This window comes from Colletotrichum siamense, assembly GCF_013390195.1.
Source record: "Colletotrichum siamense strain Cg363 chromosome Unknown KSG_Cg363_contig01, whole genome shotgun sequence".
Taxonomy (NCBI): domain Eukaryota; kingdom Fungi; phylum Ascomycota; class Sordariomycetes; order Glomerellales; family Glomerellaceae; genus Colletotrichum; species Colletotrichum siamense.
The window spans coordinates 6943974-7172225 of NW_023501014.1; the positions used below are offsets into that span (position 1 = coordinate 6943974).

At 52.7% G+C, this 228252-nt stretch overlaps 57 protein-coding genes across 57 annotated transcripts; 27 read left to right on the forward strand and 30 right to left on the reverse strand.

The window, feature by feature from the left end:
• Positions 1-1702: 1702 nt before the first annotated feature.
• gh5-1-1 (Endoglucanase gh5-1) lies at positions 1703-3256 on the forward strand (the record flags this gene model as incomplete). The annotated part of the gene is made up of 2 exons (XM_036633609.1): positions 1703-2404; positions 2456-3256. 2 exons carry the CDS (start codon positions 1703-1705, stop codon positions 3254-3256), a joined length of 1503 nt encoding a protein of 500 aa, XP_036501841.1.
• A 1216-nt stretch (positions 3257-4472) lies between these two features.
• CGCS363_v001761 (uncharacterized protein) lies at positions 4473-5129 on the forward strand (the record flags this gene model as incomplete). Its single annotated transcript, XM_036633610.1, has 1 exon — positions 4473-5129. The coding sequence occupies one exon, from the start codon at positions 4473-4475 to the stop codon at positions 5127-5129; it is 657 nt and encodes a 218-aa protein (XP_036501842.1).
• Positions 5130-9319: 4190 nt separating this feature from the next.
• On the forward strand, positions 9320-9661 carry CGCS363_v001762 (uncharacterized protein; the record flags this gene model as incomplete). Its single annotated transcript, XM_036633611.1, has 3 exons — positions 9320-9406; positions 9463-9585; positions 9641-9661. 3 exons carry the CDS (start codon positions 9320-9322, stop codon positions 9659-9661), a joined length of 231 nt encoding a protein of 76 aa, XP_036501843.1.
• Positions 9662-11778: 2117 nt separating this feature from the next.
• Positions 11779-13875, forward strand: xptC-0 (Dehydrogenase xptC; the record flags this gene model as incomplete). The annotated part of the gene is made up of 5 exons (XM_036633612.1): positions 11779-11974; positions 12036-12322; positions 12383-12506; positions 12565-13023; positions 13076-13875. 5 exons carry the CDS (start codon positions 11779-11781, stop codon positions 13873-13875), a joined length of 1866 nt encoding a protein of 621 aa, XP_036501844.1.
• Positions 13876-14878: 1003 nt separating this feature from the next.
• Positions 14879-16539, forward strand: CGCS363_v001764 (uncharacterized protein; the record flags this gene model as incomplete). The annotated part of the gene is made up of 9 exons (XM_036633613.1): positions 14879-14965; positions 15018-15153; positions 15207-15388; positions 15443-15479; positions 15533-15600; positions 15680-16071; positions 16121-16188; positions 16248-16436; positions 16502-16539. 9 exons carry the CDS (start codon positions 14879-14881, stop codon positions 16537-16539), a joined length of 1197 nt encoding a protein of 398 aa, XP_036501845.1.
• Positions 16540-16596: 57 nt separating this feature from the next.
• prlL-2 (MFS transporter prlL) lies at positions 16597-18465 on the reverse strand (the record flags this gene model as incomplete). The annotated part of the gene is made up of 6 exons (XM_036633614.1): positions 16597-17405; positions 17458-17525; positions 17584-17677; positions 17733-17820; positions 17876-18040; positions 18091-18465. 6 exons carry the CDS (start codon positions 18463-18465, stop codon positions 16597-16599), a joined length of 1599 nt encoding a protein of 532 aa, XP_036501846.1.
• Positions 18466-19162: 697 nt separating this feature from the next.
• On the forward strand, positions 19163-20449 carry CGCS363_v001766 (UPF0676 protein; the record flags this gene model as incomplete). The annotated part of the gene is made up of 4 exons (XM_036633615.1): positions 19163-19250; positions 19311-19573; positions 19628-20028; positions 20083-20449. 4 exons carry the CDS (start codon positions 19163-19165, stop codon positions 20447-20449), a joined length of 1119 nt encoding a protein of 372 aa, XP_036501847.1.
• Positions 20450-20489: 40 nt separating this feature from the next.
• Positions 20490-21612, reverse strand: CGCS363_v001767 (putative 2-oxoglutarate-dependent dioxygenase; the record flags this gene model as incomplete). The annotated part of the gene is made up of 2 exons (XM_036633616.1): positions 20490-21182; positions 21229-21612. The coding sequence occupies 2 exons, from the start codon at positions 21610-21612 to the stop codon at positions 20490-20492; spliced, it is 1077 nt and encodes a 358-aa protein (XP_036501848.1).
• A 2074-nt stretch (positions 21613-23686) lies between these two features.
• Positions 23687-25508, forward strand: CGCS363_v001768 (putative serine carboxypeptidase; the record flags this gene model as incomplete). The annotated part of the gene is made up of 4 exons (XM_036633617.1): positions 23687-24039; positions 24093-24209; positions 24266-24866; positions 24927-25508. 4 exons carry the CDS (start codon positions 23687-23689, stop codon positions 25506-25508), a joined length of 1653 nt encoding a protein of 550 aa, XP_036501839.1.
• A 227-nt stretch (positions 25509-25735) lies between these two features.
• On the reverse strand, positions 25736-28131 carry CGCS363_v001769 (putative secreted metallopeptidase; the record flags this gene model as incomplete). Its single annotated transcript, XM_036633618.1, has 2 exons — positions 25736-27881; positions 27938-28131. The coding sequence occupies 2 exons, from the start codon at positions 28129-28131 to the stop codon at positions 25736-25738; spliced, it is 2340 nt and encodes a 779-aa protein (XP_036501840.1).
• Positions 28132-30942: 2811 nt separating this feature from the next.
• On the reverse strand, positions 30943-32871 carry TIV1 (Acid beta-fructofuranosidase; the record flags this gene model as incomplete). The annotated part of the gene is made up of 2 exons (XM_036633619.1): positions 30943-31322; positions 31380-32871. The coding sequence occupies 2 exons, from the start codon at positions 32869-32871 to the stop codon at positions 30943-30945; spliced, it is 1872 nt and encodes a 623-aa protein (XP_036502831.1).
• Positions 32872-34841: 1970 nt separating this feature from the next.
• On the forward strand, positions 34842-35998 carry CGCS363_v001771 (putative sucrose utilization protein SUC1; the record flags this gene model as incomplete). Its single annotated transcript, XM_036633620.1, has 2 exons — positions 34842-35032; positions 35092-35998. The coding sequence occupies 2 exons, from the start codon at positions 34842-34844 to the stop codon at positions 35996-35998; spliced, it is 1098 nt and encodes a 365-aa protein (XP_036502830.1).
• A 3367-nt stretch (positions 35999-39365) lies between these two features.
• On the forward strand, positions 39366-39866 carry ACOT13 (Acyl-coenzyme A thioesterase 13; the record flags this gene model as incomplete). Its single annotated transcript, XM_036633621.1, has 1 exon — positions 39366-39866. The coding sequence occupies one exon, from the start codon at positions 39366-39368 to the stop codon at positions 39864-39866; it is 501 nt and encodes a 166-aa protein (XP_036502829.1).
• Positions 39867-43372: 3506 nt separating this feature from the next.
• Positions 43373-47228, forward strand: vpr-9 (Minor extracellular protease vpr; the record flags this gene model as incomplete). The annotated part of the gene is made up of 11 exons (XM_036633622.1): positions 43373-43552; positions 43605-44355; positions 44410-44534; positions 44594-44736; positions 44792-44931; positions 44989-45186; positions 45253-45332; positions 45386-45525; positions 45593-46014; positions 46073-46254; positions 46329-47228. 11 exons carry the CDS (start codon positions 43373-43375, stop codon positions 47226-47228), a joined length of 3261 nt encoding a protein of 1086 aa, XP_036502828.1.
• Positions 47229-48950: 1722 nt separating this feature from the next.
• Positions 48951-50472, forward strand: dhcr7 (7-dehydrocholesterol reductase; the record flags this gene model as incomplete). Its single annotated transcript, XM_036633623.1, has 3 exons — positions 48951-49569; positions 49626-49740; positions 49797-50472. 3 exons carry the CDS (start codon positions 48951-48953, stop codon positions 50470-50472), a joined length of 1410 nt encoding a protein of 469 aa, XP_036502835.1.
• Positions 50473-51403: 931 nt separating this feature from the next.
• gliI (putative aminotransferase gliI) lies at positions 51404-52690 on the forward strand (the record flags this gene model as incomplete). Its single annotated transcript, XM_036633624.1, has 1 exon — positions 51404-52690. The coding sequence occupies one exon, from the start codon at positions 51404-51406 to the stop codon at positions 52688-52690; it is 1287 nt and encodes a 428-aa protein (XP_036502834.1).
• A 3146-nt stretch (positions 52691-55836) lies between these two features.
• On the reverse strand, positions 55837-56338 carry CGCS363_v001776 (uncharacterized protein; the record flags this gene model as incomplete). The annotated part of the gene is made up of 2 exons (XM_036633625.1): positions 55837-56003; positions 56068-56338. The coding sequence occupies 2 exons, from the start codon at positions 56336-56338 to the stop codon at positions 55837-55839; spliced, it is 438 nt and encodes a 145-aa protein (XP_036502833.1).
• A 1988-nt stretch (positions 56339-58326) lies between these two features.
• Positions 58327-60502, reverse strand: xptC-2 (Dehydrogenase xptC; the record flags this gene model as incomplete). Its single annotated transcript, XM_036633626.1, has 5 exons — positions 58327-58356; positions 58425-59104; positions 59177-59275; positions 59328-59913; positions 59975-60502. The coding sequence occupies 5 exons, from the start codon at positions 60500-60502 to the stop codon at positions 58327-58329; spliced, it is 1923 nt and encodes a 640-aa protein (XP_036502832.1).
• Positions 60503-64826: 4324 nt separating this feature from the next.
• corA (Cobalt/magnesium transport protein CorA) lies at positions 64827-66747 on the reverse strand (the record flags this gene model as incomplete). Its single annotated transcript, XM_036633627.1, has 2 exons — positions 64827-64995; positions 65063-66747. 2 exons carry the CDS (start codon positions 66745-66747, stop codon positions 64827-64829), a joined length of 1854 nt encoding a protein of 617 aa, XP_036502827.1.
• Positions 66748-67751: 1004 nt separating this feature from the next.
• CGCS363_v001779 (uncharacterized protein) lies at positions 67752-69270 on the reverse strand (the record flags this gene model as incomplete). Its single annotated transcript, XM_036633628.1, has 2 exons — positions 67752-68885; positions 68938-69270. The coding sequence occupies 2 exons, from the start codon at positions 69268-69270 to the stop codon at positions 67752-67754; spliced, it is 1467 nt and encodes a 488-aa protein (XP_036502826.1).
• Positions 69271-70689: 1419 nt separating this feature from the next.
• chit42 (Endochitinase 42) lies at positions 70690-71877 on the reverse strand (the record flags this gene model as incomplete). Its single annotated transcript, XM_036633629.1, has 1 exon — positions 70690-71877. The coding sequence occupies one exon, from the start codon at positions 71875-71877 to the stop codon at positions 70690-70692; it is 1188 nt and encodes a 395-aa protein (XP_036501498.1).
• Positions 71878-81741: 9864 nt separating this feature from the next.
• Positions 81742-82551, forward strand: CGCS363_v001781 (Chitin deacetylase; the record flags this gene model as incomplete). The annotated part of the gene is made up of 2 exons (XM_036633630.1): positions 81742-81809; positions 81873-82551. The coding sequence occupies 2 exons, from the start codon at positions 81742-81744 to the stop codon at positions 82549-82551; spliced, it is 747 nt and encodes a 248-aa protein (XP_036501499.1).
• A 3165-nt stretch (positions 82552-85716) lies between these two features.
• CGCS363_v001782 (Satratoxin biosynthesis SC1 cluster protein 4) lies at positions 85717-87479 on the reverse strand (the record flags this gene model as incomplete). Its single annotated transcript, XM_036633631.1, has 8 exons — positions 85717-86129; positions 86178-86245; positions 86297-86679; positions 86737-86804; positions 86858-86894; positions 86946-87127; positions 87185-87326; positions 87378-87479. The coding sequence occupies 8 exons, from the start codon at positions 87477-87479 to the stop codon at positions 85717-85719; spliced, it is 1395 nt and encodes a 464-aa protein (XP_036501496.1).
• A 3421-nt stretch (positions 87480-90900) lies between these two features.
• Positions 90901-92124, reverse strand: CGCS363_v001783 (uncharacterized protein; the record flags this gene model as incomplete). The annotated part of the gene is made up of 1 exon (XM_036633632.1): positions 90901-92124. One exon carries the CDS (start codon positions 92122-92124, stop codon positions 90901-90903), a length of 1224 nt encoding a protein of 407 aa, XP_036501497.1.
• Positions 92125-93465: 1341 nt separating this feature from the next.
• Positions 93466-96891, reverse strand: Rngtt (mRNA-capping enzyme; the record flags this gene model as incomplete). The annotated part of the gene is made up of 3 exons (XM_036633633.1): positions 93466-93471; positions 93778-94398; positions 95032-96891. The coding sequence occupies 3 exons, from the start codon at positions 96889-96891 to the stop codon at positions 93466-93468; spliced, it is 2487 nt and encodes an 828-aa protein (XP_036501494.1).
• A 1357-nt stretch (positions 96892-98248) lies between these two features.
• Positions 98249-98968, reverse strand: ndufaf3 (NADH dehydrogenase [ubiquinone] 1 alpha subcomplex assembly factor 3; the record flags this gene model as incomplete). Its single annotated transcript, XM_036633634.1, has 2 exons — positions 98249-98457; positions 98515-98968. The coding sequence occupies 2 exons, from the start codon at positions 98966-98968 to the stop codon at positions 98249-98251; spliced, it is 663 nt and encodes a 220-aa protein (XP_036501495.1).
• A 654-nt stretch (positions 98969-99622) lies between these two features.
• On the reverse strand, positions 99623-100345 carry RPL34B (60S ribosomal protein L34-B; the record flags this gene model as incomplete). Its single annotated transcript, XM_036633635.1, has 3 exons — positions 99623-99811; positions 100052-100175; positions 100308-100345. The coding sequence occupies 3 exons, from the start codon at positions 100343-100345 to the stop codon at positions 99623-99625; spliced, it is 351 nt and encodes a 116-aa protein (XP_036501492.1).
• A 700-nt stretch (positions 100346-101045) lies between these two features.
• CGCS363_v001787 (uncharacterized protein) lies at positions 101046-101541 on the reverse strand (the record flags this gene model as incomplete). The annotated part of the gene is made up of 3 exons (XM_036633636.1): positions 101046-101254; positions 101319-101382; positions 101437-101541. 3 exons carry the CDS (start codon positions 101539-101541, stop codon positions 101046-101048), a joined length of 378 nt encoding a protein of 125 aa, XP_036501493.1.
• A 1237-nt stretch (positions 101542-102778) lies between these two features.
• CGCS363_v001788 (PKS-NRPS hybrid synthetase) lies at positions 102779-103402 on the forward strand (the record flags this gene model as incomplete). Its single annotated transcript, XM_036633637.1, has 1 exon — positions 102779-103402. The coding sequence occupies one exon, from the start codon at positions 102779-102781 to the stop codon at positions 103400-103402; it is 624 nt and encodes a 207-aa protein (XP_036501500.1).
• Positions 103403-106816: 3414 nt separating this feature from the next.
• Positions 106817-108553, reverse strand: PHO8-0 (Repressible alkaline phosphatase; the record flags this gene model as incomplete). Its single annotated transcript, XM_036633638.1, has 1 exon — positions 106817-108553. One exon carries the CDS (start codon positions 108551-108553, stop codon positions 106817-106819), a length of 1737 nt encoding a protein of 578 aa, XP_036501501.1.
• A 3002-nt stretch (positions 108554-111555) lies between these two features.
• Positions 111556-113184, forward strand: rad9-0 (DNA repair protein rad9; the record flags this gene model as incomplete). The annotated part of the gene is made up of 6 exons (XM_036633639.1): positions 111556-111669; positions 111726-111863; positions 111917-112064; positions 112117-112332; positions 112394-112995; positions 113044-113184. The coding sequence occupies 6 exons, from the start codon at positions 111556-111558 to the stop codon at positions 113182-113184; spliced, it is 1359 nt and encodes a 452-aa protein (XP_036502434.1).
• An 82-nt stretch (positions 113185-113266) lies between these two features.
• CGCS363_v001791 (RCC1 repeat-containing protein) lies at positions 113267-114361 on the reverse strand (the record flags this gene model as incomplete). The annotated part of the gene is made up of 1 exon (XM_036633640.1): positions 113267-114361. The coding sequence occupies one exon, from the start codon at positions 114359-114361 to the stop codon at positions 113267-113269; it is 1095 nt and encodes a 364-aa protein (XP_036502433.1).
• A 484-nt stretch (positions 114362-114845) lies between these two features.
• Positions 114846-116751, forward strand: CGCS363_v001792 (putative prephenate dehydrogenase; the record flags this gene model as incomplete). Its single annotated transcript, XM_036633641.1, has 4 exons — positions 114846-114976; positions 115398-115458; positions 115527-115638; positions 115706-116751. 4 exons carry the CDS (start codon positions 114846-114848, stop codon positions 116749-116751), a joined length of 1350 nt encoding a protein of 449 aa, XP_036502436.1.
• Positions 116752-117203: 452 nt separating this feature from the next.
• On the reverse strand, positions 117204-118492 carry CGCS363_v001793 (uncharacterized protein; the record flags this gene model as incomplete). Its single annotated transcript, XM_036633642.1, has 4 exons — positions 117204-117650; positions 117698-118015; positions 118063-118236; positions 118283-118492. The coding sequence occupies 4 exons, from the start codon at positions 118490-118492 to the stop codon at positions 117204-117206; spliced, it is 1149 nt and encodes a 382-aa protein (XP_036502435.1).
• A 2303-nt stretch (positions 118493-120795) lies between these two features.
• Positions 120796-121835, forward strand: PMP22 (Peroxisomal membrane protein PMP22; the record flags this gene model as incomplete). Its single annotated transcript, XM_036633643.1, has 3 exons — positions 120796-120978; positions 121078-121353; positions 121410-121835. 3 exons carry the CDS (start codon positions 120796-120798, stop codon positions 121833-121835), a joined length of 885 nt encoding a protein of 294 aa, XP_036502438.1.
• Positions 121836-122439: 604 nt separating this feature from the next.
• SNF8 (Vacuolar-sorting protein SNF8) lies at positions 122440-123222 on the reverse strand (the record flags this gene model as incomplete). The annotated part of the gene is made up of 1 exon (XM_036633644.1): positions 122440-123222. The coding sequence occupies one exon, from the start codon at positions 123220-123222 to the stop codon at positions 122440-122442; it is 783 nt and encodes a 260-aa protein (XP_036502437.1).
• Positions 123223-123726: 504 nt separating this feature from the next.
• On the forward strand, positions 123727-124547 carry RPS16 (40S ribosomal protein S16; the record flags this gene model as incomplete). The annotated part of the gene is made up of 3 exons (XM_036633645.1): positions 123727-123795; positions 123925-123996; positions 124257-124547. 3 exons carry the CDS (start codon positions 123727-123729, stop codon positions 124545-124547), a joined length of 432 nt encoding a protein of 143 aa, XP_036502440.1.
• A 15500-nt stretch (positions 124548-140047) lies between these two features.
• Positions 140048-140369, forward strand: CGCS363_v001797 (uncharacterized protein; the record flags this gene model as incomplete). The annotated part of the gene is made up of 2 exons (XM_036633646.1): positions 140048-140119; positions 140208-140369. The coding sequence occupies 2 exons, from the start codon at positions 140048-140050 to the stop codon at positions 140367-140369; spliced, it is 234 nt and encodes a 77-aa protein (XP_036502439.1).
• Positions 140370-144041: 3672 nt separating this feature from the next.
• Positions 144042-144496, forward strand: CGCS363_v001798 (uncharacterized protein; the record flags this gene model as incomplete). Its single annotated transcript, XM_036633647.1, has 3 exons — positions 144042-144154; positions 144213-144289; positions 144378-144496. The coding sequence occupies 3 exons, from the start codon at positions 144042-144044 to the stop codon at positions 144494-144496; spliced, it is 309 nt and encodes a 102-aa protein (XP_036502432.1).
• A 9143-nt stretch (positions 144497-153639) lies between these two features.
• Positions 153640-155414, forward strand: CON7 (C2H2 finger domain transcription factor CON7; the record flags this gene model as incomplete). The annotated part of the gene is made up of 4 exons (XM_036633648.1): positions 153640-154365; positions 154614-154806; positions 154975-155331; positions 155386-155414. 4 exons carry the CDS (start codon positions 153640-153642, stop codon positions 155412-155414), a joined length of 1305 nt encoding a protein of 434 aa, XP_036502431.1.
• A 4486-nt stretch (positions 155415-159900) lies between these two features.
• CGCS363_v001800 (Protein AAR2-like protein) lies at positions 159901-161454 on the forward strand (the record flags this gene model as incomplete). The annotated part of the gene is made up of 1 exon (XM_036633649.1): positions 159901-161454. The coding sequence occupies one exon, from the start codon at positions 159901-159903 to the stop codon at positions 161452-161454; it is 1554 nt and encodes a 517-aa protein (XP_036502371.1).
• Positions 161455-165165: 3711 nt separating this feature from the next.
• On the reverse strand, positions 165166-167665 carry DBP2 (ATP-dependent RNA helicase DBP2; the record flags this gene model as incomplete). Its single annotated transcript, XM_036633650.1, has 7 exons — positions 165166-165212; positions 165268-165417; positions 165472-165600; positions 166042-166149; positions 166200-167168; positions 167226-167317; positions 167529-167665. The coding sequence occupies 7 exons, from the start codon at positions 167663-167665 to the stop codon at positions 165166-165168; spliced, it is 1632 nt and encodes a 543-aa protein (XP_036502370.1).
• Positions 167666-168712: 1047 nt separating this feature from the next.
• On the reverse strand, positions 168713-170595 carry CGCS363_v001802 (putative hydroxymethylpyrimidine/phosphomethylpyrimidine kinase 2; the record flags this gene model as incomplete). Its single annotated transcript, XM_036633651.1, has 7 exons — positions 168713-168751; positions 168803-169273; positions 169321-169471; positions 169521-169680; positions 169733-170213; positions 170300-170471; positions 170543-170595. The coding sequence occupies 7 exons, from the start codon at positions 170593-170595 to the stop codon at positions 168713-168715; spliced, it is 1527 nt and encodes a 508-aa protein (XP_036502373.1).
• A 655-nt stretch (positions 170596-171250) lies between these two features.
• On the reverse strand, positions 171251-175512 carry ste20 (Target of rapamycin complex 2 subunit ste20; the record flags this gene model as incomplete). The annotated part of the gene is made up of 3 exons (XM_036633652.1): positions 171251-172999; positions 173052-174510; positions 174566-175512. The coding sequence occupies 3 exons, from the start codon at positions 175510-175512 to the stop codon at positions 171251-171253; spliced, it is 4155 nt and encodes a 1384-aa protein (XP_036502372.1).
• A 4199-nt stretch (positions 175513-179711) lies between these two features.
• Positions 179712-180617, forward strand: uaZ (Uricase; the record flags this gene model as incomplete). The annotated part of the gene is made up of 1 exon (XM_036633653.1): positions 179712-180617. The coding sequence occupies one exon, from the start codon at positions 179712-179714 to the stop codon at positions 180615-180617; it is 906 nt and encodes a 301-aa protein (XP_036502375.1).
• Positions 180618-181742: 1125 nt separating this feature from the next.
• Positions 181743-182368, reverse strand: CGCS363_v001805 (54S ribosomal protein L23; the record flags this gene model as incomplete). Its single annotated transcript, XM_036633654.1, has 2 exons — positions 181743-182261; positions 182348-182368. The coding sequence occupies 2 exons, from the start codon at positions 182366-182368 to the stop codon at positions 181743-181745; spliced, it is 540 nt and encodes a 179-aa protein (XP_036502374.1).
• An 824-nt stretch (positions 182369-183192) lies between these two features.
• On the forward strand, positions 183193-184926 carry CCS1 (Superoxide dismutase 1 copper chaperone; the record flags this gene model as incomplete). Its single annotated transcript, XM_036633655.1, has 3 exons — positions 183193-183216; positions 183523-183652; positions 184391-184926. The coding sequence occupies 3 exons, from the start codon at positions 183193-183195 to the stop codon at positions 184924-184926; spliced, it is 690 nt and encodes a 229-aa protein (XP_036502377.1).
• Positions 184927-191938: 7012 nt separating this feature from the next.
• Positions 191939-193844, forward strand: NCF2 (Neutrophil cytosol factor 2; the record flags this gene model as incomplete). Its single annotated transcript, XM_036633656.1, has 5 exons — positions 191939-191953; positions 192059-192208; positions 192265-192600; positions 192646-193764; positions 193824-193844. The coding sequence occupies 5 exons, from the start codon at positions 191939-191941 to the stop codon at positions 193842-193844; spliced, it is 1641 nt and encodes a 546-aa protein (XP_036502376.1).
• A 1107-nt stretch (positions 193845-194951) lies between these two features.
• Positions 194952-196930, reverse strand: gltX (Glutamate--tRNA ligase; the record flags this gene model as incomplete). The annotated part of the gene is made up of 3 exons (XM_036633657.1): positions 194952-196388; positions 196439-196549; positions 196610-196930. The coding sequence occupies 3 exons, from the start codon at positions 196928-196930 to the stop codon at positions 194952-194954; spliced, it is 1869 nt and encodes a 622-aa protein (XP_036502369.1).
• Positions 196931-197960: 1030 nt separating this feature from the next.
• Positions 197961-199462, forward strand: CGCS363_v001809 (DnaJ protein-like protein xdj1; the record flags this gene model as incomplete). The annotated part of the gene is made up of 4 exons (XM_036633658.1): positions 197961-198021; positions 198105-198163; positions 198228-199316; positions 199373-199462. 4 exons carry the CDS (start codon positions 197961-197963, stop codon positions 199460-199462), a joined length of 1299 nt encoding a protein of 432 aa, XP_036502368.1.
• A 3233-nt stretch (positions 199463-202695) lies between these two features.
• On the reverse strand, positions 202696-204360 carry CGCS363_v001810 (uncharacterized protein; the record flags this gene model as incomplete). The annotated part of the gene is made up of 3 exons (XM_036633659.1): positions 202696-202845; positions 202913-202986; positions 204324-204360. The coding sequence occupies 3 exons, from the start codon at positions 204358-204360 to the stop codon at positions 202696-202698; spliced, it is 261 nt and encodes an 86-aa protein (XP_036501420.1).
• Positions 204361-206594: 2234 nt separating this feature from the next.
• CGCS363_v001811 (Arginine metabolism regulation protein II) lies at positions 206595-207977 on the reverse strand (the record flags this gene model as incomplete). Its single annotated transcript, XM_036633660.1, has 1 exon — positions 206595-207977. The coding sequence occupies one exon, from the start codon at positions 207975-207977 to the stop codon at positions 206595-206597; it is 1383 nt and encodes a 460-aa protein (XP_036501421.1).
• Positions 207978-208899: 922 nt separating this feature from the next.
• Positions 208900-211059, reverse strand: AMO-0 (Peroxisomal primary amine oxidase; the record flags this gene model as incomplete). The annotated part of the gene is made up of 2 exons (XM_036633661.1): positions 208900-210881; positions 210957-211059. 2 exons carry the CDS (start codon positions 211057-211059, stop codon positions 208900-208902), a joined length of 2085 nt encoding a protein of 694 aa, XP_036501418.1.
• A 1357-nt stretch (positions 211060-212416) lies between these two features.
• On the reverse strand, positions 212417-214027 carry CGCS363_v001813 (Choline transport protein; the record flags this gene model as incomplete). The annotated part of the gene is made up of 1 exon (XM_036633662.1): positions 212417-214027. The coding sequence occupies one exon, from the start codon at positions 214025-214027 to the stop codon at positions 212417-212419; it is 1611 nt and encodes a 536-aa protein (XP_036501419.1).
• A 2171-nt stretch (positions 214028-216198) lies between these two features.
• CGCS363_v001814 (Aldehyde dehydrogenase) lies at positions 216199-217844 on the forward strand (the record flags this gene model as incomplete). The annotated part of the gene is made up of 3 exons (XM_036633663.1): positions 216199-216320; positions 216382-216750; positions 216833-217844. The coding sequence occupies 3 exons, from the start codon at positions 216199-216201 to the stop codon at positions 217842-217844; spliced, it is 1503 nt and encodes a 500-aa protein (XP_036501416.1).
• A 37-nt stretch (positions 217845-217881) lies between these two features.
• CGCS363_v001815 (uncharacterized protein) lies at positions 217882-220183 on the reverse strand (the record flags this gene model as incomplete). The annotated part of the gene is made up of 2 exons (XM_036633664.1): positions 217882-219079; positions 219180-220183. The coding sequence occupies 2 exons, from the start codon at positions 220181-220183 to the stop codon at positions 217882-217884; spliced, it is 2202 nt and encodes a 733-aa protein (XP_036501417.1).
• Positions 220184-220993: 810 nt separating this feature from the next.
• On the reverse strand, positions 220994-224497 carry tea4 (Tip elongation aberrant protein Tea4; the record flags this gene model as incomplete). Its single annotated transcript, XM_036633665.1, has 6 exons — positions 220994-221056; positions 221108-222939; positions 222987-223566; positions 223613-223629; positions 223797-224183; positions 224470-224497. 6 exons carry the CDS (start codon positions 224495-224497, stop codon positions 220994-220996), a joined length of 2907 nt encoding a protein of 968 aa, XP_036501414.1.
• Between the last annotated feature and the right edge of the window lie 3755 nt (positions 224498-228252).

Here is a 228252-nt window from a genome sequence, read left to right on the forward strand (position 1 = left end):
GCTAGAGTGGTGAGTGTACGCAAGGAAGGTAACACAGAAGTTCTATGACTTCGCCTCACTTATGCATGCCCTTAGAACTTGATGGGTCAAGCCTTTAGTGCTCCACCGGTGGCTCAAACCACGCACGACAGCAACAGGTGACTTTCGGTTGAAGCCCACGTCTTTAAGTCGGACTGTGTGGTCTCCGGTGCGAACATATCATGCATAGGTTGAATATTGTAAAGAGATGAGGCTGGCTCCTCATGTCTTGGAGAGGTAACAAAGGCTCGTCAATCAGATGCAGCCGTTCCAGCCAAAAGGAAAACGATGGAAACAATCAATTGTTATCTGTGTCCAAAACACTTGAGGGAGAGGCTGAAACTATGTGGTAGCGCTTTCAGGATAGCCAGGGATGTTGAGGAAGTTTCGAGCCCACCCAGTGGCCACCAAGTCATCACCGTAATACAGGTTGATCTCAAGGCATGTCCAGGTGCCGACGAACCCCATCGCGCGCAGTTAGTGCGTGATGCATTGAAGAAGGTCTCTCAAGGAGCCTCAGTTTTTGACCTGATGGGGACGATGCTGTCTTAGAAACTCTACTTTCTTCACGCCTACAGACAATTCGTCTGGGACAATTCGCCAATAAGGCAGGCTGCGAACCGGAGACAGTGGAATGTCGTTTGGTACCTCATTTTAAAGAAATGGGTTTCCGCAAGGAGTCATGGTTGAACCCTGCACCCGTAGGGCGGCTTCTCCCAAAGTGGTGCGTGGGCCGTCGACGGTGAGAGAAGAAAAGTCAAACTAATAAACCACTCAAACCCGAAACATCTCGGAAGACCGGCTCGTGGGGACCCACCGGCCCCATTCGGATCCGGCACGGCCTGGCGGCACGCAGGCCTGGCCATACTCTGCCCCAGAATGATCGTCCTCGGCAGCAGAAGCCAAGACTTTTGACCGATCGGCCAACAGAAAACAGAAGCGATGTGACAGGTGAAGACATTTTTGACGTTTCGGCGTCGGTGCGGGTGGTGAGACATGCTTAGATCGTGCACACCGTCACGTCAGATTGAGACACTTAACCTTAACTCAAAAAGCCTTATGTGGTGGAAAGTCTGCTCGCAAACTGCCAGGGAGTTGCGCTGATTTGAAAGCAACGCGCTCATTTTGGCGCATGGTTGACCCAGTATTGCCCCATCCGCAACTTCGACCCCTCCACCCGCTCCGGATGTCAACCCGACGAGCTAACACATCGGACGAACTACCAGAACACTCCAGAACGCCAGATGGAAATGAAGGAGCGCAAACCAAATGAAGGGCGAGCAGGCAATATCCCAGTCTCACCACAAGATCGCGCACCGCGTGCCCACAATCTGACTGTGGTGTCTCTCACGTCACCCATGGGGCGATTAGCCGGAGGGGGTGGCCCCACGAATCACATCCGCACGACAGGGATCTCGATATGCACTATTCCGGCCAGACGGCACCGCGGTTACATTGCGAGGTTGTGGAAAAGTAGTCTCGAGCTCAGGAGTCAACCTGGATATAAAGTCCTCAGACAGTAATCCCTCAGTAGTGGTCTTGACTCTTTCGCCCCCATCGTCTCAAGCCTCTTTTTCTCCCGACACTCTTTCACGGCTTCACGCCACCACACTCATTTGAATTCAGTCACTCATTTTCAACTCACTTGTACGCCCCCTCTCGTTTCTTGAATCAGGCATTCATCATGAAGGGACTCATTCTCAGCGCCGCCCTCGTCGGCGGAGCCATGGCCCAGGCCGGCCCCTACATGCCCTGCGGAGGTAAGGGATGGACCGGAGCCACAACCTGCGTCTCCGGATACACTTGCGTGAAGCAGAACGACTACTACAGCCAGTGCGTCCAAGGCAGCGCCAGCGCCGGCGCCGGTGCCGTCAGCGCCCAGCAGGTCACCACCCTGAAGACATCGACGAGACGCAGCTGTAAGTCGAAGACCGCCGGATCCGCCGCCGCCAGCGTCGTCGTGCCGCAGGCGCCCACCTCGAGCGCTGCCGGAATCTCGACGACCTCTGCCGGTGCCGCCGTCAAGCCGTCCGCCCAGCCCGTTGACACCAAGACAGCTCCTTCGACTTCCTCCAAGGCTGCCAGCAGCCAGGTACCCGTCAAGTCCGTTGCCGCCGAAGCCGTCTCCTCTTCCGCTCCCGTGGTCAAGCCTACCACCACTGCCGCCGCTCCCGTGACGACTTCCAAGGCTGCCGTCACCTCGGCCGCTCCTGCCACGTCCGCCAAGGCCTCTTCAGCCCCTGCCGCGTCGGCGTCAGCCACCCCTGGAAAGACTGGCAAGTTCAAGTGGTTCGGTTCCAACCAGTCCGGTGCCGAGTTCGGCCAGGGCACGCTCCCTGGTACGGCCGGAAAGGACTACACCTTCCCGGACACCACCAAGGTCGATGTAAGGTGCCACAATACTTGACATCTGGGATTCACGCTGACACAAAAGCAGACTTTGATCAGCCAGGGATACAACACCTTCCGTCTCAATTTCCTCATGGAGCGTCTTGCCCCCAACGGCCTCACCGGCAGCTTCGACGCCGACTATCTCGCGGGGCTGACCAAAGCCATCACCCACATCACCACAGCCGGCGCCAGCGTCGTCCTCGACCCCCATAACTACGGCCGCTTCAACAACAATATCATTACCGATACCGCCGTCTTCAAGACCTTCTTCACCAACTGGGCTACGCTCTTCAAGTCCAACGATAAGGTCATTTTTGATACCAACAACGAGTACAACTCCATGGACCAGGACCTCGTCCTGAAGCTGAACCAGGCCGCTATCGACGGCATCCGCGCCTCCGGCGCTACGAACTACATCTGGGTCGAGGGCAATTCCTGGACCGGCGCGCACTCCTGGGTGAGCACCAACGACAACATGAAGGCCCTCACCGACCCTCTCAACAAGATTGCCTACGAGATGCACCAGTACCTCGACAGCGACTCCAGCGGCACCTCTGAGACGTGCGTCTCCGCCACCATTGGCGTTGAGCGCGTCAAGGACGCCACTGAGTGGCTGCGCAGCAACGGCAAGGTCGGCGTCCTCGGCGAGTTCGCCGGCGGTGCAAATGACGTCTGCAAGGAGGCCGTCACCGGTCTCCTCAACTACCTCCAGCAGAACAGTGACGTATGGATCGGTGCTACGACATGGGCCGCTGGCCCCATGTGGGGATCCTACATGTACTCCTTTGAGCCCGAGACGGGCGTTGCCTACAACTACTACAACGACTTGCTGAAGACGTACCAGTAGAGGCGCCAGGGTTGACATGGGACCGTTGGAGCGGGACTCAGGGCTTGGAGGCTCTCCAAAACATACTCAGTGATATTCTACAGCTTTGGATAAGTGTAGGAAAATTCTTTGTCTTGTACATAATAGTAGTAGGAGGTTTTTTGTAGTCGGCGTCTTATGTCGACTCATCGCGGATTTCACCTCTTGTATCTATATTTCAATGACACCTCATCTTGAACGAGGCAAATTATTTTGGTCGGGTGCATTATTTTGATTGATTTGTTGTCGTGGAATGTTGCTGTGATGGTTCTTATTGTCAACTCAACCAGCAGACATCCGGATGATCCGGGATTGCTCCATTTAGATACCCACACCACCGCGCCGACTCCTGTGTCAAGTCCGAAATGCACGGTCTTCGTAGGTCTTCTGCGCATTAGTATTCCAGAACTCTCATTGCGCTAGGGCTTAATGACAAATTTCTGAAAGTGCACATTACGTTGACAACTTCCCGTGACAGACTCTAAACAAGAGCCGCCCCGATGTCAAAATTCTTCGCTTCCGGATTTCTCGGTGATTGACCACCAAGTTCTTCAAATCATGTGACACCGTGGCTGTGTGGGGTGCGTTGTTCCTGCATCAGTCCCACAGAAGCCACAATCAAGCTTCGGCGCCTGCGCCGCCATGCACGGTACTAAGGTACCCAACGACTGTGGCACGACGCAATCTCGCTCCTGCCTGTTGGTATTCCTACGAACCGGCGTACTGGGAGTTCAAGACGAGTGAAGTTCGCTTTAATAATAGGACACCGTTGCAAGTGGGCCGATTCCTGTTGGTGCGCTGCAGCTGCCTGGTGTGGTGGCTGAGGATCCCTGTCGAAGCCTCTCGAAATCGTCTAGCTGGAAGCAGAAGGATCTGGTACAAGTACTCAAGGCGATGAGTGTCACGGTAAGGCAGCAGCCAGCCTGGCAAACAGAGGCACAGCTGTAGCCAACAACCATAAATACTGCGTCAGCCCTCGAATTGCAGTGAGTCCTGTTTGAGAGGTTCGCAGCTCACGTTCCTGTGGTAGTGTAGAGGTCAAAGCTTCCAGTTCACCATTTGCGCGAACCCAAATCATTTGAATCCTAGAAACGCCCGAAGTTTTTCTGCATCTCGGAGTCCGAGACGCAAATTTGTGAAGAAAAGGACACCGAAAAAGAAGAGTCAAAAGGTTCCTCAATCTTTTCAGTCCAACAAAATGTCCAAGTTCGACGGAGCCACGGCCTCCGCACCGCGATCCCCGCGCACCCCGCCTTCCGCTCCGGGCCCGGACCCACAGCCGGCACCTTACAGCACCTGGTCCGCCCCACCCGGCACCGCGAACATTCTGACTCGCCAGTTAGCCGCCGTCGCGCTCATCGTTCTCCTCTACACCGCATCCATCCCCTTCACGCCTGTCGTCTGGGTGTTGAACGTGGAGGGGAGCTCCTTCATCGACCGCCTCTTCGCCGGCATCGTCATGCTCTCGGCCTGCTACTTCCAATGGCAGATTGCGGGCCTGACTCGCCCTCTTGCTATCGTGTTTCCCGGAAGCAGTGGCAGCGTCATTCGGAACGGTCGCATTGAGAGAGGCTCGACCATGGGATTTGTATGGCATCCGTCAAATTACTGGCCGTACATCATCTGCGAGGCGATGCTTCTGGCTCTGGCTGAATTCGGATCCAGCGAGATGCTGAGGAGGAGCATTGTCTGTGGGGTTGTTGCTGGGCTGTGGGCTGTTGGATACAGCGCGACGCCAGAGTCTACGAAGAGGTGGGCTTACGAGCACCTCAAAGCGTGGATGTTCTGGATGGTCTTGGATGAGATCATGCGAGTTGGTCGAAGCAGTGTCAGTGGGCGCCGTCGCCGGTATTAAAGGTCGCAGAGTCTACTCCTAGCACATGGTGTATGCGTGTGGATATCACGAAGACTCGTGCCATAGGGCAGCTGCCGGGGCGTGGGGAAACTTCACGTATTGTGGGAGACGCGGAGTATTCCTGGGACGCGGAGTAATCCTGTCAACAAAAACGTCAGATAGCACAACCGATCGTCTCAGTTTATTTCCAAAAGTCTTAATAAACAAACGTTAAACGTCTCAATGAGAGTTATGTCAGCTCAAAAGCTCTGCCTAATGTCGACATTGTCAGAACACTGTTAGAATACCTTTGCATCCTGTGCCGTCGTCTCTTTCTTCCCTTCTAACTTTTCTTCCGCCAGGCGTATCAGTTCAGCAATTGTCGGCTGCTGTGTCATGACGTCGTGTAAATACTGGGGTCTTCTTCAGACTACAGGGGAATACGACGCCGGTGTTCCCAGCAGTTGCCACCTCTAGGGTGCGCGCCCGCCATCAGCCCCATTGAAGCGTTCAACATGTGCGAGAGAAAGAAATTTGTCTCCATGTTCCAGATACAATGCATCAATCGGATTGCAAGTGCGTCGTCACTTTAGTCATGGAACACCTTGACCAAAAACCCCTTGTCAATTCAACGGCCAATGCGTCATCGCAGCGCCCAAAGTTGGCTTGACCACAAACTTCCGGCAGCAGCCGCTTTCTGCGAAAGTCAAAAGTATTGCCGAAACCGCGCGGTAAAGAGCGTGTTTACTGCCAAGTCTCTCAATTCTGCATTTTTCGAGCGAAGAGGGAAAGTTGCTCAATCAGTTCGTTGTCTCAACCGACGACCACTGACTCAAGGAAGTGGTTCCGAGTGCAGCTCTTTTTCCTCTTTCGGCGCAACACACGAATTATACTTTCTGCGCAAATGCACGACTCTCCACAGTATGGGACGAACATGCTGGGACTACGTACGCCTCATAGGCCGGAGATCAAGCTGGGCAGGTTCCGCATACCCGGGGGTCCAAGCGGCGCAGGCTAACGCTAGCCCCCCTACTCACGTAGGGGGCGAAAAAACAGGGTTTCTACGCAAAAAAGGGGGTTTCCACCCAGATCACTAAAAGTAGTATTTTTCAGTATTAACCTACTAAATTAATAACTTTTTATAATATAATTTTTAGCTTTAACTATATTATATAGTAATAAAAGTAGTATTATTATATTACTCTTAAGTAGGGCTATCTAGCTATATATATAATATCTATATATTTTATATAAGTATTAATATACTATAGAAGATAACTATATTATTACTTTCTATATTATTAATAATATATTTCTATTTCTTTACTACTTATATTAATAGAAGTATTATTAGAGGGTTACTCTTAGTAGTACTATAAGTATAAAAATATATTAAGCTTTTTTATATAGTAAAGATAAGCGCTTAGTATAGTACTAATATAGCTAATAGGGCTAGTATTAGTAATAATAGTAACTTAGGCTTATTAGTATTAATACTATTATTATTAACGCCTAAGTTACTAACTAAATTAACGCTTAAAGTAGTATTATTACTATCTTCCTTAATAAGGTTATTAATATTATTAAAGACTTTTAAGTTACTATTATTAACGTAGTGCCCTCTTAAAGCTAATAGATCTCTAATATTAAAGTAGCTAAAAGGCTTTATATAGTACTTAATAGCATTTTAACTCTCTTTTAGTAGTAGTATAAAGTTAAGATTAATCTACTATTTAAGTTTAAGTACCTTATATTATTATAAGTCTTTTAAGTTAAATATAATATAGTTATTAAATTTTTTAGTATATTTTAACTATAATATAAAGTTTAACTTCTTTATATATTTATTAATTAGTTAGTACTTATTAGTATTATACTTTACTTATAATACTTTCTCTTATTACTAAGTTTCTTTTTTTATAGTAATATATTACTATTTAAGCTCCTTTTTAGAAGCTTTAATTACTTACTTCTTATAATACTCTTTAATCTCTATAAATAATATACTAGTAATAAATAAATAAGCTAGTTTAACGCTTTACTAGGTCTACTACTTATATTACTATATCTCTATATATATATTATAGTTAATAATATACTCCTAACTTCTCTTATAGTATAGATTACTCTTACTAATTATAGCTTTAATTATTTTATATCCCCTTTAAATAGGAAAGCTTTATTTAGTAGTATAATATTACTTAATTATATCTACTTATAATATAGCTTTTTTAAACTTATTATTATCTAGTAAGTAGTAAAATAAGTAACTAAGAATATTAACTTAAGCTAACTATATATATTTAACTAATTAAGAGAGAATTATATTATTTCTAATTAACTAGATACTTAACTTTTTAAACCTTATTATAATATTAGCTAAAATAAATATAATATCTATTATCTACTAAAACTTACTAATAAAGTCTTTCTAAATAAAAGTGAAGTTACTATTTTATATAAACTCTTATAATACTATCTAATAAGCTTTCTTAAATAGCTAGAAAACCTTTATATCTATAAATTAAAATAGATATATAGTATAAGAGGGAAAAAAACTAATAATAATATTAAAGTTAATATAGTATTCTATAAGATCTAAGCTAATATAACTAGAGAAGCTATTAAGAAGGAGTAAATAATATAGCTTTATATTAGATTCTTCTTAGAGAATATCTCTATATAACTTAACATAAATACTTAGTATTACGCTATATATCTTAGGCTAATTAGAGTAATTTCTATATATATTAATATTAAACTATAACTTTATTATATACTTAAGCTATTAGAACTTTACTAATTACTTAAATAAATATATATTAAAGTGCTTAATATAATCTATTATAATCTCTTAATTAGAGAAAGTAGTAAGAGATTATATAAAGTAAATACCTTTATTAATATTATAATTAGCCTAAATAGTAATTAGTTATATCTTAAAAATAAAGTAAACTAAAATAATATTTCTAATAGTATTATTAATACTAATAAAAGTATATAACTTTCTATTAGCTAGATTAATAACTTCTTATAGTTTACTCTATTTTTACTATCCTTAAAGTAAAATAATATATATATAATTACTAAAGTAGCTAATATAGTAATTAGACTTATTAGTATTCTATATCTTAGAAAGCTTAAGTTTATAGTTTTAAATTATAACTTTATACTAATTAAAGAAGTTTTAGATTAATATTAGATTAAACTTAATATTTTTCTAGTAAACTTTAATAAGTTTAATCTTTAATCTTTTTTAGAACTCTAAATAATTAGATTTCTAAGATCTTATAAAGTACTCTAAAATAAAGCTTTTACTTTAGTTAGCTTAGAAAGTATTAGCTATCTCTTTAATAATAATTAGAGTTACTAAAAAACTAATAGTATTAAGCTATATTATAAATACTACTAAAGCTAAGTTTTTAGCTTCTATTACTACTTTTAGCTAGTTACTTTCTTTAAGTAGTATAAAGAAATTATAATTAGTTTAAAGAGTTTTTAGATATTTCTTAACTACTATATAAAATACTTTATAGTCTTTAGTAATAGCTTAAATTAATAATACTATAGATAGAAACTTACTAAAATAGCTAAAGTAAAAAGCTTAACGTTATATAGTATATAACGCTTATATAGCTTATTTAGTAAGTATTAAGTTAGTATTACTCTAGTAAAATATCTTAGTAGCTAAGATTAAACGAAATAATTAAAAAAAGCGTAGTTTTAAATTATAACGTAGTCTTAAAAAAAACGTTTTTTAGTAGTAAAATGAGAAAAATATAACTTTTATACGACTAGCTAGAAACCCCCTTTTTTGTGTAGAAACCCTGTTTTTTCGCCCCCTATGTGAGTAGGGGGAGTTTTGCGCTTGACGTGGCTGACTAACGCCCCCGGGTACTAAAGGGTGGCCTTCCAAAGGGGCGGTGGTGTCGCAACTTCTAGGGTCCATGCTTCCACTTGCGAAGATCGCTGTTTCCAGATGTTAAATGATCCCTGCAATGCTATGCTCCCCGACAGTCTCGAGGTGGGTACCAAGGGGTAAGGCGCATGACGATGTGGGCGGTCCATACCGACAGTCTGGATATAAAGGAGACCTAACACGGCTTGCTAGTCTTGCATCATTTCCTATCGATATCGCAACTTCGTTCGAAACTAGCGCCCCATTGTAACCTTGTCAAGAATCTCTCCGAAACAACACCAACATTGTCAAAATGAAGTCCTCCGCTGTTGTCGCCTTCCTGTCTCTCTGCCTGGCGCATACTGCCTTTGCTGCTTGCAGGACCCGCACCAATGAATGCGTAAGCACAAAATCCCCGATGATCTGACATGTTTGCTGATGAACCAAACTTCACAGTCTCCTCAATCCGTCTGCGATGCCATCGGCAAGCCTGGCGCTTTCCCTTGCGCCTCTACCGAGACCCAGAGCCCTGCCCAGTGCTCCCAGGCCGCCTCCCCCGGTGGTCCCACTTCCGTCAGCGTATGTCTCTCGTCCGATATCGACAATCCATACACGATTCTGATATTCTATCTAGTGCGAGTGCTGCGATCTGTAATCGGTCATAGCAGGACTCTTGCCGAGTTGGTGATGGTTTGATGCGACTTTGATAGATACCATTCTCGCTTCCTCATTATGCAGGACTTGAGATTTCGATAGTGTAATGTGCAACTAGCATGATAATGAACGAACTCATCGAGCCTGTGACAGTGTTTGTATTCTTCTCAGCAGTGAATGGAGTGAGAGAAAGCGCAAGACTTGTAAGCGACGCAACCTGCATATCAGCCTATCGAATGGACTTCAACGAAGAGGGCATCCAGAAGACCTATGCCCCCTTTCTCTATCAGTCACGCAGAGTGTTTTACCGATACTCAAGGCGCTACCATTCTGAACTGTCGAATGCAATGTTTGGATTCTGACCATCAGCTTCGACGTCTCTCGACTTAGACCTAGTGCAAGGCCTATGAAGTAGGCTTCAAAAGAACAGAGGATTACACGCATTAATATCAGGTAGGCTTTGAGGGTAACGAACGTTACGGTAGTATCTCAGATGCAGCCGAGCTCACTTCACTTTTCAGTTGACTTTGCTATCCCGGCGGACACCCCTAGGCTCTTGAACTAACCGGGCGGACTACTGCCTTACCTATGAATTTTGTCAAAAGACAATTCCCTTTATGATTATCACCATCGTTACTATCATAATCGTTATTGTCGTCCCTGCTATCTTCGTACTTATTACTGCTGCCATGCTGTTATCGTCATTTGCTCGCACAGCAAAAGCCTTTCAGTGATGCCTTAAAAGTGGTGTATTTTCTCAGTAATGATTTAAGCCAACGGTCAGCTCATAGTTGCGAAAGCATGGACGGGACGTCAAATATCTCGCTATCCAGGCCGTGATTAAAATGAGAGAACTTTTCCCGACATTCGTGGCGTGCAGCAGCGAGCGGCACAGGCGGCCGCGTTGGGATATTATCTGGAGAGCTCTGTGAAGCTTTCAATTACTACCTAGTATTTGGGAATAGTGCTAACTCTTTCAATGATGATCTCTGCCGAATCTGCTGATCGATACCTAGACAAAAGCATGATACTACTAGTTGATTTGCAATGCTTGCTGGAAGCACGATCAGCTACTACGAAGGAGTATTCTTGATTACCAATACTCAATGATCAAGTTTCGTGCATGGTCAATCTGACGCGTACGGTGTGAGAAGTCCATACCGCAGAAGACTGCCAGCAGCACTGGTCTCCCGTGAAACCCATGTCTAGTGTAGTGTTGCCGCCTGTACGACTTCGTTCGTCCTACTCTTTGACGCAGTCTTCACTGAAATAGTCATCCATGATGAAAATCGGAGACCGGGTGACCGGCTAGACAATTTACCGCGTTCTTCATCAGACTTTGGGTAAACCTCAGACGACGCACCTCAACAGTCTCATGGCATCAACTTCTGAGTATGGAAAGCTTGCCTTGAAGGGAAATTTCGTATTAACCGCGCAGAGAATTCGCCTCCACTCGAGCAAACCTTCGCAGAATGGAGATCAATATACTTAGTGCTTACAGCGTCGAACCGAACGGTAGACACAGCGTGACATCGCTCTGGCAATTGACAGAACGACCCGCCAATCAGCATAGCTGCTGACATGGACATGTCCCACTATCCGGCAGCTCCCTTGCGGCCGTCAACCGAAACCCATGTGTCTTACTGGGTTCATGACAGGGGTCCACTGGATGCTTACGGGGTTCAACACCACTTGTCCGAGGTGCCCTATGAGAAGCTACAAGGACGCGGAAGAACAGCCATCTCTGCATCGGACGGGTAGCCATATCTGCCGTGCGCCCGTGACTTGGCGGTAAAGTCGACATATCCCTACACGCACGCTACGAAAAATCATGCGCTTCAATTGGACAATGGGCTTCGTTCCCGCTTTGCGCTTGCGCAGTCTGAAGAATTGGCCGTCGGCAACTTCCCACTAGACGATGTTCGTTCTATGGACCGAAGGCAGGATACAGGGAGGGACGGGGGTCAAGCGATGTGCGGAGATGGAGTTTGGGTCTAGACTGGCGGGCCACTCAGTCAGGTCACGACTCTTAAGAGATCAGGGTGCCCCCAATATTTCGCTTCTCTCTCTTCTCCGGCTCGTCTAGGGAGAGCTCTCAGTCCCACACTCCAGGCAATCATGGACGTCTCGCGAAGCTTCAAAGCTACGGTCTTGGCTGCGCTCGTCTCAAGCCAACTGGCAATCGCTGAACCAGTTTCTGCCAAGTTCGCAAAGCGGAGCACTGCAGAGCTTGCAGACGCTTACGACTATGTCATTGTTGGCGGAGGCTTGAGTGGTCTGGTTGTGGCCAACCGCTTGACCGAAGATCCGGATGGTAAGTTGTTTGAATGAAGGAAGCCGAAAGCTTCCGACTTGCTAACAAATGACTGCGCTAGTCTCGGTTCTGGTCGTCGAGTACGGCGAATTCGACGGAAGTTGGGACGTCATGATTCCCTACTATGCTTCCAATACCCATCCCAACGACATGAGACAACTCCTGTCCATCCCGCAGCCCGGTCTGAACAACAGAACATCGGGAGTCCAGACAGGCACCGTTGTCGGAGGCGGCACAACGGTGAATGGCATGGCTTTCGACCGTGGCTCAAAGGCGGATTACGACGCTTGGGAAGAGCTTGGTAATCCTGGTTGGAACTGGGAAAGCCTCTTCGAATACTTCAAAAAGGTAAATGCGCCTCAATCCTGACTTCGCATGAGACTTGCAGCTGACGAGCGCCAACTTTAGTCCACCACGTTCCACCTTCCCGCACAGGAATATGTCGACAAGTACAACTTCTCCTTCGACCCGAGCACATACGGCGACGGCCCCATCCAGGTTGGCTTCCCGTCCTGGCAGTGGCCTGACGTAGGTTTGTTGCATGTTGAATGCGGTATATGCGAGAATAGAATGTGCTAATGAGGTCACAGGAATCCAAAGAAACGCGTGGATCAATGACCTCGGATTGCCTATTCTCAATGATCACGGAGCTGGCGGCAACAATGTTGGAGTTGCTCAACTGCCCCAAAACTCCGAAGGAAAGAATGTCACGCGTTCCACTGCTCGAACAGGCTACTACGATCCCATCGCAGGAACTCGTGCGAACATGAACCTACTCATCAAGCACTACGCTTCCAAGGTGGAGTTCGAAGACAAGAAGGCGATTGGCGTCAACGTTGTTTCCCGCGATACCGGAGAAACCTCCCTTATCAAAGCCAACAAAGAGGTCCTGCTTGCTGCTGGCGGGGTGCAAACCCCACGAATCCTTCAGCAAAGCGGTGTAGGACCCGCTGCGTTGCTTGAGTCCCTCAACATCGAGGTGGTTGCCGATCTTCCTGGGGTTGGTGCCAATTACCAAGATCATCCCTGGATGCTGATGTTGTACAACTGTGAGTATTGGAGCATCTTGCTGCTGGAACGAAAAGACTGACTCTTCTCTAGATGGCAATCCCCCTGAGCTTGGTAGCGATGCAATGAACGATCCCGCGTTCTTCAATGCCTCCGAGGCCGAATACTTTGCTAATCGCACTGGACCATTCACCCACGCACGTGGCAACAACATCGTCTTTTTGTCGCTCCAAGATCTCACTCCTGAGTACGAGAACCTCACTGCCAGTATCGAAGCCCAAAATGCCGGGGACTTCCTCCCCGAGATCTACAGCAAGCATCCCGAACTAGTTGAAGGCTTCCTTGCGCAACGAAAGGCTCTTGCTAAGCTCTACCGCAACCCCGAGGCAGGCGTCCTCGAAGTACCCTTCGGAGGCTTTGCTGGAGCAGGCATCGCCTTCCAGAAGCCTGTTTCACGTGGCACAGTCTCGATCAACACCACAGATCCGGACCCTGCGACGACACCGGTCATCGACTTCGGTGTTCTCCAGAACCCTGCCGATCTTGAGATGCTTGTGTTGAGCATCAAAGCCATGCGGAAGTTCATGGGCAGCAAGTCAATTTCCGTGCGCCAACCTCTGGAGATTCTTCCCGGCGCGAACATTACCAGTGATGCAGCTATCGCCGAGGCAGTGAAAAACTCTTTATACGCCAGCTTTGCTCATCCAAGCGGTACCTCAAGCTTACAACCCCTGGAGCATGGCGGAGTGGTAGATCCCACGCTTCGCGTCTATGGTCTTGAGGGACTAAGAGTGGTGGACGCCAGTGTCATCCCGTTGATCCCCGCTTGCCATCTGCAATCCACCGTATACGCCGTGGCTGAGAAGGCTGCGGATCTCATCAAGACTACTTGAACGTGGCTGTGGAAAACGCATGTTCACCGCCATCATGTGTGTTGGCGCCCGGCGGATAGGGCAGTCATGGCGAAACATGATTCAGGGGAGGTACCGGTGCATAGGCAAGTCTTTGTGTAAAAGTCGAAACAAATACAATCACCCACTTTGCTCCCTAAACTTCGTTCCAAAGAACCCAAAAAGGGTTGGCTGATGCGCTGCCCAGCGAATGGCTTGAAGGCCTGCTCGACTTCACAGTAAGCCACATGAAGTCATGGCAAATGCAAGGGCTCGGCAGATCGAAAGGTTCGAGATGATTTAAGTGATAAAGCTGAAATAGACTCATCTTCATGCAGACAAGCTCTGTATATATTTACATTGGACGCCCCAGGCGATGCAGTACCCCGTCTGTCTGTCCGTTAAAGGATTCCAACATCCTTTGCGGCATTGGATACAGGATAATTCACGACCAAGGTGAGATGTGCACGTCACCAGGAGCCAGGTTAGCCGTATGTCTCACGGAATCTTCAACAGTGCAGGTGAGACAAGATAATGAGACACTGGATAAGCCGAGTACCGGTGCCCGAGTCTATTCTCCGCATTGGTGAAAGCCTTCCGTTTCCGGAGGTCTGCTCCCAGATCTAGGCTTTCCTAGCCTACTTCCTCCATAATTCTTTCACATTCATTGGGTGTCGCTGAATCGTCCGGTGACCATTTGTGATCTTTGAACGGAAGCGGACATCATCCCCGCGGCGGCTTCCCTCTCCCATTATCTTAACACCGATGAAAATCTCACGCATAAGAAGCGCTTTGTTCAATCCATGGATGATCTGAGGCTCGCGCCGGTGCACCAATGCTTGTACTGTCTCGTTTCCTCCGGCGTAAGCCACCGAGGCAGTGTCTCGGTCGCCACTTTTGCCAGGAACTTAATCCATGCATAGATATTGAGAGTCAGCCCCACGACCCTGTCTTGTAGTCTCAACGTCATTTTCGTTCGTACACGACTCTCGGAGCCGAAGGAATCATGAGGAAATCCCACCTCCTCGCGGCGTTGGCTGCCAGCGCGAGAATGGTGACCGGGTTTGGCTATTCGAGCTATCCAAACTGCGCAGTAGGTTTCGAGATTCTCTGATGACGTACGAATATGGCTAACATTTTGTCAGGTAATCTGTGTGATGGACGCATTGCCAAGGTCGCCATGCCGCACGCTCGACGCCGCTTGCCTCTGCGCCGACACCACTTTCACAGATCTAGTCGCGCCTTGCATCAAGGCGAACTGCACAATGGCAGAGCGTTTGGGTGAGAGACCTTCAGCTTAGCAGGGGCAGAGTTGTTGCTAATGTTGGACGCAGATTCCGTGAGAGTTTCGGCAACTGCATGTGGGGTGACAGTTGCGGACAACACGGCCCTTCCGCGTTATCTCACTGGCATACTGTTTGCCTTGCCAACTGTGTTCATCGGCATTAGAATACTAAACAAAATCCTAAATCCTCTTCCTTGGGGCGCAGATGATTTCATGGCGATCACTGGATACGTCAGTTGGCCCACTATGATATTCTCCGGGACTTTGCTGATGCAGACAGCGCAGGTTTGCACTATTCCTTTGGTGCCCTTGATCTATCGATGTGAGTGATTCAAAAGATCGCGCTGTTGTAAAGTTGAACTGACCGTGCTGAAGCCCTGGATATTGGTCTCGGGGATCCTGTCTGGACAGTTGCGCCCACCAAAATGGTGGAATTCCTTCAGGTAAGCAGCAGCTTGATCAAACAATCACCGTGAGGTTTCTGTTGGAAAAGTGCAAAAGCTAATATTTGACATTCTCAAGATGCTGTTTGCTACACAAATCCTCTATGTTGTAGGGCTCATGACCCTCAAAGCATCAGTGCTGTTCTTCTTTCTTCGAATTTTCCCAACACGCGGCTTCCGAAAGATCATTTGGGCCACCCATGGTCTCAACTTCCTCGTCGGGCTCATTTACATAATTCTGACCTTTGCGCAATGCCGGCCCCTTTCACTGTATTGGACAGGATGGGATAAGAATGAGAGCTACAAGAACGAGAGGTGCCTCGACTTCAACAAATTCATCCTGTCACACGCCATCATCAACATCATCCTAGACGTCTGGATGCTGATTCTGCCATTGACGCAGCTTTACAAGCTGAATTTGGTTTTACGGAAGAAAATTGGAGTCATGCTGATGTTTAGCGTGGGATTATTGTGAGTTAACATCGGTCAAACACTCCCCTTCATCACTAACAAATCCCAGCCTTACTGCCGTCAGCGCCATTCGAATCCACACAATGGTACGCTTCATGACAGATAGCAACGTAACATGTAAGTCTGAGTCCGCAAGTCCGCGTCATGCTCATTTGAGTCGCTGACCGAAGTCTTAGCTCAAGCACTTTGGGTCTATGTCTGGACGTTCACCGAGCTCTGCGTTGGCGTATTTGTTGCGTGCATGCCAAACGCCGGTCAACTGTGGAGAACACTGTTCATGAAGCCAAAGGCAAAGGCGATTGGAGAGTCCAAATCCAGACGACACTCTGCGTATGGAGCAGAGATGGTCTCGTTACCGCAACAGAGTCAGAAGCATAGAGAAAATTCGGTCGCGTCATGCAGTGAGGGATCAGAAAACGCTGTTCCACAGTCTACTCACTCGCCGGTCTGACACCTTCCGGCGCATAGCGTTGTACATACTCATCGATTGATGATCCCAGATAGTGATACCTATAGAAAGTCCAATTAGGAGCTTTCCTCGTCATCGCTACGCTTCTTGTTCAAGTCACGATCCACCACATCGTCGAGCACTGCCAATCCTTCCCTCTCGGCGCGAACTCTTGCTCTCTTCAACCGACGAGTATCCGACTCCGTCTTCCTCGTAACCCACCACGTTATGCAGGTGATGATGGCACAACAGCCAACTAACGCCATTGCAGCAGCAAAGCTGGTCTGATAACGCGGCGCGTACTTCGATCTGAAAATTTGAGGGCCGATGGCGCCACCAATCTGACCATAACTGTTCACAAACCCGATACTGAACGCAGATCCTGTAGCTCTAGATGTGGTTTGCACTCGCCAGGGCCACATCAGCGGGAAGAAAGCGGCAGTGAAGGCATTTCCAATGAGGGTCGCAGCATAGACGGCGCCGTTGGAGGGGTACGCAACGAGAACTCCGTAACAGGCAAGAATGACGGCGAAAACTCCAAGAGGGTAGAGAGGCCTTGGTATGAGACCCTTGTCTGCGAAGAAACCGGTGACGCCAATGACAAAGATTGCTAGTATTGAAATCGGCAGGTTGAGCAGCTGAGCCCTGGCAATCGTGGTGAACCCGAGGTTTGCGATAACGGTAGGCTGGTAGAAGCGGACTCCAGAAGTGCCGACGGTGAAAGTAGCCCAGATGGCAGTAAAAAGCCAGAGTCGACGATCCTTAAGCGAGTCAACAATTTCGCTCCAATTGAAGTTCATCTCCTCGGCCCTCGGTGCGTTTGCTGGTAGTCGGGCCTGGATGAAGGCCTTTTCCTTGTCGCTCAACCATTTGGCGGTCGGTGGGACTATCTGTGTCAGTACGTGGTCTTTGATTTCGAGGGGGTCAACGGAACCTACAATCAGGAAGTAAGAAGTAGACAGCTGTTCCTAGTACGATGGTGATAAGGCCTTCCACCAGAAATAGCCTGGAGATGCTGTTAGTGCTCTAATCATTTTAGTTGAATTACTGATACCATGACTCACCACTGCCATCCTGAAAGCCCTCTGCTACCAGAAACCGTGTCGAAAGCAAAAGCTAGAATGCCGCTGAAGATCCCAGACAGATTTCCTAGAACATCTCCGGTATTCGTCAGCTTTAGATTCGGCTACTTGTTCCAGGGCCCTTCACTCACAGAAATAAAGTAGACGGATGGACATTTCATCGGGTCTGTACCAATACGTCATCTGAAGAATGACTCCTGGGAACATTCCAGCCTCAAACTGTAGGATTAAAAATTACCATCAATCTCGTTGGAAAGTTTCAAGGGTTACATACTGCTCCGAGTATGAACCGTGTTGCATAGATGCCGCCCTTGTTGCTGACGGGCACATGGCAAAGCAGAGCAATGCCCCACGAGATCATGATTCTTGACTGCCAAGCACTCGGTCTGAACTTCTTCAACAACAGGTTCGAAGGCGCTTCAAGAACGATGTATGGAACCTTTTTGCGTCAGCAATATCGCACCTCTCACGTCCAGGGACGCATCTTACATAGTACAAAACGTTGAGCAAATTGTACTCATCCGACGTCATGTCCAACTGCGTCATGATGTTCCTAGAAGTCCCCTTGTTCATGATTCGCGCGTTTGATATGTTATCGGCGTCAATGTTCTTCATCAGGAACAACAGCGAGCAAATTGTCATGATGCGGAAGTCGACGCGCCTCATGAGGGCCTTCTCCTCCGCGGCAGTGAGAAGTGACCGCGCCCGCATGCGCTCAGCATCGAAGCCGGATACATCGCTGACTGCCGTAGTCTCGTCCACTTGCTCTCCGCGCCTGGCAAATGTCAGCCCGTCGGATTTGCTGGGCTCGCCTTGGTCTGGCAATGACTGGGTCGGCGTCGATATGTCTTTTGAGTCGGCCATATTGGGTCAATACGATGACTCTGGTATCAAGAAAGCTTCAACATAGAATGCAAAGGTCGGGTCATGAGAGTGGGAAAAACATTGCCGTTCGAGTTTTGATGGCATGGATGCTAACCTCATCGATTTGGCGATAACCGACGTGCCAAGAAATGCATCATCCTCAAAATCACAATGACCAACGGAAATAAGCCGAGCTCAGATACAAATCCCGATCATGTCATCGAATGCTAGAATCGCGAGCAAAGTTTATGGGAGGGGATGATTCGCTGCCGCTTCTTCAGCGTGGGATGCAGCAGGCGTTTGGGCTGCAACTCCGCCATAAATCCTCCATTTCCCTCATGAACAATCCTTTCGTGGGGGCCGTTCAACCAGGGCAATGGGCATCCAAACCGCAGCTGTTGTCATTGAGTGAGGTTGGTTGCAGTGAGCGGGCGACGTCCGACGACAATCCTTGCATTCGCAATCGGACCCCGCGATGACGAGATGCGGATGCCGTACCCCATGCACACCCATTCCCACGACGGCGGGCCGAGTACAGAGAAATTGTATCTGTCGGACATTAAATAGTGAACGGCTCAACGATGCTTTTGTGGGGTTATGAAGAGGCCGAACGGCGAATCGCATGAAGTCATCTCGAGGGACAATTCCAACCTAAAGTCTTAGTATTCTATCGTGAATCGTGATCAGAAAGCCCGACATGGCGGCTGCAGTCCAACGAGCACCAGCTAGCGAGCACGAGACCTCGTTGCCTGTGTATCATCAAGTCCCCGAGACAAAATATGAACGTGAGTATGCATGGAGATAGCTTTCACCTGGAAGTCCTTCGCTCATACCTTAGCTTGCAGTGGAATGGGCAGATCTTGTAACTCTGGATCTTTCCAAGTTCGATCGAACGGGCGGCAAGGAGGCGTTAGCCAAACAGCTATTTGATGCCATTCGAAATATTGGATTTTTCTATATCGTCAACTTTGGACTCAGTCAAGAAGAGGTAGACCGTCAATTTGCCATCGGCAAGTCCGTCTTTGAGCTGCCAACTGAAGAGAAGCTCAAGTACCGAGCTGACCTCGAGAATGGGGGTTATAACGGCTACAAACCGCTGGGTATCAGGGTAAGTTGGCTATGCTCAGAACGATTGACGTGCCACTCACAGGAGTGCCTCCAGGAAGTCCGTCCCGGTGTGTTTGACAACACCGAGATCTTCAACATCCCCAAGTTCATCCCAGCCTTTGACCGTCCTCAGCCAAACGTGATCAACGAGAACAAGGGGGAGATCGAACACTTTGCTCGCCACATTCACAACAATATTGTGCAGAAACTTCTCACTCTCTTCGCAATTATATTGGAACTTCCAGAAGATTACTTCGCGGGCCGACACAGATACGACGAGGCCCTGTCAGACTGCCACCTGCGATACATGAAGTATCACGCGCGCGATGCTGAGACAAATGCAAAGCTCGAGAACGTCTGGGTCAAGGGCCACACTGACTTCGGAAGCCTGACCCTTCTGCTCCGACAACCCGTCGCAGCGTTGCAAGTTCGTGGGAACGATGGCAATTGGAAGTGGTAAGTTTCCGGCCTATGCACTTCTTCGAAGACATAGCTAATCTGATGTGACAGGGTCAAGCCGTATGATGGAAGCATCACGGTCAACGTGGCAGATGCTCTGGAGTTCCTCACCAATGGCTTCCTCAAGAGCAGCATCCACCGAGTTGTGGTGCCGCCTCCTGACCAAGCTGGCATTGATCGCTTGGGCGTTCTCTACTTTGTTCGTCCCGAAGACAGTCTTGAACTGAGACCGGTGCAAAGTAAAGTTCTTGAGAGACTGGGATATGACTCAAATGCCAACTCGGAGTTGGCTGGTATCACCGCAGGGGAGTGGGTCAAGGCTAGAGTTCGGGCGGGCGTCAACAGAAACAAGCAAGCGAGAAGCGAGATCTCTGAGCAGGAGATTGTAAAAGGTGTCAAGGCTAAATACTACGACTAGCCAGAAATCCGACGGAGACAAAGCGTGTGAAGAGGAATCTTTATTGGTCATCGGTGACGTACTTATCAAACACATCCGCATAAAACTTCTGTCCAACATCCCGATGACTCCGAATCTTCGTCCGCAATTGATTCTCACCCCACGTGTCATACTTGCCCTTCAGAAAGGCCGAATCGATCTCCCTTCCTTCATCGGACTCTAGCGATAAACCTCTGATCTCGGGCTTTTCGAAATGTGCTCTTAACGTCCCAACAGCCTCCTCTTTTGTCAAGTCCCGCCTGACACCCTGGAAGAAGGGCACGCTGAACCTCTCTAAAGAGCCAGAAATCACGCGATGCGTCGTTGCCTTGCAGACTCCATTCGTAACAACCTCAAAGGCCTGGCCGATGTTCACGACGAACGACCCTGGCAAAACAGGCACATCGATCCAGTCGCCGTTCTTGTTGAGTGCCTGCAGGCCCTTGATATGCGGCGGAGAAGCTTGCAGTAAGAACGTCCACCATCCCGAGGAGTCTTTGTGAGGCCCAACGCCTTGGCTTCCCGCCTCGCTCTCTGGTAGTCCTGGGTAGTGAACCAGCTTCAGCCGATGCTGGTCCGATAGGAACGGCAGAAAGGTATCTGGTGGCAGCGAGAGCGCCTTTGCAACCAGGTGTAAGAATCTCTCGCCGAGTCCTGTCATCTCAGCGATGTAGGCCTCGATTATCGGACGCAGTTCGGGAAAACCAGAAGGCCACTGCACTCATCAGCCAAGATCAATCCTCATAGCAGCGATTACCTACCTGGTTAGGGCCCCTCAGTCGTTCTCGCAGAGGCACACCCTCCCTCCACACATTTTCAAGCTCAGTCGCGAACTCGACTTGCTCTCTACGATCACTCTTCCCAGCAGTAGTCTCTGACCCATCCCCGCTATATCCCAAGAAGTGCGGGGAATTCCTCAGGGCAATCTCATCCTTCGCTTCGGCGGGCAGCGCGAATAATGTTGGCAAGGCTTCGACGACATTTGATATCGTTGTTTGAGGAACGCCGTGGTTGATAACATACAAGAAGCCGACGTTGATGAGCGCATCCCGGAGTTGATCGAGAAGAACCGGCTCCGTCGCGGGGTCTGACGCGAGGGAAAGGTCTATGCGGGGTATCTCGGTGAAGGTGTGTGCTTGCGGCATGACCATCTCATTTGAACGCAGTAATTATATGTTATAAAGTTAGATCAATTTTTCCGGGACTAAGAGATGCATGGTCAAGATATCCCCCGGCTACCCGCCCGTCCGAGCGGCGTGTTTGTCGAAGGGTCCGTTGCCGGCGCCGGACCCCGACAGCGCGGGGTATGGCGCGACCTCGAAGGAAGCGCACGTCATCGGCGAAGCCAAAACTACCCGCGAATCAGCGTATTCTAGAGTTCGTCTGACACCACGCAGTTCAGTAGAAGCATCTGATGAACACCGTCCCATGTGAGGGGTTACCGCACAAGGGCCGGTCGCGCCCGGCTCCGCGCGGTCTTAAAAGCCTGAGCTACAGTGAAGCTTGGCTCTATAGTCGAGGTCATTGAAAAGTTCAATTCCCCCCTTTATGCAAAAATGCTACGCTTTAAGACGCGCGATATGAGTGCCGAGTCAAGCCACTGAGGCGTAATAACGACGGTGGGAGTATGTATGAATAATAGCCTTAAAATCTTCAACGAGTTGACGACAAAAGGAACAAACTCCAAAAAAAATTGTCATGCTCAGAGGCGGATTCGAACCGCCGTCAACACGGTATCGCTGAGTGATGGAGACCACAACGTATCATCCTAACCAACTAGACGATCTGAGCGACTGGATCTCTCTGTGAGGAACCTGACAGGGCGGCCGGATTCCGAGTTTGTGAGCCCTAGCGGGACCCACAGCGGATTCAATCCCCCAGAACCGAGAAACCCCGTCTCGCTCAGCGTGAGCAGTCCCGCGGCAACTTCATGATGTGGTGTGAAGTCTTTCCCTAAGGGTGCACCGACTCATTTCACAGCCTCATTTCTCCTGCAAGAGATATATACCCACCTTCGATGCTGAAAAGTGTTGCATCGCAGGTTTCCAACACGGTCTCCTAGCGGCAGGTTCTGTGATCTCGATGGAGAAACCGAAATGCGCATTCGTTGTGTCCACGAACCGCAATCACCCCGCATATTCCTTTCTGTGAGACAGTCGCCGGCAAAACCAACTTTAATGAATTTCGCAGATGTGTTGGAGCTCATCCAAGAGGCAGGGATGGGAAGCTCCCTCAATATGCATCGTGTGGTACAATGTGAAGCTCATGCAAGCTTTGACTCTTTAGCTGGTAACTGAGATGTGAAAGGATCAGTTCCCGCGTTTCGACAACATGTGTTCATCTTATCCAAGACGACCTTCCAGGCGTAGTGAGCTGGCGGCAAGCCTACCGGCGCCACGCTCATCCTCCAAGGCGGCTCCTCGGAGGTTTCGAATCGGCCAAGCCGATCCGCGAGCTTGATTCAACCGCCATGTGTCATGGAAAGTGTTCCGTCGAGACCGCGTCCAATCAGAACTCACATAATCATTTATGCCTCACTCCCAAGATTGCGATTTAATATCCAGGGACATGAGCTTCATGATGTCACCACCCCGGGCCGTTCTACAAAAGAACCCTCGCTCGATAAGATAACACCGCGAGCTAGGTTATGCCTAGCTGACGTGCCAGAACCTAATTTCCTCAACAGGCAGGTCGGGGTAGCGCTGCACTACCATGAAATGGCGGTTCACAATTTCACGCGCAGAGCCTGTCCGTCCCTCGCGAAAACCCTGGAATACGGGGGACTTTTGTTCCCGCACCGTGTCTTCGATCGGCACTTCGCATGAGCTCTCGCGCCCGACGCTATCCGTTACGCAAATTCACCTGCCCCAACTGCCCTGGGCCAACCTCGCGCAATAAGCAAAGGGACCATGGCCCCCAATGCCGACATTGCCGATGCGGGGAAGTGCCCGGTAGACAAGCGAATAAACAGCGGTTCACCGTCGAGATCTCCACGTCCACAACGTGTGCCGTGATCCGGTCACCTACTGTTGTGACATCAACGCGAAAGATGGCGCGAGTCTTATCAACAGAGTGGATGATGATGATGATGGCGACGATAATGCTGCCTTTTGATTGTGACCTTGGAGGAGCCCGCTATATAAAGACCTAGCGCCAAGCCTGTTGGTTCTTGGCGCATCCATCGCGACCAACAACGGGATCATTGAAGCTACCTTCGCCATGCATCTCAAGTTCGTCAGCGCGCTGTTGGCGTTCGGGACACTGTCCCAGGCGACCTTCAACCAGGGCGCCCTCAATGCCTTCAACCGCGAGCACCCGCGACGACAGGGCCACACGCGCATCCCCTCTCCCGCGCAGCAGCCCGTCGAGAAGCGCGACACGTCCAAGTTCTTGACTGAGAAGTCCAAGAAGTTTGTCGTGAATGGAACCGCGATTCCCGACGTCAATTTCGATGTTGGCGAGTCCTACGCCGGCCTGCTGCCCATCTCTCAGGACCCCAACGAGGAGAGGCAGCTTTACTTTTGGTTCTTCCCGAGCACGAACCCCGATGCCGGCAAGGAAGTTCTCATCTGGTGAGTTATGTCGCGTGAGATGCGAAGAGAAGCTTCTGACACGAATCCTTCAGGTTAAACGGCGGACCGGGATGCAGCTCCCTCAGCGGTCTGATTACCGAGAACGGCCCGTTCCTGTGGCAGGATGGCACCTTTGCGCCCACACCCAACTCCTACAGCTGGACCAACTTGTAAGACACACCCACGATGCATCGCATTTTCTCCTTAAGCTGACCCGCAACCCCAGGACCAACGTGATCTGGGTCGAACAGCCCGTCGGCGTCGGCTACAGCCAGGGCACGCCCAACATCACCAACGAAGTCGAGCTCGGCCTCCAGTTCATCGGCTTCTGGCGCAACTTCATCGACACCTTCAGCCTCGAGGGCGCCACGACCTACATCACCGGCGAGTCCTACGCCGGCTACTACGTGCCCTACATCGCCGACGCCTTCATCACCGCCGAGGACGACAAGTACTACAAGCTCGGCGGCGTCGCCATCAACGACCCCATCATCGGCGACGGCACCCTGCAGCAGCAGGCCGTCATCTACCCCTTCATCGAGTCCTGGCAGAACATCTTCAACCTCAACCAGACCTACATGAACGCCCTGCGCTGGACCCACGAGTACTGCAACTACTCGAGCTACCTCGACGAGTACGCCACCTTCCCGCCCAAGGGGCCCTGGCCCGTCCTGCCCGACCCGTACAGCGACCCCTCCGGCAACTACACGTGTGACATGTTTGACTGGGCTTACGAGGGTGCCCTCGACGCGAACCCATGCTTCAACATCTACCACATTACCGACACGTGCCCCTTCACGTACTCCCAGCTGGGCATCGTGAACCAGGTACGTCATCCACTTACCCACCAGTTTGTCCAGCAAAGTTACTAACTATTCGTCTTACAGGGTGACTACAGCCCCAAGGGCGCGCAGGTCTACTTCAACCGCACCGACGTCCAAGACGCGATCAACGCGCCCCATGTCGCGTGGTACCAGTGCACCCCCAAGAACGTCTTCGGCGGCGGCGACCCCAACTCCAACTCGAGCGACACCTCCCCTGCCGCCGCGCAAAACGAGGTCCTCCAGCGCGTCATCGAGCACACCAACAACACCATCATCGGCGTCGGCCGTCTCGACTACATCCTCCCGCCCAACGGCACGCTCTTTGCGCTCCAGAACACCACCTGGAACGGCCTCCAGGGCTTCCAGAAGTACCCGCAGGACCAGGAGTTCTACGTACCCTTCCACCCCGAGTACAACGACGGCCGTCTGAGCGAGGCCGGCGTCGTGGGCGCGTTCGGCTACGAGAGAGGCCTGACGTACTACGAGGTCCAGCTGGCCGGCCACGAGTTGCCTGGGTACACGGCTGGGTCTGGGTACCGTGTGGTTGAGCTGTTGCTGGGCAGAATCAAGTCGTTGGGTACCGTTGAGGACTTCACCACCCAGAAGGGCGATTACCAAGGGAACGCGACGATTCCCAGCCTCTGAGCTGCTCAAACGTAATGGTCTGTGATATACGATTCTATGTAGATATTAGTACCATACGTACGAAAGAGAAATACCTTTCAGAGCATGCTTGTGCAATCAGTCACCGACGAACAGAAAAAAGTGATGTACAAGGTTTAGTATTATCAATACTAGTTTTAGGTATTAGCAGACTGCAGTCATAATAGCAGACTGCAGTCATAATACTGCAAGAAACAGCCATTGCCCTTTCAAGCTTTCGACACCTTGCACTGAGCCGTTGCGGCAACAGAAGGATCCGACTCCGAGGTGGCCTTCAGCGTCACCACAGCTGCGTCGGCAGCATCTACACTCGCACCAACCGACACAAACGCCGTCTTAACTTCACCAAACTTGGCCGTGACCAAGGCGTTAGGAACCTCGACCCGCCAGCCAGCTCCCTCAACCTCGGCGCTCAACCTGTAGACATCCGATGCGAGGAACGCCGAAACATCCTCCGGGTGCTTTGCGTCATTCGGGTCTACCGCCACGTATGCGCCGCTGTTGCTAAGCTGGAAGGAACACGAGACGCCTTGGGTCGTGGCCGTGTTCAGTTCAAGAGCCGTCACCTGGCCCTCCTCAAGGGATATGTCGTGAACGCTAGCACCCCCCTCGCCGCCGATCGAACGGACTGCAACGGTATAAGACAAGACGCCGTCGTCGTTCCGGTGGCGGTCAATGATGTAAAAATGAAGATCGTTGGCCTCGTCGATGAACTCGAACTCGCTGCTGGAGTTGGTGCCCGCGTGGAACAGCGCGTCCGCGAGCTGCCGGTAGTCGCCCATGGTAATCATCGCGATGGAGCCGTTAGGCCGGTGGAAGTCGACAAGCTCAATGTCTTCGGGGTGCGCGTCGATGACCCACTGGAAGGGCTGGTTGTCTTCGTTCTTGGACTTGCTGATCAGGACGCCGGAGTCAGGCGTGAAGCTGTCCGATCCCATGCGGTCGACAACCTCAATGTCGTAGTTGTCCCAGCTTCCGCCGTCGCAGAGTGGCTCAGTTTGGATATCGCAGGCCGGCGACCGGTCAGAATCCATGATGATGCGGATTCCCATGAGGCCGTCACCAGGATCCACGGATCGTGCTGTCAAATCTGCGACAGCGATTCCTGAGGTGGCAAGTGCCTCGCGGGACAGCCAAAGAATATCGGATCGCTCGATGAGTCCTAGTTGGTACTTGTCTCGGAGGGTGTGGAGCGAACCCATCGAAGAGCCTTGCAGGGCGGGGATCTGCCACCTGGTGTGAGGTCCACCGGGGCCGTTAAAAGAGCCTCTAGACATCATGGACCAAATTCCGGTGTAAGCTCTGCGCAACGGAGTGCCGTATGGGTTGTTGTAATTATCGCCAATGTCGAGCAAGTGACTCAGCTCGTGAGCATAGACAGCCATGCCGGAGCTCTCGCCCTGAGTAGACGAGCCACCACCGGCGTTGGGCCACAGTGTGGAAGCCGCGGCCCAGGATGTCCAAGGAACGTAGCGAGTACGCGCCCAGTTTGGAAGAGATGTGTTACCAGTCTTGGGAGGACCGAATTCATCAGGAACATCCTCAGGCCCGTCGAACTTCATCTCGCCGAACTCCTGCCATGTCGAAGACTCGTCTTGACCCGCAGAGAGAATGAAAACCAGCTCAAAAGCATCGGCCGTGTCGTTACCAACGTCGTTGCGCCAGGCTGACAGCGCATCCGTCCGGATGTTGAGGTTGCACGTCTCTCCAGTCGGACAGGCGCCCGGATTCATGTCATCAGACACACCATACTGATATCCGTTCGCAGGCAGCTGATATGCGCCAAAGGCAGTGAGATCGACACCGAAGCGCCCAGCCGAGTCCTCCATCCAGTATTCGTGGAGCGTGTGCCCTTGGTTCAGGTCATTCGGCGTGTTGAGGAGGTCGCGGTAGAAAGTCGGCACCTTCTCGCGGGCAACATCGGCGGCAGCGGGTTGCGGGTTGCTGAAGATGGTCGAATGCGCCGGCTGACTGATCGTGAAGTTGCGGTCCGGGTAGTCCACGACGACAAGCGCGATGTTGAAGTTGCGGTTTGAGCCCTTGCGAGCCGGGTTCGACCAGTCCGTGCCGGGCGGCTTCACCCAGTCGTCCCACGTCATGTTGTCGGGGTTCACCCAGTTCTGGGGGTCAATTGGCTCGAACGGCGTGTATGGGCCGGATGAAGCCGAGGCCACAGGCCCGGCGAAGAAGGCCCCGACCGCGGCTGCGAGGACGGCCGAGAGGCCGCTGCGGCCGTCGTTGAGCTTCATCTCGTCGGTGATGAGGCGGAAATTGACAGGCGATGCGCGAACGATCCACCACCAAACACTGACGCAGGTCAACAGAGAGAGGATAAAGACGCGAATGCGACGGGAACTGGACGACGAATAAGTATGTTTACTGCGGATGGACGCCAAGACAATACTGCGGACCTTCTTTCTCTGACCTCATGATGGTTCGTTCCCCGCTCCCACGTTATCTCCTTCTCCTTCCATGACCCTGGTTCCTGCATCTTGGTCGCACATGGCGGTTCACCAGGCGGGGAGGTGCGCGTTGAGTGCCAAGAGATGCTATCCTGCTCGCCGTCCTTGTGCGATGGCACCTGCTGCTTCAGGAAAGCATCCATGTCCACTTGGACGCGTCGATCGGCGTGCACATGGGCTGCTTGCCAAGAGTGATCGGATGAGTCGGTTGCAACACCAAAAGAGACTCAACAAGAGATTTTGAGGAGAAGAATGTTGCTTTTATGTTTCTAAATCCCGGGGGAGGAAATCAGTGAATCGGAAGGGAGGCCCGGAGTGATGATAAGCCAATCGTTTCAGACTGCAGAGCGGGTGGCTGGGGAAATGGGCCTACCAAAGTGGGGTATTGCGAAGGTGGGTCCCATCGGGTCCGAGTCCGACCCCGGTGCCGGTTCGGTCTCGCTTCGCCGCCAGGTGTATTGTCTTCCGCCGGCCTGCCACCATCTCCCGGCCTGAGAAACACCTATCGCGACGATTCTTATCATTTGAATGAGTTTATCGACAGATTCTTTTTGAATATATCAGTTCGTCACCCCGGAATCGGGTGGAACCGTATTTCCTTATCCCGTTCGTGTTGGTGTGGAATGATTCGAAGACTGCGATCAGTATATGTCAGTTTGTCGATGTAACTGATTCTGCCGGGGTATCAAGAACTCTCTTCCGCTCGACTTTTGTGAAAACGATACTTGGAACCAGCAAAATGGGCAACTCATCACAATTGCAGAGGTAAGCATTGACGTACTAAATCGTGAGCTTCCAAAAAGATGCATGACTCCGTAGGCACCTATGTCCGCGCCATGAAAACATGGTAATTTGCGTGAACCACCTAATCCAGAGATGACTCAGTTTGAGGACGGCACAGTCAAGTATTTTTCCGGTTACGGTAGAGAACACAGAGAACCTACCTATTGGCTGACCTCGAGCATATCTAGCACCAAAACACAATGATCGTATGAGGCATCACGACGGAGCAACACCACATATGTATTGAACAGACATCTCATAGAAGCAGTAAACTAATATCGAAAAAGGAAATCAAAAAGCCTGTGTGGTGGCCAGCAGACTTACACAAGCCATAATTTTGCTCCATCCTCAGCATCGAGCTCCCGATCGACACTGGCACCGCAAGCCAAACGGAAATGAGTCCAGTCGCGCGAGCATATCGGCCGAAAAATAACCGCCCCATATCTCATCAACTGGTCAACTCCAACTCTCTTCACTAAGATCCCCACTCCTGAATATTCAACGTCGCCATTATCGCCAGCGACGGCGGCATCGCTCACTTCGTCCTCATTCTCCAGTCCCTCTCCAGCTTCGTCACCTTTTTGCGCGTCATCAAAACTTTCAATATACTAGGCGTTTTCGAGACATTTAGCATCTTCAAGACATTCAGCATCTTCAGCATCGTCAACTCGTCAATGTCGCATCCCAGCTCGTCATACTTTACTCCAAATGCCGCCAGCACAAGAATCTCGCACGAAACCTCGCTACTAGACACTTGATTGTCCGTAAAAGCCTCAATCACCGCAATAAGCCGGAAACCATCAACAGCAATCACCCAGCCTTCCTTTTCAGATATAGAAATCAGAGTACCTCGACAAATTTGTCCCTGGACGGGGATCTTGTTAGATTTCAGCTTCGACCTTTCATCTGGTCTCCATGTACTGCCTAGCTGGGCCTTTAGATATTTGCCATTCTTGTCTGGCCCTATAGGGATGTTCTCAAACTTCTCGCTCAGAGGCATAGTGTCTTCTGGTGACCAACCACGGCATGGGTTCTTAAATTGAAAACCGATGTTACCCCCGCTATAATCAGTCACCTTGTAGAGCCGATGAATCTCTCGAAATCTCGGTATCACTTGAATGGGCATAGGCATCTTGATTAACCATCTTACGTTCAACCTTGGTGATCAGCTGCGCAAAGACTACACCTCTATGCCTCATAGGTTTCGCTACAGCCCAACCGATTCCAGGCTGTATTTTACCCTGGACAATGTTTATAAGATGGCCGCTCTCGTTCGGACGTTTTTTGTACTAAATTGGAGGACTCGAGTATTTTCGTGGAGGGCTCGACAGAGTATATCTCACAAAGTAGGAGGAACAAGCCTCCACAAGACTTATCTGCAGACTGGGGTTGCGCCCTCCGCCCCCTGCCTGGGGTAAACTTCACCGTCGATCACGATCCATCCACTGACAACGGTCTCCCAGCTGGCGAGGTTCTGGCCAAGCACAGCCATAGAAGCCCACACATATGGGGACCATGCCCAACGGGAACAAGCACATGCTCATCAGACGGCCGACGTTGCCAAACTATCCAGTATGCTTGTGATGAGAGAGTATTCGATGAGACAGCTTGCGCGCCGTCCTTTCAAGTCCAACCTGGCAAGCCTTGTATCGCTTCAAAGGCCGATAACCTCGAGAGTTCATCGCAGTCAACGTCAAAGCTGAAGAGAGCTGCGCCCGCTCCAAAAAGTCACATGACTACTCGTCCGCCAGATCATGTGAAGGGCTCTAAAGCATCCGCCAAGAACTGCATCCCCAAGACTGGATACAAGAGGCCAAAGCGTAACGAATCAAAGTTGTGCTCTTGCAGGACCCGATTTCCAGGCGTCGGTCGAAAGAGGGTTTGGGTGTGGCCTCCACGAACGGGGTCTTCTTGATAACTTGACCTTTCAGGTGACTGAATGTGTAGACCACGGGTCGACTTGGATGTATGATTCTTTTGGGGCCCTTTCGCATCCTAGAGTGCCGGAGTCAAACACCGGTGGTCACATAATTCACAAATACATAATTCACTAATACGTAATGCACTCATAGTAAATCTTGATCTCGCTCAACTCAAAATTCGTGATCGTTGGTCGACAGTATCCCGACCAAATAAGTTCATAATGAAATACGTCGCTTAATGTAAGCTGTCTATTGCCCAGACCCGAGTTCCCAGCATGTAAACTCATGCAATGCGCCAGAGGTGGTGCCAGGAGGGCTACCCGAAGAATCCCTCTGATAAATGAATGGTTCAATCGCCGCAATCCTCGGCACATCGGCATACAAGCGCGTTGTTAGCGCTGTTCGCTCGTTGGCGAAAAGTTCCAAAACGCTGACGTCGAACAGGACTCGCATAGTGAGCAGCTCCTGCTTCCGCTTGTTCCCGTCGGACTCGTTGACGTAAGTGAAAAGTGTATGAGGCGCCGTCTCTTCCACGACGACGACCCCTGTCTCCTTGGTTGATTTGTCTCGTCTTATTGTAAGTCTTTCGCATGAAGGATCGAATTCTATCGTTGCCTCTTGTGCGTTATCTGGGTACTGTAGTCAGCGATCATGTTTCTTTCTCAGGGGAGCAGAGTAGTACTCACTGCCTGCAAAATTGAACTTCAGTCCAGCCGACTGAATTTGGGGTGAAATCTCGAACGACACAATGACTTCCAGGGTTGAGCATCCCTGAGGGAAGATGAACCCATTTTCTGATCTGACCGGAGTTGTCGACCTTCTCAGACCCCTTAACCTGTCATCGGGGACGGCGCAAAGTGTTGTTACTTCGAAGGTGGGCTCGTCGCTTCCCTCCTGAACACCGTCCTGGCGGAGACCGATGGATGATATCTCTTCAAGAGACGAGACAAGAGACTTTGTCACTCTCCTCAATCTCTGAATCTTCAGAACTCGTGGGACTGATAGGAATCCCGCCCAGCCTTGCCGCCTCTTCAACTCGATCGATAGATCCTCCTCAACGACCCATCCCACAATTATCCGTTGACTTGTCTTTGGATCCCAGAAAGAGTTGCCGGCGTAGTAGGCTCCATGGTCAAGAGGTCCACCATACAAGTGCTTCATCCTAGGTTGCCTCTCGTGCGCTTCGATGGTGCCGCACATCCAGAGTTGACCGTGGTCTTTGTCGAAATCTGAGCGACCTCTGCTCTTGTCCGTAGCCAGCAAACCCTCAACTCCCATGATCAGGAAGTCATGCTTCCTGTCGTCCTCCGGATCCTGTAGGCTGAGGAAGTTTGTCACTTCCCAGTTGGCGCCATGGTCGGCTGACCATCTCGGTGATTGAGAGAAGTTGCAAGGAAGTGATACTAGAGGCGAAAGAAAAGACCACTTCGTAATATCCTCACTGTCAAGTCGGTAGATAAATGGAGTCGGTCCTTGGTCAAGAAGTCCACCGGAGACGATGCCATATAGTGTCTCCTCTGAGTCTCCTAGAGCTTTAGCCATGGAGGGCCATGTCGAAACGAACGGATCTCTCCATCCAGTCACCTTGAGATCCGTCGGTGGACCAGGTAAGATCGGAGTTGCGTGGCGGTCCCAAGTCCTCCCGCTATTCGTTGATGTTGCCAGACTCAATCCTTCTGATCCATAGTTGTAAGGTAACGTGTGGTGAATAGGGAGTATCCTAGCAGAGGTGTAGAATGTCGTCATTTCCCCAGGACGAAGCTCAACAGGCGAAAGACATCCCGTAAAAACACCTCCTTGGTCTTTCGTTTCGGTCGGGACGATCGATGGCTCGACAGAGACATCCCACGAGAGAAGGTCGCGAGAGGTTGCGGCTCCCCATTTGATGTTGCCCCATTCAGGAGTATCCGGGTTCCATTGAAAGCCAATATGGTAACAGTCGTTGGCTCGATCGTAGCCAGGTGCACACGGGTCGTTGAGCCATCCTTTCGGTGCAATCAGGTGGAATTTCGGCCTCCATTTGTTGAATGCGTCTTCTTTGTTGAGAAAGACGTCACCGTCGTCGGGTTCCGAAACAGAGGTGGATCTTGAGTGTACACATGAACCCCCTTCTGACGCTGAGTTCCCTGAGGATTCGGGATGGGTAAAAGGAGAACTGCTGGGCCGCTCTGATGACATGGCGAAATATCCAATTATCGAGTCTGACATATCAGAGTAGAAACATCAGTTCTGTAGGGCATTTTTGAGGCGAATATCCGCTTGATATTTCCGGCAGGTTGGCATGTTGCTTTGAAAGGCCCCCATCGGCGCGGGAGCGGCTCGCCGTAATCGTCGCTAAATTGAACTTGCCATTTTCGGACAGTCGCCGATCATGTTCCACCTAGACAGCTGAGCCACTTCGCAACGATAATTCAACCTGTGGCAACAAACAACGTCTGCCCAGAATCAAGGAGCAAGTGACCACTCCGGGATGGTGTGCACTGTGTATTCGCGGAACGTGACTGGTTGTTGCCGTTGAATTCCCATGTTGTGTAACCTGGGGCACGCTGCAGAATTATCGGGCCTACTGGACCAGGGGTTGGTTGGCTGCTAACGTTTCCGTCGGCTAACGACAATCACACTGGACTTGCCGATTGTTCGGACTCTGAGCGGATTAGCATGTTCGGGGAAGGCCCCGCAAGCTTGTTTTTTTTTTCTTTGCTGTGCAACTTTCTGCTATTCACCCGACTGTGGGTTTCTCTGCTCGACGATGACGCTACATCGCGAGGTTTTCTTTCCATGGTGCGTGATTGATCTTCCCCCTCGCCATTCAATACAAAGAAGGGGCCTCCCTGATTGCATAATCGAAAATAGTTAAGCGTTTCAGCACGGAGCGGGATGCCCGCACTGGCACCCCATGTTCTTAGTGCGGAGGCGGCGAAACTTTCCTCATCCCGCACTACTCTCCGACCTCATGCAGCCCGGCCGACGCGGTATGTCTGCCCAACGTCGCGACCAGTCAGCACCATAAGACGGCGCCCCGGGTGACGTTCGTCGCGTGTTTTGTTGCTCGCCATGGGCGATCAATATCAGATTGTCTTGGACCAGACCCTCTCGCGCGTCCTCCAGCCACGCGCGTGCGACCACTGCTTCGTGCGCAAAGTCAAGGTGAGAGATTGCAGGCCGCCCGTCAATACCCAACCGGCCCGGCTATGTTTATCCCGCCGGCCTGGCACTAATACTGATATGCCGCTCCGGTACAGTGCGAAAGGACCATCCCGTGCAAGACATGCATCGACACCGGGCTCACCTGCTCATACCAGCGCAGGCCGCAGTACAAGTTCAAGGCTTCAGCTGACGGCAGTACAAGCGGAAAAGGCGGCACGAAAGATTCTTCGCAACGCACGAAGAAAAAGGCGGCTCGAAGATTGCAAGAATCTCAAAACAGTCAAACACCAATTGAATTGACCTTTGACAGTAAAAACGCATCTGTTGATTCAGGGCGGGAACATCGATTCGTGCCGTCAGTTCATCAATGCTTTAATGATGGCGGTCTTACAACAACCAGCGGGGACTGGTTTGGTCAATCCGGTGTCGTGGAGTTGGACAACGAGAATGAGACACATCGACGCCCATCAACAAGCCTCGTACCGATGGAGAGAGTTCCCGAGTTCACACCGGCAACATTTCCAGATTTCTCACTAGGTGGCATGCACAACCTACCAGAGTCAATACGGTCTCACACCTCGGATCCACTTTCCATGGTGCGGATGCACCCATCACCAAAACTAGCGAACGCTCAACTCAGATGGCGGCCACCCTCACCGAAGCATTCATCGCCAGCTCTCAGCACTGCCTACCTATCTCCGCTAGGTCCTGCCAGGATATCACAACTCATCAACATATTCCTAGCTCGACTTCATTTATCTATGCCGTTCTTCAGGAGGTCATTCTTGCTGGTAAATCTCAGAAGTCGTCGGCATGAATATGACCGTCAGTTCAACGCCTTGGTGCACAGCATCTGCGCCTACACACTATTCCAGGCAATACACGCTCAAGATAAGCCTCTACTACCAGATCGCCTGAAATTAGCTGAATCCGTACTGTCATACGTAGCAGAACAGCACGGAGGGGCGGACTTTGGGCAAGATCCTTCGGTGGAAGCCGTTATGACCAGTTTCTTCCTCTTCGGGTGTCAATTCTGCCGCGGCAATCATAATGCCGCAACGGTGCGGTTTCGTGAGGCTCTCACCTTGGCAGAGATTATGAGACTGCATGATCCATCAAGCTATGGCAACATCAGCCCTGATGAGATGGATCGGAGAGTACGTACGGTAACGGCGCTGGCGTTTGTGGAAAGGTGAGTTTGCATCTTGTGCTGCGACGGAACGGAATCAGGACACTGACCGCCATTTGCAGGATATATGCGCTGCAACATGGCTCTACATTACAAATGCCTCGCCTGATGGGGCTGGATATCATGGCTTTCCACAGGCTCATCAAGCGTGTCTCATCAGCCGAAGAAGCTGTGGAAGATTTAGCCGTTGAGGGCTTAGGTCGCATGATCGACCAGATTGACTTCGTCGACGAGACGGTAGTGCGATGCTGGAAGTCCGACTGCAACCTGGACCCAAATACAAATCACATCTCCGCAGAGAAGCTGGTGCAGCTCCTAAGACGATATAGTAAGCCATTAGAAGCGAGTCCGTCCATGGAAAAGGGAGGTGCCCAGCACGCGGATATTTTACTCACTCGACACTGGATCCGCAACATGCTCTGGAACCTCGCCTTCCGTCACGGCTTCACCAGTCTCTCTGACCCCAACGTCGAGCTACGGCCTGACTACGCTATCGACATCGCCGCCGAAACAATTGATGCCTGCGACTTTTTCGACATACGTTGTTTAGAAACGCACGGTGTTGGGCTGGCAGAAAAGCTGTATGACATCGCGAGCAACTGCGTACGAATTGCGCAGACATTCCCGGCGAATAGCGGCGCGTTTGCCGGTGACTTTGGAATCCCCACCTCGGACCATGACTCCTGCGCCACGTCCATTAGTGGAACTCTAGACTCAAGCTCGTCAGCAAGCGACCCATCCGGATGGGTGACCCAAATGCCAACCATCGAGATGGATTGGGCGGCCTCGAGGACAGCCCAAGTGATGGAAATCCTCAACAGGTTTCTCGCGTTATTCGCACTGTTCCGCAAGGGAAAGCATCCGTTCCTCAAGCCATTCGTGCAGCTCATGGCAGGCCTGGACTTTCCCCAGATGACGACGGGCGACCCGCCATGGGATGACGGCGTGCATATGCCGCTTGTTATGTAGATAGCACTTGCACCAATGATCGTTAAGGTGAAGATGGGACGGGGATTATGATTTGGCGTTCAGGGTAAATTATTCGGCAGTGGGTAAAATGTTCGGTAAAAAAATGGAGAGCTGTTCTTTTTTTTTTTTGTACCAGCGAGTGCTTACAATTCCCATCCTTGGATGATGGCAAAGGCTGAAACCACCAGCTAGCCCCCGCATATTGCCCGCGCGCTTGTCATTCACCCGAATATTTTGAGCGAACACTTTGCCCGAAAGGCTATCCCCGGGCCGCCGCTTCGAAGCCTTTCCTAATCGGGACAGTTCCCGACAGAAACTGCCGCTGTCTTGAACGTGGCATGGCAGGGTGCTCCCGGGCGATACTTGGTATGCTATTTGTTGGTCCGTCCCTACGATGGCATCTTGCAGATCCTCGGCGGAAATGTTGCCTGGGCTTTCGTGGCGGGCGATAAGCCGGGTTTGTGGTGTAACCGTGCTTTTGACGCCCTTCCTAGTCATGGCGGCGTCGTTGGAGCATATTTCCGTGGTATTTTTGACTCGGACAGAAAAAGCGTCGGGTCATCCCCCGAACGCTATGAGGGCCCTGCGATCTGAGAATTCCTCTCCTCTGACGTCAATCAGACCATAACCGAAGCACAGTCAACATGGCTTTTCAGCCTCTGAATGTCTTCATCGGCATACCTGCTTTCTTAATGACATAACTTGAAGAATTTTGTAATCATCCTTGGGGAACTTTAGGGAGGCAGCTGGCTGCTGTAGCTGTATAATATAATCCTTGAAAGTTTGTTAGCGTGGTACTTGGGCGTTTGGTTCTGCGAAAGGGAGGCTAATTATATTACGTATAATAAGGGGTGAAGCCCCACGAAGCGTTAAAGCCCCTACTTAGTATTAATATAGCTATATATAAAAAACAGGATCTAGCTACCTAAAAATAGCTCTATTAATATAGCTTAATATCTAATAAAGCCCTCTTATTACTCTATAACCTTCTTTAGCTTATTAGGTATTAAGTATACTAACTTTAGTAGGTAGTTTGCTAGAATAATAGCTTAAGCTATTAGTATTACTTCTTATAATGCTTTACTAGTTAGCCTTATAGGGTACTAATAATTAATCTAGCGTTTTATTTATAACTAGATATATTTAATAGGGTTTAAGTTAGGGGATTAAGTAAGCTACTTAATAAGATAGGTAGTACTAAAGTTCTCTTATATCTAAGCCTTTATAATAGTAGCATTATAGTATAAAGTATTATTTTACTGAATAATAAATATATTAGTAGACTCCTAAAAAGACTTAAAGACTAGTAGTATATAGTGAATATATATAGCTAAAGTTATAGTTCTTTACTTTTTATCTTAGATAACACTTAAGCTTTTATAGCTACTTATAAAGTAGCTTTAGAATATCTAGCTATAAGGCTTAGCTTATACCTTAGAGAAAGTATAATAATTCTCACTAAGTAGTAGAGTAATAAACTTCTTTATAGTAGCTATATTATTATATTAAGTTTTATTAGAGAAGATCTAATACTTCTAGTTAATAAGTATAAAGTAGTCTTAGTAAAAGGTAAATTTAAGGTGTAATTAATAGTTTTTTTTAAGTAAGAAGATAGAGATAAGTTATAATACTTAATAAGCTTTAAGATTAATAAAGGTAAAGCGTAAAGTAAGAGCTAAATAAGCTATAAAGGCTAGGATATATTTACTAAGTTATAGCTAAGGTATAGTCCTATTATAAAGTAATTAAGCTAGAAATTCTCTTAGTAAATCCTTCTATAAGGTCCTAATAATAATATAGCAGCTATAGTTAGCATACTAAAGCTTAATATTATGCTATAAAGTATATTATACTTACTATATTATTAACCTTATAGTAATAGTAATCTCTTAAATATTAAAGCTAATAAAAAAGGAAAGAGAGTAAATAATAATATATTAATTATATATAGTAAGAAGGCTATTAATAGTAGAAGGTAGTAAGCTTAGTAGTATAGTAATCTTATTAGTTAAAATAGTGCTAGCTAAGAGGAATAGTTAAAAAGGAGGAGTAAAGCGTAAGGTAGCTTTATTATTAGTTAGGTTATACTTTAAGACGCTTATATTAAGGTATAAGTTAAGGAAGTTAGTTATTTCTATTTTAGTATTAAAGTCTTAGAAAAAAGATTACTTAAGTAAAGAAAGTATATATATTTAGCTATTTAACTTAGGAAAGAGGGTGAGGAGCCTTAGTAGCTGTAATAAGGTATTTAAAGGCTTTATTATTATTATTATTAATAATAATAGGTTACTAATATATACTTATGCTTAGGGCTTTAAGTTTGCCCTTAGTAATAAGAGATTAATAGGCTGAGGCTAGTAAGAGGTACTTAGAAGGGCTAGAGGTATTAATCTTAATAGCGTTATTATTACTCTTAATATTAACTTTAAAGCTTACGATATAGTTATTAAGATTAGTATTAAGGTTTTTAAGAAGGGTAGAATAAGTGTTATTAATATTAATAGATAGGCTAAGCGTTAGTAAGGCTAGCTGAGGGCTAGCTATATAGTATAGCACCTCTTAAGGTAATTTTTAGGCTATCTTAAGGGGTAAGGTAAGGTTAAAGTAGGTAAGTAAGTAGGGTAGTTAGTAGGAATAAAAAGTAGTAAAAAAAATAGTATTTTTAAGCGTTTAATATTATTTTAATAAAATAACAAAAAATTAAGCTTTTTTAAAGTAGAAAAAAAGGGAAGAGTAATTATAATATTATTAGGTAATTACTATAGTAAGCTAATAGAAAAATTCGCTATAGAAAGGTGGTTTTTTTAATATAGAGATTATAGAGATTATAAGGGTAGTGGTGGTAGTAAGAGGAAAAAAGTGCCTATAGGAGGCTAGCAGAGGTAGGGGGGGCTAAAAAGACGCTAACCTAGCCTAATTGGGCTTAGTGGCGGCTGGGCGTTGAGGTAGAGGGTGTAACAAACTTTCAAGGATCATATTGTATGCATGCTCCGAAGAGCTGAGTACGCGTGTTGGAGTAAGACTCAAAACTAAAAAACAATTGAAATACCATTTCTTTGAGCCTGAAATCAGGTTGCTCCGCGTGCTCGCCCCCGAGAGCATCGGCCGTCGCAATCCATATCGCCGGCCAGTCTCGCAAGTCGGACCGCGACCTGGCGGTGATTGTGGGGCCGCAAACGCCGATTTCGGACGGACTCCGCCCGCCGGAGAAAAACCTCAATCGGCACACGTGACCCATCTTGTCTCACTCAGCAACCTGCACCTTTTGAACCTCACTCACAACCGTGCATCTTCCAAACGGCCAATCCCAAAAAACAAGGCTGCAAAAGCATCAAGATAGCCCGACGTTATCCTTTCAGCATTCACAATGTCTACAACACCATCGCAACCCCCAGCCACCTCCGCCGTCCCGGCACGATCCGACCCCGCGGCCTTCGCCCACATCCAGAACTACATCGAGACCCGCTGCAACGCCTCCCCGATCTACAACTTCCTCTTCAACCCCGGCTTGAAGCTCACCCATGTCTCAAAGGGCCTCGTCGTTGCGCGTCTGCCCGTCACCGCCAATCACCTCAACTCCTCCGGCAGCATCCACGGCAGCGTATCTGCTACCATTGTCGACTGGGCGGGCGGTCTGGCCATTGCGGCGTGGGATCTGCGCGAGGCAACCGGTGTGAGCGTTGACATCAACATCAGCTACCTGTCTGGTGCAAAGCTGGGTGATGAGATTGAGATTGAGGGCAAGGTTGAGAAGGTCGGAGGCAGCTTGGCGTTTACGCATGTCAACATTTACAAGGTTGCTGCTGATGGATCGAGGGGTGCGACTGTGGCAAATGGAAGGCACACCAAGTTCGTGCGTAGCAGGTAATTCGGCATTAAAGCCGACATGGAGGAGGATGAACGACTGGCGGGTGCATGGACTGGAGTTCATGAACATTAACATACCTACCTAGAGGTTCTTCTAAACATCACAAAGACCTACAGACACTACTCCAATAGAGATATTCAATAATAAATATCTATAATCATTGCTTCAGTGGTGAGTTTAGAAGCCATCCATCTGGTGCAAATTCCTTAGACAGGGCAGGCCAAGTGCGCTACAGTATGGTATGCTGCCATTTGAAGCATTCCTCCTGTAGTCTGCCAAATGGTGAGTATTTACGGTCCCAGACGTGAGAACACTAGGCAACTTACCCCTTCTGAAGCCCGTCGGCCACGAAAGTTTGCCTCACAAACTCGTTTGACCCGACCTAATGGTCCAGCGGCCGGAAGATGAGCCTGATGACTTCGTCGTCCCAGGCTTGCAGGTACTTCAGTCCTTGGAGCTCGGGAGCGATGAATTCGTGTCTCTTCAGGCTACTAATTTATTTGGAGAAAGTATTTGATTTTCCTTTCGTTCTTGAGAAGACAACATGTCATTGTTAATTTCCTTGTCAATTTCCTTGTCTTCTATACAACTGCATGCTTACCTATCTGCTCCGGAACCATGCCGTCTCATTAGCTCAGCTTTTCATTCGCCTTTGAACACCCAATCTCCGAATGCGCTGGTATATTGGCGGCTTGTTTCAACGCATTAGCTTCGCGATCTGTCTGCATTCCTCATTGTTTTCTAGCACCTGATGGACCGAAACCTACTCGATCTGCTCACTCCCTAAAACAGGGGACATGCAAGTCTCCTGTTGGCTACACATAGAGTCCATAGATCTACAAACCCTTTCGTTCGGGGCCTTTTGGTTTGGCTGCAAGTCCCTTCGAGATTGTGTATTCAAGGGTATATGATGACGCTGAGGAAGTTATGTGTGTTGTGTCTGCCTTGCACCTCGAAGTCCCAACCCCGAGATGCGGCATTGATGATTTGTTCAAAGTGTTCAGTAACACATTCCGCCGACAAAAGCACTTTTCGGCCTTGCTTGAACGATGAACCCAACAGCCCAGGTAATAGGATTGACCTGCTTGTGTTGAGTGTCATAGTCTCATCTGAAGCACATGCGTACTTTCCAAGGCCGAATCCCAGATGGAGGGGTGCCAGTAACCTGCCACTCCACAAAGACTTGACATAGTCCTTTCTGCATCATCAACAACTAGGGAATAGCTATTAGATCACGGCGATAGTTCAGCGGAGATCTCAGCTACAATCTTGTAACACGATATACTGGTCAATTTCTAACTTGCACAAACCCGGTTGCATGGGGGCAAACTAATGGAATACTTCCAGCGATCTTCTCATTCTACCGGCTCATTGAAGCACTGGCCATTAGCTAAAATTTAAAGCGCGTTATCCCTTCTTAGTGGTCGCAGCCCCGCATGCTAAGGATTGTGTTCCACTCGCATCCGGTGGGATGGTGTTCATCCCAGCATTGGGAGCACGGAAAGCCTTGCCTGAGCCCCCTAGACATGCAGCACGATACACCCAGTAGGGAGAGGGGCGAAGAGGAGCTCCGCGATAAATCTCCTCGATTTGCGACACCATCACTTTACCGGAACGCCAGACCGTCCAAGAAACGGCAGACGTAGAAGATTCCTACCGCCAACCTACGTCGAGTGATGTGGATTCCAGGGATGACATGATTTTGCACGAAGCCAGTGTGTTATATGTGGGGTTGCCATCGCAAGATCAGTTAGGTATTATTTATCGTCAGGAGACTGATTCCCGTTAAGACTGGACTGCTTCATCACACAACGGAATGCGCGGGATGCGTACTTAAGACTCGGTTCTTGATGGCACCTCCTCTAAATAGGTACCGCACGAAGTCCTTTTTGTGAGCGGCGCAAGGTGCAAGATTAGGCTGAATAGTCACGAGGCGGTAGAACCAAGGAAACGTCACAGGAGGTGCACAGGAGGTGGGTCACAATACAAATTAACGCTTCGGATGCAACATGCGTACCTGTGATCCAAGTCTTATGACAGGGAGCGTTTGCAGCCGGGAGAATGAATTCTTGCGTTGCAGGGTTGAGAACTCAAATACCCTCCGATTTATTGTCGTGTCTTCAACGCGAGTTTGTCGAATGCAGGTTTGTGGCCCAAGAGTAGAATGTGAGGGTAGCAATCAAGGGTCCTGGTACGCACACTTGTTGGTCCAAAACGGGCAGCTCGTGGGTAAGAAATAGCTCAACCTTAATTCCAGGGGTTTGCTTTATCATCACATCTAATCAATCTAGGTGGATCAGGTGAGGCTCGGGATCACCCTCGGATATGTGCCGAACTCCTCAGAAGTCACATCAAACTTAGCATCCCCGTACAGCATTTAACAAGCGAATTCAACATCCTCACATCCATGGACCACACCGGAACAGCCATCCTGGCATTGGAATTTCGGTTACGCTGATGCCCACAAAGAATGGCGACTTATCTGGGGCTAGCAAATGCTTGCAGAAGCAACCCATACCGGCCGAGGTGGTCCGAAATGTCCTCAATTCCAAGTTGCATGCTGCCGCTTGACATGCTCCTCGGTCAAGTTTCAAATGTTACGCCGATTTTCTCTTTTGTTGTCTTTTTCTTTCCTCCCTTTTACTCTGGAAACAGTAATTAACGGCATTTGGCGCGAGCAACGAGCCCCTCAGCGCGCACACAAACCTGGACAGCTTCTTGTTAGTCACGACTGACTCCCCGCCACGTAGGTATTTACGGATGCATAATTGAGATGACCATTCTCTAAACTACCTAGGCCTACATGAGAGCGAATGTATCAACCCCAAATTCTCATAGGCGCCTCTTACCACAACTTGCCCCGGATCCTGGCTGCTACCGTTTTGGTTCATTATCTGGAGCATCCCGCATTCCCTTGTACCAAAACCAGGAAACTAGAAACCAGGAAATTGGCACACAAATAACCATTAAATGGCACCATTTTACCACTTTTCTATCCAAGCCAAGAACATTCAATCAAGGGTGACAAACAGAATGTACTCATCAGAACTTTCTATTCCGTAATAAGAGTAGTCTTGACCTTCCAGAACAGGAGGTTCGCCGGCATAGTTACCTTGCATTCGGGCCAAGAAGTTAGTGTGCCTGAAATCTATAGCTGGGTTTACGCACATGCAGCCGTGCGGCTGGTCAACACCACTGAACCTCGATGCCCCTCTCCGTCTGCATGTCCAATTGTTAGGATCATGCAGGATCTAGGTGGGATAAAGTCGCTTCGTCGTATCATGCCTGCGCCTAAGTCCGACATCGCCGAGAAGAAGCACATAGCATGGAAAGCTCCGAGAACGACTCTTCATTCAGCATGGACGAGTTCAAGAGTTCAAATACGCTTTGGGAGACAGGCAGAGATTCGAGCCATAGCATTTGTGCCTCATCGTCCTTGTCGTTCTCTGCGACGCTCTGTTGTCTGCTCTTCATCGCCACAGTAATTCTCATTACGGCAGAGCTACATGGCGGCAAAGCTCCTCTCGACACTAGCAGCATCGCTGGCTTTGGCAAGCATAGGCCAGAGCGCGACTGTGCCAGGCAATGATGCTGCTCTCGCTGCGGCAGTGGCCGCTCCAAGCCGGTACATCGTCCTGTTCGAAGAAGGAGCGGTCGCCAACTTTCAAAAGAGAGACGGCACAATCGTACGTTCCTAGGACAGACGAGTTGGTATACTTAAACGCTGAGGACTTTTAGGATGTCAGAGGCTTTGCAATGACCGTGTCGTCGCACATCCAGAAGAACACGAAGCCGGCCCTGACCTTCGATTCCAGCCTGTTTCGTGGCGTCTCAGTCGACGTGCATGATGCGAACTCGACTTCAGTTGACCAGATCAAGGCTATCGAGGGCGTTTCTCAGGTCTGGCCCGCGGGACTGTTCACCATTCCGCCCACTTCAGAGGCTGTGATCTCCGATTCCGACCGGCCCACATGGTCGCCGCACAACACCACCAGGGTGAACGAAGTCCACCAGAAGGGGCAGAAAGGTGACGGTGTCATCGTCGCCATGATTGACAGTGGTGTTGACTACAATCATCCTGCCCTCGGCGCAGGATTCGGCCCCGGTTTCAAGGTTGAAGGCGGTTATGATCTGGCAGGCGACGATTACAGTCCCGGGGGACCGACCAACCCGGACTCGGATCCGATGGACTGTTCGGGCCATGGTACTCATGTTGCTGGCATCATCGCAAGCCAGAACGAGTACAACCCGGGTGTGGCGCCGAACGCGCGGCTTCGCATGTACAAGGTTTTCGGTTGCGAAGACGGCACCACCGAAGACGTTGTCATTGCTGGCTTCTTGAGAGCCTTTGAAGAAGGAGCTGATGTGATTACTGCCTCTCTCGGCTCGGCGCTTGGTTTTCCCTACATTGCTGCATCCATTGTGGGATCGAAGATCCAGGCCGCAGGTGTGGTTGTCACTGCCGCCGCCGGAAACAGTGGCAGCGCTGGTACGTGTACCAACTCCAACTCCTGACACCGCAGCCTTAACTGACCACGTTTAGGACCCTTCTGGACCACCAACCTGGGAAACGGCTTCGGCACCACAACGGTCGGAAGTGTTGAGCAGAGTGACCGTGTTGTGTACACAGTGAAGGCGCGATCGGCCAACGGCACAACTCGTGACATTGTACAGTCCTCCAAATGACAGTGCAAGATAGCACCTGCTGACCAGCCTTCGCGATGTAGGTCTACATGGAACCTAGCGGACGTCCCTTCGATCTCGTCGGCGATCATGGTGCATTCTTCTATCCCGATGTCCGAACTCGTGACGTTTGCGACTTTTTGACTACCCAGCCAAGAGTTCCCAAGGGCAACGTTTTGGTGCAAAGGTGTGTTTGATCACAAAGATCCTGCTCAGAGCTTTGCTAATGTTTCATGTTACAGACAGGGTGACTGTGACTGGTCAAGAATGGATTTGATTACTTGGGGTCGGGTCGAGTGGGTTTTCTACTACGGCAAGCAGGGCGAGGGACTACCAGTTCCGAATCGCTTTATCCAAGATGCTGGAGCTCAAGCCAAAGGATGTGAGTGGATATTATGTCGAAACTCTCATGACTGCGAGAGCTGATCGCGACGCGTAGTGGCCGGAATTACCTACGAGGACGGGCAATGGCTGCTGCAACACTCCGATAACAACATCACTGTCACGTTCGAGTTTGAAGAGAACCCTAGACCAGTCTCTCATCGTTGGACCGACGCCAATGGAGTCAGGACGAGTGCTTTCAGCTCCTGGGGTCCAACATTGGATTGCAGAATGAAGCCAGAGATCGCCGCACCCGGTAAGCAAAAGCCTTTGCAGATATGCTGCTCTTCTCATTGGGATGTCTCCTAACACATTCCCGCAGGCGCAACCATCCTGTCCACGTATCCGCTCAAGCTTGGGAAGTGGGCCACACTTTCGGGAACTAGCATGGCAACTCCTTACGTATGAGTCCAAACTTCACGGCGAAATGATCGCATGTGCTGACGAAGATGAAGATTGCAGGCGTTGCGGCTCTTGTACTAGGGTCCAAGGGAGGCCGCGCTGGCTGGGGCCCTGACGCCGCACGATTGGTGCACGAAAGGCTCATTGCCAGCGGTCAGCCCGTCTCCATGAGAAACGATAACTCTGCTTATACGTAAGTTCTCGGCCGAATTTGCCACATTTCACCTATCATACAAGTCCATATGCTTACACGGCTACAGTCCCGTGGCCAAGATTGGGGCTGGTATTGTTGATGCCGTCAGGGCGGTCGAGTACGAAACGTTCGTGTCGCCTGCCAACCTCAACCTCAACGACACCGTGCACTTCAACGGCGTGCACACAATCAAGCTCACGAATAGAGGCCAAGAGGTGGTTACGTACAATGCTACCCACCAGAATCTGAATGGCTTTCAAGCGATTTCGATCAGCACCAAATACGTGGACACAAACCCCGACATCGCCGGTTACTTCGCGTCGGTGACCTTGTCAACCGAAAGCGTCACAGTCGGACCAGGTGAGACGGTTGAGATAACGGCATCATTCACGGAACCGGACAACGGCGTCTACGGGCTCATGCCCGTGTACGGTGGAAACATTCATCTCTGGGGCTCCAACGGAGAAGACGTCCGGGTAACCTATATGGGTACGACCTGCAGTTCTGTCACTCGATGGTATTGCTAACCTGTCTTGCTTCTGTTTAGGCGTCAAAGGTTCTCTTTACTCGCAGAACTCGTGGCTCTACACGCCATCATTCATCCAGAACAAGAACTCGGACAGTCTTATTGGTTTCCCTGACGGTGAGGAGTATTTCATTGGCGAATGGGAGAAACAGCCGGCAGCTCTTTATACCAACAGCTGGGCCAGTGAGGAGCAGAGTTTCGATGTAAGTCAGCGACATCCCAGCATGTAGAACTTCGCAAATGGACGCTTGTGGCTGACTGTGGTCTGTTTATCTAGTATGTGGCCAAGGACTGGACGCCTGAGGACTGGGTTTACCCTCCTGTTCCAGGCAAGAACAAGTGGTTTGGATCCATGACCAGTTCCGAACGTGTTTTCCCAGCTCTGTTCCAACCTCGAATTCCCACCGGGAGGATGTTTGCTTATGGCTCCATGAACATCAGCCAGGGCACTACTCTGGTACCCGGTGAATACCGCATCCTGGCCAGGAGTTTGCGGATATATGGTGATCGCTCCAACTTGGATGATTGGCAGACAGCGTTGTCCAATTGGTTCACCCTCAAGGCGCTGCCCCCATCGAACTCCACCACCACCACCACATCTCAGACGGCTACTTCTACTTCAACCACTGCACCCACCTCCGCTGCGCCACTCCCACCTATCGCTGTCTGCGGCGAGTCCGTTCCCATCAACCTCACGGCTCGCATTACTACAGAGACCAGCAGGTATGGTCTCATGTTGAGCTCCGACTTCTTGGTCTACGACCGCCGCGGCGACGGTACGCATTTCGAGTGGGCCCTGACCAACGAAGGTTATCTCAAGACTCGCGACATTTCGCGCAGTACACCCGTGGACATCTACGCAGCTGTGCATTCCAACAATAACAGCTTAATCTACATGTACACGCCTGGCCAGATATCGGGAGCGTTCTCATATCTTACTTGCGCGCGACAGGGAACCGAACTGCTGTGCACAGCCAACGCGAAGTCTTCTTTCTACGACTGCCAAGATCCCGAAGACAACGAGGCCTACGTTCACATCCGCAGCGGCCCGGAAGTTCGGAGCGGCTGTCGGCAGGTAACTTTCAACTTCGAGGATCTTCCGCAGGCCTGCGACACGCCAACTGCTAGTTCTCCTGCGACGGTCAGCGCAGCTCCGACTGTGAGCCTCATGGTTTGAGAGTGGAAGCCTTTGCGTGGAGGGGCTTTGGGATCCGTGGGATCGGTGCTTCATCATTCTTTTCCTTCGCGAACACTCGTTCATTGTTGTCTATCTCGTGGACAGCCACCCTGGTCCCTTTTCGGGAGCATTACTGTTGCTAGTTTGTGACCTACTGTCATTTGCTTTACTTTTCTTCCATGTACATATTTACAGACAAATTATACGAGACATGACATTGGTCACGAAGTCACTGCCACATTGCCGAGTTGTGCTGTGATCCGGGCAGAATTTCGTTCAGGCCAGTTCAAGCCTAAAGTCAAAGACATTCGTGGCTTTCAATACATGCTAGGAGTATGACGATCTGGTAAGAGGCATTGAGGAGTGCTTGTGTTGGGTGTTGTCGGTGTGTAGTATTGGGGTAATCTTTCGCTTCGCAATTCTCAGAGGACCAGAGAATGCGGTAGTTGCCATCACCAACCGGTCGGTTTAGATCAAAGCGACTTGAATGAACTTAAATATTTGCTCATTTCGCGATGGGACCTCCACCCCCAAGCTTGGTCGGCTTGACTGTTGTTGCTGAATTGCATGGTGACTTTCGGTTTCATTCATGAGAGAGCCGCCCGACATGATTCTCTGTGATCGGCGCCCCGCCAAAACCTTATCTTCTGCCAGATCCAGAACTCGTGAGTATGTGCTGATCCCCGGGAGAACCGTTCCGAGACCAACTCAGTGGAAGAAACGGTGATGTGACTAGTTCTCCATGTGCTGTCTCTGAGACTACCCCGTCCATGTGCTTGCAGGACTAGGGGGAGGCGCTAAGCCATACACCTGATCCCGCTTGTACACACTACCGTGGCCCCATGTTGCACGAACCTCCTGCTGAGCTTCTTAGCGTGCCAAGCTAGATCATTAGCATCGAAAATGCTCGAGTCTCGGAGCGAGCGGGACATTTTGCGAGATTCACCGGCCTAGGCGCCTCACACTTGGCGGCTCCAAATGCCGAGACGCGATAACGATACGTGACCCACTCCCGAGGGCAAGTAATGATGACATACATATCAACATGAACGATTGAGAGACCTTTTGTGATCCACCCTGGCCCTCCAAAGTGTGTCCGGCAGAGGCATCTTGTGATCAACAAGGTGTGCCTGCTGGCGGTAGCCTGCTATGCGAAAGAATCAATAAATGAAAGTTAGAAGGGGAAAAAAGACCTCTCCAAGGCCCATATCGGCAGCGGAGTTTTGGATTTTTGTTTTATATAATCGTTACATCAGCCTGCAGCATAATTCAAGTATGAACTTTTTGTTCTGCAACTTGTATCTTGAAGAAGAAGAAGAACGACTCCAACGCTAGGTACAACGGCTCCGCGTTGAAATGTAGACTTGGACTTCAGCGCGCAGTAGTCAAAAGCGCTTTTGCGCGAAACAGGGGCTCGGGCTTGAGAAGGTGTCCCTAAGGTCCCCCTACCTTATGCAGGCTTTATATAGCCCCGAACTTTATGTACGCCTCATACTTATAAGAGAGGGAGTGCCGTGTTGAAACAAACACATATCTGTGGCTTTCTGTAATCCATGTTATGTGGTACAGTATTCAGTAATTGAATAACAACATCATACTGCCGATCTGGCTTTAAGTCATTGGCATCGGCGTCATCACCAATTCCACGGAGTCGCTCGTCTCGAGCTTGCATACGTTTATGCTCGCCTTTATTCTTTTCTCTCTCCATCATTGACAATCAATATGGAGCCTCTCGAAGTTCCCTTAGCGCCAGAGGCGACGTTCGTGAGGATGAGAAAGGACTACTCCCGATCTCTGCTTCAACTTGAGCCTTCGCAGCAGCCTACTTGGGGCAGAGCAAGCCGCGGATCCTGGATGCGCTCAGTCGGATCACTATTCCTTGTGATGTTCGCGCCGACGTTGGTCATCTCCACCACTGTCACTCTTTCTGCATTCCAAGGCTCTCTCTCCGAGTTCCTGAAGGCCGTTCTACAGGACGGATTGATCTCTGTTGTATGGTCAAATTGGCCGCAGTTCAGTCTCAAGGTCACGGGCGTGTTTACGCTCTGGGTTATGTTCCAAGGCATCCTCTTTCGATATCTTCCAGGGCCAACACACCACGGTCAAAGAAGCCCTGCCGGACACCTGTTGACCTATCGAACTAATGGATTAAACGCTTGGTTCGTTACTCATGCATTTGCCGCTGCGCTCTGCTACTTCGACTTTTTGGATCCTGCCTTTATCCCAAAGAATTGGGGCAGTCTGGTCCTCTCAATGAACGCTGCCGGCCTAGTGCTCTCTGTCCTGGCTTTCATCAAGGCGCATCTGAGACCTACGCATGCGGATGATCGGAAGTTTAGTGGTGAGGCAACTGCGAAAATATGTTTGAATGCCCCTATAATGATTAACATTTGCCAGGATCGGTATTATACGACTTGTACATGGGAATAGAGCTCAATCCAAGAATTTGGGGTGATTTCGATCTAAAGTTATTCACCAACGGTAGACCCGGCATCATTGCATGGACGCTCATGTAGGTTTCTACGAAGATTGTCCAAAACTCACACACGTATGCTGATTCACTCCTAGTGATTTGTCCAACATTGCGTATCAGTACGAGATCCATGGCCGGATCGACCCTAACATTGTTCTTGTTACCATCCTGCACGCAATATATGTCCTTGACTTCTTCGTCAATGAGTCCTGGTACCTGCGCACTATCGACATTGCGCATGACCACTTCGGCTTCTACCTAGCTTGGGGTTCTTTTGTCTGGCTCCCTAGCATGTACACCATTCAAACCCAGTATCTTGGACTTTACCCAACAGCCACATCAACCATTTACCAGGTCGTTATCTTCTCTATCGGAGTTGCTGGGTACATCATCTTCAGGTCCGTCAACAGCCAAAAGGACCGGGTTCGGCGCTCCAATGGCCGTTGCTCTATCTGGGGGAAGCCAGCTAAGGTCCTTGTTGCATCTTACAAGACCTCGAACGGTCACAGTCATCAGAGCCTTCTCATTTGCAGTGGCTGGTGGGGCTGGTCGCGTCATGCCAACTACTTGGGGGATTTGCTTTTGAGTAGCGCAATGTGTGCTTTGGTCGGATCTGACAAATGCTTGGTATGGTTCTATGCGATGTTCATGACGATCTTGCTGGTGCACCGGTGCATACGCGATGAGGCAAGGTGTTCGGAGAAGTATGGAGCGATGTGGGAGGAGTACTGCAAAACTGTTCCGTGGCGAATCCTACCTGGAGTTTGGTGAGGTTTTGCGTTCAGCTCCAAGCCCGTGTCAATATTGAAGCTGAAGGTATATAGAACATAGAAGTTATTACCACCGCCTGTGCAAAGCTAGTTTATTTCTAATAATGTCTTCAATGATCATGATTTACGAAAGCCAGTGTCTATTGGATAGAGTCGCCATGAACGCCCACCAGCATATCATTCGTGCCGTATGTTTTCCATATTTGACACTTAGGTAGACTACCGGTTCGCCCAGAAGACAACGAACTTTGTCACAGTCTCTTCAATCAAAAACGGTATTTCCTTTCTCACTCGAGTTCAACTATCACAAGAACTTAATATTCACATAGGTTCCTCGACCTCAAACCCTAATGCTTCAACCATCAGAATGGCCTTGAACTCCAGCCAATGCCCGGCCAGACGGCAACGGGGTTGAACTTCTTGTCGGCAATTTTGACACGAATCGGGAGACAGACTTGCTGGGGCAAGAAGAGAGTAAGAGTTCACTGAAGTGCAGGGCGGAGACAGGACCACCAAAAGCGTTCGGATGCTGAAGCCAGTGACTGCCGAAGGTATGTGAGCACCAAGCAGCCGCAGGAACGTCAGATTGGATGTATGCTGCTTTGTAGATCTATCCAATCCCTCGAAATAAAACATATCACATGCTATCCAATCATCGAATGGTTTACCTTGAGTGTATTTGCCTGGCAAAATGAACCGTCGGTGTTTGTGTGTCACTGCTCCCGACCGCGATAGGGCGCACTTGTCACCTAAAATCGAACTGTCCCAGTGAGTTGGTGGGGTCGATCCGGGCTTTGCACCGCCGAATAATGAGTCACTGCCCTGAACACGGTCCGGAACTCATTTCCAAACGCCGAACTTCCGATTCCAATAAGACTCTTACTTCAAACTCGTTTCCCGCTCAAAGTCCGGCGTGTTATTGCTTTGTCGTTATGAGTCTCTCAGCGCGTGCGACGGTGGCGTCAGCGCCCGCCAACGGCTCACTGCTATGGGATGTCCAAGCCGATCTCTGGAACCCAGACAGCAACCCTCAGGGCTACGTGAGCTTGGGCATGGCAGAGAACGTCTTGATGCAAGAAGCCCTCCTCAAGCGCGTTGCGCAGGTTCCTCTCATCCCAGCTACAGCCTTCACTTATGGCGATGGCACAACTGGGTCGAAGCGCCTCAAGAACGCCCTCGGAGCGTTCTTGACCAAGCATTTCCACGCCTATAGGAGGGTGGAAGCTTCACACATCACAATCACGAACGGCTGCAGCGCAGCCATCGAGCATCTCGCCTGGGCCTTCGGCAACCAAGATGATTTCTTCCTGGTGGGCAAACCATTCTTTCGCGCTTTCGTGCCCACGACCGGACTGCGGGTAGCCACAAATCTCATATCAGTTCCATGCGAGGGCCTTGATCCTTTTGGCATCGACGTCGTCCAGACCTACGAGAGAGAAATAGTCCGGGCCCACGGGCATGGCCAGAAAGTGGCAGGCATCATTCTCTGCAACCCTCACAATCCCCTCGGTCGATGCTACACAAGGGACGCAATCATTGGTCTGATGAGACTATGCCAGAAGCATAAACTTCATCTCATCAGCGATGAAGTCTATGGTCTCTCGACATTCACAAATGATATTGATTCCATCCCACCATCGACACCATTCACATCTTGCCTCTCCGTTGACACCACAAATATCGTCGATCCGGCTCTCATTCACGTCGTCTGGGGGGTTTCAAAAGACTTTGGCTCCAACGGAATCCGCCTCGCTGCTGTTATTTCCCAGGAGAACCCGGCACTTCATAGAGCCTTGGTCCCCGTTGCACTCTACAGTATGAGCTCATCTTTGGCAGACCACACCTTCTCCAGCATTCTAGAAGATGAGAGCTGGGTAGATGATTACTTGGTAGAGAACCGAAGGCTACTTGCTCGTCACCACAAGTTCATAGTAAACTGGGCTCGGGATCACAAGATCACATATGCTCCAGGTGCAAACGCAGCATTTTTTCTATGGGCTGACCTTGGCAAGGCATACCGTGACCGACACCCCGAAAAGATCATTGAAGACCCAGAGAAGGAGATTATAGCAATCATGTTACAGCACAAAGTCTTTGTTGCACCCGGGCAGGGTTTCGGAGCGGAAGAGAATGGTTGGTTCAGGCTTGTGTTTTCGATCGACCTCAAGACTCTCACCGAAGGCTTAAGTCGAATCATGCTTGCCCTTGAACACCAATGAAAAACGCTTAGCTGTAGTATTCTAAACAAATCATTGCGGCATAGCGAACATATTCAATGAAACCGTAACCGTCTCAATGACCGGCGGACAAGCACATGCGGGAGTAGCCCATAATAACCGTCCGACTATCCTGCCCTCTTTGACCAGGATTCCGACACCCTCAGAAGAGGTAGTGTACTTAGAGTAGCGGAGTCCAGGTATTCTATAAGCAATGGCACCAAACGCTTCAGACCGCTGGTTGTAGATGGCCGCGCGGTACACAAAGTTTCTGCGGCATGTTGGGCACTGCGCTGCTATCAGCCATCCTTGATGGCGCATGTCGCCATGCACAGTACCTCCGAGGGCGTACACATGATGTATTTGGGGCAGAACATTGGCTCCAACCCAAGGTGGGGTTTGAAGTATGTACATTAGGTTGCCGATCTCTGTCGTTAATTCGGGGGGTGGTCGTTCGTGGCCCTTGAGACCCAAGTTGTAGCATGTCGTCAACAGCTTGGCCAGTTTGTTTCGGCGCTCTTCGTCATTAAGTATAGTCTCAAGAATGCTTTCTGGTAAATGGAACCAACGCCCACCAAGAGCCTTGACAAACTCCTCGACAATCGGTCCACTAAGGTTGAGGGCGTGGTAAATGTGCATCCAAAAGCCTTCCAGATTGGGTCCTTGGCGAGGTGCTCGCTCCGTCCAGAAAACCTCTCCAATTTTCGAAAGCGTCAGTCGTGGTCTTTCAGAAACGCTTTCGAATTGAACTGGGTATAAAGGGTCTTCCGTCCTTGGGCCGAGGTTGAACATGGCAGCATCGAAGTACCCCTGCCGCTTCACTGAAGGAGAATCTGCCCCAGGACCGTCACCGGGTGTCATGAGAAGCGGGCTCATGTCACCACTCGCTAAGCATGCTTTTTGAACAATGCGAGATGCCTCTTCCAGGTTGTCGGAAGGTAGCTCAGAAAACTCAGGACCAATGAGGCCGAGCAGGGCGTAAAAGAAGTCTTTCTGGGAACGACAACCCCTGCGGCACAATAGTGAGAAAGCCATGCCGAAATCCAGTCGTTTTCCCTCCTTGATGATCATCCGCGCTTCCTCGGGCTTGCCAAGATTCCAAGGAACGATGTTTTCTCCCAATTTGGCATAATCCTTTTCCAGGATATGAACATTGCCGACTTCACGAATGGATGTCTTCCAAGCTTGGCGTATTTCCTGGATAAATACGTCCTTAACGTCGGGTTGAATCTGGTGACCATATATCATAACCCTGAGATGATTTGCTCGGACGAACTCCATCATCGTCCATACTCGGCTGAACCACTTGGCGTTGCAAACACCTGTGATGCCTGAGACTCGCTCCTCAAGTGACTTCCCATCATGAAGTCTGGCAAGTACCTTAGCCGTAACATCTTCCATCACCACCAATGTAAACCTCGAATTTTGAAAGATTTTCGGAATCAGGGAAAGAATCTTCATCTTCAATGGATCATGCCACTGAGGGACACTTAGATAGTCGTACCACATCTCGATGCTGGAATTCGTCTCTTTTTCCAAGCTCTCGTATATAGAATTTGCGGATGAAAGCACTTTGAGGGCTATTTTCTCGTCGGTTACTGCATTCGTCGAGTGTCCATGGTTTTGCACATCAGAGACTTCGGGATCCCAGACGTGGGAAATTGTTGCAAAATTGACGTCCTCCATACAGCTAGGGTGCCTGTCAAAGAGCAGGATCTTCTTGTCAATTGAATCGTAGACCCTGCTGAATGTCGGAGTTGTTGCCATCACGTCAGATTCAACTACACGCAGAGTTCGAACCAGCGCATCGGATCCTAGTGGAAGCTGGCACTCGATGCATCGCAGATCTTCTGGGAGCTCCTCGCACCACAGGGTTGACAGCTTTGACATTTCGATGCTTCAGGTTTCTCAAATCGCAGTTATCTTGTTCGCTTTGGCTTCTTCGAGGTTCGCTTTGTTGTCGGATCGATGTCTTCGTGTGCTGACATCTACGGGCGGGGTCGTTCCAAGAACTTGGAGCCTTGAATAAATGGAGCAGTCGCTGTAGTCACACAAGGTTGTAAGACCACTTCTTAAATCAAGGACGTCGTCCCACCCTCTGCCAAAATATTGCTCAGCCACGTACCACTTTACGATTATCTTCCCCATCCTCAAGCATATTAGTTGCCCTGAATTGGACCAACTCCCAGGTTCAAACTCAGTCTGATTCGTCCATATGTGGGAATTTGCAGGCTTATCAACAATACCCCTGGAATTCCGTAAGCATCCGATGGAGATTTCATGTAACCATGGACAAGGCTGGCAAATCACAAGTATGGAAATGCCAAGAATGTGGTCTGCTTCTCCCAGGACTTTCGGAAGATGTGGGCGCACCGGCAAATCCGATGGGGGTCAGTAGCTTTCAAGATCTACCTTACGTCGGTGGAGTCGCATGCTATCTTTGAGAAATATGAAGCAAACAATTGACTCATTCCATTGACTTGAAACTCAAGTATTTCATTCTCTTAGGTTTCTAATCTTGAACATGACGAAGAAGACCTTTGGTTTCTTTGAAGTTAATAAATTGGGTAGGAGCTTAGGGTTTGGAGCAGGTTTTACCAAGTTTCCAACCGTATGAGTGATTCCGCGTAGGCAAGTCTCATTTGCCGTAATGAAATGTTTCTTCTGTTACTTGGAGATTGCTTTTTTTTTCTCGTTGTCTCCAACTGTTGTGCATTGTTTTATCAATCCCAAGTGCCAAAGATATTGAACCTCGGAGCCTAAGTTTCGTGTCTTTTCCTGTTTCGCGATCGCTTTGTGAGCCTGTGACTATCCCAAATACCGTTTAAATGACAGATTTTTATGTCATTTCATGCATTCTTGAGTGAGTATAATGACATGATTACACATAGGTGTGACGAGAAAGTGTCCTTCAGGGCTTGCAAAATTTGGCCCTTCTTGAGCATGCGCCTTCTGTGGAATTTCTCTGTCGGATTCAGGAATGAACACAATACAGCATAAATCGAGACTCTCATGGTGTAGCAAGAAGAACTCTTATTGCGGTATATGTACACTCTTTTCGTATTGCTAGCAATTACGAGGTACCATCCTTGCATCGACCTCCCCCTCTTATCTCTCAAACTATACTGCTTGCCACTTTGAACGTTTCATCAAGCAGTAGCAGTCTGGGCATCAATCTCACCAGATGCAGTGCCCGTAAAGCCAGCTCCACCACTGAAATCAAAATCAAACTCCTTTGCCCCCTTGACGGTGACATTACTTCCCCAAAGCTCAACAGTCTGTGTCAACGTAACAGTCGCAACAGTGTTTGCTTGACCTAGAGTATAATCATCAGCCACGGTCTTTTTCAAGATATCTCTAAATTCGGACGTGATACTTACGGACGCCGCCAAAATCGTACGTGAAGCTCGGGTCCGAGCATGACGCAGTCTCGGTCTTGGTCTGGGGGTTGTAGAGGTAGCTGCAGGTCACCTCGATCGGTGCCTCAAGCTCGCTGTTGTGGTACGTCGCATCGACCTTGTATGAGTTGTAGCCGCTGACCGGGTACGAGGCCGAGCCTGTGAAGTCCCAGTAGCCGTAGTCGGCGCGGGGGAGAACTGCAGCGGTAGAGGTGGCCGCGAGGGCGAGGACGGAGGTGATTGTGAAGCGCATGTCGACGGTTGTAAAGGAATAGTTCAATGTGAGACTGCTAGGGTTCATTCTATTCAAATTATGGATGAAATGGAATTTAAATAATAAAATCGACCGTTCTATTGCTGTGACGTTGAACGGAAGTCGTATTCCCCCCACTTTCACAAACAAAGACGCGGAGGCCATGCAATGATCATCATCACCGCAGCGCGCTAATTTCTCACTAACAGGCGCGCAGAGGGGAAACGCAGCGCTACATCGCCTTACTGCTGCACTTACAGGCATCGGCGCAGGGCGAGCGTTCCGGAATACGAAGGATAGACGACCATTTTTACCTCTGCGGGGGCTAGGATGCACCCGATGGCGTGATGGCCCGCCACCCGTCCCCCGGAAGGCCACCGATGCTGCAAGGTACTGCAACGGTGCGGCGCAACTCTAGTACAAGGCAAGGTCCGAGATCTTTTGAGCTCTTAGGTGACTGAAATTGATGATTGGAGGGAAAACAAGATGGTCAGTAACGAACAATGTAATGTTGCTTTACAGCGCTGCATAAACGCTAGTGTTACTGACCGACTGTATGCAGGGCGGCTTTGGTGTTACTATTCAGGTGAAAGCGAAACCGAGGTACCGCCTTCTCGGCCGATAGGTCGTACAGGCTTCGTTGTTCAACCAGCCCATCGGCTGAGACGGCCCGGTCAGCGTTGTGATGCTAGTAGTAACGACGCGATTAATTTCCAACCTCGAAGTAGACATGGCAGAAGACTACATTAAAAGAGTTCTGCGAACACCCAAAGACGTCAGCATTCCGCTGCTGTGTGGGCATGAGAAGCGCTTGCGCTAGGAGAATTGGGGCAATGTTTTCTTTGCCTCACTCCGTGCGATGAAGTGGGCAATCCATGTAAAAGCTCTCAAATGTATGGAAAGTCCCAATCAGGACGAGACACAGCCTGAATAAACCGGCTTTCTTCGAGTTGTCATCGCAATGAGGACTACTTGGGATTGAAACTTTTCGTCTTGTGTTGAAAAGTACAATGGATAAAATCAAGCCTCTGTAGACCTATTGGCTTCTTAATTGCCTTTTCTTGACTCTGTCTAGAGACTGTTGCCTTTCAAAGAGTGACGCCAGAGATACTTGTCGCCCAGGTGCGGTCCGAATCACAAATTGGCTCCCACTCCAGTTGTCCTTGCCTCTCGATGCAAGGCCAGCACACTTTCTTCAACAGTTTCACTACAAACACTTTAGGGTATTCAGCTGTCATCATCTGATGCACAGAGGGTATTGATTTACATCCCACATAAAGACTAAATTGTAATGTCTTATCTTTTTGAACTCTTGTGAACTAGCTTCCATCATATCATCACCTTTTGACAAGCTGCTGTGAACCTCAACCAGCTTCCAAAGAAAAGCCCCTTCGATTATCAATCGACTGAAATAGGTTGTTAGCCGACTCTGGTAATTTTAACGTTAACACTCGAGATCAAGTTCCATGCGTTTGGCTCAAGAGCTTGGTGATAAGAGACGCAATCAAATCCATAAACTTGATGGATTTGACTACCATGACGAAAAAGGGAAGATTCAACACCACAGCCTTCATTTGCCTAAAACTTCTTTGCATGTTTTAAAGCTCACAAGCCAACCTCGTGCGAGTGTCTCATGCGTACGGTGTGCTTTTACGTCAACGAGGGTATTGCAGCATCAGCTCCGCGCGCTGGCATAATCGATGGCGTGATCTCGGCACAAGTACAGAACACAAATGACAAGACGCCTCCATGATCGATTGTGACTTGTTCATGTATGCATTTCTCTAACAGTTGTAATCTACCGAGATAATTCCAAACGTCTGAAGAAGACCCGTGTCTCACAAGAAAGAACACCTTGAAATCTTACCCATCTGATGTCTAGGTATTTCCAGCAGTCCAGAAGATTCATTCATCTGCACTAACCATGCTCCAAAGTAGCAAGACAACAGGAATCGACAGTTTTGGCTACGAATCAGATCCTGTTTGGCTTAGATACCCTGCTTAATGATCTCCGCGGCCTGTGATAGGGGGATGATGTTAGCACACGAGACGCATCGACGAAAGGGCAATCCAGGCATCAACTCACCTTCTCGGCCAGGGCATAAGTGGGCTGGCAAGTGTTGGCACTCGGAACCATGGGCATAACACTGGCGTCAACGACTCTGAGGTTCTTGACTCCGTAAACGCGGAGAGTTTGGTCAACGACACCACCCAACTCCAGAGGAAGCATGGACGAAGTGCCCACGGGGTGGTAGTCGGTGGGCGACAGAGCACCGGCGATGTAGGCCTTCAGGTCCTCGTCGGAAGTGACATCCGGGCCAGGGGCGTACTCGACAGGCTCGTACTCGGTGGCCAGCGAGGTCTCGAAGTTGTAGCGGCGGAGGAACTTGATCGCCTCGACGAAGAAGTCGGCCTCGACGGGGTTGCTGAGGGCGCGGTAGTCGATCACGGGCTCGGTGTTCCACGGGTCGGTCGTGTTGATGTTGATGGTGCCGCGGCTGAAGGACTGCATCGCGACGGGGCCCTGGGAGCCGTGGTCAGGGACGAGCTGCATGCGGGTGAAGGCGGTGTTCTTGGAGCGCATCTGGGTGGCCAGGATCTTCATCTGCGCCGCGAAACCGGCGACGACGGTGGAGTCGGCGTCGGCAGGGAGCAGGCTAGCGAAGTCTTGTTGTTCCAACTTGGTGGCGAGCTCGTCGGCCTTTCCAGACACGACGGTGAAGGGGAGCCAGCCAGCCAGGTTGGTGAAGGTGAGAGAGTACGGGCCTGTAAAACGCAAGTCGTTAGATGTCAGTCTGGATAGGATACACCTGGTATGCTGGGTTGGATATGACTAACCAGTCTTGTTGGCTGCCCAAACTTCTTCAGCCCAGTCCTTGAACTCGTTGCCATCGACCAGGTCACTCGGGTTCGGGTGAATTGATGCGAGCTTAGACACTGCATCCACATTAGAATCATCAAGTTCCTTCCTCTGGCTCTTGTCACTTACGCGTAATGTTCATAGCAGACAAACTGCTGTGGTCCTGGAAGTTCTGGCCAACACCAGGAAGATCGACGCGGACATCAATGCCTCCGGCCTCAAGAACCTTCTTGGGGCCGATACCGCTGAGCTGCAAGAGGTGAGGCGTGTGAACGGTACCAGCAGAGAGAATGACCTCCTTCTTCGCATTGACGGTGATCAGGGTGTTGTTGCTGGACGGGAACACGACGCCGGTGGCAGTGAGGTCGTCGTCGACCACCAGCTTGCGAGCCTGGGTGTCGAGCAGAAGGTGGTAGTTGGGGCGGGTAGCGTTGACGCTGAGGTAGTGGCCGGTGCCAGCATAGGAGCGAGTGACAGTCCGGGGGTCCATCAGCGTGGGGAACCAGAAGACACCGGGCTGTCCGGCACCACTGTCGGGAGGGAACTCAACGCCGTCGATCTCCTTGAACGCTTCCACCAGAGGCTTCACGCCGGGATAGTAGAAGCGAGGCCAGCCAGCATAGATCTCCGAAGAATCACCCCAGTAGGAGGCATCGTACTTGAAGCTGTCGAAGTTGTCGGTCAGCTCGGGAGTGGGCTCGGTAAAGTGGAGGCCCTTTCATGAAGCGGTCAGCTTGTTGTCTATGCCAGAATCTAAGTTAGGGTGGATCTCTTACCTTCTTGAAGGACTTCAACATGCCATCCCAGCTCCAGTCAGCGACTCCCTGCTGGGCTTCGGATCCGAACAGGGTTGCCCAGCGGTCGTAGTCCTCGGCGGAACCGCGCATGTTCATCATGGCGTTCACGGAAGAGCCGCCTCCGACTTGCTTGGCAATCCAGACGGTGCCAACTCTTCCGTTCAAGTTGGGCTGCGGCACAGACTCCACGCCGGGCCAAAGGGAGTTCATGAGGTTGGCATATCGCGACTCGGTGAAGTAAGCCGCAAGATTCTCTTCCATGTTGCCCCAGTTGCCGGCCTCGAGGACCAAGACGCTCGTTTCGGGGTCCTCAGTCAAACGGTCTGCCAGGGTCAGGCCGGCCGTTCCACCTCCGACAACAACATAGTCGTAGCTTTGGAGCAGCTGAGATGACTTGATCTGGCGGGGAACGGCCAAGGCGTTGGCGACGGAGCTCACTGCGAGGAGAGCTGTAAACGCAGTCCGGGGCCACAGGGGCTGGGACTTGGACTGGCGAAGGAACGGCATGGCGATGAACGAATCTTCGTCGCGTAAGGAGCTGGGCAGAAGAAGAGAGTGGAAGGACCGAGGTGCTCGCAGAAGCCCTTAGAAGCCAGCTCGGTTAGGCGAGGGATAGCCATACTTATACGCGGGTGTTACTCGTTTTCGCATGTTTTCCGACGAGGCAGAGCATTTCCTTGGCGTTGACCCGCGATTGCCTTTTTCGAGCGTCTTCTATGTCACCTGCCATGACTCCTTAATATCGCGCGCTCATGCTTGATTGACCTTCTGGTTTAGGGAACCAATCCGTATCTCGTACCGAAGAGAGGTGAAAGTTGGCACTGCGCCCAGCCGGTTGAGTGGACTACCAAGACAAAAATTGGGGATTCACAACAGATCCAAGCGAAATTATGAGGGCGTATTCTGCATCCTGTCTGTCTAGTTGCTACCAACAACATGTCTACGGAACCAACGGCTGCCGATGGCAATTGGCTCGCCTGTCAGCCGGAACAAGGGCGGTAACGCCGCGCTCCATTCTTTTGCATGTCAGCTGCAGGAACCAACCATGCTCTCAGTTTTATCCACGGATACATAAGCTTAGATAACGAAGAGAAAAGACGGGGCCGCGGTAGCCGAAGTCGGCGAGTAAAAAGGTGTGATTGTTGGTTGGAGCTGATTGATAACCTAATAAGTGCAGGGCAGGGATGGCGGAGCCTCTTTTCACCCCCACGGGACCCCCAATATCAACGAATAGCAAAACCGCGGGCCCGTTGATTCTCTTCCCCGGCCTATTTGCTTCCGTGAACCTGCATCTGAGCATGTTACCTTGAAGAAATATGACAAATTGAGAAGAGTGACAAATGAATGACAAACCGGACATCGTGAGCAGCATCGCTAGGCCAGGGCAGGTCGGGTCTTGGCATTCGACATAGCTGTTTTCAAGTTTCTCACTCGGTCCACCCAAGAAAAGCAAAGAAGAGCATTCATGACTCTAATCGCACGGGCGCAGCACCAACTTGAATTTCATCACTTGTGAGCTCAGCCTCTCAGGCGGTGAACATAAACACGTTGACACGAACTCATTGGGGCCCACCTGGGCGTTGGATGTCGATCAAAATCTTTTATGGGTTCGCGCGACTCGCGACCGTCTTTATGTAAGCTCCCACCGGCTTGGCTTCTTTGACGCGCGGGAGGCGGGACCAACAGGAGCGGGCCTCCGGGTTACCGATACGGACTATCGTATCCATCTGTGCGGCTGTACAAGATTCTTCGTTCCGGCAGATGCGAACTAGTTCGTACCATGATCCATGTAATCATGCGTACGGGGCACCACTAGTCCTGCTGTAAGTGTACATAGTAGACGACCGTAGCAATTGCCAAGAGATATGGGAAACTTTGTTCTCGTTGTAATATCTTTAACTGCTTACTCGCAGCTGCTGTAAAAGGCCGCATGCCGGGAACGCCGTGCATGGCTGACATGACGATTGCACGTTCATTGAGTGCATTCGGTTTTGAATGAGATGCGATGCCTTAGATTAAGCCTATACATTTGATGGCAGGCAGGGACGTCTAATCGAGGGGTTATCACAGTCAACGTCCTCAAACATGTAATGACTTTTCACCCCTCTTCTTGGTGACGGCTTCCCTTTCACGCAACATATTAAAGATAGAAACTCAGCTATCGTTGACTCACTCTAACAAGCCAATGCTTTTTCCTGGGCCTCATGCGATTGTGGAAAAGATGAGATATGCGATCTTCGTCCTTGAAGATCTCTCGCCGCGGCTTCCGTGTGTTCCGCGCGCAGCGCTTTTGCTAGAAGAACTTACAACAATTCGTACTGCCTTCCCTCACCCTTCAAGCTTTCCGGATGAGTACTGACTGTATAATCGCCTACTGACAAGAATTATGTCTTTCCAAACGCTGAATCTAGCCCAGGAAAAGAGAATGGACGTGTGACGCCGTCATGGGCCCAAAAGGGCACCGAAACACCCGGAACTCTACAGTTCCACTAGCTATGAGGCCCTACTTAATTAATTCGTGGCTTGTTTTCGCTATTGACCAAGACTTCACCCCCGTTTCATAACCATGTAGTGTCCATGTTTTCTCCATGGACCATGTAACGAGGAACATAGTTGGGTTCATTCTCAGGCACCACACTATAAAAATGCATTCCATCTCTTTGACACATCCTCCTACAGAAACAACCGCGACCAATCAGTGTCTCCTTTCTCCTTAGACTTTTCTTTAATCCGTTGGCACTGGAAGGCGGAAGCCTGCGTCGCTAAAAGCTGATTCGAACACACCTTCGCCTCTCACAGGCACAATTCTATTCACGTTACTCTCTTCATTTCTGGGTTATTCACAACCAAACACATGCAAGCCGAAACTCTTGGGAGCTGATACGTGGATACGAGAACTCCATTTGACAGAAATCGACAAATCTATCGTGTGGTGTAGAACACTCCTTATCTGAGAGGTCTCACAACAGCCAACATTCGTCTCATAGATTGTCTTCTGTTGAGGCATGCGAGCTTTATCTTATTGATACTTTCGGTCTAGCCATGATACATGAGGCTTCCAGGTTCTCTCCAGCATCACGCTTGTCGAATACGCCACCGAGTCGCTTCATATAAATGCATGGCTCCTAGGCATTCGCTACTTCGCAGCGCAATATTTCCATGGCGTAAAGAAGCTTTCTTCACTTCAAACAACATGAATTCTGCACCATCTTGGAATCGAATGCGCTCCTTGAGCATTATGGTATAAGTCATTCCTCCAAGACAAGTTCTGGGTCTGCCCTGCTGTTCTTTCCTGTAGTCCTTTGACCTGTCGGCGTGAATACCTACAGGACAACACATCAGCACATAATCGCCTGTACCGACAAAAGAAATTCCCAGATCTACATCCATGTATAATTTATGTTCAGCATAGTACGAACCCTTCGTGACAACGTTCCACTTCATTTGCCCATCAAGAAGAGAGTCGTGCAAGTTGCCGGCTCGGCCCTTCCAATTAAATAATAAAACGGTGTTTACACATGCGCTCGGAAGAGGAAACCAAACAATCCTCTCGCTATTTCTGGGGTTTAATCAAACCTCGAAGAGACGCATTCGCTAACGCCGTTTCGCCATGTTCACACTTGAGAGACTGAAACGCGCACCCAAAGCATTGATGCTTGGACAGCAACATCACTTCGACCGTCGCTAATGTATGAAGAACAGAATAATCTTACAATGACAGAGTAGGAGCCCCTCCTGCAGGAAAACAACACATACGCCATAGATAGTCAGACGTAGCGCTTCGCCCCTAGATCCCGGATGGGCTCTATAGGGGACGATGTTCAACTTGTCACGGAGCCTGTTGGTTCACTTCTATTTATGTTACTTAAATGACAAGATAGATGGCATCTGGATTGGCTCCAATTTTCAAGAGCGGTCCATTTCTTCACCCCTAGCCTGCATGTATGGTAACCGTGTGATGGCGGCTCCGTTGAGCTGCTACTGTCTATGTGGTGCGTGAGCCCATTCCGACTTTCAGGTTGTAGCCTCCGGATATTTAAGACCAGTTCAGAAGAGATTGAAACGCTATGGACAATTGTGATAGCCAGCCGATGGCTTTCAGAGCAAATCAAGCATTCCGCATCGTGAACGGCTTGTCGGGCTTCTCATTGGTAACGGGGTGAGAGATAGGGGCGTTGCGCCGTCAATGATTGAACGGCAGTAGGTACCAGTCCCAACCGTATTCAGAACCGCATCATCAAGGGAGGACAGAAACCACGATTCTCATGTATGCAAACTTGAACTTGGAGACTTGGTCAGGAAATCCCCCGCCTCCCCTGCAGACAGAATTTCAAATGTGTTTTGAGCAAGATGACGCGAGAGCGAACACTCGATTTCCCTTCGCCCGTTCTGATGTCTCCGAATCTAGGGCCGAAGACCATTTTATATCCTCTCGGAGCCTTTGCGAATTGCACATGTAGACCCTCGAACCAGTCGACTAAGGTCTTCCTTGTAGCATGCCTCGCGCCCCAAAGTCCAGGAACCACGTCAGGAGACCAGATTCCGAGCTTTCAAAACCGTAATGGGCAAGCTGCAGCCATTCTGTGTTTGAGGCACTTGACTGCACCATCGTCCGGCAGAAAGTAATAGATCATTTGACAATCTGCGTCGTCGTTGTCTTCAGCTTATTCAAGGTGTTTATGAGTTGATTCAAACGCAGGGACGAACACGCCCTAATCTAAAGTCTAGCATGATCTACGATCAAATGGGTATCACGAAACGCTGCACAGAAAAGACGCGACTACAAAAATGCTCGACGTCACAGTCCGTATCCCCAGGGACGGGGAGGCCTCTAATCCGACTTGCCCCGCGCCTTCCTCCGCTTGTCCCTTCTCCTCTTCCTTTTCTTCCTGTCGGCGCTGATCTTTCTGCGCTGCCAGAACATCTCGAACCAGGCAAAGATCCAGGTCCGCATCATAATGATGATGGTGCAGACGACGACGGGAACGGCAATTTGCCAGCTGTGAGGGGCTCAATGTTAGCATTTGTCACTTGGTCGTGGCAGAGATGATGAGTGAGGCAACTTACAAGAAGAGAATGCCCTGCGGCTTCTGGATGTCGCTGAAATTTTCAAAGTTTTGCCCAAAGTAGCCAGTCAAGAAGGTCAGGGGCAGGAAGATGATGGTGATGATGGTCAACTGCTTCATGCTCTCGTTCTGGTTGGCGGAGATGGTGTTGAAGATGAGGTCGATCAAGTTGTCCGCAGACCGCTTGATCTGCTGCATGGCCTCGGTGGTGATAACGCAGTGATCGAGCACGTCGCCGAGGTACGTGTGTGTCATCGGCGTGACGATAACGCCGCTGGCGGGGTTCTGCAGCTCCCGTGCGGCAGCTTCCTGGCTCAGCGGTGTACGGTGATCACGCAGGACGTTGACGAGGTTATCGATTGGGTTCAGGAAGGTGAGCATCTTGTTGATTTCCGAGACGCAGATGTACAGGCTACGCGTCTGCTTCATGTTCGGACTCGTCAGGACGTCGAGTTCGAGGTCGCCAATGACATCGCTGTAGACTGCCGTCAAAGGAATGGCTAGATCGATGATGGCGTCGATAACGGCCTGCACAACCAGTGAAGCGTCGCAGGATTGGCGGAGAATGGTGGCGGGGTCGCCCAGACGGATGGTGATGGGACGCTCAATGTCTTCAGCTGACATTTCGAAAAAGGAGATGACAGTGTTGTCCGAGGTCAGGAAGATGGCGACCTGCTCGGCGGAGACAGCGAGACCGCGGGAGATCAGCGAGGAGTGCCGCTCCATGTACTCGGTGCGCGTCTCGTTTGCTGACGCGTGGTAGCGCTGGAGGGTCCGCACGAAAGCCGTCTCTGGCAACTGGGACAGGTTGCTCGGGTGGTGGTTGAGAGTGTGCCCATACGGAGTGTTGCCAGTGGACACGCCCGTCGCGTTGCCCTTCTCGGGGTCATCGCGCTTATTGCCAGCCCTGGTGAACGCGCGCTTGAGCTTCTTCTTCCTGGACTTGATCGTCCGAATACTCGCGTCGTCATCCGAGTCGTCATCGCTGCTGCTGCTGCTACTGCTGTCGTCATTGACCAGAAGCACAAGCTTCTGCAGCGTAAGGACAATGAAGGCGTGGTTCGAGTACCAATCCGCCTTTGTCCTATTGCGCGTGTTCATGATATCCTCGATAGCGAGCTTGTGCAGGCCCTTGTACTGTCCGCATGCCGAGATGACGTCCCAACTGAGCCCGTTGATGTTGATCCAGCGGCACTTGACCCATGGCTCCTGCGGCTTCTTGACAAAGTCGATGAACCCCTCGTTGCCGAAGTTGTGCTTCACCATATTCTCCTGGCTGAAGTCGATCACAGAGATGTCGCAGTCTGCGTGGAGCGTTGGCATCGAGGCGTGCCCTCCATCCAGCTTGTTCGGGTCGAAGCCGGGCTCAGAGCCGGGCTGCCATCCTGGACGCGACAGCTCAAAGTCGTCAAAGTCCTCGACAGGCTTGAACGTGCCGGCGCGACGCCGCAAGGGGGAGATTGCTTGGTCGGTCGATGCGCGCGTCAAGGGCACGCCGATGTTCTCGTTGGGCACCGAGATGCGCACGCCTCTGGAGGGCGGGGGCTGGGCGACGACATCGGCATAGTCGTGGGCTTCGATATCGAGACTCGGGAACTTGACGTGGCGGGAGGAGGGATCGTCGGGGTCGGTTACTGTCTTGGACAGCGGCTCGCCGTAGGAATCGATGTTGGAAGAGGACGACATGGCGACTGGTGAGGGAGGGGGGAAGAGCCAAGGGGGACTTGGTCAGGGTGAATTAAACCATCTAAGTATTATTGAAAATCGAGATATCGCGTGGCGCGGCCTGCGCTACCCGTGATGATATTCAGGGACTCGCAACGGGCGCCGAGACAATGTCTTGGTTGTGAGTCGACCAGGGTTTCGGGTGCGCTTGGTGGCGTTTGGATCAGCACTAATCTCAGGGACAGCCTTTCAGCTGCGTCTAGAAGCTGAAAGGGTCCAACGTGAGCGGTAGTTTGTGCATCGCAATGCAGCGATGCTCTCTCTCTCCAATGCGGGTGTTGCGATGAAGTGATGCAGGATGCTTGGACGAATGTGGGTTGAATGGATGGAAACCGGACGAGAAGAAGGGATGTCGTGCGATCTTTCGGGAGGGAAGATCCTACCAAGGTTTTTGTTGCCGAGGGGGAACCTGTGGCAGGAGGAATCTTCCAGGTCCAGGCGGGTTATTTTTGTCCGCGCTCGAATTCTGCCCCTAAATGACGTCGCTTGGTAGCGAAACCTCGCTAAAAACCCGCTGCCGCACCTCCACTGGCCATCATCGCGACGCCCATTGGACGCAGGCTGAATGGCTGAGATTAAGCTCTCGGTTGGTGCCGCATAGCCGGTCCAAGCTTCTCCTCACATGTGGGTGTTTTTGAAGTGCGGCCAATGATGGTGAAAAAGCTGTCAGTCTAGACTCTGGAGAAAACTTCAAGCTTTTGCCTAGACGTTTCTCCAGATCTCTGTCGGGTTTGTGTGCCGATAGAGGTTGGCAGTGTGGACCAAGGCGGCGCTCTCGGCAGGACTAAGTGTTGGAGGAAGTGGCTGTTCATCATTGCTTGTGGCCGTCTAATCCTGAGTTCTACATATTTCCTCGCGAATCCCATCCAATCCTTAGTAAACCGTCAACCGAAAAATAGCAATACCTCCAAACACCAAGTACCCAAACGCCCCAAGAATAGATATGAAGATAGAAATGGAAGCCATTAGACGCCGTTGCCGGCGACGATGGTGTAAGTCTCGCTGCTGTCTCCCTTGCACGCCGCAGTGACCAACCGCCCGTTGTTTCCGGGAACGACGCAGGTGGCCTTGTCGTTGACGGGAGTCCAGACGAAGGTGTTGCCCGTGATTTTGACCAGCTGCCCGGTGTTCGTGAGCCCCTCGCCGGCGGCGCGTCCACCGCACGAGAACATGGTGACGGTGTCGCCGTCAGCCCGGCGCCCGTCGGTGCTGACGCACCCGTTCGTCAGGCTGCTCACAACCAGCGCCGCGCCGTCCTTGCCGTCGTTGTGTTTGCCCTTGGTCACGATGTCGAACTGCTCGTTGGCCGCCCCGCTGCACTCCACGAGCGAGACCGGGATGAGGTTCTGGCGGAAGTCGCCAGCTGTGGGGTCGATGAAGAGGCACTGGCCGTTGGACGCGCGGATGAAGGCTTTGGTGAACGAGCGAGTCGCGGTGTTGTCGAACTCATTGGCCTCGGCTGCGGCGGTCGGGTTGAGAGTGCCGCCGGCGCGGGAAACGGGGACAGGAGTCGTGGGGTTAGAGGCGGGGATATTGCCGTTCTTGGCGCCGTTGTCACCGCCGGTTCCGGCTGCCGGGGCGGCGGATGAGGCTGGCGCAGCGGCAGCAGGGGCGGTCGTCTCGGGGTTCGCGGTCGCGGCAGGTGCCTCAGCGTTTCCTTGGCCAGGCTTGACGGTCGCCGTGGCGGTCATGGTGATGGTGGCGTCCTCGCCGCCGCATCCCCCCGCAGCAGGAGCCTCAGTTGCAGCCGGAGCCGCATTCGAGGATGCCGGCTTCTGGGCGCCATTCTGCCCGTCGTTGTTGGTGTTTTCGTTGCCTCCAGTGGCACCCCCAGCACTGCCCGCCGCTCCTCCAAAGGTGAAGGCCTGGTTCTGGTCACTGGCGTTGCAATCCGCAATGTCCACGACTGCACCCTTGACGGTGAAGCACTTGCCCTTGTCGTTCTCGGGCTGTAATGCCAACGGGCCAGCACCACCGCTGAAGGTAAAGAGCTGCGAGTTAGTCACCTGGCCTCCACCATCCGCTCGTCCGCCGCAAGAGAAGAGCAGGACCTGGTTTCCTGCAGCGCGGCGAGGGTCGAAGTTGGCGCAAGCTTGCGTCTGTTCGATGTTAGTGACCTTCTCTGAAATTCGGGATCAGATCCCAACTCACCAAAGTGCTGACAATGAGCGCCGAGCCCGCCTGGTCATTGTGCTTTCCAGCCGTAATGACATCCCAGCCCTCGCCGTCCTTGGTCCCGCACTGCGCAACCTGGATGGGCGTCAGGTTCGCGCGGAAGTCGCCCGACAGCTTGTCGACGAAGAGACACTTCCCGTCGGCCGTCTTGATCTGGACGTTGGAGAAGGCCCGGGTAGCAGTGGCATCGCGCTGCTGCGCCTCCTTGAAAGCGTCCTCGTTCAGCTCCGTGACAACTCGGCGCTGGACAGGAGTGGCGGATACAATCGCCGCGGCGTAAGCCAACAGAAGTGCCGATCTGGAAACCATGATGACAGAAGAAAGAATGAAGGTAGGTAAAGTTGAATGAATGAGTGTTAGCGAAAGTGAATAATAGCCTGCTCAGCAGGGTTGGAGGCAAGAAGCGAATGGAGGAAAGAAAGGAATGAAGACCACGAAGAAGAACCACAGTCGATGTAGCGATGCTTCCAAAAGAGAACTCGTGGTATGGTTGGGTCGGCCGCATGGCAGACCTTATACTCGACCTCTCGTCTCGTGGGCCGCAGCCATCCGTCATCTGTCAGCCGTCATCCAAGCGCCATCCCATGAAGCCCCTCGAGAAAGCCATCGCGCCTCCCTTCATCTTGCCATCCCATGTGCATCCTGCGCGTGTTCCCCCAAAGCGCCCAGTTTGAACAGGGTTTCACGATCTTCCTGCCTGCAGCGTGGTTTCGTTTGGTGGCCTGGGCCCGACAAGTCGCGACCTGTCAGTAGGCACTAAGGTAGGTAGGCAAGGTCAGTTGGCCTGCTGTCGCCCGCAGTCACCCCTGTCGCACATCACTGAGCGGCCGTCTGAACACTCGTTCAACGGGTAGCTCGGAGCTAGGCCTGGTGGTGCAGACAGAGACAGCCCCCGTCGTCCTTGAGCTTGATTGCCGTCTTTTGCGGTAGAGATGGAAGCCCGGGGGTTCAATTACGCGCAGGACAGGACGAGAAGGACTGTTGGCTGGGATGGCCCGGCGCGTGAAACGGCTCGTGTTGCAGGGCGGCAGATCCTGAAGGGATGGCGCGGTGCTCGTGGCGGAGAGATGAGACGGAAAAGGGAAAAAGGGGAGAAATCCCCATCGCGGCGAGAATTAAGATAAGGTCCGCGCTTGTTCGACCCCTGCCTCCTGGGGAAATGATTGGACGGGAGCGCTGCCGGACGCGTGGGGTCTCGGTCGGTGCCGGCGGGCGGGGGCTTGGTGGGCGCTTGCCGGACTGTCGGGCCATCATCCACGTACCTTAACTTGAGGTGGTGTAGAACCCAGCTTGCGGGTGCTACTTTAAAATGGCCATGTGCCTGGAGATCATTTCAAGCTTAATGTTTGACTTGAGTCAGTGTCAGTCGGGAAATTACGTCTAGCATTTCTCGGCCATGCCATCGATGACATCGACGAGTCGCACATATGGAATTGATGCAGCGGTGGTATCTGAACGCGCGTAGCATAGTTAAAAGGATTATTAGTATTATTCAGATTGTGACATTTCAGTCCGTCATCAATCATCATTGCTTATGCATAGCTAAGCTCAATGCTCCCATGATTTTAGACTCCTGTCATCCCATATTGACTTGACGTAGTTCATTGCGTCCCCATTCTATCATACGTTGGATGCCGACCTTAATGCGGCTTTGGCGGTGGGACCCAGTACCTTTGAAGAGCGAGTTAGCGGACAGGTGTGATCATCAAGGCATTCAAGACCGGGTACTCACTTGCCGTATAACGCATTCCATCCAGCCTGCACCAGGCTGTCTTTTCCTGAACGGTCGCCGGAACCAGTCCAGTACATCAGACCGCCCAGCTTCTTCATCTTGGCGTAGTTCGCCTTGAGGGTCACGACTCTCGGCGTGTCGAAAGTGACGAAGCCATTCACCGGGTCGACGTACGAAGCAGCGATGGCCGTCTCGTCGACGGATGCCTTGTCGACCCACTCCTGCGGTAGCTCGCTGTAGTCCATCTCGCCCGAGCCTGTCGGGCTCTGTCCGGGGCCCTTAGCCGACGGGAACGTACGCGCGTAGACAGGAATTCCCATGACAATCTTCCGGCTGGGGAATCCATTGGCCGTCAGGTACTCGACGCCATCGGAGCAAGCGAGCTTCAGCTCCGGATCCTTGCTGGCCAACGTCGACGAGGCAAAGAGCTGGGCGTGGTTGCCCGACACAGAAGCCCAGGGACCCGTCAGGTCGTAGCACATGAGATTCATGTAGTCGAGAACGGCTGCCGCCCGCTTCGCGTCAAAGTTCCTCAGCGTCCACTGCGCCGGCGGGAGCGCTGAGGTGAGCTGATACTTGCCCGCCGGCATCTCGGCACGGACGGCCTCGAGGAGGGCAATGTAGTTGCTTCCCATGGTCGGGTCGGTGGGATGCTCCCAGTCAATGTCAACACCATTGAACTGGTACTTGTCGACGAACTCGTGGATTGCCTTTGCGAAGCGGGTGCGGGCTTCGGCGCTTGCTGCCATGACGGGGAACTCCCTGCTGTTGTTGGCACCGCCGACGGAGATGAGCGTCTTGAGACCAGGGTTTGCCGCCTTCACCTTGGCCAAAGCCATGAGAGCGCCCGGTGAGCCGTCAACCACTAAATCATTGTCGGCGTGGCTGTCGATAGCCTGCAGAGACCCGTCCGTGTTGACTCCAATGAAGGAGTACAAGACGTGAGTGACCAGGTTCAGCTCCATCTTGGCAGGCGTCTGGCCCTTGTAGGCGTGCCAATTGGGGTAGTAGATCATGTTGACGAAGCCGTTGTCGCACATGACGGGCTGTATGAAGCTGGAGACTGTGATGATGCTGAAGATGAAGAATGCCAGGCGGCTCAGCGATGTTGATGTCGATGTTGATGGGGCGGCGCGGGGGAGGGGGAGGGGCGGCCTGACGGCCGTCGCGGGAGCTGCCGTCATTTTGTAGGGGTCGTCCTTGGGCGCTGTGGGGTACTGACGTCGTGGGCTTAGGGGCTGTGCCTGCCGTCCTTCCCGCTGTGTGGTGCCTGAACAGCTCGCTATTGGGGGAGAGCTACAGCTGTTTGTGGGGCGCCGAGCTGACCAGGTGAGGCGGCACGGGGAACTTCTGCCGGAAGGAGAACGTAAGTCCTTCCTTCCACCTTCAAGAACCTGTTTTCAGGAGACGTCCTTTCAGAATTTTCCTTCTGGAACGTGTCGACAACCAATTTCCCACTTGACGGTATTCCGTTTCCGTGCTTCGAAACAGAGATTCTTATACCAACGTCGAGGTGAGATGGCCTCCAAACCCGACAGTCCAGCGCCGAGAGTTCTTGATTGACGATTTGATTGCCGGCAGATATCCGGGCGAGACAGAGGTCGTGAATTCCGGAAGATGCAGCCCCGAATTAGCCGCTTCGGCCGTTCCTGAGCGATGATACCTTGAGACGCGGCACAGTAAGTGCAAACGCGGAGACCAGTCGGCCGTGGTCCTGATCGGGCGGGACGGCAGATCGGCTGCCAGACCGCGATAGTCTTGTCTTGTCAACTCGTGCCAACTAAACCACCAAGACCGTGCGGTGAACAACAAGCGAAAGAATTGAACAGAAAAGAGAGGCTGGTTATGGGCTAAAGATCTAAGAGGTTTCCCTTTTACTTATAAGGGACGCACAACTGCAAGGTGCACGATGTCGACTCTCCGACTTGGCGAGGTCCATGCCCTCAGGACAAGCCCACGATGCCCGCTTCACCTTCAGAGGCACATGCAGGACGGACGATGTCATGGCCCTGACAGCACGAAGGGCTGAGAGGGAAGCTCTCGGTCGCCCCCCAACATCAGAATGCCTTTACGGATGCGCACCAGGAATAACAACACGGCATGCGGTCAGCATCCGCTCAGGGACATCAGCCATATTCGGTGCCTGGAAGGCATCGTGAAGTGGGCAGGCGCCATCGCCCGTCCACGGATTCGAAATTACGGCCTTTCGGCCGACGCATTTTGCCGGCAGAATTTGACTCTGCACATGGCGGGAGCACGCAATCCAGGCACTGTGTTTAGACGGATGGCATTGGTGGCATCGAGGCACTTGCAGGAACCGCATATTGGGGTGACATTGACATCTCGGCGTCAAGCACAACAGAAATCAGAATGAAACCGCCAAGAAAGCCGCGCTGATGACTCCGGTTGGTCATCTTGAAGACCGCTGGATGTCCGGAATTCGCGCTTTTGTGGGAGTACCATTGGAGCAATCGAAGCCGGGCCTTCACATTATCTGCGATCACGGCCAAGATGAAGGGCAATGGGTCGTTTGATTTGACTATCTCCCGACTTTCAACGCAGAGGTCCAGACTTGTGGAAGTACCTTACGACAAGCTCGCATTATTGCTACAACAACAACCACGGAAGGAGCAAGGTGTTTGCTGACCGAGGCCTGAGCGAGCTGACGATGCCCAATTCATCGTGACTACGATCCGTCAACTGGCACGGCCTAAGATCTCCGCAAGCCACCGGTAAGACCTGGAAGCCAAAAGATGTCAGCTTTCAAGCAAAGCAGCTCAAAAGAGAAGTAACAACAAGCAGCTAAGTCTCAGAGTGTGCACAGCCGTCGAGGTGCGATCCTGTCGCGCGGGGCCTGCTATCTTCTCTCAAGCATTTTCCAATTATTCTATGTCCACGAGAGACTCAATTCATCTGCTTGATTGCTGTTGGTACACCCTCGAGTGCGGAATGGGGGCAAACTGTTCGAAGAAAAACGGCAAGACAACGGAGTTCATCCTCCAATCGTTGATGACCCGCGGTTCTTGAAATGGCAGAGCCTGATGGTCATCTGTGCCACGGATGCGATGAGGTTTCCTCGTCAAAATGGCTTTCTTCATGGGCTAAAACTCTCCAAATTACTCATGGCGAGACTTGTCACATCATCCTCAGCCTTCATCTCCGTAAACTGACGCAGTGCTGATGCAGTATATCAGGCATGATAGACACGAGTACCACTTCTCTCATGCCGAGCACTACTGTCCCTCTGGCAGCCCTCTATTAGCAATCCAGAGATCAGACACTGGCAGGTTCCTCCCAACTGCAGCATATCGGAAAACCACATCGGGGCTTGGGATAGTTCGTGTGGAGGATGAGCTAGAACCATGCGGATTCTCAGAACACGACTGCGCCATTGGCGGAACGAGAGGCGCGGGCTACGCTATGATTCTAGCTCGCCCGACGATACGGACGAGCGCTGCCAAAAAGGATGCACACTCGAGTGCGGTTAAGCATATCTCCATTCCCGATGAGGAGACCGGCGACCCCAAGGATCGTGCCATTCTTGCGCACTGGAGAACAACGGACCTTTCTGGACTGATGCGGACGTCCGCGCCGGCTCCGTTTAAACCTCGAGTGCGCAACCGCGTTCTTCTGCACTGCTAGCTGTGGTTCTCAAGATGCATTTGCGGCGCTATGTTCAGTCTAAGCTGGTTGACAACGCTAGCGGAAGACACCAGCGGCCGGAGACAGCCATCAAACTCCCAAGACTGCACCTGGCTTCATTTGGCCTCATGCGAGAAGAACCGCTTAGAATTTCTCGGGGTATTTGCAGCAGTCACGATGCGACCTTACGAATCATGTGTTCGCAGTAGCAAAGCTTCGAGAGCGGTGCGGTAGTCTAGCGATTGTATCGTGTTAGCGATGTGCGCACGCGATCGCTGGGCACTATGGAATTATGGGTGATTCTATACTACTCCTGATATGGCATCGAAACTTTCATCAACTCGTTTTGAATCGTCGCATGAGGTCCAGAAAATAGCATTCGGCGCAGACCCGATGGCAATGTCGTTCTGGCTTGACTCGTTAAGGGGTTCGTATTGGGCTGTCAATTTCTAAACGAAGACGTCTTGGCAAACTATGCGGTGCGGATCTTGAAACCTCATCGCCTTTGATTCAGATGCGCGTCTTGGCAACGTCGGGGTATCCGGTGAGAACGAGGATGTGTTCTCGGCGGACGGTGGACTACTCCGCACTGAACCGGACTCTTGGGGCCGTTGTCTCTGATGATGGCGTTGGTGGTGGCAGCCGTCTACCATGCCGCCGCCCGCCATTCAACCCGGCCGTCGATCTCGGGCGACAGCAGGATCCCGTGAACCGAATGCTACTCCGTCTGCTCACCGTTTGTGTGCGATCGCCTCATCCGTCAGCAAGACTCGGTAAGTCGGAAATTGATCTGGCAAAGGAGATCAAGCCGGGCGATGCCATTACGAGAACCAACACCACGCCTGACGTGTTCTTGCATCGTGAGGAGAAGCCGCCCGCTCTTCCCTCGACACGGGGCTGACGTCAAACCAGGTCTTGTCCTATGTCTCAGAAACAATATGTCTCCACTCGGCCCGCCGAAGGGAATGACGGTCGCATTCGTTCTCGAGGGGGATACCTGGGGTACCATTGTGCTCTCACCACAGTCTCAGCCCGACGGTCGTCATTTCTTTTGGGCCCCGTTCGGCGGCGCACCCCTCTGGTTAGCCGGCGCACCCCCTCTGTGGTGTATGAGGCGCGTGCCTCTAATAACTGGCAAAACTAGCGAAATGCTGACTTAAGCAGTTAAAATAGAGGCCTCTAATTAGCTTAGATTAGCTAGAGGATTAACTAGGGTTTTACTAAGTTATTAAATAGTTTAAAAACTCCTTAGATTTAAATAATTTAAAGCTTAATAGCTAGTTTTTTAGATTTTAATTAAAAAGCTATTATATTATATAATCTCTAGTAGTTATAAATAAATATAGTATTTAAATTAATAGCTTAGCTAGTTTTAGTACTTAATTTTTTATAGTTTAATTACTTTTTCTACTTCTTATACCTAATTAGCTTCTATTTTATTAATAAAATAATCTAATATACTTTTAAATTTAAAGTTAATATTAATATTATATCTAAATAGTAGTAAATTATATATATCTTATATAATATCTAACTATATAAATTTATTTTTAACTTATAAAATAGGCTTAATTAGTATAAATAAGTATTAAAATAAACTTAGTAGTATATTAATAGTTAGATTAATTACTTTAATATTATTAATATACTTAAGAGTAATAATAGCTCTATAAGATTAATAATAATATTTAGTATTAGCTTTATATATATTATTATATTTAATAGCTTTAAAGCTTTTTTAAGTAGTTATAGCTTTACTAAAAGTAAGTAGTATAGTTAATAATAGTATTAGTAATATTTTAGTAGTTTTATTAATAATCTTAAACTTAAAATAGGAGGTATTATACTTAGAGGTTATATTACTAGCTTTTTTAATAATATAAAAGTAACTTTTAGCTTTAATTTATAGAGGATTAAAGAGAAGTAAGTTAGTAGTACTAACTATAGATTAAAATAGCCTTTAAATCTAAAACTAATAAAAATAAATCTTTTTAAGTAGTAGTAACTAATTTTACTATTTATAAAGCTAGAGAATATAGTAGTAGAGTAAGCTATATATCTTATTAACTAAGTAAAGCTTATAGGTATACTTTAGTGTTTATATTAAGCTACTCTTATTTAGTTTTACTAGCTTAGCTAGCTTATTAATAAGATTATTAAGTACTTTATTATAAATATAGCGTTTAATTTTACTAAAAACTTTATTAAGCTAATTTAGTACTTTACTTTTATATATTTTAATGTATTATATTAAGTTATTATTCTATTAATCCTAAAAAACTACTAATTTCTAGAAAATACTTTTAAGATTACTAATATAGTAGTAAACTTAGTACTTAATAGAGGCGTAAGAAGACTTAATAATTAATATTATAGTATAGCTAAAGTAAGTAATCTAATTAATCTAAAAAGCTACTAACTTCTTATACTAAAGTATAATTTATATAGAGAAAGTATAATTAACTATAAGGTTAAGGTAGCTAGTACTCTTAAAAATAGCTTTTCGTTAGTTATATATATCTTATATATTAGTATAAAAGAGATTATTTTAATCTTTAAGAAACTAAATAAACTATAAGTAATAAGTAATACTACTATTAATATTCTTTATAATATAAGGAAAGTAATACTTAGTTTTAATAAAAATATTTATATTAATATACTAATAGTAGAGAAAGTAAAGTATATTATAGAAAGTAGGGCTAATATTAAGAGCTTTAATAAAAGTAAGTTCTTAATTAATATAAATAACTTATAAGTAATTAATATTATAGTTCTTAAGTAGTTTAGTAAGAGTATTAACTATTTATTTATAATTATATTCCTTCTTATTAAATAAAAAGTAAGAAATAACTTAGAAAGCTTACTTATTACTAATAGTGCTATATATATTAAAAAGTAGTATATTAAAGTAATTAGTTTTATATATTAAATCTATTAGTAGGATATTAAAGTAGCTTTTAAAGTAAGTAACTACTATTTATAGTACTATAAAAAAAGCTATAATATAGCCCTTAGAATCCTACTTAAAGTAATATTAATACTTCTCTAAGTTATCTAATTAGTTAAATAGCTACTTAATTAGCATATAGCTAGTAAGCTTTTTATAGTAATAGTAAATAAAGATATTAATAATATTATAATAGCTAATAATATTATATTAAGCACTTTCTATATATAAAGCTATAAAGAGGTAGATAGGTTAAATATTATAGTTCTAGAAGTATATAATTTTTAGTACTACTTTAGTAAAGAGGGGTTAATATATCTTATAATAAGAGTTAGTACTAAAAAATTTATAGTTATAGTAATTATAATACTTAAGCTACTTTAATATATTAAGTATACTATAAATAAAGTAATTATTATAAATAGAGTTAAGTTAAATAATAACTTACTATAAGTAAGAAGTTATATAAGAGGAGCTTTTATAGTATTTTAAAGTATAAACTTAAACTTTATATTACTTTATTTAAATATTATTATAATATAATAAGTAGGTATATTAATAGAAGGTTTTCTCTTAAAAGCTATATATAACTTATATAATATATACTTAGAAGCTATAAGTAAAATAAATAATAAGTAAAGCTTTATAAATAGCTTTTTTAGAGAGAAATCTCTTACTTAAAGTAAAGTAAATATACTTAATAAGACTATAATTATTATATTTAATAATATAAGTATAAATAAAGCTAAAATTAATAGTAATAATATTATTACTCTTATTAGTAGTAAAAAAGTTATTAAGAAAGATAAGGTTAGTAGTAATAGAGCTAATAGAAGCTACTAATATAGTACTAAGTATAGTAATAGCTTCCTCTTTCTTAAATTTAATTTCTTCTTATAATAATATTATAATAACTTTAAAAAATAGTTAGTAGTAGTAGTACTAATAAGGTATAGATAAAAATACTAAAAATTTAGTAGTAGGTAGGGTAGAGGGCTAGTGTTAGAGTCTAGGTAAAATCAGCTACAGAGGGGGTGCGCCGGCTAACCAGAGGGGTGCGCCGCCGAACGGGGCCCTTTCTTTTTAGTGGTCTCGCGAAGGAAAGCCTGGCCGCGGAACTGCAAGCTGACGAGTGCGGTCTGGAAAAGTCGCCTGATCCTGTCTGCAGTATATTCAGTCTTACAGTCTGCAGATGCAAACAAGCATACTTAACGGCTGCCGATCGTGAGCATGGGGAAGATGCGTTGGTAGTTGCTTCATTGCGCGGGCAGCCTGATTGATGACCTTCAGCGAGAAGATGAGATGCCGCGTCGGGTCAGCACGTCCTCCCTCCCTCTCCTCCGGGGCTCTTTGTTGTCTTGTCGATGCATCACAAACCGGGAAATCAGCGCACCCTCGGCAGTGGTGGCACCAAGCCCAACGGGACCAACACACCAACACACAATCACACGCAGACGCAGTGCGATGCGGGGTTCCGACGGGCTGGGGTCGCCCCTGGCAAGGCTGTCTAGCTTTTATCAGGCCAAGAGTCTTGGCCCCCAAAGATGGAAACCTCTGAAAATTAGGGGACCCAGGGCCTTGAGTCTGATGTCGCAGTCGCAGACCCAGCATCATGGTTCTATTTTGCCGGCGCACGAAATGATTTCTCCAATCCCCGTCCCAAAGTCAAAGTTTAAGCGGTTCAACCAGTCGGCAGAGAGCGAAAATAACCATGTTCAGGTTCATCTTTTGTTCCGCCATGATGGTGGCGTAGAGCACTACGCTTGTTTCAGCCTCTACCGACTCCCGACCTCCCTCTTTTCTTGCATTTGCGCAGAGTTATGAAGGCAGACGAACTGCATCGGCGAGTGGGCAGAGAACTGAAAACTTGCTCCGGCCTGCAGCAAACTGCAGCAATGCAGCAGCGCCGAACTGCTCGAGAACAGGCGCTCACGGTCTGCATCCGGTGCGAAAACGCGAGCAGGGATTATTCTCACCCGATCGTCAGCAGCTGCGCAGCAAGCACACAGAAGAACAAGCAGAAGCAGAAGCAATTTGCACTGTAGCCTACCTACGAGTCTTCGGCGTCCAAGACATTCCCCATCAGCTCAACACGTTCCGCTCACTCAGCACTGATGGATGGAAATCCACAAGTCGCCTCTGCCAAGTCACTATGCAGACCGAGAGACCCGATCCTTGACTTGGGGCTGAAAAGCTTCATGGTCTGGGAGAGCTAAGAGGGTCTGACTCGCCGCAAGTCGCTGCCGTCGACTCTGGGCAGACTGATGACACGACAGGCCAAGCTTTCAGTCGCACCATGACAGGTCTGAAAGAGGGAGGCACTTTTGGCGCTCTATGCGCCCGGTGGAGGAGCCAAGATTTCCGTCCCAACGTTCGCCTTGCTCTGTACGGATGAGCTGCGACATCTTCAAGGCGACATAGGGCATATCTCACATCCCACGACGAATGGACCCAACATTAGTTGCACAACAGACTCGTATTCCACGCCCGGCCGAGTCCTCTTCTGGGCTCCGGGGTCCAGAAGGCTATGGGACGATCACCATTCAAGACCTTCGAGTGACCAGTGACAGCAGTTGCTTAGGCCTTGGCATACGTTCCGATGCATTAGCACACTCACCGACCACAACACTTTGAGTGTGGTAGACGCCGGGCCTTTGGCCGTCCCGGGACGACTCATCGTTCAGCCTGCTGCCGTCTGACATAGCACACCGTCTTCTCTTACCTTCTTTTCTTTCCTTTTCCCCTTTCAAACCCCCGCGCTGGAAAATACGTAGCGTTACCGCATCGTGGGCGCACGTTGTTGGCGCTAGCGCTAAGATGTTAACCTTGCCATCCATTCCATCCCACCTCGAAGCGAAGTCGACTAAGATAATCCCAGATAATCAGCGGGACGATCTATCATTATCCGCGGTGGGCTGTCAGGCATCCGCATCCCGCCGCCCACATTTCCTCCACGCCTCGAGGTCCTTTTCAGCCCGACGGCGCACTCGCAATGGGGCGATGAGGGGGAGAGATGGATTAAGCGCGAGAGAGCCTCTGACTCCCTTCCCGTTTTCTCTCAAGGACCTGGTTCGGCAATCGATTCGCGCTATTGCCGTATCACCTAAGCAGCATCAGCAGCAGCAGATGCAACCGCGCCACACTGCAGCGTCCGTGTTGTTGCGACTTTCGACTTCCTCTGGCGGTCTTGGTGCCATTGGGCATGCTCCCCTCAGCACAAGCATTTTCTGCGACGAGAACATGTTTCCGCGCTGCGACAACGACCCCGTGAGAGGCCACCACCCCAAGTTTCCAACGAACCCCTTGAGCAAGGAACCAGCACAATAGAAGGCTTCGAAAGGCCTCGGTATGGTTTAGCAGTTCCATCGGTTTCTTGGTACTGGGACCATCGTCAGGAGATACGAACTGCGGTCTTTCTCCCGCAGCGGCGTTCCAATAGCCTCCACAAGTTGCCATGGTCCATCCCGAGACAGCAACGACGTGCGCTTGTGGCTGACTCCACCCTGCCAAAGTTTCGCGCTGATCCCTGTGTGGCCTTGCAGTGCGGCGTGGACGTCAACGTTCGACCAACACTCTTTCAGTCGAGCACACACACTCCTTTCAACTCTGTTTACCTAGTGCCGTTCGTGCCCATCCCAGCCATCTCTGACGGACGAACCTGGATGCCTAGTTTTTAACTGTGCCGCACTCTGTGGCCGACTTACAAGCTATCCCTGTCGATGTTGACGGAATGACAGACATTCGCACCCCAGGCTCGGGCGCGGTTCATCCCCACTCCTCCGCCATATTGACAATCTCTCCTTCTCCGATCCCGCGTCGTCTACCTACGGAAACCAGCTGCATACAGCCCATGACCATGGAATTCCGTCAGCTTAGAAGTCTCTAAGCCTCTTGACGTCAAAACGTACAGCACACTGCGCATATCCTCCCACCGCTGGTCCTTTGTTACCCCAGCTTGCCTTGCTCCGGCTCTCGTATCGGAGCCTCATCGGGTCTTTTCCTTCATGCCCCGCCAAGATCATCAAGGCGCCCCAGGGCTGAACGGTCCAGGGCCTTGAAGCAAGTGCGGAGGGAAAGCAGACCGTCATCGTCCCGTTCCCTCAAAGTTCTAGGTGCGATTGGGTAAGGCAATCTATCCGCCCCTCCGTGACCAGGCTGTGTATGGTTCTCTAACCGGAGACACCTTGGAGTCTATTCTGGGAGGGGCCCAACCCGACCCACGAAGGTCTTGGCTCTGGGTCCCTTCATGAACTCAGACTGGACTGTTCATGGTTCCTCATGCAGGTTTTCTCCTTTGCGTCCCATCTTGTTATAAGTTGATCCATTCTCCCCCTCATGTTTCCGAACTTCTTGCATCTTCATCCTGCAAGCCACTCACTTTTCTTATACCCATCGGCGTCTGAGCTTTACCACAGACTGTAATTATCTGAATTCAACACAAACATCCATTTTCGCAATGCAGATCACTTCCTCTCTCCTAAGCGCTGCGGCTGTCGCCGTCCTCGCCGGTACCGCAAACGCAACGTACGTCCCATAATTTCCCCTGCTCAACTGTCCAACTTCCACATGAGACTAACACCCTCCCAGCCCAGTCACCCGCCGCGCCGCTGCGGGACAGGTCGTCTCCCAATGTGTCCAGCCCGGCCTCGTCGCACTCACCTTCGACGACGGCCCGTTCCAGTTCACCCCCCAGCTTCTCGACATCCTGAAGCAGAACGACGTCAAGGCGACCTTCTTCGTCAACGCCAACAACTTCGGCAACATCGAGACGGCGCCCAACCCCGACACCATCCGCCGCATGCGCGCCGAGGGCCACATGGTCGGCTCCCACACCGGCACCCACCCGGACCTCCAGACCATCTCGAGCGCCGACCGCCAGGCCCAGATGGTGCAGGTCGAGGAAGCCACCCGCCGCATCGACGGCTTCGCGCCGCGCTACATGCGCGCTCCCTACCTCTCCTGCCAGGCCGACTGCCAGGCCGACCTCGGCGCCCTCGGCTACGTGATCGTCGACACCAACCTCGACAGCAAGGACTACGAGAACAACACCCCCGAGACCACCCACCTCAGCGCCGAGAAGTTCAACAACGAGCTCAGTGCCGACGTCGGTGCCAACTCGTACATTGTTCTCTCCCACGACGTTCACGAGCAGACCGTCGTTTCGCTCGTGCAGAAGATGATCGACACCCTGAAGGGCAAGGGGTACCGCGCCGTCACGGTCGGCGAGTGCCTTGGCGATGCTCCCGAGAACTGGTACAAGGCCTAGATGAGAGGCGACCTTTTCTTGCTTATGATACCCTTACGGCTCTCGAGGACACAAAAGAGGTTCTCGGAAGGGGCACGGGAGGGAAAAGTTTGATTCCGAGAGCGCATTTTGGTTTTCTCTTTTTCGGTTCTGCTATGTCCTGGCTTGTACATACCCATAGACGTATACCACAGTCTCATCAAGTCATGGGTGGGCATGGAGCGGCGCCAGGAAACAACGTAAATATTTCTTCTTCGTCGGAGATACCATATATGTAGTACAGTAATTAGATGAGAAGCCACGTACTTTCAACCATTTCTTCGTTTCGACCTCATCGTGATTTTGTTAGTTCCTTTGAGTGAGATTGAGAGGTGGCATGTGCAACTGGCATCGCACCGCACAACATCACGACCAACCCTTGCACAGTGAGTAAGTAAGCAAGCCACAAGTTTTCTTCCAATGCGTGAAGTTGGCCAGTGAGGTGATGACGTGCCCATCCTGGTCTAGGCCACGCCGTGTCTGAACCCAAATGGTCCTCGACAGAACTCAAAAGTTTCTTCATTTTTCCCCTCTTACCTCAGCGTTTCTCCAACGGTGCTCACGGATTACATAAACGGAACCAGACACAACACAAAGCTTGTCCTTACCTGTCTTGAACTCTGTTTCAATTTATTTATTCAATTCATTCGTTTTTCTTTTCGGGGTCTTGTGTGACTGCCCTACGAGAACGGGGACTAATGCGCCATGGCACTTGGCTTTTGGGGGGAGTGCATATCAATACTTGGCGAAGCATTCCCATCCGTCTGCTTGTCTCGCAACGCGTTGGCACTTGTTCTTCCCGCCGACGCAGATCTGCAGGAACCTGGTATCTGTGTTGTGCACGTGTGCGTGAGGCCCGAGGTGCCTGGAGCTAGAGCGGTGCTCAGCCTTGAGGGCTCCGTGTCTCTTAAGTAATACGTATAGACAGTACCGCTGCATTCACCTCTTAGATCGTCGCCATTCAGGTCGCTTGGTCCCGTCGGGGTTTTAAAGTTGTACCTTGCCGCGTTAGTAACCCTCAGCTCAGCCTTGGGCGCCGGCTTGTGGGAGGGTGTCTGAAATAAGGTGCTGCGCCAAGATTCAGACTTGCTCATTCCTTCTGCAATCCTTTCGGACTTCCTTGCGCGCGCGGACACGGGCTTTTTCGGATCGGGCTCGCGGGGCGGAGTAGAATGGCACTAAGGCGGATGTAAGCGCTTGGGCGACCGGGGACGGGGCCGAGTGGGGCCGGGGGTTGCCCGAGTGCTGTGGTCTGCTGCGGCGGATATGTTGGTATTGTCTGTCAACCCATGAGGTGAGGGATCATCAATTTTCCCTTCGGTTTATCTAAGTGACTTTGTTGGCATGGCGTTTATTCGGTGGCGTGGGCGTTGTGAGAGATGAAGGCTGTATTTCGAGGTAAGCTGCGCGAGCATCCTCAGGATGAGAAGTACAATACCAAACGGCATCATCGCCACCAGAACCGAAATCGACAAGAGCTCCTCCTCTCTTTCACTTGAATTAATATTTGGTGCCTTTTGGCGCCGTTTTGCTGCCTAGAAGCCAGGCCGTCAGCTTAGGTTGGTTTGCAGAGCGGGTGCCTCTGGAGACGTCCAAGTCAGCGGGGTCGCTCTCGGTTTCGATCTATATGGTTACTCATGCTATATTTGGTACCTCTGGTCGTTTTTCTCACCTTTTATACAGTGGCATCGAAGTATGACAATGTCTGTAAAATCTTACCAGGGTAAGGAGACCCGCAGCAGAGGCCAATGGAGCGCTACCTTATTGCGACAGCGAAGATGAAGAAACAGCACTTCTTAGCTCTATCTTTGGGGTCATTGATCGCATTGCGCATCACGGAGCGCTCTGGGTTGGGAAACACCAGCGCGTACACAATCTCATGTCAAGCACCTAAGGGCTCTCAAGGGCTCCTGAGCACAGATGGCTCATCTGAGATCTGTCGAATGAACAAGGCAGGTTAGATAACAATCAGGAGACCGCAAGTGGCCTTCAAGCTTCGATTTTGTCTGTTACAATAAATACTAACGATGGTATCCCTGAGGCCAGAACTGAGGGAGGTATCCTCTACAACCAATTACCACGACGGTATTCGCGAGTGCTCTTGCGTTCAACGTCAACGTCGGATTTTAAGCGGACGGCATCAACTCAAATGATAATAGGTAGCATGGTTTACTTTGCTGATATCGTGGGCGGAGATTATCTCTGTCGGGGCAGGTGAGGCTGTCACACAACTTCTCGTGTGAGTCTTCGGATGTACTATAGCCACACCTTTCATATGAGAGTTGTAGACGTACCCAAATCCTACTCTGAGAAGCATGAGTACTTACTGGATTGTTGGGCCGTTCGGTCGACAAGCATATAGCACAATCCCCAAGAAAGAGAATGTAAGCAAGGGCAAGGGCAAAGAGGAAACAGGGAAAGAGAACGAGGATTTTAACACGGTTCGGCATCGGAGGCCGAGCGGAGATGCTCCTTTACACAGGATTGCACACCAGTTTAAAGGCTAGCCAACTGAATCCTCTTTCGTCGGAGTATTGTGTATATGACACATGAAGTAAGTTGCATGCGTGTGGCTCGATACCCTGCCACCAACAACGCACCTATATTTCAGGCAATTCCGACTCCCAAGCCTTGCCGATATCATGCTCGCTAGGTAATTTGCACACTACCGCATGTGAATATCAGAGAGCTATATTCGTTTTGCAAAATTCTGTGTATTCGCTCGCTGTGCTACCGACGGTAACACTCGTTATCAACAACGTCGCTCCACGCTTGAGTGAGCAACGTTCTAGTGGTATCAGGTATTAAATAAACACGGATTGCCTCTTGCCATATAATATCCCTTTGTTAATCAGTCTTGACTGATACCTTCTGCTTCAACGACCTGGGTTACTAACCACTAGATCTCTCGTGCTGTGCCTCGGCATTCCAACTTCACATCGGCGCTACTGTTTGATACTGCGTGGGCTGTCTGTCCTCTTTGACGCGAACCATAACTAGTCATGTGACGTCTTCGGTTGCTTCAGCGATCCTCCGACACTCTCCGACGTTCGCCTCGTCGGTATTGGCCCGTTTGCGGCCAGTTCGCACCTGCATAGTACTAGCAGTCGTCGGGTTCCGTTCCATATCACTTTCAGAACCCAGCCATCATGCCTCTTCTTTCATCTTCAACATGCTTCTCGTGCTGTCGTTGCCTCTTGAGCTGCCAGAACAAGGCTCCTCCTTGAACTCGATTCGACTCTTCGGTGTTTTCGGTGTGCTTGGTGTATCTGGCTCTGACGGGAGGTCGTTGAGGTCGATATTCCTGAAGTCTCCGACCAAGTGGGCTATTGATGCTTCCTCGTAGGACACAACTCGTGCTCGCTCGGGGGGACTGGATATGGTTCTGGAGGCTTGGGACTCGTTGTTAGATCCCTTTGCTGAGCGTCCAGTCCTCGAGAGTTGTGTTACTATCTTGGGGAAGAGGATTCGCCAGACTTGGCGAGTACTCGGTAAACAAGCAACAAAGATGCCCACACACAGCTCGATGTGTGACCAAAGCGAACTTTGGAAGGAGTCGACTGCGTTATATTAGTGCAATTCTCATATTGGGGGCATTTGAGGCTGACCTGTGACGTTGTAGGACGTCGAAAAGATCAACAATGCTTTGATCCTATACGCACTGACTGCGGTGAGGCTATCTATGGTCAGCACCAAGATCAATTGTGCCCAGATTAGATCAACTCACAATACCCCAACGCCGAACATAAGCATCACTCCAAGTTTTCGCATGAGCGGCATTCTCAGATCATAGACCTGGGTTGCAGGGAGTACGAGCATCCAGACGTCCAAGGCAACATTAAGAGCGCCGTGGCACATGGCAAAGGCGTTCAGGTTGATGCACTGGCCCTTCATCTCCCCAGTCCATCCGTCCCAAAAGTAGTGAATGGGTTGGCACGACCCAACAGTACCTCCAACGAACGCGATTAGGAGGAGCAAGTTGAACACTTGCGTGCACCAGAGTACTCGTCGGAACTTTTCGTCGGGGAAGATTCGTAGATAGAGAAAGAGAATCGATGCCTTGACGAAGGCAAGAGCAGTCAGATAGAGCATCCCAAAGACATAGAAGAGCTGGGAAGTGTCAGTTATCATCCTCGAAATGTGCAGGTTCTTCATTAATGAACTAACCACCAGGAAATATGTGATTTGCTCAGGTTTAAGACTCCATATATCCCGTCCAGCGCCTGTCTCCTCAGCTAGGAAATGTCAGTGAAAGTGAACAACAGAACGAAGAGTTTGGATTCCTTACCAAGATAGGCTGCTGGTAAGAAGGCTGCAAGAACACCCTAGGTGAATGTCAGAGAGCGTCATTATCGTAGCAGGCAGCATCATCATACATATGCGACAAGACAGGTCGTGTCATCCCAGCCCCAAGGCGATAGCTTCATGTACTTATTCGTTATCCGTACGATGATGAAGAACGTTGGAAGGCCGAATAGAAGAGCCCTGAACCACTGCATAACAGTGTCTTGTTGAGCTGGAGGCACACCGCAGGCCGTGAGCGACTGGTTCTGGGCGACTGCCAAACGGTCAATATGCTACCTTTACTAGATCATCACGAGGCTGAAGTTCTTACCCAGCATCTCCTTGACTGTGCAATTTGCCATGACGCAAGTCTGCACGTACCCAGCGAGAACCTTGTCGTTACACATGCATGTCTGATTCGTAAGGGCACATGTCGAGTGCCCTGCCCCGATCTCTTGAAGAATGCAGGATATCTAGATCCCGTCAGCAACCGCGAACCAAGAATCCCCATCGACCAGACTTACCGCACATGGAGGGATTCCGTTGTATGATAGGTCGGCAGCAGCGACATAGCTACTCAGGCCGAGGAAACAGGCCAGCAGGACGATAAACCGAAAGGCGGCCATGTTGTGTTCGTATCCCCTTCCTCAACCCCCACAATACCGGTCGTCGTCGTTGTCGTCGAGAGCGTTTGTCGATGGAAAACTCTGTCCGCAAGGGTTCGAAAAGCAGGAACCAACGTCAAGGTAAACCTCGGGAAGCAGTCTTGGCCATGGTGCCAACAAGACCTACAGATATTGGAGGAAAGGGAAGAAGGCAAGGACCAGCATTTAGCGGGACAATCTTTCCCCAGAAAGCACGTACTGACGGCTGTCAATTTGCCCAGCTAACTTAGCGGACTAGCCTAGGCCCTGGATCCAAAAGCTGTGCACTGGTTTGTGGCTTTTTTACTTCAGTCCCCCCTCTTCTCTTTCTCAAGGACACACAACACTGCATTTCACCGGCCGCTGTAGCCGGGCGGACCGGACACGCGAGCGCTCAATGATCGCCTCCGCGGTATTTGGCCCGGCTTGCCTGAGTTCCTTTGCGTTTGCGGAGGGGGTGTTGGCTAATTTCACACTTTACCCTTTCATGTCGGACCAGTTCCTTCCTCACTGGTCGCTCCCCCTGCCCTCGCGTAGCCGAAGGACGCCGCGGCTGAGACCATCAAGAAGTCTACAAGGTACAAGTGCTTTTCGCCAGCCGAGATGGGAAGATGGCGTCTGATGTGTGGCCCCATAACAAGCCAGTACTCAAGCTAAAGCAGAAGCTTTGGCACTCGGGATCCCACATTGGCGTGGCGAGCATGGAGCTAAAGTGAGACTAGCTGCGGGCTGTGCGCGCCCAACGCAGGGGCATCGTGACGTTTGCGGAATGTTGAGAGTATCTTCTCAAGAGGAATGCCGTTCGCGGGCACCCAGGCGTCTTGGCATGTGAACGGAAGCATTAGACCTGTAGATGTCCAGGGTCGGTAATTTCTCAATGGAGCCTTTCTCGAGTTTTTTAGTGACCAATTATTGGAGTTTGAGAACAATGGAAAACCCGGCGAAGTCAGCCTTTTGCTGACAACCACTTCAGATGCCTCTCCATGATCTTCAGAGCTTGATCCAAACAGTGGAAGTTCGCCAGCGCGCCTCGTGGTTGCGGGGCGTCACCACGGAATGGCGAGCTAGGAGAAGAATGCAGGAGGGGTCCTGTCTCATTGTTGTTACCAGCTCTCTGGTCCTTGGCCTCCAGCCTCATTGAGGCGGACAAATTGGACCGCGAAGACTCCGACAGGAAACGAAGAACCGTTTGCCGGTGAACACTGGACTTTGGACGATGCAAGCCCAATAAGTGCCGTAGACACATGGCTTAGCTTGATGAAGACACCAAAGTAGTATGCTGTTTCGCCGTTTAAGGCTGGTCTTCCGAAAACTCGTTTAAGCGAGCTGTCGATGCGGTTCCAGATTCCTGGGTTCGTCCCATCCCAAGAGGATCAGGCGCTGACAAACTCTGAACAAGGTAGGACAAGCTTTTGAGAAGGCGGCGGCCGTGGCTCTTCAAGTCTGCGCAGCCACTGATTCATCAAAGAATGTCGATGGCCCCGCCTTGCGCTTCTCCACGCATCATAAGTACGCCATTTTGCCTCCGGTTCCTTTATCTTCGGTTGATCTGAGCGTCAACGTCTTCTGCCTCCCGAGAGACACATCGACAATGAGGCGGAGGATCCTGCCTCGATGCTAAATGTTGGCATTTCGCAAAAAGCATTGACAAAGAAAGTCGCTGGTGATCGAGAAGCGGCATTCCAGTCACAAGTCGTTGCTGCGTAATCATCCTCATTCCGTGTCTCGTAAGGTCCATCGAGGGCAGTTTCGCTTGTGGCTTGAGGCTGGGTGATACCGCCATGTCCGTTTCGATGTGCAGTCTCTTTCATCGGACGCCGCAGAAACTAAAGACCACCATGCGGCGAGAAGACTGCCCCGGAGCGGTTTCCTGAAGACGAGCTCCGGACAGAGTGGGTCACATTCTCGGTGCTGGCGGGGCCTCACGGTATCGGACTCCCGGGTCTCTGCTTGCGGCCGGAGCGATTGACCCAAAACAGGCACTGAGAAGAAGCACAGTCTTCAGAGATTCATCTATGCGACGTGTCAGTCAGTATGACGTTACCCGTTACCAGCAAAATCAAGATAGCTGTGAGATGCTGCAATCGAAATAAGAGACCAAGTCAAGTAAGTGTCTTCCTCACAACGTAAAAGTCACCCTGGTGAATCTATGGGCCGCGCAATCCAGAACATCAAAAAGTAAAGGAGAATGTTCCCAGGTGGAATTTAACCACTGAATCTCCCCGAGGTGGGCTCGAACCACCAACCTCCAGATTAACAGTCTGACGCGCTAGCCAATTGTGCCATCGGGGATGAGCTCGAATGAGCTGATTGGGATGTTGTTGACGACCCAGCTCGAGTTGGGGCTTAAGAAGGCCACGTGTGATGAAGACCGCTCGGTTGTGCGAGTTTCAAACCCTAGCTGGCGGAGTGGCAGGTTTTTGTGAAGCAGTGACAGTCGTGATTGGCAGTGCAGAGAAGAATTGACCCACGCTGATGTGTCATTGTGTGGCCCGGCCTCAGTCATTGTCTGTGCTGCATTGTGTTAGTTCGTGGGGACCTGGAGGCTTTCACGACTCGGTCTAGCTTCAAAGCAATGCAGGTCTCTTTTCTGTAGATAAATGTTGCCAAGCCGTCCGTCAGGAAGCAAACGTCAACCTGGAAAAGTCGCGGGAAACTCACAATTTCAGGAGAGAAAGGAATTGTTGAGCTGCTCATTCTCATTAGCCATGTCTCACTTCCCCTGAGCTCATGCTCACAGGCAGTAATTCTGCCCAAGTGGCGCCTGCTGAGACTGCTCCAGCTGACAGCCAGACTGCGAAAGTGGTGTTTACAGTCTACAAGCCCATTCCATGGCTGAACACTGGCAGATAACAATGGCCTGTTTCCTCGGATGCAAATCTTTCCTCGCCGTGCGCGACAAAGGCTGGCCGGCACTCAACGTGCAGCCGGCTCAGACACTAGGAACGGGCGGAAGAGATGGTCCACGGCAGACCGTGGTCCTTGGGCTCCTTCGCGCGTCTTCATCACCTCATCAATTGGACTCCCCCGCCGATAGTCTGAAGCTAAATGTAACACATCACGACGGCAAAGTATGATCCGCGGCTTGGCGGCCAACGAGGAGCGCTCCCTGCGCACGGAGGTCTGCAACGAGCCTGGCTTTCAGTCAAGCATGCACAGCAGCCCTAGGACGTGGATCAAAAGCCCCAAACATGGCTACAGTCACATGGCTACAGTCTGTGGTGAGGAAAACCATGCTAGTGACGACCATGAGACCTCAACTTTTGTAATTTGAAACCGTTTGTTGACGTTCAGCTTGGCGATGGGCTATCGATGGGCAATTGTTTCGAAGACGTACCGAGATCAGACATTGTCGACTCACTGCACTTGAATCCCATTCGGAGTATGGAGATGCTATATACACTCAAGCAATATGAAGACTCGTTTCAGGATCCGCTTGAACACGTCCTCTCCATATCGACACTGCAGTTGGCCCTCTCGCATCTCCCCAAAGGTTGTGGAACATGGACTCCTCGTAGTCAAGATAATCGTTTCCGTGCCATGATTCCCCGGTTTCTGCCGGGCCTCTAACCTTCACCGCACAAAATCTCAACAGCTCCTTGATGCGCCTGGTAAAGGAGTCTCTGCCAACCGTTCTCATTGGTGGAAGCTCGGCGGGCGGCACGCCGCGGTACCAGCTGGCCTTCTCCTGAGACGGCAAACTCAGCAAGAATCCTCCGTGGCGACGATGACATCCGGTCTTCTCAATCCACTCTAGAATTTCTGGTGCGGAGAACCGCGTCATTCCCAGAATGGTCAGGTTTTTAAGATTCTCGAAAAGCTCCAGGGCTCTCAAGACCCAAGCAGGCTGTTCTACTCCGCTTTGGACGAAGGAAAGGAATTCAAGATTAGGCTGACAGCATGCCAGTGTTTGAAGCTGTGTATAATAGAGCGAGAAAGATGTGTGGAGCCTCAAGTCGCGCAGGTCCTTCATGGAACATACTGCGTCCATGACTAGCTTGCGGCATCGGAGATCCCTAGGAGGAGGATCAGTCGACCTTTGCGCTATGAAGAGATATTTAAGATCTCTCTGTGTTTTAAGTGCATGGTAGAACTCGGAATGGTTGCCTGTGTCGTACACGTGTAGCCTCTCGAGTTGGAGATGAGGGAGGGCGTCCGCGATGGCAGGGATCAGGTCCGGCAGGCGGAAGAGGTGAAGGCGCTTCAGACTTCTGCAAGACGTGATCCAATTCGAAATATGCCTACGTTTCTCTCTGGCCCATAGCTCATACTTCTCTCGCAGCCGCGAGCTAGGCGTAAAGGAGTTGAACTTCAGAGTCAGCGATGTCAAGTTTGTGAGCGGACTCAGCAGAAGCAAATCGGTGGGCGGGATCTCGAATAGGCGGAACTCCAAACGCCGTAGTTCTGTCTGCTTAGCAATGGCTCTAAACACGGGGGCATGCACTGCCCCGACTCCGCACTCGAAGCAATCAAGCTGGTCTGTATTCAAGTGAGAGAGGAACTCGCCCAGCTGTTGTGAGCCCGCCGTGGTGTCCGCCGCAAATGGAAATTCCAGATGCTTTAGCCTCGGAAGACTCTTGCTGATTTGTTTTCCGGCTTCGGCGGTCAAGTCCTCGGTCCAAGTCATCGACAAACGCTCCAGCGCGTGACAGGAGAGGATGAAGGAGCCTCTGTCTTTCCAGCGATATATCGAGACTTCTCTCAGCATCGGGTGCCGACCGTTCTCGTTGCTGATTATGACCAGGTCCTCGAGAAATCGTGTTTCGAATTGCATTAGACCACGAGCGTGATATGACAGTGTTCTTTTCTCAGTCCATTGGGGGTTCTGATCCGCAAAATGTTCCAAAGACTTCAAATCTATTTCCCAATGGTAGAAGTGCCAAGCGTAATACAGATTGGAGCCGTCGTAACGTCGGACATATGTGAGATATGGGTGTGAAGTGAGAGGCGGCGTGTTCAGCGGGCTGTCGGTAAACGTCGATGAACGGTAAATAGTTTCCAACATTCCAGTTGAGTAAATGGTTTTGTCTGTCGGAGGAAGAAATGTCAAGCTAGGGTAATTCAGCAAGTGCTCATACATGGTGCTCATACATGGTTTCACGATAAGCTGCGTGCTAAGTAATTCCAGTTCGGTGAGAATCAACTTACTCGTAAAGTCGCTTGAGTGCCAACCACGCGTTGCCTTTACTTGTGAGGGCACAGTTTGCCAAGGTCCTGTGGTAGCCAAGAAAAGCAAGTTGGTCGAACAGAGCTTCCCAGATATCGATGTGCACCACCGCCTTTACCGGCGCATTCAATGTAGGTAAATTGGTCGTTAAAGACATTGCGGCTAGATGTCTCCCGGCTTTGCTGCAAAACAGCTGGTATATTGGAGTATCCAAATGATGCGGTTTTGGAGGCGATATTTGCGACATTTTGGCTATTGCAGACTTGAAATATGAATAAAAATCTTTGTCTCGTCGCCAGTGATGTGGTACTGTGCTCGTTAGCCTCCGTAATAGGTGAATTCATGACCTTCTGCAAGTGAATCCAGAACGGATAGGATGAAGAGTGGTGTTAGGATCGCGAAGGGTCAGGCAGTACAGGTCCGTAGAGCCGAGATACGCCTCTTTGATCTGAGTCGCAAACGACGTCGAGATCAACAGTCAAGTAGCGAAAGCACGCTTGAACTTACAATCAGTCTGGCCTACATCCGATTCCGGGTTGATGTATGGCTAATAGAATCTGTTTCGTCGTTCCTGCTACAAATTTGCTGACCAGGAAGATTAGATCCAGAGAAGGTAGGTTATTTGTTTGGAACACATTGGTCTACCCTTTTGGAGACCCTAATGTCTCTTTTTGCGAAAAGGAATTCTTGGAGAGCCGGAAGGGTGAAAGAGAAAAATCGTGACAGCGACCCTGATCACCAGAAACCTCTGAACCATCCAAGTGGCCTGCATCTCTCCATAGGAGTTTAAGGCACGCACCTCTATGGCTAACTGACGGTGCGAAAACTCATCGCAAAGCCTGCGCACAATGAGATAAGGGACGTAAGTTGGTGTAGTTTCACATATAAATGTAGATTGATTGCTTATACTTGAACTGCTGTGCCTCCAATTCATGAACTATTCCTGGCAGTAGCCAAAAAAGTTGCTTGGGTATCTTCAAAGCCAAGAATGTATGTCGCCGAACTTGAGCCATAGATCTCCAAGAAGACCTCACTCACGGAACAAAGACTAGAGAACTACAAGCAATCCAGATCCAGAAACCTCCCACCCCTCCAGTTCCCCCTCCCTCCAACCGGCACCCTCGACTCTCTCTCCACCGCCTCCAGCCGTCCAAGCACCTCCCCCATCTCCCCCTGCACCTCTCTCAACCTCTCCAACACCTTGCCGCCCTCGCCCTCGTCCTTGACCATACCCTCGCCAGAAAACGACGCGGCCAACTTCCGGCGGATCACATCCGCGTTGTCCACCTTCTGAAAGACGTTCACATCGAACCCGATCGCCCTGTACAACGGGCCCGCGAGCTTGCGGCCGTCGTCCACGATACATCCCCGCACGCCGACGTGCCCCTCGATCCGCTCGGTCGCATCCCTGGCGCTCTTGACCAGCGCCGCCAGCTTCTGGACGTGGGACTCGATGTCCGCGGCTGCGATGGTGTTGTTTTGTTGTTGTTGTGCCGGCTTGGGGGCTGGCGCGGAGCCGAAGTCGTGGCTGAGCTTGCACGCGTGGAACGTACGCGGCGAAGTGACGGTGCCCGAGAGGGTCTTGGTTGCGTAGACTCGAAAGCGGTTCATTTTGGGTTTTTTGTTGTAGTTGTGATTGTAGTTGTTATTGTGATTGTTGTTGTAGTTGTTGATGCAGTTGCTATTGTAGTGGTAGTTGTAGTTATTGATGTAGTTGTTGAGGACATAGACTTGCTTGGTAATTCGTGTTAATTAGAAGAGAAAGCGATAAGTCTTTCAGGACTTACTTACTGATGAATGGTGTTGTTTAACTCGGAAGAGATGATATGAAGGTTGGACGTCTTTACAGAAGATTCGTTGCTGAAATCCCCCTTTTATCATTTTTTGGGAGGATTTGGCAATCAAGGTTGATGAAGTAGGTCCCTTGAGGACATACATTAACTTTGACCAGGCTGAGGACACAATGCTGAACTCGGTGTCTCCGACATTCAAAAGGCAACAGAGACACATCTTTCTACTTGTGTGGTTGACTGCGAGACCTGTATGAGGTACTGACGGATCAACAGGAATTAGTAATTCAAGCTTCTGCTTCATTAAGCTATCAAGTCAAAGCTACAATGTGTGACAGAAGCTGAGACGGGAGCCCAGCGCTGAGGGGAGGGTCTTGCCAAAGGTGTAAGAAATGTTTGTGAATATTTAAAATCGCTGTCTCTTAACCCTTCCGATCCCAAAACCTAACAAAACCGTTCCTCCTCGCTGGGCAGCTGTGCCACTCCCACAGAAAAGCAAGACATGAGATGTCTGCTCGGGAACTGCCTATGACGCTTCCGCCCCCTCGTTTGTCTTCCTCGCCCCTGAATATCGTACATGTAGTTTGTCCAAGAAATGCGAGTGTCGGATCCCATTAGGTCTCGCCTCCGCAAACGTGTCGATCGCCTCCTGCACACCTAGTCCGCACCGCTCGACCAGGTAGCATACAATGAAGTAACCCGTGCGGTTAAACCCGTAATGGCAGTGAACGCCAATGACCTGGTTTTCTCCGTCGACCGCTTCCCATCCTTCCTCTTCAGCTCTCTTCTTCTGCTCTTCCCTCAGCTTGTCCACAAGCGCCACAAAATGCGCAACTTCTCCCTCACTGGGCGGAACCTTGGACACCGTGGCGAACTTGTGGTAGCGCACGCCGCCCTTCTCCATGCTTCTAGGATCGTAGACAGGCTGGTCGTGACTGATGTCAACAACGTCCTTGATAATCTTGCCCCAGTTCTTGACGAACTCGGCAGGGCAGTGTACATCGTCGGCTTCTCGCAAAGTCTTCATCGCCCGGAAGACGGCAGGCTTGCCCTTGGGCCCTATCGGGAGCGATACCGGTACGACATTCTTCCACTTGGCTAGGTTCTTCACGTCCCACTTGCCCTCACGCGAGAGGTGCTGCAGCTGCCATTTCAGGGAGAAGCGACCGGTGACGTGACAGGCTAGGAAGTCGGAAATGTGATGGGCGAGAACCCGAGCGGTCGAGGGCATGAACAGTACAGCGTGATTGGCAGGCGCCGGGATGATGATTGACTTGACCACCTTGGTGGGATGTCGAGGCTGAGGCGGAAGGTTTGCAGGAGATGATTCATCTGGCGTAGAGGGGTCCTCAGTCGTGTCTGCACCTTCATCCAGTCGTCTGTCTCGCTGGAAGTCCTCATCTCGGATGTCGTCGATGCTCTCAGGCACATGATCGGTGACGTTTTGGGAGGTGTTGACTGGCGCAGCAGAGTCGACGACGGTCTCATGGCCATCTTCCGAACCCGTCTCTGGTGACAGCGGTGCCTTGGTTTGAAGATACTCCTCGATCTTGCCGACTTCGCCAGGAGGGGTTAGTTTGTCTGCCTCCCCGCCAACAAGGTATACGGGTACGTCAACGCCGGCCCATACGTCCTTTCCGGGCACACCACCCCTGGCAACGCCATTCTTGAACGTGGGTAAAGACCCCCAAGCCATACGGCGCCATACCGGTGTGCGACTCTGGTTGTTAAACCGGTCTTGCAGCTTGCGCAGCTCGAGGTCTGCTCCCGGTCCGACAAACCGGCTCACGCTGGCACTCTGCGGTCCTCCCCATCGGTCATAGGCCCTCCACAGATCGAAAAGCCAGCCGGGAACCCACAAAAGTTTGCGGAACAGCGCCGTCTTGTCAGCTGGTGGAGGTCCAGAGACGGGGCAAATCGCTACGAGTCCCACGATGTGTGTTCTTAAATCTGTTCGGTGCGTAGTGTTGCGGCTAGCCAGTTGTGCACACATCGTCGTGCCCATGCTATGGCCGATGAGAACCACGTTGCGGTCAGGCTCCTTCTGGCGGTACTCGTCGATGATGACTTCCAGCAGCTCAGCCAGTGCTTCCGGACTGTAGGCATCCCATGACGTCTGTGCAAACTTGGATCGCCCACATCCGGGCAGGTCGATGGCCAGACATGATGAGATGTGGACAAGGCTGGTCAGCAGCGGGTGAAATTGTGCCACTGAGCCTCCCAACCCGTGAATGAAGACGAGCAAGGGGATGGATGGCTTGGGCAGCTGGTCTGCCTGTTGATGCCGTTTGTAGAATATGCGGATATCAGCATAAGTGTAGCGATCTGTTTTGAACGTGCGTATCTCTGAATTCTGTTTTAACAACTCCGGGTCCGTGGACTCGGGGTCGTGGGGGTTGGACCACCACCCGCCGCGGGCCTGTTGTTGGTCTCCCATGTTGACCGAGGGTATGTGGGTTGTCGTTCCGGAATCTAGACGCGTCTTGGCCACCGGCACCGAAAGGGTTGCAAATACAACGGTAAGAAGAGGAATAATAAACCTGGTCTGACAAGACAGAAGCCGGAATAAAGCGCGGGTATCTCCAAAATGTAGTGCGCTGCAAGGAAAAAATGGCGATCTTTGTGTGTGTCGTTCCGGGAGGGTATGACAGCCCGACGATCTCTCAACCGTTCGCTACTTGGGGGGAGGGAGGTAAACAAAATGGAGTGAGTGTGGGCGAGATAGACCGAGATAACGATGAGATCTGGTCACACGGAATGTGACTCAAAATCGGGTAGCCGCTGTGAAGTAAGGACCCAGTTCCAGTTTCCTCTTCCGCGGGTATTCCACCGTCGCACCTGCTGTGTGCAACTGGGCGCGAGGCCCAGAGCACTGCAGGGAGGAAAGAGCAGAGGCGGCTTCCTTTTAATCAGACCGCAGGTGAGGTGGGCAAGGTAGCGTCGAGATCTGAGGGGATCGACTGAGACGGAGGCAGGCCAGAACGTGGTCGGGGCAGGCCGTTTCTAAGGCAGGAGATGCGCCACCAGCTGCTCCGTACAAATACCGCTGCGATGGGAAGAAACTGGGGAAAGTGAGAGATAAGATGCTTCTAGGTAGGCAAGAAAAGCGAGCCTCACAGAAGGCACCACTCAGGCGGGCAGCGGGCAGCGAGAGATACTTTCAGTGGGGAGCAAGGCACCAAACTTTTGTCTTTGGGCAATTTATGTCATTGCCCATTCTCAGCCAACAGTTCGTCATGTCTCCTCCACCTGGGCCCGGGGAAACGCTGCCATTGGTTTCCTTGTCTCTGGAATTTTTGGCCAATTGGAGCTTCGCTGCGAATCAGCGCCCGCGCTGGGACCTGGCAAGGCTGATTACGTACGCGATCGAGAAGAAGCTGGGAAAATTGTACATGAGAATTATGTAAATTGTGGTTTTAATATTACACTTTGGTCTATGATATGAGCCATTGCAGAGTCTCTGCGTCTTGTGATCTCTTGCCAGTGGTGGCTGGCTTTGTGCAAGAAGACAGGTGGTGGTACAGCGTTCAGCGAGAACCTTGAGAGTGATCTCGCCAGGAATTTGCATGGCGGGGTAGCGAGGAGCAGTGAGGTTTGTGGACGTGGCCGGCCCCGGGTATCCCACATCATTCAGGAAGCTAGATCTCGATGCTCTATGCAGTCCCCATCTGATGGAGGATCATCGTGAGTCTGCCGTCTTGAATGCTTCTCTCCGTCCACGTGTGCACTCTGGCGAGGAGCCTATCCTCAACCCGAGTCAGGGCGGTCCATATGGTCTCCCCATCGTGAGCACGTCACGCAGCGCCCTTGCCCTCGACCCATCCAATGGGAATCAAGGCACCCGCAACTTCATCGACGCCCCTCTCCGTAGCAAGCAGGTTGAACTGCGATGCCGCATTTCCCGTGTCAAGCACGTCCACGCGGATTCCGAGCGAGCTGAGGTGCTTTTTCGTGGACGGAGCGAGCGGAACGATCTTGGGGCCGACGCCGAGGATGAGAAGATCTGCAAAGAGCCACGTCAGTATAGTGTCCGATTATTGAGGACAGAACGAGGACGAACCAGGTCGAGGCCAAACCAGCTCCAGCACGCCAAACGCCTCTGGGGGAATCTCAAATTGGCCCTTGGCGTTGATCAAGTTCATCGTGCCCTTGGCCTCCCACGGCCGCCACTCGAATGCCTCGCCGCCGATAAGCAGGGCAGCGTTTCCATCCAGAATCTTGAGGCCACTGTTCAGGGAGAAGCCGTCCGACATGCAGACGTCAATTGACGTCGATGGAGTCGGCGTGTTGCCCAAGACGTCGAGCTCGCTGAAGTCGGTGCCACCTTCATATTCGTTCGTGCTGTTCTTCTTTAACCTTGACGGCGCCGTGTGGAATTGACTGCGTAGGCATGCGATTTGCGAAGGAGCTGCTGAGGCTCGTAAAGGCGTCGAGACTCGGGGGAGCGATCGGGGAATCGTGCGCTGGGCGCGCGCGAATGTGCGGAGCACGCGGGTGCTTGCGGGAGAATTCATGAATACGGGCCAGATACTTGTGTCGAATGAGTGAACGGGTGCAGCGGGTAGAGACGAGAAGCTTGCGTCGGGGCTGGTTGGAGTTGTTTGACGGAAGAGTTGGGTACAAGCTGGATTTTTTTCCGCAGAGCTACTTCAGCATCTTGAACGTCATGATTACCAGGTTGAGCTACCAAAAAAAAACCACCAGTCGTGATGGCGGGGAACCACATCTAAAATGTCAGGCCAAAGCACAAGTGTCACACATCATATACCGTGGAGTTCAGAGCGCGACGGCGCCAAAAGTTCAATTCGCTGTCATAATTCCGATACTGGGGGATAAACCACTTTTGTTTTTGGGCGCCTCGACTCGATTGAAAATCGCGGGGTCGTCACTCAGAAAGCGACGAAAAATATGAGATCCCACGTTTGACAACCAAACAAAAAAATTGAAAGGGCTCGATTTCCGTTTTCATTCAGGTATCGAGGCCTAAGAGTGCCCTAACGCACAGCAGCAGACGAACCGTCATCAATCCGCCTGTGGCCGACGATTCTTGTGTATCATGCAGTTCCTTTTGCCCTTATTGAACACCTAAGCAATGAACCAATCCCCTAAAATTTCCCATTCCGGCCAGCTTTGGTTTTTGACGTGTGACGCAAGAAAGAATGAGACGTTTATTTCTTCTTCTCGGACTGGCTCTGCTCCTTGAGCACCTTCTTGACGATCTTCTGCTCCTCGATCAGGAAAGCGCGGACGATGCGGTCACGAACGCAGTTGCCGCATCTGGAGCCGCCGTAGGCACGCTGGACGGTCTTCTTGGGCTTGGAGATCTGGGCGTACTCGCGGGGGCGGAGGGCGGGGACCTGTGTTTGAGTGGTTAGCATTTTCTGCGTGTGTGAAGCCGTGCTGAAGTTCGACATCGTAAGAGTCCCCTCTGAGAGCGCCGTCGACTTCGTTCCTGCTCATCCTTGATCCGAAGATGATCGCAAGCCTTGGCTGATGACAGCCGCCCTTCCTCCGTGTCCGCCCATAATAGCCCAAGGCGCTCCCAGATGATGGTCCTTCGAGTCTCGTTTCGGCCGTGGTGTTTGGATCGAACTTACGCCGGGCAGCTTGACGCCGCAGTCACCGCACTTGGGGGCAGTGCCGCGCTTCTTGATGTGAAGGATGCGGAGTTCACCACCGGGGGTCTTGACGATACGAGTCCGGTTGGAGGTGGTGTTGTAGCTGCAAATTTTCCCCAGTCAGTCTTGTCGTTTTTTTCTCGACCTGCACGGCGTGCATGCCGATGCGAAAACAAACGCCGTCTCTCGAAAAATTCGATCGCGACATTTCGATTCGGAGTGGGAAGAGACTCACCCGTTACGGCGGCGGTAGGTGACACGGGCTCCGGCCATTTTGACTGATTGATGGTGCTGCGGACGTTAGTTGAGCAGAAGTCGTGAATCGCAAACTGATGGGAATTGTGCGTCGAAATTTGGTTGTGGTTGTGGGCTTTTTCCTGAGGCCCCACCCCGCTTACCTGGCAGCCAATGAAAAACCCACATCACGTGATCACTGTCAATCAATGTCCCTGCACTCTGCGTGTCTGATAGAATGAGTTACAGCGGTGGCTTGAGGATTGTTCACAGTGACTTTTTGACTTATACGGGTTTCATCAAGAGATTGCCTCATCTTTCTGTGCTAGAGTGACTACTTTTCCTGCAGTCTCATACTCTACCTCGCCGTCGTCGTCGTCGTCGTCGTCGTCGTCTTCGCTACTGTTGTCGTCGTTATCATCGTCGTCCTCGTCGTCTTCATCTTTGCTATTGTCGTTATCGTTATCGTCTTCGCTTTCAATGAGAGTAATTAAGTACCTCGGACAAGTGGTAGCACAGGAAACATATGCGGTCTCTAAATCAAATATCGTCCTTTCATGGATTCTAGCACTTGTCCTGAAGGAAACCTTAAGGGAAAGCAAACGCTTTTTTACATTCTCAGAGTCTTTATCCGGGACGTCTGATACCGATCGCTTCGAAGCAACGCCGCATGAACATACGCCTTTTCCCTGCAAACCCCCAACGCCATGTGCAACAGTTCAAATCAAGTCATGCCAACCTATGAGGAGGACTCTGGCTCTAATGTTGTCCAGTCGGGGTGTTCAGTAGCGCGCCAGGGCTTGACGCCGTTGGGCTCTTCCCTTCGTCTCTGAGAGGCATGGTTCATGATCTTGGTCATCTCCTCGCTCTTTCGAAGATCTTGGAAGTCCTGCACCTCCTTTCTGGCTGCCTCTACTGACTTGATGAAACTGGCGAACTTGTCCTTGGCTGGCGGTAAACGTTAGCTGACGAAAATGGAAAATGCTCATGGCCGTGGATGTGCAGCACATACGAGTTGGTTGATGCGCGGACAAAGGGTCCATCATCCGTGGGATCGTGGTGCGCAAACCTCGCAGCTGTGAGAGGGGTCAGTTCGACTGAAGTCGGGCAGGACTGCAGGGGACACCGACCTGGGTGTGCAACAGCTTCAGCTGGTTCAATGACTGCTCTAGGCGTTCTTCATCCCACGCCTCATTGCCAGGCTCGGACTTGATGGCTGGGTTGTTGTTTGCCATGGTGATGCGGGTGAAGACGTCGCCCTTGGAGATGGAAACCCTGAAAGGCCGGTTCGGTAATTGTTTCCCCAAGGGGGAGATTGACGTTGAAACCGGGACGAATAGATATGTCGAGCGCCGCGGACCGAGGTTGCTTTGAGAGCCTGGCCCAGAGGGTGGATGCAGCGATGGATGTAGGTAAAGATGCAGAGTCGGGCACACTGGCAGTCCGACACAGATCCAGGTGTATTGTATGGCGCAAAATTGTTTGCGCGCCGCCTCAAAACCAAAGTGCAAGTGCAAACGTACCACCTTTCATGCAAGTAGCCACTTGGGGTCCAAAGCAGGCACTGCGCCGGCAGGCAAGTCTGAGATTTGTTGGTGGTTTAGGTGAGCCAGCTTGGGAGCGTTGGTGTTTCCGATGCGCGGCGCGGTGCGGTGCGGTGACAGTGAGAGCTCACGACGGGAATTAGCGTAGGGGCCAGAAGCCGCTCCAAGCCAGGGACCGTGGAAAGGACGCTGAATGTGGTCACCGGCGACACGTCAATCTGGAAGGTGGTTGGCGCGGGCCACAGATGGCCCCACTTCATGCCGTCTGGTGCAGCGTCAAGGTCGCTGTGCCTCGAGCAAGTGAAGGGCGGTACTTATTGGGTCACGTGAGCTGCGAATCCAGCAAGGAGGTAAACTGTCAAAGAAAAAGAGAGAAGCGGTAACAACGGGAGGAAACAAAACAAAAGAGACTTCAGCTGCAACATCAGTATCGCTCTCGCCCCCATCAACTTAATCAGACCACTGCAGGACACGAAGTGCACCCGAACGAATTGCGCATCTCTCCGGTCGAGGAAAGTGCAGCATCGTCGTACAGAAGGAGCAGGGAACATTGGTACCTAAAAGGTACGCTGCCGCGCCAAGGGGTGCAGGCCTGCAGCTGGGATCCTGGAAGCTGACACTCGCTAAAAGCTAGCCGGAAGGCGGATTAACTGCGAACCTAGTTCAGACCGTGCGGATTGGAATTCTCTGACTCCAACCTCTCCGTGTTCCTACCTTTCCGTCACGAACCCAGCTACTTACCAACTGTGGAAAGCTGCATCTGAGCTAAACCAACAAAACCTTGACGCCCGCACCTCGTTTTCTCTTCACTTCAGCAGAGCTTCATCGTTCCTTTTTTCGACGCGTCCTTTTCTCTCCGGACTCGTCGCCAGATACACTTTTTCCCCACCTTCCCTTCACATCCGCCAAGCTGGACTCTTCCGCCATCATGTCGAATGCGCCCCCGCCGGCGCTTTTACCTCCGCCCGAAGGTATATTCCGCTCCTTCGAAGATCTTCTGAGCTCCGTCCAGCGCGTCGCCAAAGACCAGGGCTACGGTGTTGTCAAGCTCCGCGCCTCCAACTACCGCGATGGCAAGCCCACCCGCTACGACTTGGTATGCGACCGCGGCGGCGTCAAGTACAGCAGCACTGCAAAGAAGCGCAACCCCTCCACGCGCAAGGTCGACTGTCCCTGGCGCGCCAAGGCCGTCTGCGAAGTTCAACTCGGGAACCAGTGGCGTTTCGCCGTCCAGGAGGGCAGCCACAACCATGAGCCTCGCGTCGCGACCGCCCCTCCCGGCCAGGAAAACACGCCGCTCGCCCAATCCATGCGGTCCTTTACTAACAAGATCGACCGCATGAGCCACGACATGGCCCAGGGCTTCATGCGGATAGAGCAAGCCCTCGACCAGATGAACAAGCGTTTGGAGAACCTCGAGAACCGCGCCGGAGGATACGAGCCCCGCTTCCAGAACATGGAGTCGCGACTACAAGGTGTGGAGGCCCGTGGCAGCATGGAGCTCCCTATGGATGATGTCGATGCCCGACTTCTATCAACCTCGGTCATGTAGGAAAACGGCCAAGTCGACATGTCGGGCATGGGAGCTCTGTCGGGCGCGAATGCGCACGGCGGATACGCGACGGACAACCACGCTGGTTTGTCCTAGAGCACTCCTATGTTAGTCGACCCGAGGCCATTTACATCGATATCCACGCGTCACACGGAACCAAGACAAGGAAGCAAAATGACTAGACGATTCAGGGTCACATTTCTCTCGAGGATGAGACTTCAGGCAGGGAGCCAGACCCGGGGCTGGATGGGCAGGCATGTCATGTTATCAGGGCGTTGAAGGGAGGCTTGGGCGTTTGGGACTCATTCATCATCTGTTTTTTTCACCTCTTTCCAGCCACATGGCGATATCAGTCCCGGTTTGGTCTGGGATTGATGCGTTTCGAGGTCATGTTATTATACGAAAATTTCTTGCGCAAGGAGGGGCCGGCTTTTTGCGATTTTGCAAAACGAGAGCAGCAGCAGACAATGGGGTTCATTGTAGCAAGAAAGGCGCACACAGAGGCGTATCATCGGTAGAGCGCAACTGCAATACCAACCAGTACATGTCCACAGTTCTTTCCCATTGCTTGGTGAATGCGTTGACTCGCGGAAGGTGAGGTGACATTCGAGGCAGCTGAGCCGGGTGCCGAAGCATGACGTAACAGGAGACAGCTTAAACATTACGATTGCCCTTTCTCTGCGGATCTGGCCGTTGCAACTCTCACCTCGCCCGCTCGACGTCGCCATTCCGCCCAGGGTCCAGAGGCATTGTCTTGTCGTGTGCTCCCAACAATGACCGTGAGACACACGTCCGTTCTGGCTTACACGGATTGCTTATCGGAGACCAGTCCGCGGCACAGTATCAACTGACACCCCGGATTCCAACTTCGCACGTCCGCAAGGCGCACACTGTGAAGGAGTTGGCCAGCTTCCCACACACCCGAACAAACCCCTCCATGACAAGCTCCGGTTGGTTTCCTTCTTGGTAAGGTAGCAAACAATGTTCCCAATAGAGAAAATGCACGCCGGGTACAAGAACGCCACGCGCGAGATTAGCAGGCAGGTAGCCTGACCTGATCGCTCGGAAACCCCTCCGCCCCCGCGCGCCCTCTCCGGTTTTCTTTTCGGTGCCCTTTCAACGGGTTTTTTCCACGACTGGCCACCCCAAGTTGCGAAACCCATCCCAGCATCCCAACGGACCCCGGTCCTGCATATCCAAAGCTCCAGACCACGCCTTGTCTGCACCACCACCTACGCAACCGCGCGCAACCACTCTGTGTAGGACTCATTCCGGTCTTCAGGTCCGGGCGCGTTGGACAACCAAGGATGTCATGCAGGTTTGTGCGTTCATCCGAAGAATTCGTCGCCTTACCTGCACTTTCCGGTCAACATTTCGAACCCAAGAGCCAGCCAACGTCCCTCGATCGCAGGCGCAGCAGTCACATTGCACGGCGTGATGCGTGACAGCCTATCAACAGCTTGGAACCCGCCCTTCGAATTTGAGGATTTTTGGGGACAATGCATCGCTCGTAAGGGCGCCTGCATCAACTCTACCCGCCGAGCCCAGTCCCAGCTAGCTCAGACTGATGGACAGCGGCAAACTCCTGACAACCAGCTCGAAGGACGTGTCTCGAATATCCAAACGAAACCTCGTCATGTTTGCCTGCCCGCCTTTGCTGTCCTTATTCAGACCACCCGCTTTTCCCGGTTATTACGAATCCATCGGGTCGGTAACCAGTGAGGACAAAGCCGTTGGCTGCTTCGTCCTGTTTTCCCCATGCACATGATCAAAGCGCACATTCGGGGACCATCAGGGATGGTCGGGACTCGCTAACTGCTTTGCATCACGGCAATGAGACGTGTGTATCTTCGGCCACTGTCGGAGCCGGCGACTCGGGGTCGTGGTGGAGCACCATGTCACGAGAAGGCAGCTGGATTCACCAACACGTTTGCCCCCTCCTGGTCCCGAGACATGCATTGTCGTCGTCGATGCCGTCGTCTTCAAAAGGGTGTGGGCGGCAGGGTGGGTTGTGAGCGGTCCTCGAACTTCATCGAACAGAGAACGCATTCCGCCGAGGCGGCGGCGGTGCCCGGGGCCGGTTTGTCACAGGTGATTGACAGCGGAAAACCCGAGCCTTATTTCCCCCCAACGTAACCGGCCGTAAGAACCCAACCAACCGCTCTTTGGGATTGTCTCTATAAATCCCAAAAAGGACATTGCTCTCCTCATCCCCCTCACCTCCTGCAATGACCTCCTGGTTCAGTCACACACCAGCAGGAATACTCAGCTCGAAAGCAACCCAGTCTGCAAGCGACGTTTACCGCCGACAAATGTCCGTCTAAGCCTTCCAATAAGGATACTCGAAAGGTTCGCAGTCGGAAGGCAGCAGCCTCTGCGTGTTTCGATGCACATCCATGGAACGATTCCTTGTTCACAATCTGCTACTTGTCGTGGAAGCCGCCTAGAAGCATGCGGCCCCAAAGGACCCAAGCTTCTAGCATGTTTGCCTGCTCGACCAGGGGTTCTTCCCGCGTCGGGCAGCAAACACTGTTTCCTCTTTTCCCATCCCTCCCTCTTCGTCGATCCTTTCAGCCACCAGGTAGACGCACACCCAAGGTGGTATCCATCTCGCGTCTAGCCCTCGCCTGTCGAGCTGGGCATGCGCAAACCGCGGGGCACAAGTCAGGCAAGCCCCTGTACAACGACTGTCGCCTGCGCGTCCAACGAAATCGGGAGAATCCTAGCACCGTCATATCACATCGCTCTGTGAGGGTCGATACGCGAGGCCCCCCGCGGTACCCAACTATACAAGCAGGGGCTGAACAAGGGCAGAAGGATGAAGCGCAAGAAAAGCCAACGCCAAGGTTTGTTCCCGTTTCTATGAGGCTGAATGCGGGAAAAGTGCGGGAAAGGCATGGGCCTCAGGTAAGGCAAGTCAAAACGGCAATTGCACATGGGCCAACTCGCAAATCTGGGGGCCGACGAGTCGAAATCCGCGTCTTTTGTCTCTGGCATATCTCCCCTACAAGACGGGATGTGTTCGAAGAATGATCTTTGGACCTTGGTAAACGGCAGCTTGCTCTCTTTTTACTTCTTACCGCCCCAGTGAAACATGACCTGCCACCTATGCACCTCGGACTCTGCACCCAACGCGAACGGTCAACGACGAACTCACCACAAACATGTTGGCCCCAACGAAGACCGATCACCGCCAGGCAGACGAAAACATGGTTCGGAAACGTGGTTCCATTCAATGATGTTCACACAATGCTTCTAGCTGTCGTTTGCTGCTATGATTAGAAATGGTCCAGCGTACGTACTGGTCCCTCCAGCCTTCCCCCCTTATGCAATGAAAGAATTCACAGACGCTCGTTAACTCCAGAATATGCCGAATATGCCCCAGACAACCAATGACTCATATCACATGTAAGCTTACAAGAGGTGGGCGTACTCCTGCTCCTGGCTCCAGCTGCCGGGGTCCTCGGCAGGCAGCTGCTGCATGCTCATGGCACCCAACTGCTTGATGTTCATCTTCTCCCGCAGCTCGTCCGTGATCTTGTCGACGTCGACGTTGAGGTAGCTGCGCAGGAACTTACCGACGTCGGTGTTCTCGACGTTGCCGCGGATCTGCATCGCCTCCTCGCCGCCCGTGCTGTACACGTTGACGTCGAGCGCCGTGTGGCCGTGCGTGCTCCAGCCGATGTGCGCGCGCAGGCTGATCATGGCGGCGAAGGTCTGCACCGACACGCCCGGGTCGTTGACCAGCGCGTCGAGCTCCTCCGGGTGGGCGTTCTCGATGCCGAGGCCGGGGATGACGAGCTCCTGGTTGACCCACTTCTTGAGGTCGTCCTTGCTCTTGGCCTTGTTGTTGGCGACGTGTTGGATGAACTTCTTGGAGAGCAGCTCAGCGGAGGCGGTAGCCTTGGCGAGCTGGCGAGGGTACCAATTGTACACGGGCAGGTGTCCGGGCTCCTGGAGGGCCGTGGCGAGGCCGCCGGTTTCATGGTCGCTCGTGGCTACCAGCAGAGACTCGGTCTTGCTGTTCTTGACAAAGTCCGAGACGTGCTTGAAGGCCTTGTCGTACTCGAGGACCTCGTGGACCTGGGCGGCGGGATCGTTGATGTGGCCAGCGTGGTCGATCCTGCTGCCCTCGATCATGAGGAAGAAACCGTGATCGCTGTTCTCCGTTGCCTTCTCGAGCGCGCGCAGGGCGGTGGTGGCCATCTCGCTCAGACTGGGGTAGACGTCGCTCATGTTGCGGCGGTCGAGCTCGAAGGGGATGTCGCCGGGCGCGAAGAGGCCGAGCTGGGGGAAGCTGACCTTCTCGCCGAGCTGGAGCGCATCGAAGGCCTTGCGGTCGCCGGCGTAGCTCCAGCCAAACTCGTCTTGCGCCTTGGCGACAACGTCCTCGCTATCCAGTCTGCAGCTGCCCTCGGTGCCGTTGGGGAGGAAGTGGCAGCGTCCGCCGCCGAGCATGATGTCCACAACCCGGCCCAGGGGACCGGCGCCGACCTCCTGCAGGGCGATGTCGTCGTTCATGGCACGGGTCAGGACGTGGCTGGCGAAGCATGCGGGGGTAGCGTCGGTGATGTCGGTGGTGACCACGAGGCCGGTCATGAAGCCGGCGCGCTTGGCGGCCTCGAGGACCGTTCCGCAGGGCTCATAGTCGGGCAGGACCGAAATGGCGCCGTTGTAGCTCTTCTTGCCGCAGGAGAAGGCAGTGGCGCCGGCAGCGCTGTCCGTCACGAGAGAGTTGGAGGAGCGAGTGCGGCTGGAGCCCCAGAAGTGCTTGTCGAGGGTGAGGACGTCGTCTTCGGGCAGGCCGTTGATGTGCTGGCGGAAGCTGCGCGTGAGGGAGAGCGAGGCGGGGCCCATGCCGTCCGAGACCATGAAGATGAGGTTGCGCTTGGTGGGGTGGCGGAACTGGCCGCCGCCAGTCTGGTTGCGGTGCTGCGCCCAGACGGCAAGGACGATGACGGCGGCGGTGGCGACGAGGGCCCAGATGAAGAGGATTATCTCGCGGAGGCGGGAAGGGCCTGGGGGGAGGGGGTCGGCGTCGTCTGAGGCATCGTCGGGGTTCGCTTGACGGCGGGAGTCATCGGACGGGTTTGAGATGAGCGGCGTCCTCTCAGAGGTCGACTGTTTGCTCGGAGACGCCTTATTAGCCATTTTTTTCTATATCGTGATTCACACACTGCGCGCATGCGGCCGTGTTTCTCGGAGAGAGATTGCGAAAGTTTCTGGGTAACGGAAGCTTGTTTTGTTTGCTCGGGGCACGTTAGAAGGGGAGAAAGGAGGGAAGTTCTTACCATGTTTGCAAAACGTGTTCGGCAAGTCTTGCCCGTGTCGTGGCAAGCTGCTTCAGATGTTGTCGCAGGATTTTGCCTTGCACGCGCAGTCGCAGCTGGGGAGGAGCGCCGGTTTTGAAGGTTGTCGCTGACTCCCACACTACGTAAGTACCCCCGTCAGATTGATAAAGGAGCTGTGTTGATTGCACCACCGCCCACACCGCAGAGGTGAGGAGGCTGGGTAGGCGACGGGGTAGCAGCGCCTGGGAAAGCTGCCTTGCCGCCTAAAGTCTAGCGCGGTGGACAAGGTACCTGACCTGGCGACCCGACCCGGGGGGGGAAGCGAAGCTCCAGGCATGTTTTGGGTAATGGGTCACGGGCTGCCTGCAGCAAGACGCTGGAAGACGGGGTTCACATTTTTGGGGTTGAATTGCGCGGGTGGGGATTGGTGCAGGTCCGCAGCCCATGTGCCGGTGACATCACGTCCCATGGTCAGCAAGATTGCGTTTTTTTGTCGCTGCTTCCACGACTTCGGATCACTTTCGACCAGCATATGCGGGACGAGCCTTCTCCCTCTCCCCATCTATCTCACACATCTCTGTCTAATGAACTGACTGACTTGCACGCACAGCGCGCACCAACCACATCCGCCCTCCAAGGTTTGAGGGGTCTTGGTCTGTGTGCAGCAGGGAGCTGTCACCTGCTCGTCGCCGTTGGATGGGATGGCATCAGGTGGTTTGGGTGGCATCTGCGGGGAACGGGCCAAGCGGGCGATCTGCCATGCCAGCGAAACCCAACTCGGCATGGCCTAGAATCATGGAGGGTTGGACGAGGCGTGGTTGGGTAAGAAAGGGTATTATCGGTGTACCGTTGTGTGGCCGTTGATGTTCTGAAATGACATCCGGCATGTGGGATGGTCGGTTGGTTTTCATTGACCGGGCCGTTGTAGTGTATGTTCTGGTTGTTTGCTCGGAGGCGGGATCCGGAGAGGTGTTTAGATCTGGCGGTCGTGACAAATGTCTTGCTTCATCGTGATGCACAAGCTTGGTCTGAGATACCCGTTGAGTGTGTGTGGCTACCTTGGTTATCTGAGGCAGCGGTAGTTGGCTGTGGAAGCTTGTGCCACCGTCATGTCACAACAGCCTCATTGTGGCTGCCAGACATCGACGTCGTGTTTATTTGCCCTTCAGTTTCCTGGCAGTTTGAAGTGTCAGGATTTCTTCGTTTGCAAGGGATCCTGACGATTTATCCATATGCATTTAGCTCCTTGCCAAAGATGTAGTAGTACGGGAAGGGAACAACTAGTGGATAAGCATATTGCCAAACACTGCTGAAGAACCACGATCCAGGTTTATGGACTCTATAATATGGCCCGATTATCTGTGAGATATCATTCATTGTCTTCCTTTCTTCCCGGCACCTGTACACCATCACCGGTCAAGCTCCTGGAGAGCTCACTGGTTCAGCCCTCGACGGCTTCGCTTCAACCATGTGTATCTACGTTCTTCTCATACCGACATGTCACCATAACCCACTCCTTCTCTTTGACACTTCTTGTCATCTAGTTCTTGAAGAGTTACAACGTATTCATCAGCCGAACGCTTGGGAGGGAGACGCCCGCGGCGAGATACCCTTCGAAATGGCCGAGGCTTGCAATCCTAGACCGGACAACATCCAACCAACCTATACAAGCGACTCATGTCATTGGAGCTGTTTTCATGCTCCCCAGCGACATGTTGCCGTTGAGGGGTCCAGGCAATGCTTCGGGCCGTCAGAAACGGATTTTGGTGCAGGTTGGGGTTGGGAATGATTATGATAGAGAGGGACCAAAGTCTGCATGTGCTTAATGGTATTTCGATTCCAAGTCTTAGTCCAACAATATTCTCACAGCTTGCTTTAAAGCTATTTACGCGATGGATTCCCGCACTTTGCGTGTGAATCGGGTGCGTCACTTGGAACCCACCCTGGACATGTGAGACCGCGCCCTACTTTTCCTGTGCTAGAGCGACTACTTTCCTGCTGTTACGAATATAACTCTGCTTTACTCTTATTGTCGACATTACTATCTTCACCTTCGTTTTCTTCGTCGTCCTCGTCGTCGTCGTTATTATAATCATCCGTGATATAAGTAGTAACATAGCCACGCAGACAGAGGTATCTAGGCGGTCTCAAGCATACATCTGGAGAGCTACGTAAATAAGCCCCTCTACCTGGAGGATAATGCCACAGAGCCCTATGCCAACTGCCTTCCTTAGCTTGGTCGGTTCCTCTGAAGTTTCACATTAAGTCTGCCTAGCCTTGAGAGATCCAGTCTACCCATTGAGGGCTTTTTGGACGGCACTTAATTACTCAACATTTATTGCTCAACTTTAAGGTGCTGTGGTTTATGACAATATCTGGTTGAAAAAGTCTAGAAACACTGATACTAAAGGAAGAGTGAACCTGATCTAGTGCGAGTCGAGCAAAAGTTTCAAGAGAGTGATACGAGTAAGTAAGTTTACGGACAATAAGTTACATGTTTCCATCGGCTGTGTAAGTGTCCTCGCCTGCGTTCGCTCTACCTGGCTCTTCCAATTGTTCGGTCCCAGGTGCAATACCTAACCGTTTGGCTGGCACCTAAACTGCGTGTTAGGGGCATGTGTCGCTGTAAAATCCGATTGGGCGCACTCCGTTAGCGCACCCGAACAGCGCCAGGCACCGCAACCGACATCGCCCCGCACCAGCTCGAATGCCTGGACCCCACCACTTTACGCGACCAAACGCGTCCTTCCCCCAGGCGCCAACGACGACATCGTCATCGACGTCCCGACATCAAACTTCACACAAGTGATTCCAGCCTCAATGACATCATAACAGCAATCGAGCAACTCATCGGATGCCAACATGGCCATCCTCAACTTCACACTCAGCGAGGATGCCGTCACCGCCCTCCGTGAGGTCCTCACCTGCTTGAACAAGTTCAGCGACGAGGTCTCCCTCGAAGCCAAGAAGGACCAAGTTAGTCGCCAGCGCCGAGACAATGCGAATTGTGAAAAGCTGACGATACTCAACAGCTTGTCCTCTCAACACTCAACTCATCCAAATCAGCCTACGCCTGCTTCACCTTCACGGCAAGCCGCTTCTGTTCCCGGTACCAATTCGAGGGCAGCGCACAGTATCGCGAGAAGTTTTACTGCACGCTGTACACACGTGTATATCGCCACTTCCGGATCCGAGGGGAAGAATTGCCACTGACGCTTCACAGGCACTCATCAACATCTTCCGCAGCCGCGGCGGCGGCGATCCCACGCGAGACCGCGAGAGGGAGACCTCCATCGACCGTTGCGACGTGGCAATCCAAGACGGCCCCGGCGTCAAAAGCCGCTTCATTGTGAAGCTGTTCTTCAGAAACGGTAGGGTCACCTGGTTTCCAATCAACCTTCGGATTGAGCTGACATTTGATAGGCATCACATCCGAACACAGACTCTCTTTCGAAGTCGCGGTACCAGCCCGCGCAACCTTTGACCGCAATGAGGCCGTCCACCACTGGAAGATCCCCTCGCGGACCCTGAGGCAGCTGATGGAGCATTTTGGTTCCGGAATCGACTTCCTCGAGGTCGTTTCAGATGGAGAGCATGTCAACTTTATTGGCACAGCAGAGAGAACGACAAATGGAGACGGTATGTTATGTTGTCCATGGTGAAGTGGATCTAGCTAGTGTTCTTGCTAAACTTGTCCCAGAGGTTCTCAAGAAACCCCTACACACGTCGATCGCCATAGAAGTAGACGAGTTCGAAGATATCGAGGTTGAAGAGAACCTCCGAATCGTCATTAGCGTCAAGGATTTCCGCGCCATCATCCAACACGCTGGCATCGCTGGCACACATCTCTCTGCCAAATACTCCGCGCCAGCCCGTCCCATTCAGTTCGCGTACCAGGGCGACGGCATCAATTGCGAGTTCCTCCTGATGACGGTCGGCGAGAGGGGCAATCCGGGACAGAAGACGAAGAAAGGCAGGGCCGGCAGCAAAGCCCCGCCCCGGCCGCAACAGCAACTCGAGGCTGCTGCCGGGTCTAGGAGACAGAGCGCTGCGCCTTCCGAACCACCCGAACAGCCTGCCGCGCAGATCATGCCGCCACCGCCTCCAGCTGCGTCTGCTGCTCGGATCGGTGCTGCCAGGACGTCATTGTTCGATCTCCGGCCATCTCAACGACCGCCTCCCGCTAGTATACGGTCCGAGGGGTTGTTTGTGGACGACGACCAGTGGGAGCCCGTCAGGGACGAAGAGGATGAAGAGGCTGAGGAGGATGCAAGGTTGGAATGGGATCATAGCAACCAACCCGTACGTCCCCAAACTCGTCCCACGATTATATGTGCTGACATGTTGCAGAACCAATCCATCATGCACCTAGACCGTGGTGGTACCCAACAGAACGGCGAGATCGATCCGGCACCTGAAAGCAGCGCAGGTCTGGCGCCTACACAGCCCCTAGACGATGTCAGGCGTCTGGGGTTGTTCTACCGGGAATAGAGGAGAAAGTCGAAGGAGTAGCGTGGCATGATGCAGTTCAGGAGTTGTATCTGTCCGGTGATGGGGGCAGTGGCCGATTTGCTCAACCGGTGGTGATTGTCACCCAGCTAGTAGCGCAGCCTGCGCCGATACCCGTGATCTTCGATCCAGGGGGGATGAATCTTGACGATGCAATGACATTCCATCGTCCCTTGACGTCGTTGTTCTCGACCTGCGGGCCGCAGTTCCCATGCTCTCCCCATCCCCACGCAAGCACATCACCCTTTTCTGTGAAAGCAATGACATGCTCACTTCCGATAGCAATCTTGCTCAGCTTGGGAAGACTCGGCGGCGGTAGCTGCCCATGGTCGTTTCGTCCCCAAGCAAGGAGCTCCCCGTCCTTCTTCAACACGTAGACGTTGCCCCAGCTTGCTCCGACATCCTGCCACTCCGGCACGGATTCAGGGGCTGATGACTTGATGCTCCATTTGTCGGATCCGAGGATTAGCAGCTTGCCCGAATCAGGTGCGCCGAACAAGCAGGTAAAGTCCTTTCCGCAGACAGCTCGAGTAACTTTGAAATCGACGCCCTCAATCTTCCTGGGCGAGTGAATGACAGCCTCAGGGCTTCCAGCCTGGCCTTTGCGCACATTACCCCACCCATATGCCTCCCCGTTGCTCAAAACCGCGATGACATGCCCCATGCAGCCTGCCAAATCCACGACTTCAGTGCCCGCCGGTGGGAATTCCTTGAACAGCGTGGCGGATGGCGAACGGACGAGCAACTCCCCCAAGCCGAGTTCACCCTTCAATCCTGCACCAAAGCTGTACACTCGTGTCGCCTTGCCCTCGCCATCCTTTTGGACAATTACCGAAGCTTCCCAGGTGGCAGCAACAAGGGCAGTCGTTGCATTGTTCTCCCCGCCGTCCTTGCTCAGCTGAATCTTCTGGAAGACAGGTTCCTGAGTCTCGGCCGTCGAAGTCAGACCGCACGCCCCGCTCGTGGCATCCCCGCTCCACCAGAGCCGTCCGCCCTCAGTCAGAAGCAAGGTGTGATTTCCTCCAGCAGCGACCTTGACCACGGGAGAGTCTGGCTCGTCGGGGTAGAAAATAGCTTGCTTAGGGACCGACACATCTTCTTTGTGGCCAATTCCGAGTTGGCCCGATCCGTTGGATCCGATTGCAAAAAGGACCGACATTTCGGGAAATTCTGTGTTTGCGCTGGTTCAAGCTCTCCACGAGATGGACTCCTGCAGGTGTAGCTTCAATGTGGATATGTGACAACCAGAAATATCGAAATAACGGAATTCGTCCCCCACCAGTTTCTTCGCATGCATCTAAGCAGCTCAATGGAGGGGACACCTTCTCTCGGCCAATCATTACCGCGTCTCCGGCGGCCCTCCCCCGGCTCCACACCCAATGGCCGGCGCGAGATCAAAAAGCGGAACTCGAACCGCGTGCAACTTTTTTCTTCTCCTCTGCATCCCACCAAACAGCTTCAGCTTTCGTTTCTCGGTCGTGACTCAGCGCCCCCGAAACCAAGCATCCAAGCGAAAACAAATTTTCCTGGTCTTGCTCAGGATGTGAGAGCTTGCTTCGCGCAGACTTTTGCAGTCTTGACAGAGAATTTTCAGCATCAGAGAGAGCATCTACTTACCCCCCAAAGCAGGACAAACACCCACCATGGCATCTTCCTCGACTCCCAACACGCCGCAGGCCATACCCGCCGAGATGGAAAATTTCGTGGTCGGCCTGATTGGCATGGGAGACATGGGGAAGATGTACGCGCAGAGGCTTTCTGCCGCTGGATGGAAGTGAGTAATTGGTTCACCTCTCCTCTCCCAGCTGGGCCTCTGCGCAACGCGATTTCTTCTGGTAAGCTTCACATTTCTCTTCCTCCTTACGCAAGGCAACTTGCTCCCCTCCCCCTTGGTAATGATGACAAGAGCGCATTTGGCTAGAGTATCGCCCAAGGCCTTGCTGGCAAGCCATTCTGGCCCCGGCTATGGCTGAAGGCTTTCCATGATGATACACCTAGCTACCTTAACTTTACTTTGTCTGAACCTTCACCTCAAATTTGCTTCGTTGCAAGCTCTCTCATTATCGAAGCAAATGAGCTAACAATTGCTCCCAGGAAACTCGCAGGCATGCCCTCAATATTGCTACACACCTATTAGCGCTAGGAGATTAGGAAGTTGCTGGGAGGAATCAATAGGCTAACGCGGGTTCCGGCAGGATCATGGCGTGTGACCAGGAGGAAAAGTACGAGAGCCTGAAAGAAGAGTTCTCCGGAAACGTATGGGAGCTCCTGCCTGCCCTTCCGGTCAACGCACCCGCTGAGCCATGTCCTCTCTTGAACTATAGAACAATATACAAATTTGCCGAAATGGACACTACGTCTCCCGAGCCAGCGACTACATCATCTACAGCGTTGAGGCTGCCGCCATTGACCGTGTGATCTCCCAGTACGGACCATGTATGCCTTGCCTTCACAACCACCAGCTGCTGTCCTCCGCCCCCGGTCTAACCAATCTTCACGACAGCAACGAAACTCGGCGCCATCGTCGGCGGCCAGACATCATGCAAAGACCCCGAGATCAAGGCCTTTGAGCGCCACCTCCCCTCCGACGTCGACATCGTCTCCTGCCACTCCCTCCACGGCCCCAACGTCGACCCGCGCAACCAGCCCCTCGTCATCATCGCCCACCGCGCCTCCCCGCTCTCCGTCCAAAAGGTCGAGACCGTCCTCTCCGTCCTCGGCTCCAAGCACGTCTACCTCTCCGCCCACGAGCACGATCGCATCACCGCCGACACCCAGGCCGTCACCCACGCCGCCTTCCTCTCCATGGGCAAGGCCTGGCACGCAAACACCCAGTTCCCCTGGGAAATGTCCCGCTACGTCGGCGGCGTCGAGAACGTAAAGATCAACATCATGCTGCGCATCTACTCCCAAAAGTGGCACGTCTACGCCGGCCTCGCCATCCTCAACCCGGAAGCCCGCAAGCAGATCTCCCAGTTCGCCCGCTCCGTCACCGACCTCTACAAGCTCATGCTCGAGGGCAACGCGCCCGCCCTCCGCGCCCGCGTGCTCGCCGCCAAGGAGAAGGTCTTCGGCCACGACGGCAGCCCCAAGTGGGCCGACCGGCCCCTCCTCAACCCGGACCTGCTCGAGCGCTTCTCCCTCGGCCGCAAGGAGGACCAGACTGAGCCCCCGCGCGCCAACAACCACCTTTCGCTGCTCGCCATGGTCGATTGCTGGGCCGAGCTGGGCATCGTCCCGTACGATCACATGATTTGCTCGACTCCCCTGTTCCGCCTGTGGCTCGGCGTCGCGGAGTACCTGTTCCGCAGCCCTGAGATGCTCGACGATGCGTTGAGGACGGCGATTGAGGATCACACGTACCGCAGTGACGACTTGGAGTTTACGTTTGGTGCGAGGGGTTGGGCGGAGTGTGTCTCCCAGGGACACTTCGAGACGTGGAAGAATCGATTCGAGACGACGCAGCAGTTCTTCCAGCCAAGGTTTAAGGATGCTGTTGCCGTTGGCAACGCGATGATGAAGGCAGTGTTGGAAAGTACGAAGAACTGAGGGATCGGTTTGGGAAATTGATCCGTAGGAGTATGAGACAAGAAACTGAGCTTGCGGGGGTTTCAATGCCGGTTTCATTAGGAGAATTTCGTCTGGGAGCTCCCACTCAGGAAACCAAAATGTTGTCGTGAAAAGATGCATACTCATTACAAGCTGATGATACGGATCTATGACTCGTTCTATAACCTGCAAAGGCCGCGTAGGTTACAATCTGCATTCTGCTGAATATTTCTGCCCACTATCCGTGATTGAAAGAATACAGGCGACATTCCGCTAGCAAAAAGGGTATCTCCCTCCATCCAACGCCGAAACAACCAAAACCACGGTTACAACCACTTCGTCCCCCAACAACTAGTGACGGACACGAACAGATCGTCTTGCGGCCGCCCATCGTGTCGTCGCTTTTAGGAATCAGTTTGACCATCCGCAATGAGAGCTTTCCTCTCCTGCGCTCAAGCTTGGGTCATCACATCCGGCACGTGTAACTCAACGCTCTCTTCCAACATGGCGACTCCGTTCTGAACCTTCAGCGGCTGGGCTGAGAACTTGCCCTCCTCTTTCTCGTGCTCTTCCATCGCAGTGGTGATATCAGCAGTCGTGTTGCCCGCGCCAGAAGGCAAGCTGACAGACGCAGTCGAGCTATCATGCATGGACGAGTCGCCATCCAACGGCTCCCGGCGTCCAGCCTGGGCAGCGAGGTTTGGAGAACCGGGAGATCGGGGCAAGGGAGGCTGTGGGCTTGGGTACGGCGAGGATGTTTCGGGGTTGCGAAGTCTGTTGGGTAGATCGATCTGTATGTTCAGACTTGTAAGACGTGACTCGAGGTTATCTTCAGTGCTCGAAGTGTCTCGGCTGGCTGTCGATGCCGGAGACGTGGATGTAAGAGAGGGAGCCGTCGACTGAAGAGGTGTCAGAAACTGCGCCTATTTTCATTTATGATACTCACGGAAGTCTGCGAGCGAAGACCCAGGTTGGCGACTACTTCAGGGTTGCAGATCGGCCTGCGACCGAAATGATGAAATCCCCAACCCGTCGCAGCCGTCGCGGGAACGTCGCCGTTAGCGATACTGTCAAGGCTGAGATATGCTCTGTCTGCGCCACCAGGGCGACAGCAAGGACAAATTCTGTACTTGCAACCCTCTCTCGGATTCGGAACCCAGGGTTTGGCGCTTTGAGTCAAGAACTCGGCCAAGTCGGACGTATTGGATTCTTTGACAGTGGCTGCCGTCTTGCGATCAGACTCTTGCTGAAGAACTTTGGCAAGCTGGATCATGTCAGTCCCCAGAACATACCCAAGTGAGAGTTACTGACATGCTTGCGTTGGTTGAAGATGGTCATAAGCTGTTCGCTAGTGTACGTTTTGGCAATAAATTCAGGGGACATTTCCTCGAGAAAGTTGGCTGGGTTCGTGGCCCGCTGCTCTGGTCCGCGAAGTCTGGGTTTGACGGTATTGACCATGTCACGGCCCAGCTCGTCAAAGTTGCACTTTCCTTGTCAGTCAAATGGCTTTTGCCAAGTCCTCGGTACTTACCTCTTCTCCACGGCAAATGGCCTCGCGAAGCAACTCCTCGTGATCTTGAGTACAACAGTACAGCCAGCCCAAAGGGCCGAGGTTGCCACAAGAATCGCAGCGGAGATGGTAGCTATAGACGCGGATTAACGTAACGTGAGTGCAGGCCGCGTAGGTTCGCGTCTGGCGGGAGGAACCCTGCGGGCCCGTCTTGATCTTGATGCCAGCCATCACGATCTCGAGGAAATGGGCGTCGGATGGTAGTGGCGGGTGTTTGTAGGAGTTCCGTAGGTCAGGCTGTCATTTGGTGATACTCCAAACCCAAAAAGTCCCGGGAGGAGCGAAGGGTCAATAGCCTTAAGGAGTTGAGAAGGAGCATACTTGGGCCTTGTAGGTGAAAAACTAGACTTCTGGGCAAGAGCACCCGCTTCAACTTCACATTCACTACAAGGCGAAATGCGATGACATCGTGCTTTCATCTTAAAGTGCAGGAGCTCCCGATTCCTGTCACCACCCGCCTTCTTTGTTTGAATTGCACATTTTCCTGCCGGCGATGCACTGCCCAAACCCTCAGATTCCAACACCACCTAATCATATATTGACCGAGCAGACACCATGGCGACTGAACTCCAATTAGGCTATCTCGGTCGGTGGGTTGACGTCTCCATGTAAGCTTCTGGTGCCGTTCAGAATCGCTTATTGATCTGCAGTAACACTGGCATGCTTTTCATAACTGTCGGCAGGCTGACAGATATGAATGACATTGAATGCAAGAAACAATACTCTTACGCATTACTTCTGGGCCTCTGCAAAGCTCTCGAGGATGTGAGTCATGTTGATCGTTGCGAAACTTTGGGTGTTATCGGCGTTGGGCTCGACTCTCCCACCGCTACTTGCTCAGGTTCTCTTACATCGATGTTATCCAGCTCTCTGATATCATTTTGCTGCACCTGGACGCGTACGGTGACACCTTGGTTGCCAATGATATCCGCTATTCGTTTCCACCGGCCGGCAGATGGACGAATTTGTCGACCAACATGCCACTCTTGCTGAAGAACCAAGGGCATCCACAATCTTTTGCATATGCTTGACAAGGTTATACGTCTAGGTAGAGTGCGGATTTCGCCATAGGCGAGAACATGTCACCAATCGCATAGCTCGCCGAGGTAAGGAAGTCTGCTTCTTCCAATCGCCTTGGCATGTCGAACAATGCTAACGCAAGCCCAGGACCACTTTAAGTATTCTCCGTGGAAAGCAGGTTCGAGCTTTAAAACCTGAGGCTCGTTGTTGTTGACTTGATATCAGATGTCACACCCCAGGCTCGCTTATCATTCTGACCCAGCTCGTCATCAGCACACACAAACTTCGTTTCGATGAAGAAAAAAAAGTTTGGCGGAATTTTGCGAGGGTGCCAAGCTGGTGGGATGCAAAGCGGGAGGAGAATGAGTGGTTCAGACGACCTTCGGACGATTCGGCATCTCCAAAGCATGAAGCTTGATCATTAAACCATCATTTTTTGGGAAGGGTTCACTAGGGGTCAACCCAGCACAGACAATCACTGCCGGCAAGTGCAGGATTCCAGCGTCTGTCAGGATGAGCTGGCGTGCGTCCGTCCGCTGCCACCACCCAATTTTTTTTTTTCTAGCTGGCCGTCGTCCCCTCCTCGGGAGGTGAAAACAGACCTCGGGCCATTGGCTATGTGCAGCCAATCATAGCTCCCAGTTGACACACCCCTGCAGCTCCGTCCAGCTCTGCCCCATCATGCAACATCCCGGTCGACTAGCGCTCGAAGACGAATGAGCTTCTCCCAGCAGCGAGCTCCAGGTCCAGCAGGTCCAGGAAGAGAAGAGTCCAGGTCGAGGCACCACCCCCATCTCAGGCAAGCAATCAATCTCCTCCCAGTCCCGTCCCTCTCCTCCCATGTTGCCCAGTCCAGTGTCCAGCGTCGCCCCCCCTCCCCCCAGCCGGTTCACATCCAACCAGTCACCCAGTTTCCAGCCCACACAGCTTGCCTGGTTCTAGTTTCCCGTGTCGTACCTAGGATCCGATCCGCACGCACCAAAGGGGAGCCCAGAGGGCCCCAATTGTGTCAACCTCCTCGACCACTCTACCACACATCAACAACCCACCCGCCTCTTACTGCTGCTGCTGCCGCCCAACCTCCCGTCCGAGACGGCCAGACTCCCACCTTCTTGTCATCTTGCAAGAAACACTCAGTACGTTGCCCTAATTTTTCGTCGCGCACTTTTCCGACCATCGTCAAGTTGCAATTGCGGTTTTCCGAGTCCTCCAAGCTGTCGCCGCGCAATTTACTGCCCACTCCTTGTCGGTCGGCTGAGCGACGCGGTAAACAAACCATTGGCCCCCGGGGTCTGGAAGCTGGAGCCGCAAATCAATTGACGAACACCCCCCCGGAAAATCCATCGCGAACACAATCGAGAAGACCCTCTCAGCTAATGCTCATCCCTCACCGCAGTTTTGTCTTCCCCGCGTTTCCCATTTCGATAGCGATACCCCCCGACGCATAGCCCAAAATGTCCGTCAAGTTCGAGAAGGAGACGAAAGAGACGCTGCAAAAGGCCGTCGACAAGGTCCAAGATACCTTCCACCCCGAGAAGCCTCTGCCCGGCACCAGCGGAAAGCATCCCATCTCTGAGGCCATCGGCACTGCCATCACCGGAGGCAAGAAGAATGCAGGCTCCAAAGGCTACCTCGCGGTTCGTCTTACACTCCCTCGATTCCGTCATGCCTGCGAAATCGCCGCCAAGACGCGGCCAAATCCTACGAGAATACACCACTGACGCGGTTGCAACCAGGCCTACATCAAGCAGCTCGAGGAGAACCCCCTGCGAACCAAGATGCTCACGGCTGGAACTCTAGCTGGCGCCCAGGAGCTGCTCGCGTCCTTCCTCGCCAAGGACCGCAACAAGCATGGCAACTACTTCACTTCGCGCGTGCCCAAGATGGCCGCCTACGGCGCCATCGTTAGCGCGCCTCTCGGCCACTTCCTCATCTGGGCCCTGCAGAAGACCTTTGCCGGCCGCACCAGCTTGCGCGCCAAGGTCCTGCAGATCATCGTCAGCAACTTGATTGTACGTGGTCTGATTGCTAATATATCGCGACAGAAGAGATGGCTGACTTTCCGTAGATTGCGCCCATTCAGAATTCCGTCTACCTGGTCGCCATGGCCCTGATTGCTGGCGCCAAGACGTACCACCAGGTCCGCGCCACTGTGAAGGTCGGCTTCTGGAAGGTCATGAAGGTCAGCTGGATTACTTCTCCTCTGTGCCTGGCCTTTGCCCAGAAGTTCCTCCCGGATCAACTCTGGGTTCCCTTCTTCAACCTGGTTGCCTTCATTATCGGCACCTACATCAACACCACCACCAAGAAGAAGCGCCTTGCGGCTCTCCGCAAGAAGCACTTCGGTGACGGTCGCTCCGATGGTCGCTCCCCGTCGATGGGAGGTCGCCCGGAGGACTACCCCCCTCCTCACGGCGGACCTCACGGACCCCACGGAGGGCCTCACGGAGGCCCTCACCCCGGCCCCATGGGTGGCCCCAACCCTCCTTACTAAAGGAGACTTTGATGACGGCAAGATTACGCCCCCTTGATGAGATCTAGTAACATCTAATACGAAAACGAGTTCCGTCCTTGGGGCGGAATTCTGGAGTTGAGGGGCGGGGGGCAGTGTGAATGATACGCGAGCAAGAGGCTGGCGGCTTGGAAACGCTGCAACCGGGCCGCTGAGTATCTTTGTACAATTTGCTTGCTTCGTACGTTGCGTCATGTTATATGTCCTGTGTGTCGGTAGATAGGTTCAATGCGCTTGGTTTTATGGTTCGACTTGCTGCATCGGCGTCTATTGTGACTAACTATCGAGTGGACTGCGTTCTAAGCTGGCCTGGCTTGAGATCTTTCATATCTTCGTCATGGCCGTATGCTAACGATCTACCAAGCACTATTAAATGCTCTTGTGTAGCATGCACTCTCATGGTCTCGGCAACAGCTGGAGGACTTTTGTGTCTCTGAACAACCAGCCCGGTGTAGACCTAGTCATGGACGCGATGTGCCCCCTTGTCCGAATTCTGGACTTGGTCAATCGTCGGTGTGACGTGATTCCGCCGGTCTGTCAAACGGAGAAGTGGATATGTGGCTCGTGATGTCTCCGCACGCGGCTCTCACTCCCCGGCCGTGGCCTCTCCGGTGTCCACCATGAACCCGGGACTCCAATACTCCCATTCCGGACATTGCTTGTCAACCCACAACATGCCCTCACCCAACAGGTCCTCCAACGCCGTCTGCGCCCGCGCCTTCGGCCACTTCAAGTTGACCATCAGCATGGAGATGCTGACGTACCCCAGCACCTGAACAGCCTCGAGCACGGCGCTCTGGTCCGTGTTGAGCTCCTTCGGTATGCTCCGGATGTAGTCCTTGCTTCCAACCTTGATGACGCTGAACGAACTGCCCAGCGGCTTCAGCGTGCCGACGGCCCTCAGCACATCGTCCTCCGTGACCTCGCTCGCGCCCTCCATCCGGCCCGTCATGATGCGCTCCCGCACCTCGCGAACCCCAATCAGACCGCCGTTCTCGTCCCGCGTCGCGCCGCACACCTCGACGACCCGCACCGCGAGCTCAAAGTAGAAGTCGTTGACCGACCTGCCCAGCAGCTGCGCCCATATCGACGACGAGCCGCCCCCGCTGCCCGAGGAGGATGACGACGCGAGGGGGTCGACGCCGATGGCGGAACACATGCGCGCGAACTGCGCCCTGAAGGAGGGATCGGAGCGGATGTCTTTGGCGTGGGTCTGCGCGAACTGCTGGAGGAGGGAGCGGAAGACGGAGAGCTGCGTCTCGAGGGCCTGGGCGTTGCTGCTGCGCAGGTTGGAGCCGTGAGAGGCGTACTGCGCCGAGGTCAGGCGGGACCGGTCAAAGGCCGCGATGCCGATGCCTTTTCGCGACATGCTTTCGGTCGGTCGGCGGTTTCGTGAGGAGGGCGGCGGGAGGAGTTTGGATGTGGAGGACGGGAGCGGGAAAAGGGGGGTCTTGGTTGGTGAGCTAGCTTTCTGTTGCCTGTCTTTTTGGGGGGAAGAGGGGCAGAGAGGGAGGTTAATAGAGGGGCGGATATCTTGGTGGACGCTCCGCCATGTCGGTCCTCGTTGGCGCCGACGTCAACAGCAGTTCCGACTCGGCGGGTCTCCCGCTTCGATGTCGCGGGTGATGACATAAGGCAAGCCCGGATGGCTCTCCAGGTCCACGCAGCCTAGACCGCAAAGATCACGTGAAGAGGTCCGCCGGCTCAACTCCGGAGGCGCTAAGCTCTTCTTCGACTAGCGCCCCATGGAGGGCACACGCACAACAGCCCTCGCGAAAAATCCAAATCTTGTCCGTTTCGATATCACCAAAGTACGCGCTCACGATTACCGCTGCGAATTTCCTCACAGTCCCCCCTCCATCCCGCAGCAACCATGTCGTCCACCCAGAGCGTCCAGTGCTTCGGCAAGAAGAAGACCGCCACTGCGGTTGCCCAGTGCAAGGTGCGATCCCGAAATTTTTCTGCCTCCCCCTGCCGAACGAGAGATGAACCTGCCGTCCCAGAGCGACTGGGGGTGGTGAACGAAAATTCGATATCGAACTTTGGAAGGCTGACTTTGATGTTGCTTTAGGCTGGCAAGGGCCTCGTCAAGGTCAACGGCAAGCCCCTCTCGCTTGTCCAGCCTGAGATCCTCCGCTTCAAGGTACGAACAAACCCGCGCGAAACAATCCCAATGCAGAATCGGTCGACAAGAGGAGGAAACCACCACGTGTATCGAAACTCGGAAGCGAAGAGCAAGGCGCCAGGATGACGGAACACTTCAATGGGAGAGGAAGAGAAGCATCGCGGCGTCTTGCTCTTCACAACGAGCAAGAGGATTGGGAAACACAAAGACCGAGGGACCGCAAAAGGACATGCATCGGAATTTCGCAACGACAAACATACTAACGTACTCACCCACAGGTCTACGAGCCCCTCCTCGTCCTCGGCCTCGACAAGTTCGCCAACATCGACATCCGCGTCCGCGTCACCGGTGGTGGTCACACTTCCCAGATCTACGCCATCCGTCAGGCCATCGCCAAGTCTGTCGTCGCCTACTACCAGAAGTTCGTCGACGAGCACTCCAAGAACATGCTGAAGCAGGCTCTTGTCCAGTTCGACCGTACCCTCCTCGTCGCCGACAACCGCCGGTGCGAGCCCAAGAAGTTCGGTGGTGTTGGTGCCCGCTCCAGATTCCAGAAGTCTTACCGTTAAACGGTATCTCTCTCTCTGGCTGGCGTCGCTCTTTCCTCCAATTTGTCTGTGTCGGGCCATGGGATATCTACCTCTCCTGGTTTCGCGCAGGCAGCTGGGGAAGGTGTGAGTGTGTGGGAAAAAATGGAAATTTGGGCAGAGTGGGGGTTTTCCGGTCCGGTCAGCTTTTGGTGTTATCCCGCGCAGCAAAAAAGACACATCGTTCTTCTTTTTAAACCGGGAGGAGTCAAACGTGGATCAAAAAATGATCTGGTAGCGTCCTTTTCACACGAGATTCGATGGGGGACGTGTTTCCGGAAATGCTCGGTGCGGGTTCGTCCACCGCCCTCATCGACGCATAATGCAAATGGCATGCCTCGCGGTATTGCTGCTTGGCTTGGGTTTGTAAAGGGTCAGGCAGGCAAATGAAACATTGAAACTTCATGACACGGCGTTTGGGCTCGAGCTATGCGTGTGCCGTGTTTCTTTTTCCTTCAAGAGTCGACGATCCGCATAAAAGTTATGGTGTAGAGGGCAAAGGGAAAACGAATGACTTTCAACCTTCAAGGTCCATGGACTCGCTTTCCCTGTGATTGCCAGCTTGTTTGAGAAGGTCCTCCCGCCCTCATAGCTATCCAGTTGCCTCGCTCTCCCACGCACCTCCAGCGCCAGCCATTGAATCTAGACCAAGCCATTAATAAGCCCGGGCAGCATCTAACCAGCTTCCTCTCGTTCATGGTGTAATTCCAATCAAAACCATCGTGATATGGGCCTGGCAAATTACGAGGAGACCACCTGTTTTTCCTATGGTGGAGCGGCTGGTTTTCCTTCGATATACTCCAGCCTACCGTCGTCGTCGTCACTGTCGTTACTATTGTCTTCAACACGAGTAAAATTTAGCCACGCAGACACAGGGAAATCAGGTCATCACGAGGCTTCATATCACTTAGTCTTGCCGCTTGCCCGCGCTGTCACTGAATGACGGAACCAAGTCAGTCAATAGCGATCCCATCGATCTCAACCCATGCCAGCCATTCGCTCTTCACTTCACCACCTCACCACTCTCGCCCACCTCACATTAGATCTCAAACAAACTCCTTGACACGACGATGCTTGCACGAATCGGGACTTAGCAGATACGTAGCATAACAACGTCGTATGCAGTAAGCCGCGTTGATGTGAATGAACTATCAAAAAGAAAACTAAAAATAGATAGTAGAATCTACCCCGCCACCGCGGTAGAGGTAGACGAGAGAGGCAAAAAGACGTGATCAGTGGGAGGCTTGAACTCCCGGCCTTGGCATTACTGAACATCTCAGATGAGATATTAGTACCACGCTCTAACCAACTGAGCTAACCGACCGAACTGAGTTGTTCAGATGTTGTTGTGGGAGGCAGTGGGATTGAGCCCTATGATGCGCCCACAGATGTAAAGGTGGGGCGGAAATGACTCTCTCCCACACAGGTTCTCAGAGACATGGATGGGCATGGGTGGCAAAACGCAGCAAGAGTGTGAACGCAAGTCTGAGTCAAGCTGGAAATCGCAGAACTAACTATATAGTATTTAAGGCGATGAATGATGTTGAGAAGAGAAGGCAAAGCCAATCGTGAGCGGCCAACAGATTCCTGAAAATGAGCACACAACGTTTACAACATGCTTGAAGACCACAGTAGCAACTAATGTTAATAGCATTGTGTTTGATGCGTATGTTCCACGGATAGCCGACGAACTATTCCCCTTGGAAGCTCGAATCACTAACAAATAAAGGACAATAATGGGACCGAAGGGTCTTTCATGGACACTGCGTGTAACAAGCCCTCGGCTGGACTGCCACACAACAATGCGTCAGTCTGAAGAGACCCAAAGGTGTAAATGAATGGAGTATTAGCTTTCGAAGAATGCTTCGCAGCACTACTGAGAATCCATATACAAGATTCCAGCTTCAATGTTGACTTGGTCTGTCTGCCGAGAGAATGCGTTTTCCAGGCTGTCTAGCATGCGAACCACGTCTTTCTTGTGAAATCGAACGTTGCACTATGAATTGACTGTAACATCTGTCTAGAACCGAAGGCAAGCTGCGATAATAAGTCCGTCTCACAAAGTTGGGCAGGGGATAAGTCGACGGAACAGGTCATTATCTGAATCGGGACCGTAGTGACGTCTTCAAAGATTTGCTCCATTGCCTGGGATGTTCTCAGACATCTGCCCCTTCCAGAGAAACCGAAATCACTGCGACGATCAGATCAGACATTTTTCGGTGTATTCCTAGTTGATACTATTGTTTCAGCGGATTTGATAGAAACCGCCGACGTCAGATCATGTACATAGTCATCCACAGAACGCAACTATCTGCTATCTCAGCTATCGACTCTAGCACTCTCCTCGGCTTCTTTTCGAGTTGGTGGGTATCCTTTGGCTTCTTCGTCTGAATTGTAAGCGGTCGGAATACACCGTCAGACATCTGAAGGGAGCAAGCAATGCGGGCGCCATGCCTGAGCCTCGATACCAACACCTGGCAGGTGTGTCTTGATATCATGGCCAGCAACGGCGAGGGACAGGTGGACACCGGTAAAATTTGCTTGCACCCACGAGTTCCTGAATTCAGAGGTTCCACTTATAGAGATTTTGTTTCCTGGCTATAACGACCATTAACTTAACGCTTCCTTGAGAGGGGTGAGAAAGGCAGTGCTCCCAATACATATTCGAGTAGGAGATAACATTTGAAATGTTCAAACACGGCCAATGAAACCTCTGTATCTATCTGGACGATCTTGAAAGCCACTATCACAAAGAGTTCAAGCCAGATATATTTAGATCGCTGCGACGGGGTCGTGAGAGCTACACTGCACACTTCAACCCGCCCGTATTCAGCAACAATACTTCATCAATGCCAGCCTCGGCGAGAGACGACGTAGCTGTATCCTAAGGCAAGGTTGAAAGCAGCTATTGCCTTCAAGAATCATAGCCTACGTCGCTTATTCTCGAGGCCTCAGATTCGTCTCCCACCTCTCTACAAGTTCGATTATGACTTGGTGGCAAGTTTTGAGCCCTACTATTTCCTCTTATCATGGGGAAGGCGAGCAACACGATGCTGGCCAACGGAACCGATAAGTTGGTTTTATCAGGAGTTTCTCAAGCTGATACTCGTACTACATCACATACGTCGACGACATCGCATCCTGCAGCGACCCTACGCACCAACCTTAGCCAGCTCAAAGTCCTCAACACCTCCATATCCTGTTCATTCACATATAAAGACAGTCGATGGTGTTTCCCAGCTGGGTTCGCAGGCCAAATGAACAGGCAGTCAATTCCCCTACCCAGGAATTCGAATATACAAGATACAGTCGGGGCAATCTTATGCTTTTGTAGCACAAGTTCTCTGCCAAGACTGCCTACCTTCTGTGCGTGTTTCCTGTTTTTCGTAGTATAACTCTGCGACAGCAGAGCCGAACGAGCTCCCCTAAATCTAATTGTAGCTCCAATTAGTCTGACCTACAGCCCGCAAACAGACACCATCACTCCCAGAAACGTTGCGTGAAGAGACGAGCGACGAACTTACAGCAGACCTTGTGGTGGCGCCTCGACGTCGAATATGAAACTCTTACAACCGAGTACTTGACGTCTTCAACCCGTTCCTCTAAATGCATCACAAGCCCTTCATACAAGCTATGACTGCACCTCAATGTCCTTCGAACGCTCACGGCTGGTTCTTTTGCCTTTTCCCGGTATCAAGAACCTTCGGATGAATGTTCTTTAGCATGTTGAGTAGATCGTCTCCTAGCCAGTCTTCTTCGAGACCTAGAATATATCAGCGAGATGCATTTCAACAGCTACCGACTGCTTTTGATCGATATCGAGTGCCGTCCTCGACTGTCGGGTTGTTATTCACTGGTTCCACTTTCTGATGTGAATGTTAGACTGAGCGCGTCCTCCTCGCATTGTTTTCGACATCATCACAGTATTTACCCAATCCCAGGAGGTCATCCCAATCGTTTCCGGAATATCCTGGCCAGTAGTCTTGATACTGCTGACGTCTCCACACACTGCCAGACTTGGTCTTGAACTCTGCGTCTTCCACTCCAGTTACGTCGCTCTCATGTCTCTCTACTCCCATGCCTCTTGGTAAGACGTAAACCCAGAATATATTGTATCGACGAACTAACAATGAAGGCCGCAGCAGCTGAGACTGACGCATGTTACTGTGTCGTAGAACATCACCCCATTATCGCCGAGATTTCTCTTAATACTACGAAGGCTCTGTTGTTCGGGAAGGCCATCGTGGGAAGTCAACCTGACACAGCACACACAACAGTCATTCGACAGGGGAGAACAGAGTCATGGTCTGAGGTCATTGTGTTTGTGAAGACAATCAGTCACGGGTATCGTCGTCCACGGGCATCGTCGTCCACGGGCATCGTCGTCCGCGCGCCCCTGACCGAATGGTTTGTCGCTGCCTCTTCTTCTTCCCGTCAGAAAAACAGCCAGGTGGGGTCAAAAAACACCTCGGATAGGGCAGCATCTACATCTTCAGAACGCGCGAAGAGGTTCGCCGTCATAGCCCATCGTCGAGCCGGCTTCTAGCCGACCCCTGAGCGCATCTCGACGATCACATTCGCAAAAGGAAAGATATAAATGATTGCGCGCTCTACTTTTCGTCGTTGCGAACCCATATCTCTGTCTCCCCGTGAACCAGAGCGTAGCGATACACGCCAAGCAGGCCTCACATCACCAAAAAGCCTCACGAACGCGACCTGCGTCCTTCAGATCCAGCCTGACCCTCACCCCTGAACCCCTTGAACATACAATGATCCAAATCATACACTGCTTCAACTCAATTGAAACTTTTCTTAAATTTTCACGATTTACATTCTACGATTAAACAATCTTTACGCGCCCATTTCACCTCCATCGACGCGTTCGGTAGAATATCTGCCACGATACCCACAAGCCTCAAGATGCCCGTCAAACCTGTCAAATCTGCCCCCAAACTACGCCGTCCGTAGCTCAGCGACGGCACCAAAGACCGGACACTGAACGAAGAACCTGTCCAACACCAGGTTCGAGCGGGCTTCATCGACCACCAAGACGGTCGAACGCCACTCCCTCGCCTGGGTCGTTGACGGCGTCAATCAGGGTCCTCCTCCACCACAGGATCTTGACGTGAGATCTACTCTGTCTCTGTCTCTGTCACTGTGTCTGTCTGCATCCGTCACTCTTTGGCTTCAAAGTTCAATATCACAATTACGGAGGCTGAAAGGAGCTGCTTCGCTGCTGCTCGGCGACTGCACTTCACAGGGGGGCTGGCTGCGCCAACCAATCCATTGCCAATTGCGTTCATAATCCCCTTGCAACGGCAAGCACGATGCGCTCAAGCTACCCAACCTTTCTCAGCCTGCAATCCAGCATCAGCAGCAGCACCTCTGGCCCCGAGAGTCCCTCCCTCTCTGCGCAGGTCGCGGCAACGGCTGCACTGGACGATCCTGCCTCACACAACTGGACGAAAGGGGCCCGGGTCACCCGTCACATTCTGCTCGAGGCCGCCGTATGCACAGCACGAGCACCCAGCCCAGCCCCAGCCGTCCGACGTGGTGCCCGCCCCGCGGACGTCTGCACCTAAACGTCTGCCTCTGCAGCAGTGTGATCACCCTACTCAAGACGACAGCCGGCGGATCACCAGTCCGGGCACAACTCAGTGGCTAAGGCACGGCAGGAAGGCAGCAAGCTACGTGTACCGCCGCCGCCAGAAAAAAAAAAGCCCGTGACACCTCCTCCATCTCTTTTTTTTTTCCCTCGCCCGCGCCCCTCGGACTCTCGCGTCCGTGATGCGCAAATGTGATAATGTGGGAAGAAAGTGTGATCAGGTCTAGAGGCCGCCGCTCTTCCCGCCTCTCCCGACCTCCTTCGAGGGAAAAGAACACCAGATGACACGAACCTGAACGCCAGAGCGCGAAGATTGAACAGACGGGGGCGGCATGAATCCTACGCGCGTCGTGCGTGTATCGTGTGTTATTGTGTATCGTGTCGTTTCGTGTCGTGTCCCATCCACACACTTCATCCAGCCTCTTTCTCTCTCCTCTCTTTCTCTCTGCCTTGGATAATACACGCCCCCTTGACGCCCCGGAGAGAAGCCCATGGCGCACCTAGCCGTATCCTGTGCCAATTCACGATAGCCATGCCGTGAGGGTGTGTTTCTGTCTCTCCGCCAGTCTTACCGCATGACGCCGTCGTGTTTTCCTCACGGGCATCCTCTTGGCCCAGCACGCGACGTGCTGTACGTGATTTCCTCACCCCATAGACTAAAAAAGATGGCAAAAACAGAGTTTCCGACTTTCTTACACTTCCACACACACTCCTCTACCCTCTAGTGTCCGTCGTAGGCGGTGGGGGGAGGAGAAAAAAAGGGGGTGAAGGAGTGAAAGAGCGAAGTAAACGCGGCGCCGTCTCGAAATAGGGGCGCTCACTAAACCATCACGCCGTCTCGTTTCTCTTGCTTCCCTCATCGCTGAGGAAGCATGGCTTGCTCTCTTCAAGAGGAAAACCACGAAAAGGAGGACGCTACAATCGCCCGCTAGACACGTCTACCTTGGCCGCCACCAAGCGCCGCTAGGAAGTCGCGTTTCTGAAAGGAGGACAAGCAAAAGGGTCGAAAGGATTAGCCACAAGCCCCGGGCATCGGCACGCAAAGACGCCAACCAGCGCCAGTTTGACAATCATCAGCGCCGGCAACAACACCGTCGACGGGTGTGCGAGCGTTGGCAGCGTGTCCGAAAAGAACGGACAAGGAAGGAGAATAATTGAGACGACGATGCCGCCGGCGGACAAGAGAAACCTCGAAGCAAGCCAAACCCGCTTGACGGAGGGGTCCATGATAGCGTTGGGGTCCTTTCTGCTACGATCCGTTGACTACGGAGTCGACTCCGGAGATGTCCAGCGAACGAGGGCGAAAACAAGCCTCCCCGTTGTGGCCGGCTATCCGTAGACACTCGGAAGAGGGCAGTACTAAGATGAGGTTGGAGGTTATTTGTCATTGATCTTCGTTGCAAAGGATCCTCTTCCCCTCTGTACCCTCTATTCTTTCAAAATGGTCAAGTAGATGAAGAATGAGGCTTGCTTCAACGACCGTCCGCGCGCGAACGCCTCTTCGCATGTGCGTTGCCGCCACACCTGGCCTCCTTCCTTCCCTCCCGCAACGGCAATGATTCCAAAGGTCCCTTTGACACACGCCCATGTCACGGGGGAGGCAAAATTATGGCGGGTGGTAGGTAGTCTATTCCAGCCAATTGTCGTATCATATGCGGCAGCGCCTGCAGAGCGTATCAGATGAGGAGGGGAAGCCATGGGTGAGTGCAGAGGGAATTGCGCGGAGGAGAGCAGTTCCCCTCGAGGGTGATCAGCGTTCGTTCGCACTGCCACCGGGTGCCCTCGGATAGCCTCCGGCCAAGTGAGCAAAGATCTTCGGCCTAAGGTAGCGGGGCGGGGAAGAGTAGGTAGCGGGCCATCCATCCATGGGAGAGCGCGATGGCAACAGGAGTAGGGGGCTGAGAAAGGACCCTGCCCACGGATACCATCTCTCTTCGCTGATGCTTCCGTGACCCCCTTACCTTGTCCACCTCTCTCCCGCCGCCGGACTCAATCTATCCTCCAACAAGACGTGGTAGGTCTTCATAATTGAACTGACCCACACCGTACACGGAGATGCGGATACAGCAGGTCACGAATCATTGATATGCGCCACCTGCGACGCTGGGGGAAATTGACAAGTTTTCGGGTTAATTATCCTTGGTTGTGTGAATTAGGCCGAGTGGGTAGAGGGCCTAGACGCGGCTCGACATGCGTGGTGTGGCTCCTCTCCGCGTGTACAGTACTCTGGGTGCCATATTTCCTCGGTGCTATTGCATTGACATAGTGACTTGCTCCTCCTCTCCGCTGTTGCCGCGTTTGGATGAACGGCTGTGCCGTCTCAGAAACGGCATGGATCAGTTCCCAAGGAGAACAGACACGATATCTCTGGGATCCTGTGCCGAGTAGAACGGGGGCGAGAGACGACGGCATGCCGTTTCTCCCCCCACGAGTCAGTTAACCTCGATGGCTTGCAGAATTGCTTGAGCTGTTGAAGAAGCGCCTTGTGGCGCGCTCTCTCTGTTGTGGAAGTCGTTTGAGAATTGAAGCCGGGGAAGGTCGAGAACAAAGAGACACCCTTTCCCGAGCACCAAACGCGAGAAGCGAGGGCGCCATCTTGGAGCCACACTCGGACTCTTGAGCTCGGACTTTCCGCTGGCAGGTTCGTTGGCGGACAAGCGGGAGGAAGGCAGAGAGTAACTTCGGATAGCAAGCAACGATGGGTGTGGGATTTGAGATTTTCCTCTCGACTGCCATCCTGTGAGAATCGTCCCCAGTTTCGTCCAAATTGGGAGCGGTACGGACGTTGGGTGCGGTGGAAGTGCAAAAGGCCCACGGGTGGGAAACTTTATTCGAGTCTTTGTCTTGGAATATCTGCAATGATTGGACGCGTATGCTTGAAGGGAGATGAAGTGGGCGCGGCCTCAGACCTCGCTGACAGATTGCGCATACCCGTGACTGTCCCAATTACGGTAGGGATGAATTCGCGAGTAGTGACCGCATCTTGACACCTCTCACAAAGCATTCCGGCTCGTTGTATCTCTGGTTCAATGGCTTGCGTTGGTCTTCCCGTCCCGGCCTGGAAGAGCCGCTGGATGAACATTGACGAGATTTTGGAAGAGACCCGCCAGTAGTCCCGATACAGTATGGCCAAGCTCATCATCACCTTGAGTGTGTAATTAACGTGACATCGGGGACCTCAGCAGGCGGGCTTGTAAGCAAGCGGCTTAGTGCGCTGGTTAGTGCTGCCGTGGGCCGCCAGCGCGAGTGAGGACAAGTCTTTGACCTATGCTGAAGAATCCCTAACTTGATGAAGGCATGTTTACGTCTGTGGCGGCGTGAGCAAAACTATGTCGGGGAGCTGGGAGATAATGCTTTGGAAGTCGGGTAGAGTTCGTAACTTGGCGCGTAAGCAGGGTGCAGAGTGGCAGGGGAGGAATCGCGACTCGAGTTGACGTACAACCGTAGTATGCCCGATTATCAGGCGAAAGAGAGTGCTAAGATGTGATATCAGGAGAGCTGATAGCCACTTGGGCACGGATTGTATCGAGTGATATCGGGTGGCATCGACCAATATGTGCCTGTATCGTCCGGTTTATCTTTTATTTTTACCTTTTTGAAGACATGGCATGGAACTTCCCCGATTCTCCAGAGCAGCACCGCGACCGACCGCGTGGGACGTGATGCGTCCTCGTTGGCTTGCTGCAGTACAGGCATTTTTTGCCGTAATCCGATGTTTACAGTTTGAGCCCCTCTCGTAGCAGGGCATGCCGAAGTCAAAGGAGGAGAAGCATTCTGGTTCCCCTCCTCTCGAGGCTTAGCCCCCGCCCCTCCTCCTCTCGTCGAACCCCCCAAAATGCCGTCCCAAGTGGCAGGACGAGCTATTGAGGCGCCATGTTACACTCTTTGGCGTTGTCTTTGTGCAACTTTGGTACGCACGAAGGCCAAGAGGAGGAAAAGAAAGGATTGCATCAGGTGTGTAACCCAGACCCAGGTTCCTGGAGCAGCGAAGGGAGCGGCGTCGAGGGCGAGACAGAACCGACAACGTGGTGTCCCGGTCGACGGATGATGTTCACAAGGATCTGCACAATCCCGGTTGGTCGAGACGGCCACGGCCCACAATAGCCCACCCGGGGATATGCAGCCAAATCCCCTTTTTTTGACGACATCATACGTGTTTTGCGAATTGATTGATTCTTGCGTCGAACCAGGCGCACCTTGCGACAGACTCAATCTCTTTCAACGCTCGGTTTTTCTTTCTTGTCGGAACCCCTCTCGTGTTCTGGCCCGGCGTAATATAATTGAAATGACTGCGCGTACCGGGCAGTTTCCTGTTGTTCAGGCACGCAAAGCTGGAAGGAGGCCAAGGTTATAGCACCAGTAGGTTGGTTGACGTGCCGTTTGGTAATGCTCTGTTCGCGACTACCGCGTGCTGGCATATCAGAGACCAATTAACGCGACATGTAACGCGACAGCCATGCCGATAGCAAGCCCAATTGCTGAAGTCGACTCCCCAATTCCTGTCCGCAACCTGCTAAGGATACGGCTGGTTCAGGAGGTCTCGGCCTTCTCTCGAGGAAACGTGGGCTAGTCGCAGTCCCCCCAGGTTTCACGAGCCACAGGACAAACAGCTGTCCAACGGCGGAGAAATATCATGGCTCAATGTTTTAGCCATATGGCGACTAAGGCCATTTCCAACGCAAACATGTTTCCGCTTCATTGCATTTGCTGACCGATACGCAGACGCCCGCAATTGAAAGCTAGGCCACGATAGCGCCCTGCCCACTTGTCGACAGGAACTGAAAGACGCCAGCTGATCGGAGAAATTCGTAGTTGGCGTTGCCTCAACCCTGTCGAACCAGGCGGGCCAGAACTTGCTTGGCCTTTGCGCGCGTGATTTTCCGACGGCGTCAACACCGTCATCGGGAGCGAAGAAAAGGGGGTCAATTAGAAGGCCACGAAGTGGTGATGCCGTGGTCACCAGGAGCCGCTAGTGCCTTGACGGGGTTAGGGTTCTCTCATGCGCTGGCGTCTCCATGGCATCGTCAGTTCGGCTCACGACCTGACCGATGCATCTTTAGCGTAGGCTGGTGATTAGTTGCACCAGAGGTGCTTCTCTTGCTAACGGAAGCACTTGGTTGCAACTGCAACCCTGCCCCAAGAATGATCCGCCGCTATTCCTCGTTGGAGACTCTACAGACAAAGGAGCCGGCTATGTCGAGAGGCTTCGTTCGCATCGAGCTTGGCCATGTGGGACGGCCTACCCATGGTTGACGGGAGCTTTCAATGGATACACATCTAGGTACGGGAGCGACAGCTAGAACGGCCGGATGTCACCTCAGTGACTTTTCTGATCTCGCCGCATCGTCGGATGGGTGTAGTTGGTCAGCCCATGGAGCAGCGACTAGCTCCCATGACCGCGCGCAGGCCATGAGACTGCTCCGTACCAATCTCTTCTGATATCTGGTAGGCGCTTTCCTGTTCGAGGCAAAGTCTGTTCTGCAGAGCTCTTAGTCGTGCGGACTTTGGTCCCAACGGCGGTGAAGACAAAGACTGTGTGCGACGCAAGGCAGTTGGAAACAGGGATGAAGCTGAGGCTTTCATCAGCACGGACAATGTTCGCTGGTTAGTTTGAGTCCCTGTTGGGACGAATGACTCTCCTGGGTAGCTTCAAAAACATCCAAGCAGTTTCACTGGATGCAAACATGATGCTCGTATGTGATTGTGACTGCGTCTCGATCGTGCTTGGATGCCAACCACTCAGGGGTAGGTCCAAGATGGATGGTGCTTGCGTCGCCCTTCGGGGGATGATCATTGTGCAGACGCACACATCCATGACATGAGACTTGACCGCAGCATAGAGGAGAGAAGAAAATGCGACTGAAAAGGGGGAGTGCTGTGGGGATGGAACCTTCATCCGATATGAATCCTGCCGACAGTGTCGCAGTTCTTTGCACGACGACGCCGTACGCGCGGTTTGGCATAGAACAGACTTGTTCGAGCTTTGTGCACAGGCATGATCGATGCCATAATAAGCAGATACTCCGGGGTTGGTGGCCTCGCGCAAGAACTATGATTTGCGTTGCCTTGCATGGTGATCGTTGGCCGCGGTGAGCAGTCGCGACAGCAGCCACGGGAAGCGGGGAGACGAAGAGACGGGCAGAACCTTGCCAGGAGTCTGCAATTGCCAACCACTGCACTCGAGATGAAGATACTCCTGCATGCTTAATGAGCAAGTTTCAATGTGCAAGCCCCTCACCATGAAAACTTCTTCTCTCAAGGTGTCTCGGGCTATGATGGCTGGACCATGATGCAAACTCGCGAGCGTCGCTGCCAATTGATAACCACCGTTGAAGACATCTCAGCGGTAGCCGCAAGCCAAGTGCCTCACACACAGAGAGACAAAAGGCCGAACCTGTACCTAGATCCATTGTCCTTAAGGTAGGTGACAAGCAGCCTGGGGCCCAATAGCCTTGTGAGCTCAGATATGATTGACCAGCCCGTCAGCTTAGATAAGTGGCTCTGCAGGCGTTGGATTTCTAGAGTAGTACGAATAATAAGGCTAAGGCTGACATTCTCTGGGATGATAAGTCGCCCGCAGGAGGAGTTTGTCATGTGCACCAACTAGAGTCGCTCGATGATTGATGACGCTGATTGGATGAAGTCAGTTTGCCGCTACCCGATCGCGTTCGGTCTGCCAACCATCCTCTGGACGAAGACTGGCCGTCATGAACCGAAATGTTGCGGGTAATCGTCCACCTGTTGCTGGACTTGGCAGCAGCAGAAATCGATGCTCGATCACACATGACAATCATTGTGCTTTTTGGGGCTTTCAACCGAGCTGCAAGTTTCTTCAGAGATCAACATTGCCCACCGCTCGGCCTCTCGCGCCCAAGGGTGGATGTGTGGAGCGCCGAGGTCGATCAATGACAAGCAAGCAAGGCGATCGACAGGGCAAAATATCCCTGGAAATACACTACGGAAGCGCATGCGCTCCTCCAAATCATCGATGAACAGACACGAGTCATTTTCTCTTGATTTTCAACCTACAACACCTCACCGGAGGCGTTGAGAGGATTGCGCGGTTGCAGCGATTTGCGTTGCAACAGTGGCGAGGCGAATGGTCCATATGGTCTACTGGATGAGCTTCAACTGTCGTTGACTCAAGCCTTTCGAAGAAGCAATTGAGGCTGTTTCTGTGAAGCCCTAGAAGTCTTCTGCTCAAGTCTCCTGCAGACCGAATGATCGCCAGATAGGGTCTACCATCGCGGCGGATCATCAAGCTAGTCGGCTTTCGTCAGCTTCCCAGCTGTCGGGAGTCCTAGGTGGTGTTCTTTCTTTGCCGCACGCATCGTTTGGCAGTCAGAGCGCCTAGTCCTGTACTCTGTAGTTTGCAATCGTTCTTGCGTACACTTTGCACACCGCGCTAGCAGCGAAGCGAAAGGGCTATGCAGGGAATAGTGAGTTTGTGGGGGTGCGGTTGTTAGTGGCCCGCTTGCCCAGAGTCGACCGGATAGCGGAAAGGAGTTGGCTCCTCTCTTGGAGTTTGCGCGATGATACCTAGGAATGCAGTGTGAATGTGAAGGTTGTGTCCGTACGTACTGCGTAGGACGAGGCGGATGATCCAAAAGCGGGTAGCCGAGGGTTAGAAAGACCGCCTTACCTGAGCCACTATCGATGACCTTCTGGGGGTTCGAGGGGTCAGACCGTCAGAGGAGAGGGGTTGTATGGTATCGCGATGGCCCTGTCTGTATCCCATCATGCGGGAGATCAGGCTGTATGCGACATAGCAGGTTGATGGAGGGCACAGCTGAGCGGTGGGCCCCAGGCAGAGGACGATCTTCATGAGCCGGCGTCAGCAGCAAAATTGGCCCACGCCGCTGTATTCGTAGCTGGGGGACATGGGAAATCGACTTTCCCACTCCCGCCGCTCAACTTTGCTCTTTGCCTCCTCGTACCTCCACTTGGGTACTCCGCTGCCGTGGCTCTCGGAGTGTGGCATCTCCGATATTGGCCGTCCGTCGTTGCCGACCCGGATCAATCAGCGAAGCAATCGTGATAGGTGCACCGGCTTTGCAGCGCGCGCTGCAGCCTGGAGCATGCAGCTAGCCAGGCCTCATGGCGGTCCAGTTGTAAGTCATCTCTTGCAGGTACGAACGCCATTGTTATTTTTCTGTGTCGTCTTGCTCACCGCCAACTGTTGTCATCCACAGAAGGAAGATCCGAGAACGATGTTGAACAGTCCATCGCCCGCTGCAATTCCGTACGGATACCGCGTACGCGTTTCTGCTTGGCTTGGGTGCAGGTGCCGCTTTTCGCGGTCGTCTGTTGCCGCAGTGGATGTGCGCAACCTCTAGCCAACTGGCGATGAGTGAAAATAAGCCGCTTTCCGTGGCTCCTCGCCCATGTCCGTTACATAAGGGCATGCACCTCTGTCCCATTTCAATTACAGTGCGAAGCCCAACAATGTGAACACTGTCTGCCGCTCCGACTGCATCAGCTCACGCTAGCGGGAGCAGGGGTATCGTTGCTCTTGTCCGTTGGGGGCTTAAAATTGGCCGTACTTTGCTTGACACTTGCTGGGCTCGCCAGACCCCCCTGAAGGATGCTTGTTCATCGAGGACCACAGCAGCAGGACTGACCGCCTGATGGCCTCATGACTTCATCCACCAGGGGTACCATATGCCATAGTTGCATAATGTCCCTGATGGGTCGGGCTTGCCTTGTCTTGTAAAATTCCCAGAGACATGTGAGACGCGTCGGCTAGAGCATCTTACCAGCGGGGGATCACTTGTTGACGGTCGAATACCTCGATAAAGATGTCTTTCCGGTTTGGTTCCTGGAGCTTGGCAAATGATTCCATGGGCATTAGCGGCGCCTGAAGCATCCCCTTCGTCTTAGCCGCACATACGCCTCGAGGTATTGGGAATAGTCAGGAACATATGTCTCAGACAAGCCTTGAAACTTGCTTTCTAGCCTTCCCGAAAGTGGTTGTCGGCACCTGCTCATTACGGCGGCGATCCTCAAGATGATTCAGTTGCGCAGCCTAAAGGAATGTCTTTGTTGAAGGAGCAGCAAGATGCCATGCTGTTGGACAAGTCAGTGCAAATGCTCTGTCCTGCTTTGCCGTGAGGAAGCGGTTGAACGACACGCAACTTGATGCTGAAAGCCAAACACGGCGACGGCCATGGCTAGAAAACGAGAGTCTGAAATCAAGGTCGTAATCGGTCGAATAGCGTTGTCGTGCCTTCCTTAGAAGGCCCGGCCTGGAACCAGCGAGAAACCTGGTGTGAGAGGAAAACGTGACCTGTGCGGATGATGGTGCGTCCTACAAGATTGGTTCCAGCCTCACGAAAAACTCAAAATCCCACCCTTTCCCTTGGGCATCAAATGACAAGAGGCGAGAGACCTCCCGAAATGCAGAGAGCAGCCGAAAGTGACCCCGGTTTTCATCTTATGGTGGGCCCAGAAGATGTGCAAAAATCCTTGCTACCGAAGAAGTCTTGCGATATTGGCTGGGAAGTCCTGCGACGAAGAATTAGAAGAGGGACAGCCATGTCGCGAAAGTGAGGGGCACGGCGACGCGGCAGGGTACGGCAGACGCGAGAGCAGCTGAGGAAAGGTGAAGCATTGATAACATATTAAAGGTTAAAGGGTGTACTTGTAGACAGATGTCAGATGGTTGACATTGACAGTCCAGTGTGCGATGGCAAGTGATTGAAAGAGCAGGGAAGCATAAAATCTTACCCTGCGGCTGCGAAACCAAGAGCGAGCATGACCCTGTCTGATAGACACCAAGCAACTCCAACTTCCGCTGCAACGAACTCGGCATGGCAGGCCGTGGTAGCGTCTGCCCTGAGCCGGCTGTTTTTGATGAGTGTTGTGGTCGATTCGCGAGATGCGTCGGTCCTTGTGCAACATTTGGACGATTCCAACAGACCGCCTCATTGACGATCCAAGTTCCGATTCGGTCTGTATCTTCCTCGGCCACTTCGCCCAGCTGCCACGGCTGGCTTGACGGCTAGACGGTTCGCCGTGCTCATACGATTGTTGCACAGGGTCAAGCCACTGTCTTTGGTGCGTGGATTGGACCGTGGTCCGTTGCGCTGAACGGCATGGTCTGCACATCAGTGGATACTCCACGTGAGGCAGTATGGCCGGACTGCAGACGTCGGGCGCACAAAGTTTTGGCCTGCACGTGGAATGTTGTGGTGAGGTAGCATTTCGAACTCGAAAAGGGACGTGCGAACAAAATCCTAGGTGATGTGAGGAGGGGTAGACAGGCCCCAGAGGACTTCGATAAAATGGTGTCTCGCGACCTGGTCTAGTCTGGTCAGGTCAGGTCAAGCCTGAGCCTGTCAGTGACAGCGCTCGGTCATCCACTGGGCCGGAGAGGAGGGCCACGACTGCATTTTTCAGCGCTGGTCTGGCCGGTACTTTGTGCTGGGCGGTGCGTAGAGTACGAGCCAGCATGTCACGGCCAAGACACGCAGCAGGGGTGTCGACTGGCAGGCCGCCGGCGACGGAGGCGACGACATGGCGAGTGACAAAAGGGCGGCAATGAAGGTGGCCAACCAGCACTCAATGGCATGGATAGTACCCGTAGGCAAAGGGCAGAAAGGCTGCCGTCGTCGCTGCTCAACTGCTGCAGGCTTCAGGCAATGGAATCATCGCATGGGTAATGCGGTCAGAAACTTTGGGTCTGATGACCGTGTCTTGCTTGTCGTTCCGAGGTATCCGCGCAATCTCAATCCTTTCTCGTGTTCCTCGTTCCCTGGGATTCGTGGCCTAATGCGGTCCTATCCTGTCAAAATTTCGTGTGTTGCCGCCGCCATTCGTATCGGTGTGCAATGTACACGGGCAACAAGAGGGAGTCACAATATTTGCCAATGCTGGGCCGCTCGGCCAATGACGGCAATGCAGTGCCGCATTCGGAGCGACAACTCGATTTTTTTTTTTTGAATTCATGGATGGGTGACCGATGCAAGAAGATGAAATCGGCGGAATTTGGAGGGACATGAGGTTCATGGCCGGCTGCAGCAGGTCGTTGGGAGTGTGCATTGGCCGAAAGTTGCTTCGCCCTAGTCGATGGCGGCACCACCAACTGAGGGAGGATTAATGGGAATGACATGAACATGGGACGACGTGAGGGTGATGTGATACCAGTGACCGTTGAAATGGTGACGGCTGGAAGCGGGAAGCAAGATTGGCGGGGGCCTGCTGCTCATTGACAATCACTTGTCGTTTGTGGTGTGCTCGCACGGGTGCCCGTAAAGGTGCGTGTGTACTAGTACAAGACATTTCGTTTGGCCAGTCGTTGGTTTTGCAGTGTTGCAGGTGGCTGAAGCCGACCAGGCGAGTCGTTACCGACAGCAGCGCGGGTTTGCAGGTCGGTGTGGCACGTCTTCGTCAAGTACGGAGCAGCCTGTAGCATGACGGTGTTGAGCTTGATGTTCGTGTGTTGTCGGAATGCTAGCCGCCGGCTATGCCAAGGCATGCTTCTCGTGGCTTCTCTGCCCCCAAATCCTTCAGGATGAGTGACTGAACGGACTAGCGTCCTTGTCATTCAGGGTTTGATGTGTGGTGGTGCGACTGCCCAAGGTGTTGGGTATGGAGGGCTGTCGTTGGAACAAACAATTGGCGATGGCGGCGCTACTCGTCTCAAGGATGGACCGGCGGTAGATGAACAGCCAGCCAGCCAGGCATGTAGGTGCGAGGTCAAGTCGGGATAAGGTGTTCGCCCGTTTGCACGGCACTGCTCTTCTGTGTGTGCGTGTGTTGGTTTGGGTTCCTCGGAGGCGGCCAACTGAAAGACAAGACCAGACACTGTGCCCCTCCGGGGCATTAACGCTTGTTTAGTCGATTCCCAGCGGCTTGGGTCGCTTGAGATCTGTCGACGCCCTAACCTTCGCGACAGATCACTCTAGCAGCGGGCTGCGTTTCTTGGTGAACCCCCAAACCAGGGTGTCGGGACTTGCTTAGTTTGTTCGAGAATAGCCGTAGATTGGTCCTGAACTATTCGGATAGCCCTAAGGCACGTTGGAGGCGGTTCCTGGCATTGGCTTTGGCTCATATGCAGCAACTCGTGCTGAGGCCTGAACCAGGCTAGAAAGCCGTCGTTGTCGGTACTCGGACGACCGACCACACTGCTTCGACGAGGCTGTCGCCTGTAGACTGTAAAGGGTGTCGGAAGGTGGGAGCCGTAGGAGAGGAGCAGCGGCGGCGGCGGCCGCCATCTGGGCATCAGCGTGCCCGTTCGCCGTGGACTGCGGACTGTGGAGCGTAGATGTGACGCATGCAAATGCTTGCAGGGCTCCGGGGGAATCGCATCGTAAGCTGTCGGACACCGACCGACTCGGCCGTGAACTTGAGCGGTGAGAACAGGGTACAGTCCCATCAAGCAGGGAGTAGTCCAACACGGCCGACACATTTGCAATATCAGTCAGACTCGGCTCGACACGGCTCGACAGGCCACATTGACACGCATGCGGGCTGCGCGATGGCAGGTGGCGGATTGAGGCTCCATGTTCTAATGTGGCAACCAGTGCGGGATTGAACAGAGGAGAGAAAAAAAATTGCAGTCATCGAGGCGGAATTTCACCGAGGTCCTGCCATTTGAACGCCGAGAGAGAAAAGACATGCTTCCCATCGGCATCGACAGTCCAGCATAGCAGGCGGAAGCGGCCGTACAAGTCCGCATCGTGCTCCGTGCTTGCACCTTCTCCGACAATGTCCAGCTGAGGAAAGGACACCGCGCCGCAGCCCACCTAAGGGAGGATGAAAGGTACTCCGTACGCCACTGCCTGCCTCTGCAGTACTTGTACTCAGGTAGTGGTACAGACGCATTGCGAAGCAAAGGGCGCGGAAGACATCGTTGGACGGCGGCCTGGCCATGTACCGGGACTTTTGCCCCGGTGCTGCCGCAGGTACTTTCGAACCAGAGCACGAAGTACAGTACTTCGCTCTCGATACAATCCCCCAAGGTTGGTTGCTCTCAGCGGCCCTTTCCGGCGGTTGTGCCACTGCCTTGTCTTCGCTTCGTCCACCTTCACCGTCACCGTCAACGTCGCTATCGCGTCGCCGTCGCCGACGGCCGCCGATTCCAATGTCATTTACCAGGCAAGGTGTTCGATCGTCCCTCATCACTCTCGGACACTCCCTCCCTGTTTGCCTCGGCTCTCGAGCGCAATCCAAATTTTCGCGGGACCCAGTGCGCGCACGCGTCTGATATGACTGAGCGAGAGAGCCCGCCTTTGAATACCCGTGTCGATTCGCAACTCCGCATGCATCTGCACTGCGGAACCCAACCTTCTGTTCTCAGTGCCCGCAGCCCACCCTCGCAGGGCAAATTAGCCTGAGGGGAGCAGCCATCGTCGGGCAGGGTTGCAGGCTGTCACAATTAAGCGAGGGGTAGGCAAAAGAAAGAACACCTCCCCTCCTCCCCCCTGGCCATCGCAGCGCTCCAGCCCTCTGGAATTTCTCTGAAGCACCAGTGAATAGCAAATTGGGCTTGGGAAACATGGTTGCGACACATACAAACAGAGACACTTCCAAGAGAAGTGCTATTCCTTAGCGTATCCGGGCGGCACAGCATTGGAAGCACCTGAGCCAGCACGCCAGTAGGAGAAGGGGACGTTGGTAACGCAGGGCAGAGCTGGGCGCTGGAGCATCTTCCTAGGTAGCTTCGACCTCGACTTAAGTTGCAAGGAACCCAGGTGAAGCTGCCTAGAACTTTGGGCCCTACCCCTACCATTCTCACCATCACCTTGGGCCACCCTGAGCCACACCTTCGACCTTCGGGTTTGATCTTGGGTCCCCGGCCCCCGGCCCCCGGCCTCGCGTCTGGCTCGGTATTCCTAGTAAATCCGCCCCCGGCAGATCTCAGCTGCGACATGTCGACGTGGAGGTGTGGCCCGTCCGCCGTAGTCGAGGTGCCCGACGACAGGGAACAGGAGGAAATCCCATTTAAAAATCGAAGGAGCGGATGCCGCTACAGCCTCTTCCAGTTAGTCCCGCCCATTTCTCATCCCCGAGGCTATTTTCTGAATTCTGATGCTCTCCAGGAAACCCACCGTCAACCAAATTGGAGACAACAGGGTGTCAACCTCCTGGCATTCCGCCGTCAAGATTTCTACCTGTGGTTGGTACAGACGGTACAGCACAGATGCTCAGCGCCTTCGAATCCCGGTGTGCATCTATGTATCTTGTTGAGATACGATTTCTTCCAGGTCGGTACGCCGCAGCAGCTCCCATCGAGATTCGAAGCGAGCACTCCACGGCTTTCGGCAGATCGATTGCAATTACGCGCTCGCAACTGCAGTCGTTCCCTACAAGATCGACACTCTAAGATCTCTGTAATCATTAGAGGCACGGTAACGTTCAGTCCTGTGCGAGGCAGGGTAAGGCAACTTGACCACCCCCTTGCCACTACTGCTGGACACGCAACTCTTCTCTTGATTGCGAGCTCAGGCAACGGCGGTCCTTCATATCTAGTTATTTGTGATGTCCCAGTAGCCTGTGCGTCAGAGAGAGCGGCGCGACGCGTCTCGACTTTGATAGTGGTGGTAAGCGGCAATGACAAACTCGAGACAAGATAAGACGAGCCGGCGTCAGTGTCCCTGTCTGCGCTCGCGCCCGCCCCTAGCTCGAGTATTCGTTTGACAAGTCGAACTTGCGGGGGAAACGCTAAGGTAGGCCCCGAACCTCTTGTGGGTGACAGGGACAAGCACAACATCAGACACTGTCAGGAGACACGTGCAGAGACATCTTGGTTCCCTACACTTTCAGGGGAAAAGCAGCCTTCGACAAGACGCAAGGCGCGTAGGAGTCCCCAACGATGGGTGGTCTGCTCAGGTCTATCCTTACCCATCCTCATCTTCATCTCGGAGATGTGACAGCGCAATATGTGCTCTCAGAAAGGGAGGGGTCGCAGTATGGGTATTCGTAGGTAAGTCTGCACCTAGGACTGTCGGCGATGAACGGCCAGCTTCTGTTCTCTTCCTGTGGCCTCCCGACATCGAACACTCCGCCACACGGGCGTTGAACCATCCGATAATTGTCGAGGGGGACGGAGGGCTTTCGTCCCATGAGTGGCTATTCTTGTCTTGACTCCGTCTGTCGTCGCAGCTCAGGAAACGAATGTTTTAGGTCCACCTAGAGACAGAACAGAACAAGTGTAGGTCGTTAGGAAACCGGCGAACCCCTAAACATCGTAGTGGCAGGGCGATCTCAAGGTCAGAGAGTTTAGACCACCGTTTGATCCCAAGCCCTGGGCGAGTACGCCAAATTAACCTTCGAGACGCCAGCAAGATCCCCAAAGGCTTGATAAACGCCCCTGCGTCGAGTCGTGGTAGGGCATCTCGTGTTTTGCGTGGTCCTCGTATCGCAATCGGCGGCACCGCTTCAGTTGTCTGGTAGATGTCGTCTCGAGAGGCGATGACAAGCCCCCAGGTATGATGCCATGGCATTCGTACAAAGCAGACAAGGAGACACGGGTCGGAGTGTCTGTCGCGGTCCAAAGGGCATGGACAAAAGGTCAAAGCCCACAGCACAAAACACAGACCATAGCCCACTGGAACCCACTCGTTGTATCGCGTCGTACAATCTCTGTCGCGGGCGGAGAATATTTTGGTAGCAGAGCCCCGTTCGTCACGCCCGTCGGGGCTAGTGTTGTGCTCAACGCGCGGGCTCAGAAGTCCCCGAGGAGCCTATGCTCTTTTGGTCCACTGGGATCGACTCCAGCGCAAGCATTCCTTCGACTCCGCCCGAGTCAGGGTCCCACACTCGGGGAGTCTAGATCGCGGGCACCACACGGCAAGTCCCTCTTTGCTGTGTTACCCCCCCCTTGGCCGGCACCATGGGAAGAGGCGGGATTTGCTTCTTTGTTTCTTGTCTCTTGACGTTGTTGTGGCTGTCGTCGGAAGAGGACTCGGGATCGACGGGGGTTTCGAGACACGGGGCAGTGCTTTTGGATGGGCAGGTACCGTAATCCGGAAGTGCCAATGGCAATTGGCCTTCCTTGACTGCCGCGCCGAGACGGTCCCGATGTTCGCGTTGACTGTTCCGACTGAATGATGGTGATCACTGACAGCTGCACGACGGTATCTGGGACTTGCAGAAGGCGAGGAACTAGTCGGCTTGCTGGCCTAGGGAAGAGTTGTAAGTAGTCAGCAGCATGCACGTACGAATAAGGTACACCCCACGCGCGCAAGACAGGCCTCACCTGCAACCTGGGACCTAGTTTCCCTAGCCCTGGGGCTCTGAGGCTTGTCGTTGTCGGCCTTGCAGACAGACAGGTTGGGCGTGCAAGTGGTGATTGGTGGTGATAGTGCGTCGATGCTTGAAGTTTGGGGGCTTGAAGCTGCTACGCAGTACTCCTGGTCCTGCAACTGCAACTGCCAATGCAATGGCAACCGAGCATCTCGACGATCGACATGGGCTTCTGCTCTCAGTGGCCAGTGACGGATGGAAGAATCGGCACATCAAACCCCCCTCCCAAGACTCGAAGCCAAGACGAGGCAAGGTGCAGGGGATCATCAGTCTTCACCTTGCATTGCTGGAGCTGGTTCGCCGATGCAATGAGAAAAAAGAGAGTGGGTCGGCGACAGGCATCCCACCTAATCATTCAACAGGCTAGCGCCAAAAAAGACGCAGATCTCTGTTCTCTGGGGCCTGGGCTCTCCCGCCCCACTTTCACATCCCAGCAAGACCACGACTGGATGGAGACACTCAAGGGAAAGAACAAGGGCCCATTTCGTACCTCCCTGGTCGAGCGCCTTCCATTCGAGGGGAGAGAGACAGAGAGACCGAGGGGCAGACTCAGAGAGACAGGATGAAGGCAGCTGCCTTCCACCACCACTTCACTGACACCTGCTGATGGGTATCCCAACGAACACGCACAGTGCCGCATTATTCGTAGTGTGGTTCTGCGCGCATCTCCATCTCTCATCTCTCTCTCCATCCTGGGTAGGTACGTGGTACTTTGCAGGCAGGTGCGGTGCCCGCCCGGCCAGAGCACGACCCAACCAATACACACCGGATCCGACATTCACACTTGCCTTGCTGTGCCCAGGGGGGTTCCAGCAGCAGTGCTCCGCTCCAATTGAGCGCTCCAGTGCTTCCATTGCCAATTCTTCTCTGTTTCTTCCATGAGACGTGACCACCCATGGGATGCAGGTCAAAGTGGATTGAATCTCACATCACATCTCGCTGCTCGCCGGACTCAGCTCATACGGTCGCAGTGCAGTCCCACACCGCCCACCAGACCATTGGCAATCGACCATGGCTATTCCTTTCCCTTGCGTTCAGCAGGATTGGCAACAACGTCCTCAGGCCTGCCTACCGCTGGGCCGGCTGGTGGTATGGGGTGCTGTTCCACGAGAAGCGGCAGCTCCCATGGAAACCCAAAGTCAGGGAACCCTATACCAACAGCACTGGACGTATTTGCGCCCTCCGCCGTCCCGTTGTACCGCCGTACCGCCATACTTCCAGACTTCTCTATCTGCACGGCGTAAGGTACCACCACAATGTCACCAAATGTCGACAGAGAGGGGCCAGAGGGAAGGCGGGAAGGGCACAAAAAAACACAGGAATCCACTTGCGGTGCGCTTTCCCTCAGCTCCGCGGCCGCGGTTATCTGGCCCTGGACCTTGTCTGCGCTTGCTTGTCCTAACCTCCAGGCTCCGGCCCTCAGCTCTGGGCTCCAACATCTCCGGCCTTCCAGCTCACAACCCTCTCCCGTTCTCTTCTCCCTCCTCGCTCGGTACCGAGGCACACGCTACCCTCCGTTTCCCTGAGCCCACGCTCCCGTTCCGCGGCGCGGCCAACCATCTCCTATTTGGGGTCTAACTCCTTTTCTCGCAACGAGCCCTACCTTGCATTGCAGCGAGGATGGCCTTACCCGTCCATCTCATTCTCCAGACTCCAGGTTTCCTATGCAAGACGCTGCGGCGGCCGTGTGCTGGTCCCTTACCTCGCTTCCTTGGCGCTACGCATAATTGACCCCTCCCAGAACTTCGGTAGACATTCGGTGTACGGGGTACATGCCAAAGTCTCGACACCATGACGGTCCGCTTCACTCACCTCCGCATGTACGTACAACCTGCCATGCGGCCTGCGCCTCGTACAACCAGCAAGAAGACAGAGACGTAGTCTCTTAAAAGCAAGGCCAAGACCTCGACCAAGACCTGGAGTTCGCCGTCTTTAGGGAATGACACGCATTCGGAGGTGCAGCGACACTGCCAACAGACCCAGCATTAGGTCGTGCAGCATCCAGTTCGGCATGTTGTCGTGTCTGGCTATCTGAACCGCGGGCACATGTCTTGGGTGTGTGTGCGAATGTCGTGTCGGCCACTCAGAAGGCTTGCCACGTCCTCCATCCGTCACCCACACCCCTCGCCGCCACAATTTGGTGATTCCCACCGCTGGGGACCTCGACCGTAGAAATCCCAAAGGTTGTGCCGCAGGGGGCAGGGGTCTGTCCCTGGGGCAGCTTATGTTGCTGTTCTGCCGCGATTGCTCATCTTTCGCATTGGACTGCACTGGTCGACGGCCCGCTGCGCGGCTTTTGCTCGCTCACCTGCACCTCCTTGCCATCATATTTGTGCCAAAATAACGAGAGCCAGGATCAGCCCCGATCCGCCATCTATCCTCGGCATCCATGGACAATTCATCACCAATCTTTTCCTCTCCTCTCTTTGCCTGGTTACCGTCTCAAGGAGAGGGGCAGAGGAACAAAGTGGAGGGGCGGTCTCAACCATCATTCCTCGATTGAGAATGGGAAATCCAAATACCACAAATCCACACTGGCCGCCCAGTTACGTACAGCCATCGATCTAATCCACACCATGGTGATATCCTGGAAACATCATCGATCACTTATAATCCACCAGGTACGGGACTTTTACCAAAGGTGTTGCACCCACGGATAATCTACCTCTTCTTTGTTTCGTCATGTCACCAACCCACGAGTCAAGACGGCGGATCCGGAATCGGGCGGTTCCTACGGCTCTACGGGATTCTGATCTTCAGCTCCAAAGGCGGAGGTGAGGGAGGGATGCGAAAAAGAAGCTTTTATTTTTTCTTGTGCTTCCAGCAGGTGTGGATTTCTCGCAATTCCCGTGCCGTCGGCGTTGGCCGCCGTCGGACAGCGGGAATAACGGGGCCTGCCACCGCCGCGTACAATTCCTTCTTCACCTATTGTCATCGACTTGATGACTCGACCTGACTTGAAGATTTCCAAGAACATGCCATTGGACATAGGTCGTCAGAGTCAAGTCAGACAAGTTGAGTACAGCCCACCCCTTTGCTCGGCCACGCCCCTTGCCGTGCGGCCTTTGGAGACTCGACAATTGTAGGTGAGTAATGATATCACTACGGCAGTTGCAGTCGATAAGCATTACCAGCGGCAGGACGCAGAGCATAGCAAATCTCCCAGTATCTACGAGCATCCTGGGAGGTCAGGTGTAAGAGGTATGCAATATGTAATATTCAAGTGGAAAAACAAAACAAATTGGGCAGAATTCAAAGACAAGACAGAATCTGCTCCAACTTCTAAGGCCCCAAGTCCCCATCGGGAAAAATAAATCTGACACGCGACGCGGCAACCAATTTCTTCGCTTTGTCAGGAAATGACCAAGAAAGAGAAGGTATTCCTTGGAAGTGGCTTTGGGCTCTTGTGGTCATTTTATTGATTCATCCGTTGAACCAGGCCATTCCATTTCATTTCACTCGCAGCTGTGGTAGATATCCAGCTCGGACACGATGAGGAAGCCATGACCGAAAAAGACGAGTAGTACCTCATGGCTTTTCCAACAATCGTTCAAAGGGCATTCTTGGGTGGTTTGATACCTTGGCTTTTCATGTTGGATGGCGTGGTTGAGGCACCAGCCACTGGGGATTCCATTCGGTCTAGCGCCGGCATCGACGCCCGCCAAGCATGGACACCTCGCGGTTCCATGGACCATAGGAGTAACACATCATCGTCACCATTATCATCGCAGGCTCCGTGGCGTAGCGGCGTCAACAGCCCGCGATTGCCATAAGTGCACAGAGCCAGACGGCTCAAAGGGAAGGAAGCACCAGCTGCCGCCTGCCACCTGCCTGCCACCTCTAGCAGAATATGGGTGATGCCCCTGCCGCGCTGATTGCTGGCTGCCGCAGGAAGTCGGTACGTATTTCCGATTGGCATGGAAGGAACTCCCTCCACGCCAAGAAAAAGTTGGTACCTGAGGAGGTACTTTTTTTTTTTTTTTTTTTTTTTTTTTTTTTGTCTCTCTCGCTCAACCTGCCATCAACCATCAGCCACAAGACGCACCCCCCTCCTCTTGGATCCTTGGAGACCCCCCGGCCAGCAGATCCTGGCAAGCAGCATCCAACCCATCCAGCCAGCAGCTGCCGGAGCAGAGCTCTGTGCTGAGGTAGGCTCTGGACTCGCACGCACGAGGGGAGTAAATTTACACCCGCCGCCTGGCTGCATCGGGGAGCGCCTCCTGCCGCCCAAGCTTTGCGTGGGAATCGGTACGTATCTACTCATATCAACATTTCGTCCGTACCTCTGCCTCAGGTACATTCAATTCAATCTTCCTTCACGCGCACTTCACAGGGTGCTCATCTTTTCTACATGTCCTCGTCACCTCTCAGATCAATTGCCTCGAGAACGACACCTGCGGTACATCCCATGCCTACGTGAGCCATCATCCGATACGTACCTCCCTTGAGCTGAGGCACTTTCTCTCCCCCCTCGCTTCTTTACACGCCTCACACTTTGTGAAAGGAAAGCGCAAATAGCAGCGAGAATTCAAACTGAGAGTGAGGATGTTCTGCGGTAGAGGTAGAGAAGAGCAGGGTAGGAGGGGCCAAAAAAAAACAAAAAAAAACACCGGCTTCCTGCTTTCACTCCTCCCCCTGTGCCGGTCCGCGTAGGCGTCGTCGTCTTCCATCTGCCACCCATCAGACGGAGACAGCAAGACGGGGCCTCGCTGCGCAGACTCGGCGGCCATCATCGTAGCCCCTTCCCTGCTCTCGAGTATCTCATCTCGCAGAAAGTGACAGGGGGAAAAGAGAGGGAGAGTGAGAGAGAGGCATACGACGCACCGGACCACTTAGGCACGGCAGCAACGGCCATCACCCTTCCTTCCTTCCCATTTGCACGTTCGTAGTTCCGCCTTCACCTAAGAAATACAGGCAGACAAGAGGACCACAGGGCAAGCTCCTCCTCTTCCGTGTTTTTTTTTTTTTTTTTTTTTTTTTTTCGACTATCCCGTACACTACTCTAATTCTCATCCCTCACCCACTTCGAGGTTGGGTCTTTCTCAACATCCCCTCTTCCTTCCCGCACACTCTCCTCCTCCGTGGGCTAAGGCATTCCTTGACCCTCCTCTCCACGTCCAGGTCACGACTCCAGGAGTCCAGGTTCATCCTGCTGCTTTTTCACATTCGCACCTACCTACCACCCCTCCTCTTCCGAGTCCCCTCCATCTCTGGCGACTCCCTTTCCCCTCGCGCAGGCTGTCGTTGCGCGTCTCCACCGCGAGCCAGCCCTCGTTCGCTAACCTCCCAACCTGTATCCGTACATACCCAGGCGTCCCATAATTGCCTGCGTTACCCCATTGTTTGGGTTTTTCCCTTTCCCTCTTCCGTCCGAGGAGTATTAAATTCGTTCTTTCTCCCGGGAACGGCGCTAAGATCGAGAACTCCCTCCCCTCGTCATAGCCTTCATTGGGTTTACCCCCTTCACCCCCATCCGCTAGCTCGTCTCTGCCCCTTCTCCTTCTTTCCTTGACCTCACTTGCCGTACCGTACCGGGCGAGAGTCAGAGAACAGACACCAGAAACACAGACACAGACCAACAGACAGAGAGATAGCTTTCTCTCTTTCATTGCCGTCCACATCCACACTTCCACTTTCATCTCACGCGCAACATCCGTACCTTCTCCGTACGCCTCCAGCGCTACTACGACGTCGACTACTTTCCCTTAGTATCAACGGGGGAATCGAATCGCACTACCAACGCACGCGCACGACGCTCATACCTGCTGCTACTGCACAACCAGCGCGTCTGACTACGTCTTTCCCGCTGCCGATACGTTCGTCACGTCAACTCGACTCGAGCAAGACTCGGGAAGAAAGAAGGAGCAACACACACCCTCCACCAACAGACCAGCCCACCACCACCACCCTTCACCCACCCAACCCACCATTGGTACCAAGGCCAAGGCGAAGGCCGCCACGCCCCCCTACCACCACCGCAAGCACCGAGCACCACCAAACCCACCACCAGCAACCACCACCACCACCACACACCCAGCTACCTCAACCTCCCCCCGGCCTACCCACGCTGCTCCCAAGTTCACACCCACGCTACGCTCCCCGGGCTGCCCTGCTGAGCTGTGCTGCCCTGCGCTGTGTACTGCAAATCACACACACACACACGCACAAGCTCCCGTCAATCACACCTGGAGACGCAGACCTTGACACGCTTAACGCGCGCATTCAACTCACACTTTTTCCGTCTGCACTGCGCCCTCGCTTCTGCTGCTTCTTTTCCTCTGTTGCATCTGCATCTTGCGTTCTCCTGCATCCGCAAGCCAGATCAGACAAGAGTCATTCGCTTTCTCGGGACTCCCATCTTCCATTCACAAATCTTTCGCATACCGCAAGTCAGGTCCTAGCCTAGACCACGCCAAATCCAGACATACGCCTTCCCGATCAAAGACAGCACACACCCTGCGCTATACGCAAAGAGGAACAATTCGACATCCCATCCCCACTCTACCACCGCCCTCCCTACCTCCAGCTTTCGCAGCTGCCACTGCCGCTATAGCGACTCCTCACTGAGCGTGTACCTACGGCACTCCTCGCCGCCTCTGGTTCCCGGGCTCCATCAGCTCGTGGGCCTCCCCCCCCTGCTCTATCTCCGATCCAGACGCTAAGCTGCTCGGCCTGAACTCAAGCGGAGGAGCCCAGCCCTTCCTTTACCTCTCTAGCGCACTATTTTAGTGCCGCTCTCCCCAGGCATTACCGTCAACCTCCTCTCAGCCAGGAAAGAGAGGAAAAAAAAGAGGCGTCCTTTCCGTGATCTGGCAAAGACAACGCTATCCTTGCCACTTTGAGAGATCCTCGCTCAGGGCCGTGGCTAGTCGACTTTGTTGTCATCACATCCCCATTTAACCATAAACCCGAGCCCTTGGGTGGTCCGCGCTATCTTGGCCGCCATCTTTATACACCATCGCCGCGCCGCCTCAAGTCTCACTTCACTCTGGTATCATTCGCTTGTTACCATTCTTCCATCATTCTTCTTTCCATTCTTCAAGTACAAGCCAACCGCCGCTACTTGAACCCGTCGCGCCTTGGACCAATTCACCTGCCGCTCTTGACCTCGGAAAAAAAAGACACGGCCTGTCACCACCAACCTACGAACCTGCCGTTGGCTCGAGAACTAAGGACTCTCCGGCCATACTTTGCGACCAAGACGTTCCACTGAACTGTAGCATGTTCTTGGTTCCAACGCAACATCAGTTCGTTGACAACCAAGCTTCACTGCTCTCTTCAGGCTCTCCCCAGCTTGGAGGTTCTCGCTCAGAAGCCGCTGCCATCAGTTCGCTTCTGTCGTCCATCAGCACCTCTATGGAACGCAGTGCTACCGAGTACTCGCAGTCAGGTTTGCCTTCGCCTTACCCAAGCAACTGCGGCGACACCCGTTCTGAAGGTTCTTCTGCAGATCACGCATCTGCTGCGCAATACGCGACCCAGCAAGAGGTTCGCCCCAGCAACTACTCTACCTCGGCCACTCCCACCTCCGAGTACAGCGTCTATCCGCCGTCTGCGCGGTCAGGATCCTTCCCTGAACATATTCAGCGATCATATCATCCAGCTAGCAACCACAACGGTAGCAGCGGAGGCATGGCGCAACAAGCAAGCAGTCCGTCTTTGCCCCAGCAAGATGGGCGTCACCATCAGGTCCCTCTGGCCAAGTCTGACCACGATGTACCCATAGATCCGTCGATAGCGGCGCCGAGTCCTACCTACGCGTACGGACAGCACTCTCCGTACGGCCCTCCGCCGGGAGACATGTCGCACTCATACCAGCACCCTTACGCGCAACCCCGTCCCGACTGGACCGGCTACGGTCAGCACAGCGCCGGTCCCTTGACACCTGCGAACCACGTTTTCCCCCCGACGCCGAGCTCAGCTCCTCCCCAGGGACGACCTAACCAGGTAAGTTGAGCAGCGAAGTGTGTCGAGCCAAATTGGCCCCGCGCGGTAGGCAGATGTTGCGATGTCAATTGGGTCCCTGATTTGGCAATTTTCGCGAGAATTACCCAGTTTGGCTTGGAAATTCAGCGAAAATCTCAGGATGAGGGGTCCCAGGCATTGCAGCAGCTCGCCATTGATGTGGGATCTGAGGCTGGCACGCGCGCATGCTTTTCACCTTCAGCATGAGATACAGTGTACTGACGTAACAGTTTGGACATCAGGTCTACTCTTTCGTTCCGATTCCCGGTGCCCAGCAGCACAAGCGACCCCGCCGACGATACGAAGAGATTGAGCGCATGTACAAGTGTGGCTGGAACGGCTGTGAGAAGGCCTATGGTACCTTGAACCACCTGAACGCGCACGTCACAATGCAGTCCCATGGACAAAAGAGAACCCCAGAAGGTACGTGAATTTGAGTGTTGACATGTTTCGGGACAAAGCATTGCTTCAGCAGATGGGAGCGCGTCGTCTCGTGCCCTAGTGGCTATGAGCAAGTTTGTTGCTACAGGCCGACTTCGACGGGGATGACTACTACCGTCCAATTGACATGAGGCTGACGATGCTTTACAGAGTTTAAGGAGATTCGCAAGGAATGGAAACAGCGCAAGAAGGAGGAGGAGGCCCAGCGAAAGGCCGAGGAGGAGCGTCAGCGTCAAGCCGCGGCCGCTGCCGCAGCAGCTGCTCAGAATGGTTCCGCTGACCCCCAATCCGGCGCTGATGGAGCATCGTCGGCATCCGCATACGGCACCAGCCGTCAGGTTCAGCTTCCGCCCATCGGCTATCAGCCCTCGCAGTACCCGGCACCCCCTTCCGCAGGAGCCGTGGCCCAGCAACCTCTTCCCGAGTACAACGGATCTCACATGTACTCGGCCAACTACCAACCTCAGTCACCCTACGGCCAGCCAAACCAGAGCATGTACAGCTCACGTTAGTTCAGACTCCCTGCGTTCACCGAGCACAGGAGGCTAACTGCACAGCAAGATAACGGTGGTCAGACCACGAGCCACTGAGGCGCGTTGACTTGCTTGGGGACGCCATCGGAAATGACCCAATATAATGATAGAGGGGGGAGAGAGCTTGTACATTAACGGGTTTCCTTTCGCGCGACGATTGCAGCTCAACGGCATCTGTCCATACGACTTTCCTCTCGTTCGGTTTTTAGACGCGCGGCAAAATTCTGGTTCACGAAGCGATATCCTATCCGTCTTGGGCTTGGGACTTTCACATTTGACGGAGTAAACGCACAGCATGGTGTCGACGCGTCACCAATTCCCACCGACTCGGGCATACATACCCCCACCCACCTGAGTCGCTTCTACATGCGCATCATCACCCACCGGAATGCGTTTCTTTTCAATTTTCTTTCTTCACATAACATGATGCATTGGGAAATGGCTTTTCTTTGGACCTGGTTTCTGCATTTATGAGGGTTTCGAGGGCGATGATTTGACGAATCCAGTGGAGGCTCACTCTGCGCATTTGGGAGGGGCGTTTGCGATATCGAAGTTTCTCTTCAGCGCCACGAATATGTCTTCTGCGGCACCTGCTTCACCAGACGGAGGCCTGATGGGAAACATTGTTTCGACGAGCGCCCAGAACGCAACTTTCTGATAGCGGCCCCATCCCTCAAGTATACGTTTTCCTTTCCTTTTTGGACTTTAGTCCCTTGAGGCGGTCCTGCTCTTCGGGAACGGCGATCAGGATTTTCGGAAAAGGGTCCCTTTTTCTCGGGAGAAGGCGAAAGCACAGGGTTGGCAAGGATGGGCCTTTGGAGTGGCGAGATACCAGTACACGAACGGGTCAAGGGCGCGCGAGGGAGTCGAGATTGATTTTTTGGTAGTTGCGGAAAAAAGGGAAATGTATAAGACTTCTTTTTTGGCAACAAAAGACATACCCGGTTCACTAAGCTTTACAACTTGATGGTGAATTCACTCGGTGATCAAGGCGACAGGACAGCGTGCTGTATAAACCGAGATGCAAAAAAAACCTTGCGACCCACGAGAGTGGTTGGTAAAGAAGATCCCTCCATTCATCCCGCCGGCCCCAAGCTGTCTTTCCGCGTAGACGAGTTTAGGATGAACACCGTGTGGGAGGTAGGGCGGGCCGGGGGGATAGTGAGGCTGAGGCTGAAGCCGCTGAAGAACTTTTTTTTTTTTTTTGGCGGGACCAGGGGTGCTCGATGCTGGCTGTTGGTTCTGGGGGTGTTGGATGACGCAGACGCGCGGGCTGAGAGGCATGGATATGGATGATGGTGGTGGTGGTGGTGTGTTTGTTGTTGGTGGTGGTGACACCATTCCGTTGCGAGTTTAGGTTCTGCGTCTTGGTAGTCTTTTACGTGCATAACCTGGAGAAGAGAGACAGGGTTCACTGCTTTGCCGAGTCCAGTCTTTTTTTTTTTTTTTTTTTTTTTTTTCCCTCTTATCTCTAGACCCGAGCCTTGGGGAGGACTTGAGCTAGTGTTGAATGGGGATTGATTTGGTTTTTTTCGTTGGTTCGGAAAGAAAAGATCTTGTGTAACTGGCGCTACGGGAGTGGGATGCGGGCAAGGGTTGGTTTGTGGTTTACGTTAGTGCCGCCGTCTTCTCTACTTCTCCCGGGGTCTTGTTTGCGTTGTACGCGCGGATAGGTGCAGATGGGTAGCGTGGCTTTTTTTTTTTCTCAAAGGGGACATCATTTTTCTTTGGAATTTATTGTTCTGTGGCGTCTGCATTGCATGAAGGGGGCAGGAAGGTTAGAGATGGAAGGGTGTGGGATATATGTGATGGATGGTTTAGAGGAGGGATATGAATATGCTTTCTCCTTCCCTTCCGAATTGTCTTTTTGCATTGGTTCTTGGGGTGGCGAGAGGGTGTGTGTAGATTAACAAGGGGATGATGGATGGGAGAGGGACCGAAGGATTTTGAGTGTGCATATCGAGGATTGAGTTTATGGCTACGATTTTTCCTGTTCGTTAATGAGGGGTTGACATGAGGAAAGGCCAGCCAGGTCGCTGGGAACAAAAAAGGCTTGTTTTTGTGTGCGGGTGACGGGTGAGGTCGAGGTTTAAGTTGAGTTGAGCTGACGTTTCGCTCCGCTCCGCGGTGCGGCGGTCGGTGTACCCGAGTTGCCGTGACACCGGTGCGTTGGTTCCATTTGGGAGCCTTACAATTTTTTTTTTGTCTTTTTGTGTGAGGTTACCTTCTGCCGCTTATTCTCTTTTTCTATTCTTGTTCTTATTTTTGGGGGGCGACTGGATTGTGTTACTTTTTTTTTTCTGTGTCGCCACAAGCATGTACTCTTCGCGTGCGTTGGGTTGTCGAAGTCGTTGGGCGTTTGTGCATGCCGCTCAGGGATTTCCTACCTTAGTGCAACCACATTATCGGAATTCCAGGCGCTTGGGCACAAAAAAAAAAAGTAAAAGGCAAGCGATCGCGATCGGAGAAAAAGATGTTTGTTTAGTGTTTGCCTGGTGCGTGCTGCAGCGGCGCCGTAGTATTGGGGGCCGCAACTGAAAAGGAAGAAGAAACGAAAGAGAAGGGTGACAAACACAGATCGCGGTGGAGTTGGATGCAACGAGTGTCGTGTGCCTTGCTCCTCGAAGCGTCTTTGCGCACGCGCGCGCGCGGTAGCTAACGGCAGCGGCAAGCGGCAAGTTAAGCGTCAAGGGTTGCGGACGGCGGTGGGTAAACTTATTCTTTTTTTTCTCGGTTCGTGGGAAACCCCAGGTTTTTGACGGGCGGTGCCGCGCGTGTTTAGCACGTTGCTTGGGTTTGGGTTAGTTCCTCGTGGGTTGGCTTCTTTTAAGAATATATTCCCATGCGAGTTGCGAGGGTCTCTGCCTCTCTAGCGTCGACTTTATTAGGTTGTTCGGGATGTTGCGTGGTAATGACTTACTCACGTACCTTGACGAGCTGGCGCCAATGTACTGTACATAGCGACCCGGAGAAGGGGGCGGTGGCCCTGTGTGGTTTGTTTTTTTGGGCGTGGGTTCCTTTTTGGATTTTTGGCCCCCAAGGCAACCTACGCTTCGGATTGTGGCGGGCGTTTTTTTGGTTTTTCCTGCGAGGTTGCCGTTTGGAAGACGGTGTTGTGGGTTCCCATTTTTTTCCATGTCAGTTTCAGTTGACGTTGAGCAAAACGGTTCAATAGGTAAGGTAGTTGGTTGACAGAGTTGCTGGTTGCATTTTGGGACTCTGCAACTTGGTAAGCTGACAGCATAACGTAATGTACTGCGTACTCGACGTGACAATTAACTAAGGTCTGATTTTTCAAGTCTAAGATGATGAGTCACCTTTCCTTTGCAATTGGTGGCGCGTTGTTTTTCAATTGAAACGCGATTTATTCGATCCCTGTGTGGAAACGCTTAGCATGGTCTGTTGTCGAGTTGCGAGACGTCTGGAAGGGTCCATTGTGTGAGTGGCGATGCTGAGGCTCGCTTATCGCTGTGGCTATCGTCGCGACGCTGCAAATCAACCTAACCTACCCCTCCAGCGAGCGACATTAGTGCCTCCAATGTTGTTGCAGTGCAGGCCTTGCCAGAGAGTGAGCACCCGCAATCTCAGCAGTGCATCTAGTGTGTGCTACCGATGACGTAGTCTGCAGTCCAGCGACGTCAAGCCTGGAACAGGAACAGGAGGGCCGCCGCCCAACGGCAACGGCGCCCGAGTTCCTCTGCGCTGCTGTGCCAGTTTGCCGTGCCGTGCTGCTGTCTTACACAGAAACGAGAAGGGGGGTCTGGAACGAAGGAAGGCGCTGGTCCTCTGGGGAAATTGAAATTTGCCTGCGGTCAGATTTGTCTCGCATGCAAAATCCAGGAGGGAGGCGAGAGAAGGAGCAGACTGTCCGTCGCCAAACCACCGCATGACTGCAGGAAGCGACGCTGATGGCGGCGAGTGGGAGTGAGTGCCGTGCCGTGCCAGACTGGAATAAATCTTGGTTGCCTCCTCTGCAGCGTCACATTCCACGATCTTCTTTCTCGCTCCTTCCCTCCACCCTTTGAATTTTCCCCGTGCATCTCTCGTTTCTATTGTTCGGCACCTTCGCTCGACAGCGCCTGTCGTTCGCAGCTCTGCCGCTCTTGCGGTTTCCGACTGTTTACGGCTGACTGCCTTGAACTCGCCTCGACAGCATCTCCTCCCTTGCTGGGTGTATTTTATTTTTCTCGCCTTCCACCTCGCGCGGGGAGAAAAAGAAAACACTTCGCCGCCCAATCCTGCGCTGTTTGGAAAGTCGCAAGCAGACACGAACCTGATTTCTATCGCCTGTTTCCACCCTCGTTTCCTTCGCGCAAAACTTACCTCTACAACACAATCACAGCTTCACTACCGACTCCAACGGATCCATCCTAATTTCTACCTGGGATCCAATTACGCATCACTCTGCAATATTTTTTGCTACGACACGATCGATATCCAGCAGGCTTAATCGGCAGCCATTCAGCAGTTTCCCGCGTACCCCTTCGCGCCTCTTCTTGTGTCATCATTGGACGGTAGTGGGACCGGACCCAACGCCTCCAAAATGACCGCCGCCGCCTCAATCGACTCCAATGTTCGGCCCGCTCTGTTCAGACCTTCGGGCCTGCACAAGTCCGACTCCTCCGTCTCCACCACCGCACTATCCTGCAGATCTATCCGCGTCACCGGCGCTCATCCGCTCGGTAGCCTTCACGTCCATCAACCTCTCGATTCCCCGCTGTCTCAAGAAGTCGCCGCCATGAACCCCAACATCACACCCGACGACGACGAGCCGCCCCCTCTGGCCGACATTGAAAATGAGGATACGAAGGACCTCGTCCCACAGGACCACCTGCAGCATGAGCACGCACTCGGTGGCGGCGACATCGTTCTCATCATGGACCTGCCCGCCTCCTTTACCATCGGCTACGACTCAGTTTCCTTCACTGCCCGCGAGTTTTTCGGCGTCAGAGACATCCCGCCCGGCCCGCACTTTTTCTGGGTCTCAGAGACCGAAGCCAGCACCACCCGTTGCGGCTTCTGGATCGTGAGCTCGGCCACGGAGAAAATTCACGTCATGCAGTGGGACAAGTTCAACGAGGTCGTCGGCGAGCCCGCCAGCCAGGTCGAGGCCCGCTTCCAAAAGGATAACATCCGCGACGTCTACCCCAAACTAGCGCCCTACCAGTTTCGCGCTCTCAACGCCAACGTCAAGCCTGCCGCGTCCGCCTCGCTGCCGCAGTCACAGAGCCCGGACCCCGAGTTCGCAAGGAGCACCAACATCTGGCAGCAGCTCACTAATGCCATCTCTCCGAGTCTGCTCAGCAGGATCACGGCGCGCCAGGCTGGCGACTGGGCGGTGCACACCTCCGACCGCGTGAATGGCGCACTGATGCTGCCCGCCGAAGTTGAGCTCGAGAAGAGAATTCCCAACGTCGTGGCGAGCACCGAGCTCAACTTTACATTCAGCCAGGCCGCGAAAACGTACGACGTGGAAAGTATCGGCTCGGCGCGGACGGAGCAGGCAGTTGATGCGACTGCACACCTCCTCACGGCGGGCATCAGCGACGACGATATTGTGGGCGAGTTACAGTTCGCCTTTCTCGTCGGCATGCACCTGGGCAACGAAGCCTGCATCCAGCAATGGTGGCATATGCTGGTGGCTCTCGTTCTCAAGGCCTACACGTTACCCCTCAAGCGCCCTGAGCTCGCTCGGTCCCTCTTACAGACTATTACTGCCCAGCTCGTGTACAACGAGCGTTATCTCGACGGCTCCGTCCTTGACTACGGTCCAGCCTACGCTCGGGATCTGAGGATGGCTTTGATCGTTTACAAACGCCGGCTCAACGAATTGCTTCTAGCGCTCAACTCACTCGCTACGCCCGAGCAGGCCCTCGTCGGCCAGGCTTTCTCAGACCTCGAAGCTTGGGTCTGGAAGTTCGGCTGGGACATCCGGAGCGACTACCTCCGCAAGGGCAAGATGAGGCTCGAGGACGGCGAGGAGGTTGAGGTGGAGCTGGACGACCTCGAGGCGGAGGACGAGCGGGGCGAGTTCGCGCCCGAGATGGTTGAGCTGGACGAAAGCGGAAAGCAGAAAGATCTTGTCTCGTGGGATTAGAGCTCCGGGGTCAGGAGGCGCTTGTTGGAAGCAAAGGAGAGACGTCGTCGCAAGTCCCAGGCCCAGCAGGCAGCCAAGATGCTGGCGGATGCTGAGCCAGTACTGCCTGTTGAAGCAAGGCAGCGTCGATTCTCATCTCGGAGAACGTCAATCATTGATACACTGCGGCCTCGATCGTCGAGGAACTCTGCTGTGTTGCATGTTGAGTTTTGAAGTTGGAGTGACGGGCATGAGAATGGATTCGAGTTCACACGCGCGCACCATGCATGGAAAGTGGAGTTTGGGAAGGCAAGGAGTTTTGTTGGATTAGGGACCTTTTTTTGGCATTTGGCATTTCAGCATGGGAGTCGTCTTGGCCGTTGCTTTGTTGGCGGGGAGGAATCGGTGAGGGCGCGCGTGGCTCTTTGTAATGATGGGAGGATGGTGTCCCTGTGTCTTTGATAATACTCATACCTTTGCACACTGAGCTCTCGGTCTTGATGTAGGAATGTGCGACGCTTTCTGGGTAATTTTGACCTCGCGTAAGAAGACTGAATAAATTCTCTGTAAAGTGTGAGCCCCTTGATATGAAACTAGGTAATGAGACTCAGATGAAGACAGGGATTTTAAGGCGAGACAAGTTTGTGAGGCAGATCTTCCCAGGCCAAGATAGAGTGAGTACTAGCGGCTTGCAGGTTGTTCAGATCGTGCAATGGGGCCTGGCGATGGGGTATTCTGCACGGATACGAGGATGACGGAGAAGATGGCGGAAGACTAGAGTTCAGAGCTCTGGGGGTTTGAGTTATCCTGCTTGCGGCTTTCATGGTGTTTTGAGAGGTGATGTCCATGGATATTGCATGTCAGAGACCTAGAAAAGATGGCTTGGACTCTGTCAATTGTGGAATTTCCTATGACTATGAGAGAGCTGTCGACGCTTTATATGGGAGCAGCGGCAAGGTTGAGGACTCGAGACTCGATCGTACGTTGCGAGGCTAACGCGGAAATACAAGCTTGAGATCATGTTCTTGTCTCAGCGGTCACTATTGATCAGACGGCTACCTGCAAAAGAAGCCCCAGCCATGAAGAAAGGCGAATCCGCCCCTCTCTTAGTGGTAAGGTGGACTGTTTCGAGACCCGACCAGGCTATATGTACCTGCGCTGAGAGGTTGCTGGTGATTTCTTGAACGGTGACCAATGATTCTACAAGGCTCTGGTGCTATCACTTGGCTGACCACAACTTGTCTGTGCCCGAGAGCTGACTGGCCGTTGCCCTCACATCTTTGCTCGTTACACACCAAGGATTTCACGCATATCAGGAGACTAGTATGGCAATACGCCAGAGACGGTGAGAAGCAGCGCCTGTCTCTCTCACTCTTCGGCTGCCTCTATGGCCCTACTTCGTGGCCTTCCATCCTGCTACTGTGTGACGTCCAAATCAACAATTTTACTTCTTGGCCACGAAGAGTTACTCGACAACAATCGCGCTGAGTCTTCGATTTCAATGTACGCGTGGGTTATCTAAAGCACCGCCGAAAGACTTGTTATGGCGTCTTGTTCCTTTCTGACACCGCTGAGCCGCTTCTGAATTGACAGCAGCGTTGAGCTCCAACCTCCATTGCGTCTTGGCATGGGGTTTAGCTTGGAACTTGAAGGTCGCTGGAAGGATTCTCACTTCGTAGTACAAATACGTGAGGCTGCAGTTTTCATGGGAAGAACAAGCCAAAATTGAAAATTTGCCGGGCAATGTATGCTGGAGTTAGATATTACGGCAACTTGGGGCCCAGATCCAGAGTCTCAAACTCTCGAAACGATCTTGGAAAAGTCGAAGACGACTCAACTGTCTTGCGTCATTGCTGTCGTTTGGAAAGTATTTGTTTCGACTACGCGAAAGGGATAGTGATCTCTGCGATGCAGCACCCAAGAGGGTGGCGGTTCTTACTATTACAACGACTTGGTGATAATACCAGTACTCTCCCTTCCATCTCACCAGGCTTGCTTCTTCATCTTCTTTGCGAAAGAAAAAAAAAAAAAAAAAAAAAAATTGTCTGATGGGAACGTTTGGTAAACAACATCAATCCTTCAATATATAGACTCACCTGGGAGACGTCGGTGACCCAGCGTTGCTGGCTTTTGGTGCTACTGCGCAGCTTTAAATATTCACCTCCATGCCCCTGAACTGAAGAAACCGCCAAATCAAAACCACAAAACTGCACGCCATGGCGTCATATCGATCATGATCGAGGTTACTTGGCCCTCCTCAGAATACCTGTGGTTGTTCCTCAAGTCCTAATCAAGGGCGGCTTGGATAAGTTTTCATCCGAGGGCTTTTTTATTGCGAGATTATACATCGAGGATACACATCACAAACTGGTAGGACAGTTCCACTTGATGGAGGACCGCTCAGGTTTGACGTGGCATCGTCCAGCAACGATCATGACTTGCGCCATGTCACGTTAGCAAATCTCACCGCCCAGTTCCAACCAAAGAACCCTGGTTACATTGGTTCCTGTTCTAATACTGTCTGAAAACCACAATATATCTCCTTTATAGTATGTATTTGGGCTTGAATTGTATACGGCGGTGGAGAGAGACCGATCCGCCACGGCAAGACTGCCAATCGTGTGGACGCCCTGCTTCAGTTCGAGCCCCAACTTCGCGGATGTACTCCAAGATAAGCGCTTTAGACTCATTGTAATCAGGATGCAATCACCAGGCTTCAGTAGGGCGGGCAGGAAGGCGGATCTGAGCGGACAGTCAAGAAGGATTTGTGACGTAAAGGTCTCGATGACCGAGGCCACTGGACGCACCACTGGCAGGACAGGACCTAAATAAAGACTTTCCCGCTGTCAGAAAAAAAAGGCCAGACATGACGGTAACAGGACTGCCTTGGATTAAACCTTTCTCTTCGTTCGCGGACGGTCGAAAGGCTAGGAAACCCGTGGAAATGGCGCAGGTTCGGGATACAGCATAATCAGGACACGAGACCAGACAGTTCGAAAAAGAAACAAAATGGGAAAAGAACCAAAGTAGTACAAGTTCTTACGTGCCCATTACAGCAAAGTGGCAGCAACATCGAATGCTTCAGCGTTGGCCCAGGGGAACGTATCGTGCCTCAACCTCCCTCCATCGACGTCTTGGAAGACAATGTCAACCTAACATACGCCTTCACAATCGGGGCTTCCGAGGCCTTATGTATCGCGGAAGCATCTTCACAATTGGAAAGAAGATATGGACATCACACAATTTCCAAATGCAGTTCGTTGGATGATTGTCCTATTACTACCTAGCAGCATACCGCCCTCACGGCGAGCTTTGCCTGGCATACAGTCATCTATCAATACTGCTCGACTTCAGAGCCAACCCAATCTTTTGCTCGTGGAAAGAGCGTCAAAAGTCACTGGACCCAACGGAGGGGTCTCTAATGCTGTTCCTCTCTCGGCATTCTTCGTTGTGGTCGTCCTCGTTCCCTCTCTAATTTTGTTCAACCTGATACACGTTTTGGCCATGCCTGAAGAAATAATCGCAAACAAACCCAAAGCCGATATGGGCCCAAATAAAAGAAACACTAAGGAAATGAAAAGCCTTGAAAAAGATACCGACTGCGTGGACACATGGGCGTGTCCGGGGTACCTCGCGTCTAAAATCCCCGTCTACGTGAACGCCGATTTTGCATTGGAAAGCGCAAGATGCCGCCGCATGGATAATCAATCACCTCGCCATCGGGCGAAGTCCTTACCAGCGTCGGGCGCCACCAAGGGGGGCGTTGTTGGCGTTGTTGTCTGTGAAAAGGCTGTTAGCATAGCCGTCGAAACCATAGAGTGAGGATAAACATACTTCTACCACCACCGCCACCACGTCCGCGGCCCCAGCCGCCATAGCGACCGCCACCACCACCTCCGAAGCGGGTCATCTCTGCGAGACGAGGGTCGATCTCTTGGCGCGCTTCTCTCAGCACGTTGACAAGGTCACGAGCCTGCTTGGAGTCTGCAAAGTTGTTAGCATGATTGGGTCAGAATACCAGACAAGGAAGATACTGACTGTCAGTGGTGAAGAGGGTAATGGCGGTACCCTTGGCACCGGCACGACCCGTACGACCGATACGGTGGATGTAGTCCTCCGAGTTGTTGGGGTAGTCGTAGTTCAGCACGTGAGTAATGTTGCGAACATCTTATTAGAAGGGTTAGCAGACGCCTCACGGTGGGTATAGCAACGTTCCAGCATGGAACCAGACATGTTTGATAATTATATCAGGCTGTCTTTCACTCCGTCGGAGACGGGGCAGTCTGTATGCGTCAAATGCCATCCTGGAAAGTTCAGTGTACCGGGTCCTCGGGCTTGGGGAATCTTGGGGACAGCTTGATGGAATCAAGATATGCCGTATCCACGCTTGTACCATTGGCAAAAGGCAGGCACAAGAGTGGGAAAGCGAGTATAGCAAGCCAAAGGCTACACACCAGACCAAGACTCCGCTCAGAGGCAGAGAGAACCATGGAGACACGAATGCATCAGGCAAAATTGCGCAATCAAGAGAGCCCCTAGACATAAGAGTAAAGTACAGCGCAAGGCTGCTGGAAGTTGCCATGAGGGTTGGGGGGTTCTGATACTCACCAATACCACGCGACGCGACGTCGGTAGCCACCATGATAGGGCTCTTGCCCGTCTTGAACTGGTCAAGGACCCAGTCACGCTCGTTTTGCTGCTTGTCACCGTGGATAGCTGCGAAGTTGTTAGCTGTTGATCAGGCGAAGGCAAAGGGTAAAACGTACACAAAGCAGGCCATCCGTCCTGACGAAGGAAGCGGGTGATGTCGTCAGCGACACGCTTGGTGCCGACGAAGATGAGGATCTTGTTCTCCTTGTTGTCCATGACCTTCTCCAGGTGCTTGATCATGCGGTCGCGCTTCTCGCTCTCGGAAACGACCTCGACGATCTGGGTAATGCGGTGGTTGGCCGCGAGCTCCATGGAGCCGATGTTGACCTGAATGAAGTCGGTAAGGAAGTCGGAGGCAAGGGCGCGGACCTCCTTGGGCCAAGTAGCGGACCACATGAGGGTCTGACGGTCAGGGCGAATCTGGCCGATGATCTTGCGAATCTGGGGCTCGAAACCCATGTCCAGCATGCGATCAGCCTCGTCGAGAACCAGGTAAGTAACACGACGCAGGTTGGTCTTGCCAGCCTCAAGCATGTCAATCAGACGTCCGGGGGTGGCAATGCAGACCTCGACTCCTCTGGAGAGATCGCGGATCTGAGGTCCCTTGGGGACACCGCCGTAGACGCAGGTGTTGCGAATGCGGGAAGACTTTCCGAACTTGGAAATCTCCTGCTGAATCTGGACAGCAAGCTCACGAGTAGGAGCAAGAATGAGGACGATAGGACCATCGCCGGGGGCCAGCAGGGGCTGGGCGTTAATGTGGACGATAGCGGGCAAGCAGTAGGTGAGGGTCTTTCCGGAACCCGTCTCGGCAATACCGACGACGTCGCGACCGGACAGAGCCATAGGCCAGCCCTGAGACTGAATGGCGGTAGGCGCGGGGAAGCCCTGGGCCTTGACCTCGTCCATCACGTATCTGGGGAAACCGGCCTCGTCAAAGGTCTCGACGGGCTTGGGAACATCGTTGCCAGCAATGGTCATCTGGTGCTTGCGGCGGAAAGAGTCGACCTCGGCCGGGCTGCGGGTGGCAACCTCCTCGTGCTCCTTGTAGAAGGACTTCTCGAATTTCGGGAGAGAGTTAAAATCTATTCGGCAAGGGTTAGGAAATCGTTCTGTGGCATACTGTGATGATGAATACTGACCCCATTCTTGCTGGCGAAGACCGGCGCCAAGGTTGTTCATGCGGTCACCGCCGCCGCCGCCGTAACCACCACCGCCGCCACCGTAGCCGTTTCTGTAAGGAAAAAGTCAGCAAAATGATTCTGATAATGTGCTTGAGACGACGCGAAATGCCGACGTCCGCGTGCTGTCGTATCGAGGTTGCTTCAGGTTGGTTACAGGCGGTCGTCACATCGTGTTGTGTTGCGCCAAGCCCCCAGTAGCCTAGCCTCGCGAAACGACTTTGTCGGAACAAAAGGGGAGGAGAGAAATCAATCAAAACTTACCCGTTGGAGTAGCCACCGCCGCCGTAACCACCGCGATCACCTCTGTCGCCGCGATCACGACCACCGCCGTAACCGCCTCCACGACCTCCTCCGTAGCCGCCCTGGCCACCACCACCGTATCCGCCGCCGTAGGACATGTTTGTGCTAGAGAGGCAGTGAACGCGCTAGAAGCTTGTTTGTCGATGGGTTCGCGTATGAAGCGATGTCAAATGGCAGAAAGAAAGACCGTGGATGGGAAGAGCACGCAGGTAGAGCTCTTTTCTGGACCGAACCGAAAAGAGAGTTGGTTGCGTGAGATGGGAGTTTGTGATGGGAGAGGGAGAGGGATGCAGAAGGGAAGGAAGAAAAATAAAAGAGCAGGATGGATGGATGGAAGGTTTTGGGTGCGCAAGGCGTTTTGCTGGGGTAGGAATTTTTTTCCTCGCTGCCAAAACTTTTCAGCGGCGACAGGCAGGCGCTGCCAGTAGGGACCTTGCAATTTTGCTTGCTAAGGTAAGGCAAAAGGATACGTACCTCCTACCGCCGGACTGAGACTGCCTTTCGGGGTGGATGCAACCCTGCAGAACTGCTGCACGTGGGACCCGCTTCCTTCTTATCGGAATGATTAGGTAACGGTGGATCTGACTCGCGATAAGGCACCTTCGTACTTTGCAACATGACCCATGACTCTCTCTCACCTGGGAGGTTTGGACGACGTATCCATTCCCTCAGAATTTGCGCGCTGTCTGCGGGAACAGCTGCGAGTGATTGGAAACCATCTGGCCTCATTTCGAGTTACATATGCCAAGCAGGGAAGCACTTTCTTCTCTCAGTGTTTGGCGTCCGTAATGCTGCGGCATGCACACCCGAGCTGGGCTGTCAAGGAAAGAGAATATGCGGTATTCCATCGGACGACAGATACCTGAAGAGCACAACGGTGCTTGGCTTTCTGGCCCGAGTCCCAGCTGACCCGCCTGGACTACCTTCTTTTCTAGCAGGGCGGAGTGTATGAGGCCGTTTGAGACTGCGAATGACGCCAGCAGCCGGACCTCAATATCCTCCACATCAATACGAGCTGTTTGAACAATGCCGTCGGAGAGATTCTTGCCGACGTTTTGAATTCTAGTCTAGTCTTTGTTGAACGGCCCCTCTTCCTGTGTACTCTATAGAATTCATGAACCAACCCATCCGGGTTGTCTTGCTTATCATCGGTAAGGGAACATTTCCCAAAAGCCGATTTCCATCTGTTCGTGGGTCAGCTACGGGCTGGAAGCCTCATCTTCTGCAGGGCTTACCTTGGTTCCATGAATAAATATCTTGATCAGACGTTCTATGCTGGAAGGACTTTGCAAAACGGCATGTCTCTCAATCAACTCATAGCCCGTCTTCACGGCCTGGACGTAGTCATCGGCCACATAATTCTCGATCCACTTCCAGTACGTGTTGTCGTCCCGTTTCGTATTGACATCGCCGTGTAGCTGTTTGGCCACGGCACCGTAGCCCAATAGACAAGGAGCCAATGCCATCTGTAGGGCGATCCAGTCTTCGCTTTGTCCGACATCGAGGACGTAGCGGGTGTAAGCCGTGCATGCTTGGTGCTCTTCGGTGGACTCAATTTCAGGCACTGTGATTCCGAAGCCCTTGCAGTAATCGATGTGCAGAGACATCTCGCGGGCGATATGGCTGACAATGGTGGCACCTGCTGAGATGTCCGCAATATTCTTCGCCTTGTAAGATGCCAAGGAGTTGGCTCTGGCGAAATGAACCTACCCAAGTCAGCAAGGATTCAATGAGGAGGGGAAACATCACAAACCAGATAGAGGTAATCCTGGATAAGATACTTCTTGAATGACTCCAAAGGTAACGTCCCATCACCCATAGCCATAACGAAGGGATGGTACACAAACTCTGACCATACGTCCTTGACATCAGGCCTTGCTAGCATGTACTCGATGAACCGTCCCCTGTATATTGTCAGTTGAAGTCACCACCGAGACGGAAGAGGTAACCCACGGCGCAAAAGGCAGAGTCTGAATGGAGTGAAAGTGATTCAAAGGCCCATGCCCCTTTCCGAACCCAGGCGCCGTCCGGATCGCAGCCTCAATGTACCTCACCCCAGCCCTCGCAGCTTCAGGTACGCTCAACCCCTTTGCAAGGCCCGACGCAATGGCAGCTGCAACCCATCAGTATCACTCTTCAGACAACATTTCAAAAAGAAAACTCACATGCAAGCGAGCAGCCCGTCCCATGCGTGTCTTTCGACGCCTGATACGGGCTCTCGATCCTCACAAACCCTTCCTCGCCATACAACACATCCACAACAACCTTCTTCTCTTCCTCCGTCTTCGCAACGGTGAAGTCCGCCTTGAACGGCGCATGCCCGCCCTTGACAAGCACCCACTCGGGCCCAAGACCCTTCACCTTTCGCGCCATCTCCTCCAGATCCGCCACGGAAGCAACCTCGGCGCCCTCAAACCCAGCATCCTGCAGAAGCAACTTGGCCTCGGGGATGTTCGGCGTAAGAACCGTCGTGATCTTCAACAACCCCTCAAGCAGCTCGGCAACGGCATCTCTCGGGAGAAGCTCCGCGCCGCTGGTCGCAATCATGACGGGGTCGACAACAATCTTCGGCACGCGATGCCTCTTCAGAGCCTCGACGACGGTCCCAATCGTGGCAGGCGAAGCCAGCATACCTACAAGTCCGCCCTTCGTCAGCCAATGCAGCTCCGTGAGAAAAGAGCCTCAGACATCGAAAATCGAAGGGTGGAAAGGCGCAACTTGCCAGTCTTGACGACGTCGACGCCGATGTCGTTCACGCAGGCATCAATCTGCTTGACCAGGAAGTCCTGCGGCACATGGTGAATGTCGTGCACTCCCGTGGTGTCCTGCGCGGTGAGAGCGGTCGTGGCCGTCATGGCATAGCACCCATGAGCCGCGATGACCTTCTGGTCTGCCTCTAGCCCGCTGCGAACCATACAGCATCACGTCAGTGAACTTTGCTCTAAGGACGGGGAAAATCTTGGGTGATTACTCACGCTCCACCGGAGCTATCCGAGCCGGCGATGACCAGTACTCGCCCAGAGACCATGCTTGCTTCGCGGAAACCGATTATGAAAATCCTGGGGAAGTTTAAGGTTGTGATCGAGAACCGCAACGGCAGACGATATTACTTGAAGCTCCGAAGCAGGCACCCGCCCGGGTCGGTTGGCGTCGGAGGCCGTGGTGGCTCGTAGATGTCACTCAAGGTGGGGGCGGGGCAGTCACCAAGTTTTGTGAGGTAAGGTACTCCAGAGCACGCAGTCCCTTCCCGCGCCCTATCTTCGCGCCTTCCCGCGCCCTATTTTCGCGTCTCCCCACGATATTTTGGGTTTCAATCAAGGCCCTGATGTCATGTGCACAATATAACGAGATGAGTGAACCAGTGACTTTTGAATTGCCTTCCTGCCGACACCCAGCTCCCCGGGAATCGCTACGCAGATGGCCGCCCGACTCCATCCTATCCATTGCTCGCTCCCAAATGGACATTTCGTGATTTCCCAGAGAACTTCTCTGTGCTTGGCCTGAATCTCGGCCAGTTCGACGTATCCATCCCCCAAAATCCCGAGATATAGTACAAAAAAGACCAATAGTAACAAAACGCCTCATCATGGGTGCCACCGACGCAGCTTCAAATCCACCTCATTTCCCTCCATATGCGAAGTCCCCCGTGAAACTTTGCGGTTCTATAGTACAACGACGTAGCTTCACGCCGTCTCCGCAAAGTCATCCGTCTGATCCGAACTCAGACTGTCCGATCGCTCTGCCCGCGGCTGATGGTTGTCCTTCTCCAATTCGGACGGGTCTGAGATGCTCCTCTGCCTCTCAGTGCGATTCTCATCCCCAGAAGAAGACCCATTTTCTTCTTCCTCTGCTTCCTCATCCTCGTCGTCTTCGTCGTCGCTGTCGCTGTCCTCATCGAACACGATTCTTCGAAGAACGTTCTTGTCGAACATTTCTATCACCATCCGCCTAATTGGTAGGCGGTAGTGATTGTACTCAAGCATCGTCATGATCCGCTTGAACATCTTTGGTGACCTAAAGCCCGCCACCTTGTGCTGCCGGATCTGCATCAGCTCGCCCATAGCGCGCTTGTAGAGAACCATGTTGCCAAGGTCAACAACCAAGTCGAGAATTCGTTGGTTAGTGGCAACCTCGTCGGTGAAGGCTGGTAATTCCTCCTTCTCCAGGGGCGGGCGAGCTTCGGTGGGAGGTGGCGGAACCAAAAAAGTCTTCTGCGTGTTGGGGAGCGCGATCTTGGACGCAATGGCATGCTTCCAAGGCTTGAAAGAGAAGAACTTGGTCAGGTCGTTCGGGATGCAGAAGCCCAACGATTCCCCCCTAGGGGACAAGTTGGAGTCCCATCCGCATTCCGAGAGGATCTCAAGACCGTGCGCCGATCTTGAGATCAGTCCCAGCACGAAGAAGGCTGTACCTCGCAAGCTCATCACCTCGTGCTCTTCGGCGATCTTGACAATGTCCTCCACGACATCGCAAGACTCAATGAAGGGAGCCCCCAGCTCCATTGACCCTACGTTGCCAACAGCCCACATAGATGCTTTGACTTTGAGCATGAGCTCAGGATCCTCCGACTGCATCCCGTATTCCTTGATAGTGCTGGCAAACTCTGCAAAATGCCCCTTGTCACTCAGCAGTTTGCAGCCCTCTTGTGTGCGTGCAAGCTCGCGGTAAAAGTGTGGCGGAATGTGGTTCTCTGGCTCGGCTTCTGCTTGAGCTTCGTCCACCATGTTCATCCGGTTTTGGTGTTCTTCCGGGTTCTCGAGGAACGCCTTCGCCAGACTGGTCTCAATAACACCAACATACGAGTCGTTCCGGCCGAGGAACCAATCATCCATCTCGTTGCTGATATAGTCAACACCGTCGAGGTAGTGGTAGCCGATTGAGGAGGACAAGAACCGAAGGAGGAGAGGGGCGCCGATTTCTCCAAGATGGTCCATCGTTGGACGACATTGGACGACGTACTCCAGATATGCCTTCTTATTGCACGCCTTCTCGAGGATCTTAACCGCGGTCCGGCAGACCTCTACCTCGGGGTCATATAGCTGGTCGACCAATTTCTCTATCGCCCACTTCCAATCCACCTTGCCGTGAGAAGGTTGCGACGCATCAAAAGGTCGAGTGGCATATTTCCGCAGGACATTGGTAGCAATGATTCGAATCTCCCTTGTCCCGGACGTAAGTGCCTGTTCGATTAGCACTCGAGGGTGGCCTGGGACGCTATAGTCGAAGTTGGCGAGAAGGAGTTTGATCAGATCGGGACGCTGCTTATGTCCAAGGATGTGGTACATCATGTTGAACATTCTCCATCGCTGAAGAAGCTCTAAGCCTTTAGGATCGCCGCTAAGAACCCCCAACATTGGGAAATAGCCGGCACAAAGAGTGCTCTGCAGGCGACCGGGCGAGAACATTGGATCGGCAGAAGTGAGTCCACTGCTCTGTTTTGTGTGTTAGTCTTTGTCTGGATGGCGCTATTACCATAGAACTTACTGGATCACACTGAGCGAGGCACTCCGCTATTTGTCTTAGCAGCTTATGATCTTGCAGGTAGTCGACACCTTCCGGTGACTGCAGCAAGGTGTGCATCAACGCACAGCCAACTCTGACGTACTTTTGGGTGTTCTTGTTGGTCGACAGGTCTGAGAACCGGTGCTTAAACGGCCTGTAGAAACTCATGATCCTGTTCATGAACTTGGAAACCCTGTTGACTTCGTCCAGTCGTTTGCCATCTTGAAGCGGCCCATCGATGATTCGGGAGATGACGTCCCAGTTCCACTTCATGTAATTTGAGCTGTTCAAGACGTTGGACTCGACTAGCAACTGCCGGATTGCGCCCTCTTGAACCACAACTCCTGCGTTGCCTTTGCGGTGCATGTCTGCGAGGTTTCCCATACTATCACTCGAAGGCAGAGCGCCAGCGGTGGCGGATGACGAGGAACTCCTGTACAACGTCTTGCTCACAGAACTTATCTGGTACACTATACCTGACGCAACGAATCTGTTGTCATCCTTGAATTGGGTGGCGGCAGCAAAGAGGTCGGGAAGTAATGGTAAGTCATTGCTCCAAGAGGCGGGAAGCAGTCTGCTGGACAACTTGAGTACCTCCCCGATGAGAAGGCAAGTTTTTCTCGTCAAAGCCGGCTCGCTTGTTCTGGCAACTTGGAGCAGATTTTCCAATAAACCAGCTTTGACAAATGTCGCCAGGAGCAAGGCTGTATAATGATCCATGAAGTTCTGCTCCCCGCCGTCATCTTCATGAGGCATGCTGATGGCCAGTGGTGCTTGCTGATTGGGCATTGATTTGAGGCTTGCCACTCGTCCGTATGTCGTCAACCTACGGCCGGCAAGGAACGAGGAGGCCCACGAGGGAGATTTGATCCGAAGTAGCAGGTAGATGAGATCAATAACGGTCTCTCGGATGGCCGCCTGGGGGAGCACCATGCTGGTGAGCAACGACTTGATGGCTCGGGAGTCATGCATGGTTAGCATCATGAGACCTGGCCAGCTCTTCAAGATTTTGGTGATGGCTTTAGAGTTCTGCTTTAGCAGGCTCTCGTTGGCGAGAATGATGTCTGTAAACGCCGTGAAAAGAACCTCCAGATCATAACCAGAGCGCAAATAAATCCTCTTCTGTGGGTTGTCCAGAATCTGCATGTAAGAGGCAGTGAGTGTTTCGGGTGACTTGTATGTGCCCTCGATGAGCGCCTCTGAAAGTGGCGACAGACCTCCAGAGGCTACAGCCAACGCGGGGTCGCGGAGCATGATTTCGGCCAGGGTTTCGAGGCAGATCGACCTGAGGCGGTCCTCAGCTTGCTCCGCAACAGCTGCAACGGTGCGAACGACGGCCCTCGAAATCTCCTTGACGCCGTCCTTGACATCCAAAAAGGCTCGGACAAACTTGAGTGCTTGCTCGCGCTCTAGATCAGCTTTTCGATCCTTGATCAGAGATCTGTCCAAAAGTTAGCTACTTGTCCTTGCCAAAGAGATGAGATGGAATAACTCACGTCACGACGATGATATCAGTGTTTAAGCTGCGAATCTTCCTCAAAGATGACACATCTGATATGGCGTATCGAATCATCCTGTAACCGGCTGCTACCACTTCCCTGGCCTCGCTGAGAAGCATGACTTGCATTCGTAGACCAAAAACAGACCAGACCAGGTCGTACTTTAGAGTTGGATGCCTTCTGAAGAGATCTACAAGGCTATTGCCGCGGCTGACATAGTATTCAGGAGGCATACCCTCCTGCTCCAGCGCCTGAAGCAGCTCAGCCAAGAGGAAGGTCGGCGACTGCTCGGCCACATCCTCGGCGTCAGATCCTGCACCACTGCGGGAAGCACTGGGGGGCGATCGCAAGCCGTTGTTGGGCGGAAAGAAGCCGTCGGTTCTTTGCCTCGTAGGCGTAGTGGGCGTCGTTTTCAATCTCTGGGCGTCGGCAATCTTCTGTCGTAAGAGCTGGATACGCGAGTTGGATGCCTTGAGCTCCGCCTCCACCTTGGCCCTCTGCTCTTTCGTCTGCTTGGCCTTCTTAGCGTTCAGGGCCTCGAGCATGTTCTCGCTACCATCCTTGATCTTCATCTCGCGGTTCAGCTGTTCCCGCAGATTGGCGAGGGCCTGCTCGGCAGCAGAGATGCCGTCGACCTCGTCGACCTTGTCCATGGCGTAGATGTCGCCGCGAGAACCGGAGCGCGAGGGCATCATCTGGCTGCGCAGCTCGGAGCTGAAGCTTCCCGGGGCGATGGAGGGGTTGAGGGAAGAGCCTCGCGGGGCGAAGCTGACGCCCGAGGCGCCCAGACTTCTTGGGCCATTTGTAGAGCTGAGGGGCGGTTGGAGACCACTGCTGCTGGGTTCGCGCTCGAAACTGGGCCTGGGATTGAGCGTGTTGACGCTGGGAGTGGACGATTGAGGCGACAATGCCTTTTGGGACTGGGTTGCGGATGCGCCCAGCATGGCGGGTATACCTCTCTATGATACCACCTTTTTCCGGGGCCGCTCCCAAAGTCCTTGCATTCGGGCAACTGTTATTGCGGAAAGTCTAAGAGATTGTTGTAGAAGTCCAAGACTGGGGGTAGACTGATCGATTGGGTTCGCGCGACAGATTTGGGACCTTTGCCGATCGGGGAGGGTTTCGCGATAGGAGGATGGAGTTTCAATCGTGGGTCGGAGGGGTGCGACGTTGGACCGGTCGTGGGAAAGCAGTTGATGGAGGAAGGCTCGAGCTGGGTTTCTGGGAGGTTGTAATTCGGGTCGCGATGCGTTGGGCAGGCCTGTGAAGTCGGTCGGCAGCTTGCAGAAGCCAATACAAAGGCAGGTTGGCGGTGCTGGTGGAGATGCGATGGAGTTCGAAGCTGAGGACGGGATATGCGCAAAGGGGTGCCGGTCGGCGGGCAGTATCCGGGCGGGTTCTTGACGTCGGACCGTCTCGCAGGAAATGATGAGAGCTCGTTCGATCGGGAAGTTGTTCAAGTTCCAAGTTCGTGTCGAGATGGGGTAGGTGGTCGTGGTGGAAGCGGTCGTTGTGTTGGTGTTCACTGGGGCGTTGCGTTGCGTTGTGCCACACCTCTGCCACGGACATTCCAACCTCTGTGCAGTGTGCAGCCTGTCATCCACAGCCTGGTGCCGACTTTGGGAGTGGGGGAGCCGCCGTTGCGCTGCTTTGGTGGTTCAAGGGGGCAGGGAGGTCGCTGTCGAAGTGGTGCTGTGTCACAACGTCAGGTCTGTTCCAGTTCGACTCGGGCCAGCTACGGGAGGTGCAGCACAGCGCGTCGGTCAGTCCAGTCAGTGCTACGGCAGCACTACAGTGGGGACTCAAAAGTCTGAATCCACCAACGCTATTAACGCGCGTCGGCGCATCTCCCTCCTACCACTACTCCAGCTTCGCTACTCCATAACTTTCGTAAATTATACCTAATTTACACGCTTTTACTTCTATTTTATTAGTAGGTTGAAGTTTAAACGATAAATTAATAGATCTATAGCGTATTACTATTATAGTAGTTATAATATATAAGGTTTCTTAGTATAATATAGCTAACCTTTTTAACTATTTATATAGCGTAGTATAAAAAATATTTTAATGTTTTAACTAGAACTATAACTTTAACTTAGAACTTTAATAAAAATATCTTAAGTAGTTTTTATAGTAAGATAAATAGGCTATTATATACTCTATAAAAAAGAACTACTAGTTAACTTACTATTAGTTTACTATTAAGTAGAAAGGTTATATAAATCTTAATATTATTAAGTATATTTTCTATAAAATAAACTTTAAGAAATAGAAAACTATAAAAAGACTATTTATTATAAAAGAAGTAACTACTAAGTACTTTAAATTTTTATATAAGTAGCTTCTAAAAGTTAAAAAACTAATAATTATATCTTACTTTATAATAATACCCTTTCTAATAGCTTTTTTACTAACTATAACCCTATATAGTCTTAGTTTTTTAATAAATCTTCCTATTAGAATAATACTTTATTACTCTTAGCTTAGGTATTTTAATTACTATATAAATAATAGGATATATAATTTATTAACCTTATAAGCTATATAAAAGTAAATATCTTAATTATAATATAAAGTATAATATAAAAGGAGTTAAAAAGCCTCTTTATCTTTATAAAATAAGATAATACTACTAAGAAGAAAAGATATAGCTTTAATAGCTATATTTAGACTCTCTAAGAGGGATATATACTAAATATAGATAATATAAGATATTTTATCTAAGATAATATATCTATATATTTATTTAAGAAAACTATAAAATAGATATTTATATAGGGAATTTCCTAGCTAAAGTAGCTATTTTACTTATTAGATCTTAACCCTATTAAGTATATTTAGTATATAATAAAGTATAACTTATATTATCTATACTTAGAAGTATTTAAACTTAAATAGAACAAATTAGATATAGATAAATTTAAATAGTAATTAACTATAATATAAGAAGCTATCCCTTAAGCTAAGATTTAAAGCTTTATAAAGTTTCTACTATAATAACTTAAAACTATAATTTAGGTATAGGGGTAGTATATATAATATTAATTAGTAAGCTTAGATATTTAATTTAACTATAGTTTTACTATACTATAATTAAAAATATATATTTTATAATTAATTAAAGTGAGGGGGTTATAATGCGGGTAGCGGGAAAATGGAGGGGTGGATTCAGACTTTTGAGTCCCCACTGTAATGTGGTGGAGAAGTGGGCGTCCAGTGCGTGCCTAAGGTGCGCTCAACTGCTGCACTGCCTTACCTAAGGCCAACCAAAATCGAAGGCACAGCTGAGAAAGGCACCTGGAAGATTTGACCGAGATGCAGGCCAACCTACACCGCTCACCTTGCAAGACGAGATAGCCTCATGTCCACATTCATGAGTGCCCTTGCCGTGCGATCTGATGACCCGTCCACCGTCTACGTCTGCCGTCCCGTCAACGGCATATTGGCACACGATTCAACCGTTCTTCCATCGCAACACATCACTAGCAGCACATGGGATCGGAACGGCAGTCTAGAATGGCCGTTGATCCGAACAACCTAAAAAGCCAAAGATGACAACCAGCTCGCCTTCGGTTGCCCAGTACCATTGGCATAAAGCGCATTGCAACACACGGCCAGAGATCCGGATAAAGCCACTAGAAGACCAGACACAGATCTTGGCACAGGACTGCCAACTGCTCCTCCGTACAAGACGAGACCTTCATCATGCTCGCAACTATGCACCACGGACCACGAACCATGGACCATCCTACTTTATCCTCCCGAGGAAAGCCCTTGCCGTCTGAAGCTGCTCGTGCCACAGCGCAGACTGTCACTGCCAATGCTGAAACGCGGCCGGCTCCCTTCCACAAGTCGTTCGATGCCCTCGGAGACGTCCATCTGTGCGTGCGATAAGGCTCCCCGCCGCCGAGCGCGAGCGATCGAGTGCTGCTACTAGCGTGAACATAAACAGAATTATTTCTGTCAGGATCATGAACCGGCTTTTGATCTTCGGCCCTTCGGCCTCATACTTACCCACACACCACCGAAGAAGCGGGGGTCCCGGATCCTATCGGTCGTCACCTCGCCTCACTTGGCCTTCTTCTCACCTCAGGCTCGGGGAGGGGCGGCAGATGGTCGGCCGGGCCCTTGGGATTGCTGAGAAGGACCTGCATGATGATGTGGGGTTCCGTGAGCCTCTAGGATCTGCCAGAGTTGTTGCACTATGCGGTACATGCAAACATTCAGTGTCATTCTGACTGCTCAACGGCGCAAACTCTTCCTCTGTTGGGTGCCTTCCCATTGGACGGATATCCAAGTGAACTTCGCTAGACTCGGATACATCTCTCCATGATGCTGTGGTGGTAAGGTGGTGCTTCAGCCAGTGATCACCAGCGTGGGAGTAACAATTACACGAAAGATGAACCAACAGACCCCGAGTCCCGTGTCAATATCCTCAATGCGGACCCTGCAGAAACCCTACACTAGTCCATCATTGACCGAAAGGCGTTTGCTTTTTTTTTTTTTTTTTTTTTCATAGGTAGACAAATTGCCCAGCGTTCCCCGCCGTCCCGCCTGGCGCAGAGAGCCGTAGTCAAGCTCCCACTGAAGCGGCTGAGTGCGGCGGGCTGCCCCCAAGGGACATCGGCGGGCTCCGGGGGCTCCACTCCACGCCAATGAGACCATCTTACCCCACGGCTGCCGGGCCCTATCAAGCAAACCGGGTCAGTTCGGCCAGGCTCATTGGGTCCCCTGATGGCGTCCCGCGGGCCAGGGCAAAAAAACGTGCCGACTCAAGACGCGACTACGCTATCTATCTCCGGGGGCCTGGCAGCTTTGTGTGTAATGGGTGACGTTCAACGAGGCTAAGGTGAGCTTGAGAGGCAAGCAAAGAGCTCTCAACCTTGCCGTCTTAATATATAAACACTTATCGGGCCCCTCGATGACTATCTCCTCTCCCTCTAGTTTGTCCTCCGTGCCACCTCATCTCATCCCCAACCTCAACAACAACCACTCCTCTCACATTCAAGCCATCACATCTTGCTTCCAGTCCTTTCCAACAGCGGTCCTTATCTCACACCCATCTCATACCCCGTGATAAGTCTCATAACCACCTCTCCCTGTGATACCCTCTCTCAAACCTACAACAACAACCGCCAACATGCCCGCTCTCGCCTCCGCCCGCTACGGCAAGGACAATGTCCGCGTGTACAAGGTCGAGCGCCACGGCGACTCCCAGACCGTCACCGAGATGACCGTCTGCTGCCTGCTCGAGGGCGAGATCGAGACCTCCTACACCGTCGCCGACAACAGCGTCGTCGTCGCCACCGACTCCATCAAGAACACAATCTACATCAAGGCCAAGGAGAACCCCATCAACCCGCCCGAGCTCTACGCCTCCATCCTCGGCACCCACTTCCTCGACACCTACAAGCACATCCACGCCGCCAACATCAAGATCGTCCAGCACCGCTGGACCCGCATGACCGTCGACGGCAAGCCGCACCCGCACTCCTTCTTCCGCGATGGCGAGGAGACCCGCAACGTCGAGGCCCGCATCTCCCGCAAGGACGGCATCGCCCTCACCTCCGCCATCCAGAAGCTCACCGTCCTCAAGAGCACCGGCTCCGCCTTCCACGGCTTCGTCCGCGACGAGTACACCACCCTCCCCGAGACCTGGGACCGCATCCTCTCCACCGACGTCGACGCCCAGTGGTCCTGGAAGTTCCCCGACGTCGCCGCCGTCAGGGCCGCCGTCCCCAAGTTCGACCCGGCCTGGCAGGCCGCCCGCGACATCACCATGAAGACCTTTGCCGAGGACGAGAGCGCCAGCGTGCAGAACACAATGTACAAGATGTGCGAGCAGATCCTCGCCGTCGTGCCAGAGGTCCTCACCGTCACGTACACGCTCCCCAACAAGCACTACTTTGAGATCGACCTCAGCTGGCACAACGGCCTGAAGAACACAGGCAAGGACGCCGAGGTGTACGCGCCGCAGTCCGGCCCGAATGGTCTCATCAGGTGCGAGGTCGCGCGCTCTGCCAAGAACGAGACGGCCAAGTTGTAAGGGTTGGGCCGTTTCTGAGAGGGAATGAGATGGAGAGGATTTGAAGCCTGCACTGCATTTATCCCGGCGTCTATGCATTTTCTACCCGCATCTGGCTGGGTATTTTTTACTGTAATAACGAGCAATGACTTAGAGCAATGATATCAAGTGCTAAATTGCAACGTCTCGGTTCAAATGAGTGATGTAAAGATTATCGTGAGTTCAAGTGTAATAACATGGCGCCCAATTTTAGCACCTCATCTTATGGCAAGCGGGATAAGAGATATGCATCTTAACATGAGGACCAGTCATGATCGTCTCATCGTCATCATGAGCTGAAGAACGTGAATTTGGCCGCGACTGGAAGCAATGGTGAACGAACAATTTTCCGGTGAAATTACGTCTATTAATTGGACGTCGTTCTCCGTCCCCATAGCTGTAGGATATTGCCACCGTCAGATCCGATCAGAGGCCTAGCTTTCTTTAAGTGTTGATTACCAAACTCAAGTAGATAGTTTTCTCATGGCTCAAGTCATGTGTACGCAATAACGTCAACACCATAGCATATGAACGGTCACTGAGCATCAGCTCCATTTTGACCCCGGGTAGGACATTATCATTTCCCGTCCTTGCTTCGAAGTACCTGAAGTAAACGGACATAGAGTATACCAACAGACATATTTACTAGCCATCAAGTGAACTCACAAATGAAGTCTGGGCCGACGTCTTTCTTCACTTCACACTCCACTGGTCGGACTCAATGAAGGCTTTAGGACATGGTATGAGCACTCTTTGGAAACGAAGAGCGTCAGGACGTAGCAAGAAGCAAATTCAAACACAATCAAGAGAAACAGACCGAGCCTCGAGTCACCACAGACGTGCAGTGGCAACACGCAGCCCTCTCTCTCTTCTCCTGTAACATCTTACTTCAAGATCTCAGCAGATCTTCGCTGCCGCTCATACCAGACGCCCCAAAAATCACACTCTTCTCTGCCCGAGGCAGCAACCATCCATCTTCACAAGCCCATTGACGACATCGCAATTCCATGAGACTCATTAGACTTCAATTGAGATGCCCATATTCATACAGAATATACACGCCATACGGCCCAAACCCCTCCACACTCTCCTCCCTCCCCCATCGTCTTATATCCTCTTCGAGTCAGCCTCGCGAATAGCCTTGACCTGCTCCTCCCACCCCGTCTTGCCCACAGGCACGTCCCCGAACCGGATGACGTTCTGCTTGTACGGGTGCGCCCCGCCCTCGAACGCCTTGAGCCGCGCCAGCCTCTTGTCCCGCAGCCGGTTCTTGGGCAGCATCCCGCTGACCGCCTTGCGCAGCACCTCCGCGCCGCCGTGCTTCTCCATCAGCACGTCCATCGTCACCTGCTTTAGCGAGCCCGGCCGCGTGTTGTGCCGGTAGTACGTCTTCTGCCACTTCTTGCGCCCCGTCACGTGCAGCGCCGCGCAGTCCGTCACCACCACGTAGTCGCCGCAGTCCGTCGACGGGTCCCACGTCGGCTTGTGCTTGCCCATCAGCAGCGTCGCGATGCGGGACGCCAGCCGGCCCAGCGAGGGCGGCGTCACGCCCGGCTGCGTCGAGAGCGTCTCGTGCGGCGCCGCGGCCGAGATCTGGTGCCATACTCTTGAATAAGAGAGGCGGGTCTGTCATCCACGCGGGGAAATGGTCAGCGGTCTGGACTTTGCTGCTGGGGAGCATGCAATTGGTGACCGGGGGGAGAAGGACTTACGAGGCCGAGGGTTTGCGACATCTTGAGAACCTCCTAGGCCAGCCGCCTCAGCTGGATTTCCGTCCTGCCGCTTGTTTGATGGATTTTTCCGCCCCAATAGATTCAGGGACAGTCGATCGGCAGCGGGCCAGCAGTCGCGCTCCGTATTTCGTCTTTGGTTGTACGCGGCGGTCGTTTGCGCTGCCCGTTGGATATCGATACCTTCAATTCGCATGACCTGAGCTCTCCCAAAAATTTGGAGACACGGGTGCACGTGACTATACCCGTGATCCTATCCGATAAGCACTCATCAATCTGGATCCCACCCATCGGCGGCTGCGGCGACCGAGCGCCGAACAACCCCCCCGATTACGAAATGTCACAGTTGAGGGGCACCAGATGGCCCGGGCGTCATGGCGGGGCATCTTTGAGCTCGTCACAGCGAGCCGTAATCGCTCTGCTGTTGCGCCTGCTGCTCCGGAACTGCTGAGGGGCTCGCCGGTAAGGCGATTTCTCAGCAAAGGCACCACTGTCGGATCCCACGATACAGGTATTAAAAGGCGCGTATCCGGTTCTCCCATTGGGCGGGCATGCCACCTTGGAAGGGGATAGAAGCAGAACCTCGCAAAACTTCCATCACCACCATTTACAGCCAATCTCCCTTCCAGTGAATAGAAGATTTCCTAGGCTTGCGGAAGACAACGATTAAAACCCGACTGTTGGTCATCCATAACCACTACCTTACACACAGTTAGTTGCCAGCAGGGCAGAGCATGCTCTACTGCCTCCCCGACTTCCTCCACAACTACCGCTCTCTGCTACGAAGCCCGCACCAGCCAAGCGCAAGACTGACGAGACCCTTCACGATGACCGTCTCATATCCTTTTCAGGTTCGTCTATCCTTTCCCCTTCGCCCCCTCCTCCGCTCGCCCGCCCGTCCGCAGCACCAGAATATGCCGTCCTCTCCTCAACTCGTCCTGTTTCCAGACAATGTGAGAAAAGAAGAAAAAAAAGGACCAGCATGCTTTATGCCAAGCCGACCTGCAAAGACGGCGCGGCGAGACGGACTTTGACATCTTCCCTTATTCTTCACCTCGCACACTCTCCCCAAGTCTACTTTTTCTCCATCTGCTGCCCAACCCAGACGTTGTTGGCCGTTCCTTACCAAAGGGATTGCTAATGAAACGCGACACTAGACCGTTTTCGCGGTGCCCATGACATGTGACAGCTGCGTCAAGGACGTTTCAGACTCGTTGTACAAGCTGGGGGGCATCACCAAGGTCGAGGCCGATCTCAAGGACCAATTACTCTCCGTCGAGGGCACAGGTACGCTCCCTTCTGCTGCAAACTCTCAAGCCGAAATGTTGCGGGCTTAGAGGTTGGGCCAAAATTCTGTCCCACCATCATTTTTCCCTTTTCCCCACGGGCGGACTCCCATACGATCTTTTGCCCGCCGGTCAGCTTTTCCCCAACTACCTGCGTCGCACTGCAACGTCAAGTGCTTGGTGAAAGTACTCTTCCTCTCGTCACGATGCTGGGGGGAGGTGGGCTCTTGCGGGCGGTAGTAGGGCAAAGCTATGCTTTGAGGCTTCCAAGGCTTGAGTCTGTTTTGGCTTGGAGGAAATGCCTCTCACCCTTCAACCCGATAGAGTCAAGATTGGCGTCTCGTTGACAATCGTTACTAACCCCTTGGCAACGTTTTGCAGCCGCACCATCCGCCATCGTTGACGCCATCCAAGCCACGGGGAGGGACGCTATCCTGCGAGGTTCGGGAGTATCAAACAGTAGGTTGAACCAAGTCTCTCTTTTCTTCTCCGCCACTCCCGTCCACCCCTGGGCGACAAATTTTCTGCCTGTCCAGCGCTGGCTTTTGGTGTTGCCCAAGTACACATTCTGCATTTCCTGTAACCCCTTGGCGAATATTAAGTTGTTTCTTGATACCACCCATCCCGTCTTGTAGATACCGCCGCACCGGCATTGGCATCGGCAGATGGGGTATTCACTCTTAAACTTGCTCATCTTGACAACTTGACACACGAGCGCAAAGGCTTACTCACCAATTAGGCGCTGCTGTCAGCATTCTCGAGTCTTTCTATCAGGCAGACGGCAATGGCGGTGCATCAAAGTGGGATGATGAGCGAACCCGAGATGTCAGGGGACTGGCTAGAATGGTGCAGGTGTCTCCCACCACCACCCTGATTGACTTGACTCTTCGCGGCGTAGCCCCCGGCTCCTACCGAGCAACAATCCGTGAGTATGGTAACTTGGAGACGGGCGCCTCATCGACGGGCCCTGTCTGGTCGGGAGGCAGCGAAGGCGCCGCTGCCAAGGGATTCTTGGGCACCTTTGAAGTCGGCAAGGATGGAAGAGGCAGCGCCTACCTCGACAAGCCCTTGCAGATCTGGGAAATCATTGGCCACGCTATGGTCGTCTCGAGACAGGATGAGTCTGCGGGGATCCTGAAGAATGACCCGGACACGGTCGTCGGCGTGATTGCCAGGAGTGCAGGCGTGTGGGACAATGATAAGACAGTCTGCTCATGCACGGGCAAGACGCTGTGGGAGGAGAGAAAGGATGAGGTCCAGAAGGGCATGTTGTAGGTGCCACGTTGAATGTTCGTGGGAACCCCTCGAATGATGTATGAGATGGATCACGAGAATGAACAACAGCTTTTCCAGTTGTTTGGCGCTCGGTTGAACAAGCCGAATGAGCTCGAGTAGATCGCCAGTGATAGCACGTGGGGATGGTAGCTGCTGTAAACAACATCGTACGATTTTTGCGATGAACGTTGACGTCGACCAACGCCTACCGGGTCGAATAAGGTCGGCGGCCAAGGCTTCCCATGAGACTGACAAGCCAGACGGCAGGGGTCCTCGGGCTTGTGGTGTGAGAAATGCAAAGAACCACACCACAGGTGGATTCGACATTGAGGCTGAGTTTCTCAAGACCTTGGCATCTTGTCACTCGTTCGGGACAGCATAAGGTAAGGTTCGAGCGACTACCGGGCTTGGATGATTCGCGGCTACCGTGTGTCTGGCTTACTGGCCCTGAGGCAGCGTCACAGGGTGATGGAGTCTGGGGTTTCGGTAAGGTTGTTGGCGCCGTCCATTCTCCCTGGCCCATCCAGTTAACCTTGATATGTGCCAAGCTTTACAAGGCCTGTCTCAGCCAGATTTTTCTGCCGAGTTCTTGATTGTCTCCGTGCTGTGGGACGGGCGGGGGAGCATAGGGCAGCCCCGTCGTGAATCTTTGGCCCAGACTGAAGGCAATGCTGTAAAGCCCTGCGAAGAGGCCCGGGTTAGGGCAGCCAGACAGCCAGGCAGAGAAGGCGTGGCTCCAGCGTCGGCTTGATGCAGATCATGTTAGAGGAAACACTGATGACGGTTCCGGGAGATTCCCCCCACCGATCGAAGACCGGAAGGAGGCGGAGCGCGAGTGACAGGTGGTAGATGAGACGAATACGCGTGTGTGGTTGAACAGGGACCAGAGGCGCTACCTTATTTCTCTGGATCGCAAGGGGGTCGAGGCGGGCCAGCCGTCAAGAGACCCACTGAGGGAGGAGTGAACACAGATGGGCGATGCGGGAGTGGCTGATACGGGTGGGCGAGGGCGAGGCGAGGGCGTGGAGGTGGACGTGGAAGTAGACGACATACATACGTGTAAAGGGGTTAGATTGTGGAGAGGTTGGCCAGGTTTGAAACCAAGACTCGATATCGGATGCGGGATGAGGTGGCCTGGGAGCACAGGTTAGCTAAGGCAGCCAACATGAGGTAATGCGGTGCATTTTTGGCAAAGGAGGGTGTTCGTTGACGGCATGTCAAGGCATCGTTGACAGAACCCTAAGGATCAAAGTGGCACTGAGGCGCCATTGCGCTGAACTGAATCGAGGGCTGCGATGTAAACTTGTTTGACTTGAACGATTCAAGAAACAGTATTTGGGTTACAGCTGATTCAAGGAAGGCAATCGTTTGGTTTGGGGATCTGAGGATCCGGCCGGTGGCCCCGTTGGTGATTTGCAATGCGGGCAACGGACCGTTGAGTTCGGCTCAGTTTGCATTGAAAGCGCACAGCGACGAGATCGCCGCGTCACGGGTGGATTCATCCGTTCGAAGGGATGCCCAGACTTGTGACATTTGATCGGAAAAAAGGAGTCATAGAGAACACCAACGAGGAGCAACTCGGAGCGGAGCGCTGTGGTGCTGACTGACTGAATTGATGGCGTCTGCGGTGCGCGTTCCCGTCTGTGTGGCTCTGTAGGGTCGTCGTACAGAGTCACCTTGGGTCAGGACCGGGAGGCATCCGTAGTAAGGCAAGGTAAGGTAGGTGGCAGGCGTGCAGTTGCAGTCGCAGTCCAAGTCGCAGCGGTGCAAGGCATGCGGCTGGATGCCCCTCGACCGGATGCTGCGTAGTAAAACATGGTGAAGTTCGTTGGCTTGACGTCTAGTTCATGCGGCAAAGTGTGGCTGTTGGTCTGGGCAGGATGGATGAGGTACTGCTGCACCAAGAGCAGGAGGAGAGTGACTTTCAGAGGTGTTGGCTCCACTGCCGCTAGCGTTACAGCGGAAGCTGCCTTCCCAGGCCAAGGCGTCAATGGGGGCCAAAAGAGCGTGGCTCCCCTGCTGGACGGAACGTCAGTGGAGACCCCAGCACGGGACTTTCAAAACAGCCTGAAGGAGAAGCGAGTTTCGCAGGATTTTTGAGACCTCCAGCGACAGGGATAATTAGAGTTGACGGTGCTGGTGGCTGCCAGTAAGGTAGGGAATCTAAGCATTACCCAAGGATTGTTAGTGCTTGTTACTCATCTTGGCCAGCCCCTGATATCGTCGATGATCTGTTGGCTCGCGCAGGCAGGAGCATTCAAGGTGTTCCATAGAGACGGAGAGACAAGCAGGGAAACAGCCGAATTGGAGCCAGGAGGGCAATCGCTGTGCAACGGGTGAGGTACTTGCCCGCGGCATTCGTAAGGTAGGTACGGTACGGGGATGCGATTGCCCTGTGCCCTATGGAACTTTTCGTGGAAGGAGCTTCTTTCCACAAAGATTGGAATGCAAGTCATTGTTCTTTGCTCCTTCTCTCGGCAGCCGGGACCCTCCTCGGGCTTGTGCCGTTTGTTCTGCTTCAGTCCCCTGTCTGACTTACATCATCGGCTTCCTGATGAGGAATGGAAGAGAGATCTCCTTCCATTTCCACGCTTCGACGGCATTCTCGAACACGACAATGTAGTACTCGGCGTCAATCGGCGTTACTCAGCGAGGCCGAATCAATACGGGAGAAGAAAGATCAAGGGGGAAAAACGAAAAAGATTTGCGAGGCAGAAACAAGGACCTGGGATGCTCGATGCTCGATGCTCAATACCTTAGTACGGCATCCACTAGGTAGGAGGCTGGTCAGTGGAAGATGTTCCGTTCCTCTCTTTCCCCGTTCAGGTCGCTCCTGCCTGCTCTTGCCTTGCCTGCCTGCCCCTTCTGCCTCCACAATGCGCGCTACGCATAGCTTAATTGTCCCAGGCGTTAGCGAATCGAGCCTAAGGGAAACGTCAACAAGGTGTGGCTGAGCTTCTTTCACAGCCAAGACTCCTGATCCAGATCCCGGACCCTGCTGGCTGGTACCTTAGCCCCATCAGCATTTCGTGATATCGCACCTTATCCGACATCTTTAACGGCTAACCACATCTTCGGCTTCACCAAGCCAAGTCAGCACTTGCCTCCATACTGAAGCACGGTCTGTCTGCCTATCCGATGCCTCCGCTTCTTGGGCTGGACATGGGCCGTCTGGGACGCTGGACCCGCTGCAGATAAGGTTGTCCAAATTTTGACAAAGACTGGACGAGATGTCTTGTGCCGGACTTGACGCCACAAAGGGGAATGGTGAGGAATCTGTCAACTCCTTGGCGGCCTCTGCTACTCTTTTCGTCCACCAAGGGCTCTGCACACCACCGCCGACGAACTCTCCCCGCCATCTGGACGCATGTCTGTCCGGGTCGCACCACGATGGCTTCATCACACGGCAGCGTCAACCGAGCACCATCTCACCTCATCTTCCTTCATCTCCTGCATACCCCGTTTAGGTGGAATGTGGCATGGTTGAACGGCTCAATACCCCAAATGCAGGAACGTTGGTCCTCAGTACGAGCAGCATGGACTACCGAATCTGTGCCGCAGAGCTGCTGACGGCGGGTCTTGTGTGACGAGCCCTCGGTTTCCTCGCAGATCATCATCGACCAACGACACTACACCATCTCCTTCCCCGCTGTCACCAGCCCAGATGCCAACCAACCGGCCGGTGTCGCGTCGCCGCATTCGCCCTGTGCTCAGATATATGACTTGAGGCGCTCTCATCGTGACACTCTCATTCGACCTCAGCCCGTCACCGACCCAGAACGCCAATCCCATCAGGCAGAGTTTGGCGGCCATGGTGAAGCACATCTCCCGTCGGTTGGATGATGGATAACCTTGTTGCAAAGGCCCGGACGATTCGGCCTGTCCAACTAACAACCTGTCAACCTCCTTCGGACACACCAGCACTCCTTCACCGCCGAGGCGGCCGAAGTGACAGTTGGCCGGGACAACCCAATCACGAGATGATTCCCGGCGCTTAACCTCTCCCATCTGCAGACTGCAGTGCTGGGAACACGGCACTGTCGGGTATGCTATTTTAAACATCTCTCTGCCAAATGTCATGGACCACCTCCAGCGGGCTGGAAATGCGGACCACTTAATCACTCACTGTGATGCGATGAATGGCGGCAGTCTGCAAGCACTTACACCGGTCGCTTCCTGATCTCCATCACCTGGGGGGGAAAAAGCAAATAGCCCGGCAACTGGCAAGATGGGACGGAATGGCCTGCAGCCTTAGTTGCAGTTGCACTTGTTCTTGCAGCAGCAGCTCATCATCACCGGCAGAATCCCCCCTCCTTTGGCACTCAAGCCACGAGGGCCATCACAACTGTGCTGCAAGCTGCATCTCAATTACTACCGAAGCAGAGTTGGCAGTGTGATCAAGGCGGCGTTAGCCTCTCGCCTACGCGCCCTTGGCTGTAGGCGCTGGAGGCTTCACAGGTCCGATCCAAGTCCCGTATTCCTGGCGGCCAATCAGGCACGCCTCGCAATCACTGGAACGCTTCGTGCATGGGAACCGACAGGCCCTGATTCGCAGTGGTTGCAAGATGCCTGCGACACCCGACAATAGTGCATTGCCGTTAAGGGATTGCTGCGTCTTACCCGGCTGGAGGGGGCACACGGCGGGACAGGACAGGAAAGGTCGACAGCGTCCGTCCCTGGGCCATCAGGAGAATGAGAGGCGGAGACAGCCACTCCCCTGGTTTGGCCACCGCAAGATGCGCGATCTGACCCGCCCCGCCCTGACATGGACTCTGACTTCTCGCGAGCCCATCACTCTAACATGAAGGTGTGGTGCCCAGGCGCGTCTCACATACCCCCGGGACGGACGTCGGATGGGATGCCCAGACAGACCAGGGGGGCCACCTCCAGGCCCAGGGGGGCAAGAGAGGCACAGAGGCCCGAGGGAATCCCAACGTTCGATGTCAAGCACTTTCACAACCCAGCATCTGGCGACGAGATATGCAAAGTGGTCCGATTTCGAGAGAAAACACTTGATTCTGTCCCTCAATTTAGACAAGTTTGTTTCTCTGCCGAATGAGCTACCTTGTTGGAAGCCAAAAGAGGGATCTGCGCGGCAACTTATAGTGACAACGGTGACGAGTTGGGGAATGTCGCCAGACGGCGCGGAGAAGTTCTCTCCATGTGTCTCTCACAGCTATCAGAAGACGCTCTTCTGACCACCTCTGTGCACTGATTCCCGAGGCAGATCCTGTGATAGCAAGAGATCGGTCGGTTGCACAACTTGGTCTCTTCCATACCAAGTCTCAAGAGGGCGTGTCAAAATCAAGGGGAGAGACAAGACACACACCCCTCCCTCTCTCTCATCCACCGCAGAGCCCAAGCCACTTGTTCCGGGCTGTTCGCTCCAAGCACCCCCTTCGAGTCGACAGCAAGAAACCACCCCTTGGATGCCCCTGCAACTCGCAACTGGACGAGCACCGGAGCACAGGCATCCTAAGCGTTTCCTGACTGACAATCCAGTGTCCAGTGGGAATATCAATCACTTGTGAGCGGCTTGCATGATATACACCCAGACTCGCGGCCCACAACCCGACCAGTCAAGTTCCCCTTGGTCCCTCGCTGCATCGACTCGACTCTATTTTCTCTACCCTACCCTCCCTTCCATTCTGTAGGCGCTGGCTTTTTCGTCCTGCATCCATTCATTCCCATTCTTTTGCCCAAGCCCAGCTGCACGTCTGGCCATTCCATCACTTTTTGTTCTTGTTGCTCATCACACATTGGGACGAGTCGGGAATTCGATATCACAAGACCCCCAAGACCCAATCCGACCACGAGCCAGTCTTTTCAGTCTTGCAGACCCGCAACAAGCAAGCTTTCATAGTCGAACGACCGTCCGAGGTTCGACTCTAATTAACGCACGATACAATCCGAGAGAGGCAGCGACGCCGAACGACGCAGAGCTAGTGTGGGCAGGACAGTCTATCTTGGTCACCCACTATCAGTCATCCATCCTCCCGGTCACTTTCATTCTTGTCGCAGGCGGGCAAAGACAAGTTTGCGCAAGTCCCTGGAGCTAGACTACCGCGTATCAGGGAAAAGAAGAAGGACGAGGACTAGGACGGACTGAACTGGCCTTCGGACCCCCCTCCCTTTTAGCGCGTTGTCCGACTTACATACATATCCCACCCTCCACCCGTAAAGGGCCATCCCATCCTCCCCGACAACTTAATCCGTCTCTCGACGCACAACGTACACAAACCCGAAACACTGTCCTACTTTTGGCATCTGCTTCTGCTGGACAGGAAAGAAACAGCAGTAACTCTAAAAAAGAAGCAACGCACCTCCAGACTAAGCACGGCAGCGAGACAGTCAGACGGGCAGCCAGTCAGCCAGGAAGACAGGACGCACCTCGCCATCCTCCGCCTGCACCTGCACCTCTGCGCAAGCACCTAGCACACCTGCAGCTGCAGCAACACAGCATCAACCCAGCCAATTCGAAAGGCACCAGGCACCGTTAAGAGGTAGCGAAAACCCTCTTTTTTGCCTGTATCGCATCGGCGTTTCTTGCAGAAGCTTTCGGCACCGTTAAGACTGGGGCTAGCTATCGATCCCTGGTATACCCGCCACGCGCCAAGATCTTCAGCTCCTCTTCTGCTCTCGCTTTCATCGCCCAGCTCCGAATTGCAGCCATTTACAGGTGGAAGCGGGGATACGACTCCAACCGTCATTTCAGTGGCGCCGGGCACACCGCACGGTCACCACCGCCTGTTACTCATTCCCTAAATAGCCCTGGGACCCTCCTCTAGCCGCCCGCGGCACACTTTACTGCCAATCTGGCCCGGTTTGGATCATCGCTTTGGCTTTTCCTTCTCGCAAGTCCGCGCAGTTTCCCCACGATACCCTCTCCGCGAACATCTCCCGCAACATTCTTGCGAATAGCAGCAGCAGCAGCGACGGTCTGCCTGCGCAGCAATCATTCGAAATTGATTTTCCCGTCATCCGCATTTGATCATTCTTCTCTGGCGACAACATGTCGTTGAAACAAGTGAGTTCAGCCATCCGACGGAGCCCAACCACCGCGATACGAAAACCCGACGATCGGCAGAGGCGAAGTCCAAAGCACAAACGACTAACCATGCTTGCCTTATAGGAAATAGAGTCGTGGGTGTCGGCCCTGGCCCGATACGACAACAATGAGTTCGACGAGGCCCTCAAGGACTTCGAAAAGATCTCGGACACCTCAAAAATTCTCTTCAACATGGGTGTCATTCACGCCACTCTAGGAGAACACGAGAAGGCTGTGCGTGATCCCCGCCCGAGCCTACCTCCGAGCACCGCGACTGACTTCACAAACAGGTTGAATGTTACCAACGAGCAATCAGATTAGACCAGTATCTCGCTGTCGCCTACTTCCAACAAGGCGTATCGAATTTCCTGCTTGGTGACTTCGAAGAGGCACTGGCCAACTTCAACGACACCCTCCTCTACCTGAGAGGCAACACCATGATTGACTACGCCCAATTGGGCCTGCTTTTCAAGCTTTACTCATGCGAGGTTCTCTTCAACCGAGGACTGTGCTACATTTATTTGCAACAAAAGGATGCAGGTCTACAAGATCTGTCCTACGCCGTGAAGGAGAAGGTCGTCGAGGATCACAACGTAATTGATGAGGCGATCCGTGAAGAGGCCGAGGTATGAAGATTGCCCTCTATTCAGGAACCGAACTAACATGCGCAGGGCTACACCGTCTTCTCGATTCCTGTCGGCGTCGTTTACCGACCAAATGAGGCCAAGGTTCGCAACCTCAAGACTAAGGACTACCTCGGAAAGGCACGGCTGGTCGCCGCCTCCGATCGAGCAAACGCCTTCACTGGTTTCGCTGGATCTGAGATCAAGAATGTAGGCAGATCGGTTCCCACAACCATCAGCTTCTATGGGAATCAATTTGCTAATCAGAGACTTCTTGGTTTACAGGCTGGCAAGAATGACAACAAAGACGACAGGCCCGCTGATAACATCTCCTTCGCTGCTACCAACCTGGTCAAGCCCGGTCTGGCATCAAGAAGACAACAGTCCGAACCGCCCAACGGTCGCGGCGTCTTCCCGCCTACACCTCCTCCCGACCAAGTCGAGGCCAACGGTGGTGCTGGCGGTATGACGCGCGGACAATCCGTTCGCAACGGACCGAAGCCAATGCTCGCGAAGCTCAACATCGACAATGCCAGAGGAAACGACCGGTACCAGAAGACGAGCAGCCCGAACGACCGTCGGGCAGCGCCGCCCAGCATGAGATCCGAGTCTCGATCGGCTACCCCAAGCCGAGGCTACTCCAGACGCGATATGCAGATGCGTGGCCGTCAGGACGAGGATGCCGAAGATGCGTACCCCGACGAGCTTTACGACATGTACCAAGGTGGCGGCCCCGGCAGCTCTAGAACTAGTCGCCAGACCTCCCGTCGTGTGCCCCAGCGGTACATGGAGGATGAGGAGGACGGCTCCGACTACGGGTCCTTTGATGAGGGTGACTTTGAGATGGTTTCCAACAGACGCCCTGGTACCAACTCAATGTCGTCTCGTGGCGGCTCAAGGAGGCCAGAGATTCGCAAGATTCGCGTCAAGGTGCACGCCGAGGACGTGAGATACATCATGGTTGGTGCGGCGGTCGAGTTCCCCGACTTCATCGACCGCATCCGTGAGAAGTTTGGCCTCCGCAGGCGGTTCAAGATTAAGATCCGCGACGAGGACATGCCCAACGGTGACATGATCACCATGGGCGACCAAGATGACCTCGACATGGCGATCATGACTGCGAAGAGCCAAGCGAGGAAAGCAAGGCAGGATATCGGCAAGATGGAGGTAAGTCAAAATCAAAACGTTCTTCATCACTCGACCATGTTGCTAATTCGATTCAACAGATCTGGGTTCAGGAAATTTAGACGAATTATACCCCCAACCAAGCCACATGACGACGTAATGAACAAATTTGCTCGCCCGAGCCTCTACAACCATTTCCTTCTTCTATTAGTAACACCTTTTTATATCATCATCTTTAGCTGCATTTTCAGGAGATGGAATTCGGTTGTAGACACGGGCGTACAAAACGGGAATGAGACCACACTTCGAGGCAAAAGAAGACACGAAGCTGAAATGGATTAAGTGAGAGAGAGAGAGAGAGCGTGAGAGCCACACAGAGCTGGCTCGATGGCACAACCCCCGACGGCCGCGAACGATATGATCATAGCGTTGCATTGTTTTAGAATCGGAACTGCTTCCAGGGATGAGGGGCGACCGGGTTTTATACCATCACGAGATGGTGGAGGACAGTTGTTATTTTTCTTCTATTCTCCCCTTAACTACTTATTCCCACGAACCCAAGATTTTCTCTCCTTGTCTCGATATAATCTCTTACCAACTATCTCTTTTCCTCTTATTACTCTCACGAGTTGGTTTTGAAAGTCCCGCACATCAAATCTAATGGATCGAGCTACCTATGCCTACTACGTGTACCTTTTAATATCGTCTCCCCTACGTGTGTACGTGTGTACGTATGTGTGTTTCGAAAGGAACTTCTGTGAAGTTTGGTGGGGAGGCTTGCACATGATCTGACGAGGTAGATGTGTCTACAGAAATTGAGAATGGAGATTCAACCGCATGTATACTTGTGTTGTATCGCATGGTGAACGTATGTATGTGACTGCCGTGAACAAACAACAAGTTGGCTGTTTACCCAATGACACGGCCCAGCAGTCAGGACGAAGACAGCTACGAACATTGCGGAGCAGCAAGCCCAATTGAAGGAAGACCGAGTGACCCGATTTCATGACAACATGTTGGCGGGTGTCCAAGATCTTCATTGCCCCATGCTGTGCATGTTTTAATTCGGCTGTAACGAACATGATATCGTACAATACTCCACTCGAAAGGTCTCACTACCGCCATCTGGGCACCAGTCAAGGCGAGTCCAAACCACGCTGGAGGGAGGCACCAGACGTGTACCTATCCCCCGAGCTTTTCTTTCCTACCTCTTCTCTGCTTCCCGACCCCTAAGCAGCACACATGTCAAATCTCAGCAGGGTCTCCTCCTTTCCGAGCAGCGCAAGCTGCAGCTTGGCCGGCTTGGCCCCCCTCAGGGGATCGCCAGTCAGGACCAGCCTCAACAACGTATACACCGCCTTCGTCGCCTTGACCTTCTTCGTCGCCTTGACCTTCTTCGTCGTCCCGTCGTCCTTGGTCACCTGGGTGGCGTGCCGCTCGCTGAAGTCGTTGATGACCTGCTGCAGCCTCGCGGCGCCCCACTCGGCGACCGGCACGGCCTCGAACGACGCGCGCAGGTCCGCGAGCAGCGCCTCCGGGCTGGCGGCGCCGGCGTAGTCCTTGAGGTCGTCGAGCTTGGAGAGGGAGCGCGAGAAGGTGTGCCGCGCGTAGGCGGTCGCGCTGGGGCGGAAGAAGAGCGAGGGGTGCTCGTAGATGAGGTCGAGCGGGTCGACGGGGGAGTCGGCGGCGAGGGCGCGGTTGACGCGCAGGATGTGGGCGGGTGCCGTGGCCGGGTCGGCGAGGACGGGGGTCAGGCCGGAGAAGTCCGTCGTCGAGAAGGCGTGGCGGTGGTTGGTTGGGTTGGTGAGGTACTCCTCCTTCTTGGCGGCGAGGAGGTCGGAGATGGAGGCAAGGAGCCTGGTCGACACGGGGACGATGGTGCGGCGGAGGAGGGCGTCGTCGGCCGGGTCCTCGCGCAGGCGGTGGGTGAGGTGCTTGCGCTGGATGACGGCGAGCTTGTCCGGGTTCGTCTTGATGTTGCCCTTTGTGAAGCGGAGGGAGAACTTCTCGGCGAGGGCCTGGGTGGTGTAGATGACCTCGCCGTCCTTCTTGGCCAGGTCCTTCTCGCTCATGCTCCAGCCGAGGAGGGCGAGCCAATTGTTGAGGGCGGAGGGGAGGATGCCCCTGTCGCGGTAGGAGGAGATGTCGATGTCGTGGTTGCGCTTGCTCAGCTTCTCGCCGTTCTGGGCGCAGAGGAGGCCGGCGTGGGCGAATGTGGGCGGTGTCCAGTTGAAGGCGTCGTAGAGGGCGATGTGCTTGGGTGTGGAGATGAGCCACTCGGCGCCGCGGATGACATGGGTGATGTTCATGAGGTGGTCGTCGACGACGTTGGCGAAGTGGTAGGTCGGGTAGCCGTCCGTCTTGATGAGGATGAAGTCGTCCTCGTCCTCGCTCTTTTGGTAGTTGCCGTAGACGCTGTCGACGAAGGAGGGACGGCGGCCCTGGGCGTTGAAGCGGACGACGTGGGGTTCGCCGGCGGCGGCGCGGCGTTCGGCCTCGGGGACGGGGATGGTGCGGCAGGTTCCTGGGTAGTGGGCGGTGCCGCCGCCCTCAAGGGACTGTTGCTTGTGGCGCTCGAGGTCGTGGGATGAGCAGAAGCAGCGGTAGGCGTGGCCGTTTTCGAGAAGCTGGGAGATGTTGTGTTTGTAGTGGTCCAGACGTAGTGACTGTGGGATGTTAGACGTGTATAGGAGGAGGATGAAGGGGTGAGGCTTACTTGTTGGTAAGGACCGAACTTGCCGCCGACGTCAGGACCTTCATCCCAGTCGAGCTCTGCCCATTTCAGATCGGCAAGAAGACGGAATGTGGCATCCTCGACGATTCGTGTCTGGTATGTTGTGAGTCCTGGGCCCTCCTATGAACAATGACATGCATGAGCCGTCCTCACCCGATCCGTATCTTCAACACGGATGATGAACTGTCCTCCCGTGGCCCGCGCAATGAGCCAATTGAACAAGGCGGTTCTTAATGAGCCTAGATGGAGGTATCCGGTTGGTGAGGGAGCAAAGCGTGTCCTGGCAGGCTTGGTCGGTAGGTCTCTCAGCTTTCCATCGGCCAGGGACGGAAGCTTCTTCCTCAAGGCCTCAAATCCGCCCGTCTTCTTGGCAGACGAGTGCCATCTCGGTGAGCTTGCGCGACACTGTTGGCAGGTGTATGCTGATCGTTGAAATATTGACCTGCTATGCGGCCGCAGGGCTATTGTTGACATGTTGAGAACATGAGAATGGCGCAGTCCTGAGATTCACCAATATCCTCCATGAGTGAGCTGACCTTGGGTGAAATTTGACGATGAGCTTCAGCCACATGTGGCGCAGAGGCAGATATGTACAAAGCGAGGTACCGACTTACACACCACAACCAGGTCACCGGCGGCGCTTCAAATCACCAACAACCCTGCACACTGGCACATTCAGAGCGATACAACGCAATGCCCGAATTGAAATGGTGGCCGTACGGCAATTCCTTGATGTATCCAAGCCAACCAGATTCTTAAACGTTTTGGGTTTCCCAAGATTCAGATGACACTAGTCATACGAATGTCAAACCCTGACCTCTCACTTCAAGCTGGCCAAGGTTTCGACGACCTTCTGGCAGTTGTCCAGTTTTGTCTTCCAGATTCTTTCTCGGTATCCTCGGGGTTGGTCTGATGACTACGTTCGGTTGCCTGTGAAAGTCGAAGATGCGCTGCACAGATTCGTCTGTACAGCGGACCTCCGTACAGGCGTGCTGCTCGGTGCTTTGCCTCAACTCCGTACGCCTGCAATTGCCAATGGGGCAGCAGTCTACTACTCCATTTTCTTGCTATTTGTTTTCAGCATCGGTATCGTGATTCGTCCATTACAGAAAGTGCATGGAAACCGGTGGTTGGGATAAAGGGAATTTGGACACCGCCTGGATGAATGATGAGCAGCTGCAGTGCAGGCGGGGTGGGTTGGAGACTGGTCGCATCAGGTTCCTACAGGCTACGGATAGCAACCCGCGCCCAGCTTACCTGATATCATCTGCCGCGCACTCGCTACCTGGACAGGCTGTAGGTACCTAGGGACCGCGCGCCCCATAAGGCACTGGATGCTGGCAAAGTACCCCGCCAAACCACCAGCTGCAAACAGGTACTCTAGACAAATATTTTTCAGGCCGACTCCACATCCCACCTTTTCCACATCACCAAACCAAACCGCCGAAGGTTGAACATCTCGAGCGAAACATTTGCCGAGTACACCTTCAGAAAATTCTCCATCATGGACAGTGGTGGACCAAGTGCCGGTGCTGACGCCGGGGCGGAGGAGATCGATCTCTACGGTAAGCATCTGAATTGTCTATGGAGCCCTTTGGGGGGTACCTTTTTTTGGTCGCGGTGGATCACTTCTGACGCATTTTACCAGAGCTGCTCGAAATCGATAAGGATGCGTCCCAGGACCAGATCAAGAAGGCATACCGAAAGGTTCGTGGCCACTCCCATCTCGCGATCACGCCCAACGTTGAACTAACTTGGCCCCTCCCATCAGGCTGCCCTGCAACATCACCCCGACAAGGTCCCTGAGGATCGCAGAGAAGAGTCCGAAGCCAAGTTCAAGGCCGTCAGTCAGGCCTACGAGATCTTGAAGGATGAGGAGAAGCGCCATCTCTACGATACCCACGGCATGGCCGCCTTCGATCCCTCCCGCGGCGGCGGCGGTCCCGGCGGCGTCGAGGTCGACCTGAACGATATCCTGTCACAAATGTTCGGCTTCGGTATGGGCGGTCCTGGCGGTCCCGGCGGCGCTGGCCCCAGGCGGCCTCGTCGCGGTCCCGATGAGGACCAGCCGTACAAGGTCACACTCGAGGAGCTCTACAAGGGCAAGACGGTCAAGTTCTCTGCCAACAAGCAGGTAGTCTGCGGCACCTGCAAAGGATCCGGCGCCAAGGCGAATGTTAAGCCCCAACAGTGCGACAAGTGCAGAGGCGCCGGTATGGCCGAGGCCTTCCGTCAGATCGGACCTGGCCTGGTGCGCAAGGAGACGGTCATCTGCGACCGCTGCGAGGGCTCTGGAAACTTCTGCAAGGAGAAGGATCGTTGCAAGAAGTGCAAGGGCAAGCGGACGACATCTGAGACCAAGGTGCTCGAGATCTACATTCCCAGAGGTTCCCAGAACGGCGAGAGGATCGTGCTAGAGGGAGAGGCCGACCAGCTCCCCGACCAGACTCCTGGAGACATTGTGTTCCACCTGCAGGAGGAGCCCCACGACGACTTCACCCGCATCGGCAACGACTTGTCTGCTGAGCTGACCGTCACACTGGCCGAGGCCCTTGGCGGCTTCTCCAGGACTGTGCTGACGCACTTGGATGGTCGCGGTATCCACCTCGAGCGTGAACGCGGTAACATCCTTCGCCCTGGCGACATTCTGAAGGTGCCTGGAGAGGGTATGCCTCATAAGAGGGGAGACGCAAGGGGCGACCTGTACCTGATTGTCAACGTCGAGTTCCCCGAGGACGGCTGGTTGAAGGACGACAAGGAGTACGACGCTCTGAACAAGCTTCTCCCGCCCCCTCCTCCCGAGATCAAGGCGGACGAAGTTGACGAGGTCGAGTACGAGGAGGTTGACAGCCTGGACCAAGTAAGTTTGAATCGTTCCTATGATGCTGGCAACACGCGCTAACAGAGTGTCTGCAGATGGGCGGAAACGCCGGCGGACCAGGATTCGGAGGCGAGTGGGAGGACGAGGACGAGGAGGATGGCCAGCCCCAGTGCCAGCCGCAGTAAGACGGCAACATATAGAGACTTTCAGAGGACAGAGTCTTGGGGCACGATGCCCCACGTTTCATGACAGACATGATGACAACCCCGGATGGTGAAGGGTGAAGCATAGACACGGGATCTGGAGAGGAGTTTTGTAGCTTGTTGTTAGCTTGGGCATCATCCCCCTTCATGAATGAACGGTGCCCCACGGATCACGGGTACCATGTCTTTTCTCAACCTTGATGGCGTCCATCTGCGATATACGCCGGCAGTGACTCAAACAAGCAACGGACGTGCCCCTTTGCCACTCTTTACCAAAGCTCACATCAAAGGGGTATAGGCATCTTGGCTTCCACCTTTCGCAACCAACGCTCCAGAGCTGCATGCGGCCGAGTTTAGTTCCTCGTCCCATTTAGTGTAGTGGTTAGCATACCTCGCTTTCATTCTATATGGATCACCGAGGAGACACGAGTTCGAACCTCGTAGTGGGAACTTCGATTTTTTCCCTTCGCTCACCTTTTTGATCTGTCTAACTTTCCTGTGTTTAGGCGACTACATCCCCGCATACAGGTTATTCCGGTGAGGAGGACGTCGATACATGACGACGACGGGACGATAGATGGCAATGATAGATAGCGACAACAGTAGTAACAACAACAATAGTACTGACGGCATCAGTAACGAGCAGCAACGACAGTACTAATGACAGTAGCAACAATAGCAGCAGCAACAATGGCGGCTTTCTTGGCAACGACGATAGCGAGCACATGTGAGATTAGTCGCTCTGGCACAGGAAAAATAGGGGGTCTTTTTTGCCTCGACATTGCCCAGCGTCTTTGATGCGGCGAGTTGAGACGAACTGGCTTCGCAGCAGAGCACAATTTTTAGTGCGGCACTTTCGGTGAACGTAGCGGGGTCAAGGTGAGCGGCTTGGTGGGGCTCCTGAACTGCAGATGGCCTCCCCTGCTGTTAGCGCCTACCAAGACAGGCGAGCGCCGGTACGTACCTCCCACACGTGTGCGAGCCCTAATTAACGGAAATCGTGCGTTCAGTTGAGCCATCCGCTCGAACCAATTTTTTCGCCAGTTCCGAGTCTCGACGTCCAACACCACCCCGACTAACCACAGCCAGGAACAACCGTCAAGGTGAGAATCGAGTCGCCCTGCTCTCCTATCGACAATTGCAATAATTGTTGCCGTCGTAATTTCATACTGACATTTTTTCTCGTTCAAGATGGTCGCCGCAAAGAAGCACGTCCCTATCGTGAAGAAGCGTATGTCCTTCCTCCCAGAACGCCAAAAGCCCACCCGATACACCCCGCGCCGAGAACACAACGCGACGATGAAAGCCATTACGCGAGACAGATGCGAGACCTTTGGATTAGAACGAGACGATTGACGGATGTGTGTTTACAGGCACGAAGCTCTTCAACCGCCACCAGAGCGACCGCTTTATGCGCGTTGACCGATCATGGCGCAAGCCCAAGGGTATTGACAACCGTGTTCGCCGTCGCTTCCGTGGCAACATGGTCATGCCCTCGGTACGTTCAGCACCCATCCCCTCGGAGGAAGAGAGAAGTTTTGGAAGAGGGGGAAAGTTGGATGATCCAACTGGGAAACAACAGAGGGGTACTTTCTTCGCGAACAATCGCTGACCAGGACTCTCGCATTTCAGATCGGTTTCGGCTCCAACAAGAAGACCAAGTACATGATGCCCTCCGGCCACAAGGCCTTCCTCGTCAGCAACGTCAACGACGTCAACCTCCTGCTGATGCACAATCGCACCTACGCTGCCGAGTGCGTACCACCCAATCCCCAACGATGACCGACTTTGCGTCCCTCACGAACAATCACTTCTAACACTTCTTTCAGGATCGCCCACAACGTCTCCTCGAGAAAGCGCATCGACATCATCTCCCGCGCCAAGCAGCTCGGCGTCAAGGTCACCAACCCCAAGGCCAAGGTCACCACCGAGGTCTAAGCGGAAGAACACTCCGTTTTGGTCGTTCGGATGGGGTCCTGTCTTTTCTGTGGAACATAGCAAATCCATTCTGGGGGAAAGGGGCGCGTGGGTCGACGAGGGGGGAAAGGGTTTACGGTTTACACTTTGCGTTGGTGTGCTCTCTACCCCTCTCGGTATTCTTATCTTTTGCTTCTCCAGGGATATAACGGGGAACAAAAAGAGGAATAAAACAAAAGAACTTTGCATCGGATAACGGTCTACAACACTGCGATGATTCAGGAGGGTTCTGCTGCGAGGCCTGGCATGGCAAATCGGTTTACCGTTGTGCTAGGAATGAATACAAAAGAAAAAAACGCAGCAAATTTGTCAAACAGAGCCAAACGACCTTGATGCATTGCCTGGCGTGTCCTCCGGCTTCGAGGGTGGTTCGGGACATTTTGGTACTTCATAATGGCGTTAGACGGCATGGAAAACAAGATTCTTACGCTCAATTCGAAAATGTCACCACCTCCCCAGTTGGTTGGTTGTTCTACGAGGATCATGTTTGCCAGCTTCCATGCGCAGTGACAAGTCGGCCTTTCGGCTGAGGAGACCTCTGGGGTGTCTGCCAGATGGGTGTCTTCCAACGCCATGCCTTCATACCTCTGGCATTTCGCGAGATGACTCTCACGTTCAGCTGAATGCCTTGTGTTTCCTCTGGGCATGTCTGTCATTGGCGCCTCGTCAAGCATCAACAGTCGAGCCGGGGCCATAAGATAGAAGATTTCCGAGTTCGTTAACGGTTGGCTACACGTACTCCAACTTTTGCGAACTATATTGAGGCATGCTTCCCACCAGGGTGTCACATCGTGAGCTGGAAGGTGGTGTCGTTATTGAGGTTGGTTGTCAAATCATGCGATCCCCAAATTCCGGTGCCATCTCATGGCCAGGAGGACCTACCAAATCAAGACATCGCCTAGCCATTATGCTATCAATGAAGAAAAGTATTCATTATCTACCTAGGCACGACTCTCGTCGTCCCGCCCAAAGCCATCACGGCCAATTCAGTCGCAACGGCGGTGACCCAATAAGGACAGACAAGTCAGGAAACGCTCGCACTCCCAACCCAAAGGGCTCATAAAGCAAAACGCCGGTATCCATGATCTCATAAAAGGTAAAGTCGTTCGTCCATCATCCCAAGACTGTCGTCTGGGGAAATCAGGAGGCAAGAAGTAGGTAGGCAGGTCCCAGACCTGGTCGCGGTAGCGGTCGCACTTTCAGGGCAACGACACGCACACTTCATAGCTGCGTCGCCTCTACCTGAAGCAGTTGAAGCGACCGATGCGGAAGCGCCAAGGTCCGCGGCGGATGCCGTGGCGGTCTGCGTGGACGCTCGTGCCGAAGTTCTTGCCGCCGATGGGCTTGGAGTAGAAGAAAGGCATGTTGAAGGTGTGTTGGTGGGTTTTCTGGTAGAGAGTGTGTCAGTCCGAGCTTCTGGGAGGGGGCTCAAGCGTTCGCAAGTGAGGAACGTACGTTTTTGGATTTGCTGGTAGACGGTTGGTTTGCAGGAAAGCTTGTTGTGGTGAAGTGAGGTAGTTCAGACTTGGCTTGAAAGGTGTCAGTCGATGGAGGAGCCAAGAAGGAACGGGCGGCATATATACCTTCTTCCTGTCCTGCGTAGCGTGTGACGAGGGAGCCAAACGGGAGAAACTAACAGAATGACAAGCTCGCTTGCGTCCTTGATTGTGGTGGCACAGTGAGCTGCCTCTCCCTCGTCCAAAACCTGGTGGTGGTGGTATTGCCAAGAGCTTCTAAGTGATAGGTGACGTAGCGTGGCTGAGCGCGAGGGTGGCTGTGGCTGCGTGACGAAGGTTGGTCGCGGTGCTGCGTCGTTAGCCAATCAGAGATCGCTGAAGGCTCAGATGAGCGAATGACGATGTGGGGCGTTGTGGCTGCGGGAGGGTCCGCCAGACAGAGGGGTCGGATGTGAATTTAAGTGGTTGGAGATCTTGGGGTGATCATGATCCGAAGTTAAGGTTACTCGAACCGCTTCTTTCGCTTCGCCAGCCATTCTACTTTTGTGCATCCGAGCCGATTGGTTATTCATCGTCCCTGAAGATTTCGGCGACAATAGCGGTCTCGTTCTTTGGACCCAGTCCACAGAGACAAGGCACTGAAAATCAGAAACACCAAAGAGGTAGGCTCGCTTGACAATGTTATCCGCTGCTTTGGGGCAAGTTGCGACAACACAACGCGAGAGAGCTCTCATTCGAGAGCAAGATAAGAAGTCCCTGAAGGCCTTCAATCATCAGTAAGGCACGCTGTCAGACATGATATGTCGTGAAGTAGACCAGCTGCATTGATTTAATTCAGTCCCAAACCCTCCAACTCCATGTCTTGATATACGTCGTTGACCATTGAAGAGTGAGGATATTCACATGTGGGCGGGTGTGATCCACGAGGTATATCATGTGCCCCGTCCCGAAAGCTTGCTCAACTCATAACCCCTCCTCAAACACTAAAGCCTCAGCAAGATCGATTAATCAACTTGCCACTTTATCTTACAGCCGAATTCTTTGTCAGTTCAAATGATCGTCACAATGCCCAGCTATGCTGTTCATGTCCACGCGGATCGAAATGACCTAGAAACTCTCCTTGCACAAAAACATTGTCTGAAGGTCGCCATGTGCGTCCAGCCCAAAACGGCTGCCCGACCCTTCGTTTTTGACGTTTTATATCAAAATGTCTCTTTATCCCCTAATATGCATGTCTTCTGGACCGGGCAATATGCGCTCAATTGGATCTCTCATGTCCCAGCAGGCGGGACACGGCTGGAAAATCTCAACGGAAACTGGCAACCGTGTCATATTGGAGAGTCTTACTCCCTGCACAGGACTGGAGACTGGGATAAAGCTACTATCTCAGGGCTTCCGGAGAATAATACGATTGAAGTTTCCGGAAACGACTATGGAAGCGTTCATATTGTTGTGGGTTTGCAAAGATCTGATGCTAGCGGAGACAACAGTTGGTTTCCAGTAAGTAGCCTTTGGTTATCAATTTCTACGGACACTTTCTCATCTAGGATCTTTCAGATCTTCGTTGATAGATCTGAACTTGCCAAGGGAGGGCATAGACGATATGAGCTGGACCAGAGGATCAAAGTGTGGTTCGGCACAAGTGAACCAGATTCAACAATGATGTCGTCAGCAGGACCTTCTTCCCCCAATGAATCGGCTCTTGAAAAGATTGCCTTTAACAAATCAGAGATTTGGGTGCGATTTGATACTATGCGGAGAAAATGGGAGACTGTGGGCCCCTGATGTAAACTTGGCGTAGAAGGACAAGAGGCTAGGCCGCCAAGGTGTGGGAGCTTATGTATGAACGTTATTATTTTTCAATTCTAATGAGTCTCTGCGTCTTGTCAAACTTCGAACGGGGTGGAAAGGTCCAGTTTCACTGTTGCGACGCAACATGGATGACGGAACTCGTCTTATGATGTATGCTACTACACAAACTAGACATATGAGATTAATGTGTTTTAATACCTTTAGTACTTTGCAGCCTGATATAAGGCTTTTGGAGGCTTCTCTTCGGTCTAATCACAAAATACTGAGTTGCTTGTCATCTATCTTCACACCCCTCCTCACTGCGGTATATCAGCAACTTGACCTCCCAAGTTCACCACATACGACCATACCCATTGGAAAACTCGGGATCCCGTCCGCTCTCCCATAGATAAGCCAATGAGGGCTGGAGTAGTAGTCAGGTCGGTGACGACTGGCGAATGCCCGGTGTTGTATGTTTTTGGTGTTTCTCCTCTTTTGCCCACCTTTTTGACCCCACCACGATGGCTCCCATCGTGAGCCACAACCAACTCAAAACGTTAGCAGAAGTCTCTTCAAAGCGCTGGAACCATTGCAGAGACTCTGAAATTAGTCTCAAATATTATAAAGTCTATTGACTTGGACTCCCATCTTAAGAGATATTTGGCTCCTGAGAAAGTCATGCTGAGTGTCCCCCCAACTTACACCCTTTTGGCCACGGCGAAGAACTGAAGGCAGCCCAGACGTAACCTTGATGATCACTTGAATCGTAAGCTTTGAGGCAGACCACCTCTTCGCTATCTTATCGTCCCATCTTCACCAGACATCAACCACAAGCACACGTAGTCTTGTATTACGATCTCCACATCGATATCTTCACACACTCATCAACTCCCAAAATGGATCGCCTTCTCAGGGACAAACTCCGAAACGCACCCTTCAAAGAAATTATCGATGGTCAACTCAATCCGACCTACCTAGCCGTCGCTGCCCGAGGATACCACATCCAATCCTCAGTTCTCCGCATCCCCGATCGATACGGCTGGTTCACCCCTGGCTCGCCTCGACTCCAGTGCCGCCAAGGCGCCGCCATGAGCTTCTGTTTGTTTCTCTTAGTCCTCTTGACGGCCTTGTACGGTTACACTCTTTACACGTTGAAGTATGTGCACAAGCGCCAGACAGAACTAATGGAGTGGATGTTCGGGATATCGCTGGCATTCGTGGTCTTGGCCCCGTGGCTTGCAATGCATAATGATCCGCGCCGCGCACCGAACTACGAGTGGAAGGATTGGGGGAAGGGGCGGAAGGAACAGCTTACGCATTCCGACAGCAATAATGAGCAAATGCCCAACAAAATCTGAAGAGCTTGCCGCATTTCATAGCTGAATGGGAGATGTCGCCCTTTTCAGCAGCTTGGAATCTTCCAGGTCCATTTCCAAGTCTCGCTAGCCAGGCAGTGTCAGTTGGATATCCGAGCAGTTTCCACTATACTAGATATAATACTTCTATCAGGAAGATAGCGGTATGGAAAACGATAAGGACGACGATGGCGACGACGATAATGATGAAGGAAGCAAGTACATAGGAAATATAGTCGCTTTAGCGTTGGTGGTCTGGCAAGATATACGGAAGCACATGCGTGTGTAGACACTGCCCGGATAGCCAACTGACACCGCGAACTCGCATTTTTATCCAAATATGGCTCATATTGTGATAATACTCCTTGAAAGCAGCATTGACACACCCGGGAAGAAGTCTACGGCCAGAGTACTCCAACTGTCACGACGGTCCTAGTCTGCTGTCCTTTCCCCTCGACATCAACCACCGCCCTTATTTCTTCAAGACTGACCTCCTCCACCCTTCTAAGGAACGTAGTAAGTTTCATCGACGTGTTAGAGCACTAAAGCGTTCGGACTTAGATATCTGAACATCTCTAACCAGGACGTATCAGAGTTGGACGACCAGACCGCTTTGAAAACGGACTTCACGGCCTCAATCGAAGCAAAGCGCATTCCGTCGTAAACCACATCAGCCATGCCTAGAACGGACTTCTGCTCCTCTGGACATTTGACATGGGCTCCTGCAACGAACAACGGGAAAATGATGCAGTTGCGGACCTTCGCCTCCTTGGGGATTTCGAAGATACAGGCAAGGCAGGACTTGACATGTTGCTGGACGAGTGGGTGAAGAGTTGGAAGACCACATATGGCTCTGTACAGGTACAGCAAGGCGGCGTGCTGGAATATGCGGACAAGGGTAAACGCGTGTGTAGCTTCCGCCTCAATGACGGAAGAGGACTCGGATAACTCTGAAGGGCTACGGCCGTCAGATTCCTCGAGGGACGGGGGCGCGTATACAGGGCGGAGGGCAGCTTCGAATTTGTGGATGCGGTCCATCGACAACTCTTCAGTCATCTCAGCCGTTGCCTGCAGGTACTGGCTCATACTCGCGATCTCGCGAAAAACGGACGCGAGAGAGCATCTACCCAAAGGGTCACGGCCCCACCAAACGGGGCCCCGATCAAGAAGATCCCACACTTCGGGGGCAAAGCAAGGAGGCCTTCCTTGAATCATGGATGTTGTGAGATCTGTTGTCGCAAATTCCGAGATCAGCATGTGCAGCGGCTCGGCAGCCGTCTGTATCACGGCGTCGATGCCACCTAGACGCTCGAGAATAGCCAGGATACCACTGTAATGGCTAGAGGTCGATGCTGAGTTGAGGATACAGCTCATATATCCGTCGTCGAAGTACAGCAGCATGACTGCGAACAGAAGCCCGATCATAGGCCCATTACCCTGCGCGTCGGCACAGCAACCTTCTATCTCGGCCCGCACGGCAGAGAGGCATTCAAGCCGCTTCTTGCAGAGCACATCGCGGGCATGCTTACCGTCTTGCAACAGCCGATGAGATTCGGAGAGCACGCAAGTGGCAAGTAGCACGACTCGGTATTCCAAGGCGACCTGGGTTGGGGGAACGCAAGGCTCTTCTGAAGCGGAAAGGAGGGGCCAGACGCGACAGTGAAAGTAGTCGAGAGCACGCCGCTCGCACACGTCGATGGACACGGTCAGGTGCAGATCGTTCCGCGGAATGCTATACGGAGACAGCATATGAGGACTCGGCCGGGAACTCCATCGTATCAGTCGGCTGTTGTAGTCACACGTGGCGCCGGAAGAAACGCAGCGTAGACAGGCTGGCTTGGAGAGGTCGCATTTGATGCGGCGCTTCTTGCAGGGCCAGCAAGAGCCCTTGACGATCCTGACCCGTTTAACCGGCATGGTACGCAACGATTTCTTCTTGGCAATTGGTCATGCACTTGCGTTTGATACCGAAGTGGAACGAGACGTTGGGTTCTCTGTGCATTCGAACGTTGCGGCTGGCGTTGACGAGTAGCAAAGTCTATGGAAGTGATCTTGTTTAGCATACGGACATATTGAAACAGATGGTTTGTCAGTAGGTCTGTTGAGCCGAACTCACATGCTCCATAACCATCGAGCTCTCTTTCGAGGTCGACGACAAAGTTGACTGTTCAATCGGCGATTCCCCTCGCATGCGGCAGCGGCAATGCGGATTACTTGACCGAAGGGTGTATCAAAGCGACGCCGGCGTTTTGAAGTGAGAGGCAGATTTTTCCCTCAAAATTTTCTGACGTAGCTGCGTCGAAAAGCGAAAACCAAATGTCTGCCGTTCGACTGAGGTTGTGAAGATGGGAGGATGAGAGAAAGAGGAACCTGGTTCTAGAACGGCTCTAGGCGGGAGCACCTACCCCAGATTCCGGTAGCAGGGTGGGCATTGGGTTGGGTTGGCAGGCACCGAAACCCCCTGGAAGAAGGGAAGATTGGACGCCCAAACAGCTTATCAGGCGGATAGTGGAGTAGAGATTCGCGGGCGGATTCTCGGCACATTAGCCAACAAGCAATGACGACCCCGAGATCTTGGTCCAATGACACTCTTTTTTTATCTGATGAAATCACGTAATCGCAAACTACTTGGGTTATTCGAAGCGTCATGAAGCAAATCAGCCCTATATGGCATACGGTGTACTTGCCATAACACAAGCACCAAGAGCAGCATTCGAAGCACGATACTGATGATGATAAGTGGCACTGAATTTGAATTTCGGAAAAGACTGCTGAACTACCAAATCGAACGAAGGCAACGGCACGAGACTACCAACTCTGGTCTCCCAACTCAAATACTCTACAGTTTGCTGTCCCTGCTGCCGCAGCAAGACTCAGCGGCCTCAGACTTCGCGAACGCATTCTTGGAAGTCTTGTCGACCGCCACAACCGAAGGAGGCACCCAGAGCGCCGGGTTCTTCTTGAAGAAGTTGGACGCCCTGATCATGACGCCGACAGGCTCGGCCGGCATCACGGGGAAATCCTCGGTGCGCGGGAAGTGCGTCAGGCCGAACTGCACATAGCAGACGATATCGGTGTTCTCAACCGACTCGTTCCTGTTCACCCAGTCGACGACGGTCTCGTTGTAGGGGTGTCCCTCTTCGCCGCTCGATTGACACACATAGTCACCCGCGGGGAACAGTTCATAGTCCTTGTACGGGGTAACCCACAGCGCCTTGCGGGCGAAGGCGGCACGCTTCCAGATCATGCTTCCCGGCTTGGCAAGGAGGGCAGGGCAATTGTTGTTGAGGATCTTGTAGGCGACCGGCTTCTTCGCTACGGGGTTCATGATGTTGGGGTTGATGATGTCCCAAGAGCGGCCCGTCTCGTGCTTGTATTCATGGCCGGAGGCAGTCTGGATTGGCGTCTTCTTGCAGTAGAAGCCGTTGCCGTACAGATTTCCAGCAGAGCCGAGGGGATCATCCGCGGTGACAGCATCATTCTGCACCACAGTATTACCAGGGCCATCGATCTCGGGATCGACGCGGAGGGAAAAGATGTGCTGATGGTTGTGGGCGTTGATGGCCGGGGCCACCTCCGTGCCGAACGGTGCCGCGGTCTCGCTGGGGTGCATGCAATAGGTATTGAGCATGCCTGTAAGCTTGATTTCCAGCTTGTAGGTACCGTCCAGGAGGAACGTGTGGTAAAAGCAGTACTCATAGTTCGCAGCGGTGATAATTTGGGAAATAATCAGCTTGCGGTCGCGGGCGGAAATAACGGTTCCGTCACGGTAGTCGGTATGCTTGTACAGAAGCCCGTTGTCTTCTTCATGGATACAGATGGCATTCTTCACGATAGCTGCCTCTCCCGTACCCACAGCCATAATGGCGTCCATGTAGTGAATGACGCCCTTGCAATCACAACCAAGCTTGAGGGAGTTGGTCATGAAGCCCGTACCATACTCGCCCACATCGAAGGCATGCTTGCGGTGGTGGGGAGGGTCCGGGTTGCCGTAGGGGACGACCATCTCGACCACGCTGATGCGGTTGAACAGGTTCCGCTCACGCCCTTCGTCGTCAATGCGGACGTCAGAAAGAACAATACCCTCGCGGTAGTTGAAGCCAACATGCATCTTCAGTCCCGCCCAAAAGAGCTCGCTGCCTTGGACTTGGAACGAGACGCCCTGGGGCTGAGTGATATCGATGGGCTTGAGCTTGTTCTGATAACCCTTGCCGATGAATTCGGGCAAATAGTTATGCTCCTCCAGAGGGACCTTGGTCCGCTGTCCATTCACGAGTCGGATATCGACAGCCAGGACTTCAGCTTTTTCGGTATCGACGACGACTGAGAAGTCAAGCGGGTGGGCGTATTGGTTATCATCAGGGGAATTGCGATAGTAAACGATTCCCTGCTGAAGACGGCGATCAGTGCCCCAACGATGATCGAATCCAATGGCCCACGCGTCAATGAAGACCTTCGACATATCGTAGATACCGATTTCGCGGCAAGCCTGGATGACGCGAGGGTCCTGTCGGGTGACGGACTCGCAGATGTCGAGGTCCTCCAAGGTGAGGGTGGGGGCGGCGTCGAAGACATCCTTCCAGAGCTCGACGTTGGAGGTCTTCAGGTTGACGACGACCTCGGAGACCTGCGAAGTGCCCTTTTCGATAACGATGGCGAAGGCGCGGCGGTCCGGGCGAGGGCCGTTGCCGGACTTGAAGGCAGCGTACTCATTCTTCTTGGGTTCGCGCAAAGTCAGACAGTTGAATTTGAGGGCCTTGGTGCCAGCGTGGATTTTGATGAGTTTAGCAGCGCGCTGAATCTCTTCAATCGATAGCTGATCTGGAAGGAAACGATGGTTAGCTCAGGAACGACGAACGATTGTCTAAGACCGTGGTTCATTGCCAGGAGACCTACCCAGAGGATGTGATGAAGACTGAGAGGATACGTCTGGAACGGCGTCGTTGGGATCTTCCCGGAAGATCGTGTAGCCGGCTATCGAAGAGGTGTCTGCAAACATATTGGGGGCTGTCTGGGCTGAGGTACTCGGCCATACGGTGGTCTTTTCAATTCGACCTAAGGTCGATGATGGATAGTTGGTATAAGATGAGGTGAGGCCTGAAGGCTCGAAGCTGTCTAAGGGCAAGACAAAATGTTGGTGAGTATAGAAGGCAAACGACTTGTCTGTTTGGATTCTTGGGGAAAACAGAGTTAGATCGTCAAAGATCAATCGCGGGCACCTCGTACTTATAGACAGGAAGTGACGCCGGCATATCGGGGGATAGGTAACAATCGTACGAGGGTTAGCCTCAGCAGGAGTCGAGATTATTCTGACATCAAACGTAAGATAAACTCGACTGGGCAATCTCAGCTTAGAATCACCGCTTGTTGCACCGCGATCCAGTCGTCATTGGCTCTATTCCTCCATCAACCCTGGCCCCTCATCCGCCTCCCATCGGTCTCCATCCCTGCGACTCATGTACAACTTCCCCCACACAGGCACACCGAGTGACATTCGCACTGCGTCCGAGGACTTTCTGCCATAACAAAGCCTTTAAAACGTATACAATATTGACTTATTTATGAGCGGAATAAGTTGGGAGCGTTTAGAAACCCGAGTGTCCCCAAATGAGAGCGTATTGTCTTGACAGACTTGATGTTTCTCATCGGAACCAACATCTCGAACACTCGGAACGGAACCCTGAGGTCGGCGCTGTCCGCCCCTCCCCGCTCCATTCTGCTGGTGGAGCGCGCCTCAGAAGAGAGATCTAGTCCCTGCAGGCTTCGCGCTGCAGCGCCTCCGCGCAGCGGCGCTCGGAGTCTAGAACCGGACCGGAGAGTCAACCGGCAGTGTTGCCGGCCGCTTTTCAGCCCAAAATGCGAATGTAATCGAGGGCGATACGACACGAGACAAGAGCGAAGTGATCCAGGGCGGTCTCGTCGTGTAAGCTCATTGGCGGGTGCACCTGCTGCATTGGGAAAGAAAATCGACCATGCCGATCCCCTGAAGAAGCGGCTGATTCGGCAGGGTATTTATCTTAGTCTGACACGCTAACGGAACGGTGGGGGCCCCCGAGCCAAGCCCGCAGGCGACGTCCCCACCTTCATCGGAGCGGCATCGGGACGGGCGCCCGCCCCCTGCTGTCGAGAGGAACCGAGTTGCCAAAAGTCTAGACATGGAGTAGCTTGAGTGTTGAGATCTTTCTTCCATTGAGACCTTTCACATCTTCATGTCCAAGACTGGTTACAAGATCTAGGGCTTCATCACGTTCATGGTAGGGAATCGGTCAGATGAGTTCAAGCGGAATTGGTACTACGAGTGAATTTGATTGTGCGAAGACTAAAATCAAAGAAGGGTGATGTATCTCTAAAATCCGTCAATTCTTTCGAGGAACAGAAGAAGTCGCAACTTCGGCATTCTGCGCCTCAATGATCCGCACCTCGGCATCCGCAGTTTGCAGATACGTATACCGCCCCTTGACCACCCAGAAACCCAGTGTCACCACCATCATGACTCCGAACACGGCGATCGCGTAATTCATATCGGCCGGCGCCGGACTAGGCTCTGAAGGAAAGAAGAAGAAGACGGTAGTAATCGCGCAGTAGATGACCGAGATCCAGTTGATGACGGGGCCCAGCCGCCCCAGCCTGAACTCTCCAGGCGGGAGCTTATCGCGGCCGACGAGGAGGACGGTTATAATGGGCATCGCGTACGAGACCGTCAGGGCGATCGTACTGACGCTGAGGATCGCCTCGAGCACCGTGGAAGCAAACGTATAGAGGACGCCGACGAGCCCGATGATGGCGCCCTGGAGCCACAAGGCGCGTGCTGGTACCCTCCAGGCCTCGTTGACCTTGGAGAAATAGGGGCTCCATGGGATCCCGCCGTCTCTGGCGAAGCCCCAAGTCAAACGGGAAGCGGTCGTAACAATGCTGACAGCCTGACCCATGCCGTTGAAGATAAATAGAGACAGGAGCACTGTAGCCCCCTGAAGCCCGACAGCCTCATTCAGAAGGTCCATAAAGGGCAGACCGGTGACGGGATTCAAGACTGTATCAAGGTCTTGAATGCTGAATAGACAGCATACCATGAAAATGAACCCAGTAATAGCTCCAAGGACGACCGAGAGCCAGATAACGCGGGGAATGTTCTTGCGAGGTGCGGGGATTTCCTCGGCAAGGTGGACAGCAGAGTCGAAGGCAGTGAGCCCATATGCGGCCTGGACGAGGCCGGTGAACCAGGTAACGCCGTCTCCCCAGCCGGTCTGGTTGATCCATTGTCCAAAAACAAACGAAGCAGGCTGAAAATGCAGGTTCGGCTTCACGCCCACAGAAATCAGGAGCGCCAGACTGAAAACGAAAAAGAGCCCGATGAAACAAATTCCAATGAAGTTGTTGAAGGCGGGTAGGATGGCATCTCTCCGGCAAGCGATGAGGTTGACGACTGTTACCACCAGAGTGACGGCGATATAAAGCAGGAAGTTAATCCATCCAACCCCAGCTCCGGCCCAGTCGTTGACAAAAAGAACTTTCATGCTCAGAATAAAGTTGGTCATGAAGGCAAGCTGCGAGGCGGACAGCGTCCACCATCCAAAGGTATTGATCCAGGCGCAGAGGTAGGACATGAATCGGCCCATCGGGCCAGGCGAGAGGCGGAAAATCCAGTACGCCTGTCCCAAGGCCGTCGGCATACTGCTACAGAGCTCGCCCAGCGACACGGCGACGCATATGTTACAGAAGGTGACGAGAACGAGGCCCCAGAGGATGGCGATGGGCCCGCCGCTCGTGAGACCGCTCGAGAGTCCCTGGGCAAAGGTCGACCAGGTGCCGAGGACGGACATGGCGAGGAAGAGCATGCTCATGGTGCTGAACTTCCGCGAGAGGGCCTGGTCGTGGCCGAGGTAGGCGAGGTCCTGCGCATCTTGGGCGGCCTGGTCTGTGGTGTGTAGGTGCTTCAGCGGCGGGTTCGATTCGGGGTCGTTATCCATAACTTCTTTCGATAGGGGGGATTTTCGGGGTGATTGGAAAACGTTTGTGGGATAACATTCGCAACTGTGTTCTGCAACGAGAGATGTATGCTGGTTGATGATTCTGAGATGGGAGGGTGCGTGTTGGTGTTGAATAGTTTTTATATCAACTGCAAGGATGAGACGGGAACAAGGAATGGATGCGCAATGACCGATGTTTCCCCCCGGGGCGTGGCATTCACTGATAAGCCGCTCAGTGTGGCAACGTATCAAGAAGCTGGTTCCAATCTCATTAAAAGCCGCATGTACTCTTCAACTTTTGCTCGCTGGTGTCGTAGCTCCCAAAACTCGATGCGGATTACTCAGGATGTATCGGAACTGTTGCTCATATTGTCAAGTCTCGTTCTGTCCCTGCTGATCATGTGTCGAGACAAGTCATTGGGCAACATCTCCCACACATCATGGTCACGGCCCGGTCGGCGGTTGGCGGGGTATGCTGTCTTTGCTCGTCGATACCTGCCTAAGTTATTCATTCCTGCATTTCCGTTACTGCGTCGGTAGTCCTCCCGTCGTGAAGACTGCATCACAAGATGACGTTGGTACCCCGGATTTTGCAGATAGCATGGGCTGGATCTCATTACGTACGAGTTGGAAGAGTTGACAGTTTCAAATCGTGGGGTAGAACCGCGGATTTGGGAGAGCCAGTCGTGTCGAGTCAGTTACGTTATTAGCCCGGCCCGGACGTCGACTACAACAGGCAGTTCAGCCTAACCACACCAGAGCCAAGTGAGTTAGTTGGACGAACTGATAGTGATTTCCCCTTTGTACCCACATGGCAGCTCCGCTTTGCATGGGTGACCTGATAAGGCAGAAGAGCTGTAGTTTTCACGCTGAAATATTAATGGAAAACCATGATACAAGAGTACGGATAGATCACTGGAATTAAGAGAGAATGAAACCGAAGCTGCTCGCATTGTATGTGTTATTGGACTGAAGCAGTCTTTCTGACACCGAATATTGATTCGACCCCTGATATTGAGCTTGTGGTTTGTAAGGAAGCATCATCTGTGAAGCTCAGGATCATTTTGCTCGCTGTACTCTGGATGTTTTGTCTTTGTTATCTTGCAAAAAGCCTTGGGCATATTGTGCCTCGAGGGTATTCACAGATCAAAACTACGTCTCCACCAGATCCTTTGCCCAAACTCCTCTTTCGTATTCACGAGGCGGCCGGCTAGTTTTCCTGTGGCTATGCTCTACTTTACCGTCGTCGTCATTACTTCTATCGTCGTCGCTTCTGTTATTGTCGCTTCTATCGTTATCGTCGTCTTCGTCGTCGTCGCTACTATTATCTGTAACAAGAGTAAGCAAGTACACAGGAAATATAGCTGCGCAGATACAGAAAAATTAGGCGGTCTCCACCAGAAAAGCTTGTATCAGCGCTGTGGAAGTCCCTAAGAGCTGGATTGGACTCCTTACGATGGCTGCACTGTTGGTTCGCAGTTGGGGGTGGATAAGTCGTTTGCCGCGGGATGTTAGCCGGAAAGTGGGAAAAGTCGATCTCGTGCGGAGAGATTGGGGACATTGGATGCCACTCGAGTTTGGCCCAAATTCTTTCCCTTTTCAGCATCGCGCCGTCTGCTTGTCAAAGCGGTTGTGCGGCAGCAGAATCCTTGCCCACGTCGGCCGAGCTTCGGTGAGCTAGAGCTAGAACCCTGGAAGGTGGAGTAGAGAAGGACGGCAGGTTTCAAGGTTGCAGTCTGGCCAAATTTCTTTCCTATTTCATCATGATAAACGCTAATTCACCGGGCACCGCTTACCATCGAGAAGTTCCTGCACCAAGATCGTTCTTCGCTCCGAATACGATAGGCTGAAATGTATCACGATATTCTATTTCAGAGCTTACGGCAGGTGCCAAACTCATTGCCCTCCGCGCCGGTGGGATAGATACCGGGCCGGGTTGTTCCCCCTCGTGGATGATGTCGAGTCATGCAATGTGCGACTATGAGGGTGACCGACAGCGCCGATCTAGAGTCCAAGCAGCCGGCATTGAAAATCCGGGGATCCTGTGCATCGGGTTCTGACCAGTATCAAAGTCAATTGCACGGTCCCGAGGCAGCTCGTTTATCAGAAAGCTACTTCTTGGGGACAGACTTACTCGGATCTCTTGTATCGCATCTACCACCACACACATTATGGCTTCCGTTAAGCTCACTGCCCCCAATGGGCGAACCTACCTCCAACCAACAGGACTTTTTATCAACAACCTATGGGTTGAGTCGTCTGACGGCGGGAAAATAGCCAGTATCAACCCTACGTAAGATTCTCTCAGCCACCAAGAAGCCCTTGCATCCTTTCGGCTAACACACTCGGCACAGAAACGAGCAAGAAATCACATCCGTCCACGCCGCGACGAGCAAAGATGTCGACAGAGCCGTGCAAGCAGCGCGGAAAGCCCTCAACCACCCGAGCTGGCGAGACCTACCCGCCTCAGACCGCGGCAAGCTCATGGCGCGCCTCGCCGATCTGATGGAGCAGCACCGCGAGACGCTGGCCACGATTGAGACGTGGGACAACGGCAAGCCGTACCTGGTCTCGCTCAACGAGGATCTCACCGAGGCCATCGAGACGCTGAGGTACTACAGCGGCTTCGCCGACAAGGTGTTTGGGCAGGTGATTGAGACGACGCCCGAGAAGTTCGCCTACACTGTCCGCGAGCCCGTTGGAGTTTGCGGCCAGATCATTCCGTAAGAACTCCTGTCCCCCCTTTCTGGCCCCAAGCTATGTCGAGGGATCTCTTTAAAAGCAAGTGGCTGATGACTTGTACAGTTGGAACTACCCCCTCGCGATGGCCGCATGGAAGCTGGGCCCAGCCCTGGCCTGCGGCAACACGGTCGTCCTCAAACCGGCAGAGCAGACCCCTCTCTCCATCTTATACTTTGCAAACCTCGTGATCGAGGCAGGCTTCCCGCCGGGCGTGATCAATATCGTAAATGGTCTCGGAGCCGTCGCAGGCGCAGCTCTCGCGTCTCATTTGGACGTTGACAAGATCGCATTCACCGGTTCTACTAACACGGCTAAGGAAATCATGAAGATGGCAAGCCATAACCTGAAGAACATTACACTCGAGACGGGCGGAAAGAGCCCTCTCATCGTATTTGATGATGCTGATCTGGACGTTGCCGTCCACTGGGCCCATGCCGGTATCATGTCGAACCAGGGTCAAATTTGCACCGCAACGTCGAGGATCTTGGTTCAGGACGCCGTGTACGACAAATTCCTGGCAGCGTTCAGAGAACAAGTGAAAAAGGTCTCCAGAGTCGGCGATCCCTTCGAAGAGAGCACTTTCCAAGGACCCCAAGTCACAAAGGCACAATTCGACAGGATCCTCTCCTACGTCGACATCGGCAAGCAAGAGGGTGCGAAGCTTGAGCTGGGAGGCCGGCCGTCCAAGCCTGATGGTAGCGGGTACTTCATCGAACCCACGGTATTCACCGGGGTATCACCTAATATGAGAGTCTTCAAAGAGGAGGTCTTCGGTCCGTTTGTCGTCATCTGCCGATTCAAGTCGGAGGATGATGCCATCGCTCTCGCCAACGATACGCAGTACGGCCTCGGAAGCGCCTTATTCACCACAGATCTGACCCGTGCCCATGCCGTGGCCAAGAGAATCGAGGCTGGCATGGTGTGGATCAATTCAAGCAACGACAGCGACTGGCGCATTCCGTTTGGTGGTGTGAAGCAAAGCGGAATCGGCAGGGAATTGGGCGAGGCCGGTCTTGCTGCCTATTCAAACATTAAAGCCATTCATGTAAACCTTACTAGACAGTCGAAGCTATAGACACTGGGGTGGTTTGCACCTGTAAGGAAATTACTACCTAAAGTCCCTCTGAAAGTGCTGTTACTGTCACGACCGTCCTGGTCTCCCATCCCTTCCCCTCGACGTCAACCACAACCCTCTTGCCCTCAACTCTCCCCTCCTTTACTCTCCCACTAAACACAACCCGCTCATCAACCTCAACCACCATCCCCTCCTCGAACGGCACACCAACAACCCCCTTGGTCCCCCTCTCCGCAAGAACGGCGATCTTGAACCTGCCTCCACCTTCATCAACCCACTCGACCCCAACCCCCTGCCCCTCAGGCGTCGGCACAACACCCCTCGCCCACCTCAACCCAGCCCTGACCGGCATCACGCTCCACGTCTTGAACCCGGGACTCGTCGGCTTCACCCCGAGCACATACGAGCTCATCAGCGGCACGATCCCCGTGCTCCACCCGTGCGCCATGCTCGTGTACCCGTCCTCATACGGCCGCCCGTCCGGCCCGATGCCCTCCCAGAACGTCACCCCGGGGTCCTGCCCGCCCATCCACCCGTACAGCCGCTTCATCTCCTCCACCGCGCCCTCCGCCGTGCCGTCCCCGCCGTCGACCTTCAGCCGCGCCGCGAGCTCAAAGTAGGACACGAACGCGTACACCCGCTGGCTGAACCCCTGGCCCACGGCGTCCGAGTCGTAGAACGCGTTGCCGTACGCCCGCGACGCCGCGCTGGCGTAGTACGCCAGCACGCCCTTGGCCTTGTCCCCGGACACGACGTCGGCGAGGATGGCGATGCTGTTGCCGTCTTGCGCGTGCGCGGCCACGTACGAGTCCGAGTCCGCCCCCGTCGTGCCGTCGTAGAATGCGCCGACGCTCTCGTCAAAGTTCCTCTGGGCCAGCGCCTTGGCAACGTCGTCCCCGCGCGAGGTCCACCTCTCTTGGTCCGCCGTCTTCCCAAGCTGTGCCGCCATCTCCGCCGCCCGCCGCAGGGCGAGCACGTACAGAGCGTTGTAATACGTCACTGGCCCTTGCCTCGGAAGGAAAGCGTAGTCACCATACCCGCCCGTCCCGTTAAGCCCCTTCGTAACCAGACCTGTGTCCGGGTTCGTGACGGAGGGATACCAATTATCCATCACAGCCAGCAGATTCTGGTAGTACGTCTCGAGATAGCCCATATCGCCGGTGTACCACACATAGTCGTGGCTGCAGACAACCCACCACAGAGGGTAATCAAACAGCGGAAGCGTGTAATTGTTTCTGCAAACCGTCAGCAAACCGTCAGCAAACCGTCAGCAAACCGTCAGCAAACCGTCAGCAAACCCTCTCCTCCACATCAAACACGAATCCCGAAACTCACATGCTCGCCGGCGGAATCCACCCATCCCCCCTCTGCCGCCTCGCCAGGTCCGCCAACACATTCCCGCTCGCCTCCGCCACCAGGCCCCCGTGCGACAGAAACGCAGTCAGCGCCGCCACAGCCAGGTCCCCGACATACGGGTCCCGGTCCCGCTTCGGCGCGTCGTGGATCACCAGCCGGCCCTCCAGGAACTCGCTGTCCGCGTCGCGCGGCTCAATGTCCTCCGCCCGGAACGTGTCGATGCACAGGTCGTTCGTGTACACCCCGTCGAACCACCACCGCGTCAGCTCGCGGTCGCTGCACTCGAACCACCCCCGGAACGTCTCCGGCGTCCCGTGGAACGCCGACAGCGCCAGGCTCACCGACGCGATCTTGACCTGCCCGCGCGGGCTGGTGTGCGGCGCGTCCGACGGCAGCGCGTCCAGGTAGATCCGCAGGTACCGGAACCCGTGCAGCCCGTCCACGCAGACCTTGCCCTTGCCGCCGCCGTCGCCCGGGTACTGGCACCCGTGCTGCGCGGTCCAGACGTACGGCTCGCTGCGGACTGCAATCTGCTCGCTGCCGGGCGTGATCGTGTCCCCGTTATACGACCGCGAGAAGTCGCTCACGTTGCTGAGGAACTGCAGCGTCTCGGAGAACGCCAGCCGGATCCCGGGCCTGGCGTCACCACTCTCGTCCGGCGTTTCAGACCCGGCAAAGGAGATGGAGACAATGCCGACGGTGTTCTGTCCAAAGTCCACCGTCACGGATGGGATCTCATCCGATTCGGAGAGCCGGGTGAGGACGGTCGGCCCGCCCTCGCCGGTGACCAGGCCCGAGGGGTTCGCGACGTCCCCGCGCGTGAGATCCGGCAGGACCCGCGCCGGGAAGATCGTCTTGGACTTACTGGCGCGAACGTAACGGTACCAGCTGGGATCGTGGGAGGCGGGGTCCCTCCAGTCCGGGGAGATGAGGCTCCATTGGCCAGTGATGAAGGCGAGGATGTTCGTGAGGAGGCTGGCCATTGGATCTCGCTGACGCAGGTCCAGGAGTATCGTCTTTGGTCAGAATCAGGCACTAAAATTAAGGTACTTAGGTCAGAACACAGACTCACTTACCGGTGGATGGGCGGTATTTAAAGACGACGGAGGGGAGAGGAGAGGGAAACGGCAAGGGCGGGAATGCGGGGTCCCGGCTTCCCCAGATCGGACGATTTGCGCGCCGGCAGTTGGGCGGAGGCTAACTCCACCACCCCGGCATCCCGCAGATCACCTGCGGATATTGCTGTCGGGTTCCACCACACGCAACTGCATGTTTTACTCGGAATGGAACTCGACATGCGTCTGCTGATTTATCTCCAACAATAAGTTGTGCCGATCAGCAGCGAAAGTCACATGAAACGGTTCAGCACAGCATGCAAGTCATCGGATCTGCAGATGAAACCAAGTGGTATTAGACGGCGTTGCGCCTAATCTGTCTCTCGGAGCCCACACCAGCGGGCTGAAGACACCTATGCAAAGCTGATGCTTATGTCGCGACGCTGTGGAAGCGAGGCGTTTCTAAACAAAAGAGAATAAAAAGAACGAGGTAAGAACAAACCGTGCAGACTGGTATGTCCACGCATGTCGAAAACAGAAAAACAGAAAACTGCAAATCCGCGCACAAGTATCCATGGTGCTAAGGTTCATATCAGCGACCACGTTTTTCAATGTCGTCCATCAATCCGTAAACCCTCCATCCGTTTCGTTCCAGGACGCCAACAAAGTCAAGAAAGGTACTGTACACATTTCGCTGTCCCCAAAAACAAAGTTGATGTTCGTAAAGGGAGGCACGCCTTAGACCGTGCCTCGAAGTCTTTGCTTGCGTGCTAACCAGTCGCCAAGCATGTTGTCAAGTTGCTGGGCCTGGTTAGTCGTGACGCATCACCAAAAAGGGATAGATGCACTTACTGTAGTGATTTCTGCCAACTTGGCGTTCTGTTCGCGGAACAAGCTTCCTGCGACGGGATGATCCGGTCCTGCGGGAGCAACATCGCTCTTGTCATATACAACGACCAGCATGTCACGGATGTCTGAGCTGGAGTCGAAGAATGCTCGGAGCTTCGCGTCGTTCCAGCTACTGCCGGTGGTGCTCCCTCCTGTTGAAGTTGAGCTGGCAGTCATCGAATCCTGAGCGCGATGTCTGCCCACCTCATCGGCATCGATGAGCTCTGGCGATGGCGATGAGGAGTGGCCATCCTGACTGGAGGTGTCGACCATGAGCGCAGGCGGGTTGCTCGTCGTAACTGGAGAGACTTGAACCGGCGACTCGGAAAGGCGATCCTTCTCCCGATCCGCAGCGGTGGGCTGGGATTGGGGCATGGGTTGCGAAGGAGTGATTGTCCTGTCGGTCTGGGCACTTTGACCGCTCATGTAGCTATCGGGGAAAGCACCTGGCACCGGGCGGACCAGCTTTTCGTCCTTCGGCTCCTCCTCAACTGGTTGTTCCACAGAGGGACCACTGGGGTCAATCTCTTCGCCAGATGAATCGAAATCGTCGAGTTCCACACGCGACTTGGCCTTCGTAACCTTTTGGGGTTTCGGCTCCTTGGGCTCGCTGCTTCTCGAAGGCATGATCTTGGACAAGGACGATTTTTGCGAGTGCTTGGTCTCGGCCTTCTTCGGTTCGGCGTCGGCATCGGAAGAATCGTCCTCGACGATACGCATAGAGGCAGGCGGCACATTCGACACGTTATTGGGTCGGCCTTCAGAAGAGATGAACTCGCTAAGTTCTCGGGTAGCAGACTTTTGTGGCGTTGTTGCCCCCTTCCTCGACAGTGATGGCTCCACCCTAGGCTGTTGCTTCGTGAGCTTGCTTGCTGTCCGTTCGGGCCCGCCTGAAGATCCGCCGCTTGTCCTCGGCGACGACGGCTGCTCCTCAGACTCCCGGTCTTGTGATTCGGTAACAATATCCATCGACCTCTTGCCAAAGGACTCGTCATCATCGTCCACAACCTTCTTCTTGTCCTTACGCGAGAAGAAGCTCCGGATGGCGCTGGGCTTCTTGTCCTTCTCCTTCTTATCCTTGTCCTTCTTCTTCTTGTCATCCTTCTTGTCGGGTTGCAGCTCCTTGTCCAACTTGTCCAGACTGGGTCGTTGCTTAACACTTTCCGTCGTCGAGGGTCGTGAGCTGTTGTCATCGCGAAGCAAGTTAGGCGTAAGCGTGATCTTCTTGGTCTCGACCGTTTCGTCCTTAAAGAAAGAGTCGGTGTTCCTGACAGTGCCGTTCCTCGATCGACTCGGGCCCTCTGGCTTCTCAAATATCTCTCCGCTGTCGCGCTTTCCGTCGTCTTCCGCAACCTCCTCTTTCTTGGTCGGCTCCGCAACCTTGACTTCCTTGATCGTCCTGGGCTTCAGTGGCTCGACCTTCGCCGTCTCATCTTCCGCCTCCTCAGTTGACTGCTGGGTGGCAGCCTGTTGCTGCTGTTGCTGTTGCTGTTGTCCCTGCTGTTGAGAGAACATCTCCTCCATATCCTCTTCATCCGAAGAATAATCAATGTCCGAGTAGTCGACAAACGTCGGTGGTGCGAACGCGACGGTCTTCTTCTTCTTCCTTAGAGCCGTCTTGAAAGTGCTCTTGGACTTCTCTCCAGCTTGGTCTCCAAGCATTGTAGCGGAAAGCTGATCTAAGTCAGAAAGGTTCATCTCTTCCTGGGAGGGAGCGACTACGTCAATATTCCTGTGCTTGTTCAAGCGCGCCAGTCTCTCGGTTGGCGTCTCAATATGCTCTGCCGGGAGATAACCTAGACCTTTGTTAGAAATGCTGACGCAAGGGACGCGGGGGTCGTACCGATGCTGCTGTCCTTCACCACTCGCACCAGCCACCAATAGCTGTTGCTGTCATCTAGTAGCACCATGGTATCTCCCTTCGTGGCATTCGCTTGGCCTTCGACGGTCGCGACAAAGGTGTGGAGGGCGTAGACAAATTCGAAATCGATGTCCTCTGCTTCGTGTAAGCACTCATTGCCCCAGCCGCCAGCAATAAACCTAGAATCATCAGAGAAAGAAAATTCGTCATCATCATCTTCGATCGAGGGTTCGTAGGGTATCATGAGCGAGAAATCGCTGTCGTGTTCGTCGTGGTCGTCGTCAAGGTTTGCTTCGGCCGCTTCGTCCCATTCTGCCCGCTCCATCTCAGCGCGACGCTGCGCGAAATCCTCAGAGCTAGATCCGCGGAGTCGAAGTGGACGAACCACTATCGGCCCATGCTGTGCTACACTCTCCAGTCCAAACTTATCCTCAAACTTGTCGCTCCGCTCCTCGTCCCAGTCTTTTCCGTAAAAGAGACTACCGCCAGCATCATCGCATAACTCCTCGTAAAGCTCGTCGAAGAACTGGTCGTATCGATCGTCGTCGTCGGTATATCGGTCCTATTCGTTATACTCACCGCGAAGATGATGATGACTGGTTGCTGACGCAGAAGCCTTGCTGTGCTGCCAGGAGTGTTGTGTAGGTGGATATTCACGAGTTTCGGTGTAAGGGGAGGAGGACATGGCCTCGCTGAAAGCAGGGGAAACAGGAGAATCGCGATCTCTCATGGCTTGCAGAGAATCGACTCTCCGTGGCCAGGAATGTGGAATTGTAATCGAATTGCACCCACCATCTTCAATCGAAGGCGAACTGGAGATCTTGTCCATCATGTCGTCGTCCAAGCTCTCGTCCGTGTCGTCCATGTCTCCGTCGTCGGAGTTACCCGACGTGCCTCCATTTTGCGCGATGGCCAGCGCATCTTGTTGTTTCTTGCTTGCATCGTCCATCGCGCCGCCGTTGAGCCGTTTGGAGACCTCGTCCGCGAGATCGTCTGAATCCGATACGTCGTCGTCGTCGCCGTCGGTGAAGGAGAGTCGCGGGCTGCGCGCTTGTATTTCGGCGGATTCTTGGGCGATCTCTTGGAGAGTCGCAGCCTGATGCGGACCAAGCGAGCCGTGTGGGCCTCGGGGATGATCTTTTGCTGAGGGTGCGTCGTGATCTTGGAGGTCGATCGTGTCTAATTTTGCGACAAAAGAGGCAAGAGGTCAGCGTGACATGCCAGCAACGGAGCAGGCAATTAGGGGTTGTTTTTTTCCCTGGTCAGAGGGGGGAAAGGAATTCTGTGAGATTGATCGGCCGCGGTTCCAGCCGTTAGACCAAGACGGGTTCAGGCTAAGCTCAGACACAGAGAAGCCCAGGGCCAATTGGGAAAGGGGAAGAAGTTTGTGTTTTGGGGGGAGAATAGTGTGATGCGCCAGGAGGAATGGGAGTAGGCGCGGGTGTTTTGGGTCGCATAAACTTACCAGCGCGAATAATGTGAGGTCTTGTCATGTTGGATTAAGGTCGTGGGCCAGCAGAGGAGCCAGCCTAGAGGGTCGGGGATGTTCGAATTGTGGCTGTTGTGACGAGATGTCTCCTGAGCGTCAGGGACTTGGGGGTTCGTGTCGTAGTATTGGTGGTACAGAGAATCTTCGTGTCGTGCAGGCGTGCGTCGTCACAGTTTCCTCTGGGCTATCCGTATTTTTTCTCAGCGCTTGGCCGCCAACCCCCTTGGGCCCGTCAGAATGGCAGAATGAGACCCTGGTAGACGACGTAGGGGCGGTACGGATAGTACTACTATCATGGAGCGAGGGTGAGGAAAAGCCGGGGCGTTGGACAGAATGCCAAGACACGGGCGAGGGTGGTCTGGAGACGGAGACGGAAAGGGAGACGCAGCAGCGACCAACGATGGGAGAGAATGTCGCTGCGCTGAACTGGAGACGACCAGAGGCTTGGAGCTGGCTGTTTGGTGCTTGGTGGGCGTCGACGGGGGGTGAAATTGCGACTCCGCTGTTTCGTCGGCTGAAAAAAAGGGCGGCCAGGTTCTGGTTCTAGCGGCGCGAGATTGTCGTCGGGGCGGCCAGGGTGTGTCGTCCCGGGTGGGTGGTGGTTGATTAGCCCGGGCGTCGGCGTTGCGATTGAAGAGACCCAGGGAGGGATGTCGCTTGTCTGGATAAATTGGGTACAGATTCAATCAATTGCGTGAGGTGTTCGCTGTCGAGTACAGGATCCGTAAAGAGGCGAGTGAAAACGCAGATGCGCGGAGGAGTAGCAGATGCAGTTGTTGGTGGCCGTGTGTCGCGTGGTGCGTCGGTTGCAGCCAGACCGTTGTCAGGTCAGTCCAGGACTGCGATGCTTGGTGTCGACAGAGAGGGGGTTGGTTTGAATGGCTCGCCAGGCTGGGCTGGTAAAGAGCCGGGCTATGAATAGAACAGGGAACGGCGCACTGGTGAAGGAGGCGCTGAGGCGAGGTGAGGCGAGCCCGGCGAGTAAGGCGAAGAAGGTTGGGTATCCGTAGCGTACGGTGCGGTACGGTAACGGTAGCAGAAAAGAAAAGTAGTGGGATGAAGTTGGTAAAGAGCGACGAACAAGGGCGGGGGAGAGTGGTTGGGATCGTCAATTGCGACAGAAAATTATGAGGCTCTCATCAAGGATGGCCCAAGAGTTGGTCCGGGTAAGATATTGGCGAAAAAATGAGAAGGAGGAAGGAAACGGAAGGAAAGGCGAAAGGTAGACGTGGAGGCGGGTTTGGAGTGAGGTAGTTGTTTGTAGGAGGGATCTGCCCAAAAAGTTGTGTGTGTGTGTGCGCCTGGTGAATAATATGACGAAGGCGGCACGAAGGATAAAAAAAAAAAAAATTGGCCAGGACCCCTTTGCTATGCTCCCGATGTCAAGACGAATAAAAAATCCAATCTACCTAATAATGTGAAAGAAAGAGCTACTGCAGGAGACGGGAGAGATTGGACCAAGGTAACAGCCATAGGTGGTCAGAAGCAGCGTCAGGTATCCTCCGTACTCAACTCTCAGTCATTACCTAGGCAAGGAAACGGGCTTGCTTTTTCCTTGGCCGTACTTGCAGAAGCAGATGCAGTTATTGCAGCAGGAGTACGAAGGTGCAGACGCTGTGCATACCCAATTTCAGGCACACATGCAGCCCCCAAAATGCTGTGTCGTGTGGTGTGTGTGTGGTGTTGTTTGGCATGTCACTTTTCAGGGGAATGATGCGTCAGCCCAACTGCGTGTCTCTCTCGCCTTTTCCAGCACTGAGCATCTCATCCCAGACAGAGTATTCGTAACTGCATCTCTCGTTCTTGTTTGCGTCTTTCTCATCGTCTTCTCCTTGGCTCTCAGGCTCACTCGCTCGCTCGCTCTCGGCCCAAGCCCAGCAAAGTGGATGATGATCAAAATTGGTCTTTGGAGATTCCCTGCACGATGTTTGGCCAGGGGGGATAGACTTGAAACAACTGGGCTTCGACAAGGGGCCTGCCGGCTTTTTCTGCTGATGTCCAGTGTCCAGTTACCAGTTACATCCCAATATCATACCGCAGTTCCTCAGCATGTGCAGTTTGGGCCCTCAGCCAGTCATTTTGCAGGATCCCATAGTCTTCTGGCCAGATGCTACTTTGTGAGGTATCATCACTTGGACAAGCGTTCAGGAGCTGTCTCCGGGCCCCTCCCCATCGCACCCTCTACTGTTTTTTTTTTTCTCTTCTTCTTTTCTTCTGGTGCCCCTCCTGTCCCCCCTTCTCCTGGATGTTGCGCTGCCCGTCCGCAATGTCTTAATGTAGCACCGTTATCGGGGTCCGGGTCTTTAGTCATATTCCCTGGCCTGCGTAATACCTCCTAATGTTAAAAAGAAGGGGGCCTCTGGAGTTCTGGCCTTTGGTTCCTTGGTTGGGTTGGTTGGGAGGGGCATTAAGCTCTCGGGCCCGGCCCTGTCCACTTGGAAAAACGGCTTCTTGCATTGGCCAGCCCGGGCCTTCACTACCTGAAGATGGAAAGGCTCCCGTCCTTCGCTAGAGGAGTGTCATAACGGAATACTTCCCGTCTTACAAAGGGCCGTGTGTGTTTATGAGTATCCCCCTATTCCGGTGACTAAACATCTCCCGCCCACCTTCATCGCAACTTCCGTCCTCCCACTTCCGCACACGCATAGCCCATCATATATTGTCGTCCGGATTCATCTAAACAATCCATATGCATGACGGAGACATCACGATCCTCCGTCATGCCACCCATCGCCATTCTCCCACTGGACTGGCCCCGGGGACCAATGCCGGCCCCCACTGGAACTCTCAATACTGGAGACCAAATGGACACCTGCAAACCTGCAATGGGAAAACCTCCTCTGGAACACACGGATCGAGTATCGACCCTGACGCAGATCCTCTGCCACGGCCTCATCCCGTCGACGTCCCCGGTCATCGAGATGTCTCTTCGTTTGCCTCCTACCACGTTTGAACCATTTGCTCCTTCTTTTTTTCTCGCATCGAGAATAGACCCTTCCGAGTGTTTGTGATGTGCTTCGACAACACAACACCAACGCAGCCACCCCCAGCAACGATCAAGTTGCGCCATCACCAATGTGTCCAGACCTCGCGTCAGAGCGGCTGGCCCGTTACGTCTGGGCTCAAGCCAAAACGCTCCAGCTCCCAGCTCTCCCCAGGTGCAAGCTCCCCAAGCTTCTCACTTCCTGCCCCACCACAAGCTGCAAACGACGCCGTCGCTTCCAGCAACAACAAGCCCGACTTGATGGCGTCGATGGCGCTTACCATGGCTTCCTCATCCTATCAGCTCGCGTATCCCCCCTTCTCCTGCCAAGCAAAACAGTCGTCGGGATGATTTCCCTGACGGAAAAGAATCCTCGGTAATGACCACAACGTGCCATCCTCTTTCGCAGGAACCCATTCCAGAATCACACCCGCATTCCACGCAATGCTGTTTTCAGATATTGTTCCCAGACCGTGTCGTTGCCTCTCAACCGCACACAAAGACTTCGAAACGTCATTTGGCGGCCGCGCGGCTAAACCCAGTGAGCTTACTACGATTACTACGACCGAGTGACCAAACAGACTTCTGCCCCCAACTCCAGGAAGCGCTGTGCTTGAACTGCTGATGACCCCACGCAGGGTCATGTCCTTGCCATCGCCCGGAAGCTTCCTAGGGCAGGGAGCGCGAAGGAAAATCAGGGAGAGAAGAAGAAGAAAAAAACAAGCACAAGCCCAAAGCTCCCAAATGTTGTTGTTTTTTTCTCGATTCGCAGGCGA